This window comes from Leucopleurus acutus (assembly GCF_964270905.1).
Source record: "Leucopleurus acutus genome assembly, chromosome: 8".
Taxonomy (NCBI): Eukaryota; Metazoa; Chordata; class Mammalia; order Artiodactyla; family Delphinidae; genus Leucopleurus; species Leucopleurus acutus.
The window spans coordinates 57,892,013-58,152,099 of NC_139151.1; the positions used below are offsets into that span (position 1 = coordinate 57,892,013).

A 260,087-nucleotide genomic window follows, 5' to 3' on the forward strand; every position below is an offset into this window, starting at 1 on the left:
GAACGCCTATTGTGTGACCAGCCCCATGCTTGGTGCCCCATGAGATTCCAATAAAATGAGGAGGTCTGCTCACTGCCCTTAAAGCAAAATTAGCACATGCCCAAATATAAGAATAGAGAATTATATATAATCAAATAGAAAGCTGTGGGCCGCTCACCCTAAGGATCACAGGAGTTGGGAGAAAGGGGAGAACCCTATGGCTGAAGTGGGATGAGAGGGCTTCCACATTGGGACCCCAGGAACACAGAAAGAGTGAGAATGTGCCTGAAGAGGGCGGGGAGCAGCTGCCACCTCACCTGTCCCCCATTCACGCACAAGGCGGCAGGGAGAGCTGTCTGGAAGGAGGAAGTGAGAGGGTGTTGATTCTGGGGGGCCCTTATCCAGCAATGCCAAGAGGAGCCAGCACAAACTGCCCTTTCATGGAACCACTCAAAGAGTCCCCTGTTCGGGGGCCTTGGTTGCTCAAGCTGGGAGAAGCCAAAGGAGAGGGGGTGAGGTGGGGGCAGAGGGACATTTGCCTGCAGACTGCTGTATACTCAGAAAAACAAGGAAATCAGCTAAGGGCTGGGGGAGGAGACAAACATATGCCTGTTCTGTGCCGGCTATTTTATCTCACTTATCTTATTCACGATTATCATCCCTTTTGGCAAGAGAGGAAAGGAGGCTCAAAGAAAAGACCTCTGCTAGAAGCAGAGCCGATTTGTAGCTAGGGAGGTCTCCCGCCATCAGCTGCTTCTAACCTCTCCTTCCTCACGATGGGATCCCCACAACTTCCTCCCCCTGAGGAAGTAGAGCCTGCCTCTTTCTCTTCTTCCCCTCTGCCCCATCCTCTTTTATTCCCTTTCTTCATCACGTGACCCTTCCCATCAAATGCTTGATAGGCCTGCTCCCCCTAAGGTCTGAGTGACAGGGTCCTGCTGTCCCTGCCAGGGGCATATTTGCATTTTAAGTGGATAGCCCATGGTGAAATCAAATATAATCTCAAAGGAATGAGGTGTCTTTTTGGTTAAGGATTTAAGGGCATGGATCAGATGGCTCCCCATAGATAACTACTGTCTCTCTCACCACATTTTGAGATGGGGCATAACTAAAATAATGACCATCATGCCTCCTGTCCAACTGCTTATCATCTTATGGGACCAGAGGGCGGCAGTTACTTTCCCTGGCCCAGAAAGGTGAAGTGACTTGTCCATAGTTAAACAGTGTGTCAGTGGCAGAGCCAAGACTAGAAGGCAGATTTCTGGGCTCAGAGACCCATGCCTGTCCGCTTCTTGGAACAGGAGCACAGTGGGCAGAAGATGGAATCAATCAACCCTTGATGGTGTTTTCATGGGCACAGATTTCATGTGTGGCTGTCACTCATTCATTCAATTAAGCTTTACTGATGTTGCCTCTGTGCCTGGCCCTTTGCTGGGGCTGGAGATGATGACTCTGACTGTCTATCCTTGAAGAGCTCCCAGAGAAGAAAACCCACACAATGACAATACTAGTGGAAAGGAGACACGCAACACGTTACATGTCCGGAAGGGGTATCACTACATCTCTGGTGTGATGGGCTCATGTGACACTTGATTTAGGCCTTGAATGATAAGGAGGTTCGTGTGTGTGTGTGTGTGTGTGTGTGTGTGTGTGTGTGTTATGGAGATGTGGGAGCTTATCTCCCTAACTCACAAGTGTATAAAAAAACTCAAAAAATCCATACCCTTCTGATAAATCTAAAAATTTCTTTGGTCTTGAAAATTCAGACACATCATTCAGGAGAGATTTTCTCTAACTTTGTGTTCCTTAATCTGTTTCAGAAAACAGATCTTTTTCCCCCCTTACCATATCAAAAATTATATTAAATATTCTTTTAAAAATCACACATTGTCCCCTAGGGGATGCCATCAGCCTAGAAATTCCCACAATGCTCTCCAGGTTCTAGAGTTCTGGAATTTCTATTTTTAACCCTCTTGCAACAAAAAAGGAAATAGGAATTGTCAGTGGGCTCATCCTGGAGGAGCAAGGCAATCTATCCTGCTGCCTCGCTCAATCAATTCTTTCTCTGGCTGCCACTGAGCCTGTTAGTCCTCTGGTGCTTGAGGCCAGAAAAAGCCATCCTCTCTATCAGCTCCCTGAGTCCCTCTGGCTCTTGGGGTTGTGGGCCTGGGAACAGGCAGGGCCAGCCTCCAGTGCCTGGGCCAGCCAGCATCAGTCCACTTTACTAATTCCAGAGCCCTCTATGGGGGCTCTGCCCTGGGTCACCTCACTCACTCTCTCCCACATCTAGCTGTCTTGGAATACAAAAACTACAGAAGCACAATGAAGTACCACTTCACACTTACTAGTATGGCTATAATTTTTTTTTTTTAAAAAAAGGAAAAATACTAAGTGTTAGAGAGGATGTGGAGAAATTGGAACCCTCATGCATTGCTGATGTTGCAGCTGCTGTGGAAAATGGTTTGTCAGTTCCTCAAAAAGTTAAACATGGAACTACCATAGAACCCAGTAATACCTCTCTTAGGTATATATCCAAAAGAACTGAAAGCAGGGACTTCAAAATAAATATTTATACACCCATGCTCACAGCACCATTATTCACAATAGCCAAATGGTGGAAACAACCAAAGTATGTATAACAACAGATGAATGGATAAACAAAATGTGGCATGTACATGCGACGGAATACTATTCAGCCACAAAGAGGAATGAAATTTTGATACATGATTTAACACAGATGGATCTTGAAAACATTATGCTAAGTGAAATAAACCAGACACAGAAGAACAATTATTGTATGATTCCACCTATATGAGGTACTTGGAATAGACAAACCCACAGAGACATAAAGTAAAATAGAGTTTCCCAGGGGCTGGGGGCAGGGAGAAAGGGGGAGCTGTTGTGTGACCTTGGGCAAATATCACTTTCCTTATCAGAGCTCTCATTTCCTCATCTGTAGGGTGGCACTGCTAATCTGTCTGCCTTACCCACTCCACAGAGTTGTGAGGTCTCAAAAGGCTGTAAATGTGCTCTGTAAATGGCACATACTGTGTTGTGTCAATTAATATACGTTTACATTTGACTAGCCATTGATTTGTGGTATCATCATTGATCATCAGGAAAAAACTTTCTCCCCCCATTGCTCAGCTAACTACCCAGTTAACTGTTCCCTCCATCCACCTGTAAGAGGCCAGCCACTTGACTAGTCTCAGGTTCCCAGGTTTCACCTGGCTACAGGCTGGGGTTTCTAGCAAACTGCTGGGAGAGGAAGCCAGCTCTAGGAATATCGGAACCTCTTGAGTTTACATAACTTTCTAAGCCCAGGACCCAGACTAAGAATGTGTTGACTCTGGCTGCTGATGGGGCAGCCAGCTGGGGCAGGAGAAGAGTTGGCTCGAAGATTACAAACAAAACACTGTCCCTGCAGGAAAGAGTATGATTGCTGTTTGCTTTCTCTACTCCTGTTGTAGGTGCTCTTCTTGCTTTCCCCTTGTTAAAAGTTGTGACCTTTTAACTCCCCACCCCCAGTTCTGATGGCAGGCCCTTGAATCCAGCTTCAGGGTCCTTGGCACCTCACTGTCCAAATCAGTTTGTCTTGTTCATTCCATCTCTAAAATATCGAGCCTTTCTCCTTATCTCACCCTGCAGCCACTGTCTAGTTAAGTATACCTTTGCCTTTCACCTAGACTACCACTGCCTCTTTACTGCTCTCCCTGCCTCTAGTCTGGTGCCTGCCAGTCCACCTACATGGATACCAGAGTGACTTTCCTTAACTTCTGGCAACTCCCCATCTTGCCACTCAAGGCCTTTATGACCTGCCTCCTGCAGCCTCTCCTGTTACAGCTTTTACTCCAGCCATACTAATTGTACTAATCTACCAGCTGTATCAGGCTGACTTTCAAGTCTCCTGGGCTTGTGTACGCTGCCCCCTCTTCCTGCGAAGTATTTCCCTTCTTTCTTCACCTCCATTTTGTGATGATGCTTCAAAGCTCAACTCAGATGCTACCTACTTTGTGAAACCATCCCTGACCTGTTTCCAAAGAGGTTTACCTGTCCCTTTCCCTTTATACAATGTGGGCAGTGTTTCTATAATGGTCTCTCTAGACTATGAGCTCATTTGAAGGGTCTCATTATTTATTTATCTCTGTCTCCAGAGTCCACTGGAGGCTTGGCACAGAATAACTGCCCAGGTTTGCTTAATCAGCAAATAAATGTTCATAACTGCAGGTTTAGAAGAGGATAACACCACAAGTCATGCCCAACTCTCCTCATGCCTTTGAGTCTTCTCAATCTCAAGATTCTCCGCCCTCAACGTTAGATCTGTGTCTACCCATTTGCCTACCTTCTCCGTTCGGACATTTCTCCTTGGACATTCCTTAAAGTGTGTGTCTGACAGAACGGCTCCTGGTTTGACCGAAATATGTTCCTTCTGGCTTTGTAGAACTCCTTCATTCAAAGGGTCCAAGGGTCTCCTTTATTTTCTTCGTGAGTATGGCGTGCTGATCTGTAGGCTTCACAAGGATGTTGTTACATCCAGAACATAGCAGGTGCTCCTTAAAGATACGTTATGTGAACATATGAATGGTCCCTTCTCTGCTGGGGTATAGTGGACCACTCAAAGATGCTGCCATCTCCTAGCCATGTCTGTGGGCAAGTCATTTCACATCTCTGAAATTCAATTTCCTTGCCTTAGAGGGAGGAGATATGGGGATATATGTATATGTATAAATGATTCACTTTGTTCCAAAGCAGAAACTAACACACCATTGTAAAGCAATTATACTCCAATAAAGATGTTAAAAAAAAATTTTCCTTGCCTTTAAATTGGGTAAATACTGGACACCTACATGTAAAAGATTGAAATTAGAACATTCTCTAACACCTCAAAATGGATTAAAGACCTAATAAGATAAACTCAAAATGGATTAAAGACCTAAATGTAATACCAGATACTATAAAACTCCTGTAGGAAAACATAGAACACTCTTTGACATAAATTACAGCAATATTTTTTTGGATCTGTCTCCTAGAGTAATGGAAATAAAAGCAAAAATAAAAAAATGGGGCTTCCCTGGTGGCACAGTGGTTAAGAATCCGCCTGCCAATGCAGGGGACATGGGTTTGATCCCTGGTCCGGGAAGATGCCACATGCCGTGGAGCAACTAAGCCTATGCGCCACAACTACTGAGCCTGCGCTCTAGAGCCTGTGAGCCACAACTACTGAGCCTGCGTGCCGCAACTATTGAAGCCCGTGCGCAGAGAGCCCATGCTCCGCAACAAGAGAAGCCACCGCAATGAGAAGCCCACACACCTCAACGAAGAGTAGCTCCTGCTCACGGCAACTATAGAAAGCCCACGCGCAGCAACAAAGACCCAACGCAGCCAAAAATAAATAAATAAATAAATTTATTAAAAATAAAATAAAATGGGACCTAATTAAACTTAAAAGCTTTTGCACAACAAAGGAAACCATAAACAAAAGGAAAAGACAACCTATGGAATGGGGAAAATATTTGCAAACAATGCAACCGACAAGGGATTTTCAAAATATACAAACAGCTCATAGAGCTCAATATCAAAAAAACACACAACCCAATCCACAAATGGACAGAAAATCTAAATAGACATTTCTCCAAAGAAGACATACAGATGGCCAACAGGCACATGGAAAGATGCTCAAGGTCACTAACTATTCGAGAAATACAAATCAAAACTACAGTGAGGTATCACCTCACACCGGTCAGAATGGCCATCATCAAAAAGTCTACAAATAATAAATGCTGGAGAGGGTGTGGGGAAAAAGGAACCCTCTTACATTGTTGGTAGGAATGTAAATTGGTACAGCCACTATGGAAGACAGTATGGAGGTTCCTTAAAAAACTAAAAATGGAGTTACCATATGATCCAGCGATCGACTCCTGGGCATGTATCTGGAAAAGACAAAAACTCTAATTCGAAAAGATATATGCACCCCAATGTTCACTGCAGCGCTATTTACAACAGCCAAGATATGAAAGCAACCTAAATGTCCATCAGCAGATAAATGTATAAAGATGTGGTATATATATATATATGTGTGTGTGTGTGTGTGTGTGTGTGTGTGTGTGTGTATACAATGGAATATTACTTAGCCATAAAAAAGGAATGAAGTAATGCCATTTGCAGCAACATGGATGGACCTAGATATTATCACATTAAGTCAGACAGACAAATATATGATAGCACTTATATGTGTAATCTAAAAAAGAAAATGATACAAATGAACTTATTTACAAGACAGAAATAGACTCACAGATATAGAAAACAAATTTATGGTTACCAAAGGGGAAAGGTGGGGGTGGGGAGGGATAAATTAGGAGTTAGGGATTAACAGATACACACTACTATATGTAAAATAGAAAACAACAAGGACCTACTGCATAGCACAGGGAACTATATTCAATATCTTGTAATAACCTATAATGGAAAAGAATCTGAAAAAGAATACATATACATGTGTGTATAACCAAGTTACTTTACTGTACACCTGAAACACAATGCTGTAAATCAACTATACTTCAACTTAAAAATATAATTTATGTGAACTTAAAAATAATAATAATAATAAATAAACTGGGGATAATGCCCATACTTCACAAGGATACAAAGGATAAAGATGTAAGTAACTAGCACAGTATCTAATACAAAGCTCAATGAGGGCTTCCCTGGTGGCGCAGTGGTTAAGAGTCTGCCTGCCGATGCAGGGGACATGGGTTCGTGCCCCGGTCTGGGAAGATCCCACATGCCGCAGAGCGGCTAGGCCCGTGAGCCATGGCCGCTGAGCCTGTGCGCCCGGAGCCTGTGCTCCGCAACGGGAGACGCCACAACAGTGAGAGGCCCAGTTACCGCCAAAAAAAAAAAAAAAAAGCTCAATGAACATTTCATTCAGTCTCCATCCATCAAGGCTGGTCATCATCCTCTTGCCAGGTATCTTCACCAAAAAGAACTCTGACCAGGGTCCCCTATATTGTCCAAGAGGCAGCGTGAAGAGGAAACAACCTAGGTTTGAATTCTGACACCACCACTTCTGAGCTATACAAATTTGGACCTAATGCCTACCTGTAAAAGGAACATAACATCACTTACCTCATAGGGTTGCCGTGAGGATTAAACAGATATGTGTAAAGTGAATTAGCTGATGATCAACTTTGATGACTATTATGACTTGCCTGGCGAACAAAAGTGTCTGATGTGTGTCCCTGAAAACCATGCATTTGACTATGCTGCCCCCCTGTAGACAGAGTGCACACAGCCCAGCAAAGAGACCTTGGCCCGCTCCTTTCCCCACCCAACCCCCAAAGGGCTTGGTGAGAGGATGCAGATCACACACAAGGCACTTTTCTTCTCTGCTAGGGAGCTCATGCTTGACTCAGAAATATTTAGTGAACATCTAAATCAGAACGTCTCAGGATTAATGTGCCTGTTGGAATGCAGATCAGTACCGACTCAATAGGTCTGGGGTAGGGACAAAATCTTTAACAAGCTTCCAGATGATACTGATGCTACCGGCCCACAAACCACTCTGAGTAAAGAAGGTCTTAAATATAATATGGGATTGACATGACAGGAACTATTTATTCAGTGCCTACCCTGTGTCAGTTACTGAGAGAGCCACTTAACCTATATTAACTTGCATAGTCCTCAAGACTCTGTGGGGTAGATACTATTGATCTCCATTTTTCCGATGAGGAAACTGTAGCACAAAGAGAGAGAGTACATAGCTATCTCATACAGCCAGTAAGGGATGGGCCTTAGGTTCTAATTTAGGCAGCCTGGCTCCAAAGCCTACTAGGAAGAGGACTCCAACAGTATGTAGAGGATAACCAGGGGAGGGGCTGAGGCAAGGAAAGGAGACATCATAGAACAGAGAATGGACAGGGGTTGGTGGTAGACTGGATATGGATGTAAGAGAGGGTGCCATCTAGGGCACTTTGGCTGCCTGGTTTGGTCAAGTGGAGAGATGGTGGTATCTATCACTACTGAGTTAGGAAACGTGGGTGGAAGAACAAGTTTTAGGGGGAAGGTGAGTTCGGTTTTAGGAATGGTCAATGAGTGGCTTTTGGACATCTGGGAGATATGGAGAAGTAGATGGACCTAGAGTATCTAGGTATCTAGTAACTCTAGAAGTATCCAGAGTTCAGGAGATATCTAAGTTGTAGACAAAGTTTGGGTGTTGGCAGATTTAAAGCCCTGAGTGCCTGAGGTCATGTGGACGGTGTACAGACTGTCCTGTTCCGGGCCAAAGTCAACACAGCAAATAACTGGAAGAGATGGGACTGGAATATGGTCTCCCGGGCTGCAGTGGAAGCTGCTTCTGTCCATTCCACTGGGCATTATGGATCTGGGAAGCAGGCAGAGCATAAGATGTTGATAGGCTACAGGAAAGAGGTTTTTCTGGTGCTCTATGGTGACTAAACCCAGTGAAATGTTCCCTGCCCCCAGATCAACAGAAATAAGGACAACTCCATAAAGACCAGATAGATAAAGGTTAGGAGATTTATTTTCTTTAAACAAGATCATAAATAACAAAGAAACAAAGTAGGTCCCAGACTTCAGACCCTGCAGCAGGACAGGAATAGGAAGTTGTTGGGTCGAAAGGTGGAGGGGGCTACGCATCACCTAAGACAGTCACAGAAAAGATGGGCTGCAGGAGACTGCCCCTCCCTGCCCTTGGGAATGGCGTGCCTGGGCAGCAGGGGGAGACTGAAGTGCTGTGATGAGGCAGCTGGAAGAGGGCAAATATTGAGGATGCTGGGCTGCACTAATTCTATGAAGAGTAACATGGAAACCACAAATGGCTAAGATAAGCTGTGGGTCTAGAAAAGGCAAGCGGGCACTCTGCACACCTCCAGGGACCAATTATGAAAATGGTTCAATTTGATTCTTAAAAACAACTCCACGGGCCTTAGCCTGTGGCTTTGTGCGTGGGCTGTATTCAACCTGGGTTGCCCTGTGGCAGGTGAGGGCTCAAGAGACCCCTGGAGCAGCCTGGCCTCAGCCCAGGGCAGGTGCCCAGACATGTGGGAGTGGGACCGTGGGCCCTCCCCAGTTGGGAGGTCATGTGCTTGGACTGGCCGGGCCTGATTTTCAGGCTGGTTTCTTGTGATGCTATCCACCCCCCACCCCTGTACCTAAGGATGAGATCCTGGCCCCCCGGGTCTTCCAAGCCTAGAATAGTAAGACAGGGATAAAAAGGTACCTGACTGGTATTTTATTTAAAAGGGAAAAATAAGGACCATCTCGCACGTGGTCCATCCCATGAGGTAGGGCAGGACCATGGCAAGAACAATCTCAAGGAATGGAGGTCCCTGAGCCTGGGGAAACATATGGACGCAGGTGCATTGCCTAATGCCAGGAATAGGGGCCCAGGGTGGCAGTTCTGATGGAGGCTTCACCCTAGGCAAGGCAGGGAGGACAGGCAGGGGCTACCCCTGAACAGGGAAGGGATAGGAGCTGGGGAGCCTTAAACTGGGGAGACCAATGTTGGTCAAAGGCCCTGGAAAACAATGCTTTCGGCAGGAATACACGAAAGGGTTTGTACATCTGGGGATGCCCGTCTATAGGGAGCCGGTGTCACATGGTCGGGCAGGATGGTGAGGAGGAGACAGCGGCATCACAGTGGCCTCTGGTGCGATGTATTTACAACAGAGCTCAGTGTTGAGGGAGGGAAGGAGAGCAGGTCACTAACAGCCAGGAAACACACTGTGAAGAGTAGAAAGAGAGTGGAAAACAATGTGACCGTCACTAGCTTTCCCCCTGCTTACCCTGTCTCATCCAGGAAACCCTCCCTAATGATCACCAAGGCCTTTGTAGATCTCTCCCACCTCTTCTCAGCCCCATCCAGGGCAAGACACAGGGTCTGCTCTCAGGGTACTGCCGATTTGACCACAGCTCCAAATGGGCCAGGGGCCCCAAACGCTGCTTATTAAGCGAAACTAAGTCTTTATTTTGATTCCTGGGATCCATCAATGGTCAGCTCCTTGAGGGGTGTTTTGGCATAAGGGAATCACTTGTGTGGCTCACTGTACCAGACTCCTGTGCTCATTTCCAATGCCTACCCTGCTCTGTCATCCACACCTCCTAGGCCCTGGCATTCAGAACTCCCTAATGCAGAAACCCTTTCTTTTTCTTCAACATTTTTTCTTCTTCAAACTTCCTGAGGGTGGGGAACAAGTTCCCCTAGACCATCATCAAAATCAGATAAGAGACTTCCCAACTGGCAGGTGTGACTCTTCATTCGGCCTGTGGGCTCTCTGAGGATCAGGGGCCTCCTGTAGCAAAGACTGGGAGCTCCCTGAGGTGGGGCTGGGACGTGTGGGTTTGGGTCACCGTGCCTCTTTTCTCCTCCTCCTCAACAAAGAGACCTATTATGTCTGCCTAATCACACGGAGAGCTTCCTAGGATGAGGGCATCCTTGTTCCTCTAGACCCAGTGGTTCTCAACTGGGAATGACTTTGCCTCTCTTGAGACACTTGGTAAAATCTAGAAACATGTCTGCCTGTCACAGCTGTGTGTGTTCAGGGGTGCTACTGGCTTCTGGTACGTAAAGGCCAGGGATGTTGTTCCAACATGCTACAGTGCACAGAACAGCCCGCACCACAAAGGATTACCCAACCCAAATGTTACTAGTGCTGGGGTTGGAATCCCTGCTCCGGATCTCTACACAGCCTCAAGACCTGCCCCACCTTCCTTGGCAGCAGGGCAGGAGAAGGCATATAGAACTTCTCTGAGAGCCTGGAAAAGGACGGATTCCCATCCCACCCTCCACAGGAAGGGGCATCTTAAGAAGAAGTATGCATCACAGTGAGGGTGGGGGACTAGGCATCATTTAATGTCAGCTAGGCAACAACTCACTGAACCAAAGCACATGGAAAGAACCAACCATGGCTTTGCAGAAACACACATGCTGGGCTCTGTGTTGAAGAGGAAGAAGAAAGGCAAGGTGACCTAAACCAGGCAGGGGTAAGGCAGAGATACCTATAACCTTGCAAATATCTCTTTGTTGGAGCACTGCTGGGCTCCTTAAACCTTTGTACTTCCTTACCACTGGAATCCACCGATGGGCTCTGCAAACCTGTGCCGAATCAGGAAAGTGGCAACAGCTTCAGCTACCTGGAAAAGGGAGAGATGTTCCAGGCCATGTTAAGGGTAGCAACGGGGTTCATCCTTGGAGGTCTGGTGGGCTTCTGTTGGAAGGTAAGGCTCTCTGGTGGACTCATGGGTCCTACAGTTCTGAGGAGCCTGAAATCAAAAGGACCTGGGTCCTGGCAGGGCTGGGAGACTCCTCCCCACCATTTGCCAGGGATGGGTCCAGAGAAGTCAAGAGGAATGATGTGAAGGCTTATTTATCCCCTTAGAGTTACAAAGCACTTTTTTCCTACAGGAGGAGCACATATTGATTCCTAACTGTGACTGTGGTTTAGGGAGCAGTTTCTACCCGATTATCCCTTCTACCATCTGGCTTTCGGGGGCAATGGAGAAGTAGAGCTTAAGATCTTAACCATAGAGCCCTGGGTGAAATAGCAGGGTGCCAGTAACTCCTCAGCCCATACACACAAAGCCAAGACCAGAAGCAGCTGCCAGGGAGAGGTCTGGGGAGTTGGTGGAGTCCCATCTGTGTAGGCCCCACAGCAGCTGCTGCAGGCGACACAGGCTGACTCAGAGGCTGGTTCTATCTTCTGTGAGACCCACAGTTATTCCACGTTGTCCTTTTACATTCATCAAGCACCAGACTCACCTTGTCTGGAGCGTCCTCATGGACTGCATGGCCACACTGGGGTAGGACCTGCATCTGGAACTTCCCTGGGGAAGATACAAACCAAAGCCACCTCAGGGACTAAAATGGTCCTCTCCTTACCATCTCTGCAGCCTCACAGGTCACTCCAGGAGGCCAGGACTCCCCCATCCCCTCCCTGCCAATACTCTGGACCCAATTACACCTAGCCTTTGAGGAGGATGGTAATACTTGAAATTGTAACCTTGAGCAAATCATTTTCCCTTCACTTTTTCTTTCTACACCTATTTAGTATGCACTTACTTTGGGCCAGACACATAGAAACAGTTCCTGTATACACTACAGTCTAGTGGGAGAGCAAAACATAAAAACCAACATTTTAATGCAGCATGTAGTTCCTATGATAACACAGAGCATATGGAACTGGAAAAACACAGTATGGAACTGGAAAAACACAAGAAGAGGGGCTTTGCAATCAAATAGGGATCCAGGAAGGCTTCCCACACAGAAAAAATAACTTACACAAAGAAAGAAGGATGAAATGGTATTTGCTCCTGAAAAGAAAAACTTTGGCATGGTGCTCATGAGAGTTAACAATGAGGCTGGAGAGGTAAGCAGGGACCATACCTTTAAGGGGTTTGTAGGCCATGTTAAGGACTTTGAGATTTATTATTACAATAATAAGTTACCATTTGAGTGCTTAACTATGTGCCAGACATGGTACTAGGCACTTTCTCACACTGTCCTGTAGAACACTGTAAGCTCACAACTAATGTGACAGTTATTAAGAATGAACAGAAATGACTGATAAAGCAAGATCTCTAAGGAGACTAAAGAATACGGGACCCAGAGCTCCCACAGGTAGAGAGAGCAGACTCTCAGAGCCTCAGAATAAGGGAGTAAGCTCTGGAAGTCCTTCTGGCTATCACATTCTGGGATTCTTACCCCAGTTACATAGTGCTTTAAAATCTTTTTTCAAAATACTCATCTACCCATTTTTTAAGTTGATTCTCAAATTTACCCTATAAAATTAAGCAGGACAAATACTGAAATTCTTTTTTGAGATGATGAAACCAAGGCCTTGATTAGTGAAGTGATTTGCCCAAGGCCACTTAATTAGTCAGCAGAGGAACTAAGACCATTCCCTCCAGTAAGGTCCTGCTTATGCCCCTCTTCCTGCAGTAAGCTGCCGCTGGGTGCTCCAGCCTAGTCCCCTCTCCCCTGTATCTCCTAATGTACTACTGTTAATGCAGTTAATGGATCCAAACACAGAGCAGCTTGTGCCCCTGTTGTTCTGTAAACTAATATCTATATGCCACTGGTGCTTGCCCCCCCAGGAGTGTGTCATTTCTATAAGAACAGGGCTAATATCATTACTTGCTCTATATCCCTAATAGGGTCCAACCCAGGGCTAGATATTAAATAAGTGCTTAGTAAGTTTTGGATGAATGAACGATTGAGCAAATAACCTGATAAAACTTACAACTCAAACCTTGATGACTGGGACTGCATTTTTCACTCCTCTTTGGAAGAGTGGGTATAAGGAATCAGGGAGAGCTCACACATACTAACAATGCTGTACCCAGTACACATAAAATAACATAATCATGGGTAATCCTCACAATTATTCTATGAGGTGGGCATATTTCCAACTCCATATTATTTTATTTATTTATTTTTGTCTGCATCGGGTCTTCGTTGCTGCATGCGGGCTTTCTCTAGTTGCTGCGAGTGGAGGTTACTCTTCATTGCAGTGCGCGGGCTTCTCATTGCGGTGGCTTCTCTTGTTGCGGAGCACGGGCTCTAGGCGCGCAGGCTTCAGTAGTGGTGGCATGTGGGCTCAGCAGTTGTGGCTCGCGGGCTCTAGAGCACAGGCTCAGTAGTTGTAGCACACGGGCTTAGTTGCTCCATGGCATGTGAGATCTTCCAGGATCAGGGCTCGAACCCATGTCCCCTGCACTGGCAGGTGAATTCTTAACCACTGTGCCACCAGGGAAGCCCCTCCCCGCCAATCTTACAGATGAGGAACTTTAGGTTCAGAGAGCCTAAATCATTCACCTAAGTTGCACCATCAATGAGTGCTGGATTTCTAAGATTCAGTAACTAATTCAGCTGGTTTAAACAGTGCTGGGAAGGCTGTGGTTTGGAATCTGTGGTGATTTAGCCATTTCCTTTTGTTTTATGGATGTCATTACTCTCTATACATACTCATGGGATGCTTTGAAAGAGAAGGTGGTCTTGGCATAAACCTTACTGGGGAAACAGGAGGGATTTAATGAGGTATCAGGAGTGCCTCCTGGACACAATGAAGCCATCATTTATTTTACTTCACCCACATTTTCTCATTTAAACCTCACACAATTGAATTATTTCATTATCTCCATTCGATAGATGAAGAAACTCAGAATTAAGGAAGTCAGCAATCCACTCGGGCCACAAAACCAGTAAGAGTGATTCAAACCCAGGACTGTCTGCTTCCAAGGCTGGTGATCAACACTGATTCCAAATGCTATTCTAGTCAAGATTAACTGCTCTCAGATAGTATCAAGAGCTATGTCTGATTCTTCTGTGTGCCCAGCATCAAGCACAGGTCTTACACAGGTCTTTTCTTGCTTAGAAAAGGTTTGCTTAATTGAATTTACGGAAAAATGTCTAAGCTCAGAATAACCAACATCAGGACATCCCTGGTGGCACAGTGGTTAAGAATCCGCCTGCCAATGCAAGGGACTGGGGTTTGAGCCCTGGTCCGGGAAGATCCCACATGCCACAGAGCAACTAAGCCCGTGCGCCACAACTACTGAGCCTGCACGCTAGAGCCCATGAGCCACAACAACTGAGCCCACATGCCACAACTACTGAAGCCCGCATGCCTAGAGCCCGTGCTCCACAACAAGAGAAGCCAACGAAATGAGAAGTCCATGCACCACAACGAAGAGTAGCCCCCGCTCGCCGCAACTAGAGAAAGCCCACGTGCAGCAACAAAGACCTGACGCAGCCAAAAATAAATTAAAAAATAAAATAGAATTACCAACATCAGTGCCAAAAAAATCACATAGTCCCAGCCCATGGTCCTGCTCAAGGCCTCAGGACACTATGTAGTTGGGGGAAGGGAAGGGTATGGTATGAAGGTCTAAGGTCAGAGTTTGATAAATCATTCAGAGGCCTTTGAACAACTATTATCAAGGAAAATAGCCCCCTTCTCTGTGGAGAGCTTGAGGACAGCTCAAGGAACGGTCTGAGGGGCCCATGAGACATCCAAGTAGAGATGTCCAGCAGGTTTGATACATGGAGAGGTATGAGTCAGATGTTTAGTTTTGGGAGTTATCAGGGTATAAATGAGAGCCGTGAGATTGCCCAGGGAGAGTAAGTAGAAAAGAAGGAAGGTCAAGAACAGAATCTGCTTAAGCTTGAAACCTTGGCCTTGGAGTTAGCACCTCTTCTTCCTATAACCCAAAGTTGCCAGTGACTACTGACTTCACCTTCACCACGCCTTTCATCTGTACTAAAGCCAAAAGCTTCCATGAAATTGGTTCCACTACCTCCACAGTCATCTAGCCAATACACCTGGACCTAAGCACAACATGTCACTTTCCTACTCATTATACCTCACAATCCTTGTGAGGTTGCCATCAATTTTCTCATTTTATAGACCGAGAAAACTAAAGCTAAGGCAGGTCAAGTAACTTGCCCAAGGTCAAAAAAATTAGTAGGAAGGAAGCAATACTCAAACGCATTGCTCAGCCCCCGCTTTTACCACCTCATTGCGCTGTCTTCTAAATAGAGGTCAACCTTTTTGTATCTGGGTTATCTTGGACCTTTCCCTTTCCTAAGAATTCGAACAATAATAAAAATACTGATCAGTATTCAGAATATCTTTCACAATATGTATATTTACACAGAGCACTTTATAGTTTATAATGCCCCTTTCAAAGACACTGCCTCACTTTAATCTTTACAACTCTGAGGCATATGTGGTAGTATAATTCCCATTTTTAGATGGAAAATTTCCACATGACTCTGCCCATTTCTCTGCCCTCAGGGGACCTAGGAACATAATTTCTTCACAGCTTACCTTGCATTTGGCCAATAGTCAGATCTTTATCCAATCTATCAACACCTAGAACAAAATAAGAGAATCCATAAGTAGCTTGCTAGAAAAAAGCTGTGTGAAATAGGCTTTGCTGTTCAATAATGAAGTAAAAATTGCTAGAGTTGTAAACATGATGACATTCTCAATTCATGTTAATGCCAATCCTAACTCCCTGAGGGTATATTCTCACCACATGAAGCTTTCTAGGCTGAGGTTCCCCGTAACCACTTTGCTTGTTTAAGCTGGTTTCTGAAAATAGGGTTTTACTTTTCAAATTTCCATTATACTCAGAATATCCTTATACCACTCAAGCAGAAGGACTTGGGCTTGACCAGGTAGAGGCCAGGCCAGAATTCGGCCATCCCAGGTGGATGCTTATGCTTAGTTAGGTTTAGGGATTTGGCAAAGGGAGGAGAAAGGGCACAAATGAGTGAGGATTGTACTTCACTTTGGAAGTCGCTACCCATTTGGTAAATAGCTTTAACAAAGACATGCTGAGATGACAATATACATACACTGCTAGGCACTCAACTGTGTTCCCCCCAAATTTATATGATGAAGGCCTAATTCACAATGTGACCATATTTGGAGATATGGAAGTAATTAAGGTTAAATGAGGAAGTAATTAAGGTTAAATGCGGTCATAAGGGTAGGGCCCTCACAGGACAGGATTAGTGTCCTTATAAGAATAAACAGCAGAGAGCTAGCTTGTTCTCGCTCTCTCTGCCATGTAAGGACACAGTGAAAAGGTGGTTGTTTGCAAGTCAGTAAGAGAGCTCTTAGCAGAACTCGACCAGTCTGGAACCCTTATCTCAGACTTCCAGCCTCTAGAACTGTGGGAAAATTAATCTGTTGTTTAAGCAACCCAGTCTATTGTATTTTGTTATGGCAGCCCAAGCTGACTAATAAAAACACATACACACTTACCAGCCAGGAGCAGCAATTTCGGAATAGGACAACTAAGAAAGAGATTGGATAAGCCTCGGAACCAGCCATCCCAGTATTTTTCTGTTTTTGCCAATTCAATTCTCCAAGTGTAAGGATGGTCCTTCTTGGTCTGGAGGAATAAGAGCAAGTTTTGAGTCTCTGAGGGCAACCCCTGGAGGAACAGGATAAAAACTAGGTCCCTGGGAAAAGGAAAGGGAAGGAAACTAGCACATATTAAGAGCTTACCATGTCCCTGACATTTTAATATACATTTAATCCTTATAACAGCCTTGTGACATAGGTTATTGTTGTAATTTCCATGTTTAGATAATCAGAAGTTTACTTTTTACTTCTATTAGTTTCAATGAACCTAGGAAACTTTCTTAAGATCACAAACCTAGTAAATGGTAAGGCCAAGATTGAGCTTCTTATACTCATCTGGCAAAAAGAACACATCATCAGAAGAATAACTACAAAAACACATTGTAGTATGAAAAATGCTTACAATATAATATTAAGTGAAAGAAGCAGAGTACAACATGTCATCTAAGTTAGGATTACTAGTGGAAAAATATGGTACACTTTGGGAAAGAACTGGAAGGGAAAACTGAAAATATGTTGATTTGTTCATAGAACATGTTTTCTTATATTTTTATTTATGACAATGATATAATGTTCCTGCAATGGTAATTTAAAAAAGGAAAACTGACACAAATATGACAAAATGTCAATATCTGTTAAATCTCGATATAAAGTAGATGGCACAGAGTATGCACTCATCAAATACAAGCTGAACAAATAAAAGGTTCTCTATACTTCTCTGCATCAAAATTTTGAAATATTATAACTGAAATAATTAGATGACCACATATCAACCAAAATATGAAAATCTAGAAGTGAGCATGAGACAGCATATATTGTATTAAAGATCACCACATGGTTAAGATGTTCATACTACCCAAATGATCTGCAGATTTAACACAATATCAAAATCCCAATGGCATTTTTTGCAAAAGTAGAAAAATTCATCCTAAAATTCATATAGAATCTCAAGGGACCCCAAATAGCCAAAGCAATTTTAATAAAGAAGAACAAAATTGGAGGACTCATGCTCTCTGATTTCAAAATATATTACAAAGTTACAGTAATCAAAACAGCATAGTACTGATATAAAGACAAATAGAGCAATGGAATAAAAACTTCGAGAGCCCAGAAATAAACTCTCACATATACAGTCGAATGATCTTTGATAAGGATGCTGAGACTACTCAATGGAGAAAGGACACTCTTTTCAACAAATGGTGCTGGGGAAACTGGATATCCATAAGCAAAAGAATGAAGTTGGACAACATACAAAAATTAACTCAAATGGATTAAAACCTAAATATAAAAACCTACAACTGTAAAAGTTCTAGAAGAAAGCATCATGAAACTTTTCACGACATTGGACTTAGCAATGATTTCTTGGTTATGGAACCAAAAGCAGAGGCAACAAAAGTAAAAATAGATAAATGGACTATATCAAACTTAAAAATGTTTGTGCATCAAAGAACTCAATCAATAGAGTGAAAAGGCATACCACTGAATGGGAGAAAATATCTGCAAGTCATGTATCTCATAAGGAGTTGATATCCAAAGGACATAAAAGAATTCCTGTAACTCAACAACAAAAAAATCAAATAACCTCATTTAAAAATGGGCATAGGAATTGAACAGACATTTCTCCAAAGAAGATGTACAAACAGCCGATAAGTACATGAAAAGATGTTCCAACAGCACTTATTATTAAGAGATCAGCTGCTATGAACATGGGTGTGCAAATATCTATTCAAGACCCTGCTTTCATTTCTTTTGGGTATACACCCAAAAGTGAGATTGCTGGATCATAACGTAGTTCTATTTTTAATTTTCTGAGTAACTGCCATACCATGTTTAATAGTGATTGTACCATTTTGTAATCCCACCAATAGTGCACAATGGTTCCAATTTCTCCACGTCCTTGCCAATACTTGTTATTTTGGGTTTTTTTGGCAGTAGCCACCCTAATGGGTACAAAATGATATTTATGGTTTTGATTTGATTTGCATTGATCATTAATGACCACAAATGCTATATGAGTCCACTTATATGAGGTATGTAAAGTATAGTGAAATTCACAGAAACAGAAAGTAGAATGGTGATTATTAGGGGTTGGGGGAAGCGGGAAAGGGGAGTTGTTGTTTAATGGGTACAGAGTTTCAGTTTTGCAAGATAAGAAAATTCTGGAAACTGGTTGCACAACAGTGTGAATATATTTAATATTACTGAACTATACACTTTAAAATGGTTAAGATGGTAAATTTTATGTTGTGTGTGTTTTTTACCACAATTTTAAAAAAAAGATCACTGGATGGGGAGTCAGGAAACTTGGATCTTCTAGATCTCACTAAACAACTCATTCTATTCTCTTCTATTAATATTTTCCAGACACAGGACACTTTGAAATGAACACTAATTGTCATTTCAACTTGGAACCTCAGCCTGTCCTACTGCATGCAGTGCTTCCCATTTATGAGTCATTTATAAGAGATCAGCTCCACAGAGACAGCATAATCTCACAAGCTGCTCCCAAATGCATACTAGATTTCATCCGCAAATACAACTCAATAATAAAAAGACAAATAACCCTATTTAAAAATGGGCAGAAGATATGAAGAGATATTTCTCCAGAGAAGATACATAAATGGCCAATAAGCACATGAAAACATGCTCAACATCAATAGTCATTAGAAAAATGTAAATCGAAACCACAGATATGAGATTCCACTTCATACTAGGATGGCTATAATCAAAAAGAAAGACAGTAACAAGTGCTGGCAAGGATACAGAAAAACTGGATCCCTCATACACTGCTGCTGCGAATATGAAATGATGCAGGCACTCTGGAAAACAGAATAGCTGTTCCTCAAATGAGTTACCATCCAGCAATTCCACTCACAGGTATATACCCAAGAGAATAAAAACCTATGCCCACGCAAAAATTTGTACTTGAATGTTTATATCAGCATTATTCCTAATAGACAAAAAGTGGAAATAACCCACATGTCCATTAACTGATGAATGGATTAAAAGTGTGGTCTATCAAAGTGGTTACCAGGGGCTTCCCTGGTGGCGCAGTGGTTGAGAGTCCGCCTGCCAATGCAGGGGACACGGGTTCATGCCCCGGTCTGGGAAGATCCCACATGCCGCGGAGCAGCTGGGCCCGTGAGCCATGGCTGCTGAGCCTGCGTGTCCGGAGCCTGTGCTCTGCAACGGGAGAGGCCACAACAGTGAGAGGCCCGCATACCGCAAAAAAAAAAAAAAAAGTGGTTACCAGGCCAGGGGCTGGAAGGTAGAAGAATAGCTAGAAGTTGGTAAAAGGGTATAAACTTTCAATTATAAGATGAAAAAGGTCTGAGGATCTAATTAATATAAAACACAATTATAGTGACTATAGTTGACAACGTATTGTATAACTGAAATCTGCTAAGAGAGTAAACTTAAATGTCCTCAAAAACACACACAAAAAAGGTAAATCTGTGAGGTGATGGATGTGTTAACTCATTGAGGAGTATCCTTTCACAATGCCTCTGTTCATCACATTGTACACTTTAAATATCTTACAATTTTAATTGGCAATTATACCTCAATAAATCTGAAAAAAAAGGTGTATCTATACAATGGAATATTATTCAGCCATAAATAGGAATGAAGTACTGATACATGCTACAACAGAATGAACCTGGAAAACATTATGCGATGGAATGGAAGTCATGGAAGATCACATATTGCATAATTCCACTTATATTAAATGCTCAGATTAGGCAAATCTGTGGAGACGGAAAGTAGATTAGTGATTGCCTAGATCTGGAAAGGATGGAGAGAAATGGAAAATGACTGCAAATGAGTAAGACATTTCTTTTAAAAGTGACAAAAATGTTCTAAGATTAGATTGTTGTGATGGTTGCACAACTGTGACTGTACTAAAAATCACTGAATGGTATACTTTGGATGAGTTACCTTTCAATAAAGCAGTCCGAAAAAGAGAGAGATTTATGCATAAAGGAATATCTCCTGGACAAGTGAAGTTTATTCCTTTAAGGATCAAAGCTTAAATGTTTTCCCTTTCTTTTCTGTATTTTAACCATTTTGTATTAGATTCTCCCCATCCCCAATAAAAATGTATAGCTTGTTTTCTTTTACAGAGCAGAGTGGATGCAACTGACCTCTTATGTATGCCTCAGGGTCATTTGAAACACAACTTTTTATACTGTGCTAAACAGAGATGCCCCTATGAAGCTTTGCCCGGTTTTTTGTGCTGTTGTTGTTAAGTTTAATTGGCATTATTAACATTTTCTTCATCATTTTAATTTATTTTTCCTTTGAGATATAACTGACATACAACATTGTTTAAGTTTACAGTGTACAACATGTTAATCTGATACATTTATATATTGCAATATGATTACCACCACAGTGTTACCTAACACCTCTAACATGTCATATAATTATCATTTTTTTGTGGTGGGAACAATTAAGATCTAGTGTCTTAGCAACTTTGAAGTTTATAATACAGTATTGTTGCCTATAATTACTGTGCTGTGCATCAGATCTCCAGGACTTATCTACTAGTTGCAAGAAGTTGTTGACTACTAGAGTTTCTCTGTGTCCTTCCTCAGGTGGAGACTGTTTAGCTATGCTCCTCATTGACTGATATGCCTCAGTTTGTCCTCCTAACAAAACTGCTGGAGTTCATAAAACCCCATACAATAGGCCCTATAAAAAATTATAAGGAAAAAATGAGTTGGAATTAAAAATCAGAGGATTTAGATGTGTTTTAGCACTAACATTTATATGTGACCATAAGCAAGTATCTGCATCTGAGTTGTAAAACAGTGTTAATATCTACAATGCAGAGGCAAAATGAGAACTAGAGATATTAATGTGAAGCATTCAGTATAGATCCTAGCACATAAAAGGTAAAACGTAACTGATAGTTTGTATCAGTCTCAAATCTACTAAACACTAATTGGTTACCCTGAACAAATCTCTTCATCTCTGAGTCTCAGTTTCTATAGTGTTAACATGTGAGAAAAGGTCTCCCCTCGTCTCACAGAGTGTTGGAGGGCAAACTGATCATGCATTATTTATAATTTTGTAAACTCCAAAGAGGTACAAAGTATTATTCATTGATCTTAAGGATGACAAGAAGATCCTCATTAAATTAAAAATACTGTTTAAAAAAAATGCACCCTCTTCCTTGCTAACACTAGCATCTCCAAATGCAAAGGAATATGTGGTATACACCAAGTATACATAAGTAAGATTAGTAACATCTTACTAATTCCCTGTCATTAGTAAGATATTCATAATCCATCCCAGAAAGTCTATGGCTCACACTCACTCATCATTTCCCAGAAAAAGCACCCCTTCCCACTGGTGGCCTCAAATCAGTTGCTCAGCAAGTTCTCACAGAACACTCACTATGCACACAACCCTGAGCTATACGCTGAAGGAAATTCACACAGAACATCAGTTCCTGCCCTCAAAATACATAGGATATTTTTGTTGGGAGACAATTCTTATGTTATTAGAGGGCACTGAATCTGCATTCTAGGGATGACTATAAGAAAACCATAATATTTTGAATGTGGCTTATGAAAATCAGTTCTATGACTTGGTCACAACTTCAGAAAAGCAAGTGCTAAGGTGTGTCCTACAGGCTCTCAGTGCTGTACTGCAGAGGGACTAACATAAACTGGGGTCAGAAAGCTTCCCCAAGGAGATACGCCTTGAAAGATGGGAAGGATCTGGATAAGTTTAGGGTAGACTGGTACGAAATGGGATTTTCTCATGAGATAAATCACAGGAACAGAAGTACAGAGGTGAGAAAGGGCCTGATGAGAAAGCAGTTTGCTTGAGGGTAGGGTAGTACTGTAAGTTTTATGTTCCAATTTGTCAGAGCCATCAACAGTGCTTTATATCTTACAGTTAATCTAAGTATCTATTACGATGGTATCTTCGTCTCCTAAAATATCTAACGATGGACAAAAAGAACAATGTTACCTCCCTTTCGCACCTTACACACTTTTGAACCATTCCCTAACCCATCCTTCCAAGTGTATTCAGGCTTTCACCCACCTCCATGTCATCTTCCTTTTTCCTTTTGTTTACTGACTCACTTCTTTCTTCGTCTTCTTCTTCTTCCTCTATGATTCCTTCTACTATAGATTTGGAGCCTTCTGGACTTGTAATTCCTTCACACCTATGTTTTTTTTAAAAAAAAAGTGTTATCACACACCTCTCTTCTACACACAAGTTACCTTAGAGATGCTGATATTTATGGCCTTTTATAATCAAATATTAGTTTAAACTTAACAGTGGGAGAAGGAGGGTGTGAAAAACGTGCATTTTAAAATGTACAAAAGTTGACCAGGACTGTGGAAGTCATCACCAATGTTTGACTATACTCCAAGGGCTGGTTCCCAGTTCCTGCAGCAATACTGACCCACAGAAGGGAGTAACCATTTCCTGAGGCATGGTGACAAGAGTTTTATTGGCGTTATCTTATATAATCCTCATAGCAATCCCATAAAGTAGCTCTGAAGAGTTAAAAAAATTGTCCAGGATCACTTAGCTCATGAGTGGATAAGCCTGGGAGGCAGATCCAGGCCCAATTAACTCTAAAGCATAGTGCTTTTCTACTGTACCCTGCCTGTAGTAGAACAAGGCTCAAACAGATTGGTAAAGGGCCTCCACTTTTAATAAGCTGACAGAAACTGGCAATTACAGTAACCAGGGCCACTGGTGGTGTAGTGGTTGAGAGTCTGCCTGCCAATGCAGGGGACATGGGCTTGAGCCCTGGTCCGGGAAAGATCACACATGCCACGGAGCAACTAGGCCCATGCACCACAACTACTGAACCTGCGCTCTAGAGCCTGCGAGCCACAATTGCTGAGCCTGCGTGCTGCAACTACTGAAGACCATTGCTCTGCAATGAGAAGCCACCGCAATGAGAAGCCCGCGCACCACAACGAAGAGTAGCCCTTGCTCGATGCAACTAGAGAAAGCCCGTGGGCAGCAATGAAGACCCAATGCAGCCAAAAATAAAAATAATTAATAAAAAATAGATTAAAAAAACAATAACCAGGGCCAGATAAACCTTAGACATCAACACATCTGATGCAACCAATTATTGTTGTTTTTCATCTAAAAATATTATCTCTATTATGTAATTAGGTAGAAAAATTATTATAGGAACAGCTGGTACCATAATTCCTTTTAAAGAGAACTCGGAAAAAAATACATTGACAAGTGTTAAAGGTAAAACCTCAACAGCCTATGCAGCAGCTAGGGCCAAGGTCTGCTCTGCATGATAATGTTATTTTGCCCTTGAAAAGGGAGAGAGAAAGGAGGAAAGGAGAGAGAACAAGCAAGACAAAAAGAGACTGGGATAAATTCAACGGTCAGTCAAGCTTCAGTGGTGGATTTTTAAGAATAACTTCTCCTTCTCTGTCTCCTCTATCAAACCTTCAGTGACCTGTATGTTCACAAGTGTTTTGTTAAGTGGGGGTTTTCTTAGGAACTTAGGGTGTCAAGTTTCACGTCTAGGTCAAAGTATCAAAGAAACAACATGTGCTTTGGGAGTGGAATGAGAGGTTCAAGAGAATTATACCTAGATCAAGAAGGGCAAGAAGGTTCCAGCGAATATCTATGTCACAATTAAAACACACAGACTCTTACATACATAGGTTTACATATTTAGAGAAAACAGCACGTGAAGTAAAAATTTACAAATCAGCGAACTACCTGCATACAAGCCATGTAAATTAACTCCCTTTCAAAATGCTTTACCACTGCTTAGACAAGTCAGATCTCAAAATATTTAAGCATTGAAAAGTGAGCAGCCTCACAGCTTATTTAAAACCTCTGCATTGTGCCTGCCAGATATTACTACGCAAATTTCCCTTTCCCTTTTTCCCTTTCCCTTTTTTCCTTTTCCTTTCCCTTTCCCTTTTCCCTTTCCCTTGAAGTCAAATACACGGGAATTTGAATATGAGCTCTATCATTCATTAGCTAGTGATCCCGGGAAAGTCACTTTACCTTTCTGAACTTCCATTTCCTCCCCTATAAAATGATAGTTACCTTGAAGAGGTATGGTAAGGATTAAATGAGATAGTGCAAATGAATGAATGAATGAATCTAGGTAGTGATCATCAATGGTTACTAACATTAAAAAAATAAAAGAGACAACCAGACCATTACGTGCCTCCTGATGGCAGTATACGATATCACCTATACTTGCAAACAAATAAAAAAAACCAAAATAACAACAAACAAACCTAAGATTGATCAAACCTCTGATCTAACAATTTACAGAAAATACAGGGAATAAAGGAACATGTTAAATTACACCTTGAGGAATCAATCAGCAAATCTAGATTGTGGGAAGTTCTAAAGGGCAAACAACTAGGTTTCCGCAATAAATAAATTGCCAGGAAAAAAAAGAGAGAGAGAGAGAAGTGGAACCTATAGATTAAAGATACTTAAGAGGTTTATCAATCAATTGCTATGTATTTACCCTATTATAATTCTGGTTTGAACTAAAAAAATGTATGAGATAATCAGGTAAGTGAATACTAAAGACCTTTGATGATATTAAGGAACTGTTAATTGTTTTAGGTGTGACAGCAGTCTTGTGACTGTGCTCAAAGTGTCCTTACCTTTTAGAGCATGCTAAAATCTTACAGAGGAAATTATGTTTATCTGAAATTTCTTTCAATATATTTTGTCCTTAGGGGAAGTAAATAGGGGCACAGATGAAACAAGACTGTCCATGAGTTCATAACTGTTGAAGATGGGCAATGGGTACATTGAGGTTCATTATATTATTCTACTTGTGTATGTCTGAAAGATTTCCATTACCCAAGGTTTTAAATTTTACATAGTGTATATAAAATACCTTGCACAGTGCCTGGCAAATAGCAGGTATTCAATAATGCCATTATCATTTTCATCAACTCTTGTGCTGTTTGTCCTGGTGGGCAACATTTTCCCAATTCACCTAAAGTTTATTTTGTGACTATATAGCAATACCCAGGACTGATGTAACCCTATCTAGGAGGATCAATTGGGCTAAATAATCTTAGCTCTACCTTAAAATCTGGCTTTCACCCAGGCTATGCGGAAGCTTTTATAATATAATTTCCTTACAACCAGGTTTGGCTTAGAAGGAGACTCTTACCAGAATAAAACCATATACTGGCACAAAAACAGAAATATATATCAATGGAACAGGACAGAAAGCCCAGAGATAAACCCACACAGATACGGTCACCTCATCTTTGATAAAGGAGGCAAGAATACACAATGGAGAAAAGACAGCCTCTTCAATAAGTGGGGCTGGGAAAACTGGACAGCTATGTGTAAAAGAATGAAATTAGAACACTTCCTAACACCATACACAAATAAACTCAAAATGGATTAAAGACCTAAATGTAAGGCCAGACACTATCAAATTCTTAGAGGAAAATAGGCAGAATTTATGACATAAATCACAGCAAGGTCCTTTTTGACCCACCTCCTAAAGAAATGGAAATAAAAACAAAAATAGGGTTTCCCTGGTGGCGCAGTGGTTGAGAGTCCGCCTGCTGATGCAGGGGACTCGGGTTCGTGCCCCAGTCCAGGAAGATCCCACATGCCACGGAGCGGCTAGGCCCGTGAGCCATGGCTGCTGAGCCTGCGCGTCTGGAGCCTGTGCTGCTCCGCAGCTCGAGAGGCCACAACAGTGAGAGGCCCGCATAGCGCAAAAAAACAAACAAACAAACAAAAAAAATAAATAAACAAATGGAAACTAATGAGACTTAAAAGCTTTTGCACAGCAAAGGAAACCATAAACAAGACGAAAAGACAACCCTCAGAATGGGAGAAAATATTTGTAAATGAAGCAACTGACAAAGGATTAATCTCCAAAATATACAAGCAGCTCATGCAGCTCAATATCAAAAAAAAAAAAAAACAACCCAATCCAAAAATGGGCAGAAGACCTAAAAAGACATTTCTCCGAAGAAGATATACAGATTGGCAACAAACACATGAAAGACCACTCAACATCACTAATCATTAGTGAAATGCAAATCAAAACTACAATGAGGGCTTCCCTGGTGGCACAGTGGTTAAGAATCTGCCTGCCAATGCAGGGAATACAGGTTCAAGCCCTGGTCTGGGAAGATCCCACATGCCGTGGAGCGACTAAGTCCATGTGCCACAACTACTGAGCCTGCGCTCTAGAGCCCGTGAGCCACAACTACTGAGCCCACATGACACAACTACTGAAGCTCACATGCCTAGAGCCCAGGATCCGCAACAAGAGAAGCCACCCCAATGAGAGGCCCATGCACTGCAATGAAGAGTAGCCCCCACTCACCACAACTAGAGAGAGCCCATGTGCAGCAACGAAGACCCAACGCAGTCAAAAATAAATAAATTAAAAACAAAACAAAACTACAATGAGGTATCTATCACCTTACACCGGTCAGAATGGCCATCATCAAAAAATCTACAAACAATAAATGCTGGAGAGGGTGTGGAGAAAAGGGAACCCTCTTGCACTGTTGATGGGAATGTAAACTGATACAGCCACTATGGAGAACAGTATGGAGGTTCCTTAAAAAACTAAAAATAGAACTACCATATGACCCAGCAATCCCACTACTGGGCATATACCCTGAGAAAACCATAATTCAAAAAGAGACATGTAACGCACTGTTCACTGCAGCACTATTTACAATAGCCAGGACATGGAAGCAACCTAAGTATCCACTGACAGATGAATGGATAAAGAAGATGTGGCACATATATACAATGGAATATTACTCAGCCATAAAGAGAAATGAAATTGAACTATTGGTAGTGAGGTGGATGGACCTAGAGTCTGTCATACAGAGTGAAGTAAGTCAGAAAGAGAAAAACAAATACTATATGTTAACACATATATATGGAATCTTAAAAAAAAAATGGCTCTGAGGAACCTAGGGGCAGGAGAGGAATAAAGATGCAGACATAGAGAATGGACTTGAGGACACAGGGAGTGGGAAGGGTAAGCTGGGACAAAGTGAGAGAGTTACATGGACATATATACACTACCAAATGTAAAACAGATAGCTAGTGGGAAGCAGCCGCATAGCACAGGGAGATCAGCTCGGTGCTTTGTGACCACCTAGAGGGGTGGGATAGGGAGGGTGGGAGGGAGACGCAAGAGGAAGGAGATATGGGGATATATGTATACATATACCTGATTCACTTTGTTATACAGCAGAAACTAACACACCATTGTAAAGCAATTATACTCCAATAAAGATGTTAAAAAAATAATAATGAAACCATAGCTGCCAGCACTAGAGTGAACACTTAATTTAACGTCCTTTCTCTGGTATTCTTGACCTTTTAACACCTACAGTTGTGCTAATAAGGTAATCCAGTATTATATAGAAGACATTATTTGGCTTTGGGATTTCTTCAAAAAAGAAGAAAGAAAAAAAGAAAATCTATATAGCTGGCCCTAATGAGCTCACTTATAAAAATTATCTAAAATAATGAAGGCATTCACCAAGATGGTAGAATAGGTATATGACAATAAAAGCAATCTGTAATTCCCTCACCATGTTTCAGCCTCTAACCAGCCCAAGGGGGCAAAATAAGACCTACTGTTTGACTTGGCCAACCATTGAGACACGGGCAGACTCCAGATTTCGAATCTGGCCACTCTTCACACTAGAAGAGAACAGTGAGACAGGAGAGAGAAGGTTATTCAGCATCCATCTTACCACGTCACCAGGGTCAAATCAATAATTCTGCAGATTCTGTGCGATCTACTAAAAAGGTGTGGTTACCAATGTAGCTTACCATGGAGACTACCACTACTTCCCACTTGGTTATTATGGCTATAAGCCAAGCAGTAAAAATTAGGTAAAGGCATTAAAATCACTTCAGTTCTGCAAATATTTACCAGTAGGATACTATGTGCCAGGCCTGTGCTCAAGCAGCACATAATTCAGTGGGGGAAAGAAACACAACAAATAATTTTAATATAATAAGGCAAGGTTCAAAGGAACCACTTTATTCTAAATGAGGTTAGAGAAAGCTTCCCAAATGTCTTGCCTAAACTGAGGACTGAAGATAAGTTAAGCGGAAGATAAAAGCTGGTGGTCAGAGCAAAACAGGCAGAAGGCACGTTGTGAATGAAGACACTGTGATGTGAAAAAGTCGGCAGGATGATGATTTTAGAAGGCAGAGTGCAAGGAGGAGCAGAGGAGAGTAAAGGAGTAGTGTGACAGAATAAGGATAGGCATGCAGGGGCTAGCTCCTAGAGGGTCTTACATGCCATGATAGAACTTAGGAGCTTTGACTCTATAAATATAGATTAGTCTTCTCAGAGTTGGCTAAGGCCCAAGCAAAAAGACTACATGTCCCAGGCGGAACTGAAAACACCACCTGAAGCAGGCCCACAAGAACACATTTCTTCAAATCTCATTTTTTAGCTTAAAACAAACAAAAAAATCACATAAAATTTTAGTGTACCCCCCCTTAGATAATGACTTTGTTTCTTATTTTAATGATAAACAGAGGCAATCAAAACTACTACGTCGTTTTTCTACCGCAAACTGAATCTACAAATCCACTAGTATTTATAATCATATACTCTGCCTTTGAAGACTGTTTAATAGGTGAAATATCTCTGTTCCTATTCAAGGCCAATGTTGGGCACTGGTTTCCCATTCTCTCTTGTTTATGAAGACCTCGTTTCCTTTACTTATCCTGTCTCTTTCTTATGTCGTTATTTTTTTCTCTAGTGAATACTATAAAACATCCTTTAAAAACAGCCTCTAGGGGACTTCCCTGGTGGTCCAGTGGCTAACACTCTGCGCTCCCAATGCAGGGGGCCCAGGTTCCATCCCTGGTTAGGGAATTAGGTCCCACATGCCACAACTGAGAGTTTGTATGCCACAGCAAAAGATCCCAGCACAGGTAGCTAGCTAGCTAAATGAATGAATGAATTTTAATGAATGAATGAATATTTTTTTTAAATGATCCACATCAAAAAATAAATAAAAATAAAAACCTTCTCTAGCCTTTAAAAACATTTTCAACCCCATATTCACTTCTAGATACTAACCCATTTCTCTGCTCTCCTATACAACAAAACTTCTCAAAAAAGTTATCTTACATGTTTTCTCTACTTTGTCACCTCCCATCCTTTCCTCAACCAATATCCCCAACTTATATCAGGTTTTTATCTCCTACTTTCTGAGATTTCCTTTGTCAAGGTCACCTCCATCATGCCAATGACCATCCTAATGGTCATTTCTTAGTCTTTACCTTACTTGATCTCTCAGCAGCATTTAACCTAGATCCCCTCTCCTTCTTTCTATAAACACTTGCTATGCTGCTCTCTTGCTTTCCTTCTATCTCACCAACTGTGTCTTTTCAGTTTCTTTTGTTGGATCTTCCTTTCCTTCCCAAGCTCTCAATATTGTAGAGTAACCCAAGGCTCAGTTCTTGGATCTTTTTCTATCAACTAGGTGACTGCATTCAATATTTTGGCTTTAAATGTTATCTATGTGATGATGATTCTCCAATCTATCTCTAGCTCAACCTCTTCTAACTAGTGTATACAAGTGCCTACTTAACATTTTCACTTAGATGTATAATAAGCATTTCAGCTTATCCAAATAAAAATCCTGATACCCTGCTCTCAAATCTGCTGCTCTTTGTCTCTACCATTCACCAATTGCTTAGGCTAAAAACCTAGAAGTCACCCTTGAATACTGCATCTCCCCCAACCCCCTCTCCCAACACACTATCCATAAGGTAGTTCTGTCAGCTCTACCTTCAAAATACATTCCAAATATGACCACATAACTTCCTCTGTTGCCATCATAGTCTATGATTACCATCATTACTCTTTCCTACAACTATAATTATTTCCTAACCAATTTCTCACTTTTGTTATCACCCCTACTCTCCACTCCTTCCCCTATTCTGTTTTCCTCAGAACAGCCAGGTGGTGGAACCAAGACGCAAATCCGTATCAGACCTCAAAGCCCAGGCTCATTTTTTTTTTCTTTTAACTTTTTAAATTGGGGTATAGTTGATTAACAATGTTGTGTTAGTTTCAGGTGTATAGAAAAGTGATTCAGTTATACGTACACCTGTATCTATTCTTTTTCAAATTTCAAAGCCCAGGCTCTTAATGACTACACCCTACTGCCTCTCATTTGGATGACCAAGAGGGCAAAAGCAGAAATTCACTTTGCTTTAAATCTTTACTGAATTTAAATAGATTGGTTTTGTATTTCAACACCTATTTTTAAAAAAAAAAAATTATCTAGAATAACCAAAATGGCCATGAGTCATAAACTTGATTCAGATATCCAGCAGACACAAAACATAATTACCAAAAACTTCACTGTATTCTTTCTGATTCTTAGGCTCAGAAAGTGTCTAGAAATCAGTGGCTCTCATAGAACCCAGAATATTTTAACATTCAATAAGTGGAATGTCTATTCTACCCTACATCTGGTACTAGAATCAAGACTCTGTCTCCCCTTAACAAAAGGTTCATCATGACCCCCAGGCTGGTTTGGGTGCCTGTCTTCTGTACCTTCTTCATTGTATTGTGTTTATGCCTTTACTTGTATGTATGTTCCCAGTTTTTTGATGATAGGAACTAAGCCTGATTCATCCCCAGTTCTTAGATCAGGCACTGACACATCTTAGGTACTAAAAAAAAAAAAATGTTTACTGAATAAATTTTAAGTTATTTGGAATAATTTTCTCACTAGTTGTTACTGGGGAAGCAGGCAGGGTGCCCAAGGTTCATGTTGAGCTGGCAGCAGCCACATTCTCAGTGTGGCTGCTCAAGATGGAGAGATTTTTGGTGCTTCCAAGAGTACATCTTGCATCACAGTAGTGAACAGGGGAGGCAAAAGCAACCATATCAAACGCAAATATCATTCTGGCAAGCCATATTTGGCATGAGATCCTCTGTCCTAGGAGGAATCCCCAGGATATATTTACCAGGTCCTTAATTTCCACTTGATATCTCTGACTCAGTAAACAGATACATTCTGCCTGCTAAAGCAGCCAGCAGTATGCTATATGCTATATGAAAGTACAAAAGAAATAGAGAATAGCTTCTGACCTTATGATGCAGGAAGGGCATTAAGACAGAAATGAAAATTAACAATATAAGCATATCCCTTAAAGGAGGATTAGAAGACTTAAGGGGTAAACAGTACAATATAATACATACTTAAAGGTCTTTAGCAATTTTGCTGAAGGAGGGACCTGGGTGGTTTGTAGGAGTTATAAGAAGGGTTCTGGAGAGGGGACTAGAAATGGATTTTGAGGGATAGGTAGGAAGACAGGACACTAAAGATATTTCATCTGAAGACTGATATCCTGGGGGGAGGGATAGTGCTTTACTCATCTTTGAATCATTACCCTTTAGCACAAAGTGTTCAATAAATATAAATGCATTTAATAAATATTCAAATAATTGATTGAATTAGTGTATAATTAATAACTGAACAGCCTTTACTTAAGTGGAAGCCATAGCCAATTCTGTCAGTAATTTTTATGAGAACCATTTAGCCAAAGGGTTTTTATTTATGCAAAAACCAAATAAAAACTGAAAAGGAAACCCACGACCATCTGTTTCTCCATCTTCTCTGGAACACAGAAAGTGAATCTAGAGCCATGGAGCATCAGAGATGGAAAAGGCCTTAGAATCTCATTTAGTCCAAACTCCCACCTTAGAGATGGGAACAGCTAGACAGCAGATGATCCATAATTATTAAGATTCTAGGAGGTACTATAGTGTATTGGAAAAAGGATGGGTTTTAGAGAACCGAGCCAAGTCTGAAACATTTAAAATATTTTTTTAAAAATCTGCTCCTTATGTAAATGTTTCCATACCTGATACTACAATAAAGCTAAGGCATAGGAACTAAAATATTCCTTTCAACTTGGTGCTTGAGCTGATGAAAAAGGAAAGCTACAATCTAACATTTAAAATATAGACAATATAGATTTGTGGGTTACCTCCATTCAACGGCATTCTCCAGAGACTTGAAGGTTTTAGGACGACCACGTAAGAAATTCTGCATGCTATTAAGTGCATCCATGGCTGTACCTAGACGTTAAACAAAAAATTTTAACCACAGCACTTAAGATATTCTGAGCATTTATACTTAATGTGTCAACTGTATACATCTCCCCTCAATGACAGCAGAATTAAGTGGCACTTGGGGAAAAAAAAGGAACAGTTTAAGAAAATTCAGAAGACTGATGTGATAGCCAGCTTCCAAGATGGCCTCCAGTGGTTTTTGCCTCCTGGTATTCAACAGTCCCTCCACACTGAATAGGGCTGGCTGACTTATATGAGCAATAGTGTGACTTCTGATGCTGGGTCATAAAAGACATGGCAGTTTCTTTTTATATGTTAAATAAAATTATGGGACATACATACAACTGAAATATTATGCAGCCATAAAAGATGTTTATGAAGAGTTTTTGATGACATGTAAAATTATTACATAATGTGGGGTGTGGGAAAAATGGGTGAAGGTGTGAAAAGTATGATCTTCCAGTTATAAAATAAATAAGTCCTAGGGATGTAACATACAGCATGGTGACTATAGTTAATACTGTACTGCCTATTTGAAAATTGCTAAGAGAATAGATCTTAAAAGTTCTCATCACAAGAAAAAAAATATGTAACTATGTGTGGTGATAGATGTTAACTAGATATATTGTGGTGATCATTTCACAATATATACATATATTAAATCATTTTGTACAGCTGAAACTAATGCAAAGTTATATGTCAATTGTATCCCAATAAAAAAATACTGGGAATGCCTCTGCCACAAAATAACATTAAAAAAAAGATATAAAAGACAGAGGAACATACTTCGAGATGAGAGAAGTCATATATAATAAATAAAAACAAAATAACAATAATCTACCATGGATGTTTTCTGTAAGTCAAAGATTTTGATTTGCTCAGCACTAAAAAAACTTACCTTCCACAACATCGATCATGCACAGACCCAAGAGGCTTGGTACCAGGTTGGATGATGCTGTGTGGACTGCAATAGCACCACCCATGCTATGTCCAATGAGCATAATTGGAGGAGGAAGGTCCCCATACATGGCTTCAACCACATTGCCAACATCTCTGCAAAGAGAAGGAAAAAAAGCATGGAATGTACTCTGACAACACTGTAAAGATAGTTTTATTTCCTAACTCTCCCTTTTGATCTGTAACTAACAGTCCTAGGACTGTAAAGGTCTACTGGACCATCTTGCAAATGTACCTCCGTAAACGTCCTAACACCCTGGCCCCGCAGTGTATCCACACAGCTAGCTCTTCTGATAAATGGAAGTTTAAGGACTAAGAACCAAATTTTCTAATTTTCCTTTACATCACACCTTCACTATTCCACACATTTAGTACAATCACATAAACATATACCTTTATTTTAAACGTAAGCTTGAAACTCTGGACAAATCATTTAACTGCTCTATGCCTCAGTTTCCCCATCCATAAAACAGGAAAACAATTTTAAGCATTGTAATGTAGTGAAGTTTGACGTCACAAGATGAATTGCAGCCCCAGTTTATTTTTTACTATGTGGACTTGGATTAGCTACTTAATCTCTCAGATAAAGTTTCAACATCTATAAAATGAAGATAAGAATATCAGTTACTATTCTGGATTGCTTTGAGGATTAACTGAGACACTGAATGTAAAACTACTTTGAAAAGAGTAAAGAGTAAAGTGCTATTCAAACGTTAACTATTATTTACAATTTGTTATGTAAAGTTGTTTGAAGTATGAACACAAATTTAGTGTTCTGAGAAACTAGAAAGATGTTCAGAGCTAATTTTTATTGGCTTCTGTTCCAGTCTTTATGAGTGGATCTATTTAACAAAGTCAAACCTCAAAGCTTTGAAAATGAGAAGTAAAGCAGGAACTTTGGTTTTTATTTGCATATGGGCCTTCTATGCTATAGCAATAGGTAAGTAAGGTGTGTTTCTAGAGACCACTGTCTCTGCTGTCTTCTTTTGTGAGTGGGTGAGTCAGTCAACTTCAAAAGACAGTTTTGTCTTGCTGAGTGTCACTACATATCTCAGGCACTCACACAATGTTAGCCAAATACAGTAGTTGTGAATGTAGGGACACAGCCATTCAGATATGGTCTCCACAGTATTCAGAATGGCAAAGGTAAATGTTATTAATTATTTATGAAGGAATTAATCTTTAAAATCTCATACAACAATTACAGATGTGAATAGGGTAGTGGTAGCATCTGCAGACAATCTAAATGCGAGATAAAGCCACGCAATTTTATAAGCGAAAACAAATAATAGTTTAATATTCCTTTGGAATTAAATTTAAGGCTAAAATTTTTGGTTCATAACAGAAATAATGAGTAAAATAAAAGGATGCTATGAAAGATTATCTAGTAACTGGATGTACCACAATTTTGGTAGATGACTTCTAGGGGGATTCTATCATATTTATTAATACTAGCTCATTTCCTGAGAAGCAGTATAGCATATCACAGACATAACAGAAAAAGGAGTATCAGAGTAACTCAGATCTTGGCTCTTCTACTTTCAGTGGAGTTGCATTTTACGTAAGGCTTAGGTTCTGAAGTTGATGTCAAAGGCAAAAATCATGCTGTCAGTGCTACTTGAAAACCCCTCTAATTGCCCATTAAGATGCCCATTTTGAGATTTTTGTTTCATAGAATGATTGAGCTCAGAAACAATATAAATGTTTTATTGCTTCAACTATTTCAGCAAGAATCCAACTTGTTGGCTCTTCTGATTCTTAGTAATTATCTTCATCTATTATAGAAGTTTTAATCATTAATTTTCTTTTTAACTTTTTGTGTGAGTTAGCAACTTATTGTCTCTTGGCTCTCATTCACCCTTTATTTCATGTTCTGCAAAACTGGATGAGGCTTTTAAATAGTTTTTCCTTTGCCAGCCAGCAAGATGTTAAGCTATGCCAATAGAGGGCAAAGGAGAGATACTGCAGAAAAAGAGGGTTTTGTTCCTGGTTTGCACTGACTCCACAAGCTCCTGTAGTTTGTGTAGCACCCAAGACCTGAAGCACACACAGCTTCCCCAGGGCCTAGCTCCTGCAACACAGGAGGCGTCTCCAAGCACTCCATCCCTCCATCCCCAATGTTCCTTTTCCCCCTCTAGCTTTTTCTTTTTTTGTAGTAGGACTCACTTATCCATTTATTAAGTCACTGTTGAGTTTCTACACAGGCCAGGTACTGTGGCAGGTCTGGGGGTACAGCGGTAAAAAGGGCCGACAAGTCCCCTTCTTCATGGAGCTTACGTTTGCAGGGAGGGGAAGTGAACAAAGAGGTACTGAAAATCCAAGTATAAACTGGGATAATACTATGAAGGAGGGGTATAGGGAGCTGTTTGAACCTAATGGGAGGTTCATCTTTGTTTTTGGTTTTTTTTAACATCTTTTTTTTTTTTTAATGTTTAGCAAAATGTTTTTCTTTCTTTTTTAACATCTTTCTTGGAGTATAATTGCTTTACAATGGTGTGTTAGTTTCTGCTGTATAACAAAGTGAATCAGCTATACGTATACATATATCCCCATACCTCCTCCCTCTTGGGTCTCACTCCTACCCTCCTTATCCCACCCCTCTAGGTGGTCACAAAGCACCTGATCTCCCTGTGCTATGTGGCTGCTTCCCACTAGCTATCTACTTTACATTTGGTAGTATATATATATGTCCATGCCACTGTCTCACTTTGTCCCAGCTTACCCTCCCACTTACCCTCCCACTCCCTCAAGTCCATTCTCTATGTCTGCGTCTTTATTTCTGTCCTACGCCTAGGTTCTTCGGAACCATTTTTTTTTTTTTTGAGATTCCATACATATGTGTTAGCATATGGTATTTAGTTTTCTCTTTCTGACTTACTTCACTCTGTATGACAGACTCTAGGTCCATCCACCTCACTACAAATAACAACATTTCATTTTTTTATGTCTGAGTAATATTCCATTGTATATATTTGCCACATCTTCTTTATCCATCATCTGTCGATGGACATTTAGATTACTTCCATGTCCTGGCTATTGTAAATAGTGCTGCAGTGAACACTGTGGTACATGTCTGTTTTTGAATTATGGTTTTCTCAGGGTATATGCCCAGCAGTGGGATTGCTGGGTCATACGGTAGTTCTATTTTTAGTTTTTTTAAGGAACCTCCATACTATTCTCCATAGTGGCTGTATCAATTTACATTCCCACCAACAATGTAAGAGGGTTCCTTTTTCTCCACACCCTCTCCAGCATTTATTGCTTGTAGATTTTTTGATGATGGCCATTCTGACTGGTGTGAGGTGATACCTCATTGTAGTTTTGATTTGCATTTCTCTAATGATTAGTGATACTGAGCATCCTTTCATGTGTTTGATGGTCCCTTCTAGCTTTATTGAAGTATAATTGCTATATTAAAAATGGTGCATAATTGGGGCTTCCCTGGTAGTGCAGTGGTTAAGAATCCGCCTGCCAACGCAGCAGACACAGGTTTGAGCCCTGGTCCGGGAAGATTCCACATGCCGCGGAGCAGCTCAGCCCGTGTGCCACAACTACTGAGCTTGCACTCTAGAGCCTGCAAGCCACAACTACTGTGCCCGTGTGCACAACTACTGAAGCCCACGTACCTAGAGCCAGCTCTGCAACAAGAGAAGCCACTGTAATGAGAAGCACTCGCACCACAACAAAGAGTAGCCCCCGCTCACTGCAACTAGAGAAAGCAGCAACGAAGACCCAAAGCAGCCAAAAATAAATAAATTAAATAAATAATTAAAAAAAAAAAACTGTAGGCATTATGTTGTACAGCAGATCTCTGGAACCACCCCCAATATTTTTGTTGCAAAGTGCCACTGGTGAGATACCTCCCTGTGAACAGCTTCTCCTGCACCCTAAAGGGCAGATTTCTGACAAGTTCTGCCATGTAACATAGTATCCAAGTGACTTCTCTGCCTTCAGTAAGCCACCATTGTGCCTTCTCCAACAAGGTCTAGATCTCAACCTCTTCCACTCAGTCTGAGGGGAAATATGAAGTGGCTGCTTCTTACATCTGCTATTCCTAGTCTTTACTTCTCTCTGTTTTTCAAGTTTTTTTCCAGCTTTCTGAGATATAACTGATAAGTAAAATTGTAATATATTTAAAGTATACGATGTGATGATTTGAAATACGTATACACTGTGACATGATTCCCACAATCAAGTTAATTAACCCTCTAGTCTTTACTTCTTACTAGCCAATTCCTCAGTACTCCAATCCTGTTACAGTTAACAAATCTTTATATTAAACTTTCCTTGTTTAAATTACTGTGTGGTTTCTCTCTCCTGATTGTCCCAGACTGATACATTATTAGGCAATGTTTCCTTAAGGTCATCAATTAATTCTTTAATTTCTTCTTGAATGTCAGTCAAGCCATCATCACCCTTGTCTGACTGCCTGGCCACTTAGATGATGTATTTCACTTTTTTGTCAACAGTCAAGAAACGCTTTAAAACTTATTCACAAATCTTTCTATAGGTATCACTAACAAGCTTGATTATTTTGGGCTTTATTGTTCTCACATTACAAAGGAACAACTGAGGGAGCAGATTGTTGGCTCTCTTTTCATGGTTTCTCAGGCACATGTTTATTGAGTGGAATGGTCCTCTCACAGTGTTGTTTCTCTCTCTCTGCCAAGCACTATGTTGAATGATCACAATTCTAGTCTATTAACTGTGGGACCTCATGCAGTTATTCAACCCATCTGAGCCAGTTTTCTCATTGGTAAAAAAGTGATAATATTTACACTACAGACTAATTAAAATAATTAATTTATCCTTAACAAATGTTTAATTTATACTTAATGAAGCACATAAATAGCACCTACTATACAATACATAAATAACACCTACTATAACAATACAATTATGGTCACATGACTTTGGGTTCTGAAGGAAGAACAGTTTACTCATGGATTAAACCTGCTAAAGTAAAAAGGGACAAGATATTTTTGGTGCCAAAAATACACTTGAGAGAGCATGCATTAAGCACATGAGAGAGTACATATTAAAAGCAGGGCAGTTGGAAAAATCCTGTTTACAATATAGAATAGTGGTCTCCAAACACCAGTCATGGGACTGGCTGCATCAGATTCCTTTATAGAAATTTATCAAAATCTGAATGCCCAGACCCACTGGTAGAAGCACTAATTCAATAGGTCTGGGGTAGGGCCAAATCATCTGTACTTCAATCACTTCTCAGATGATTCTGATGAGTGGCCAGGTTTGAGAGCCACTGCATGTGCTATACTCATCTTTTACTTTGAGGCCCAGGGTATAATCAGTTATTCTTTAATACCCTGTTTTTGTCTTACTATAACGCTTGACAAAGAATGTGGGCAGGATATCTTAAGAACGTCTTACAGAGCCCTTTGCATACAACTACTTTTCAAGCATGGGTCCCCAATAAATATTCAGATTCTATTCAACTCTGTCAACAGAAGAAAACTTTTCAAAAGCCAACACAAACTAAACTGTGCCTTGAAGAATTTTCAAATGCTTTAAGTGATGACCATCACATTGAATATACCAAGGAAGATGGAGGTTTCTTTCAATATTAAACAGTAAAGAAACACCAGATATAGAGGAAAGAGAAAAGAAGTAAAATTTTCTCTGTGTTATTTGTTGTTCAACAATCTCACCAGGAGAGTGATAAACTATTATTTATAATAGTAATGGAAGCCAGGTGATTGTATAAACAGTATTAGATTACTTACTTTGCCATGGTTTCTGCAGACAGGTCTTCAGAATTCTTAACTTTTGTTTCACCTAAAAAGAAAATATTTTAAAAATAAAAGTCCCATGAAGATAAATCATAAAAGCAAGAGTATTTGCTTTCAAAAAATCTCACCTTGGGATAATGAAATGGGAATTTTATAATGGTATATGATGGGCATAGCAAGGATTTTCTGTTACAGACGTATCTTTATAGTTGGCCATCTGAAGAAGGATAATTACAGTAGCAAAGATTTTTCCACATTCCTCATACATCACCAGCATCAGAATTTGGTTACGTTAGTGGACATTTTCTTAGCTAAACAACAATATATATATATATGTGTGTATAAAAATATTTATGAAAACTGAAAGCTAGGACTTCCCTCTAAATGCACAAATGGAACAGCCCAGGCCACAATGAAATCTGTAATATTTAACACTATTCAAAGGGCTTGGCAAATATATCATTGAGTCAGTGACTAATTAAGAACTTCACTCACCATGACCTCGAAGATCCAAAGCCACAATCCTACATTGAACCCTACTAATGATTGCTGCCTAGGAGGAAGAGGAAAAGGAAAAGTATTCAGATACATCTGGGTTAGCAAATCTTTCCCCATTACCAATGATAACTTTGTCAGATGAACTGCCATCAGAATTCAAGGATCTCAAGAGAATCAAGAGACTTTCCACTTTAAAGCAAAATTTTAAAAATAATGATTCTCTGCTTTTTGTGTGCATATTCTGGTTATATCCCAACTTCAAAATATGGCTTTCTCCACCTAAATCCCTCTTTAAAACTTAACTCTTCCTAGCTTTTCATAAAACAGAATAAGCACCTTTATACAATGACCCTCTGAGCTTTACTATTACTTATGATTTTCATCCATACTCACTGGTTATCTTTTCCCTAATATGGAAGGGAAATTCTCTAGATAAGGACCATGAGTCAGTTTATATCTAGGCTCAGGATATCACACAAATGTGACACTCAGATCATGAAATAACCTTGAAAGCAGCACAAGTCATGAAATCTACCAAAGATTCACTTAAGACAGAGCAGGAATACACATAAGTTTGTACCAGTTAAACAAAAATATATTGAAAAAGAAATCATAATATCATGAGGAAGTATAATTTCAGAGGTTTAAACAAGCCTGAAATAATTGAGGATCTTCTTCGTCAAATGAACTAGTTTCTTTGACAATAATATATCACAATTGGTGTTAGTAAATGTCATCAACACTTTTTTAACTTTTAAGAATAAGATAGGAAAACTATCTAGGCTAACTCTTACATTTTATGAATGAGGAAACTGAAGTCAAGAGAAAGGAAATTATTTGCTCAGGGTCATGCAACTAGTAACAAAAATAAGACCAGAATCAAGGTAAGATACTAACATAACAGACAATGTATACCATAAAACAAATCAGAGCTCTTAAATCACATTTTCCCCTCATTTTATTTTTAACTGATTAAAACATATTTTGAATATATTCACATTATAAAAATGTTGAAAATTTAGAAAATTAATAAGAGAGGAGAAAAAACTCCTCTGATTTGCCATCCATATGTCATCTCTTTGGATATTTCCTATGATCATTTTCCCCAGCTCTGTCAAAATATTATTGATTTATAACATATGTAAGTTTAAGGTGTTCAATGGGATAATTTGATATATGTGTATAATGCAAAATGGTTACCACAATAATCTCCATCCCCTCACATAATTACCATTTGTGTGTGTGTGGGGGGGGGGACACAACATTTAAGATCTACTCTCTTAACAACTTTCAAGTATTAATACTGTATAATTAATTACAGTCACCATCCTGTACATTAGATCCCCAGAACTAATTCATCTTATAGCTGGGAGTTTGTACCCTTTCACCGACATCTCCCCATTTCCCCCACCTCCCAGCCCTTGACAACCACCATTCTAATCTCTATTTCATGAATTCAGCATTTTTAGATTCCACGTAGACATTTTAGATTCCACAATAACATTATTTGTCTTTCTCTATCTTATTTCACCTAGCATAATGCCCTCAAGGTCCTCCATGTTATTGCAAAAGGCAGGATTCCCTTTTTCATGGCTGAATATTCCTGTGTGTGTGTGTGTGTGTGTGTGAGACATTTTCTTTATCCATTCATCCACTGATTGATGCTTAGGTTGTTTCCATGTTGTGGTTATTGCAAATGACATTGCTGTGAACATGGAGGTGCAGCTATCTCTTCAAGATCATTTTTTCATTTCTTGCAGATATACAGAAGTGGAATTGCTGGATCTTACAGGAGTACTATTTTTAATTTTTTGAAGAAACTCCATACTGTTTTCCATAGTTTGGCTATACCAATTTACATTCCCATCAACAGTGCAGAAGGGTTCCTTTTTCTCTACAGGCTCATCAACACTTGTTTCTTGCCTTTTTAATAGCCATTTTAATAGGTGTGAGGTGATATCTCATTGTGGTTTTGATTTGCATTTTCCTGATGATTAGTGATAGCGACCATCTTTTCATGCACCTGGTTGCCATTTGTATGTCTTCTTTGGAAAAATGTCTATTCAAGTCTTTTGTCCACTTTTAAATTGGATTGGTTTTTTTTGCTATTGAATTGTATGAGTCCCTTATATATTTTGGATATTAATCCCTTATCAGATAAATGGTCTGCAAATATTTTCTCCCATTCTGTAGGCTGCATTTTTATTTTGCTGACTTTTTTTTCTTTTTTTTTTTTCTGTGCAGAAGTTTTTTAGTTTGATGTAGTCCCAACTTGTTTATTATTGCTTTTGTTGCTTGCACTTTTGGTGCCATATCCAAAAATCACTGCCACAGGGCTTTCTCCTTGTTTTCTTTCAGTAGTTTTATAGGTTCAGGTCTTACATTTAAGTTTTTAATCCATTTCAAAGTAATTTTTGTGAGTGATGTAAGATAGGGGTCTAATTTCATTCTTCTGCACGGAGTTATTCAGTTTTCCCAACACCATTTATTTTAGAGATTATCTTTTCCTCATTGAGTCTTCTTGGATCCCTTGCCAATTATTAGTTGATTGTATATGTGTGGGTTTATTCCTGAGGTTTCAATTCTGTTCCATTGGCCTATGTTTCTATTTTCATGCCAGTACAATATTATTTTGACTACTATAACTTTGTAATAAAGTTTGAGATCAGGAATTGTGTTGTCTCTAGCTTTCTTCTTTCTCAGGATTGCTTTGGCTACCTGGGGTCTTTTGTTGTTCCACAGAAATTTTAGGATTGTTTTTTCTATTTCTGTGAAAAATGTCATTGGAATTTTGAAGGGGATTGCATTGAATCTGTAGATGGCTTTGTGTAGTAGACATTTTAACAATATTAATTCTCATGATCCATGAACATGGGCTATCTGTTTGTGTCTTCTTCAATTTCTTTCATCAATGTCTTATAATTTTCAATGTACAGATCTTTCACCTCCTTGGTTAAATTTATTCCTAAGCATTTTATTTTCTGATGCTATTGTAAATGGGATTGTTTTCTTTATTTCTTTTCCAGATAATTCATTGTTAGTGTATTTAATCATATTTTAAAAATCACCTAGAAAATCAAGTCTGTTTCTACTTCCAATACTCTAATGAATATCTTTAAAGAGAACAAAGGACTAAAACTCTAATATACTCTGCTATTTGCTCCTGAAAGCTAATTTACAGGTGTTATTTAATGCATTATGGTGGTACTAAAGCTTTAAATGCCAAAAACAAATCTGTATTTTGGAAATAAAATTAAGTGGCAAAGACAGTGTCAAATTTGCCTGATTGCTGTACTTTAAAAAAAGAAAGGTAAAACTAGGTCCACAAAACAGCAACAAAATATTCATTTGAAGGCAGTAAATGTCAATTCCAATTTTAAATTGAAAGCAAGAATTCAAAATCTTATGTGCCTGTCAGAAAACACTGACAATACTACTAAAAACAGATTTTTCACTCACTTATTTAACAAATCTAAAGTGCATCTGCTAAAAGTCTGGCACCAATTGAGTAATGGGGTTACAGTACGAAAAAGACAGTCAATGTTCCTGCTCCCATTACGTTTACATTCTAGTTTGGTGGAGGAAGACTAGTAATCAATGAATGAGCAAAGTAAATTCAGAAAGTAATACATTTTATAGATAATAAAAAATTGTGAGAGCATGTCTATGCCTCTAGATCTCACTTCAAATAGTACAACTCTGCCACTTCTGGAATGGTTGAGTAAAAAGCAGCTATTTAAGAACTAGACTTATCCAACCATTTTCTCAATAGAAGTTGTGGTGTTAGTAATAACAGCAACAACAGTAGAATGTAATTTTTATTAAATCTTACTATGTATCAGGCACCAATCTAATTGCTTCAAATGAATTATCTAACTTTCTCCTCACAACTCTTTTATTTAGATACAATTTTCATCATGTTACAAGTGAGAACATTTTACACAGAGGTTTGGTAACTTGCCCAGGGACAAACAGCTAATAAGTGGTGAGGCCAAAATTAAAGTCTGAACAGCCTGATTCCAGGTGGTTCACAACCCTGGCTGCATAACAGAATCACATAAGGAGCTTCAGGAAATACTGCTACCCAGGTACTAACCCACCAGAAATTCTGATTTACGTGATCTGGGTAGAGGTCCAGGATATCAACGCATTTTAGAGTTCCCCAAGTGATTCTAATGTACAAAGTTTAGCCTAGCTCAAGAGTAGAGAATAAGAGTCAAGACTGGAAGTTAGATCTGGGTATTCTGTACCACTTTATTATCTCACTAAATTATCTCCCTGAGAAGTAGGCTGGGAAAATATTAGCCCAAATTTTGTTGCTGACAAAACAGGTTCTGAGAGGTATTGGTGAAGGTGTGGAGAAATAGGTATCCTCACAGACACATAAAATCCTCAAACTTTATAATGCTGGCTAATCTGATAAGTGAAAAGTGGTATTCTTTTATTTTAGTTTATATTTTACTCATTAATAGTAAGGTAGAGATATGGGGATATATGTATAACTGATTCACTTTGTTATAAAGCAGAAACTAACACACCATAGTAAAGCAATTATACTCCAATAAAAACGTTAAAAAAAAATAGTAAGGTAGACCCATTTTTATAAGTTTATCAGTTATTTATATTTCCTCTTCTGTGAACTACCACTTCGTATCTCTTGCCCATTTTTCTACCGGATTATCTTTTTCTTACTGCTTTTTGGGAGTGTTTTTTTTTTTTAATGTTTATTTATTTGGCTGTGTGGAGTCTTCGTTGCGGTGCGCAGGCTCTTCATTGCGACGCACGGGCTTCTCTCTAGTTGTGGCAGACAGGCTCCAGAGCACGCGGGCACAGTAGTTGCAGCGTGTGGGCTCCAGAGCACGTGGACTTGTGGGCTCTCTAGTTGTGGCACGCGAGCTCTACAGCACACAGGCTTAGTTGCCCCACAGCGTGTGGGATCTTAGTTCCCCGACCAGGGATCAAACCCGTGTCCCCCGCATTGGAAGGCGGATTCTTAACCACTGGACCATCAGGGAAGTCCCGGTAGTTTTTTTTAATATAATGAAACTGTTAACCCTTTGTCTGTTATTCATATTGCATGTATTTCAAATACTTTTTACCTAGCACATAGCTTGTGTTTTAATTTTAAGATATCTTGTCTAGGAGTTTTTCATTTTGGCAAAGTTGAATTTATCAACCTTTCTTTTATGGCTTTTTCTTCTTCTGGCTGCTCCAAGGTCATACATGAATATTCTTACAGTTTTTTTTTTAAAATTCAGTAGTTTAATCCATTTGGGTTTTTTTATATTAACTTATTTTTAAACATGGGCCTATTTCTTGATTCTTTCTGCCAATAACCATACTATTGATAGAGTTTTAGAATATGTTCTGATATATGAGAGGGCAAGTCCCGTCCCTCTTGCTCTTTTTCAAAATTATCTCAGCAATCACTGGGCATTTATTCTGTGTGAATTTTAGAGTCTCATGAAAAATCCCATTGAGATTTAGGGGAGTTAGATTCATACAGGAACATGATTTATTTCTCTATTCAGGTTTTCCTTTATATTCTTCTGTACTGTTTCCTCCATAAATGTCTTATAAGTTAAAACAAATAAGACTTATTCCCAGTTATTTTATAGTTTTGTCACTTTTATGGATAGAATAATTTTTCCTCTTATATTTCCAAATCCAGTAACTGCTAATATTTAGGAAAAGTAGATTTTTTTATATTTACTTTGTAAACTATGGCTTCACTAGTAGTTTGCCAGTTGATTTTCTTTGGTTTTCTAGAGAGACAGTATTTACAAGTAATGACAGTTCTCACTCTTTTCAAAACTTTAAAACTCATGTTTCCTTCTTGTTTTATTGTTTGGCTAGAAGCTCCAGTATACTGTTGAAAATAGCACCCTTATCTTGTCTCTGACTTTAAAAGTGTCTCTTTTACCACTAGGTATATTTACGTAATTTTCTGGTATATAAACTTAATAAAGTTAAGAAAGTTTTTCATCTATTCCTAATTGCCAAGAGTTTTCAACATACTGGGTGTTGTACTTGATCAAGTCCTTTTTTCGTATCAAATGAGGCGAGAGATTAATTACACTGATAGATTTTCTAATGCTGGACCATTCTCACATTCCTGGGATAAAACCTAGTTGGTCAATGTATTACTATTTTACTACACTACTGGAGTCAATCTGCTGTTATTTTATTTAGGATTTTGCATCTATTTTATAACCGAAATTGGCTCACAGTTTTCTTGCAGTCTTTGCCTGGTTTTGGTATTAGACTGATGTTACCTTCACAAATGAATTGGGTAACTTAAAACAGTACTACTCTAAGTAGTACTTTTATGTGGTGAAAAATTTTAATTAAACTTTCTCCTCGGGAAAAGAAACTAACACTCCATAAGATATCAAATACTTAGAATTAATAAGAGACAGCCTTTTAACTAGTCTCGCTGTCTCCATCTATGTCTCCTGCCCAACCCATCATCTATACTAGCATCCTGATTATTCTAAAGCTCTTCAATGACTTCCCATTGACTAAAACAGCGATACTCAATTACACAAGTAGGTAGATGTGTATCATAATGCTCAGTTTCCCAGAACTTTACAATCTCGGTGTGTTTGCAATTGTTTCATGCAAATCAGACTTTCGATACCCCTTCTCTAATTCTGACATGCCTAAAATACGTTTATGGACAGGAGAAGTTTTGTGTTTAAAAATAGCTCCCTCTATTACCCTGAACTAAAGGATAGGGGTGCAATTCCCTAGCCAGGCATACAAGGCCCTCCCATAATTTTGTTCCTGTGATCTCTCTAGTCACCTCTTTCCCTGCTCCCTACCATTATACTTTATACTCGAGCTACTTATAACTTCCAAAACATACTTCACTGTTACACTCTTCACTGCCTTTGTACTCATCTCTCCTTGAAATGCCTCTCTACTAATCTAATTTCTATTCAGTCTTTAAAGCCCAGATGTCCCTTCTCTTATGAAACTTTCTTTAATCTCCCCCCTCAACCATCATCAGAGTTAATAATTCCCTCCTCTGTTACTTTTGTATCTTGTACATAGATGCTATAAACTCATCTAACAACTGAGTGCTTTTTTAAAAAAAATATTTATTTATTTGGCTGTGTCGGGTCTTAGTTGTGGCATGCTGGCTCCAGAGTGCGTGGGCTTAGTTGCCCTGTGGCATGTGCGATCTCAGTTCCCTGACCAGGGATCTAACCTGCATCCCCTGCATTGGAAGGCAGATTCTTAACCACTGGACCACCAGGGCCGTCCTGACAACTGAGTGCTTGAGTCAAGCACTTTATTAAGAACCTCATAACTTTTGTTCAGTCTCATAACCACTCTATTATAACTAGGTAGTATTATATCCATTTTACAAATTAAGAAACTAAAGCATGATAGATTAAGTTGTGTTGAGATTCAAATCCCAGTCTGAGATAAAAGCTTCTTAAAATTTTTGCTGTATTATCTATATATATATGTTATCTCCATTTTTCCTATTTTCCCCATTACACTTAAAACATCATATAAAAACAAGAGGGGCTTCCCTGGTGGCGCAGTGGTTGGGAGTCCGCCTGCCAATGCAGGGGACATGGGTTCGTGCCCCGGTCCGGGAGGATCCCGCGTGCCGCGGAGCGGCTGAGCCCGTGGGCCATGGCCGCTGGGCCTGCGCGTCCAGAGCCTGTTGCTCCTCAACGGGAGAGGCCACAGCAGTAGGACGCCCGTGTACCGCAAAAAAAAAACAACAAGAGGATACATTTAATTCTCCAATGTATCTATAGCACCTAGCATAATGCCTGGCACAAAGTAGTGGTTTAAGTATTTGCTGATTGGCTGATCTTATTAAAGAGTGAACTCTCATTTCTCTGTCCTTAGTAACCCAGCACAAAACCTGAAATACAGAATACATTCATAAATATTTGCTAACATGAACTGAATTAACTGGGAAAAGAAACAGGAATCAGCAGATACTACAGATCCAATTCTTGGCTTCAATCAGTTCATACTTGGTTGGTCCCAGGTCCTTCAGAGGTACCAAAACTGAAAAGGACTGAAGGCTGATTTTCACTACTTTTTAAGTGTTTACTATTGACACTATAGTTGCTACATTAGGAACAGGCACATGTTGCTGTTACTTGTTCACTCAAAAAACATTCCTTGAGTATACAATATGTTCCCAGAATAAATAAACTCTGGTCTTTGCCTCCAAAAAAACTCACAATCTAGTTGAGGGATGTAAATGACTAAAGCCATGCTACTAAGGACTTGAAATGTGGCTAGTCCAAACTGAGATGTGTTATAAGTATAAAATACACACTGGATTTCAAAGACAGTATAAAAAATAATGTGAAGTATCTCAACAGTAATTTTTATATTGATTATCTGTTGAAATTATAATATTTGGGGTACAATGGGTAAAATAAAATATATATTAAAAATTATTTCACATGTTTCTTTTTACCTATTTAATGTCCCTACTAGGAAATTTAAAATTACATGTGTGGCTCACATTATATTTCTACCGGATAACACAGGTCTAGAGACATGAAAGAGTCTAGCACTTACAGGCAAATCATACAGCTACATTCCACAGTAAGAGAAAGGAAGTAGCAAACAAGACAAGGGCCAAATCATTCAATAATTTAATAATGGTTAAGTAAGTGCCTATGTGTCAAAAACTGTTTCAGGAATTTGGGAAACAAAAGAAGTAAGACATTATCCCTGTTCTCAAGGAATTCATGGTCTAATAGAAGACATGAGAAGGCACCTTTATACTTAATTCCAATAATCCTGCTGCCAGGAATGAAATGATATATTCAGGGCCCTCCTCAACTCCACAGCTATCTGGCTCCAGGTATATAGTGCTGCATTCTCACTTGCTCCCACTTTCTGTCCTTCAGACTCACTAGTGGTAAGTAGAAGACATATGTATATCTGCTTGATACACACAAGAAGAGATGACAATTTCATTTTAGATAGGAATGTTGCCAGTATCTTCTTCAACAGTATCTCCCCTTATATATGGGCTACCCTACCCCAGAGTCAAGAATATTGGGAAGATCTACAACTGGCAGTACTCACATAGACACATATTCCATACTCTAGACCAGGGTATCATCAACCAAATATTACTTCCTAGTAGCTCACTAGTACCATTAAAATATAAACATTATTTTAAAAAGAAGGAACACTTTCCAAATATATATGGGGCATTTCGATGTGTTAAGTACTATAGCAGGCTCTATTAGGGAGACAAAGGACAGACATTATCTCTACCGAAGCACCCAAAAAGACTGTCTGCTTATCCATTACTTAAATCACTGAGACACAGTCCCCAACTTTGGAGAATTCCATCCCCCTCATCCCAGTGCAATATATATAGAACATTTTATAAACTGAAGAATTCATGTGCTAAAGCTCACTCCAGTTAAAATCCTCTAGTTTAAAGAACACATGATTTTGGCCTATGATGATAAATGTTTGAAATCGACTTACATCCCTAACCATCTTATATGAAGCTAAGTGAATGAGCACAGAAGAAAGTTAGGCTAGTCAAATTCATCCCCAAGCAAATAATGATTGTGCTAACTAACATTAACTTCCACTATCAACTGCTTACTTACCGTGAACACAGCCCAAGAAAGGGCAGAGTGGCCTCCTCCATGCAGAAGAAGTAGGACTGGACCCTCTGAGCCACTCTTGTAAACTCGAAAAGTGTATGAATAGTTAAAGATAACATATCTAAGCTTTTGCTCACTGAAGTTTTTGATTACTTAGTCATAATGACTGGATCAGAAAACTCAGTCAGGACCAAGCTATAAGCAAAGCTGCAGACTTCCAAACCTAAGAGGCACTTAAGTAGAAGTTTCTGAGACACCAAACCTGTTTTTGAGGCATGGAGCCAGTATGACCACGTTCTTTTTCCCACTTTTTTTTTTAATTATTATTTTTTATTTTGACTGTACCACACGGCTTGTGGGATCTTAGTTCCCTGACCAGGGACTGAACCCAGGCCCTCCACAGTCAAAAGGCTGAGCCTAACCACTGGACTGCCAGGGAATGCCCATCACCACTTTTTCAATGGGAAAAAAACTATTCCCTTTGCCCTAATGAGGACACAGTCCCTGGTTTCTAGACGCTAAACCAGTTCAACTCACTTGACTCATTAAACCTTCCCCTCAAAACCTGGGCCCTCAAAAGATATATCAGTTTCAAGAATTTAATTCTTAATCCCTTCCCCATGCATGAGACAATTATAGCCAAATAAGATATCGGCACAGTCTTACAAGAAATATTCCATGTTGTACAAGGAACAGGCAGAGAATGAAAATGAAATAAACAGCGAGAAGAACATTTTAGAAACTACACAAATCTTCTTAGACAATGTTATAAGCCTACTAAAGAATAAGGCATTTTACAAAGGATATATCCTTGCCAGTTTCATTCTCTACTTCTACATCTTCCATGGATTCAAAGTACTGACTCCACGGAACAGGAGAAAAGTCCCGCTTTCTTCCAGGGCTAAGGAGAAAAAAAGAGAGAGATTTCAAGTAAAAATTAGTTATGCATGAAAAGGTAAAATCTTCATCAACAAATATTAAACGTAAATCTGAAATGAAAATAGCAAGATATTTTCTCGTAAAGATATGAAGAGTTTTCATACACAAAGTATTACATTAAACTGTTTTAAAAAGCTCATATATGTATAAAATTTTAGGATTTTAGGAAATTCATCAGTATGTTTTTTTTCGTTAGTATGTTTTAATCACAAATATATTGTGTGTATATACACACAACAAAACCTGCTAGTTCTCTCACCTTGTTCTTGGCTATAGGCTCATTCCTATCCTCTCAATCCACTTTAATATTGTTCCTGCTACATTAATTTTTGGTCACTATTGCTTCTTCATACCTTTAATCCTTCACATTTTTTCATGCTTCTTTGTCATTTCCCAACCAATCAATATACAAGCTTCACAGAAGGCAAACTGTCCGTATCAATACCTTGAATTTCTGGGCATTTATCTGAAGAGAAGCTCACACAGAAGTGAAATGACCTATCTATTCAATGTAGCATTGCTTGTAATAGAGAAAAATTGGAAATAACCTAAATATCAACAGGTGACTAATTAAAATAAATTTTGGTACACAGAGAAATAATATTTCATTGTAAAAAGAAGGAAGCGATTATATATTGATAAAATTCCTTATCTATGGATAAGATACACTGTTAAGTAAGCAAAGAAACAAACATGATGCACCTACTACCATTTGGGTAAAAATGAGAAATATGCATAAATGTAATTGCTTATATATATTTAGAATATCTCTGAATGAATACTGATGTAACACTGATGGTAACCTGGGAGGGGAACTATGACTGGGAGGTGAGAGGGACAATTTTCATTGTACATCCCTTTCTATGTTTTGACCTTTGAACCATGTATTATTTTAAATTATTGTTATTTTAAATTATTATATTAAACTATTTTGAAACAAAAATAATTGATAAATATCTGTTTACAACCTAAGGCTTCAACCTTGGATGGAACACAAGAAAGAAACCCCAAGTCTTCCTCTATTTCCACACAGATTCTTTCCAGTAATGTAGGAAATTTAGCATTCCATCAGCAGCAAAACATTAACTCCTGCCTGACAACTTCTTGTATATGCTATGGGACCGAATTGAGAATATGTACAAAGCATAATACAAAGCTACTTTTAAAAACTTAAGTTAATACAAAAGTACTCTAGGTTGACTATAATACTGGAAAGAATTACAGTGGGGCAGCTGGGCAGTAAGGAATGTATTCTCTCAACAGTCAAGTATTTATTGAATATCTACCTTCCACTAGGCATTGAAACAGGTCAGTAGGTCTCAATCCATGTAACAATAAAATCACCTGGGGAGCTTTTAAAAATACTGATGTTTGGATCTCACCTCTAGAAATTGATTTAAATGGTCTGGGATGTGGCCTAGGTACTGATAATTTTTAAAGTTCCCCAAGTTGAGAGAGAGATGCTAGAAATACAAAGGTAGAATATATGATTTGGAGTGAGAGAGGAGTTCAAATTCCTCACAGTTCATACCATTGCCCTATAATTCCTAACACTTGCAGTATGGACTTGGGCAATTTCAAATTATCTAAATTCTTTCTGCCTTGGATTATAATGACTAAGTAAAATAAGATATCCTTTAAAATAATCTAATACATCTGGCATTTGGTAGTTGCTCAGTAAATCGGTAAACCTATCTTCTGATAGAAAAAGTCCCTCTGTGGAAGTAAACTACAACTTTAGCCTAGACCTATTTTTTGGTTTACTGGTTGCACTTGAATTCCTACTGCAAAACTAAAAGCAGACCTATTTTTTTTTCAGTCAGTTATTTATTTATTTTTATTGAAGTATAGTTGATTTACAATATTATATTAGTTTCAGGTGTACAGCATAATGATTCAGAATTTTTGTAGATTATACTTCATTATAAGTTATTACAAAATAATGGCCATAATTCCCTGTGCTATACAATATATCCTTGTTGCTTACCTATTTTATACACAGTAGTTTGTATCTGTTAATCCCATACGCCTAATTTGTCCCTCCCCCTTCCTGCTCCCCTTTGGTAACCACTAGTTTGTTTTCTATATCTGTGAGTCTGTTTCTATTTTGCACATACATTCATTTGTATTATTTTTTAGATTCCATATATAAGTGATACCATACAGTATTTGTCTTTGTCTGACATTTCACTAAGCATAATATTCTCTAGGTTCATCCACATTGCTACAAATGGCAGAATTTCATTCTAAAAGCAGAACTCTTAATTCTACTCATCAGTCACTCACAAACTCATCTATGCATATACTAAAATTTGAGTACATATAACAATCATAACATAGCATGCCAAACCTATTATAATAGATTCTAAGAATCCATGCATGAAATTTTGATGTCTAGAGCTAGGATATCGTAGAAATAGTACCTAACATTTACTGTACGCAACAGTGAGTCACTGTGCCAATTTACAGGCATGATTCTATTTAATTCTGACAAAACTTTGAGTTGTTTTTATCGCCATTTCTCAGATTAAAAAACAGATTTAGAGATACAAAGCAACTTGCCAAAGGTTCTACAACTACTAAGTAGCACTGACTGGACGCAAATCCAGTTCCATCACTCTTCAAAGTCTCTGTTCTTTACTCCAATGCTACATTAATTCTCAGATTTTTTTTGTCTCTCACTCTCTCATTTATACTTCTGAAAAGTAATAAGGCTTTATGTAGGGCATATTATCAGAGGTTTCCTTTTCAGAGTCTAAATATGACTGATTTTGCCAAGGCCACAGAAACTTTCCAAGTTGGCCAGGCACTAGTTAAAGAAAAATTACTTCCTACCATCAGAAATCATTCCTAGGAAAACAGCCTCCACTTCTAATCTTCATTTAAAAAATAAATTTTCAGGGACTACCCAACTTATACAACATATGAGTAATTCCCATTTAGTTAAAAAGCCAATAATCTATACCTCAAAATGTTGCTCCTACTCCCACAGAGATCTTTCTGGCATACTCCTAACATCTGCATTTGAACACATAATTGTTTATATACTCCATGACTTCAGGAAATTTTGCACAAGGTTAGATAAGAAGTAGAATATGAATCTTTATATTCTAGTCAGAAAGAATACTCTGTATTTTAGAGTTGAAGTTTTGGTTCTTTTAAAAAATAGTTTCTTATTCTTTTATGCCTAGCTACTTTATGGTCATTACAGCCTGTGTAGGCTCTTTTTAGTTATAATTTTTTATTTTATTATTTACTTATTTATTTAGCCGTGCCACGTGGCTTGCAGGATCTTAGTTCCCAACAAGGGGTTGAACCCGGGCCACGGCAGTGAAAGCATTAAGTCCTAACCACTGGACGGCCAAGGAATTCCCTACTTGTAATTGTTTTAAATGAATTAATTACTGACTTTTTTCTCCATGGAGTCATAATGAAAGAATTCTGAAATAAGAACTTTCAAAAGCATAACAAGGTTAAGTTATACTTTAAAAATAAGGATTTATTCACCAAGAACCTATTATATGTATCAGGCTTGTGACTGAGGTGGGGTGGTAGGAGATGCTGGGATTACCATAAAACTAGTGAGACAATGCCTCTGCTCTCAAGAAGCTAATATCAAATACCTAAATATCTAACATAATGTACAGATAAATACTTTAAATAGCCTAAGAGGTACAGCTAAAGTGCTGTGAATGTTCAGAGGGAATAAAGATTACTTTCAGCTTGAGAAATAGAGACTTCAAAGAAAAAATAATATTTAAGCTATGCATTAAAGGACAAACAGAATTTGGACTGATGATGGAAGCAGAGAAATAGGGAGGGGTAAGGCAGACATTTCAGGGAGAGAGAAGGGCACAAATAAGTACCCGGTATGATGCCTGTCATGGGGGTACTATTAAAAAACAAAGTAAAAAAATAAATGCAATAAGGTGGGAATAAGTACAGCAGTTTTGAAAACTAAGAGCTGATACAAGTAAAAGCAGATAGTGGAGAAAGAATAATAATAAAGTACAAAATATATGATCTTTTTCTGTTATTTGTGTGTTAGGGTCCCAAAAGCCAGATAGAGTTTGAATGGTATTGTAGAAAATGAGCAGCCAATAAAATGCACAGATTAAAGTATTTCAGAAAGATCAATGTGGTGAGAGGTACAAGATGGACTTGGTTCTGGAAAACAATATGTTGCAATAACCTGGGTAGGAAAAGATGGGAGTATAGACTGACAATGGAATTTAAAAGGAGGAAAACACAGAAAGAACTTTCAAAAAGGCAATCAACAAATCTCAGGAATGTTCAAGATATGGAAGATGACTGACAGTAGAATCAAAGTCATTCTAAAGTTCTGAACTAATAGATGAATTATTAAGTCCAACAATTTATAAATAAAAATCTACTTTGGGGGACTTTGCTGGTGACACAGTGGTTAAAACTCAGTGCTCCCAATGCAGGGGGCCCAGGTTCAATCCCTGGTCAGGGAACTAGACCCCACATGCATGCTGCAACTAAGAGTTCACGTGCCACAACTAAGGAGCCTGTGTGCCGCAACTAACAAGCCTGCCGGCTGCAACTTAAGACCCAGCACAACCAAATAAATAAATAAAAACAAGAAAAAAAATTATTAAAAAAATAATAAAAATCTACTTTGGGAGGTAAATGTATACAAAATTTTTGATGTCAGAAAAAAGTTTATTTCAAACCTAACAAAATAAATGTATCATTTCCTCCCATCTCCTGCTACCAGAGGAAGGAGTTCGGCAGCCAAGGAACAAAGTAGTACTATAAGAGACACACAGGAAATATGGCTTCTACCTAAACCAAGTGAATCAAGTGTGTTTATGGACCCTTTGCTATTCTCATAGACCCTGTTCAGAATCTGATGAATGATGAGTCCTCACTCTAGAAAAAAATTCATACACATATATTTCGTATACAATTTCCTGGCTTCAAGAAACCCATCTATGAATCTCAAATTAAGAACCCTTGGCCTAACATGAAAAGATGCTCATCATTGCTAATGATTAGAGAAAAGCAAATTAAAACTACAATGAGGTACCACCTCACACCAATCAGAACAGCCATCATTAAAAAGTCTACAAATAATAAATGCTGGAGAGGGTGTGGAGAAAGGGAACCCTCTTACACTGTTGCTGGGAATGTAAATTGGGACAGTCATTATGTAAAACAGTATGGAAATTACTCAGAAAAGTAAAAATAGAGGTGCCATATGATCCAGCAATCCCACTCCTGGGCATATACCCAGACAAAACTATAATATGAAAAGATACAAGCACCCCTATGCTCACAGCAGCACTATTTACAATAGTTAAGACATGGAAACAACCTAAATGTCCCTTGACAGATGAATGGATAAAGAAGATGTGGTACATATATACAATGGAATATTACTCGGCCATAAAAAGGAATGAAATAATGCCATTTGCAGCAACATGGATGGACCTAGAGATTATCATACTAAGTGAAGCAAGTCAGAAAGAGAAAGACAAATACCATATGATATCACTTATATGTGGAACCTAAAATACAACACAAATGAACCTATGTATGAAACAGAAACAGACTCACAGACATAGAGAACAGACTTGTGGTTGTCAAGGGTGGGGGCCTGGGGGAGAAAAGGATTTTGAGTTTGGGATTAGCAGATGCAAACTAGTATATATAGGACGGATAAACAACAAGGTCCTACTGTATAGCACAGGGAACTATATTCAATATCCCATGATAAACCATAATGGAAAAGAATATGAAAATATATATATATATTTATAATTGAGTGACTGCTATACAGCAGAAATTAACACAACACTGTAAATCAACTATACTTCAAGAAAATTTTTAAAAAAAGAACGCTTGGCCTATATGTGAACCAAAACAATCTATTTCCAGCAGAAAGAGGAAAATTTTTAAAGAGGAAGAAAAGAATGAGGGGCTACTCCACCCTTAAAACTTTCTAAATATAAATTAATTTTCCATTTGCTAGAGACTAAAGATTTGTTTTCATAACCCATTTCTGCCTTTATTAACTGTGTGACCTTGGGCAAGTCACTTAACTTCTCCAGGCCTGAGTTTCTTCATGTCAGATAGGGTTATAGCATCAGTTTTACACGCTTTTTTATGAGGATTAAAGTAGTCTTCTTATCCTTCGGTTACCCTCAAATTAGCCTGTTCTATTTTTGTCATACAACTAGTCATTGCCTAAAATTAGTGTGTTCATGTATTTGTTATTATCTTTCACTCACTCCATCTAATTTGCTACTGTTTGAGATCCATGAGAGCAAGAATGTTCTCCATTTGTTCACCAGTGTACTCTCAAAGCCTGACACACTGATGATTATCTGTTGACATTATGAAATAAGCTAATGTGCATAAAGTACTTAGCTTGATGTCTTATTATTATTACTATTGTTATTATGCTTTGAGGTTAATAAACAGAATCCTCCTTACTGAATCCTGATAAGGCTTCCAATGAAAGGAAATGGGACATTACAAAGCTACACTAATCAAGACTGTAGTACAAGCATAAGAGTAGACATACAGATTAACTGAACAGAATTCAAAGTCCAGAAATAAACTCTAACCTTTACATCAATAGTGGTTCAACAAAGGGGCCAAGACAATTCACTGGGGAAAGAACAGTCCTTCCAACAAATGAAGTCAGGACAACTGCAAAAGTATTCATGCAGAAGTATGAGAATCTAGACCCTTTTCCTCTTACTATATACAAAATTAAATCAAAGTGGATCACAAACCTAAATGTAAGAGCTAAAACTATAAAACTCTAAGAAGAAAACACAGGGGTAAATATTGTGATCTTGGGTTAAGCAACAATTTCTTAGATACAACACCAAAAGCAGAAATGATAAAACAGAAGATTTAGGAGTTGGATTTCACCAAAATTAAAACTATTTATTAAAACTATAAGGACTGGGCTCCACTGGTGGCACAGTGGTTAAGAATCCGCCTGCCAAAGCAGGGAATAAGGGTTTCAGCCCTGGTCTAGGAAGATCCCACATGCCACGGAGCAACAAAGCCCGTATACCACAACTACTGAGCCTGCACTCTAGAGCCCGCGAGCCACAGCTACTGAGCCCTCGTGCCACAACTACTGAAGCCCGCACGCCTACGGCCCATGCTCTGCAACAAGAGAAGCCACTGCAGTGAGAAGCCCGCGCACCACAATGAAGAGTAGCCCCCACTCGCCACAACTAAACAAAGCCCGTGCAGCAACAAAGACCCAATGCAGCCAAAGAAAAAAAACACCACAAACTATAGAGACTTCCCTGGTGGTGCAGTGGTTAAGGATCTGCCTGCCAATGCAGGGGACATGGGTTCGAGCCCTGATCTGGGAAGATCCCACATGCCGCAGAGCAACTAAGCCCGTGTGCCACAACTACTGAGCCTGTGCTCCAGAGCCCACAAGCCACAATACTAAGCCCACATGCCACAACTACTGAAGCCCGCACGCCTAGAGCCAGTGCTCTGCAACAAGAGAAGCCACTGCAACGAGAAGCCCGTGCACCGCAACAAAGAGTAGCCCCCGCTCGCCAGAACTAGAGAAAGCCCACATGCAGCAACGAAGACCCAACGCAGCCAAAAATAAATAAATAAATTTCATTAATTAAAAAAACACTATATATATTTTTACAGTATGGCTATGTACAGATTACCTCAGGTTAAATTTTATTTCCAATAATTATAAGCTTTGTGACCATTATTAACAAGTTATTTCTGCCTTAATTTCCTCAACTGTAAGCTCTGAAATGTGATTTACAAGCAGGCATATAAGTACTTCATAAATGTTAGTTATTACAGAAACACTGTTCATAGCTAAGCCACACAGTATACTGATATTTTCTTTCTTGTAAAACTTTTGTCCAGAATTAATAACTGTCTTTTATTTTGTTTACTGAGGTTTCTATTAAACTATCACTAATTGGTTCCCCAAACCTTTTAATAGACAAAAGACATTAATAGGCATTTCACAAAAGAGGAAACACAAATAGCCTATAGACACATTAAAAGGTTCCCAATTTCATTCACAGTTAAGAGACATAATTTTTTTAAAAACAGGAGAAAATCAAACTTTAACAACATGTATATAGGGGAGAGACCAGGAAAACTGACTCACTCCAAAAGACATAAAATTTTAAATCACAGTAAGGTATAATTTCACACCCAGCATGTTGACAAAATATAAGAAGCCAAACATTACCACATCCTGGGGAGGATACGGATCAGATGGAACTGTCATCCACTGCTGGTGGGAGTGTAAATGGGGAAAACTGTTTGGAAAACAGTGAGGCATCACTTGGTAAAACTGAACAGGTGTCCTTCAATCTAGCAGTTTCAGTTTACAGAGAAACGCCTGTACTTAAGTACTAAGATACACATAAAAGGATGTTCACAGAAGCATTTCCATAAAAGTAAAGAATAAGAAGCAAGCTAAATGTTCACTATCAGTGGAATATACAAATTGTGATATTTTCAGACAGTTGAATATGGCACTGATGTGAAAATGGATGTGCTAGAATTACATGCAATAACATGGATGAATCTCAAAAGTATATTTGGAAAAAGATATAAGCACAGAAGAATAAATGCAGTATGATTCCATTAGTAATAAAGTTCAAAAACAGGCAAAACTAAATAATATGTTTTTATGAATATATGAATAGGTGGTAAAAATATAAAGAAAAGCAAGGGAATGATAAAACATGCAATTCAAGGCTGTGGAGAGTGGAAATGCTCTTGTGGAGAGGCAATGAGCTTCTAAAGTGCTGACAAAGAAACTAACACAACATTGTAAAGCAATTATACTCCAATAAAGATGTTAAAAAATTTTTTTTTAATTAAAAAAAAGGTTCTATGTCATAAGTTAGGTGGTGAATACATGGGAATTTATTTTATTCTTCTTTAAACTGTACATAATTTTTAAACTTTTCTTTATATTTCATAATTAAACATTTTTTAATTTAAGAGAAATTTATAAATCTATTAAATTTATAATTTGAGAAATCTATAAAACTTCTCTTAATATGGTCAACCACATTAAATGATCTATCAGGTTCATTTTTTTCTTTGGAAACTCCCTTCTCTGGCACCGTCTACTCATCTGCTCCAAATGAGACTGCTTGCTCTCTGGAAAGAATGAATTCCTATCATTTCATCATCATCCTGGAATTGAATTCCCCTTGCCTTTCTTCTGAATCTCTGATTCCCATATCCCACATTTTTCTTGATACACTCTTTTTTTTTTAAATTCTATTTTTGGCTGTGTTGGGTCTCTGTTGCTGCATGCAGGCTTTCTCTAGTTGCGGTGAGCAGGGGCTACTCTTCGTTGTGGTGCGCGGGCTTCTCACTGCAGTGGCTTCTCTTGTTGCGGAGCACGGGCTCTAGGCATGCAAGCTTCAGTAGTTGTGGTACGCAGCCTCAGTAGTTGTGGTGCGCAGGCTCAGTAGTTGTGGCACACGGGCTTAATTGCTCCACGGCATGTGGAATCTTCCTGGACCAGGGCTCAAACCCGTGTCCCCTGCATTGGCAGGCGGATTCTTAACCACTGCGCCACGAGGGAAGCCTGATACACTCTCTCATTTGATGGAACACATCCTCCATTAGCTTTCTGAGAAAGAGGGATTAATTTTGAAACTCTGCATGTCAGGAAATGCTGTTACCCATTTTTACACTTGACTGACAGCTTTCTCTGGTATAGAAATTTTGTCAGGGGCTGTTTCCATCATCGATAACTAGGCACCTTGGTAGATCCAACTTGGGAAATGTTGGCTAAAATTATATGTATGTGTGTATAAAAATATATGAATATATAAAAATAATTATATATAAGATCATATTTATATAAAATTACTGATTATATTTTTAAAATATACATAGGGAATTCCCTGGCGGTCCAGTGGTTAGGACTTGGCACTTTCACTGTCGTAGCCCAGGTTCAATCCCTGGTCAGGGAACTAAGATCCCACAAGCTGTGCAGCCAAAAGAAAATAAATAAATAAATGGTCTTATATTCATTCCTTCTTTTTAAATGAGGCTGGCAAGAAAGTAAGGAATATGGAATACTGAGGCCAAAAGTTAAGTGAAGATGGGAACTCAGAGAGGCATTCAGTCCATTAAAGCTGGCTTTTATCTTAATGGCATTTGCCGACCAGCTGAACCTGAGGTTTTGGGGGTTTCCTGGGGCACATAGAACAAGACACAAAGCACAAGGTGGGAATCCTTGGTGGAGAGGCCAGTAGAAGTTATTTTTCCCATAAAGCTGAGATCTCAAAGGATCATATCGTCAGTGAAAGGGTAAAATAGTAATGCTCTGCTCTCTACTCTGATCTCAGGGCTAAAAGAAAAAAAAAAAAATACATGTCTTGAAACTTGGCATTGTATGAATGGGAGAAGAGAGAAAAAAAAATAAAAAGTCTTTCTCTGATGAAACTGTAACCACAGACAACTCTTAAACTGATTTTAGCTAAATTCGTACACTTAAATATTCGAATAAGTTTCAAGTTGAGAATTTAAAGTGAACCCAGACCAGCAGTGACCTCAGGAACCCAACAGAAACAAAGGCAAATCCTCTCTGAAGGAATCAACCTTCATTCCAGGACCAAGAACTCACACAGATAAAGTTCCAAAGCACATGACCATCTCACAGTCAAAAACCATAAAACATGTGAGGAAATAGATGTATAAAGGCTTCATATATTGAAATTATATGGTAGAATATAAAATAACTGTTTCATGTGTTTAAAAAATAATAGAAACTTGAAACAAATACAACTTCTAAAATGAAAAGAATAGAATTAAAAAGAAAATGATCAGTTTAACAGCTAAGGAGAAAGGTAAACTAATACATCTGTTCAGATATATCTGGATACATCTAGAATGCAACATAAAAACAAAAGATGAAAAATATGGAAGAAGTTAAGAGATATGCAGGAAACAGAAATACGTTTTACATATGTCAAATCAGAGTTATAACAGGAAATTAGAGAACGGATAAAGGTTTGAAGAGTAGTAGCTGAAGTTTTCATAACTGAAACTACCAATCTCAGATTCCTGAAGGTCAACAAAACACAAGATTTTAAGAGAATTACCATATTATGGTAAAAGTACACAGCATTAAAGACAATTACGTTAAAATCAGTCCCTACTCCCCAAAATGCAAAATGACGTACACATTAATTTGTTCATTTCAGTACTATTTGAAATAGAAAACGATAAAAAGAACCCAACATCCATCAACAGAGAAACTGGTTGAATAAACTGTGTTATATTCACACAATAGAGTTCTATGCAGCTGCAGAAAAAAAAAAAAAGAATAAGAAATCTTTATATACTGTTAAGGAGTGGTCAGGATATATTAAATTTTAAAAAGTAATATGCAGGGACTTCCCTGGTGGCATAGTGGTTAAGAATCCACCTGCCAATGCAGGGGACACGGGTTCGAGCCCTGGTTCAGGAAGATCCCACATGCCGCGGAGCAACTAAGGCCGTACGCCACAACTATTGAGCCTGCGCTCTAGAGTCCACAATCCACAACTACTGAAGCCCGAGCACCTAGAGCCCATGCTCTGCAACAAGAGAAGTTACTGCAATGAAAAGCCCATGCACCGCAATGAAGAGTAGCCCCCGCTCACCTCAACTAGAGAAAGCCCGCACACAGCAACAAAGACCTAATGCAGCCAAAAATAAATAAATTTATTTTAAAAAAAAAAGTAAAGCAGAATGGTATATATATTACCTTTTATCTAAGAAAGAAGGGGATATAAATATATAAACTTTTTTTAAGTGGAAGGATTAAACAAAAAATAATGAAAATAGTTAATCTGTAGGGTACCAGAGGGAAAAAGGACAGATGCTATACTTTTCTGAATACACTATTATAGTTCCAATTTTGGAGTCATGTAAATAATTTTACTTTTGTTTTACAAATATGTTTAAAAGTTTGTAAAAAACCAATCACCACCAACAACAAAAAAGAGAACAAATTAACCTAATGATATACTAACAATTATTCCAAGTGACTTTAAAACATAATTATTTGACTATGTATCTCTGGTGGGATATACTTTAAGGGAAAAAAACAACTGAATAAGTCTTAAACAGTATTCAGTAATCACATTGTTACTAGCTTTTTTAAAAATTTAATTAAATTAATTTATTTATTTGGTTGTGCCAAGTCTTAGTTGCCACCTGTGGGCTCCTTAGTTGCGGCTCGCTGGCTCCTTGGTTGTGGCATGCATGTGGGATCTAGTTCCCTGACCAGGGACCGAACCCGGGCCCCCTGAATTGGGAGTGAGGAGTCTTAACCACTGAGCCACCAGGGAAGTCCCTGTTAGTAGCTTTTATTGGCGTTATAATTGGTTATTTTGAACATCACATAAGTGCATATTTATATACATATATAAAGCAAGTAGGTAGTTAGGTTAATATCATGAGGAACCAAAATTCCCACTGTAAGAGAAAAGAGATGATATAAAGCCAAAGAATTTTAAAACCCCGTAATTTTTGTTTTTGGCCATGCCGTGCGCTTTGCAGGATCTTAGCTCCCTGACCGGGGATTGAACCCACACCCTCAGCAGTGAAAGCACAGAGTTCTAACCACTGGACCACCAGGGAATTCCCAAAAACCCTGTAATCTTAATTTTGAATTGGAAATATCAACATGAACTCATGATTCCCTTTGTGTTAAAAAAAAATATGCTCTCTCTGTCACTGTAAAGGCCTATAGCAATAATCAACCTAGTAGCAAAGAGTTCCTCTAGTGCCTAAACTGAGATATTTAAATACCATTTCCAGCTTCTAGAAGCTGCCTGTATTACCTGGCTCACAGGTTCTTCCTCCATTTTCAAAGCCAGCAAACAATGTGGCATCTTCAAATTTCTCTCAGATTTTGGCCTACTCTTCTGCCTCCCTCTTCTTTAAAGGACACTCGTGATTACATGGGACCAACTCAAATAATCCAGGATAATCTCTTTACTTTAAAGTCAGCTGATTAGCAACCTTAATTCCATCTGCAACCTTAATTCTCCTCTGCCACGTAAAATAATCCAGTCACAGGTTCCAGTGATAGGACTAGAGCATCTTTGGGATATCATTGTTTTGTCTGCCACAGATTTCTAAAGTCTTTGTATTATTTCAGAAGAATGGCAGAAATATTGATTCAACTTGCACTTTTTTTTAATTTTTATTTATTTATTTTTGGCTGCATTGGGTCCTCATTGCTGCACACAGGCTTTCTTTAGTTGCGGCGAGCGGGGGTTACTCTTCATTGCGGTGAGCTGGCCTCTCATTGCAGTGGCTTCCCTTATTGCGCAGCATGGGTTCTAGGCACACGGGCTTCAGTAGTTGTGGCACACGTGCACAGTAGTTGTGTCTTGCAGGCTGTAGAGCACAGGCTCAGTAGTTGTGGCACATGGGCTTAGCTGCTCCACGGCATGTGGGATCTTCCTGGACCAGTGATTGAACCTGTGTCCCCTGCACTGGCAGGTGGATTCTTCTTTTTTTTTTTTAATTGGAGTAAAATTGCTTTACAATGTTGTGTTAGCTTCTGTTGTACAATGAAGTGAATCTATATCTTTACCTATATCCCCTCCCTCTTGGACCTCCCTCCAACCCCCCCATCCCGGTCATCACAGAGCACCGAGCTGACCTCCTGTGCTATACAGCAGGTTCCCACTATCTATTTTACACATGGTAGTGTATTTATGTCAAACCCAATGTCCCCATTCGTGCCACCCTCCCCTTCCCCGTGTCCACATGTCCGTTCTCTACATCTACATCTCTATTCCTGCCCTACAAATGGGTTCATCTGTACGATTTTTCTAGATTCTCTACATATGCATTAATATACGATATTTGTTTTTCTCTTTCTGGCTTACTTCATTCTGTATGACAGACTCTAGGTCCATCCACATCTCTACAAATGACCCAATTTCGTTCCTTTTTATGGCTAATATTCCATTCTATATATGTACCACATCTTCTTTATCCATTCATCTATCGTTGGACATTTAGGCTGTTTTCATGTCCTGGCTATTGTAAATAGTGCTGCAATGAACACTGGGGTACAAGTGTCCTTTTGAATTATGGTTTTCTCAGGGTATATGCCCAGTAGTGGGATTGCTGGATCATATGGTAATTCTATTTTTAGTTTTTTAAGGAACCTCCATACTGTTCTCCATAGTGGCTGTATCAATTTACATTCCCACCAACACTGCAAAAGGGCTCCCTTTTCTCCACACCCTCTCCAGCATTTATTGTTCGTAGATTTTTTGATGATGGCCATTCTGACTGGTGTGAGGTGATACCTCATTGTAGTTTTGATTTGCATTTCTCCAATAATTAGTGATGTTGAGCAACTTTTCATGTGACAAGCAGATTCTTAACCACTGTGCCACCACGGAAGTCCCTAACTTGCACTTTTATATATTAAGTATGCATGTTAAAACGTCTAAGGCAAAAATCTTACGTTATCCATTAAAAAACTGTAAGAACTAGTACATAATTTCAGTAAAGTTGCAGAATACAAGATCAATATACAAAAATCCATGGTATTTCTATACACTTGAAATAAACAATCCAAAAATGAAATTAAGAAAACAATTCCATTTATAATAGCACTGATATAACATTGCTGAAATTTAAAAAGATATACATAAATAGAAAGGCATCCCATATTCATGGATTAGAAGAGTTATTATTACTAAAATGGCAATATTCCCCAAACTGATTCACAGATTCAAAGTAATAACTAACAAAATTGTATCTAACTTCCTTGCAGAAATTGACAAGCTAATCCTAAAATTAACATGGAAATTCAAGGGACACAGAAGAGTCAAAACAAATTTTAACGAAAGACATGGTTGTAAGACTCATACTTCCTGATTTCAAAACTTGCTACAAAGCTATAGTAATAAATACAGTGTGATCCTGGTATATAGGCAAATATATAAATCAATGGTATAGAATTGAGAGTTAAAAAATAAACCCATACATTTATGGTCAATTGATTTTTGACCAGCGTGCCAAGATAATGCAAGGAGGAAAGAGGAGTCCTTTCATTAAATGGTGTTGGGACAATGGATATCCACATGCAAAAGAACAAAGCTGAACCCATTCCTCACATCGTATATAAAAATTAACTTAAGGGTTTCCCTGGTGGCGCAGTGGTTGAGAGTCCGCCTGCCGACACAGGGGACACGGGTTCATGCCCCGGTCCGGGAAGATCCCACATGCCACGGAGCGGCTGAGCCCGTGAGCCATGGCCGCTGAGCCTGTGCGTCCGGAGCCTGTGCTCCGCAACGGGAGAGGCCACAACAGTGAGAGGCCCGCGTACTGCAAACAAAACAAAACAAAACAAAACAAAACTTAAAATGGATCATAGACCTCTATGTAAGAGCTAAAACTATAAAACTCTTAAGAAGAAAACATAGGCATAAATCTTCATGACCCTAGGTTAGGCAAAGGCTTCTTAGATATGATACTAAAAGCATGAGAAAAAAAATAAATTGAACTTTATCAAACTTAAAAATGTTTGGTTCAAAGGACACCATTAAAGGGAATTCCCTGGCAGTCCAGTAGTTAGGACTTGGCGCTTTCACTGCCCAGGCCGGGGTTCAATCCATGGTCGGGGAACTGGGATCCCAAAAGCCTTGCGGCACAGCCGAAATAAAAACAAAAACAAAGGACACCATTAAAAACATGAAAGATAACCCACAGAATGGGAGAAAATACCCACAAATCATAGATCTGATAAGGAACTTGTATCTAGAATATATAAAGAACTCATGACTCAATACAAAGACAACCCATTTTTTTAATGAGCAAAGGATTTGAATAGACATTCCTCCAGAGAAGGTATACAAATGGTCAATAAGGACATGAAAAGATATTCAGCATCATTAGTTATTAGGGAAATGCAAATCAAAACCACACAAAGAACCACTTCACACCACTAAGATGGCTATAAACACAAAGACTGGCAATGACAAGTGTTGGCAAGAATGTAGAGAATTAGAACCCACATACATTGCAGATGATAATATAAAATGGTACAGCTGCTTTGGAAAACCTTTTGACAGTTCCTCACAAGGTTAAACAGAGAGATACCATATGATCTAGCAATTCTACTCCTAGGTATACCCAAATGACATGAAAACATATTTCTACATAAAAACTTGTATAAGAATGTTCATAACGGCATTGTTCATAATAGTTAAAAAGTAGGAGCAACTCAAATGTCCATCAATTGTTGAATGGATAAATAAGATTTGGTATATATCCATACAATGGAATATTATTCAGCAATAAAAGGAATGAAATATTAAACATGCCACAATATAGATGAACCTTGAAAATATTATGGTAAGCAAAAAAGATCAGTCACAAAAGAGCACATATATTGTTTAATTCCATTTATTGTAAATGTCCAGATTAGGTGTCAGAAAGCAGATTGGTTGGTTTGGGGGAAAGTGAGGGCTAACTGCTCATGGCTATAAAGTTTCTTTTTGGGGTGCTGAACATGTTCTAAATTGTGGTAATGGCTGCAGAACTCTGGGAATATGCTTAAAAAAAACACTGTACACTCTAAATGACTCAGTTGTATGGTATGTGAATTCTATCTCAATAAAGTTGTTACCAAAAAATGATGGGGAACATTCAAAGAATAGATTATATCATTAGTACACTAATAGAGAAAAAAAATGGAATGAGAAAAAGGAACACAGGTCAGATGAAACAAAATACAAAATAAGGGGCTTCCCTCGTGGTGCAGTGGGTGACAGTCTGCCTGCCGATGCAGGGGACACGGGTTCGTGCCCCGGTCTGGGAAGATCCCACATGCCGCGGAGAGGCTGGGCCTGTGAGCCATGGCCGCTGAGCCTGCGTGTCTGGAGCCTGCGCGTCCGGAGCCTGTGCTCCGCAACGGGAGAGGCCACAACAGTGAGAGGCCCGCGTACCGCAAAAAAAAAAAAAAAAACGAACAAAAAAAACCAAAATAAGATTGCAGAAATAAATCCAAATATATCAAGGGTAGACTAAATACTCTAGGTCTGAAATACCCTCAGATGAGATTTTTTTTTTTAATTCTAGCTATATACTACTTAAAAAGAGACAAAAAGTTCCAAAATTTAAAAAATGGACAAAGACATAGTAGGCAAATATTAGCCAAAACCATTTTAGGTTAGATGTTCTTTCTCAAACTTTAGGGCATTCTTCTATCAACTTCTAATTGAGGTACTGCTGTGGAGATTTTTTTTTTTTAATTTATAGGGGTTTTTTTTGTCATCTCTTACCACTTTAAAAAAATTTTTATTTTATATTGGAGTATGGCTGTTGAGATTTCTTTTTAAGAACCTTTTTATCCCTCATATTTCTAAATTTTAATCTTAATGTAGAACAAGCTTCTTCCTAGGAGATTCCTTAAACTTTCTCTTATATTTAATTTATATCTACTATACATGTTTTCATTCCCAACATTTACATTTTGTTCTCTGAAACAAGGTTCCTTTTTTTGTAAAAGAGCATCCTGTTCTTGTTTCACAGATGCCATACTGTCTCTTGTCTCTGACGAGAGATATTAGGTTTTTTAGTATTTTCTTTTGTTCTATGCATTATTGTTTCCTTTTCCCATTTTGTCTTTGCCTATCTTTTGTGTTAGAGGATTTCCCTGGATGGCTGGTGATTCTATGAAAAAGCAGCGCTTGTTGACTATTGAATATCACTGTACAGTTATCAAGTAGAGACCCAGCTTTTAAATGGGGGACTCTTCCACCAAATATCAATATCTGTGTGTCTTTTCTCTTAGGCCAGTCATTGCTCCAGAGAGGAATCCTCCAATCTTCTGCCTGAGGACATAAGACTAGCTGTGAGCCTTCGGGAAAAGAAACTGAATAGTCTCATTTGTTCATTCACTCAACAGATATTCACTGAGCACCTATGAGATACTATTTTAGGCACCGGGAATACTGAAGTGAACAAAAGACAAAACCCGCTACTCTTGTGTTAACACTCAATAGAAGGAGACATAGCAAAAATTTTCAAGGTAGCAATAAGTGCCACGTAAAGCCAGGAAGGGGGACAATGAATACCAGGTTGGGAAGGAATGTAATTTTAAATCAGTGATCAGGAAAGGCATCTTTAAGCAAAGACCTGAGGGAGGTAAAGGAGAAAGCCATGAACATATTTAGAAGACACAACATGTACCTTCACTTAATACCTGTTTCATCCAGTTGCTTTATCTTTGCCTGCATAAGCCTGCTGAGTCCAGAGCCATCCGGTTCAATTCCTCCAAAAGTTAACCAGTCTCCCATTATTGAGAAATTTATTTTCAATAAATTGAGGGAAAGGAAAAGATCTGGGAGTCTAATAGAGTCAATCAATCCTCCTGTTTTTAGAGCCCTTTCAGAGGTACCTAGCACCTATAATTCCTGAGCATTTATGGGGTTGTGATATGGATTAGTCTGCACTTTCTCCTTCTGGGGGTAGTTTTCAGTTTGCTCTTCTCTGTTAGTGAGTTAACATTCTTCAACTTGCTACCTTCCTAAATCTTGGTATCTTATCTTCCCTCCTCTTCTTTGTCCTTTGATCATATTCCTTTTTCCAAATTACTTTAATTTCATGGGGTTTGGGGAGAAAATGGAGATGAATTAATGAATTAATTTCAACAACAACTCTCTAGGGTAGCTACTATTATTCCTCTTTTGCAAATGAGAAAAGTAAAGCCAAGGGAGGTTAAATATCAATAACTCATCCAACAGCATAGAAAGCAGATCAGCTAGTCTTATTCTTAGGATCACTTCCTTATCAGTTTTCAATACTACCCTCTAAATAATACTAGGTTCTCTTTCCATTCTTTAAATCATCAAAGCTAAGAATGAGCACCCAGAAATCCCCAGGAAGAGGTGAAAGAGGATTGGTTCCTGCTGTAGGGAAAATGATTGGTTGAGGACCCTTACAGCAAGCCGAAGTACCATGAAGACTAAGAAGAAAGTCAAGGTTTACAACTATAATGAAAATGATGGGAGAAAACAGAAGGGCGGAGTGGAAAGGAAGAATCAAAGACAATTCTCAAGTTTTTCTGATGTCATTCACAAAGAAAGAACAGACGAGACCTTTTAAAAGAGTCCCAGCTTACTATATACTGATTTACCATGTGCTTGAAAATCCTACATCCCATCCCTAATACTTTTGTCTCTGTTGGCCATTGATGAGAGTGTTAATGTTAATTGGGCATCATGGAATCCAAAAATGGAAACTGGCATTTCACACAGTCCTGCATTAGACATTGGCCCAACATACAATGTAGTTTCAAGCAAATGAATGAAACCTAACCTCACTTACAACCATTTTCAGATAAGATACTTAGTTTATGGGAACTTCGAACCTGCTGAGTCAGATCACACAAAAACATACTTTGTTTTATTTTTTTATTTTTCTTGGAATTTTATTTTATTCAAGATAATACAAGAGAAGAAGGGTGAAGAGAAGTGAGCATTGGCAGAGATTGGGAGGATGGTGAGTGTTAAGCCATCATTATTTTGGAGTTAGGTTTAATCTTAGTATCTCTCAAACTTTTCCCTCAAAATAACATCCATGACAAAGGAGCATGTTTAAATATCTAGGTGTGTGGTTACCAAATTTTTAAAATCTGTAGTGGACACCATATTCTCTATGCTTTTACTTTATTGTTGGCCTCTCCCCATGAGAATATCAGCTCCATAAGAGGCACATGATTGTTTTATTACTATATCCCCATGCTTTGTTTTAAATGGATGTGGACAGACTGCTGCAGCACAAGAACAACTGTAATCTTATACCTCTGATAATAAAGAATTCTGCTTTACTCAAGTTAGAAAATTTTCTAAATTTTATTTCTACCATTCACCTAACATCAGAACAGCATAATTAGTAACTTCTTTTTCCAAAACTCTAAAAGTAAATAGAAAAAAGGATATAATGACAATTCTACTAAAATGATCTGGCCTCAAACAAAAATACAACCAGTGAGACATCAGGAATGAAAGCAAAAAAGCAGATAGAATACAAGGCTTTTTGATATTTTGCAAGGACCAAATGGAGCTGTTCACTCTCTTAATGTGTGTGGCGATATTCAGTCATCAGAACGCATGTAAGTTACTATACTGCTTAGACATATCACAATAGGAAGAAAGCAAGCAGGTTTGAGGTCAGAGTTTAAAAGCCAATAAAATCTATACAGAAAATCCTAATGAAGTATATTTCAGAACCAATGGCCACATAACACCTTCCCCAGACTCACCTGAATGCCATAATGATCCAGGAAAAAAGACAAAAAGCAAATATCTTTAGGGCAATTATTTGAGAGATTCTTTCCAGTCACAACTTGCTTATATATAAACAGGTAACTTAATTCCAATTAAACAGACATTTGACTATGCCCTGTATTGTAGGCCCTGATATACTTGCTAGACACTAGGGAAATCAGCAGGCCCAAAATTCCCTCAAAGAGCTCATGTCTGGAGGGAAATAGGAAGTAAACAGTCACTGTATACTATATAGCTATGACAGAAATAAGCCTAGCGTACCATGAGAGCTCACAGATGGGACATTCAATCTTGCTCAGGACACTTATGGGGAGGGAACCAGGTCAGAGAAGGATTCACAAAGATTATGTCTGGTATGAAGATTTTATTAAACCAAATGCTATAAAACTTTGAAGTGCTATTTTTATTAAACAATGACCTGGATAGGGAAGAGGCAAAAGTACAAATCCTCTAATTACCAGTAAAGAATACAATTTCCCAATATTCAGTGAAAAAAAAAAGTCAGCATATTCTCCAACTTAAAAATGGGTTTATATTCCAAAGGTTTGTAAAGTAGGTTGTTGGAAAAACTGAAGTACATTTCCCCTGATTAACAGTATAATGAAATATTGGTAGATTCTCTGGGAAGCTCCATTCCCAAGTCTATTTAGCCATAATACACTAAAATGCTATTTGTGATGAAATTCAGCTAATAATAATGATGTAGTTCAGGTGATTAACACAGAAAACTGAATTGAAAGTGATATTGGGCTTCCCTAGTGGCACAGTGGTTAAGAATCCGCCTGCCAATGCAGGGGACATGGGTTTGAGCCCTGGTCCAGGAAGATCCCACATGTTGCGGAGCAACTAAACCCATGTGCCACGACTACTGAGCCTGTGCTCTAGAGCCCGTGAGCCACAACTACTGAAGGCTGCGCGCCTAGAGCCTGTGCTCTGCAACGAGAAGCCACGGCCATGAGAAGCCGGCGCACCACAACGAAGAGTAGCCACCGCTCGCCACAACTAAAGAAAGACTGCGTGCAGCAATGAAGGCCCAATGCGGCCAAAAATAAATAAATAAATTTATTTATTTAAAAAATAATAAAATAAAGTGATATTAATATATCCTGAACCATGGTTCTTATGCTTAAGGAAAAGCTGGTTTAATTAAAAGGATGAGAAGAATTAAATGAAACAAACCAGACACACATGTATTTATGCTGGGCACTTTACAAGCATTATCTAAATTTAATCCTCACAACAACCTGGGCTATATTTTCTTAGTAGAATAAAGATAGAGGGATATAAATATGGAATCATAGAAGGATAGAAATATACTGTTAATAATCACAGTTTTAAAATTTCACTTCTGGGGACTTCCCTGGTGGCACAGTGGTTAAGAATCCGCCTGCCAATGCAGAGGACACAGGTTCGAGTCCTGGTCTGGGAAGATCCCACATGCTGCGGAGCAACTAAGCCTGTGCGCCACAACTACTGAGCCTGCGCTCTAGAGCCCGTGCTCCGCAATAAGAGAAGCCACCGCAATGAGAAGCCCGCACATGCAACGAAGAGTAGCCCCCGCTCACCGCAACTAGAGAAAGCCCGCGCACAGCAATGAAGACCCAATGCAGTCAAAAGTAAAAAAATTTTTAAAAAAGAATATATATATGTATTATGTATAACTGAATCACTTTGCTGTACAGCAGAAATTAACATTGTAAATCAACTGTACTTCAATAACTAAAAAACAAAACTAAACTAAACACCAGCTCACATGCCGACTTTACTATTATGTAGAAAGACCTATCTTACTTTTGACTCTCACTTTAGGAATATTGCTTAACTCATCTGATTGAACACCCGCCCCACCTCACAGCCATTCAGCTCTTAGTGATTAAAAGAGTGCTCCACTTTTGTCTCCAGGATTTTCTTCCAAGCTGCCAACACCTATTTAGTAAGTTTTGATACTGGTCTTGTTGTTCACTCATGTACAGGCAATGAGAACCAAGTTACAGCTTACCTGACCAAGAGCAATTATTAAGAAACTATCGTTTCAAATATGAAAAGAAATGTATCTTAGAATTTATGAAATACAGTAAATAAGTTTCCACTACATAGCTTTACTATTTAAATAGTAATTCCACATATGTATATCTTTCTCCTCAAAAACAAAACTGTGAAGTTAGTATTACCCACATTTTAATAATAGTCAAGCGTATAAGCAGTATGTAGTAAAGCCCGGAAGAGAATTCTAGTTTGCTGATTTAAAACCTATTCTTTCCACTACAAGACAACAGAAGTACAGAACTAATCATACTGACATGGGGTTGGCAAACTATGGCAACTATGGGGTTGGCCTGTGTGCAAATCCAGCCACCCACACCCCGTTTTTGTGTGGCTCATGAGCTGCAAATGGTCTTTATATTTTTAAAGGTTGTGGAGGGGAAAAACAAAGAGAGGAGTATTTAAAGACATGAGAAAATTACATAAAATTCAAATTTCAGTGACACCAAAAAAAATGTAGTTGGAATACAATTACATTCATTTACATATTGTCTATGGCTGCTTTCACCTTACAAGGGCAGAACTGAGTAGTTGCCACAAAAACTATGGCCTGCAAAACATAAAATACTTACAGAAAAAGTTTGCCAAGCCCTGGTATAAATGATAGGTGCTACAAAAGGACAGAAAATGGAAAGATCAGTTCAGGCTGGATAATCAGGAAAAGCTTCAGGATCTCATTTTATATGAATGTTGTGTGCCACATGTCTATTAAATCAAACCTTATGAGAACATTTTTTAAACTGTGCTACTGTAGAATACACAAAGAAATAAAAACAAAGGCTCCTGTACTCTGGGACCTCCAATTTTATTGAGGAAACTAAAAAAAACCAAAAACACAAAAACAAAATAAAAACATGAAATATAAATTATGATAATGTTTATGGTAATCACCCATTTAAATTACCATAAAATTACCATAATAAATTTGACATAGCAATTAAAAAACACAATACCAAGTAGTAACGCACAACAATTGGCAAATAAGAAGAAAAGACAGAAAGTGCTACAGATGCTCAGAGGAGGGACAGAGCAAATGAATGAGCTACAATAGTCTGAAAGAGCTTCAAGGATTTGAGGATGGGAATGACTTGAAAAAGTGATATGGGAGGCCTCGAAAGTAAAATAAACCTGGCAGTTGGTAAGTACAAGAAACATTTAGAAAATTGACATTGCCTGGGACATGACTATGGAGAACTTTTAATGCTACTTTTAACAGTAGACTTCTTGCTCTCATCCCTACACTTGCTGGAGTCACCAGTGTGTAGATACAGCCTCATTGGAAAATAGGCTTCTCTCTTAGAGAGTAAGAGAGAAATTGAGTAAGGGCAGAAAAACCCAATCCTATAAAATGCAGCTGGGCTGAAAATAATTACTAATTGACATTTGCTCTCTTATAGTAATGGACTTGCTTTCAGGTTTGGGGAACGAGAGAGGAAGATATGGATTGTCAAATTTTAATAAAGTAAAACTAAGCAACAGGCATGAATCTTCACATACAAGAGACTAAATCCAAGTGTGAGTTTCAACCATATGAATATTTTAAATCTCAAATTGGACAATGTATTTGTAAACACTCACAACACATTCTACCTAAGTGTTGATGCTGAAATAAAGTATGAATTGTATTATTTTATGAAGTGAAAAACAGCTTTCAGAAGAAAGGGAGTATAGCTTTAGTTACGTCATCTTAATGGAACTGGTAAGGAAGTAAGATTTTCCTTATAGAATGAGGCTAAATAGGTCTAGGATTTCGGTTGCTCGTTCAGTTAGCACTTAAGTAGTCAGCATGTTAGACACCAGGGAAACTAAGACACTATTCCTATCCTTAAGAAGCTCACAGTCTTGAGAAGTAGACAGTCAACCAATAATTATAGTTAGAGGGATAAGTGTTATATCTACAGAAGGTTATGGGGGCATAGAGGATGTACTCATTGACTACTATGTGATGATGCCTACTAGGCGATAATAACCAAAACCAACAAAATTATATGACTGCTATATATCAACTGCTAAGGAAATAAGGGAGGGGAAGGATGAAAGGAGGGAAGAAAAATTTTCCCTGCCTACTTAGAGAACGAAGAATAGGAAATATAAGTTGTATGTTTTTAAGTGAATGTCTCAAATCCAAAGACATAATATACTTCAACATCTACTAAGCTGCTTAAGTCTGACAGGAGAGTTATTAATGAGTCATGAGCTGCACAGTAGCAGTCCTAGTCACTGATGTCACAAATTCTCCAGTTTAGGAGTCTTGTAGTGGAGACAAAATACTGAAGTTTAATTGCAGCCAGCTATTTAAATCAAGGCACCACTGATTAAAAAAAAAAAAGTCCTCATTAGCAACACTGAAGAGGATGGAAAGAATGGAAAGAAGGCAACCAAATGGCTATCTGAGGTCATGATAGTTTGGTATGTTCATTACTGTTGATAAGGGCATCTTATTAAAGCAGCAGACTTAGATTCTAAAACTACATACTGGATCATGCTATTAGAGATCATCTAACCCAAATCTTACTTTATGGAAGGGAATAATTAGCTGTCTATTATGTATCAAGTAGGATTTTGAATTCTGCAAGAAAAATATTCTCTTTAAAAATGAGAAATACAGGCTCAGAAACATAAGATACATTGCCCAGAGCCACTTCCCATAGCAATGGAGCTTGGATTTAAACTCAAGCATGTCTGGTGCCAAAGAGTTCTTTCTACTACACCTCAGAGTTCTTTCTGAGGCCCAGAAGAGGAAAACTTGACCAAGCCACATGGCTTATTAGTGGCAGATAGGATTCCCACTTACACCTGGAAAAAGTCCATGGCAAAGGACACACACAGAGGCATGGTGGAAAAGGACTGATGGTAAACAACTTCAGCCTTCTGCTATGGTTTGGAATGACCAGAATTTTCAACTTAATCTCTTATTCAATCTTCAAAATATAGAGTTGACCCTTGAACAACATGGGAGGAGGAGTAGAGTGTGTGTGAGACCCTCTGAACAACTGAAAATCTGTGTATAACTTACAGTTGGCCCTCCATATCCGTGGGCCCTCTGTATTCAAGATTTCAAACACATGAATTCAACCAATCGTCAATTGTAGTAGTGTAGTACACTTGACCCTTCAACAACACAGTATGAACTGCATGGGTCCATTTATACAAGGATTTTTTTCAATAGTAAATACCACACAATTGTAATGGTAAATACAGCACAATTGGAGGTTGGTTGAATCCAAAGACACTGAACCATGGTATATGGAGGGTCAACTGTAAGTTATACCTGGATTTTCCACAGTGGGGAGAGTGGGCACCCCTAACTCCCTGTTGTTCAAGCGTCAACTATATTGGTAGTATGTGCTTGGGACTGGTTGTCAATACTGTATTTGAAGTACTAAGTGTGGTATATAAGTGGACCATCCTCTTAATAGTGCTATTACTTAAAACTTTCTTCTCTACAAGAAACTATTTCACATCATGAAGGAAAAAGTTTTTCCTAACTAACCAGAGGCGTTTCCTCAAATCTGACATCAAGTAACATGACAAGAAAGGCTCATTAGGTTAAAAAGAATTCCAATTACCCAATTTTGGAGAAAAAGATTTGCTGGCAGTAAGTCTAGCAAAATGGAAAAACGGACGTTCACTCAGAAGTGCTCAGGTCAAGCGGCTCAAACCTGGCATAAAGAGGAAGTGGTGGAGGGAAGGAAAGAAAGAAATCACTTCCTATACCTGTGCAGCAATGAAAACAGTAGGGAATTTGAAGTCAGATTAGTCTCCCCCACTTGTTAATGTCAGGACTCCAAACAGATGCTGTTTACTCTCTACTCCAGACACTCCTTTCCCACTTCCCACCACTCTGTATTCCCTAACAGAATTCCAAATTGTTTCGGTAGCTAGTAGAGATCTTTTGTTATCTTTCCTCCAGCCCAAAGGAATAAATCAGAATTGGTCTAAACCAGTCATAGTAATCCCATTCCCTACTGCCAGTGATTGGTTTTAGGATGTACATGTGAACCAGTTCCGGACCAAGAGATTTAAGGGAAAAACCTGCTGCGGAGTTTCCCATTCTAGGAAAAAAAAACAGGGACAAGCTAAGTTAGGAAAAGGTCTTTGCCCTTGTTCCTTCCTTTTTATCTGCAAGTGGAGTTGCAGCAGCCATCCTGCAACCATAAGGTGACAAGCAAGAGGAGGAAAAGCCAACATTTCTAAGGATGGAAAAAGAAAGGATACAAAAAGCCTGGGTCATGATTGATACAGATGAATAACTGAATCAACTCTGAACTTATTTATAAAAAATATTACTTATTTCAATAAATAATATTTCCGTTTAAATCACAAGCTATTAACAGAAAATTAGATTATTTCACATTAATGTAATATTGTTAATCTGAATTTGAGGAATTTTGTAGGTTTAGTTGTATTTAAATAGTAAACCTATTGAATTTTATAATTATATAAGAGTAATATGGAATTTACTCTTATACACAGGAATTTATCCCTAGTTTTATTTTGTACATATTTAATGTTAAACATTATGTTTACATTACATAATATAATGTAGAACAATAAATATAACACGTTAGTACTTGGGATCTGAAATAGTTTTCCTTCAAAAGGGATTTATACAAATTGAAAAACATATTTCTTCAGGGAAGACGCAACATCATAAAAATGTTTATTCTAAGTTAATTTACATATTTAATATAATGCCAAAAAAACACTATTAGGCACTAGTCTAGTTGATTAGAAAGTTTATCTGTAAGAATAAACAAGTAAGAGGAGCCAGGAAAACCCTGAAAAAGAATGAACGGGAAGCTACCTCTACCATTTACTAAAACATAATAATGCCTCTCCAATTTAAAGCATAGTGATGGCACATAAATAAATAGGCCGAGGGAAAAGGAAAGAAAATTCATAAACAGACCCAAATCTATGTAGAAATTTGGTGTATGATAAAAATGTCATTTTAACTAGTGGGGAAAAGGACTAATTTTTATAGACGAGAAATTCACATAATGGGAAAAGGACTTTTTAATAAATTGTGTTACAACAACTGGATAGCATATGGATAAAGATAAAATTAGATCTGTTCCTCACTTTGCACATCAAGATAAACAAGATGGATGCAAGAAAAGAAAGCATACAGGTCCTAGGGAAAAAAATATATGAATCGTTTTACAAGCTGGGAGAAGGAAATGTCTTTCTGCAATCCAAAATCCAGAAGCAATGGATTTTGCTAGATAGATCTGAGTACATTAAAATTTAAAAACAACTTTTTTACATGGCAAAAAATATCATAAGCAAAGTAAAAAGGCAACTTGGAAAAATATTTTTAACACTTATAAGGAAAAAAATATCCCTGATACATAAAAAGCTTCAAAGAGCCACTCCAGAAAACAATTTGGCAGTTTCTTAAAAAGTTAAACATAACTTACCATATGGCCCAGCAATTCCTTTCTTAGGTAATTATCCAAGGAAATGCAAACATTATTTCCACATAGAGCTCTGCATGTGAATATTCACAGCAGCATTATTCATAACAGAAAAACACTGGAAACAACCCAAGTGTCCAGCAACTGATAAATGATTAAACTGTGGTATACCTATACAATGGAATTCAGCCAAAAAAAAAAAAAATGAATGAAGTACTTATATATGCTAAAACATAGATGAAACTTGAAAACATTATGCTAAGTGAAAGAAGCCAGTCACAAAAGGCCACATACTATATGGTTTTATTTACATATCTCCAGAACAGGCAAATCCACAGAGACAGAAAATAGATTAATGGCTGCCAGGGGCTGGGGGAAGGGGAAGTAACTGCTAACAGGTAAGTAGTTTCCTTACGGGATGATGAAAATGTTCTGGAATTAGTGCTGATGATTATACAACCTTGAACATACTAGAAATCACTGAACTGTATACTCTGAAAGAGTGAATTCTATGGCATGTGAATTATAACTTAATATTTTGTGTGTGTGTGTGTGTGTGTGTGTGTGTGTGTGTGTGTGTTACGCGGGTCTCTCACCGCTGTGGTCTCTCCCGTTGCAGAGCACAGGTTCCGGACACGCAGGCTCAGCGGCCATGGCTCACGGGCTCAGCCACTCCACAGCATGTGGGATCTTCTCAGACCAGGGCACGAACCTGTGTCCCCTGCATCGGCAGACGGACTCTCAACCACTGCACCACCAGGGAAGCCCTATAACTTAATTTTTTTGAAATTGATAATCAACGTAAACAGATACACGAAGATTTCATTCTTTTAGTAACTTAATATGTGACCTTGAGCAAATCACTCCACTTTGCCCTTTATTTCTCCATCTGTGTGAACAGCCCCTTAAAGCCTTCCTAAGAGGCCTGATATCTGTAATAAACTTAAGAAGTTGAATGAAAAACTATCTGATCAGATATGAATAAATACACAGCTTGAGGGGAAAGAGTTGACATTATAAGATACTGAAAGGAGTGCTTCTACTTCATAAAGAATGAGCCTTTCTCATTGTTCTCAACATATAATAATTTACTAGTTATCATTCCTTAAAAGCTTATGTGTCAGGAGGCATAACTGCTTTTCACATATTATCTCATTCTCACAGCACTCTAAGGTAAGCAGAAGTATCCCAGTTTTAGAGATAAGAAGCAGACTATGAGAGGTTAAATGACTTAACTAAAATAAATACTCAAGCTAACCTTCAAACTCAGATCATTATCACTTCAAACACCAGTCTCTTTGCACCAAGGAATAACAAGAACAACGGACTACAAATCTAAAGTCTGGGTTTCTGAAGTCTTGTTTCTGCCACTTCATGATTCTGTGATCCTAGGCAAGTCAATGAACATTTGAGTTTCCTCATTAAAAGAAAATATTAACCCTTGCCCTAACTTACCTCATGGAATAATACAAAAAAGCACTAATATATGTCAGTTAAAGCACTATAAAAATGTAAGAGATAATTATAGAAACAGAGTACTATTCATGAACCAAAAACATGTTGAAAAATGGTCAAATGATTTTAATAACTTATAGCCTCTCAAATGGTAATGGAATGTACTAAAGTAGTGATTTTAAAAACACCCTCAACAAAAATATACAAATGGGACCTAATGAAACTTCAAAGCTTTTGCACAGCAAAGGAAACCATAAACAAGACGAAAAGACAACCCACAGAATGGGAGAAAATATTTGCAAACGAGTCAATGGACAAAGGATTAATCTCCAAAATATACAAACAGCTCATGCAGCTCAATATTAAAGAAACAAACAACCCAATCCAAAATTGGGCAGAATACCTAAATAGACTTTTCTCCAAAGAAGACATACAGATGGCCAAGAAGCACATGAAAAGCTGCTCAACATAACTAATTATTAGAGAAATGCAAATCAAAACTACAACGAGGTATCACCTCACACCAGTTAGAATGGGCATCATCAGAAAATCTACAAACAACAAATGCTGGAGAGGGTGTGGAGAAAAGGGAACCCTCTTGCACTGTTGGTGGGAATGTAAATTGATACAGCCACTATGGAGAACAGTATGGAGGTTCCTTAAAAAGCTAAAAATAGAATTACCATATGATCCAGCAATCCCACTACTGGGCATATACCCAGAGAAAACCATAATTCAAAAAGACACATGCACCCCAATGTTCACTGCAGCACTATTTACCATAGCCAGGTCATGGAAGCAACCTAAATGCCCATCAACAGATGAATGGATAAAGAAGATGTGGTACATATATACAATGGAATATTACTCAGCCATAAAAAGGAACGATATTCGGCCATTTGCTGAGACATGGATGGATCTAGAGACTGTCATACAGAGTGAAGTAAGTCAGAAAGAGAAAAACAAATATCGTATATTAACGCATTTATGTGGAACCTAGAAAAATGGTACAGATGAACCGGTTTGCAGGGCAGAAGTTGAGACACAGATGTAGAGAACAAACGTATGGAAATCAAGGAGGGAAAGCCAGAGGCGGGTGGGGATAGTGGTATGATGAATTGGGCGATTAGGATTGACATGTATACACTGATGTTTATAAAATTGATGACTAATAAGAACCTGTTGTATAAAAAAATAAATTAAATTAAAATATATATATAAATAAAATAAAAACACCCTCAAGCATACCAGGTGTTATAGACTGAAATTCTGTGCCCCCCAAAATTCACTTTAAATCCTAATCTCCAATAACCTCTACAGTATTTGAAGGTGGAGCCTGTGGGAGGTGATAAGGTCATGAGGGTGTAGCCTTCATAAATATGATTAGTACCCTTATAAAAGAGACCCCACAGAGCTCTCTTCTTCCTTCCCACATGTAAGGACACAGCGAGAAGACTGCCATCTATGAACTAAGAAGTGGTCCTCACCAGACACGGAATCTGCTGGTGCCTTGATCTTGGTCAGCCTCTAGCACTCTTAAGAAAAAAAATATGGTATTTTTGTTATGGCAATCCTAACAGATTAATACCAGTTGCAAGTAGGGCTCTAAAATCAGAGCTCCAAAATCTTTAATTAAAAAGTTCAAAACCACTGTTTTGGGTATCATCTACTGGCATCTATCAAGGAACAATAAAACCAGGATTTCAGGCCTTACCTGAGAAATAACATACATAAAGCTACTATCACAATGCCTGGCACATAGTACTCACTTAAAAAAAATTAAAAAAAAAAAGTAATTGTTATTATTGCTTTATCCAGCAATACTCTGGAATTACTAAATCCATTTGGAAAAACAAAACTATGGAAACTCAGGAAAAACCAAAAACTCAAAACCACCCTGAATATGCAAACATATCTAAATAAGGTTTACTGAAACTGAAGGCAAGAGAATATGAAAAATAGGTGAAAGAGTAAGTCATATAAGGAACAGGTCCAACCTGAGAGTAAGAGATGGACTGGGGAGTGGAAAAGATGGAAAGAGTAAAAAAAAAAAGCAAGTGAGAAGAAGTTAGAAATAAAGAAGGATAATTTGAAATTGGTAGACGTGAGACTTCATAAACCAGGACTGACTGAGGAAAAAGGAAGACTGAATCCTAGAGTATTTGCAAAGGAATAAGACACACAATTCAAATTAAGTATTGCCAATGATAACAACTATGAATCCAAAAAACACAATAGGTCTGAGAGACTCTCTTCCAGCTTTAAGATTCTAGAAGAGGAGACAGTCTACATTATCATTAACATTAGGCTTACATGAGGCATGCCTATGTTCCAATAAGGAAGTAGGAAATAAAAATACAGGAAAATAAGCTACTTGAGGACCACATAAAATTCACCAATATATGCTCCTCTCTTCACAGTACTATAAAGAAGCGTTTTTCTAAAGAACTTTATCTTCCAGGATAAGCAGTTAACCTAAATTAGGAGGACGAAAGCTTCTATTTAAAGAGGTTAAGTTACTAATAATCTAATCAGTTGATTTTACTTTTTCTTAGTATTTTTCTTCAGTTCTTCATCTTCAGAGAACTTTTGATAAAGTGAGAAGCTAAGCTCTAACTTATCTGAAGGACATATGGTTATTAAAAAGCTAGTATTTTTATATATATTTTAGAGAAGAGTGCTGGAATACTGAAAGATCAAAGTTTAGTTTAAGAAAGGTAGCAACTAAGATACATATCAACAATAAATGTTACATTAATTTTATAGTCCAGGTTAATTTTCCCAAATAATCTCCTATGGATCAGCTTCCAGATCCTCCTTAATCATGTTACAGTCCTACCTTTGTCTTGCAAAGCCGAAACGATCTTCATTTTACCTTACAGGTAGGCTTCTACCACCTCATTGTCTTGTGCATCCATCGACCTATCTTCACTTGTCAAGGTTTTCTCAGTTTTCTACTGTGTCTCATAGTCAGGTTTCCACTTCAATTCTTAGTTTCCTTCCCCAGTTTTTCCAACCATTCTCACCACCTCTCTACTCCACTGTTTTGATTCACAGGATTCTCCTTTCTCTTCATTGCTAGGACATGCTTTCACAGTATTGTATCTCCCATCTAAATCTCCTTTTCGATCAGTTTTTGTACATATTAATCTTCAGAACCTAAGGTTTTTCTTCTCTAGTCCTTTCCAAGAATGTCTACCAACCCATCTCTAGAATCCCAAACACACACTCCTGACTACCACATACCTAAGTACTTTTCCTACCCCTTTTCTCTTTTCAGTCACTAGTCTCCAGAATCCTATCTGATACTACAAATACCCCTCAAAACCAACTGCCTGTTCAATTACCTCTGCCTTCTACTTCTCCCAGGTTCAGCTCATTACACTCTCTCTCCTACACCTTAGTATCCCCCAACCTGGCCCAAGCCATTCAGCAACCTAAATTCCCAAAGCCAACACAGCTCCTCCCATTCCAGTAAACGATGGTTTCCCTCAAAACATTTTAAGTGGCTCCTCTCAGTGTTTCATTAATTGAATCTTATCAGATCAGTACATAGCTTCTGCCAGACCTATTTGCCCAGCAAAAATCAATTTCCCAAATCTTCCTCTTTAAGCTTCCCAGGCCTTACCTCTGCAGCACGCCATTCACTAGACCCTATTCCTAGTCATTTCTCAATCTCTGGAGCCCATGGTTACTCTCTAAGCCCCTCAGCCCTCTCCCTCCTCACTCCTCCCCTTATTCCCTACCCTCACTTCTCAGCACATTCCTATCACCCCTGTCTTCTTGGCTGTGTTCTCCATCTTTCCTTAGGCCTGTTCTCCACACTTTCTCAGTACCCCTTAAGAGACTTAATCTCTAAGTCACTCCCTCACTCCCAGAATCTGCCTCTTACACCCCTAGGAACTCTCTCTAGAACCTTCTGCGCCCTGGTTGTCTTTTCCGCTCCAACCCTGCCTCAGGTGTTCTCTGTTTCCCCCAGCTGTTTTCTATTATCTAGTTCTCTGAGAAACTAGATAAATATTTTCTCCTCCTATATCTTTTCCAAGTTCTTCTCCTAATTCCCCTCAACTTTTCTTTCCATCGTTTCCCATTTCCCTCAACCATCCCTGGCAGATTTCCCCTCCACCTTTGTCACCGCTCTTCTCCCTTTTCTCAAACCTCCTCCACCCCTTCTCTGGAGGTGCCTCCTACATGTCTTAAACTATCCTCTCAGCTTCCTCAATCTTTGCCTCATTCCCTTCTCCCTCCAATACTATTTATCCTCCAATTTCCATTGACTTGGCGCCTCCCCTAGTCCCTAGATCTGCCTTCTATTTCATCTAAACGTCTCCAGGCCGCCGCCAACATTCTCTCCTATCCTTAGGCTCCATTGACGTGCCGTTCTAAACGCCCAGAGACACCATTCTCCAATGGCCGGGGCCTGGCCTCTAGGGAGAAGGGGTACGGGTTACGTACCCCATTCGCATCTTGGCTCCGCTCTGACTGCTCCCGCTGCCGGGTAGAGGAGGGCGAGGGGGCAGGCGGCCGAGGTGCATGCTCTTCTCGAGGGCCGACATGAAGGGGAGGCCGCAGGCAGTCGAACAGTAGCCGAAGCTTCGTCCCACGCTAAGTGCGGCCCAACCAGTCACACAGCTCGCTCCCCTAGCGACGCCCTGTCGCCTTTGGATAGCACCCAGCTACCAGCAGCACCGCCCACCGGCTCCGTAAGCTCCACCCCCTCGCCCCAGCGCTTCCACCGGAAGTGCGCACCAGCCTCCACAAAGGGAGCTGGGTAACGGAGTCTCTGATCCCCCAGATTCCAAGCGGAGAACTAGACGACCCTCGCCGGAAAGAGAAGCGTTACTGAAGGCAATGCACCCTGGGCAATGGAGTCCTCAAAGGGCTTATCGCTTTGCGCTTGCGCAGCTGGAGGCGACAGCGTCCAAACCCGCAGAGGTAGTGTAGCAAAGCAACCTGGGTGTTGTAGTCTATTGGCGGGAAGGAGTCTTGGCGCCTTCCTTTCTCATGGCTTCCTAGAGGCTGTTAAAGGAAGAGCCGCTTTCTTCCTGCCTCCCAAGCTGCCCAACGGCGCCGGTTGCCGGGGAACGCCAGCGCCGTGGGAGGGGATGGCGGGAGGGTACGGCTTAGGTGCTGGGGCCGGAGTTGAGTTGGTGAAGAAGAGCTGGGGGTCGTCATGAAACAACGGAAAGCCCCGGGGCCTGGGGGCGACGGTAGCCGCAAGAAGAGAGGTAATATGAACGACCAAAGGTTGAGGAAAGCGTAGTTGGGCGGAGTTGGGGGAGCAGGCCGCGAAGCATTCTAGGGAGACCTCCCACAGCAGCCTGTTAAAAGAAAAAAAAAAAAAGGGATTGCGGAGGGAGAATAACCAGGGAATCAGAAGGTTAAAAGGGCAATTGGCCCTCCCGCGAATGGAAAGGATATAGGGGCTGTAGTAGGGGGCAAAGCGGGTGAATAAATGGGACGAAGTGAAGGCTAAAAGGGAACCCTTACAGAGGAAGGGAACAAAAAAATTGTAGGAATGTTTTGTTTTGTTTTTAGTTTTTAAAAGTTGAGGTGTAATTGACATATAACATTATGTTAGTTTCAGGTGTGCAACATAATGTTTGTATATATTTCGAAATGATTACCACGTAAAATTAGCATCCATCACCATACATAGTTACAAACATTTTTTTATTCTTGTGAAAAGAACTTTTAAGATCTACTCTACAGCAACTTTCAAATATACAGTACACTATCATTAACTATAGTTACTGTGCTGTACTTTAAATCCCTATGACTTAGGGGTGTTTTTGATAAAAGTTAAATGTGTGGGGACGGGAGGGGAGAGGTATAGCTTTGCAGGTTCACATAGAACTGGAAGAAAAATAAGTTGGAGAGTATGTCAATAATCCTAATAGGCAAGGATCACGTTTTACACATTACTGAATCCCCAAGAACTAACACGAAGCAGGATTTAGTAAATGTTAATTGAATGACTGAAGCGTGAGAGTCATAAATCATGAAGGGCTACAGGTGGGAGTAGGGGAAAGATAGTTGAGGAGAGAGGAAGAAAGACTGGGGAGTGACAGTGTGGTAGGGTTGAAGTGGGGGGGGGGTTACTGTGAAGGATTTGAGGTGATGGAAGAGTGTGTAGCAAGAGGACCTCATCAGGTTAGTCTGCTCAAAAAGAAGCAAGCTTAAAAAAAAAAAAGAAGCAAGCTTATGAAGAGACCAGGGAAATGTGAGCTGCAGCAAGAACAGTCACCCTGGGAACCCAGGGCAGATCATGAAATGAAATGGAATCTCTACAGGGCTGCCTCAAAATAAAACAAAAAAACTGGGTGACTGCATTTTATAGTATAGGCAAAGAGGTATTAGGAGTAGTGATAGTGCATTAGGCCATTGGATTGAGGACTAAAGTTGCAGTCTGGGAATAAACCTTATCCAAACTGTTTAAAGATAACTAAGGCAGTTTTGAGGCAATGCCTTTCCTTCCAGGAATGAAGGGAGGATATGAAACAGAAGTGTGGAAGTGTTCAGTGCTGGTGCTGCCTATGTCAAACCAGTCAAGCATATTTGGTTGATAGGAGGAAAATCAAAATAGAAATAACGTAAGAATGTCCTCATTATACCACATGCATATACAGTAATACTCATGTACACACCTGTGTATAATTTTTATATTGAAACTAGTTATCCATAAAGATTATGGTGGGTCTTTTCTTCACTAAAGAAAACAGAGAGGCTGTTCACTTTAGAAATCCAAAGAATTAGTTATATAAATTCCTGATCTGATAGACTCCAGTATATTTTTTTCTTGTGAGGCATGACCACTCCCCAGGGAAAAGTGAGAGGAATAGAAAGGTGTGTGTAATATTGGAATGGCTTCTTAAATCTCCTCTAAGTCATGGTTAGAAGATACCGTGAATAGAAGACAATCAGGGTCATTAAAGGAAAGCTTTATAGAAAGCCATGATGAATTGCCTCATTTACATTTTATTATCTGTCTAAAAGCCAAAAATATTATGAACCCAGCACTGTGCTAAAAGATAATGGCATAATCTGAAGATGATAGTTTCTGTCCTCATTGTGTGATATCGGCAGGAAGAAAAGACACAGTTTAAGGTGGTCTTTCTTGAAGTGCTGAGTTGTAAAGTGTAGACTTCATTTGAGAACTGATTGACAGTTGTTGCTGTTTTATGTTTAGTGATGGTTTTAAAGTAAGAATTAGGTAAAGATAACGTATCTTAAAAACTGTGGACATTGAAATAATCAGAACAACAGTACTTGGAAGAAAAATTTCAACTACTTCATAGATTTTTTTAAACCTGTATACTGTTATCATTGTATTTGTATTTTTCATTTAACATCTTTCAGTTAAAGAGGAGTTTGTATTAGCATGTCTTAAGTTGGTATGTTCTTTACTTAAAATAACCTGAATCAAATCCTGAATACTAACTAGTTGTCAGGGTGGCTTAAGTGACCAGATAGGTTATTTTATGGTCTGGTTTGCTAGTTACTTCTCATGTATTAGAATAAATAGAGAGCTTCTCTGGTGGCGCAGTGGTTGAGAGTCTGCCTGCCGATGCAGGGGACGCGGGTTCGTGCCCCTGTCTGGGAAGATCCCACATGCCATGGAACAACTAAGCCTGTGCGCCACAACTACTGAGCCTGCACGTCCGGAGCCTGTGCTCTGCAACGGGAGAGGCCCCAACAGTGAGAGGCCCACATACTGCAAAAAAATAGAATAAATAGAATAAGCCTTCTCTCTGTAGAGATGAAAATGTTTGTGTGTTTTCATTCAAAAAGCAGATTATATGTTTTCTGTATTTAGACTAAATTTTGACTTAGTATTATTGGATTCCTCCACAGGTTTAAGTGACATTTCTCCATCTACAAGCCTACCACCCCTGGTTGAAGGCCAGCTACGCTGCTTTCTGAAACTTACTGTTAATAAAGTCATATGGAAGATTACAAAGCCTCCTGCTTGTGTACTTGTTCGAGTGAGATGGTGGGGAGAAACATCAGAAGGAACACTCTTTTGTCCCAGGGATACATTGCAGACCGAACCAAAAGCTGTGAGAACAACTACACGTTATGCTATTCGCTGTGGTCCAAAGCAGTTTACCTCTTATCTAACAGGTATGTTTTTGTCTTATCGTTTCACCTGTAGGCCTAATAAGAAGCATGTGATTATGTTGTTAACAATAGGTATTATCGTGTACTTAGTATCTATGGCATTGTTAATTATTGAGGAGTCAAAGAGGTTTTATAATAGCCACCATTATTGAGAGTATACTATGTGCTACCAGTTGATACATATTATTTCTAATCCTTAATAACCTTGCAAGATAGATATTTTCTCTGTTTTATAGACAATGAAACTGAGGTTCAGAGAAATAAAATGAATCCTCTATGAGGTTACATAGTTGACAAATGGCCAAACTAGGATTTGAACCCACTTCTCTCTGACACCAAAACTCATGCACTTGTCACCACACCATGCTTCTTTAAGGAATAACTGTAGTCTGTACTCTGGGACTTACATTATGCTCAAGGAAAGATGGTATAGATACAAAATTTATATGATACAAGATAATACATGCTAAATGCCAATGAGTGATTTAGTGAGTTAATAGTACAGGTTTTCAGAGAAGGGAGGATCCCTCTACTGGAACCAGGAGCTAAAATTCCTTCATTTCTGTTAAAGGAAAGCATTCTAAATGTACTGTGTTATTTCTCTATTCAGGTCAAGTTTTCATATAAACACATTTTGGATGGTAGACTTATCAAATCAATTCAGTTCAAGTCAGTAAAAATTAAGCATTTATCATGTAAATATTGTTGGGCTAAGAATACCGGAGAGCCAGAAGTGAATTAAAGATTAACTTAAGTTTGCATTCTTTCAAGAAGAAAATTTTGAAGACATCAAAATACAAAGAAAAAAAATTCAGTTATTCAAAAAATATGTATTGAACACTTAGCATGTGCTAGACGTTGTGCTAGACACTGTGGAGATTACAAAAATGAATCAAAAAATTTAATCAGAATGGTGTCTAATTCTAACTAAATGCACAAAGAAGTTTAGTTACAATAGTAGGTAGAAAGTGATAAGAACTTTTAAAAGATACACATAGATATTTCATTAAGAAAATAAATGAGGGCTTCCCTGGTGGCACAGTGGTTGAGCGTCTGCCTGCCGATGCAGGGGACACGGGTTCGTGCCCTGGTCTGGGAAGGTCCCACATGCCACGGAGCGGCTAGGCCCGTGAGCCATGGCCGCTGAGCCTGCGCGTCCGGAGCCTGTGCTACGCAACGGGAGAGGCCACAACAGTGAGAGGCCCGCGTACCGCAAAAAAAAAAAAAAAAAGAAAAGAAAAGAAAAGAAATGAGACATGGGTGAGCCTGGCTGTTAGTAAATAACCAACAAATGTTGGTACATTTCCCTTATTCTATATATGCACGTTATTTTATAGTCTGCAAAGCACTTTTATACCTATTAGCTCATAGAATTTTCAGAGAACTTGCATGATTAGGTAAGACAGGGACGGTGATATGTTAAGTAAGTTGCCTAAAGTCATATAACAAGCATTAAGCAGCTGCCATATAAAAGGATACTGTGCTATGTGTTTTACTTGCAATACTCCCATGCCTCACACAGCCATGATATAGGTATTATGATGCCTATTTTATAGACAGCTGTGGCTTACACAGAAGTAGCTTGTGAATGTTGGAGCCACAACACAATCACAAATCTTCTAATTGTAAACCCAATACTCTTTTCACTACAGCATTGAACAAAGGGTGAAAATGAACCACTTTCTCAACTTTGGTAAGAAAATGTTCAGAAGTTACACTGTCCTGAAATAATCTCAGATTGCATATGCATGCATTTTATTTCTCCTGCTGTAAATTAGGACCATGAAGGGGTTAAGTCTAAGCAACCAATTGACGAATACAGTTAAGGAGTTTATTTCCATTCCCTTTAGTTCTAAGTGCTCTCAGCCTTTCAGTGTTCCAGATATTATTAAGAAATAAGCAGTAAAATACTCCTGAGAGGCAGGAACCAACCCATGCATCTATACAAGAGAAGCCCTTTGTCCAGTTCAAAACTAGAAATGGTGAGAATTTTAAAACTGAGAATTTTTTTATTGTTGCTTTTTTATTTCAAAACTAAAGTCTGAGTCCTTGCCAAATATGTAAAAAATATATGTATACTCTCTCAAAGGTATTTTCCTTATCAAATACTTGATATTCTAAATATTTTTATGTAATTTTTTTCTCCATTCGAGGTATTTGTCATTGCTCTTCTCTAAAACTTTGTTGTTCTTTTGATCTTGGGTTCACTCTTCCCCACCCCCTGAATGATATGGTAAGTGCATAGTTTATTTGAAAATAAAATGATTTTTTTAAGTAAAAAAATTTTGTAATGTATATTCCTCTTTCCACTTCCAAAAAAACGTAAATGAAAAATGTCTGCCTATGTTGTAATTGTTTCTGATTAGATATGGCTGTGCTGGTGCTGGAAGTAATCACCAAACTTGAACATCTTCCGGTTGGTAGAGTTCAGATCAGTGGACTAGCCCAGCTTTCTCCAACCCATCACATCAATGGATTTTTTACCATTGTTTCACCAACATCTAAGAAACTTGGAGAACTCCAGGTAAAAATAGTATAATTCTCTGCTACATAGAATAAAACTTTGGGGGCACAAATAGTTGAGTCTGTTTGTAGAATGGGTAGGTACGTGACTCCCACATACCATGCAAATTCCCACTTCATGCTTTTGTTCATGTTTTTACCCAGACTGTCATGTACTTATTTCCCACTTATCCATATCCTCTTAGTTCTTTGCTGCCCATCTCAAGTTCCAAGAGACCTTCGCAGCTCCTACTGCACTCATTCTTCTCTTTATTTATTAATAAATGTACTCTTTATTAAATTTAGAATAACATGAATTACATAATCATTGTTCAGTTATAATCCTACATAGTCTCCAAAATTTTGTATTTGTAGTTTCCCTTTAATTTCCCTTCCTTTTAGTTTCTAGATTCCCTGGGAGAGAGGACAGTGTTTTCTACTTTCTTTGTTTTTCCCACAGCTTCTAACATAGTGCCAAGCAGTAATGGCTTGTTTGACTCATTTAAGTGGTATCTTAAATGAGTCAACAGACTACGATTTTAATATTGTTGAATAAACTGTTTTCATTTTTTCAGTATTAGAAGTGCATAACCAGTTGTTGATTGTTCATTCATTGATTCAGCCTACATTTTTTTGATATGCTGTTATGTGCCACTAACTTAAGATACAAAGATAAGAGATGGGCCTTTCAGTTAGTTTTCCAAAGTCAGGTAGGAGGAAATAGAAGAGAGTAACGAGTAGAATGCAGTGTGATATTGATACACATATACTATAGATATGTACAGGATGGTGGGAAAGAACATAGAAGGGTCTCTTTCTGAGGGAGACTCTGGGAGTTCTTCCTAGAGAATTCTGAATATTCAAATCCTTGAGAAATTTATACCTTGTCAAATGTATTCTAAAATATGTATAGAAATTTAAGCAGGTATTTAAGAAAACAGTTCAAAAAAGATGAGGAAAGAACATATAACATTACCAGATGTAAGAACCTATTATAAAACCACAAGCACATAATTGTCAAAGGAAGAGAATAAAGTTCAGAAATAGATTTAACTAAGTAAAAGAACTGAACATTTTCTATATTCTATTTATCATATTTTTATTTATAATATATTGAAAGATAGTGACACCTTATGGTGGTAACTTCATGGTAAAATGGGACTGGTTTACTCCTCCTTTTCTGATAATGGTACAGATTTGCATCAGACCTGCAAAAACAGTTTGGCATTATGTTTCAAGAGCCATAATAATTAGCATATATCATTTACCCTGGGGTCTTATATTAAGGAAATACCATAAAAAGAGAGGAAAGTTATATGCTTTAGACTGGTTATGGAAATGCACTTTTAATATTGAAAAAATGAAAACAGTTCATTCAATGATATTTAAATCATCTATTAGTGGAATATTTTGTTTCCATAAAAGATAAAATTATATAGTTATGATTGTGTAGCAACATGGAAAATTATTTTGGATTGATGACAAAAGAGAATTAAAATTATACCCACATATATGCATATGATTAATGACTGGGGAAGAAAAAACAAGGGAAAATAGAAACAGTTGGAGTGTAGAATTCTAGGTAGGTTTTTTCCCTATATAAAAAAATGAGATATAATTCATATGCCATAAAATTCACCCTTTTAAAGTATACAGTTCAGTAGTTTTTAGTGTATTCACAAGATTGTACAACCATCACGATTATCTAATTCCAGAGCATTTTATCACCCCAAGAAGAAACACTATACCCATTAGTAGTCATTCCCCTTTGTACCTTTCCCCAACCCCTGGCAACCACTAATCTACCTTCTGTCTCTATATATTGCCTATTCTGGACATTTCAAATAAATGATGTAGTATAATATGTGACCTTTTGTATCTGGCTTCTTTCACTTGGCATAATGTTTTCAAGGTTCATCCATGTAGCATGAATCAGTACTTTATTCCTTATTATAGCTAAATAATATTCCATTGTATGGATATATTATAGCACATGTTGTTTATCCATTCTTCAGTTGATGGACATTTGGATTGTTTCCACTTTCTGACTTTTATGAATAATGCTGCTATGAACATTTGCATACAAGTTTTTTGTAGGCGTAGAATTGTGGTCATATGGTAAGTATGTTTAACCTTGAGGAACTACTGGACTGTTTTCTAAGGTGGTGCATCTTTTTTCCTCCCTTATTTAAATGTCAGTTGATAAAATAATACTTGTATGTTTTTTATTTAAATGTCATTGGGTTCTTTAGAGAATTGTTTTAATAGAGCCTTGGAGACAGAGGTAAGATTTTGAAAGATTATGGAATAAGTAAATAAGTAGTAATTACAGTGAAGAAGTAGAAATAACAGTTAGAGATTTCTCTCTGTTTCCCACATAAATGGCAGCAAAGAGAGGGAGATGTAGTGTGACCTAATGGAAATAGCACAAGACTTGGACATGGAAAAACTGGTTATGAAAACATTTCTGGTGTTCATTTGTACTCTCTGAGCTTCAGTATCCTATTTTATAAAATGAAGACAATAACTTTTACCGTACGGCATTGTTGTAGGGATTAAATGACATGAAAAAAATATGGAAGCACTTAACATGGTACTTAGGCACATGACAGGGACATGCCAAATTTACTTGAATTGGAGAGGAAAGTATTGATAGTGGGCAACAGAATTGAGAAGTTTGTTGCTACTTTAGAAGAGGAGTTGGCAAACTTTGCCCAGTGGACTAAATCTGGCCTTCTAACTAAAAATGGTTTTTATATGTTTAAAGGGTCATTTAAAAAAAGAAGAATGTGCAATAAAGCCTAAATTATTTACCCTCTGCCCCTTTACAGAATGAATTTGCTGAGCCGTTTTTAGAGTATAGGAGACCTGATTTGTTTTGTAGACCAAGAGAAAAGCAAGTGAAGAAAGATATTGAAAATAAAAGAGGATAATTGAGCAAGTAAGGTCTTGGAGAGAATTAGATGGGAATGAGTTTCTATTAAGAACACAACTGATAGTGGTAAACTTTGGAATGGAGGAATTATAACAAGGAGGGAAAGAGGAGAAACATTTTGAGATGGATAACATTGAAGGAATTCATGCTGATAACTTTTTTAGCAACATTTATTTTTTTGGCCACACCGCATTGCTTGTGGGATCTTAGTTCCCCGACCAGGGATTGAACCCCAGGCCCTTGGCAGTGAGAGCACGGAGTCCTAACCACTCGACCGTCAGGGAATTCCCATTAGCAACACTTATTATATGCATGCCTACCACATATTAGGCACTACATGTTTTATTTCATTTAATTTTTTTTTATTAAATAGAGATAGATATGCAAAAGAATATCTTAGATGTATAAGATATAAAAATAACCATACTGTGAACACCCATTGGCTCGTCAACTAGGTTAAGAAATGTTAATAGGAAAAAAAAAGAAATATTAATAGAATAATGGAAAGAAACCAGGTTTAGAGATTCATCCATATTACTTTGTGTATCAATAATTCCCTTTTGCAGAGTTGTGTTCCATTACACAATTTTCATCCATTTGTCTTGGATGAAACCAGGCAGGTATCCTTGCCTTGTTCTTGTTCTTGGGAGGAAAGCATTTGGTCTTTTCACTATTAAATATGGTGTTAGATGCAGGTTTTTCATAGATGCCCTTTATCATTGAGAAAGTTCAAGTTTTCTGAGAGATTTGATCATAAATGAGTATTGAATTTTATCAAATTCAACTGTTGCTAGAGGTTAGAGGTGAGAAGAGGGCATGACTACAAAGGGAGTTTTTGGGGGGTGATGGAAGTGTTCCATACCTTAATTATGGTGGTGGTTACATGGATCTAAACATAGATTACAATTCATAGAAGTGTATATTTACAAAAATGTCCATTTTACTGTGTTAAATAATTTTTTTTTTAATGTAACAGATCAAATGTGATGATAAACAGAAGTTGTCCCTCTACCTCTTGTTGGGACATGGCTGGGGACTTTGCAAACTGGAGCACATACCCTGACTAAAGCCACTAGTCTACTCCAGCTAATTTTTGCCACAATGGGATGGAAACCCAGCATTGCTGGATCTTCTGATTTTTCAAGAGAAGCCAGAAATTCAAATTTTTACATAAAATCTGTTTTCTTAATCACTGTTAAATAATTTTGAAATCTTTTAAAATGCTATATTGACTAGCATAAGTCCGAAAAATAGACATACTAATATGTTCTCTCCAATATCAGATGTTATAAATGTAGTAGATAATCCCAGAACTCCCCATTTTATATTAAAATTACTTCTTTTTAAATTCCCCTAAAAGATACTCTGATCCTTTGGGTCAGGTTCCATGTTTTATTCATCTCTTTGCCCCAGGCAGGTAGCACAGAGCCTGGCACTGAACTAGTATCAACAAATATTTGTTAATTGAACACAGGAGTTAGGCCAGCACCTATATTTTGATTGTAAGGTGGGTGTGGCGGGTAACTGGACTTTCTTTTTCTTTCTCACTGGTAGTAAAGGCCTTTGAGTTGTTTTGAGACTAGTTCCAATTTGCTTAGGGATAAAGCAAAACTCTGGCCAGCCAGCAGGTTATTGTTAAGGCCAGGGACTCAGCCTTTATTCTCAGTGTCTCCTTTGTTTCTAGAATAAAGTGGCAGTCTTTTGGCAAGTGATGAATGGCAAGGGACGATTTTCTGACACTTATATTTGGGCAGCCAGGATTTTATGTGATCCTCTTATAGCAGTGGCTGCACAAAGTATTTATCCCACTGCATTCCGGTCATTTGTCTTTGTAGAAAATCTTAATGATGAATAGATTTAAAGGACTTTATGCTACCTAGTTCATGAACAAAATTCTCCTCATCAAGACTCAAGTGTGTTTATTGAGTCTATGCCTTGGCAGTTTCTCCACATAGATTATTCCATTGACCTTCCCAGAGACTTCTTAAAATATTTAACTGCAATCTTTCATTTTTGTCTTAGGCCATTCATCATTATGTGACTCTCTTTGGCTACTTGAACAATTCCTTCTGCTGTCTGTGTCATTGTAACTGAACTTTCCACACTGCTCTTCTTTTCTTTTGGAGTACATTCTTCAATTTCTTCTCTAAAGTTTTGCTTTAGGCTCTGTTTTATTTTTTATTCCTACAGTAGGCTTTTCTCCATTGGGCTTTTCAGAGACCTGGAAAGCATTTTAGTAGAGTGCCTGAATTCAGAGGAGTTGGACGATAAAGGAAACTTCACGTAATTACTTTTCATTTTAATGTTCCTCCCTCTTCACCCTGCCTCATCCCCAGCATAGAACTAGGGCCTTATTTTTCTCAAATAGCTAGCAATAAGGATGCAACAGGTGCTATGTCATTCTTTTATTTTCAGACCATTAGTCATTATTATGCATACTTGTACACTAAGTGTATACTTACACTGATTAGTCTACAGAAAAATGAATAAGACAGTTCATGCCTTCAAGGAATTCATAATCTGATCAGGATAACAAATAAACTGGAAGTACAAATACCTCCTTTAAGCCTCTGCTTTTTTTTTTAATCTTCAAATTAGGATAATATACTTTCCTGACAGTTATATCATCACATCAGCTTCTCTGTGTGAGGAACATAGCACACTTTCTGGCCTATTGTGAAGTGTTCAATAAATAGTGGTTATATTAATGGATAGATACAAAGTAAGTAGAAACATGAAAAAAGGAGTGGCCATAACATCTCTGCCTGGACACAAAGAAGTTTTCACAGAGGAAGTAATGCTGGAGGAAATTTGCACATGAAGGCATAAGGGAATGAAATATAAGGTACATTTAGAAAACTCTAAGTAATTGGTATATCCAGGAGAGAGAGATGGAGGAGAGGAACACAGTGAGAGATGAGGCTTCTGAGGTAGGCAGGAATTTGAACTAGATCCTATAAGGGGCCATTAATTTATATTAGAGAGTCTTAAAATTAATCAATGCTATAAAAAAAAAAAAAAGACTTCTGATACATTACATGTCCCTTTCAGGTCTCACTTGCCCTGGAGCCTTTGTCAGAAACTTTTGACAGCTACACTCCTCTTCCTACCACTGACATGACAGAAAATGTGCTTTTATCTGAACAAGGATTCAGAGAATATACTGAAGCAGGCAATACTCAGTTTCTGGTTCCTTCAAGGCCTCAGAGGATCCCTACCACCAAAATTGATGGAAAAGAGTTAGCAGCCAACAGCAGTAGGTCAACCACTCCAAGGTAATTACCACACCTAATACCAGTCAGACTGTCTGCTAACTCCCAGTGTACTCATAATTTCGGTCTTTCATTTGTGGTTGTGTAGAAGGTTAAAGGTAGTCATTCATTCAGCAAATAAGTATTAAGTGCTCAATATGTTTCTGGTCCAGTACCAGTTGCTGGGCATAGAAATTGATAAGACACAATTGCTATTTTTGAACATTGCTCACAATCTAGTGAGGAGGCCAATATACAGATAAGTAAGTATGTCTAAGTCACATAGAGATGCCATGATAGGTGTACATGAAGGGAAAGAGGGAAAAGGCAGTGTTTTGTGAAATGGAATGAAGATTTTGATTTTAAATAATTATCAGACGTTTGCTTTGTGTCAGGCTCAGCACTGAGCTCTTTATTTCATTGTCTCACTTTAGCCAAACCATACAATGATAGGTAAAACATCTATTATTTATTTAATTTGGGAAATGAAAAACATATTTACAAAGCCTGAGCTACACTGCTATATACCACTGATCCACTTTCTTTCTCTGACAAAGTGGAATGTTACCATAATGGATAATATACTGCTGAAGTTCTCCTTTATTTTAAAACAGGGGAAAGGACCACTTGTACTTTGCAGAGAACTCTGATACAATAAAGGACTCTTTCTTTGGACTACGGCACCATCTTAATTCAGGACAGAGTTTAGAGTCTATGACTCTGAAAGGCAAAGCCCCACAGAAGCAGATGTCCCTTCTCAACAGTTCTGAATTGCGGCCTCAAATTAGGACAGTTGCCAAGAGTCACAGTGACTCATGCATTCTTTCTTCAAACAACCCTCCTACCAAGAACCTTCTTTTAGGTATGTATATATTTGTGAACTGAGACTAAGCTATATTTATTGGGATTAGTCTGCTCATTAGGCAACCTACAAAGAGAACCAAGACTTCTGTTTGAACTAAATAGCCAAATGCAAGTGAATATCTTACTAGAGTCCAGAATTTCTAACCTTTTAAGGGCAACTCTATTAAACCACTGAGTTTCTTCTAAATAATTACTGGGCACTTATAATTTTAAGTTTAGGGAAGGAACCATTTAAAGTGAACCTGGGTATGGGAGGAAAGCCTTTATCATAGAAAAATATTAGTCCTGATTTTTTTCGAGATAATTCAAAGCAAATAAGATTTTTGTCTCATCATCAGAATTTACTTATACCATTGTTCAGAGACTAGTACTAAACTTGTTTCATATTCTGAAAACTGTTGTTTTCAGTGGGAACATTCAGTGCACAGAAACTGCTGATCTTACGCCTGGGTATTAAATATGACTGACAGCCAAACAGAAGTAGAAAGGAGTCGGTTTACCTGTGTAAGGGCTTACACTGAAATTTAAAAAGGAAATAGGAAAGAGGTTGTATTACCTCATTTTAGGTAGTGGTATTATATGAAAAGCAATTTTGGTACCTTATGTTACACTGTAATGGTCAACCATATATCTCTGTGACATCAAGAGCATGACATAAATTTGTCTCCATCCTCACAAGTAAAATTTCCAAAGTAGAATATCTGCAGCTTTAGTAGAAAAGTCTTTTAAATTAAAACTACTTGGACCTCTGTGGGGTCATGATCCATAGACTAAGCAAGTCTTGCCTTATCTGTGGAGCTGAACAGGGGTAATGCGACCATTGTCTGTTGTCCATAGTTCATTTCCTCCAGGATGTTTCTTTCCTCAGATTGTGTTACTCTGAACCATTTTATTTTTTATTTACCAAAGTACTGTACTTGGCTATTTGCAGTGTTTTCAAAACCAAATGTTTCTTTTTGTGTGTTTTTAATCTTCAATACTTGGTGCAATAGAAGCTGCAAAGATGTGCCACTTTATCTATGAAATGGAGTTTTGTATACCAATAAATTCTAGTTTAAAGACCAAAAAAAAAACTACATGGATACAAAATTTACATTAGTAAGGATTTTTTTTAATGAAGAAAGACATTGTGTTAATATTTTTTCAACTAAAATGTCTATGATCCCCTAGTTTAAAAAATATACTCTGATTATGGTACGTTAATTTTATTTTTTTTATTTATTCTTTTACTTTTTTGTTTTTGCATGCATTGGGTCTTCGTTGTTGCGCATGGGCTTTCTCTAGTCGTGGTGAGCGGGGGCTGCTCTTCATTGTGGTGCGCAGTCTTCTCATTGCAGTGGCTTCTCTTGTTGCGGAGCGCGGGCTCTAGGCGCATGGGCTTCAGTAGTTGTAGATGGCATGCTCTAGAGTGCAGGCTCAGTAGTTGTGGTGCACAGGTTTAGTTGCTCCACGGCATGTGGGATCTTCCCGGACCAGGAGTCAAACCCGTGTCCCCTGCATTGGCAGGCAGATTCTTAACCACTGCACCACCAGAGAAGTCCCTATATTAATTTTAGACTTTAATGCAACCCTAGGCTACATTAACAAGAAAGAAAATTGCCTGACTATACTCAGCACTTGTCATTCTCACACCTGGAGTATTTTGTGTAGACCTGGGCAGCAGACTTTGATAAAATATTTGTTTACTCATTAAGCAGTTATTTATTCAGCACTTACTAAATGTCTGGCAGTCTTCGAGGTGTTAAGAATATAGCAATTTAAATTTATTTTTTAAAAAGGCACAAAATCCTCCCCTACGGATCTTATATTCTAGTAGGAATACCAATGATAAATTAGATAAATAAGTAAGTATGTGGTGTTAGATAGTGATAATGGCAATGGGAAAAAAATGAAGCAAGGAAGAAGAGAGGATAGAATGCTGTTTTATGTATGTTGGCAAAGGAAGGCTTCTTTCTTTTTTAATTTTTTTTATTTTTATAAGTTTTTTTTATTTTTTTGCTTTTGACTTAGAGTTCTTTTTTTAAAAAAATCTTTATTGGAGTATAATTACTTTACAATTGTGTGTTAGTTTCTGCTTTATAACAAAGTGAATCAGTTATACATATACATATGTCCCCATATCTCTTCCCTCTTGCGTCTCCCTCCCTCCCACCCTCCCTATCCCACCCCTCTAGGTGGTCACAAAGCACCAAGCTGATCTCCCTGTGCTATGCGGCTGCTTCCCACTAGCTATCTATTTTACGTTTGATAGTGTATATATGTCCATGCCACTCTCTCACTTTGTGCCATCTTACCCTTCCCCCTCCCCGTGTCCTCAAGTCCATTATCTAGTAGGTCTGTGTCTTTATTCCCGTCTTGCCCCTAGGTTCTTCATGACCTTTTTTTTTTTAGATTCCATATATATGTGTTAGCATATAGTATTTGTTTTTCTCTTTCTGACTTACTTCACTCTGTATGACAGACTCTATGTCCATCCACCTCACTACAAGTAACTCAATTTTGTTTCTTTTTATGGCTGAGTAATATTCCATTGTGTATATGTGCCACATCTTCTTTATCCATTCATCTGTCAATGGACACTAGGTTGCTTCCATGTCCTGGCTATTGTAAATAGAGCTGCAGTGAACATTGTGGTACATGACTCTTTTTGAATTATGGTTTTCTCAGGGTATATGCCCAGTAGTGGGACTGCTGGGTCGTATGGTAGTTCTATTATTAGTTTTTTAAGGAACCTCCATACTGTTCTCCATAGTGGCTGTATCAATTTACATTCCTACCAACAGTGCAAGAGTGTTCCCTTTTCTCCACACCCTCTCCAGCATTTATTGTTTGTAGATTTTTTTGATGATGGCCATTCTGACCGGTATGAGATGATATCTCATTGTAGTTTTGATTTGCATTTCTCTAATGATTAATGATGTTGAGCATGCTTTCATGTGTTTGTTGGCAATCTGTATATCTTCTTTGGAGAAATGTCTGTTTAGGTCTTCTGCCCATTTTTGGATTGGGTTGTTTGTTTTTTTGATACTAAACTGCATGAGCTGCTTGTAAATTTTGGAGATTAATTCTTTGTCAATTTCTTCATTTGCAAATATTTTCTCCCATTCTGAGGGTAGTCTTTTCATCTTGTTTATTATTTCCTTTGCTGTGCAAAAGCTTTGAAGTTTCATTAGGTCCCATTTGTTTATTTTTGTTTTTATTTCCATTTCTCTAGGAGGTGGGTCAAAAAGGATCTTGCTGTGATTTATGTCAAAGAGTGTTCTGCCTGTGTTTTTCTCTATGAGTTTTATAGTGTCTGGCCTTACATTTAGGTCTTTAATCCATTTTGAGTTTATTTTTGTGTATGGTGTTAGGGAGTGTTCTAATTTCATTCTTTTACATGTAGCTGTCCAGTTTTCCCAGCACCACTTATTGAAGAGGCAGTCTTTTCTCCACTGTATAGTCTTGCCTCCTTTATCAAAGATAAGGTGACCATATGTGCATGGGTTTATCTCTGGGCTTTCTGTCTTGTTCCATTGATCTATTTTTTTGTGTGTGTCAGTACCATACTGTCTTGATGACTGTAGCTTTGTGGTGTAGTCTGAAGTCAGGGAGCCTGATTCCTCCAGCTCCGTTTTTCTTTCTCAAGATTGCTTTGGCTATTTGGGGTCTTTTGTGTTTCCATACAAATTGTGAAATTTTTTGTTCTAGTTCTGTGAAAAATGCCAGTGGTAGTTTGATAGGGATTGCATTGAATCTGTAGATTGCTTTTGGTAATATAGTCATTTTCACAATGTTGATTCTTCCAATCCAAGAACATGGTATATCTCTCCATCTATTTGTGTCATCTTTAATCTCTTTCATCAGTGTCTTATAATTTTCTGCATACAGGCCTTTTGTCTCCTCAGGTAGGTTTATTCCTAGATATTTTATTCTTTTTGTTGCAATGGTAAATGGGAGTTTTTAATTTTTTTTAACTTTTTTTGTTGTTGTTGTTCTTGCTGCATTGGGTGTTCGTTGCTGTGTGTCGGCTTTCTCCAGTTGCGGCGAGCGGGGGACTACTCTTCGTTGCAGTGCGTGGGCTTCTCATTGCATTGGCTTCTGTTGTTTCAGAGCACAGCCTCTAGGTTCACAGGCTTCAGTAGTTGTGGCACATGGGCTCAGTAGTTGTGCCTCACGGGATCTAGAGCACAGGCTCAGTAGTTGCAGCGCATGGGCTTAGTTGCCCCGCGGTATATGGGATCTTCCCAGACCAGGGCTCAATCCTGTGTCCCCTGCATTGGCAGGCAGATTCTTAACCACTGTGTCACCAGGGAAGTTCCAAAGGAAGTCTTCTTTAAGAAGTTAATATTAAAGATCTATAGAAGATGAGTTCCTTCTAAGGAGAGTACCTAGACTGGGGAAGGGACCACCAAGAGATATTTAGCCTCAAGAAAACAGGTACCATTTACTTACCGTTCATTATGTGCTACCTACTATGCCAAGTGCCTTATACACAAAAACCAAGTGAGGTTGGGATTGTTATCCCCATTTTAAAATGAAGACACAGGCTCACAGTTAGGGAGCTTCTGCCCTATCAAACGGGACAGCTGCTTCTCAGCTCCAGTTCATCATTATCTTAAACTGTACAGCAAAGTCCTTTGCTTCATCCTACTGTAGGTTCCTTGTTTACCTAGGCCTGCTTTTTTTAAAAATCAAGACTATGCTGGCCAACTGTTCAAGCCAAATAAAATATGCCAGGTGCAACCCATGGGCTGCCAATGTGCAAATTTCTTCCATAAGATGTACTAGGATCTTTGGGTTTAAAGATAAAACAAGACAGATTGTGACTCAGTCTGGGTTAATAGTTCTTCCTTGCAAAAGTGGGAAGGGATAGCGTCAAGAGATAGTGAATTCTGTATCACTGGGAATCGTCAAGTATGGGCTGGACAACCTTGTCATGGGACTCTTACAGATGGGATTAAATCATCAAGTAGACAGATGTGATCTTTAAAGATCCCTTCCAACCACAAGACCGTGGAGCACTAAGATTAAGTGGGTCATTTTAGTAAGTAGGTCTAAAGCTAGTCATGGAGGTTTATAACAAATACATAAACCTAATTATCTTCCTGGTCTTTATTATACTGACATCATACCAGTAAGGGGGGGGACAGAGCTGAATTAGTCATCGAGCTAGAATTTATGAAACACTACACATCCTGCTTATAAGAGTGGGCGGTTTTCTTGTTTTTAACTTTTTATTTTATATTGGAATATAGCCAATTAACAATGTTGTGATAGTTTCGGGTGCACAGCAAAGGAACTCAGCCATACGTATACATGTATCCATTCTCCCCCAAACTCACCTCCCATCCAGGCTGCCACATAACATTGAGCAGAGTTCCCTGTGCTATACAGTAGATCCTTGTTAGTTACCCATTTTAAATATAGCAGTGTGTACATTTCAATCCCAAACTCCCTAACTCTCCCTTCTCCCTATCCTTCCCCCACTGATAACCATATGTTTGTTAAGAGTTGGGGTTTAGAATAGATAACAAGGAGTAGGAACAAAACCCAAATGCTGTGTACCTCCCTGTTTAGCAGGGGCTGTGCCCATGGCATGTAGGAAATAAACAAGGGAAACATTTGTCATGAACTCAGCTAAGTGCCCTTCCCTTGTGTTAAAAAAATAATTATTGAGTTGAGGTGCAGGAAGATGCCATGACAGCTCTTTTAGTGTGGAACCAGCTTCCTCTTAAGAAGGGGAGTTAAGGTGGTATTGTTGCCATGCCTTAGACTTTAGAGAAACTATTCTAAGAATGGCTGTTTCAAGGAAGAAACCACTTGGAGGCCAATGAATAGACCACCCTTGCTCAGATTTGTCCTACTTGTTGTCTGCAATGTTTATTTCTTTTTTAAAACCTGCTATTGTAAAGTATCTTAAGTACCTATTCCTATTCAAATGTTAATGACTAATTAAGTCACTCTTAAAATATTACTATTCCCAGGGAAATTTTATTTAGCAGGGATGAAAACTTTAAGCTCAGTTCAATTCAGCAGATATCTTTTGAGTGCCTATTTTGTGTCAGCCATTGTTTTGAGTATTGGGGTTACAGTGATAAATAAGATAGTCCCTGACTTAATGAATGCATTGTAGTAAAGGAAACAGACTCTAAAGCAGATACAGTACAATTTTGTATGATATATGCAACAGTGGAAGTATTTATTGAAACATTTAATCAAATTCCTGATATATACTAGGTACCGAGCATACAAAGACCAACAAAAGCCAATCTCTCGTCTCAAAGTTGTTTGGGTGAGATAGACAATTTTAATACTGCATGGTAATTCTTTGATGGAATCAGATACGCAGAACTTTGAGAGCACAAAGGAAGTATTGTGTTTAAGGAATTAAATATAGTTGTGTGTGGTTAAATTATAAAGTACCAAGTACCAAATATCTCTAGGGACATTTTGGGTATCAGTAGAAAAACTGTTTTTCTACATGGCCCTGAAATCAAATGAAATTTATTATTGACACTGCTTGTCATTAACTACTTTATTCATAAAGCATTTATTGAGTGTGCCCACCTCATTAAAGAACTTTAAACCATATCAAATTAAGCCAAGTATTAACTAGAAACTAAAAGGAGGAGGGCTTCCTGTCACATAGCAAGCTTCCTTAACCAAATTTTCAATGCTAGCAGACCATGTTTTCCTCACCCTTTCTCACTGAATAAACAAGACAGCCATTTTCTGACTGAATCCCAAAGAGATTTTTTTTTAAATAAGTAAAAACAAAAATACATACTTATATAGCCATTATTTACATAGAAAAAGTTAATTCATATTATTAAGTGAAAAAGCAGTTATAAAACAGTATACATAATTGGGTCATTTGTAGAGATGTGGAGGGACCTAGAGACTGTCATACAGAGTGAGGTAAGTCAGAAAGAGAAAAACAAATATCATATATTAATGCATATACGTGGAATCTAGAAAAATGGTACAGATGAACTGGTTTGCAAGGCAGAAGTAGAGACACAGATGTAGAGAACAAACGTATGGACACGAAGGGGGGAAAGTGGGGGTGGTGGTGTGATGAATTGGGCGATTGGAATTGACATGTATACACTAATATGTATAAAATAGATAACTAATAAAGAACCTGCTGTATAAAAAAAATAAAAATTCAAAAAAACTGTATACATAATATACCATTTTTGCAAAAGAAAAAATTTATATATATACACACACACATACATATATAGATGTATGTATGCATAGATTAAAAACTATCCGGGGGACTTCCCTGGTGGCGCAGTGGTTAAGAATCTGCCTGCCAATGCAGGGGACACAGGTCCAAGCCCTGGTCCGGGAAGATCCCACATGCCGCGGAGCAGTTAAGCCTGTTCGCCACAACCACTGAGCCTGCGCTCTAGAGCCTGTGAGCCACAGCTACTGAAGCCTGCACACCTAGAGCCTGTGTTCCACACAGAGAAGCCACCACAATTAGAAGCCCGTGCACCACAACGAAGAGCAGCCCCCGCTCGCTGCAACTAGAGAAAGCCCGTGCACAGCAACGAAGACCCAGCGTAGCCACACACACACACACAAAAAACCTATCCAGAATATATCAAAATGTTAATCAGTATTTGTGGGTAGTGGCATTAATGGGAATATTAGTTTTCTATTGCTGCATAACAAGTAACCACAAACTTAATGGCTTAAAAGAATACCCAGTTATTAGTCACAGTTCTGTGGATCTGAAGTCCAGCAAGTTATGGTTGGGTTTTCTGCTTAGGGTATCATAGGCTACAATCAAGGTGTCAGCCAAGCTAAATTCTCATCTGGAAGCTCTGAGGGAAAATTCACTTCCAAGTTCATTCTTATTGACAGAATCCAGTTCCTTGCAGTAGTAGGACTGCGGTCCCATTTCCTTGCTGGCGGTCAGCCAGGGTCCACTCTCAGCTCCTAAAGGCCGTAAGGCCACATGCATTTCTTGCCACGTGGTCCTCTCCATCTTCAAGACAGCAATGAAACATTACATCCTTCTCATGCTTTAAATCTCTTGAGTTCATATCCTGCAAACAGCCAGAAAAAACTGCTTTATAAAGGTTTGGGACCACCAAGGTAATCTCCCAGTCTTGAGGTAGACTGATTTGGAACCATAATTACATCTGTAAAATCCCTTTATGGCAATACCTAGATGACTGAATCACTGGGAGAAGGTATTTGTATACCAGTGGCTGGAAATTTGGGGGTAACTATCTTAGAATTCTGCCTACATCACTTTTTGGCCTTTTGGCTAAGATCAAGTGTAGAATTCTGCCTACCACAGATGGTGATCTTTATTTTTCTTTTACTTATACTTTCACATAACACATTGAACATACAATATTTCAGGGTATTTCGGGTTTGGGGTTTTGAGTTTTTAAGCTATATTTTGAACTCTTTATGCTAACAAATGTTGAATGTTTATGGATCTGTTTGGCTTATTATTTTCTTGGCCTGACTGCCATGTCTTCTTTATTTTTAGAAGCTATAAAACTCTAGACCAAGATGGACAGGCATTTGGTATCTAGTCTTACTTACATCCTAAGCAACTGTGGAACCTCAAGAAAATAATAATTCTTCCCAGTGTTCCTTGAAATAATACCACTGGTCCTAAGCTTTTAAAAAGAAGTCTAAGAAAAAGTGGGGTCATATATGTATAGTGGCTAAATCATAGGATGTAGAGTCATCCTGGTTATACTGCATGCATAACTTGGGCAAGTTACATATCCTCTGTGCCTCAGCTTTGTCATCTGGAAAATGAAGGAAATGATAGTACCTATTTCAGAGGATTGTTGGGAGGATTAAATGAGTTCCTATACATAACATACTTAGAGTAGTGCCCCGGAAGTGGTAAGGGTTCAATAAATGTTATCCTCTGTAATTGTTGTTGTTGCTTAGGGATGAGAGAAATTTTACCTATCAGAAAGTTTAAAGACTTTATCCTGACTTTTCTGTTAACCTGATGTATGATCTTAGACAAGTCATAGAAATGTTTTGGTATTCTTTTCTTCATCCATAAAAGTATACATTTGGACTAGATTATCACTATGACTCCTCTAACAGTTTAGCTGATATAGTTGTTAGTGTTCCTTAAATAATAATGACATTAAAACTGTTACAAATAAGAGAATTCAGTAAGATAGCTAGATACAAAAATAATATATTATGTAGCTATTACTAAATTTATTATGTGCAAACACCAGTTGGAAGAGTCAATGCATGTATATAATGACTCCAGTAAAGGCGGTCAGTCTCTACATAATGGAGACTTCATTCACTGCTGTAATGCCAACATCTAAAACGGTCCACGTGATAGAAGCTCAGTAAACATTTGTAAGGTGAATGTCCTCAAGGGATTCTCAAGCTAGTGGGGAAGGCAGACAAGTAAGCATTTATAGTACACTATGGTAAGTCCTGTGAGAGAAGGAAAGGTGCTAAATGTTTCAAGTATTTCTGTTGGATTTTAGATTTTCTGTGTTTTGTTTTGCCCTCTTCAGCTCTGTTAGAACAAGGCAATAAACTGCGTAATGCCATGGTGATTTCTGCAATGAAATCAAGCCCAGATACTAGCGTGTTGTTGGAAGAAGTTCATCCTTCTATGAATGAAGATTTTCTTAGAGCATCTACACAGTAAGTTACTGGATAAACGTGAACCCCAATAGTTAATTTCTTGGTAGTTGTTAGCATATGTTTTTTGTCAAGATATGGACTGAATAATCTTGGAAATGTTGAACAAGTAATTCTTAATGTGGTAGAAAAGAAGCCTAAACTAGGAGCTAAGATACCCAAAATCTAGACCTAGCACTGACACTTGCTAAATATGTAAATGGCTAAATTCTTAACTCTTTCTGAACCAGCATGCTTATATAAAAAATGGGTATATTCTCTCCTCCCTCTCTTACATAAATGAAATGAGATTCTAATATAGGAAAGGGCTTTGTAAATTGTGAAGTTTTATGTATATTTAAGGTGAAGGCTGAAGTATGTTAATATTCCATGTTCAATTAATTCTGATTTAGATTTTTCCCATATGTTAGCCACTGAAAAAGTATTTTTTTTTCATTCCTTAGAATCAAAGCCTTGTCTAGGAATCAATTTAAAGACCACATTGAAGATCACCTCCTCCCTCCAACTGAGAATACATTTTGGAAACATGACACAAAAGCTGATACCAGAGCCATACAGCTGCTATTGGGCAGGTAAGAGCTCTTAACTAGCTTTCTTTCCTTTTAAATTATTCCTCCAATTCACTGGGTACATTGTTAACAGATTTCTCTTCTTAAAGCAACACTTCCTTAGAATAACCAAGTCATCCCTTTGGTTATTCACTACCTACTAAATAAAAATCCAATCTTTAGCTTTTTATTCTTAGCTTCACTTACAGAATGGTCTCCAATCTACCTTTCCATTCTTATTTTTCATCTCTCTCCCCAACACCAAGGTTAGCTAGCAGGTTATAATGAAAAGAACATGGATTTTAAACAGACACAAGTTGAAATTTGAGGTCTGTCTCTTACTACCTATGTGGCCTGAACAATTAGGCAGGAAAAAAATATATAAGGGTTCCAAATTGGAAAGGAAGAAGTAAAACTATCTTTATTCACAGATGACATGATCTAGTATGTAAAAAAATCCTAGGGCTTCCCTGGTGGCGCAGTGGTTGAGGGTCCGCCTGCCAATGCAGGGGACGTGGGTTTGTGCCCCGGTCTGGGAGGATCCCACATGCTGCGGAGCGGCTAGGCCTGTGAGCCATGACCGCTGGGCCTGCGCATCCGGAGCCTGTGCTCCACGATGGGAGGGGCCACGACAGTGAGAGGCCTGTGTACTGCAAAAAAAAAAATCCTAAAGAATTCTCTAAGAAACTATTAGAAATAATAAATAAATTCAGACAGATTGCAGGATACACGATCATTATATAAAAGTCAATTGTACTTTTATATGCTTGCAATGAACAATCGAAAAGTAAAATTAAGGGAATTCCCTGGTGGTCCAGTGGTTAGGACTCTGTGCTTTCACTGCTGGGGCCTGGGTTCGATCCCTGGTCAAGGAACTAAGATCCTGCAAGCCACACAGCATGGCCAGAAGACCAATAATAAATAAATAAATAAATAAAATTAAGAAAAAATTCCATTTATAATAGCATTGATAAGAATAAAATACTTAGGGATAAATTTAACTAAAAGAGTGTAAAACAACTCTGGAAACTACAAAACATTGTTGGAAGAAACTAAAGAAGATCTAAATAAATGGAAAAAACCCCATGTTCTTGATTCAGTGCAATCCCTGTCAGAATCATGGCTGGCTTCTTTGTAGAAATTGAAAAGCTGATTATAAAATTACTGTGAAATTACAAGGGACCCAGAATAACCAAAAGAATCTTGATAAAGAAAAAAATAGGATTCACACTTTGCTATTTTAAAACTTACTATAAGCAAGAGTAATCAAGTCAGTTTAGTACTGGCATAAGGATAGACATATAAATAAATGGAATAGAATTGATAGTCTAGAAATAAACCCATGTGTTTATGGTCAGCTGATTTTCAACAAGAGTGTCAAGACCATTAAATGGGGAAAGAATTGTCTTTTCAACAAATGGTACTGGGACAGCTGGCTAGCCACATGGAAAAAATGAAATTGGACCCTTACCTCAAACCATATAAAAAAATTAACTCATTATGGATCAGATAGCTAAATGGAAGAACTAAAACTATAAAATTCTTAGAAAACACAGAGGTAAATCTTTGTAACCTTGGATTTGGGAAAGGATTCTTAGATATGCATCAAAAACACAACCAACAACAATAAAAAATAGATAAGTAGATAAATTAGATTCAGTCAAAATTTAAAATGTGCTTCAAAGGATACTATTAAGAAAGTGAAAAGATCACAGAATGGAGGAAAATATTTACAAATTATATATCTGATAAAAGATTTATATCTAGACTATATAAGGAACTCAACAACTTAATAATTACGGCACAAATAGCCCAATTTAAAAGATGGGCAAAGTATCTACATAGAGATTTCTCCAAAGAAGATAGTCAAATGGCTAATATGCACATAAAAGATGTCAACACCATTAGTTATCAGGAAAATGCAAATCAAAACTATAAAAAACTTCATACCCACTAGGATGGTTAGAATCAAAAAGTCAGATTAAGTGTTGGTGAGGATGTGGAAAATTTGGAACCCTCATACACTGTTAATAGCAGTGTAAAATGATGCAGCCACTTTGGCAGATAGTCTGTCAGTTCCTAAATTGCTACATATCAAGTTACCATATGACCCAGCAATTCAACTCCCTAAGTATATACCCAAGGAAAATGAACATATAAGTCCACACAAAAACATGTACATGAATTTACATAGTCATAATAGTCAAAAATGTCCATCAGCTGATTAGTGGATTGTTTTAAAGTGGTATATCCACACGGAGTATTATTTGGCCATAAAAAGGAATAAAGTACAGGTAACATGCTGCAGCATGGATGAACCTTGAAAACATCATGCTAAATGAAAGAAGCCAGTCACAAAAGAGTACATATTTTATGATTACATTTATATGAAAAGTACAAAATAGGCAAATCTCTAGAGACAGAAAGATTAGTGGTTCTTTAGGGCTGCGTGTGATGGATGGGGCGTAAGTGATGATAGGTCTTGAATACAGAGTTTCTTTTTGAGGTGACATAAGTGTTCTGAAATTGACTGTGGTGATGATTGTTCATATTTGTAAACATACTAAGAACTATTGAATTGCTCGCCTCAAATGGGTGAATTGTATGTTATGTGAATTATGTCTAAATAAAGCTGTTTAAAAAAAAAATAGGAATCAAGAATCCAGCACAGTGAATGTAAAAAAAATTGCACCAAGATATACAATCATGAATTTTCAGAATAGTATAAATAGACAATCTTAAAAATGTCCAAAAAGAAAAAAAAATGCTTATGTATACAATATCAGGAATTGGAAAAACATCACTTATTCCATAGAGTTGACCAAAATGGAGACATAGGAGGCTTCTGAGCTCGCCTCCTCCCACAGATGCCCCAAATGTATAGCTGCACACAGAGCAGTTCCCTCTGAAAGAGATTGAGAAAGTAACTGACCAACTCCTACACATCAGAGGAATGGGAAAATATCATCAAATGAGTAGGAAAGTCTGAGAAACACTCTCACCATAAACCCCACCCCCAACACAGCACCATACAATCAGAAGGGAATCCCCAATTCCTAGCTTCTCCTTGAGGAGCAGAGGACTTGAACCCCACATCTAGCATTCCCAACTTTTAAGATTCTTACCAGAGAGATGAGCCCCCAAAACATAACGGGTGCAGGAGCACCCTCACCCTGACAGCTGTACACCTAGACCCAGCACAGAGGAATCAGGCAAAAACACCCATCTCCCAGTTTCTCCCTGGAAGGTGCTGCTAGTGAGGGTCCAGCTTCTAATCAGCCTACATCTAGGTGTTGGCTGTGATCCTTCCCTTTGGGACACTAATGGGTCTTAACACACCCTCCACTACTGGGAGCCACTAAGAACAAAGAAGAAGGCTTAGAAAGTCACAAAAGCTTATGAGGCAACTAAGATCTTGGGCTGGACTGATCAATGAGGTTCATCCCTTACACAAGACCATTCTATCAAGGCTGAGATGGATGACGGTTTTATCTAATAAGCAGAAACCAACACAGAAAGGCAAGGAAAATAAAGAAACAGAGGAATATGTTCCAAAGAAAAAGACAGGATAAACATCCAAAAACAGATCTTAATGAAGCAGAGATAAGTAATTAACCTGATAGAGGGTTAAAAATAATGGTCATAAAGGTGTGCTTACTGAGGTCAGGAGAACAATGCATGAACCAAGTGAGAATTTCAGCAAAGAGATAGAAAAAATTTTTAAGTACCAAACAAATCACAGAGCTGAAGAATACAATAACTGAAACGAAATATTCAGGAGGGGTTCAACAGCAGACTAGATCAATGGGAAGAAAGGATTAGCAGACTCAAAGACAGGGCAGTGGAATGCAATCAAAGGAGCAAAAAGGAAAAATTTTTAAGTGAAGCAGTTAGATAGCTTAAGGGATGTTGGGGAACCAACAAACAGACCAATATACACATTATAAAGGCCCCAGAAGAAGAAGAGATAGAGAAAGGGGCAAAAAGCTTATTCATAGAAATAATGGGGACTTCCCTGGTGGTTCAGTGGCTAAGATTCCATGCTCCCAATGCAGGATGCCCGGGTTCGATCCCTGGTCAGGGAACTAGATCCCACATGCCACAACTAAGAGTTGACACATTCCACAACTAAGAGTTAGCAGGCTGCAACTAAGAGTTCACATGCTGCAACTAAAGATCCCGCATGCTGCAATGAAGGTTCCACATGCCACAACAAAGAAGATACCACGTGCCACAGCTAAGACCCAGTGCAGCCAAAAAAATAAATATTTTTTTAAGAAAAAGAAATATTCAAAGAAATAATGGCTGAAAACTTCCCTAACCTGGGAAACAGACATTCAGATCCAGGAAGCCCAGAGAGTTTCAAGTAAGACAACTCAAAGGAGACCCACACCAAGACATGTTATAATTAAATTGTCAAGTTACAAAGAAAGCATCTTAAAAACAGTAAGAGAAAACCAACTTGTTATGGACAAGGGAACCTCCATAAGATTTTCAGCAGATTTTTCAGCAGAAATCTTGCATGCTAAAGGGGAGTGCAATGTTATATTCAAAGTGCTGAGAAAAAAGAACAGCCAAACAAGAATACTCTACCTGCCAAAGTTGTCCTTCAGAATTGAAGGAGAGAAAGAGTATTTTCCAAGCAAAAACTGAAGGAGTTCATCGCCATTAGACCAACCTTCCATGAAATATTAAAGGGAGTTCTTCAAACTGAAACCAGAGGACACTAATTAGTAACAAGAAAACATGAAAGTATAAAACTCACTGATAAAGTTACGTATACAGTTAAATTCAGAATACTCTATTACTCTAATGATGGTAGAGAAATCACTTACAAATCTAGTATGAAGGTTAAAAGACAAACGTTATAAAAATAAATATGACTACAATAAGTTGTTAATGGACATACAGTGTAAAAAGATGCAAATTGTGACATCAAAAACTTAAAATATGGGGGGGGAGGAGCTTTGGTATGTGTTCAACGTTAAGTTATCACCTTAAAATAGACTATTATAAATGTAAGATGTTTTATGTAAGCCTCATGGTAACCACAGGGCAAAAGCCTATAGTGGATACACAAAGGAGAAAGAGAAAGGAAGCAAAACATACCACTACAGAAAGTCATCAAATCCTAAAGGAAGAGAGCAAGAAAGGAACAAAAGAATTACAAATCAACCAGGAAGCAATTACCAAAATGGTAGTAATAAGTTCACTCCTATCATTAATTACTTTAAATGTAGATGGACTCAATTCTCCAATCATAAGATAGAGAGTAGCTGAATGGATAAAAAAACAAGACCCAACTCTCTGCTGCCTACAGGAGACTCACTTCAGCTTTAAGGACACACACACGGGATATGAAAGATGTTTCATGCGAGTGGAAACCAAAAGAGTGGGGGGGGGGTACCTATTCTTATATCAGAAAAAAATAGACTTTAAGCCAAAGACTATAACAAGATCAAGAAAGTCATTATATAATTATAGTTGGTCAATTCATCACAAGGATACAACAACTGTAAATATTTAGGTACCCACCCTAGGAGTACTTAAATATATAAAACAAATGTTAGTAGATCTGTAAGGTGAAGTAAACAGCAATACAGAGGACTTCACTTTTAACAATGAATAGATCATCAAAACAAAATCAGTAAGGAAACGGCGGGACTCAAATGGTACATTAAGTCAGATGTCCGTAACAGACATATACAGAACATTCCATCTAACAGCAGCAGGATACATACACTTCTCAAGCACGCATGGAACATTCTCCAGGAGAGATTATATGTTAGGCCACAAAAGAAGTCAATAAATTTAAGAAGATTGAAATATGAAGCATCCTTTCCGATTACAATGGTATAAAACTAAAAATCAATATCCAAAACTAGAAAATTGACAAATATGTACAGATTAAACAACAGGCTCCTTGGCAACCAATGTGTCAAAGAAGAAATCAAATAAGAAATGTAAAAATATCATTTAAGACAAGGGGGAAAAAAACACAACATACCAAAACCTATGGAATGCAGCAAAAGCATATCTAAGAGGGAATTTTATAGCAGTAAACATGTACATTTAAGTGTATAACTGAATCACTTTGCTGTACACCCAAAAGTAACAACCTTGTTAATCAACTATGATCCAATATAAAATAAAAATTAAAAAAAAGAAACATGTAAGGTTTTGTAAGACATAACATGTAAGATTAAAAAATACATACATATATTAAGAAATAAACAGATCAACTAAAAAACTAACTTTACACCTCAAGGGACTAGAAAAAAACAACAAACTAAGCCCAAAGTTAGCAGAAGGGAGGAAATAACAAAAATCAGAGCAGAAATAACAAAGATCAGAGCAGAAATAAATGAAATAGAGACTAACAAGACAACAGAAAAGATCAATGAAACTAATAGCTGGTATTTTGAAAAGATAAAGTAGACAAACCATTAGCTGGACATACTAAGATGAAAAGAGAGAGGACTTCAGTGGAATTATAAATGAAATAGGAGATATTATAACTGACATCACAGAAATACAAAGAATTGTAAGAGACTACTATGAAAAATTATATACCAACAAATTGCAAAACCTAAAAGAAATGGATAAGTTTATATCCAATCTACCAAAACTGAATCATAAAGAAACAGAAAAATCTGAACAGACTGATTACTAGCAAGGAGACTGAATCATAATTAAAAACCTCCCAACAAAATAATTCCAGGGCTTCCCTAGTGGTGCAGTGGTCAAGAATCTGCCTGCCAGTGCAGGGGACATGGGTTCGAGCCCTGGTCTGGGAAGATCCCACATGCCACAGAGCAACAAAACCGTGCGCCACAACGACTGAGCCTGTGCTCTGGAGGCCGCGAGCCACAAATACTGAGCCCTTGAGCCACAACTACTGAAGCCTGCATACCTAGAGCCTGTGCTTCACAACAAGAGAAGCCCACGCACTGCAATGAAGAGTAGCCCCTGCTCACCGCAACTAGAGAAAGCCCGTGCACAGCAAAGAAGACCTAACACAGCCAAAAAGATAAATTAAATAAAATAAAATTAAACAAAAATTTAAGGTCCCGAAAACTCCAGTAGTGAATTCTACCAAACATTTAAAGAACTAATACAATCTTTCTCAAACTCTCCCAAAACACATAAGAGGAGGGAATGCTTCCAGATTCATTTTATGAGGCCAGCATTACTCTGACATTAAAGCCAGACAAAGACACTGTAAGGAAAAGAAAATCATAGGCCAATATCTCTTATGAACATAAATGGCAAAAATCCTCAACAAAATATTACCAAATCAGATTCAGCAATACATTAGAAGGATCATATGCCATCATCAAGTGAAATTTGTTCCAGGGATGCAAGGATGGTTTGACATTTGCAAATCAATAAATATCATACACCGTATTAACAAAAAGAAGGATAAAAATCATGTGATCATCTCAATAGATGTGGAAAAGCATTTGACACAATTCAACACCATTCATGATAAAATCTCTCAACAAACTGGGTGTAGAGGAAATGTACCTCAACATAACAAAGGCCATATGTGACAAGCCCACAAGTAACATCATACTCAATGATGAAACACTGAAAGCTTTTCCTTTAAGATCAGAAATAAAAGAAAGATGCTCACTGTCACCACTTTTTTTTTTTTTTGCGGTACGTGGGCCTCTCACTGTTGTGGCCTCTCCTGTTGCGGAGCACAGACTCCGGACGCGCAGGCTCAGCGGCCATGGCCCATGGGCCTAGCTGCTCCGCAGCACGTGGGATCTTCCTGGACCGGGGCACGAACCCGTGTCCCCTGCATCGGCAGGCGAACTCTCAACCACTGCGCCACCAGGGAAGCCCTGTCACCACTTTTAATCAACACAGTACTGGAAGTCCCAGCCAGAGCAATTAGGCAAGAAAAAGAAATAAAAAGCTTTCAGATTGGAAAAGAAGAAGTGAAACTGCCACTGTTTGTAGATGACATTAAACACTAAATTCTCTATCGAAAAACTAGTTAGAATCAATGAATTCAGTAAAGTTGCAGGATACAAAATCAGTATATGAAAATCAGTTGCGTTTTTCTACGCCAACAATGAACTATCAGAAAGAGAAAGTAAGAAGACAGATCATTTACAATAGCATCAAAAAGAATCAGATACCTAAGTATAAGTTAAATCAAGGACATTAAAGACCTGTTTACTTAAAACTATAAGACATTGATGAAAGAAAATTGAAGAGAACACAAATAAATGAAAAGATATTCCATGTTCATGGATTGAGTTAATATTGTTAAAATGTCCATACTGGGCGTCCCTGGTGGCACAGTGGTTGAGAGTCCACCTGCCAATACACGGGACACGGGTTCATGCCCCGGTCCAGGAGGATCCCACGTGCCGCGGAGCAGCTGGGCCCATGAGCCATGGCCGCTGGGCCTGCACGTCCGGAGCCTGTGCTCTGCAGCGGGAGAAGCCACAACAGTGAGAGGCCCGCATACCGCAAAAAAAAAAAAAAAAAAAATGTCCATACTACCCAAAGCAATGTCTATTCAGTGCAATATCTATAAAATTCCAGTGGCATTTTTCACAGAAATAGAAAAAAATGATCCTAAAATTTGTATAGGACCACAAATAGCCAAAGCAATCTTAAAGAACAAAGCTGGAGGAATCACACTTCCTGATTTCAAAGTATAATCCAAAGCTATAGTAATCAGAATAGTATAGCGTTGGCATAAAAACAGACACATAGATCAATGGAACAGAATAGAGAGCCCAGAAATAAACCCATGCATATATGGTCAATTAGTTTTTAACAAAGAGGCCAAGAATACTTAATAGAGAAAGGATGTTCTCTTCAATAAATATGGTTGGGAACAATGGACAACCACATGTAAAAGAATGAAACTGCATGGGTAGTAAGTCTGGAGGAACCAAGATGGCGGAGTAGAAAGACATGCTCTCAACTCCCTCTTGTGAGAACACCAGAATCATAACTAGCTGATGGACAATCATCGACAGAAAGACACTGGAACTCACCAAAAAAGATACCCCACATCCAAAGACAAAGGAGAAGCCACAATGAGACGGTAGGAGGGGCGAAATCATAGTAAAATCACATCCCATAAATGCTGAGTGGATGACTCACAGACTGGAGAACACTTATAACACAGAAGTCCACCCACTGGAGTGAAGGTTCAGAGCCCCACGTCAGGCTTCCCAATCTGGGGGTCCAGCAAAGGGAGGAGGAATTCCTAGAGAATCAGACTTTGAAGCCTAGTGGGATTTAATTGCCGGACTTTGAAAGGACTGGGGGAAACAGAGACTCCACTCTTGGAGGGCACACACAAAGTAGCGTGCACATCGGGACCAAGGGGAAGGAGCAGTAACCGCAGGGAAGACTGAACCAGACCTACCTGCCAGTGTTGGGGGGTCTCCTGCAGAGGTGTGGGGTGGCTGTGGCTCACCGTGGGGACAAGGACACTGGCAGCAGAAGTTCTGGGAAGTACTACTTGGCGTGAGCCCTCCCAGAGTCTGTCATTAGCCCCACCAAAGAGCCCAGGTAGGCTCCAGTGTTGGGTTGCGTCAGGCCAAACACCAACAGGGAGGGAACCCAGCCCCACCTATCAGCAGTCAAGCGGATCAAAGTTTTCCTGAGCTCTGCCCACCAGAGCCACAGTCAGGCTCTACCCACCACCAGTCCCTCCCATCAGGAAACTTACACAAGCCTCTTAGATAGCCTCATCCACCAGAGGGCAGACAGCAGAAGCAAGAAGAACTACAATCCTGCAGCCTATGGAACAAAAAACACATTCACAGAAAGATAGACAATATGAAAAGGCAGAGGGCTATGTACCAGATGAAGGAACAAGATAAAACCCCAGAAAAACAGCTAAACGAAGTGGAGATAGGCAACCTTCCAGAAAAAAAATTCAGAATAATGATAGTGAAGATGATCCAGGACCTGGGAAAAAGAATGGAGGCAAAGATCAAGAAGATTTAAGAAACGTTTAACAAAGACCTAGAAGAATTAAAGAACAAACAAACAGAGATGAACAATACAATAACTGAAACGAAAACTACACTAGAAGGAATCAATAGCAGAATAACTGAGGCAGAAAAACGCATAAGTGACCTGGAAGATGAATGGTGGAAATCACTGCTGCAGAACAGAATAAAGAAAAAGAATGAAAAGAAATGAAGACAGCCTAAGAGACCTCTGGGACAACATTAAACGCAACAGCATTCGCATTATAGGGGTCCCAGAAGAAGAGAGAGAGAAAGGACTCAAAAAAATATTTGAAGAGATTATAGTTGAAAACTTCCCTAACATGGGAAGTGAAATAGCCACCCAAGTCCAGGAAGCACAGAGAGTCCCATACAGGATAAACCCATGGAGAAACACTCCGAGACACATAGTAATCAAGTTGGAAAAAATTAAAGAAAAATTATTGAAAGCAGCCAGGGAAAAACAACAAATAACATACAAGGGAACTCCCATAAGGTTAACAGCTGATTTCTCAGCAGAAACTCTACAAGCCAGAAGGGAGTGGCATGACATATTTAAAGTGATGTAAGGGAAGAACCTACAACTAAGATTACTCTACCCAGCAAGGATCTCATTCAGATTTGATGGAGAAATCAAAAGCTTTACAGACAAGCAAAAGCTAAGAGAATTCAGCACCACCAAACCAACTCTACAACAAATGCTAAAGGAACTTCTCTAAGTGGGAAACACAAGAGAAGAAAAAGACCTACAAAAACAAACCCAAAACAATTAAGAAAATGGTCATAGGAACATAGTATCGATAATTACCTTAAACGTAAATGGATTAAATGCTCCAACCAAAAGACACAGGCTCGCTGAATGGATACAAAAACAAGACCCATAAATATATGCTGTCTACAAGAGACCCACTTCAGACCTAGGGACACATACAGACTGAAAGTGAGGGGATGGAAAAAGATATTCCATGCAAATGGAAATCAAAGGAAAGCTGGAGTAGCAATACTCATAACAGATAAAATAGACTTTAAAGAGTGTTACAAGAGACACGGGAGGACACTACATAATGATCAAGGGATCAATCCAAGAAAAAGATATAACAATTATAAATATATGTACACCCAACATAGGAGCACCTCAATACATAAGGCAACTGCTAACAACTATAAAAGAGGAAATCGACAGTAACACAGTAATAGTGGGAGACTTTAACACCCCACTTACACCAATGGACAGATCATCCAAACAGAAAATTAGTAAGGAAACACAAGCTTTAAATGACCCAATAGACCAGAGAGATTTAATTGATATTTGTAGGACGTTCCATCCAACAGGGGCAGATTACACTTTCTTCTCAAGGGTGCACAGAACATTCTCCAGGATAGATCACATCTTGGGTCACAAATCAAGCCTCAGTAAATTTAAGAAAATTGAAATCATATCAAGCATCTTTTCTGACCACGACGCTATGAGATTAGAAATCAATTACAGGGAACAAAACATAAAAAACAGGAACACACGGAGGCTAAACAATATGTTACTAAATAACCAAGAAATCATTGAGGAAATCAAAATATACCTAGAGACAAATGACAATGAAAGCACAACAATCCAAAACCTATGGGATGCAGCAAAAGCAGTTCTAAGAGGGAATTTTATAGCTATACAAACCTACCTCAAGAAACAAGAAAAATCTCAACTAAACAACCTAACCTTATACCTAAAGGAACTAGGGACAGAAGAACAAACAAAACCCAAAGTTAGCAGAAGGGAAGAATTCATAAATATCAGAGCAGAAATAAATGAAATAGAAACAAAGAAAAAAATAGCAAAGATCAATAAAACTAAAAGCTGGTTCTTTGAGAAGATAAACAAAATTGATAAACCATTAGCCAGAATCAAGAAAAAGGGAGAGGAGTCAAATCAATAAAATTAGAAATGAAAAAGGAGAAGTTACAACAGACACCGTAGAAATACAAAGCATCCTAAGAGACTACTACAACCAACTCTATGCCAATAAAATGGACAACCTGGAAGAAATGGACAAATTCTTAGAAAGGTATAACCTTCTAGACTGAACCAGGAGGAAACAGAAAATATGAACAGACCAATCACAAGTAATGAAATTGAAACTGTGATTAAAAATCTTCCAACAAACAAAAGTCCAGGACCATGTAGCTTCACAGGTGAATTCTATCAAACATTTAGAGAAGAGCTAACACCCATCCTTCTCAAACTCTTCCAAAAAATTGCAGAGGGAGGAACACTCTCAGACCCATTCTATGAGGCCACCATCACCCTGATACCAAAACCAGACACAGATACTAGAAAAAAAGAAACTTACAGACCAATATCACTGATGAATATAGATGCAAAAATCCTCAACAGGATACTAGCAAACAGAATCCAACAACACATTAAAAGTATCATACACCATGATCAAGTGGGATTTATCCCAGGGATGCAAGGATTCTTCAATATATGCAAATCAATCAATGTGATACACCATATTAACAAATTGAAGAATAAAAACCATATGATCAGGGCTTCCCTGGTGGCGCAGTGGTTGACAGTCTGCCGGCTGATGCAGGGGACGCGGGTTCGTGCCCGGGTCCGGGAAGTTCCCACATCCCGCGGAGCAGCCGGGCCCGTGAGCCATGGCCGCTGAGCCTGCGCGTCCGGAGCCTGTGCTAGATTCGCAACGGGAGAGGCCACAACAATGAGAGGCCTGTGTACCGCAAAAATATATATATATATATATGATCATCTCAAAGGATGCAGAAAAAGCTTTTGACAAAATTCAACACCCATTTATGATAAAAAAAAAAACTCTCCAGAAAGTGGGCATAGAGGGAACCTACCTCAACATAATAAAGACCATATATGACAAACCATCATTCTCAATGGTCAAAAACTTAAAGCATTTCCTCTAAGATCAGGAACAAGACAACGATGTCCACTCTCACCACTATTATTCAACATAGTTTTGGAAGTCCTAGCCACGGCAATCAGAGAAGAAAAAAAAATGAATACAAATTGGAAAAGAAGAAGTAAAACTGCCACTGTTTGCAGATGACATGATACTGTATATAGAGAATCCTAAAAATGCCATCAGAAAACTACTAGAGCTAATCAATGAATTTGGTAAAGTTGCAGGATACAAAATTAATGCACAGAAATCTCTTGCATTCCTATACACTAATGATGAAAAATCTGAAAGACAAATTAAGGAAACACTCCCATTTACCACTGCAACAAAAAGAATAAAATACCTAGGAATAAACCTACCTAGGGAGACAAAAGACCTGTATGCAGAAAACTATAAGACACCGATGAAAGAAATTAAAGATGATACAAACAGATGGAGAGATATACCATGTTCTTGGATTGGAAGAATCCAAATTTTGAAAATGATTATACTACCCAAAGCAATCTACCCAAAAGCAATCTACAGATTCAATATAATCCCTATCAGATTACCAATAGCATTTTTTACAGAACTAGAAGAAAAAATCTTAAAATTTGTATAGAGATACAAAAGACCTCGAATAGCCAAAGCAGTCTTGAGGAAAAAAAGCGGAGCTGGAGGAATCAGACTCCCTGACTTCAGACTATACTACAAAGTTACAGTAATCAAGACAATATGGTACTGGCACAAAAACAGAGACATAGAACAATGGAACAAGATAGAAAGCCCAGAGGTAAACCCCCACACCTATGGTCAACTAATCTATGACAAAAGAGGCAAGGATATACAATGGAGAAAAGACAGTCTCTTCAATAAGTGATGCTGGGAAAACTGGACAGCTATGTGTAAAAGAATGAAATTACAACACTCCCTAACACCATACACAAAAATAAACTCAAAATGGATTTGAGACCTAAATGTAAGACTGGACACTATAAAACTCTTAGAGGAAAACATAGGAAGAACACTCTTTGACATAAATCACAGCAAGATCTTTTTTGATCCACCGCCTAGAGTAATGGAAATAAAAGCAAAAATAAACAAATGGGACCTAATGAAACTTCAAAGCTTTTGCACAGCAAAGGAAACCATAAACAAGATGAAAAGACAACCCACAGAATGGGAGGAAATATTTGCAAATGAATCAGTTTACAAAGGATTAATCTCCAAAATATAAAAACAGCTCATGCAGCTCAATATTAAAGAAACAAACAACCCAATCCAAAAATGGGCAGAAGACCTAAATAGACATTTCTCCAAACAAGACATACAGATGGCCAAGAAGCACATGATAAGATGCTCAACATCACTAATTATTAGAGAAATGCAAATCAAAACTACAGTGAGGTATCACCTCACACCAGTTAGAATGGGCACCATCAGAAAATCTACAAACAACAAATGCTGGAGAGGGTGTGGAGAAAAGGGAACCCTCTTGCACTGTTGGTGGGAATGTAAATTGATATAGCCTCTATGGAGAACAGTATGGAGTTCCTTAAAAAACTAAAAATAGAATTACCATATGATCCAGCAATCCCACTACTGGGCATATACCCAGAGAAAACCATAATTCAAAAAGACACATGCACCCCAATGTTCATTGCAGCACTATTTACCATAGCCAGGTCATGGAATCCACCTAAATGCACATCGACAGATGAATGGATAAAGAAGAAGTGGTACATATATACAATGGAATATTACTCAGCCATAAAAAGGAACGATATTCGGTCATTTGTTGAGACATGGATCGATCTAGAGACTGTTATACAGAGTGAAGTAAGTCAGAAAGAGAAAAACAAATACCGTATATTAACGCATGTATATGGAACCAAAAAAAAAAGGTACAGATGAACCGGTTTGTAGGCCAGAAATTGAGACACAGATGTAGAGAACAAACATGTGGACACCAAGGGGAGAAAGCTGCGGGGGATGGGGATGCTGGTGTGATGAATTGGGCGATTGGGATTGACATGTATACACTGATGTGTATAAAATGGATGACTAATAAGAATCTGCTGTTTAAAAAAATAAGTAAAATTAAATTAAAAAATTTAAAAATACAAAAAACCGACTAATACTAAACTTTTTTTGGGTTATTTGTATGGAAATATGTTAATATAAATGTTTCAGACATTACATGAAATTCCTAAAAATCTTATATGTTCTCATATAATGTTATAAGTCATCATTCTAGTTATTATTTTAAAATGTATATCTCAGAAATAACTAAATTTCCTTGTCAATTGCATTATTATGAACTTTCGTGAAATCTTTAACTGTGGTCATTTTTAAGTCTTTTGTCATTTACAGACAGTTCTGGGTGTAGTCTCATGCTTTTGCAAAAATGTTCCTATAAAAGGGTTTCATCTTCAAGGAATTCATGGAAAAGACGGTGACAAGCACAGGTTTCTGGTAACCGACTATACTGCTGAACTGAATGTATAAGCATTTTCAGAACTCTAATGGAAAACTGATGAATTCATAAAAGTGCTAACCAAAGATCAAGATGAAAAAAAATTAATTACATGGGACTGAGTGAACTGATGAGGATGATTATAATTTTTGTGACTTTCTGTTTGAATAAAAAAATTTAAAAATAAAATTTAAAAATAAATCCAAAAAAAAAAGAATGAAACTGGACACTGTTTTACACTGTACACAGAAATCAACTCAAAATGGATTAAAGACTTGAGCATGGACCTGAAACCATAAAACTCCTGAAAGAAAACATAGCGGGGTAAGCTCCTTGACATTGGTCTTGTCAATAATTTTTTGGACTTGACACCAAAATCAAAGGGAACAAAAGCAAAAATAAGTAAGTGGGACCACATGAAACTAAAACACAGCAAAGAAAACCATCAACAAAATGCAAAGGCAGAAAATATTTGCAAACCACGTATCTGATATGGGGTTGATATCCAAAATATACAAGGAATTTATACAACTCTATAGTAAAAAAAACAACAAACAAATAGCCCAATTAAAAATTGGGCAAAAGACCTAAATAGACCTTTTTTCCAAAGAAGACATACAAATGGCCAAGAGGTACAAGAAAATGTGCTCAACATCATTAATCATCAGGGAACTGCACATCAAAACCATAATGAGATGTCACGTCACACCTATTAAAATGTCTGTTACAAAAAGAAAAGAGATAACAAATGCTGGTGAGAATTTGGAGAAAAAGAAAGCCCTGTACACTGTCATTGGGAATGTAAGCTGGTATAGTCACTATGGAGAACAGTATGGAGGTTCCTCCAGAAATTAAGAATAGAACTTCCATATGACCCAGCAATCCCAATTCTGGTTGTATATACAAAGGAAATGAAATCATTGTCTGTTTTTTTTTTTGAAATTTAAAAAAACATTTATTTTATATTGGAGTATAGTTGATTTACAATGTTGTGTTTCAGGTGTACAGCAAAGTGGTTTTGTTATACATATACATATATCTATTCTTTTTTAGATTCTTTTCCCATGTAGGTTATTACAGAGTATTGAGTAGAGTTCCCTGTGCTATACAGTAGGTCCTTGTTGTTTATCTTTTTTTTTTTATTGGAATATAGTTGCTTTACAATGTTGTGTTAGTTTCTGCTGTACAGCAAAGTGAATTAGTTATATATATACATATATCCACTGTTGTATAGATTTCCTTCTCATTAGGTCACCACAGAGCATTGAGTAGAGCTCCCTGTGCTATACAGTAGGTTCTCATTAATTATCTATTTTATATATATAGCAGTGTATGTATGTCAATCCAGTCTCCCAATTCATCCTACCCCCCCATCCCCCCTTGGTAACCAGAAGTTTATTTTCTATTCTGTAACTCTCTTTCTGATTTGCCAATAAGTTCATCTGAACCGTTTTTCTAGATTCCACATATAAGCAATATTATACGATGTTTGGCTTTCTCTTTCTGACTTACTTCACTCTGTATGACAATCTCTAGGTCCACCCATGTCACTGCAGATGTCATTATTCATTCCTTTTTATGGCTGAGTAATACTCCATTTTATATATGTACCACATCTTTATCCATTCCTCTGTTGATGGACATTTAGTTTGCTTGAAATCATTATGTTGATGAGATATTTGTACTCCCATGTTCATTGCAGCATTATACATAATAGCCAAGGTATGGAAACAACCTAAATGTCTATCAGTGGATGAATGGATCAAGAAAATATGGAATGAATATTATTCAGCCTTAACAAAGAAGGAAATCTTGTCATTTGTGACAACATGGATGAACCAGGAGAGCATTATGCTAAGCAAAATAAGCCAGACAGAGAAATACTACATGGTATCACTTATATGTGGAATCAAAAATAAAGTCAAATGTATTGAAACATTATCAAAAAGTTGTTTCTGGGGGTTGGAGAAAATAGGGAGGGGTTGGTAAAATGGTACAAATTTTCAGTTATAAGCATAATAAGGTCTGAGGATCTAGTTATAATGTGACTATAGTTGATAACACTGTATTGCATAACTGAAATTTACTGAGAGAGTAGAACTTAAATGTTCTCACAAGAAAATAAAAAGGGAAGGAAAGAAGGAAGGAAGAAAGAAGGGAAAAGGGAATACGTGAGGTGATAGGTGCATTAATTAACTCAATGAGAGGAATTCTTTCACAATGTATGTCAAGTCATCAATTGTACACTTTTAATATGTTACAATTTTATTTGTCAATTATACCTCAATAAAGCCAGAAATAAAAAAGAGTTTTCTTCCAGCTCCATGGAAGACAGTGGAGAATTGCTTTCAGGATTCTGAAAATTCTTTTTTTTTTTTAATATTTATTTATTTATTCTTTTTTGTTTGTTTGTTTAGGCTGTGCCAGGTCTTAGTTGCGGCATGTGGGATCTTTGTTGTGGCGTGCGGGATCTTCATTGCAGAATGTTTAGTTGCAGCATGTGGACTTCTTAGTTGTGGCATGCGAACTCTTAGTTGCGGCATGCATGTGGGATCTAGTTCCCCAACCAGGGATTGAACCCGGGCCCCCTGTACTGGGAGCATGGAGTCTTACCCACTGGACCACAAGGAAAGTCCCAGGATTCTGAAAATTCTTAATTGTTGACCTCAAATTCCGTTTCCAATCAATCATGTGTGAGGGTAGAGTAAAAATATCTTCATACATGCAGGGACTCGAAAGATTGCCTCTCTTGCACTAGTTCTCAGGGAACCATAGGGTATTCTCTACAACAAAGAGAATATAGGAATAAAGAGCAAGGCATGGAGTCCAAGAAGTAGGGGATGTAACAGAGAAGAAAGAGAAGAGGAGCTTTATGGCCTGTGTCATATTTTGAGAGCGAACACTTCTATGGAAGCAGGACGGGGCTTCAGTAGGGATATTTCTAAGGAGGGGAAAGGGTAGGTGGAAGCACATTGCTCCTGTGTTTGAGCAGAATGAGAAGAAATCTGTCCGTTCTCTTGGAGAGTTCAATAATGAAATAGTAATAGGCACGTAGAAAACTAAGTAAATGAAAGTTAAGACAGTTATTAAAACAAGGAAAACTAGAAGTCGTAAAGAAAGTATAGTAAATTATACTTGGCTCTGATATGATGTTAACCCTGAAGATTAACAACAAAAAATTGTAATATAAATTGAGAAGATGGGGGAAAGGGAAATCTGTTTCCAAGAATAATGGTATAAGAGAGTGGATCCTTCATTTTTCATGCTAGAAAGTCCATAAATCATTTAGAAAAGTGAAAAGTGAAAAATCAGAAAATAGCAGTACACATGTGTCACTTAGAAATATGAAGGTAAATACCAGAAGAAACATCTTAAGGAGCTGAAAGTGATTCTAAGGAGGCAGGCAGCTACTGATTTTCATTATGTCTTGGTAGTCCTATTTGACTTTTAAAATAGGTATGTGTAGGGACTTCCTGGTGGTCCAGTGGGTAAGACCTGGGGCTCCCAGTGCAGGGGGCCCGGGTTCAATCCCTGGTCGGGGAACTAGATCCCGTATGCATGCCGCAACAAAGAAGTCCGCATGCTGCAGACTAAGACCCGGCGTAGCCAAAATAAATAAATTTATTTTTAAATAAAAATATAAAATAGGTACATGTGTTCTTTGATTAAAACATGATTAAAAAGAAAAAGAAGGAAGTTCTGAGAATAGACTTGTCTTGTAGCCAAAGAATACAGACAAATTCCAACCCTTCCCAGACCCTTTTTCTTTTACTTTTATATCTCCTGCCCTCCCAACAGGAACCCCAGGCCTCTGGTCTGTGCAAAATATTTCTGACCTCTCCCAGTTTCTGGTTATAAGTATGTCCTAAATATTTCATGGAGGGAAATGGCATGCCTTTTTCTGTGTCAAAGACAGAAGAATAAATTCAAAGAAATGTTAATTTTGGGGGGGAAAAAAGGGTAGAGGACTATATACTGAACAGAATTCATAAATTTAAGGGTGTGCAAAGAGGGGAGAAAAGCAACTGGTGTGGGGGGTGCTGGGGAGGGGGTTGGGAAGGGGAACCATAAGTGGCAAATGAGAATTGTGTAGAATACCAAGAAGTCGAGCTTCAAAAAGGAGCAGTGCTCACAAGCTGCAGAGAAGCTGTGTGGATTGGGAAGTTGTTAGTTGGATTTTGGCAGTTAGGAAGTTGTTCTTGACCTTTCAGAGAGAGATTACTATAGATCAGTGGTTCTCAACTGGAGGGCAGTTCTCCCCTACCCCCACCCCATGAGACATTTGGTAATGTCTGGAGATACTTTGGATTGTCACACCTGGAGGAGTGCTACTGGCTTCTGATGAGTAGGGTCCAGGGATCAAAAATGCACAGAGTAGCTCCCAGTGACAATGAATTATCTGACCCAACATGTCAGTAGTGCTAAGGTTGAGAAACTCTGCTATAAATTAAGGAAAGGTGAAGAAAGGAACATTTATTGAGCATCTATTTGTTGAGCATTTCTTTGTTCCAAGAATTATAGGAACATGATCTAATTTGAAGGTAGTGATCACGTGTTTTGGGGAAACTACAGAAGGGAAAAAAAGTATAGTAGCTAGCTTGAAAGGGAAGCAAAGTTGAAAGAATAATTGAAATGCTTAGCACAGTGTTTGGCACATATTAAGTACTTAATAAATATTGTTTTTATTATTAATAACATGTTCATTAAGAATCAGTAAGTTCATTTACAGATGTTCATTAAGTGCTAGTTACTATAGGAGAAACAAAAATGAATGAAATATACACGTATTTGTATGCTTATGTTTCTTATTAGTTTACAAACTCTTTATAACTAGAGTATCTGTTTTACTTATTTCTCTATCCCACATAGAACTGATCTTGCCATAATTAACCTAAATACACATATTTTTGCTTAATAGAAGAAGGCATATTTATGAATTAGCCATTCTTCACAAAAACAGTATATAACATTTAACTCATTGAATTATAGTTAATTCTTTGCCTTTTTTCCTCCCTACTAGACCATAAGCAGCACAAGAGTAGAACAAGTTAGGTTAGCCATCTCTGTAGCATTCAGGACCTAACACCATGCCTGGCACATAATAGTTACCCACTAAAATGTTTGTTAAATAAATGAATGCGATCACAATCACTGTCAGTAGTGTATTTTTTGAATGCTAGCTGTTGACACCCCAAAGGAGGGGGAATATACTATGAAACTATTTATCAGATAATCTTCTGTTTAATGTAAGTCTTCTGTTTAACATATTTTCTTCCACATTTAGAACTTCAAAGCGTTTAATAAAAAAAAGAATAGCTCAGCTGAAACTTCTCTTAAAGTCCTGCTTTGTTTTTCTTATCTCTGCAGTGCCGAATTATCCCAAGGTCGTTACTGGGATGGGCTAGGCTCTCCTCCAGATTCCCCATCTCCTGGGAGTGATGTGTATTGCAGCAGTGAGCCCAGTGACCCTCAGTATGACCAGAGTCTCCTGGAGAACTTGTTTTACACAGCACCCGTAAGTCACTGAATCTGAAACTTTAGGAATTGGAGAACAAGAGTATTAATAATATTAGTGGGTGTAGGCATGTTACCACGTGCCAGACAGAAAGCTATCCATTTTACATACCTTATTTAATTATAATCACAATCTGAAGAGGAGAGTATTATCCTCGTTTTACAGATGAGGAGATAAGCCTACTAAGATTAATTATTTTGTCCAAGGACACATCATAGCAAGTAAGTGTTAGAGCCAGGATTCAAATTCAAGTTTACCTGAGTCCAAAGCCTATAATCTTAATATATTATGTGGCTTCCTAAGAGCTCTTTCAAGGAAGAGCTAATGTAGGTATACCCTCAGAACCACCCTTGACTGGTATCTTTTCAGATACAGATGTTCCAGAAACACCTCTACTCATGGTGGACAAATACCTCTACTGACCCTTAAGACAGAACATTCTCTTTTCAGGCAGTTTTAGCATTTTCAAAGTTCTTTCTTATGTCAAGCCGTATGTTCTGTTCATTGGTTTAGCATCTTCTAGAGTGTATACAAAATGAGTTCATTCACTGTTCCACAAATAATCATATTTGTGAAGATTGCTGTCATATTCCCTATTTTCTTTTTCTCCAGGTCAGCAAAGATACCTGAAATACAGTGTAGTTTATACCAGCTCAGTGGAAAAGCAATGAGGGTGACCAGGGTGCAGAAGAAGCAGGGAGGACTTTTACATGAGATTGTCAGGAAGGAGCATCATGAGGGATAAGGGATTTTAACTGAGACTTGAAAAGTAGTGTTCAGAGAGATAAACGATATGAAATAGGAATAGAAAGAATGACCTGTTTAGAGAAGCAGTTTGTGTACTACAAGGCATCTAATTTGACTGGGTAAGAATTCGTGTGGAAGAGACATTGACGAGGCAGGCTAGCGCATTACAAGCAGTCTGTAACAGCGTTTGAATGTCGAGTGAGGAGGAAATGACATGACTGAAATAGTGTTCTAGGAATGTTAAACTGGCAGTGATGTAGGAGGTCAACTGTGGGGAGAATAATGGGAGCAGATAGGAAGCCATTGGGTTATTGGAGGTGTGAGACAGAGAGAGAGAGAGAGAGAGAGAGAGAGAGCATGCCAGAATGAGAGTGGCAGCAGTGGGATTGGAAAGGAGGAGATGGACTTAAAAGACACTGTGAATTGTTAGGATTTAATGACTTTCTACCTTAAAAGTCATCACTGATACTGTGTTACCTGTAGGAGAAAAGAGAAAGGGAACTTACATTTAGTACACATTTTCTGTGTGCCAGGGAATTTACGTTACCTGTTATTTATTAAGTACTGTGCCAGATGTTTTAAGTTCATTATTTCATTTAATTCTTTTACTAGCCCCATGAGATAGTGTATCCTTTTACATATCATGAAATAAAAGCTTAGAGACATTAATTACTAGTAGTTAGGCAGAACTAGAATTCTTACCCTAGTCTGTCTGGCAAAAAGCCCATGTTGTTCCCACTAGACCACACCATCTCCTAAGTCTTGAGCATAGCATTAGAATCTGATCTTGACTTGACCTCCCTAACCTCATCTCCCACTTTTGCCCTGTAACCACTGGAGACTCCAGTCATACTGATTGTCTCACAGTCTAGCTTTTTCCATCCCCATATCTCTTGCTCATACTGGTCCTTCTACTTGTTGAAGGATGTTGAAATGCCCTTATACATCTGGTAAACTTCTCTTCATTCTTTAAAAATCAACTCATCACCTCTATGAAGAAACCATCCCAGACTCCTCTAAGCAGAGTTTGTTGCCTGAATGTCCACAATATCCTGCACATACCTCTCTTACAGCCCTTATGTTGTATGATACAGTTCCTCATGAACAGAAACATGTCTTCATTATCTTTTTATTACCTGTAAAACAAAGGCCTGATAGAATTTTGAGTACTCAGTGAATTCTTAGTGAATAAACGAAAGAATGTGTGAATGGTACTAAGTAATCCCCCATGCTATCTGAACAAAATAATTTTAGAAAATGTTTGTTTACTGGAAGAAGGAGTGAACCAATTGGCCTTGAGGCACTGGGAAGACCAAGGAGTTAGAATGCTCATGTCCTTCCGTGGGGTCAGTGTTTAATGTTCTTAATATTGAATAACATCCACAGCTTAGAAATTCAGCATTACCTTGTGGTTTTGTTTCCTGAAATTATGAGCTTTTGAACAACCTGGTTTATATTTACTCTAATTTTCTTCAGGCTGTGAACCCATCTAGCTTTTGATCACCTCGTCAAAACCATTTTTAGAAGCTGCCACTTAACAAAGAAAAACTTAAGTGCAAAAAGCTTTGTAATTTCACCTTGGAAAAGTTACATTGCCTCCTAGAAGGACATTCTGATCATGCCTATTTAACTATTAATTTGTTACCCTTATGACAGGTCAATACGTTATATACCCTGAGATGCTGAGAAAAGGGAGTTGGAGGTGATAAGCTTAAAACTACTTTGGATTGGTCTCCTGCATTTATAACAACAAGATTTTTTTTTTAATTGGAGCCAAATAACTGTAACGCTGTCTTCTTATTTTGCATTTGTGTTAGAGCTGATTAGTCAATTTCAGCTGCCTTTTCTCACGATAAAATTACCGGGGGTTTACCCACTGGTTCTGCCATTACGAAAATTTGTGACATATAACAAACAGTTCATCTTAGCAAGATTAAAAGCAGAATGAATCATTAGGAGTATAGAGTGCTGAAAAAAAGTAGAATCTTTAGGGCTTCCCTGGTGGCACAGTGGTTGAGAGTCCGCCTGCCGATGCAGGGGACACGGGTTCGTGCCCCGGTCCGGGAAGATCTCACATGCCGCGGAGCAGCTAGGCCCGTGAGCCATGGCCGCTGAGCCTGCGTGTCCGGAGCCTGTGCTCCGTAACGGGAGAGGCCACAACAGTGAGAGGCCCGTGTACCGAAAAAAAAAATTGAGATGGGGACACCTTACAGGAATGTACTAAGGATTAGAAATACACATGCAGCATTTAACATAGTACCAGATACATAGAAGGCAGTCAGTAAATAGTGGTTGTTATTACTTTTGAGGATTCAAAAGAAGAATCTATTTTCATTTATTTTCTTTGAACTGAACTTGTAGGTTATTTTTGTGAACTTCATATTATTTTTATATAGCCAGGAGAAACAGGATTATCTTCCTGGTGTCAGTTATCTCTTTTGATTACTACTTATAGAGAAATGTTTTCATTACCACTATCCCCAAAGCAGTTATCTTTTAGTGCCTCTCTTTTTGTTTCTTCCCCCCATAGAAATCTGATACCAGTGTCAGTGATGTCTTCAGTGGAGATGATGATGTTGTCCCTTCTAAAAAAATGAGCCAGTCAAAAGCTCTTGCCAGATCTTCTAAGGTTCTAGAGTCAAATGATCATAAGTTGAAGAAGAAGGCGGTGGGCAAGAAAAATAGGTGAGCCTCTTTATGAATGCTTGTTTAGAGTCAAAAGCAAAGGAAGATTATTTTCACAAGACCTCTTCAAGTGAAATCACCTGTGTTTGCCAATACTGTCAGACTGGTTGAGTTACAGTAACTCATTAAGTATGGCAGTCCTTAAATATGCAATAACATGAAAAGATGGATGTGATAAAATAATTAAGGGAGAAAGCAGAATTCTAAGTTGTATGTGTGCTCTGTTACACTTAATGTAGAAAATATGCATAAAGAAAGCAAATGAAAAGGAATACACAAAAGTGATGATAGTAGTTATATTAAAGTAGTGAATAACTGAAGTAAAGTCTGTATCCCTTGTTGAAAACCTAATTCTGTTATATCAGTTTCTGTACTTGTGTGGAGATAATAAGCCTTTGGATTACAAGAATGTTTTTACTTTTTTTTTCTTTTGGCTGCATGGGTCCTAGTTGTGGCACACGGGATCTTTGTTGCCGCATGTGGGATCTTTGTTGTGGGATCTTTAGTTGCGGCATGCAGCATCTAGTTCCCTGACCAGGGATCAAATGCGGTCCCCCTGCATTGGGAGCGTGGAGTCTTAACCACTGGACCACCAGGGAAGTCCCTGTTTTTACATTTTTTGAGATTTCTTTCATGTAGATTAGGACCAGAATTATGATGATTAAAGCCATTTCCCAATCTTTGATAACTTGTGAATTAAGATGCCTGCTGCCTTTCCTCCTTCCTCCTCTTGCCTGTACCAACTAGATCGTTTCATATTTGGCTTCTGACCATCTGCCTCACTGTCTATATGAACTCGTTTCAGAAACTTGATTGAACAACAGATTCTATCAGAAACTCCAGAAGATGCCCAAGTGATGACACTAAGTGTGGATAGACTGGCCCTTCTGGGTAGAACACATTCAGTCAGAATCATCATCGAAACAATGGGAGTTCCTCCAGATAGTCTCCAGGAGACCCCTGGCAAAAAAAGCTTTCCTGGGAGACTACCTAAGCTGACAACAAAAAAGCGGTATGTCTCTAACATGGGAAAACTAAATTTGACATTTCTGGAAAGTGTGTCTGGTAGTAATAATAAATAATTACATAGTACTTTATGATTTGTAAAGTGCTTTCATATGCTTCATTCAATCAACAAAAAGGTACTGAATCCCCCACTAGGTCCCAAGCATTAAAAGTATGAGAATAAAGAAAATTAAGACCCAGGCTCCATTCTTCCATGCCTTACAGTCAACAGGAGAGAGAAACATTTAAATGGCTGTCTCTTGGGTTGGCCAAAAAGTTCGTTCGGGTTTTTGTAAGATGTTACAGAAAAGCCCAAACAAACTCTTAGGCCAACCCAATATGATAGGGCTTTAGGGGCCAAAAGAGATGTTTTATATGAAAAGTGCTGTGGGAACGCAAGACTGGTAGAGGCTTTGAAAAGAGCAGGTCGGTCCTCTGAGGACCTGAGGTTCTAAAAATAGGGCCTTGAAAGATATGTAGGATTTATCAGAGAGAAAATACGTTTATTATTTGGTTTGTTTTTTAATTACTTTTCTTGTTTCGACTTTTTAGCACCTTCTTTGTGGAATATCACTTTCCTATGGGCTTTTCCAAAAATGGATTGACAAAGACAGCTTTGATCACTGAGGTGGTTCGACTCGCATCCAGTAAAATTACAGATGGAAGTAAGAGAGAACTTGATTTCTGCTCCTTAGATATTTTGGCTTTGGAAGAATTTTTGAATCCCTAATTATTCATATACTCCTGTATTATCATAGAATCTTAGAGGCAGAAAGAATTTTGAAGTGAATCTAATTCCTTTACTTTACAAGTGAGGAAACTGGTCCAGAGGTGCTATGAGTATTCTGATGCAAGGCAGAAAGGCAGTGACATAGCTGAAACTGTAACTCAGAACTCCTGATGCTTAGATCATGTTCTTTCAACTATTGACGTTTTTCTTTTCTTCCCTTTTTAAAAATAGCTTTATCAAGGTATAACTCACATACCATACAATTCACCCATTTGAAGTATACAACTCAATGATTTTTAATATATTCATAGGTTGTGTAACCATCACCACAATCTAATTTTAGAACATTTTCATCCCCCCTAAAAGAAATCCCATACTTATTAGCATTCTTTCCTCATTTCTCTCTTTGCCCCCTTTCACTAAGCAGCTCCTAATCTACTTTCTGTCTCTCTCAATTTTCCCATCCTGGACATTTCATATAAATGGAATCATATAATATGTGATATTTGTGACTGGCTTTTTGGACTTACTGTAATATTTTCAACTTTTAATATTTAAGTTTTCAATATTTCGCTGTTAAAGACAGTGCTTCAGTGAATAATCTTGCACATGTATCATTTCTCATTTGATGTGAGTATATCCAGCACAAGCGTTTAAAATAAATACTTATTTACCCTTAAAAACAGCACCTAAATAATTTAATATACTCTTTTACTAGAGTACATTGTTTCACTTTCCCCATCACCATAAGGAAGAATTAGGGCATTTAAAATTTTTCATATTTTTATTTTCTGTATGCTTAAATTATCGATAGCAACAGAAGGTGCTCTGGAGGTTTGTTAAAAGCATTCGAGAATGTATACTTGATTCTGCTGGCTGAAGTCAGTCAGTGTGTTTGAGGAGCTTTAATGCAATTAAACTGTTTTTATCAAACCCCAATGCAAAGAAAAATGTTGGATTCTTTTCTCAGGTCTTCCCCATTTACCTCCTTCTACCTACAGGACATTTATGAGTTCCTTAAAACTTCTCTGAGCCTCAGATTCCCCATCTGTAAAATGGAGGTACAGCAAGGACAAGCACGGTTCTGATATGCACGAGTTTCAGTTAACATAGTATCTACAAAGCAAGAACTGCCTGTATTACACAGGGGCTTAATGGACAGTCAAATGGGATAATGAATGTAAAAGCATTAAACTCTAAAGTTGTATGTAACTAATACTAGCTCACATTTATTGGGCACTAAATTATGTGTCAAGAACTCTACTCAGTGTTTTATATATATTAATCATGTAATCTTTTAAAACACATACACACACACACACACAGATGAAGAAAGAGGAAGCTGAGGCATATATCAGTTAAGTAACTTGTCTAAGATAACACAACTGGTTTATGGTAGAACTAGAATTTGAACTAGAACATTTTTGATTCCAAATCATTGTGCTTTTCATCTATATTGCTTCTCATGCATTATTATTATTATTATTATTGGCCACAGCGATTGAGTTCTCCCTTTGTCCTTCTGGGAGAGATAGTATGGGATATGTGGAATAAGCATCAAGCCAGGAATTGGAAGAGTTCTAGTTCTGGTTATACCACACACTTAATCATGTGACCCTAGACACAATGACTTTTCATCTCTGGGCCTTTCTTAACAATATAATATGGAATGGACAAGTTATTTTCAGGATCCCTTCCAGCACTTTAAAAAAGTCTGCTTTGGCATATTGTTAGCAATTTATTTACATGAATTTCTTCTTCCATTATTGCCTTAACTTATTTTTTAAAAAATGAGCTTAAGAACAGAGAATTACATGACAAATACAATAATATAGTACCAAAACATACTTAAGTAATAAGGAGAAATCTGAGTAACACCAGGTTGAAATACAGTTCTGTTTGTACATAAAAGATTTTATAGTGTTTTAAAGTGCTTTTTTATCTGTTACCTCAGTTGATCCTCTCAGCACACCACTGAGGTGTAGGTGTTGTCTTACTTCTCTTTCCGTGGTGGGATAAGCAGGTAAACTGGTCTAGTGGGTGTGCGCTTGCTGGGCCCAGACCTTTTGTTAACAGTTCCTGTGGATGGATCCAGATAGCAAGACCTAGATCCTGTCCATGAGTACCTAAAGAAATAAAAAGAGTCAAGAAGTAAGATGGCAAGGATAGAGATCAGTAGGTCAAATGGGCAGTTTGAATGAATATCAGAGATAGTGGATTCTCTGTAACTGGGCCTTTTTGCATGGGTTCTTCAGATCCATTTTAAGGGTCTAGAAGTGAATGGACTGGAAGATTATTTTACAGGTGATAAATTGTGGCTGAAATGGTTCATTAGTAAGTAACAGAACTTATTCATATCAAATGATTCTAGCCCCAAATTCCTTTTTTTTTTAAACCTGTTAAATCCACATAGCAGTGAGCACAGACTCAGATACTACCATCACTTTATCCCATTTACACTTGCTATTACAGCAGAAACCCCTTCCTTTCCATCTATGAAAAGACAGACTCCATTCTGCCTAATACTGCAAACTAAGATCAGTACTTAGAACCTTGTATAAGTGTGACAGGAGAAGTCCCCTAGTCTTCAGCCAGAAAATAAACTCATTTTCATTATTACAGTTTTTGATTCGGTTCTTCTCTTCATTTATCCCTCATTGTCCCACATCCAGCCAGCCCCCTTCTTTCATTACATTACCTATCAACTTGTCTTTTAAAACACTGGTCATACCTTACACCCAGTGAAGTGTATGGTATGTCTCTTTACACATCCTGTGCTCCTATGCTTGACATTCATTTCTCATAGCAAAGCAGAGCAACATAGCCCTGCTTATCTTCTCTGTGCTGTATCCAGGATTTTCTCTCTGTCTCTGTTCCTTCAGTCCTAATAACCCTAACACTTTTGTGAAATTACACTGACTGGATTCCTGAAAGAGATCTTAGATTTGAAAGGGAGGTGGGTGGTGTCAAGACATGGATTGATGAGATGGCTCTAGTTGGGTGGTGTGACATGTGCTTATGTGTCTGGTTCTCCTTACAGTGGTGAAATTCCAGCAGAGATTTGTGTTTCCGGTACAGTTTGGTGGCCCAATGATAGAACACTGGTGGAATTCCAATCTTACTTTCCAAATTTACACAAAGAAAACCCCACAGTTAAAGGTACTTCAAGTGATTTTGACCTTTGCCTTACCATTTACTCACACTAGGGATTTGGAGCATACTTAAAATTATATTCCTACCTAAACTAGGAAATTCTCCAGGCTCAAATGATATTAATACTTATGATTGTTGTTTATTATTATAATTTTAAATTTCTAATTGATATTTGTTATAGGCTAGATATTATGCTAAAGGCTCTATGTGAACAACACTATCAAATTTAATGATTAAAACAGTTTGTGAATTAGATACCTTATTATCTTCAATCTACAGATGAAAAAAACCAAGATTTAGTGAAGTAACTTGTCTAAGATCACCCAAGCTAATAAAAGACAAAGCCAGGACTCTATCCCGAGTCTTTAGATCCTAAGTTCTTAACCTCTTTACTGTGCTCCCTGCTATGGAGGGTTGTTTGAATTGATACAGGATGATAGCCTTAATTTGAGGCTCTGCTTTCTTTTTTCAGACAGAATACATAAGTTATGCATCCCATATCCAAAGTAATATAATGTGGGTAGCAGTTTTATCAGCTAATTCCAAGTTTATAAAATCCACTTGGAACTGGTACAACAGAAATCAAACTATGTCATGAGCAGTTTTTACTTCCTTCAATTAAAAGAGTAGCTTTTATAATCTTTGACTTCCTCTTTGGTATGGATAGTATGAGGAATGCATCTTGTTTTCTTTTTGTTTATATTTTCAGGAGATCTAAATAATACAAGTTCATTTTTGAAAGTATAGCAAAATTGGAAGAGAAGGAAAAACATAATTTCACAACCTCAAGACAACCTCTATAAGCATTTCAGTATATTTGCATTGAATCACGTAGTTAAGGCTTCTTTCTAATTATAAAAGAATTATACATGTTTTTAATAGAAAAATATTTTTAAAACACAAAAATCACCTATAATCTCATCACCAATAAATATTGTTAATATTTATGTGTATCTTTTTCAAATGAATACATTATATATGTAAATCTTTGACAGTATTAGGATAATTTTATATGCAATTTTTATCCTGCTTTTTAAAAATTTAACATTGTCTTGAGGATTTTTATTCATTTTTTTCAAAAATGTAAATCTTTTCCATGTAATTTTATAAATATGTGAAGGTTTACTATATATAATTTAATACCCTATTTCTAATAAACATAACGAATATTGTTCATATTATTTCAAATTTTAGTAAACATCATTTTAATAGCTATATATTATTCCATTCTAGAAATGTGCTATAATTAATAATTCCTGATTTTGAACATAAAAATCTCATTGTTAACTTTTAAAATATACATTGTATATAAGCTTCTTATGTATTATTTACTATTTCTTCAGTATAAATTTCCAGAAGTGAAATTACTGGACCAAAGAGTATGAATATTAAAAGCTTTTTATATTTGTTGCTAAATTTCCTGTCCAGAAGTATGTTGCCAGTTTATATTCCCAACTTCAGGCATATGACAGCCCCTGTTTCTCCATAACCTTGTTAGCATCGGGCATGTTTTATAATTTTCCCAGCTTTAATGGCAAACATTTGCATCATCTTAATTGCACTTTTTATTTTTAAGCGTGAATTTGAACAGTTTTTGTAAGAACTAACTCTTAAAAATAGAAAAAGATAATCTTCTGACCTCTTTGTGACTCATGAAACCCTCTCTAATCTTCCAGGAAGAATTGGTAAAACCCAGAAGGGAGACCAAAATGACAGAATATGGGCTCCCACTTAGAGTTCTCTCAGTCAAATAATTAAGCTACTGACTTCATAAAGCATGGATTCCTTTATAAGTCATCATATGTTGTCACTTCAATTAAAGTCCCCTGTGGCTTCTCTTTACTTTAACTTAAACTTTTTCTTTCCTTCTTTTCTCAGCCTGAAGTCATTGGGTCTGCATCACTACCTTTGAGAGCTGTCATTCAATCTGAGCTGCTTTCTTTCAGTGACCAGCTTGCAGTGCAACAGGAAAATGGTCAGACTCCACTTGGCCCCCTCAAGGTATGTAGATACACATTCAGGTAGTCAAGTATTTATGGAGCATGTGTTACTGGCTGGCCGTGAGATTATAGCGGTGAACAAGAAAATCAGCATCTTTGCTCTTGCAGCTTATATTAAAACAGGACAACAAAAGTGCTAGGAAGGGGGCTTCCCTGGTGGCTCAGTGGTTGGGAATCCGCCTGTCAATGCAGGGGACAAGGGTTCAAGCCCTGGTCCCAGAGGATCCCACAAGCCGTGGAGCAACTAGGCCCGTGTGCCACAGCTGCTGAGCCTGTGCTCTAGAGCCCGTGAACCACAACTGCTGAGCCTGCGTGCCACGGCTACTGAGGCCCGCGCACATAGAGCCCGTGCTCCGCAACAAGAGAAGCCACCGTAATGAGAGGCCTGAGCACCGCAACAGGGAGTAGCCCCCATTTGTCGCAACTGGAGAGAGCCCACACACAGCGATGAAGACCCAGTGCAGCCAAAAATAAACTTAAATAAATAAATAAATAAATTTATTTCACGTGTATAATTTAAAAAAAAACTGCCACGAAGGAACTAAATGATACAATGTGACAGTAAGTACCTGGGAGGAAGTAGGAGATGGGAAGGTGTCTCTAAGGAGGTGACATTTAAGGTGAGATTTGAAGAATGAGAGGAAGAGGCCACCAAGTAAAAAGCACAGGAAAGATCGTTCCAGAGAAAAGAATGGCACATGCAAAGGCCCTAAAGTGAGAATGGGCTTCACTTCATCAAGGGGCAGAATGTTGCCACAGGATAGTGAGCCAAAAGGGAGATTGGACAGGCAGGCAGGAGCCATGTCGCTCAGAGCTTTGTAGGTCAGAGTAAAGGGTTTAGCTTTTATCCTAAGAGCCAAGAAAGGACATTGAAGCATCGAAGTGACATCTGGTTTACATTTTAAAAGATTACTGGGTAGAGAATATTGTAGGGTGCAGGAGGGAAAATGTTGCGTTCATCCAGAAAAGAAATGATTGATAGTTTGTACTAGAGTAGTGGCAGTGAACAAGGAGAGAAGTGGCTGAGTTTGTGTGTGGTGGGATGAATGCTATGTGTAATTCATTGCAGAGAGGGTTCTGTCCTTTATTCAGAAGCATCATTTTCTTAGGTGGAAGAATTTTTTGTTTTTTAGAGCTTGCCCTAATCATTTTCTTTTAATTGAAGTATAGTTGATGTACAATATTATATAAGTTACAGGTGTACAATACAGTGATTCACGATTTTTAAACATTATCTCCATTTATAGTTATAAAATATTGGCTATATTCCCTGTGTTGTACAGTGTATCTTTGTTGCATATTTTATACATAATAGTTTATATCTCTTAATCTGCTACTTCTGTATTGCTCCTTCCCACTTCCCTTTCCCCACTGGTAACCCCTAAGTAGTTCTGTATATCTGTGAGTCTGTTTTTTGGTACATTCACTAGTTTGTTTCATTTTTAGAGTCCATGTATAAGTGATACAGCATTTGTCTTTCTCTGTCTGACTTGTTTCACTTAGCATAATACCTGTAAGTCCATCCATGTTGTTGCAAATGGCAAAACTTTTATTCTTTTTTATGACTGAATAGTATTGCATTGTATATGTACAATGTCGTCTTTATTCATTCATCTGTTGATGGACACTTAGGTTTCTCCATATCTTGGCAGTTGTAAATAATGCTGGTATCATTGGGGTGCATATATCTTTTTGAATTAGTGTTTTTGTTTCTTTCATATATATACCCAGGAGTGGAATTGCTCATTCATATGGTAGTTCTATTTTTAGTTTTTTGGGAAACCTCCATACTGTTTTTCACAGTGGCTGCACCAATTTACATTCCCGTTAGGTGGAAGAATTTGAATGTGTGGCTTCACTATAGCTTTGTCCTGTTGTACTGGCGAGCTTTTGAAATCATCACAGCCATACATAAAACATTTCCATGACTCCTCATCACCCAGAGGATAAAATACAGGGCATACCATATGACCCCACCTGACCACTGCAGCTTTCTCTGTTCCAGCTTCCCTACCAATAGCCATGTCAAACTATGTAAAGAATTGCTAAAGTATTGTGCTGAGTTATGCATCCATGCTTTTGTTCTTGATTTTCATGCTGCTTCCTCTTCTTGGAAGCCCTCTCTGCCCTCTTCCTGGCCTTCTTAGTAATAGATACCATTTAATTTTAAAAACTTGTTTGACTACCATTGCAAAAAATTAACATCACATTATTCTTCCACTACCAAAGTTTTATTTTTTGCTTTCCTAGTTCATTCTAGACTGCAAGGTTTATAATCAGAAAGGGGTAATAAATAGAGCTGATGGACTAGAAATTGTTTCTGTCCTGGCTTTGTTGAGAGAAGCACTGTTCTAAATAGATTGCTGTCTATATTCAATAGAGCAAAAGAACTTTGCTGTGGGTTTTAAATAAAAGGAGCTGCAAGTCCCCTTTATCTCTAGTAATTCAGCCTCGTAATTGTGACCACTTTCATTCTTCATCATTTATCCCACATCCTTTTTTACTTTTTAACATTTTAAACTTTTAAAAATAACTTCAAACTTAAAGAAAAATTGCAAAAATAGTACAAAGAACTCATATACCCTTTACCTGGACTCAGCAATTATTTGTTGTATTTGCTTTATAATTATCTGCCTCTTCTGTCTCTTTCTCTCTTTTTGTCCCCCTCCCCACTCTCTCTCTATACACATACACACACAATTTCTTTCTGAACTATTTGAGAATATGTTACAGACATTAAACCTCTTTCTCCCTAATTTCTTGTGTGTATTTTCTAAGAACAAAGGCAACATTGTACATAATGCTGTACAGTTATAAAGATCAATTTAACAGCAATAGTATATTCTGTCTGTAGTCCATACTCAGATTTCACCAACTATGCCAGTACCTCCCTTTGTAGCATTTTTTTTCCAGTCCAGGATCATGCATTGCGTTTATTTATTTATTTTAATGAATTAAATTTATTTTATTACCTTTATGCATATGATATGTGATAGAGCTAAAGATCATAGGGTAGGGCTTCCCTGGTGGCGCAGTGGTTGAGAGTCTGCCTGCCGATACAGGGGACATGGGTTTGTGCCCCAGTCCAGGAAGATCACACATGCCGCGGAGTGGCTGAGCCCGTGAGCCATGGCCACTGAGCCTGTGCGTCTGGATCCTGTGCTCCGCAACGGGAGAGGTCACAACAGTGAGAGGCCCCAGTACCGCATAATTAACCTCAATTTACATAATGGTCTTATTATTTGCATAGCTAATGGTAGGGTTTGATTATAGGCCATTAACAGTCATTAATAAGTGAAAGTGTGTCAGAAATACTACACGGGTTTGTATCTTAGACTCAAGAAGCAAACACCCATTGCATTTAAATGTCATCTCTCTCTAATCTCCTTTAGCCTAGAACAGTTCTGCCGCCCTTCTTTGTCTTTTAGTACTTTGATATTTTTGAAAAGTATGGCCAGTTACTTTGTAGAATGTCCTCCATTTGGGGTTTATCTGAATCACTTATTACTATGATATTTGAAAGAATATGATTTCTAACTTCACCATTAACTCCATCATTCCCTGTGCATTTATTAATTGGCATTCTACTACATAGAAGAGTTGTCCCTTCTCCCTTGCTTATTTATATTGGTATGGACTCATGGATTCTTATGTTATTCAAAAGGTTATAATCCACTAGTAGTATTATTCATTTTGAAACTCAGCTTGTCCTGGATTTGTCCGGAGGGAGCCCCTTCAGCTGGATTCTGTGTCCTTTAAATATGTCTCCATTCTCTTCTGAGCACTTACTTATTTATGGCACAAGATGATGTTTTAGGCTCATCTTGTATTATTAATAAATCATCTGCCTAGCTTTTCTTAGTCCTGGTAAGGTGATGTATGTGCAGTCTATTAGTGTTCCTACTATTGTGGTATTTGAGGATGAATTAATTTATATCCTAACAATCTGATGCTGCTCCTAGCTCCAAAATTCTGTTTCTGATTCTAGAAAATATTCCTATTAACTCTCTTCCTTTTATGTTCTATAGGTAACTGTGGAGCTTGTTACAGATAACAAGGATTTCGCTGATGTCAATACAAAGTTAAGTAGCAACACCCAACATAGCCCACTTTGTGCTCTTACAAGTCCAGATAAGACACTGCCAGAACCTAGTCAACATGTTACCTGTACCAAAAATCCACAGAACCTCAATCAAATTCATGAAGAAACTGTAAAGAAAACACAGAATTTGGTGCTCCCCATCCCAAAGTCACCAAGCCCTGTTGTACCAAGTCCTTCAACCTTCACGGCTGTGCCAGCCTCTCATGATTTGATAAATCAGATAAATGTGTCAACAAAAGAAAGTGCTTTGCTGTTGCATGTGCTACTGATGGTGCCAGATGGGAAAGATTTCATTACTGGAGAATCTGAGAAACAACCATCATGCAATGTTTATTTAAATTGCAAGCTCTTCAGCACAGAAGAAGTCACCAGATCTGTCATCGCATGGGGCACAACAAAACCAGTCTTTAACTTTTCTCAGGTAACTTTGTACATGTCTTAACATTCCATATGCATTAAGGATGAAGGCAGGAGTTGGGGAGGGGACAGAAGTATGTTTCCCAAATCATAATTCCATTGTAAAAAACGAGAATTTTCAGACTGGAGGTGCTTTTATAATTATCTGGTATGCAGATCCAATCCCACTATTGTATGGGAAGAGGAAAAGACGTTGCCAACATTTTAAAACTTTTTGTGTGTCTATTTCTTTCTATTCTATCTCAGTTGATATGGTTTTCCACTGTTTCTTTTGCCTGAATTCTGAGTTCTGTTCCTTTCTGCTTCCTCTAGGGCTTTGATCAGTTGAACTTCCTTCTTTCTTTTCTGTTTCTCCAATCTCTCCTTCTTTATTTTATTTATTTATTTTTCCTCACTCTCATTTATTCCTCCACTGATTTCAGTACTCATCTTACTTGATTTCTCAGTAGAATTTGATGCTATTGCTTAAATTGTTTCCTTTCTTGACTTTCGTAACTCTCTCCTCTTATTTTCTTCCTGACTCAAGAACTGTTTTTTTTTTTCAGTCATTGGGCCAGTAGGAAAACTTGGAAAAGAGTCGTGATCCCAGTACTTCTTCCTCTCTCCTACTTTTAAATATTAGTGTTCCTATTCATTACTCTATCCTTGGCATTCTTCCAAACCAACCCTCTTTTCCCCATGGTCGCCACATCTACTCCCATAGCTTCAGTTGTGTGAAGGTGACTTCGAAATCCACACTTCTTTCAGGCCAGGCATTTCCGTGTAGTTTCAGATCTCTGTGTCTAACTGCCTGTTGGTCATCACCACCTGGATATCTCAAAAACACTTTCCTCTTGGCACCTAACACATCACCTGGCAAATTGCAGGTATCCAATAAAGATGTGTAAATGGAAGAAGAAATTCAGATGTATTCAAATCTGAATTTATTACTCCCTCCAAATCTGTTCCTCCTCCTCCTGTCTGCCCTAATTCATATTACAATTTACTCAGAAACCCAAGCAGAACCTAAAAGTTGTCCTTGAGTCTTTCTTACATAAAGATTCACCAAATCCAGTAGATGTTGCAAACTTAATTATCTCTGGAATAAATTCTCTTATCTCCACTCCATTGCCACTGCTTTCATTCAGACCCTTACTCTCATTCCACCTAGCCTTCAGACTGTCCTGTTTCTTGTCTCTCCCTGCCCATTTCTTCCTCTGTGCACCAACAGGAATGATCTTTCTAAAACACTAACCTGAATATTTTACTCTCCTGCTGAAAGCCTTTCGGTGATTACCCGTAGCCTTCAGGATAGAATCTAAGTTTGGACTGCAAGACCCTTTAAGACTACCTATACTTCTCCAGTCTCGACTCAGGCCACTCTTCACACTAGGTAGTCCAGCTGTGCTCAGCTACTTGCATTTCCTGAATATCCTCTTTTCCTACCTGTGTCCCAGAAGCCCTATCTATATGAGTTTTGTCCTCAGAGAATTCATGCCATTTTGTACTTGGCCTTTATGTGTTTGTCTCTAACACAAGACTGTGGCTTTAGACTGAGGATAACAGAGTGGGTTTTGTTTTGACGTCTTCAGCTCCTAGCACTGTGCTTGGCACACAGATAGGCTTTAGTAAATGCTTGTTGAATAAAAGTATAAATTAATACTTTGTCTCAGATGTGGAGTTTTGTTTTGTTTTTTTTCTGGCTGTTCCTCTCCCCAGGTGATTCCTGTCTCTCTGTCTTCCAAATGCCTGGAAAGGCTTAAGAACAATGTGATGGTAATTGAAACTTGGAACAAGGTGCGGAGCCCAGGACAGGACAAGCTGCTGGGGCTGGTGAAACTCCCCCTCCATCAGTTTTACATGTCATTCAAGTAAATAGGACCTTTTGAAGTATTCTTTTTTTGTATCTTTAACTTTGTATGAACCGAAGAGGAATATTTGTGGTTTGCAAACATGAACAACCCAATAATTCCTTGGAGGACTTTTCTCAATTTCACCACAGTTGCTACTCTTTCTCCTATGTTATAGCAGTATTACAGATACTGCTTTCCATGTTTTAGGCCCTAAGCTAAGAACCTTACATACATCAAGTCATTTTAATCCCCACAACATTCCTTCATGAGGCAGGTAAATTTTATTTCCCCTGTTTTACACATGAGTTAACAGAGGCACAGGGAAGTTAAATAACTTGTCATATATATTGTAAGTAGTGGAACCAGGGTTAGAACCCAGAGAGTCTGGCTCTGTAGTCCACTCTCCTCACCAAGAAACTCAACTGCCAAGTTATCACCTCAAATACTGTTGCTGTATCTCTCTGTCACAAACTTCAGTTAGTATTGTTCACATCAGCCATTTGCAAGATTTCTGTACTGTGCATTGTTTCTTAGACCTTCAGATTTGATTGCTGTACCTCACTTATCACTACTCAAAACCTAGATGGGGTGTTGATTTATCTGAAGATTATTTCTATCCTCAGTACAGACTGTTCATTTTTTTGTTTCAAGATAGTGATTTTTAATTATTTTAGAACTGACCTCTTTCAACCTTCTCATGGTTCTGTGTTTCAAATGCTGTATTTTACATTTTGCAAAGAGCACTGTTGTGGGCACTGTCTATAGAAATGGCTCACTGTCATGTGAGCCTTTCTATAACCCCAGGAAGTATTGTCATTATCTCCATTATACAAATGAGGAAACTTATTTAACTTGGAGATGTCAGCCTCTCTGGCTTTGTTTTCATCATCTGTAAAATGAGGGTGATGACAGATCTCCTATCTCCCTCTTGGAGCAGTTGTGAGGATCCAGTGAGAAAATAAACGGGTAAGCCTTCAGTGAACAGCTAAGTACTTATATGATGGTAACATTGGGAAGCCTGGTCAGGCTAAGGAGTGCTGCTGGAATCATGGATGTCATTGTCAGCTGTAAGCTTCTGGCTTTTTCCCCTTTTTTTGTTGTGGTATTAGTTTGGTCTGGTATTCCCCTTTCCTTCTCATTTCCTTAGACCCCATTCATTGCCGAGAGAGCATAAAGTGATAATAGCTATCAATTACTAAGCACTTATCATGTTGGTATTTTATATTTGTTATCTCAGTTTAGTCCTAACAACAGCCCTTTGATGGAAGTTTTATTACCTACATTTTACAGATGTGGAAACAGACTTTTAAAACTTATGTTGATTACTTAGAGTCATAGAGCAAGTAAGAGGCAGATCTGAGATTCAGCATGGTGTAATGAAGAGCATTTGGACTTTTTTCTCATCTGTGAATAGTGGATAGTAGCAACCTTTGCTGTGTTAGAAGGATTATAGAAACATTGTAAAGTGCTTACCACATAGTAAGTACTCAGTAAATGGCCGATATTATTTGTAATATTACTCAAATCTTATCTGCCAGACTCTAAAATCTATACTTTTTCTAGCTGAGCACACTGCCTACCTCTAAAATAATGCTATTCAGCAAGCCTTGGGGCCATGATGGTACAGAGATAAGTTAGACACATCTCCCCCCCCCCGCCTGTCAAATTGCTGAGTTTGGAACTTATCTGCCTGGTCATTTTTATTTGATGGATTATGGATAGAATCATATATTTTTTTGAACCACAATTACTTTTCTAGTTGTAGATCCTTTTTTTTTTAAATTTTTTTTGAGGAATTGGTATACTGTTTTCTTTGTGTTTTTTTGTTTTTATTTATTTTTGGCTGTGTTGGGTCTTCGTTGCTGCACGCGGGCTTTCTCTAGTTGCGGCGAGCGGGGGCTACTTTTCGTAGCGGTGCGCATGCTTCTTATTGCAGAAGCTTCTCTTGTTGTGGAGCACGGGTTCTAGGTGCGCGGGCTTCAGTAGTTGTGGCTCGCAGGCTCTAGAGCACAGGCTCAGTAGTTGTGGCGCATGGGCTGAGTTGCTTCACGGCATATGGGATCTTCCCGGACCAGGGCTTGAACCCGTGTCCCCTGCATTGGCAGGCGGATTCTTAACCACTGTGCCACCAGGGAAGTCCCTGTAGGTCCATTCTAACAAACTGAGAAAACAAGCCAAGTAAGAAATGAAGCAACTCTATGACATGATTGATGACTGTTATTTACTCGTGCACAATTTCTCTCCCTTTAGAGATCCCAAGATTTCTCGCCTGCTGCTTGATGCTCAGTATCCAGTTGTTGCTGTCGACAGCTACATGCCTGTGATTGATGTGTTCTCAGGCCACCAAAATGGGAGTCTTCGAGTCTTTTTAGCTATGGGTTCTTCAGATCAGATAATAGCACTGCAAAGATTAAAGAATGAAGAAGGAACACTTCCTCCCTTCAACCCCAGGCCAGCCCATCTCCTGGACCAGCCATCTGTAGCATCTGTTGCTATGGTAGTGACTAAACACTTGATTGTTTACAAAAAACATAATCTTATTTTAAGGCTTAAAAGGTGATGTTTTGATGCATGCATATGCTGTGAAATGATTATCACAATCAAGCTAATTAACATATCCATTATTTTATCTGGTTACCTTTTGTGTGTGTTTGATGAGGACACTTAAGATCTACTCTCTTAGCAAATTTCAAGCACCGTAATCTCATTTTATCTTGCGTGTTTTAATGAAACCATTGCCCCAAATTCTTATTTCAATAGTGAAAGGCTTAACAAAAGAACATGCTTGCACTTCAATGCTTGCTGTAGCTCAAAAGAATCATTGGTATTTTTCTTTCTTTGTTTAAATGGATACCTGTGTCCCTCTGAGCTCCTTGAATTTATAAAGAAAATGGAATTGGACAACCAGATCTTAATCCTCTAATTTACTAAATTGCCTTTTCTTTTTTTTTTTCCCCTTACGGGGGCCTCGCACTGTTGTGGCCTCTCCCGTTGCGGAGCACAGGCTCCGGATGCACAGGCCCAGCGGCCATGGCTCATGGGCCCAGCTGCTCCGCGGCATGTGGGATCTTCCTGGACCGGGGCACGAACCCATGTCCCCTGCATCGGCAGGCGGACTCTCAACCACTGCGCCACCAGGGAAGCCCCCTAAATTGCCTTTTTAAAAAAATTGAAGTGAACCTAAATCTGCTCTAAAAAAATAGTCTTAATGAAAAAAAAAGAAAAGGTAATCTGGGGGAAAAAATGGGGATGGAGATGAAGAGTGATCCCAAATGTAAACCAGCAAAGTATTCTGTTTCTTGACCAAATCCATGTTGGAAAGTTAAAGTGAAGTTCCTTGCTTTTCTACTAATAACTTAAAAGTTATTTGTTCTGTACAGTGCTGTTCAGTTGAGAAAGCACATTGATAAACTTTATCATGTTTATTCCCCTAACAACTACATTAGGTAGGTCATTGTCATTCTCTTTTTTAGGTGATGAAACAGAATCAGAGAGGTTATGTTACTCATCCAGGGTCACACAGCTAAGAATGGGAGAATTGGTGTTCAGACACAGGTCTTCTGACTCTAAGTCCACTGTATCATGTCCTCCTCTATCTTACATTTGATGTCTTTATTAGTATAGCCAAGTTTCAGTGTCCACACCATTTAAGTATGTTATGTTTTTTAATCTGAGTGACAAATTTGATGTCTCTAACAGAGAAAGAACTATTAAGAAAATACCTATTAGTAGGTTATTGGTTTTTGTTTTTGTTTTGTTTGTTATTGTTTATTTGTTATGAACTCTAAACTTTTTCTATTATTTATTTATCATATTAGTAGTAGAAGTGCCTTCAGTAACAGTATATTCACTACCTCCCCATTAATAAACAGTCTCAGTGTTATTCCTAACTTCATTAGAAATAATAATTAAGGACTTCCCTGGCGGTCCAGTGGTTAAGACTCCACGCTCCCAGTGCAGGGGGCACGGGTTCGATCTCTGGTCAGGGAAGATCCACATGCCATGTGGCACAGCCAAAAATAATAATAATAATAATAATAAATGAAAACTTGTTTCAAATATGTGTTCTTTATCCTATTAAGGAAATAGCCTTCTGTTTTTAGTGTACGAAGAATCAGGAACATCTGATTAAATTTTATCAAATGCCTTTTTAGCCTTTATTGAGATAGTCACTTTTTTTCCTTCCTCTATTAATGCACTCTATTACATTTATGGATTTCCTAATATTGACCCAGTCTCACAGCCTAGAGTAAGTCCTGCCTGATCTGATTACAGTGAACAGTTGTGAGATTTATATACAGTGAAAATTAAGTATCTGTTCTAGTATCAGCCAATTATGCTTATTTCTTCATCTATTCTCAGACTTCATAGAGAAGCATGAATACACTATACAAATTACTCTTTAAAGCTCCCCAGTATCTCTGTTTCATTTAATAGGCAGGGGACCAAGGAAATGGATTGATGGAACACCACTTTGAACTCCTTATAGACAAGATTAAAGGGCTCGCCCCTCTTCAGGCAACAGTCTGGGGAGAAGCAGATTGTTATGTCCAGTACTACTTTCCAGTTCAAGACTCGCAACCCAGTGTGCTGAAAGGACCTGGGTTCCTTGAAAATGGTAGGTTTGGGAGATTAGGTTTTCTCATTCTTGTGTGGCTCTTTTATTGAATATGCTTAGGAATTTTTTTTCCTGAGTCAGTTTTATGTTCCTCAGTATTTCCAGCCTTACCTGGGCAGTACAGGAGATAGCCTGAGTTTTTACTTTTCTTAAATTGTTTTTTAATTTAATTTTGATTTGATTTCAAATTTATGGAAAAGTTACAAAAATAGTACAAAATAATACAAAATAGTACAAAAATACCCTTTACCTAGGTCCATCAGTTATTTACACTTTGTCTCATTTTGTATCATTTACATGCCTACTCACTCTTATCATCTATTAACATACAGTTGATTCTCATTATCCACTGTAGTTATATTCTATAAAGTCATCAAGAGCACTGAATTAAGAGAATACAAAACCATTGCTCCTGGGGGAAATACATACATATACATATCTCACATAGATCATAATCTTAAATCCTAAAACAATTCATCCTCATAGATTCTATTTTCTTTATTTTACAGAAGAGAAAACAAGGTTCAGAGTGTTAATGGCTGAGGCCGCCCCACTAACAAGTGCCAAGGTTGGCATTCAAACACTGTCCAACTGGCCACAGAGCCAGAGCCCCTGCACTACATTGCACTGTCCCTTGCCATCCCATCCTCTGGTCATCTCTGAGAGCTAAAACAAGAAGACAGAGTGTCACCTTGTTTGATCTCAGCTGGGAATGAGCAAGTTGGGTGACTCAAATTGTCTGCTATTCTGAGCATGTCCTTGAATAACCGTGAAAGTGCTGCCAGTATTGGTTTTGAGGTTCAAATAATGGACTTGTATCCGGGATATACTGATATAAAGAACTCTTACAAATCAGTAATGAAAAGACAACCCAATTTAAAAATGGGCAAAGGATCTGAATGGACACTTCTCTAAAGATATACAAATGGTCAATAAGTACATGAAAAGATGCTTAACATCATTGGTCATTTGGGGGATAAAGATCAAAACCACCACAAGATACCACTTCACACTCACTGAGATGGCTATAATTTTTTTTAAAACAGACTAGGGCTTCCCTGGTGGCGCAGTGGTTCAGAGTCCGCCTGCCGATGCAGGGGACGTGGGTTCGTGCCTCTGTCCGGGAAGGTCCCAGATGCTGCGGAGCGGCTGGGCCCGTGAGCCATGGCCACTGAGCCTGCGCATCCGGAGCCTGTGCTCTGCAACGGGAGAGGCCACAGCAGTGAGAGGCCCGCGTACCACAAAAATAAAATAAAATAAAAAGACTAACAAGGGTTGGTAAGGAAGTGAAGAAGTTGGAACTCTTACACATTGTCTACCAACAAAGGAATCTCTTCTGTATTACCATGGCATCTCAGGGGACCAGAGCTGCTAGGGAAATGGACCTTGGTAGGAGTAATACAGTCAGAAGATACAGATTCCGGTTCCAGGTCTGTGACCTACTAGCTCTAAGACCTTTGGGTTGACTATATAACATCAAGGTATCATATCCTCATCTGTGTAGTAGGAGAAATAATACCTGCTTTGTTTTCTTTACAGGAGTATTGTGAGGATAAAATTGAACAATACTGAATATTAACATACTGTAAAACTACATATAAAACACTTATTTATTTATTTATTTAGGCTGCGTCAGGTCTTAGCTGCAGCTTGCGGGATCTTTCGTTGCGGTATGTTGGCTTCTCTCTACTTGTGGTCTGCAGGTTCCAGGGCGTGCAGGCTCTGTAGTTGCGGCACGTGGGCTCTAGTTGTGGTGCGTGGGCTCAATAGTTGGCAGTGCGCGGGCTTAGTTGCCCCACGGCATGTGGGATCTTAGTTCCCCAACCAGGGATCGAACCCACGTCCTCTGCATTGGAAGGTGGATTCTTAACCACTGGACCACCAGGGAAGTCCCTGTAAAACACTAAGTGATGTGTTGGATTATTCTGAACTGCTTTTCTTTTCCAAAGGATTCACTCTGAAGCCTTTCAGATCTGCAACCACACTCTGCATTCCAGACCCCATCTTTAATAGTGAGCACCGTCACTCTCTCCTGTTGCCAGCTGAAATTCCAGTGCAAAGGCTCCTACTCAGTGCCTTCTCTGCACACGGGCTTGTACCTGGAGGTGGAGTCCAGTTTGAAATCTGGTGCAGGTACAGTGTGGAGAACCCATGCCTGTGCCTAGGAAGGAAGTGCACAGTCACAGAGCATCCTTCCCTTAATTAGCCCAGGTTGAATTATAAGCAAGCAAAGAGCCCCCTTCTGCCCTGTTTAATATTATTTAGGTTTGATAATGACTCTTGTCCAGATTTTACTGAAATCTGTTCAGTTATTAGGCTCTTGGGAGCAGTTGTATCTCATACTTCTAACCACTACTTACATTTGGAAGAGAAGTTTTAGTTTTATCTCCTACTGTCACTTAAATGTATCAGTCACCTTTTTTCTGCTTCTCTTTCTGCCTTATATAGTTCAGGCCCTCACTATATCATGCCTAAATTATTGTAATACCCTCTTAACTGGTCTCCCCACTTCTAGAATCGTTTCTTGTAATCCGTTCTTCCCACCACCAGAAGAGTGGCCTTTGTAAAATATAATTCCACTCATGGCACAGACTTCGGCAGATTTCCAGGAAAGATAATGGCATGAATACAGATGTTTAACCTCCCCCTTTGCATCCTCACCCCCAAGAAACCAATTAAAATAATTTTAATGTGAGGAGGAAATAGAGTAGGTACTAACAGATCCTCATCACCCCTTCAAATTTGAGGGGCATGGGCCTGAAGCCATAGAAGAGATTGGAACTGCACTGCTTAGAACCACTTGTGCTGCAGGATGGATGCTTTCAGGAGTGGCAACTCCCAAAGGGCCAAGCCAGATGCGGATTCCTCAAACAGAAAACCTGTGAGAAGCTGGGCTTTGTCTTGAAGACAGGGTATAATTTATGGGGTTCTTCCTCCAAGTAATGGGCAGTAAATCCAGCCGGACACAACCACAGCTGTATATCAGAAATACAGAACAATCAGGCACCAAAGATAACTAGATACTGAAAGCTGATCCCTGGGGCAGAGTGAATCATTCATCCACCTTATTCTTTCAACTGACAGCTTGTGCTTTTGTGGCTTACAGGTACTATTATCCTAATGTGAGAGACCAGATGGTCGCCAAAGGAACCTTGCCATTATCGAGGATCTGTGCCATTGTAACCATGCAGCACCGTGAGGATGTGGGAATACAGACCTTTAATCTCCCTTTAAGCCCCAGGCTTGAGAATAAGAATGAACTAAGGAACCAATCATCAGGTAATTGAAGACTAGTTTATCTTTCCCTAGCATATATAAATATCCCTTTTCTCTCGTAAATTAGTGATTCTTCACATTTTGTAGTACTTACCCTTTTAAGAATCTGATAAAAACTATGAGACACCTTCTCTTAGAAAAAGAGTGTAGAATATACACTGCAAATTTTGTATATAATTTTAGAAAATTCATAGTTATGTAGACTCTGTATATAAATGTTGCTTGTCTCATCTCACCTTTAACTTCAGCAAGCATTTGATAAGCCCTCATGGCATAAAACCTAAGTCTTATATAGGTGTACTCAGAGAATTATTATTCCAAGGCAACATGATGTAGGATTGGAAGAATATAGTCAGCATGAACTGGGAATTCACTGTGAGGGAAGAAGAAGTCAGGATTTAAAGTTAGAAGGGATTAGTTAGAATTTAGAGTTTTCAATTGTATCCTAATGGTTACAGCTGGATGACCCACCCTCCAGATACATCATGAATAACTAGAATTAGCCTTCTAAATCAAGTTACTGTTCATTCTTACCAGAGAGTATCTGCCCATACAAAAGGTTTTTTCTTGCTATGATTAAGATTGAGTTGTTCCTCTGACCCTCACTGATCAGCTTGTTCTGTTGTTCCTTAAAGCTTTCCCTGAAATGTGATAGAATTTTTATAAAAGGATGGCATGTAAAGGTGTTTAAGGTGGTGGCAGTAGGAGGGTGACAGAAATATATGAGTGCAAAAACCTTTTAAAGGTTTAAAAAAGAAGAAAGGTTAGAGTCCATCTCAATTCTATAAAAATAACTGGGATTAAGTTCTGCCTCTGATAGTTAATGTGATTTTGGCAAGCAGTTGAATCTCTGAGCCATAGTTTCTTGGATATAAAGTGAAAATAGTGACATCTGTTCTGCTTTATTAATCCTAAAGTACAATAATATAATGTGATTCTGACCACAGACAGATTGTTTCACTGCTAAGGCCCCATATTGTTCATTAGGATTATAGTGTTTATCCTCTTCCTTCCTTCCTGACTAGACTTGGGGTTTGGTAGAACAGAGATTATTCCAACCAACCTTCTTTTCATTTTTCCTTTTGCCCTCATTCTTTAGGTTTACTGGATGTGGGCCTAAGGTACAGGTGTACTCCAAGGACAGCAGAGGGAGTTCTTGCAGCCCGAGCCGTCTGCATCTCAGTCCAGATTATCAGAGCCTGTGGTTTGCAAGCAGCAGCCAAGTAAGTTCACCTTAGAAAAGCAATTCTCAAAGCAAACCTTTCTCCACTGCAGTCCACATGATATGTGATGCCCAAATAACGTAAAACTTTCTTGCATACAATTTCCAGTTTATTAAACACAACTCTACTCTTTTTCTCTTAAGAAAGCATGTAGAAATATAAGTGAATAAATCACTTGCAAATTTTGCTGTTTTAACTATTATTAGCAATTTAGTTCCTTGACCTTGTCCAGCGATATTATCCTCTAACCTACTTACCCTCTTATTCCCAAGGTCAGACCCTATGCCCACCAGCCATGCCAGGACCAGTCACCACTACACCTCCTCAATAGTCTCTCATGTTCAGTCTCTGAGTACCAACTCCTATTTTTCTAGCTTATTCCCCTTTAGTCTGTTCTCAATACAGAAGCCAGTGATCTTATGAAAACTTAAATCAGGTCTTGACACACATCTACTTAAAACCCACCAATGCCTTTCCATCTCATTCAGAGTAAAAGCCAGAGTCTTTAAAATGGCTGTAAGACCCCACATGATCTGACCCCGTTATCTTTATGACCTCCTCTCTTCCTGGTAGTTGCTGCTCTACTCACTCCACCCCAGGCACTGGCTTTCTTGTTACTTCTGAACACACCATGCTCTTTTTCCCCTCAAGGCCTTTGTCTTGCTATTTCCTCTGCCCGATACACTGTTTCTATGTATAAACAGCATGGCCCTCTCTTCCCTCCTTCAGGTCTTCACTCATTCTTCTCTCTAATTTGGACGTTCTTCCTCCTTTTGTCCTCTAAACAAGCTTCTGTTTTCTTCAAGACTTTGCAGCCTTCCTCTGTCTCTCCTACATGTAGATAGAATTGGTGCTTTGTCCTTTGTCTCTTAGCACCTTGGTTGCAGCACATATCACTCTGTTTCAATTATTTGCATACATGAGTTTTCCTCACCTAGGCTGTGAGTTCCTATAGACACAGGTACTGCCTGAACTCCTCTCTGTCCCTGCCACCACATAGCATAGTTCCAGCATGTATCAGGTGCCTAGTAAGGAGAACTAGATCACGATCCTGAGGCAGACTAGCTCACTTTGGACATGAATTCAAGAAAGAGGCAAGTGCTCCTTAACTTCAGATTATTTACCTTTAACTTCATAGTCGCTAAATAACTAATGGGATTACTTCCGTGTGAGATCTGACACTGAAGTAGCTGGTAAAATGTTCAGTCTAATTAATATTTTTCCTCACTAAATTCTCCAAATAGTCTTTTCCAATAATTGCTTGAGAACATCTTAGTGTTAATGAGATGCCAGGGCAGTTTTTTAATCATATTTTCCCATATATTCAAACTCTTGATGGTTTCTCATTGTCAGTAGCAGTGGTCTCCTAATTTTACATTCCTATTAATAAAAAAAATAAAAATTTAGCATACTCTCTAAATATGTGTATACTTATTCATGTATAAGTCATCTTCATGTACTACTACACTAATATATACACTATAAAATATACCAGAGAGTAGTAAAACTTTAATATATGAGATAACAACTCTAGAAGTTTTAATAATTTTTTCCAATGCTCAAATAGTTTGCCCTATGAACCCCCTAGATTGTACTCACTCCACTTTAGGGTGGTGGTCAACAACAGGATAAGGTCCAACCTGCTTGCTCAACGTGGCATTTAAGACCCTTCAAAATATCTTAATCTGAGTCTTGAAAGAAGAGTAGGAGTTAATCATAATGCCCAAGAAAGCTGAAGACTATTCTGGTCAAAGAGAGGAACATGTGCAAAGGCCATGGAGGCATGAAACTTGTGTATAATGGAGTACCTGTTCTGGGTAAGACCCAGCCCAGGTCAGAATTCCTAAACATGGTGTTAAATTAACTACTGTTTAATTGACAGAGAAGGACTTGGAATTTCGATACTCAGTAGACCTCAGAGAGACTGAGTAATGGATAAGAAACTTAGTTGCTTTTCTCTCTGGGAACTCACAGGGAAAGTCAGATTAGATGGCAGGCAGTTTTTTGTAAGTCCCGCATTGGGTCTGTGTTGCGCTTTTAAGAAAAAAGGGCAAGAAGCCAGACCAGTACAATGGAGTGTCCTTGTAGTATCACTCTAGTAGGCAGATGAATATTGTCTTCCTCATATACACGTACACTGTAATATCGAGATTACTAAGAAAACACATAGTGACATTGCCAGAAGCCTAAACAGGAAACACATGGTTGGTTAGCATTCTTGGTGGCCTTGTGGAAATGGTGATGTTTTCTAGGCAGTCAAGCTGATTTCTGATATTACCTCTTTCTCATTCCCACCCTTCTCCCCTACAGGGCTTTGGCTGAGCAGGAACCTGCTCTGCAGTTTAGTGCCACAGTCGGGGTCAATGCCTTTGTTACCACTCATCTGTCCTTCCTGCCCAAGGGAGAACAGCGCCAAACCCACCCTGTGGCCTGTTCCTTCTGCCCTGAGTTCTCCCATCACAGTGAATTCTCATGTAACTTGGTAACTCAGCACTGCAGTGGAGAAGCCTGTTTCCTGGCAGAGTTGTTGGAGTTTGCAGAAGTTACTTTTGCTATTTATCATGAAGATACCAAGTCAGGTGAGCACCAAATGACTCACAATTAAAATTAAAAAGGGCTCTGTTTTGAATGGTATAGCACTTCCTAGGAGATACATGCTGAAGTGTTTAGGGGTGAGGAGTCATATTTGCAACTTACTTCTGAAGGGTATAGCAGAAATATGTAGAATACGTATTGAGTGTTTGAGAGAATGTAGAGAGAGATAAAGCAAATGTGTCAAGATGTTAGTGGGTGAATCTAGGTGAAGGATATATAGGAGTTCATTGTAGTATTCTTTTAACTTTTCTGTATGTCTGAATTTTTCAAAATTTAAGTGTGTGCATACACATACTTAATGATTTAATTAAAATGATTTAGAGGGCATTCAAGTTTTGACTGGAGCAAGATGATCTCTAATGCATCTTCCAACACTGAAATTCACTGAGTGTAAGTGGAGGATTATATGGCTCTATTGTAATACGAGCCCTTTGGTCAGTAGACCATCAAATAATTTCTCTTTCTTTGTTTGATTTAACAGCCAGTGATATAACCAGTATCCGCTCATTCAAACATTATCTGCTTGGAGTAGTAAAGATTCCAACAAAAGATCTGCTGATCAAGAGATCTGGTAGGGATCCTGGATTATCACTTTCTAATTCTACCCTTTCCCATTCACTTCCCTGCAAGAGATCTTCTTGTCTGGCTCTCTTGCAAGATATGCAAAAATAAAAATAAAAAACCCCTTAACACATGCTTCTGAATTCTCCCAAATACCTCAGAGGTTTTCCCAAAAACATTTTAAGTCCTTTCCTAATCATTTCAAAGGCCTTCTAATAAAGCAAAGAAGCTCAAAACATTGTACTGTCATCTTACTCCAGGAAAGATAATGATGATGATACTACTTATAATAAATATGGCAATACCCATTGCATTATATAGCACTTTGTAAAATATTTTCTCAGATCTTTTTTGAGCTTCATGGTAACTCTTACTGATGGGGATACAGGATTATCTTTTCCTTTTTTTTTTTTTTGCGGTACGTGGGCCTCTCACTGCTGTGGCCTCTCCCATTGCGGAGCACAGGCTCCGGACGCGCAGGCTCAGCGGCCATGGCTTACGGGCCCAGCCGCTCCGCGGCATGTGGGATCTTCCCGGACCAGGGATCAAACCCGTGTCCCCTGCATCGGCAGGCGGACTCTCAACCACTGCGCCACCAGGGAAGCCCCAGGATTATCTTCATTTGACAGATGAGAAAACTTAGGCTTACAGAGGTTAAGTGATTTGTCAACCACACAGCCAGGTAGTAGAGTACTAGAAATCAAATCCAGATTTGCCCATTCTATTTCACTATACCCTCCTCTCTCACTGAAGAAGGAGTAAGGGTATGAGGTAAAGACCCAAAAGAAGGCACAACCACCAGGCAGTAGCCTGGAAATATTGGTCCCGTCCTACATTTTACTAGCTCAGCGACCTTGACAGAGTGACCTTGACCTCTCTGAGCCCCACTTACCTTATGGATGGAGACTGTTAATGCTGACAAGTCTACGAGGAAGGAATCAATGAAATAGGATATATAAAGTACCTGACAAATAGTAGGCACTCAGTAAATGTTAGTTTTCCTTCTCTTGCCCATCTTCCTCCCTAGGATTGTATAATCTAGTTTCCAAAATTTTATCACACATCTCCCAAATTTAATTGTGAATTGAAGTTTGAGCAATACTCAATAAACAGGTACTATGTGCCTGCCAGGGAGAGGTCTCTACAACTTGTTATAGGGTTCAAATCTCACTTCTGTCACTAACTGTTTGTGATCTAGAACAAGTCACTTCATCTCTCAGATCCATAGTTTCCTCATCTCTAAAAATGGAAATAATAAGATCTTTGCAAGATTATCGAAGCATTCAATGAAATTATACACGTGAAAGATCTTTGCACAGGACTGGGCACATAGGGCACCTCAGTTTCCTTCCTTCTGAAACTTACTACAGAGTTTGTCAGAGAATAGGCACCATCTGAGAAATCCCACCTTCACAAATTAAATTTAACCCCTTGCAAATAAACCTTTTAGACAGTTTGGAATGTATCATTGGTCTTTATATTCAGAGTTATTCTAAAGTGAACATTGTGTTTTGTTTCTTCCTGCCAGTAATCTCAATTACAGAATCACAGAGCAAGAGGAATAATCTAATCCACTTACATGGAATGAAGTGGTGTGAAATTTTTTATGTATTTGTATTTGTACATTTTTCTGGGGATAACTTTCATTAGAGCCAAAGGGGTCTGTGACCAAATAATGTTAAGAAGCACTAGGTTGTGAGGAAATTAATACCCAAGTGATGAGAAATTACTAAAGCCAAAGCCATAGGTTCTTAGACCGACCAAGTCAAATGGAGTCATAGAGATCAACCTCCTCATTTCAGTGTCTTCATTTTATAAACGAAAACTTGGAAGGCCCAAAAAAATTAAATGCCTTTTCCAAAAATCGTAACACCTTAAGTGGCCTTTGGCAAATTAATCTCAATAAGTCTGAATCTTCCCATCTATAATTTTTTTGTGTGTGTGTGGTATGCGGGCCTCTCACTGTTGTGGCCTCTCCCGTTGCGGAGCACAGGCTCCGGACACGCAGGCTCAGCGGCCATGGCTCACGGGCCCAGCCACTCCGCAGTATGTGGGATCTTCCCGGACCGGGGCACGAACCCGCGTCCCTTGCATCGGCAGGCGGACTCTCAACCACTGCGCCACCAGGGAAGCCCCCATCTATAATTTTAATTAATACAAAACCATTCTCAGAAAATTGCTGTGAATATTATACCAATCCACAATCTGTTTTATGTAATTATGAAATCCAAAAAGCTCAGAAAGTCAAAAGTTTTTTATTAACTCATTAAGCAGCCAAACCTGACCTCAACTGACATGAGACTATTTAGTCTCATGCCTGATTATATAGCTTTATTGGAACACATTGTGCCCATTCACTTACATATTTTCTGTGTCCACTTTCTCACTACAACAACATAGCTGAATAGTTGCAACAGAGACCATATGGCCCAAAAGCCTAAAATACTTACTCTCTGGCCTTTTACAGAATAAGTTTACCAACCCCTGACCTATGTGACCACTGACTAGTACATAATATTCAGTTTATGTACCACAGTATCTTTCTAAAATCTGAAAATTTTTAAATTCAGAAACAAATCTGACCCTAAGGGTTCTAGATAAGATATTGTGAACCGGGACTTCCCTGGTGGCGCAGTGGTTAAGAATCCGCCTGCCAATGCAGGGGACAAGGGTTCGAGCCCTGGTCTGGGAAGATCCCACATGCTGCGGAGCAACTAAGCCTGTGAGCCACAACTACTGAGCCTGCGTGCCACAACTACTGAAGCCCGTGTGCCTAGAGCCTGTGCTCCGCAACAAGAGAAGCCACTGCAATGAGAAGCCCATGTACACCAACGAAGAGTAGACCCCGGTCACCGCAACTAGAGAAAACCCACATGCGGCAAGGAAGATCCAATGCAGCCAAAAATAAATAAATAAATAAATAAAATTTAAAGGAAAAAAAAAGATATTGTGAACCTATAATAGGTGGTGTGTAGACTTTAAAGCCAGCTAGGCCTGGGTTCAAATCCTGGCTCTACTACCTGGTAGCTATAATGACTTGGGCAGGTCTCTTCCATTTCCTCATCTGCAAAATAGGGATTATTATACCATTTAATCCTCAGAACTTCACAGGGTTATTAAGAGAATTAAATGAAGTAATATATATAAAGCATAAGAGAATTTCTGACACATAATAGATGCTCAGTAACAAGTAGCTAATATTTTAAATTGTTATTTTGAAATCTAGTGCCTGGTCCTTGGTATGTGTTCACTAAGTGGCAATTCCCTTGGTGAAAGACCCGGGGCTAGACCCCAGATCTCCTGACCTTGTCCCATGCCTTCTCCATTGTACTCATAGTACCATAATAATATTTCACATATTTTATTTTCTTTCAAAGCTCTTCCAAAATCATTATCTCATTTGACAATTATAATAATGTTGTCTGGTAGGCAAGATCAGCACTATTTTTCCCATTTGTCAGATAAGGAAATAGGACTGAGAGAAATTAATGGCTTACCCAGACTGAACCACTAGTTTTGGGCTGAGCCAAGAAGAAAATGCAGGTCTTCCAGCTCCAAGCCTTTGTTCTTCCACCTGATCTCATTGTCTTTCAGTGGTCAGATGAAACAAACTTCAATGCACTGTGGGTATATGTTTTCTCTTCTGTCTTGGGCCAGGGTGATAGTGGCTATGGGGTGGAAAGTGGCTAAGTCTTTTTACTTTTAAAGCAATAATTGAAGAATCTTCCTTTTCTTTCCTAAGGGATCACAGGATGGTATCCTATCATTTTACCAGAAGAGGGGGCCCTGCCTCACGGCTTGGAGCTCATGCAGAAGATTGTGGGTGGTCTGGAGCTTTCCATTTCCTTCACCCATCCTGGAGACAGAGAGCGGGTGTTGGAAGCTGCTGAGCTATTGGGCTGGAGCTTTGAGAATAATCTGAAGGATTTTGTCAAGATGGATGAAGAGGAGCCAGCCACTGTTACCATCTCCACGCCGAGGCTCTGGCTGCCTATCCATTGCGTGCTGCTTGCTGGCCAGAAGCACATTCATAAGAATACATATTGCTACCTCCGCTACAAGCTGTACGATCATGAAGGCTTTTGGACCCCTCTCAAGAAGCCTAAGGAATCTGCAAACAAAAAGCAGGTCATGGTTACTTTCAAGGCATCCAAAAGAGCAGAAGTCTCTAGGAGCCCATCACTGCTTTGGTACTTCAGAGAGGAGAGGTTAGAGATCCAAGTTTGGCGGGCTTATGGCAATGACAGTGTGGAGAGGCCCCATCAGACAGACAGCTGGATTGGCTCAGCCTATGTGGACCTGGCCAGACTTGGGGAGAGGTCAGCAAGGACACTAACTGTCAGTGGTAAGTGAGGAACCAGCCTTAGCACTTGTGGTTTGAGCAACTGCTGCTCCATGACAAGCACTGTGTGAGACACCCTCTCAGACATTATTTTATTTGATCCTCCCAGCAATCCTGTGAGGTAGGTATGAAACCTGTTTTTCAGTCATGAAAATGGAGGCTCAGGTAGGTTGGGTAACTGCCCAGGGTCACATGTTAGTAAGTGTTCTTTCCATTATTGCATGTTGAAAGATTAATAGTAATTTAGTAATACTTCATAAAACTACAGAGATTTCAGAAAGAGGTTTGCTGGATGCTTTAAGAAGGGCATTATCTAGTGACAGTATACCTTAGTGGAGTCTAAGGTATACTGTCTGAGATCTAAGAACTGGTGCTGAACTTTGTAGCCTTAGACTACATCCAAATTCATAAGGTTGTTGCCCCTAACATAGTGTCTAGAACATAGTAAGCCCTCAGTTAATACATGTAAAATAAAAATGAGTGAATTTAGGAGACTACCTTTAACCACCTGTATAAAAGCCTATATTATAATCTAGAATGTTGGTTTTAAAATACACTGAAAGCATACCTGCTAATGAGATTAGGTTATCCTCTCTCTCTGGTCAGCACATCTTGGAATCATAAAATCTACATGGTAATAAACTGCTTTGAAAGGAGGAAGGTAACATTTTGCAAGTGGCACTATGGGTACTTTTCTTTCAAACATTTGTTCAGTATTTGCTACATGTACTTGGCCCTGGGAATTCAAAGATGAGTCAGAAATAGTTAATGAGCTTATAGTCTAATGGGAGAGTAGAGTAGTAAACAATTACAGCGAAGTATAAGAACTGTGAAAAAGGTATTCTCAGTGGCACTATGGGAGCACAGGGACACAACATCTCTTTGGTTCAAGGACAGCATCCCAGTGGAAGTGATGATGCTTGACCTGAGCTACAGAGGATTTAGGAGTAAGTCACGAAAAGGAGGAAAGAAGGGTTTTCTAAACGGAAATAGCGTGGGTGAAGGCACAGAGGCAGGAAGCAGTTTGATATGTTTTAGGTGCCATGAGTAATTTGGTACTGCTGGATCACAGGATATATAGGTTGGGAAATGATGGGAGATGAAGCTAGACAGCTGGGCAGGAGTGCTATGTTGAAGGCCTCTTCTAAGCAGGAGAGTTTAGACTTTTTTGTGAGAGCTATGGAAAACTATTTTAACGGCTTCTGAAGAGAAGAGTGACACAGCTTTGCTTTCTAGATAGATAAGGCTGGCAACTATAGTACAGATTGGATTGGAGACGGCCAGACTAGACTCTTTACAAACGTCATATTTATTCATCTTAACATTCCTGTAAGGTTAGTTATTTCCCCCACTATGCGGTTGAAGAAACTGAGTCACAACCCTATTTTAGCTCTGTTAGCCTTGTGCTCTGACCCTGTTGTTGAGCAGGTGGCCCAAGCTAAAGAAGGAGAACTGAGCATCTGGGTGATCATCCCAGATTCTCTGGTTCTCTCTGGACCCAGCAGGCATAATTCTGGCTCTGTTGAGCACCTCATCAAATGCCGTGTGCCCTGTTTTATCTGGGCTGGCCTAGAGTCACTTCAAAGAGACTACAGAAAAAGTCCCCGAAGTGTGGAAGGCTCACTTGAACTAAAGTTCTTAAAGACAGGCTTTTAACTCCTCTGCTGGAGCAAGTAGGTTTGGAAAACTGAATATAGATTTAGGGATCAGAACTCAAACACAAATACCTCTTTTTATTGAGGGATACCAAAGGCAGTGTTCAACTTTTCAGATTGTCCATTCCCTCTTACTTTTCCACTCCCACCAGCTTTTTATCCTCTTGCCTTGAAATCAGACCTCTCACTACTTTCCATTGTTGCAGTTAGTGATGGGGTGGGGGGAGGCAGTAAAAACTCTCACAGTGTGTGTTAACTTCACAGTTTCTTTGCAAATTGTTATATTAGGGCCTATAGCCCTGCCAAAGGAGAGAGGGCCACAAGCACCCTCAGAGAGCATCTCCAGGTTTAGAGAGTGTCCCTGCTTGCCTAGGCTTATCCTCCTTCATCCTCTTGCAGGTGTGTATCCTCTATTTGGACGAAATGCTTCCAACCTCTCAGGAGCTGCCTTGAGAGTTCATGTGGTTCTCTCCTCTCTTTCTTCACACCCTGGGCCCACTAATGAGCTGGACTCCATGGACTGCAGCAGCCCCAGTGAGTCTGAGCAGCTCCCCAGAGGAAATGATGAGCTCCAGCTCTCTCCACCACATGACCACCATAAGTCTCCGGCCTCCACCCAGGTCCCCTGCAGCAGCACCACAGCTGAAGTCTGCCTGGCCCAGGAGGGCCCTACTGCACTAGATGGAACTTTTGCAGTCAGTATCCTGGTAGAAAGAGCAATGCACTTGAGCTTGAAAGGTATGTTCTGCTCACTTATCCATAAACAGGTATCTGACTCCACAGGCTATGGTCCTGTCTTCACAAATCTTTCTAATCATGACAGGGTCTGCGCCACCAGGGAATCCCATACATCTTTATTTTTATTAATCTCTAACTAAAATTGAACATTTCCTCCAGTTGTGAGTGTAGGCAATAGACCCTAGTAATATTAACAGTACCTGTGATGTTGTCAACAATAGAAATCACAGGTATTTTCATATCACATTTTAGTTACTGCAGATATCTTGGAATATCATCTATACCTGTCATTACTTCAAAATTACAGTAGTTATTAAACCTACAGTTAGATCTTGTTATGCATTAATAAAACTATAGTGATTACTATGTCACTTTTTTAATGTCTTTTGATAACTTACGCCAATATAATTTCATTTCTTTGTAATCTTATGTATTTTACAATTAGCATTAAAAATATATATATGGGCTTCCCTAGTGGCACAGTGGTTGAGAGTCTGCCTGCCGATGCAGGGGACATGGGTTCGTGCCCCAGTCCGGGAAGATCCCACATGCCGCGGAGTGGCTGGGCCTGTGAGCCATGGCCGCTGAGCCTGTGCGTCTGGAGCCTGTGCTCCGCAATAGGAGAGACCACAACAGTGAGAGGCCCGCGTACAGCAAAAAAAATATATATATATATATATACACACACACATATATATATATTAGAAGAGGCCCATAGACTTCACCAGACAGCCAAAGTAATCCATGGCACAAGGAACCCCTGCCCTACTTTTTATTCAGCCTTGTAATCTCTCCTAAAATTTTCCCTTTTGCCATCACCCTTCTCTTTTGCCTGCTTAATTCCCACTCCTCTCTCAAGACTCAGCTCAAACATCACCATTTACCAGAGTTTCTCTGACATAAAGGCTGCCTCCTGTTTGCTCTCCTAGCACTTTTGCCCTTTTTATCATAACATATATCACATGTACTAACGTTGTTTGCATGATTTTCTTCTCCACTAGGTAGGGGCTGTTTAAGAACAAAGACCTTATCTCATTCATTTATTCATTCATTATTCATTCATTCAGCAACAAAACTTATGTCATATTTGCTATATGTGAGCACTGTCCATGGTGCTGGGGATAAAGCAATGAACAAAACAGACAAAGTAGTGCCCTTGTGGAGCTTACATTCTAGTAGGAATGTATTCAGCCCTGTATTTCCCGTAAGTTGTGTGTGTTTGTGACTTTGAGCAAGTTACTCTCTCTCTGTTGAATTTCTCATCTGTAAACAACTGTGATTAACAGTTCTGAGGTGTGTGATGGTTCTGAGAGCCAGAAAACCATAGCCTTATGAGTCCAGAAGGTTTAAATATACATCTTCTGGTTTGGCCTCCCTACTCGGTTCCTATCAATTCTGTGTTGCCTCAGTTTTTCTGTGTATCCTTATTACTTTGGAACAGAAACAGAATTCATGCTCCTAGTAACTGTTGTCTGTCTTTCATTTCTACTTCTCCATACACACTACAAACAGACATTACTTCCAGGATTATAAGCTTCTACAAAGACTCTGAGGTTCTCATCCTTCTCATAACCTTTGTGTGTCAGAGACCCTGAAACATTCTATCTCAGGACAAAGTCTTCTCCACATAGTCTTGCTGTGCTGTATTAGAGGTACTGAGGTCCATACTGTATGAGTCACAAAGTTGGGAAACAGTTTTTGCTTTTTTACTGCCCTACCAAAGCAGCCCATTTGTGACAAGTCTGATTTGTAAAAACTGAATTTTTTAAAAAGAGAAAAATCAATAAATGAATGAATTTAAGGAAAGCACAAAAAAAGCTTTGATTTTTTGCAAGAACTGTTTTGGTTTTTTGTTTTTGCATTGAAAATAAAATTTAACGTGCAAAAATATGGTTATGTTCTATTTTAGGGGTTGCCCCCATATTGCAAAAAGCAAATATACTTGTAACTTCTCAATTAGACAGAGTTACATTCTTTAAATACAGCTTGACAATTGACAATAGTTCATTGAGCATCTCCTTGTGCCAAATTTTATTCTTTTTTGTACATTAATTATCTCATTTAATCCTTACCACAGTGGGGTTATTTTATGAACAGATTACAGTATGTACCCATTTTATGAATGAGGAAACTGAAGCTCAGAAAGGTAAAATGACTTGAGTTACACAGTTAATAAGCTCTACAGAGCTGCAATTTGAATCCAGCTATGTCTGGACTAAAACCCGTGCTCTTTCCTCTATACCATCCTGACTCTTAGGTATGAGATAAACCGTGTTTACCAGTTGGTCCTGTTTACTCTCTGTATTTAAAAGGGTGCTTATGTACTGTACACCCAGTCCTGTGCTTATATTGCAAGAATGGTGGTTCAGTTCATCAAGTAGTAAATCTGTGCCAGGCCAGTGCCAGGTACAGAAAGTGCAGAGCAAATGACACATGGTTTCTGTCCTCCAAGAGCTGATAACCCAGATAAGGGGATTAGCAGCTACATGATTATTGATGTATAAAGGAGAATGCTCTAAGGACCAGAAGGATAGGTAGTACAATATCTAGTGTCTAGACATGCAGATGGCCAAGAAGCACATGAAAAGCTGCTGAACATCACTAATTATTAGAGAAATGCAAGTCAAAACTACAATGAGGTATCACCTCACACCAGTTAGAATGGGCATCATCAGGAAATCTACAAACAACAAATGCTGGAGAGGGGGTGGAGAAAAGGGAACCCTCTTGCACTGTTGGTGGGAATGTAAATTGATATAGCCACTATGGAGAACAGTATGGAGGTTCCTTAAAAAGCTAAAAATAGAACTACCATATGACCCAGCAATCCCACTACTGGGCATATACCCAGAGAAAACCATAATTCAAAAAGACACATGCACCCCAATGTTCATTGCAGCACTATTTACAATAGCCAGGTCATGGAAGCAAACTAAATGCCCATCGACAGATGAATGGATGAAGAAGATGTGGTACATATATACCATGGAATATTACTTAGCCATAAAAAGGAACAAAATTGGGTCATTTGTAGAGACATGGATGGACCTAGAGACTGTCATACAGAGTGAAGTAAGTCAGAAGGAGAAAAACAAATATCGTATATTAGCGCATATATATGGAACCTAGAAAAATGGTACAGATGAACCGGTTTGCAGGGCAGAAATAGAGACACAGATGTAGAGAACAAACATATGGACACCAAGCGGGGAAAGTGGTGGGGGGATGGTGGTGGTGTGATGAATTGGGCGATTGGGATTGACATATATACACTAATATGTATAAAATAGATAATAAGAACCTGCTGTATAAAAAATAAATAAAATTCAAAAAAAGCACAAAAATTATATATCTAGTGTCTAGAGAGTTTAGAAACAGAGAAATCAGACATGTCTAAGAAATCAGAACTTTTTAGAATGAATATGATTTCAGAAAGGTGGGAATGAAATTCTAGGTGGTTATCTCAACTTGAACGAAGATATTGAAGTGGGAAAGTGTGTGTTCTAGGCCTACTTGGAGCAAACATGGGGAATTGTGGTGGCAGTTGATCCTCTTTGGCTGAAGTTCTTGGTCATTACAAGGGATCTGTAGAGAATCATGAAGATATAAATAAGAAAATTGCTGAACTGCAGCAAGGGCTCAACTAAGACTAATTGACATGATTTTAGAGTGGCAGTGGACATACTGGTGGCACAATGCTGACTTTTTCCAGCAGTGCTTGGTTTCCTTTCCCTTCCAATTGTAACATATGGCAAGCCATTCCCTGGGCCTTTGCTCATGCACCTTTCTTAGCCAGGATTCCTTTCTCCCTTCCCCAGTTACCAAATTCTCCCCAACATCCTGCTCTTCCTCTTAGGCACCCTGTTCCAGCCACACTGGCCTCTTGGCTTTTTCTTAAATGTATAGGCAGACTCCTGCTTGGGGCCTTTGAATCTGGTGTTCTCTCTGTGCCTGGAATATTCTTCACTCCTGGCCTGTCTTTACTGAAATCACCGGCTCAGCAAGACCTTCCTTGGTCACCCATCTAAAATTACAGCCTTTCTCCAACAATACCTGTCCCTCTTTCCTGCTTTATTTTTTCCTATGGCCTTTAAATAGTGTATTTTGTTTATTTTCTGTCTTTCTAGAAAAAGAAAAGTCCTACAGAGACAGAAATTTTTTGTTTTATTTACTGCTAAATCCCCAACACCTAGAACTGTGTCTGACACATAATAAGCAGTAAATATCTGTTAAATGAGGAAGCAGATGAATATGAGACCTTGCTCAAATGCCCTTTTTCTCCTTTTAATACGTTCTCTGATTTTATGCTTTGCCTCTACTGCAGGAAAGTTGCTTATGTGGAAATTTAGCAGAGGAGAAGTTGCAGGGATTAATGGATTCATTCAACAAATAGTTATTAAGCTTCCACTGTGTCTAATACAGGGTATAGGATCATGTCCTCTTACACAGAAGGTTTTTGTCACCTTTTCTCTATTCTCACTGCTTCCTTGCTTGTTTAGCCTTCAGAAACTTGGACTAATGGGGTAGCCCTTTCAATGATTGCTGCGAATAATATTCTCTTTCAATATCTTTTTCATTATACTACTGAGGTTATACTTATTACTTTGTACTGAAAATGTTTCTTAATGTGTCTCTCCACTAGGCTGCCTGTTCCTTGGGGACAGGGACTGTGAGTTTATTTCTGTATCTCAACACCTGGGTCTTCCTGATGCAACTAAGCAAGCCTAATGTCTTCTTGTTTGTGAATATGATGCTCAACACCTCTCATATTTCTGGTATGAGTTACAAATCTGTAAATCACTTGTTATTTGGCCTCTTTCCATTTAGCCAGGGTAGATCAAGCTTCAGAGTGGACACTTTCAGAGGTCTCTTGTCTCCCAAGTCCTACCCTCGCAGTGATAGGCCCATATAGTCCTTCGCCCTGCAAATATTTATGCTTCAGTCAGACCCTGTGCTGGGCCCTGAGTGTACAGACCTGCCCATCCTCTCTCTGAAATTGCCTTTCAAATGATGATATAATAGAAAGACTTCTGGAATGGGAGTCAGAAGACTGACTTCTGGCCCTAGCTAAGCCATTAACTTGCTTAGTGACTTTGGGCAAACCCAGTTCTCTTTTCCTCAGCTGTGAAATGTGATGGTCATATAAGATCATCTCTAAGATTCTCTTCACCTCTCATCTTCTAAGAATATGGAGCTGAGGGTAGCATATCCCACACTCTGTGAGTCAGCTATAAATGGCCAAACTTCTGTGAAAACCGTGTAGATGCTTCCTTAATATCCACGTTGGCTGTCCTCCTGCCTTCAACAGTGTTCTCTGTGTGTCTGTCCCTCTCATGCCTTAGAAGCTTCTTGCTTGAGGAAGGAAACGAATGATTCCTAGTGCAAAGCTGCATGCAGAGGATTCACTAACAGCCCTGAATTATGCCTTAAACCTGAGGCAGCATAGTCCCCACTGTGGTCCTGGTTCTGAAATACAAGAGTTTCTTGGATACTTTTGTTAGAAAGAGCTCTAAGGAACCTTCAAGAATCAGCTTCAGTACTTATAAGACTTGTGTACTTATACTCAACATGACTGGTATCTCTAGCCCTGTCTTACAAATGAGGCAATCAAGGAACAGAAAGGTAAAGTGATTTGAGGTAATCTAAATTATACTCAGTGAAAATCAAAACCATCTTCAGTATCATCATCCTTTAGAGGCTCTCTTCCAACTACCCAGGCAGGGTTACGGGTCCTTCTCTGTTCCCACAGTCCCCTGTGCTTTTGGCATAGTCTTTATCTTATTGTATTATAATTACCTGTGTGTCTGCCTGCAGATCAAGAATCAGATCTGACTCATCTGTGCAGGTGTGCCACAGAGCAGCTGTCAGTTAATGTTAGCTTAACAAAACTGAACTAGGTTTTTACTAACATAAAAATTTGGGCATTGCTTGAGGGAAAGTTTCCATCTGTTCACTCCAGGCCAGAGGGAGAGCTTTTCTCTTAACCAGGTAGAATTAATTAGAAGTATTGCAATGGAACATCCCTGGAATAGGAGTTAGGAAACCTGGCTGGATCTTCCAAATGCTAGTTTACCAGATGTGTGACGAGCAAGCCACTTTACCCCTCTGTTCCTTGGTTGCCTTATTTGTAAAATAGAGAAAGATACACCCATCTTGTGTGATTATCAGGGATGTCATCAGCACAAGTTTAGTACTGATAAGAAAACTGTAAGCTGTAAAGTGTTAAAAATAAGGGGTTGTTATTTTAATCTCATTGAAGCAATCGTACCATTTTTTGATGCATAAAACTACTACTTTTCATACTTATGTAAAACATAGGAAATCCAGTGAAAACTCTTAAAATGGTAAAGCTGGTTCATCTCAAGTCCTCTTAACTGCTCTCAATGTGTGTCCCAACCCAGTAGGAAGTATAGCAGTTTTCATCTCGGCTGCCTCCAAAAGTATATCAGAACTTGACCTTTTCCAGGAAGGTAAACAGGCCCAGCTAAATTTCCAACCACAAGAGGAGAGCCAGGGAAACCTGATAGACCCAAGCAGATTTCTTTATCACCTGCCTCTTTGGCTGAAAGGAGTATTTCTGTTCAAGACTGAATAAGGACACTTTTTTTCCAAAGTAAAAATAGTACTTCTCTTTCAGGGGCTTTAGCAAATAGCAGCCTCAAAAATAACGAACCTTAAAAGGCGGGGTTGAGTTATGAGAGAGAGATCTGAGCAGTATTGGTATATATCTAGAATCATAGAATTTTATCATAGGAAGTAATGTGAGAGCACATGTTTCTGATGAAGAAACTTGATGCCCAGAGAGCCAGAATGAAGTACCCAATATGTCACAGTAAATCAGTGGCAGAGAACACCAGAACCGAGGGGTCCTGTCTCAGAACTACAGTTGGTCCTCTCTGCTGATTTCTCTCAGAGCTTTCCTGAGCAGATGCTGCTGTCCCCTGCTGGCGCACACGGCACGCACACAAGGCAGCTTCTCTCTCTTCTCCAACCCTGGCAGTCATCTGTAGACAAAGGGCAGCAGGGAGTCTGCAAACCTTTAATAAGGGCCGTGGGCCTACTTTGTGCATTAGTTTAGTGAGGGAAACACAGACACACACAGTTTATTGTAGAATACTATGGAAGCCGTCAGTATAGAGGCAGATTATCTCTCCCTAGCTGTGAGGATTTATGACATTCTGTTGGAAGAAATCAGTTGAGAAGCTTGAGACCTATTAATACTAAGGAAAATGGGAGACAGAGAGAGAGAGGTGAGATTGAGAGAGAGATGGAAGCTGTGTCAGGGAGAGTACAGTTACAGGAAACAACTCCCTCCAGCCATTTTATTTACCTATTTTTATATATTTATTTATTTATTTTTGGCTGTGTTCGGTCTTCATTGCTGCGCGCAGGCTTTCTCTCATTGCGGCAAGCAGGGGCTATTCTTTGTTGCGGTGTGTGGGCTTCTCATTGCAGTGGCTTCTTTTGTTGTGGAGCACGGGCTCTAGGCGCGCGGGCTTCAGTAGTTGTGGCACATGGGCTCAGTAGTTGGGGCTCACGGGCTCTAGAGCGCAAGCTCAGTAGTTGTGGTACACGGGCTTAGTTGCTCCGCGGCATGTGGGATCCTCCCAGACCAGGGCTTGAGCCCATGTCCCCTGCATTGGCAGTCAGATTCTTAACTACTGCGCCACCAGGGAAGTCCCACTCCAGCCATTTTAAACAGAGAGGAGTTTAATATAGATTATTAAGGTACTTTAAGTTATTGGAAGGGCTCAGGGAGTGGGCTCTAGGCTAAGCTTTCAGGAGAGAACCAGTAGATCTTTTAAATTTGAAATACAGTGCCAACACTGCAGCCCAGTGATCGGAAACTCTCATCAGCACTATTGACATCGGGCCTCTGGGGCCTCAGGGACCAAACCCTGGAGCAGAAAACTCTGTCATCCTTGCTAGTAGTAAAAGCAAAAGGGAAAGGAACATGTCCTCTGCCTCACGTCTGCCTTCCAGATCTGTTGTAATGGCATATAACAGATAGAGACCAATTTGTATCCATACTGTAGCACAAAAGAGTCTGTGACCCTTTCAATCTCTACAATAAAGGAATACAATACAGTAAAAGTGGGGGTGGATGCTGAGCAAGTCAGTCCATGTAATACTGTTGAGTTTCACAAAAATAAAACTTTTTTAAGAAGATAGCTCACTAGATAAAGGTACCATTAGTGCTATTCTGTACATTTTACATTAGTAACGATGGGTGCTATATTATTGATTTCCATTAACTATTCTTTGCTTACTACCATTTTATTAGAATCATTTTTTCCTGCTCTTTCAAGAATATGCTTGTAAACTGGTTTTGCCAGGTCGTAGCCAGTGGTTTTTTGTTTTATTTTGTTCCTCCTGTAGTTCTTCTGTGTATCTTAGTGTTTCTCTGCCTGCTGGTTAAGCCTTTCTCCGGGTCCTGCTTTGTTGACAGCTCTTGCACACACCTCAGCTCCCTCCTGCCTCGCAGCCACTACCAGCTCTCACTTCTAAGGCTAGCATTCCTCTTCCTCCTCTTCAGTTCTCTTTCCCAAGGCCTCCTTGCAAAATCTCCACTCCTTTGTTTCTGTTCATCACCCATTTTCTTTCTTTATTAATTATCCCCAGTAAGAGGGACTAAAACGTAATGCCATCTGGTCTGGTTGTTAGAAGTCACGATATTAAATAACATGACGTAAATTTTTTACCAAGATTTGGGGGGAAAATATCATTTTTAGTTTAAACAAATAGGGCTATAGTAAGGAAGATAATGTAAAATCCTCATGAAATTTTAGATAAAATACAAGCCTGTTAATAGATGTCATGTGTGTTGTTGCTCTTTCAAGGCAACAAGAACCCCAATGCTCCAGATTTTAGTATTTACTTGTCTCTAGAAGTTGTTACTTTGGTGGGAAAATTTGAAAAGAATTGGTCTACTCTAATGCAAATTAGAGAACAGACTTGTGGTTGCCAAGGGGAAGGGGGGTGGGGGAGGGAAGGACTAGGAATGTGGGATTAGCAGATGTAAACTATTATATGTAGGATGGATAAACAAAGATCTACTGTAGAGCACAGGGGACCATATTCAATATCCTGTGATAAACCATCATGGAAAAAATATTTTTTAAAATGCCTGTGTGTGTATAACTGAGTCGCTTTGCTATACAGCAGAGATTGCCACAACATTGTAAATCAACTATACTTTAATAAAAAAAAATTTTTTTTTAAAAAGCACTTAATAAAACTACAAAAAAAAATTGTTCTACTCTAATGGAAATTCTTTTGGTTGAGGAAAACATAGCAAAGCAAAATTGCAGGCACTTCTGTTTCCCTAAAGAATGTTGAAGTTGGAGAGATCTAATGATGGGTGTATAACGTTCAGAGATTCTGCCTAGAGAGTCAAGAGAGGTTTCTCAGAGTAGAAGGTACTAGAGTCTGTCTTTGCGTTACGCGGGCCTCTCACTGTTGTGGCCTCTCCTGTTGCGGAGCACAGGCTCCGGACGCGCAGGCTCAGCGGCCATGGCTCATGGGCCCAGCCGCTCCGCGGCATGTGGGATCTTCCCGGACCGGGGCACGAACCCGTGTCCCCTGCATCGGCAGGCGGCGCCACCAGGGAAGCCCTAGAGTCTGTCTTTTAAAGGCTACTTATTAAATGTTACACTGCTTGTGGAGGGGAGTAAAATCAGCATTCCTCAGTATAAATATGTTCATCGGATTTTCTGTCCACAGGGACAGCCTGGGGTCTTTGGAAGAGTAGTTACTGAAAGGAGCAATCAGAGAAGGAGCAGGGTGGAACCTCAAAGATTAACTTCATCAGGCTTCCCTGGTGGCGCAGTGGTTGGGAGTCCACCTGCCGATGCAGGGGACACGGGTTTGTGCCCTGGTCTGGGAAGATCCCACATGCCGCGGAGCAGCTGGGCCCGTGAGCCATGGCCAGTGAGCCTGCGCCTCCCGAGCCTGTGCTCCGCAATGTGAGAGGCCCGCGTACTGCAAAAAAAAAAAAAAAAAAAAAGATTAACTTCACCTACAAAGTAAAGTGGGAGTATGCATTTGGGGAAGCCTTGAGCTAGTCAGGTAGAAAGAAGACAAACCATTTAGAGTCCACATACAGAATTTGTTCCTCTGGATCACGTAAATAATATTTAAGACATACTTATTTTCTTCTTTTCTCTTTCCTTCGTCTGTAATCCTGAGTCATATCATTTTAGAGCTGAAAGGGATCTTATGGAATGTATAGAGTCTACTACATTATGTAGAGACTGTGTTATTCATCACTGTCGAAAAGAACTTTGTACTGTGATGGAAATGTTCTATATTTTTACTGTCCAGTATGGTAGCCATTAGCCACATGTAGCTATTGAGTGCTTGAAATATAGCTAGTGTAACTAAGAAACAGAATTTTTAATCTTATTTAATTTTCACTAATTTAAAGTATAATAGCCACCTGTGGTTAGTAGTTATCTTGTTGGACAGCTGAGTTAGACTATCTAGTATTGTCATCCGTCTTCATTTTACATTGTTTTAAGAGAAAATAAATGACTGAGTCTCCCACATTGGAAACCTGATCTTGTAAAATTAGCATCAGCACAGTACTCAGTGTTCTACATTCATTTAACTCTAGTGGAGGCAATACAGGCAATGGCTGAGTGCTTGGACTCTAGAGCCAGAATGCTTGAATTTGACTCTCAGTTTACCGTTTAGTAAATGTGTGACCACTTAATAAGTGTTTGATCTCTCTGTACCCCAGTTTTTTCATCTATATAATGGGAATAATAATAATATCTTCCTCATAGGTTTGTTGTAATGATTAAATGAGTTAATACATGTATAGTTCTTAGAATAGTGCCTGGCACATAGTAAGTGTTATATAAGTGTTACCTACTATTATTATTTATTTTTAATCTTTACAACATCTGAGGAGGTGTATCATATGCCCCATTTGAGGAAGTGGTGGCCTAGATAGGCCTTGCCCAAGGTTACACAGAATGTGTATGGCAGAGCTAATCATTGATCATCTGACTTGTAAGTTCAGGCTCTTTGCAGTTCTGTCTTTTGCCTCTTAATCCAGTATCTTCCATCATCCCACAGAGTACAAGGAGATGGAAGAAGTTGTTTCTTGCTGGGTAGTATTTATGAACTGAACCTTGAAATAACAGTTTCAGTAGCAGAAACATTTCAGACACAGGGAATAGCTCAAAGAAAGACCCAAAGGTAGGAGAGAGCTAAGAATGGTTCTTCTTGTACTTGTATAATGAGAGGCTTCCAACACATTCTTTTTGGTACCCTAAAGTATAGTCACTCCACTCTTTTCTATTTCAGGGAGCCCCTTGACACAGAGGAAAGTATCAATACCCAGTTGTTGTGTATCCTTCACAACAGCTGATGAGCCATCTCCTATCTACACCCCAGTGGTTGAAAACACAGATTCCCCCATCTGGAATTTTCAACAGCAATCAAGGTTTGTATTTTATGATGTTCCATCAGCCTTCCAAAATCTGCTTTTTGTTCCAAGAGACAAATTCAGAGTGAGGAATGTAACAGACACAACAATATTGAGCAGAGTTGGAGAATGCTTTCCTTATCAAACAGTTATTTAATCCTAATGCTTATGAATTCACAGCTAGTGGTGGTTTAAAGGTTTTGTTGTGGTGTGTTTTAACTCTGCTCAGTACAACTCAAAAATTATTCAGTGAAGACCTCTTATATGCTCTGCTCTGTTCTGGGCAGTGGGAATTAAAGGTTATCGATTAAGACAGTCCCTGAAGACCCCTCAGCTAAGTGTGGAAGAATGTATGCAAGCTATCTAGGTGAAGAAGGCAGAGAGGACTGATCTCAGGAAAGGCTGTGGATTATACATTCTTGGAAAAGATTTCTGGTGCAGTGGAAAGAACCAGGGCTTGGAACTAGAGAGACTTGGCCTCATACCCCATCTCTGTCATTTACTAGCTGTGTGAACAAGTTACATAACATCTCTGAGCCTCAGATTCCTCATCTGTAAAGTGGAGGTAATTTTGACAGGGTTATTAGGAGGTCCAAATTACATGACATTTAGGGAAATTACCTCCTGGTACGTGGTAGGTACATAACAAATGACAGATCTCCTTTGGAAGCTCAAAAAAAGGGGGAGATGGAGTCCTGTCAACCATGTGGCAGTGCAGCTCGGAGGTCAGGGGCTGGTACAGAGGCCCACTGCTGTGGTACCAGGCTCTCCTCCCTTTTCTTCTGTTACCTGTTGCATTATCATTAAAAGTGGGATTCTATTACTAATTATTGTTACTATTATCTTTACACTGAATCACCTTTTACAAAGTTTAATTCTTGTCCACCAACACCAGCCATGCCACATGGTATCTGATCTGCTGTTTTCTCACAGTGTTTATGTACCTAATCGAGTCTCAGCAGTTGCTCACATGTTCAGTGTTGTGAAATCTGAGTGGTTGACTTGAGTCAGGAGCTATAACTACAGTGACAACTCAGTACTGTCTGTGGTGAGCTACTGGAAATTATAGATATTCTGGCCATAGTGGCCAGTACTGAAATATCAAATCTGCCTCAAAAGATAGGCGACCAGGGGGCTGAGCTTCTAAGTGAGGGTGATTTGTTCATTCAGAACCTAACTTTACTAACTTGTTAAAGCAACATGAACAATCACCTCATTTCATCCCCTTACTATACAGTTGCGGAGACTGTGGCCCAAGGAGGTTACATAGTCTGTTGGTAACAGAGACAAGATTAGAAGAAAAATGAATGATGGTGCTGTTGGCAATTTCTTTATCACAAAATTGTTTCATTTGATCCTCGTAGAAACCTTGTAGGTAGATAATAATATCCCGTTTAACAGGTAGGAAAATCAGTGCTCAAAGAGACTGAGTGCTCAGGGGCACTCAGGTGATACTAGGAGAGCTAGAATTCAGAGGTGGATATTTTGACCCCTGGCTAGAATTCAAATCTCTGACACAGTATTTGTTCCAAGTTAGCACAGTGCCTTTCGCTGGTCTTGAAGTCAGCTCTCTTCAGTTCCCCAGTGGAGTCTGGAGAAGGAAATTAAATCTCTTAGTTTTCTCTGGTTCTCCATCTTGCTCACCTGGAGCAAGGGTACCTGCTTTGTAGTTTAAAACTATACAATTCACTTCATATAAAATATATTAGAGGTGCTCAGTGAACTCCACATTGAATTCTTTAACCTGGTAAGAAAGTTGGGTACTTTCTTATTTTGGTGCCTTGCCTCTGCACAGTGTGGCTCTGGAGTCAGGCAAACTGGGGTTCAAATCACAGCTCTGCCACTTACTGACTCTTATGTGACCTTGAAAAACTGACTTCACATCTCTGAGCCCAGCTTCATCATCTGTAAAACAAGGATAATAATGTCCACGTCATAGGTTTTTGTGTAGATTACATGTATAAGAAACACTTGGCACCGTGGCTGGCCCAAGGTATGTACTCAATAAACACTCTTTCCTCTCTTCTCACCATCTCCACGCACCACCACAAGGCATAAGAAGAATCCTTACCTGCTCCAATAAAACGGGGTAGGGGGGTAGGGGGAAGGATACTACATCACGGTTGCTTGTTTTTAGGTCTTGACAAGTTCCTGGTTACTTCACCTCTCTGAGCTTCTATTCCCTCCTTTTAACTGTGAAGATAAAAATATATCCTAGAAGATGATCATAAGCATGAAATGAAAATGCTAGAAAAGTGTTTTTCAACTATAAGGTGTTCTTCAAGTCTAAGTTTCATACTAGAGGAGCTTCCTACACAGTTAATCTATGGTGGTTGTTTTTCTTAATAGGCTGTCAAAAGAGCTTCTTTTGGATCCACGACAAACTCTGGTCTTCAAAGTTTGGCATAAAGGAGGTATGAACTCTGTCTTACTTGTTTGTAAAAATAAGTTCACATCATGTTGACAGTTTGCCAATCCTTTTCTTTTTCTAACCAAGTAAAACCATGGCACTGATGGTTCTGGGAACACATATGTATGTTAGAGGTAATCCCACAGATTACCCGCTCTTTGTCATTAAGAGCAGCCTGAGGGAATTCCCTCGTGGTCCAGTGGTTAGGACTCATAGCTTTCACTGCTGTGGCCCAGGTTCAATTCCTGATCAGGGAACTAAGATCCCACAAGCCATGCAATGTGGCCAAAAAAAAAAAAACAAAAAATGAGCGGCCATAGCCCAAGCTCATTTTGCACCCTGTACTGGTTTTCTAGGGGGTTATTTGTCCTTTTTTTTGTGAATTATGTCTCTTGTTCTTAATTAAATATAATACATATGTATGTTATAGAAAATTTGGAAAATACAGACAAGTAAAAATAAGAAAATGCAAATCCCTCATAATTCCAAGGGTGATGGTCTTTCAAATGATTTCTTTCAAGAGCCACTGCCCTAAGGAAAATCAGTGAGATGTGATAACATAGGGAAAAGAACAAGTGTTTCTTATGTTTAAGGGGTGTTTTCTAGTTGCCTATATCAAGAGGACAGAACTCAACCCTGCCAGCTTTTCCCTGCCATACAAAAAGGGAACTTACAGTAGTTAGAAAGCAGGCTGTGGTTGCCAGTCTCTCATCCTCATTATCTGTCTTTTCTGTTGATTGTGGAATCACTGAACCTTCCCATCCTCTAAATCAGTTTCTCTGTGTGCCACCTCGAATCTCAGTGGCAGGACATGCCCAGCCACATTGCCCAGCTCTTCTCTTTCCCCCACAGGTGAGGAGAGGGTGATTGGCTTTGCCTCAGTGGACCTCTCCCCACTTCTCTCTGGCTTCCAGTTTGTCTGTGGCTGGTACAACATCACAGACTTCAGTGGAGAGTGCCAAGGGCAGATAAAAGTTGCCATCTCCCCTTTGGAGAGTTTGATGCACTTCAGAGAAGAAAGGCAAGCAAGACGTGGGATGGAGACCTCAGGATCACTGGTATGTATCCTGATTCACGTCCTTAACCAGTAAGGGTTCTACTGAGCAAAACCTATAAGAAGATAATTTACATGTGTTTGGTACTTTCCAGCATACAGAATACATTTGTGTCTCATAATGACCTCATGACCTTTTTGGGGTGAAAATTTCTGGAATTACATGGTGGTGATGGATGCACAATTCTGAATATACTGAAAACCACTGAATTGAACACTTTCAAAGGGTGAATTTTATAATATGTGAATTAAATCTCAATTTTTAAATAAAGTAAGATTAGTTGCAGTGTGGAATCTGAAACCACATTGGATTAACTTTTTTAAAAAAAACTCTGTTACATTAAAATCATTGGTCTATTAAAAAAAATTAAAAGAGAATGGGAGGAGGGGAATTGATGATAGTAAGTACAGACAACTCTTTCAGGGAGTTTAACTGTAAAGGAAAGGAGACTTTCCCAGGCTGTCCCAGATAGGAGAGCTCTATCAAGGCAAAGACTGTGTTTTACTCATCTGTCTGTCACGCATGCCTGGCCCAGAGTTTGGTAAAGTGGACATCAGTAAATATCAAATGAATGAATGAGTGAATAAATGCATGTGTGAGAAAAATGACAAAGAGTTTAAATAGTCCCCATATAGGAGGGTCTTTTCTTTACATCAACCCTGGTAATCGTGAGACAAGGAATATCACAGCCAGATTATCCTCACATGTAAGGAAAATGTAAGATGTCCAGCCAGGAGTTCACAAACTAGTGGAGGAAACAAGAGCATAAATAAAAATAAAACAGCCTTTAAAAAGCAGTCTGAGGGCTTCCTCATGGCACAGCAGTTGGGAATCCGCCTGCCAATGCAGGGGACACGGGTTTGATCCCTGGTCCAGGAAGATCCCACATGCCGTGGAGCAGCTAAGCCTGTGCACCACAACTACTGAGCATGAGCTGTAGAGCCCACAAGCCACAACTACTGAGCCCACGAGCCACAGCTGCTGAGGCCTGCGTGCCTAGAGCCCGCGCTCGGCAACAAGAGAAGCCACGACAATGAGAAGCCTGTGCACTGAAACGAAGAGTAGCCCCCGCTTGCCACAACTAGAGAAAGCCCACACGCAGCAACAAAAACCCAATGCAGGCAAAAATTAATTAATTAATTAAATGTTTTTTAAAAATTAAAAAAAGCAGTCTGATAATGTAGTCTGTAAAATGGGGATAATAATAGTACCTACCTCATAAGATTGTGATGTTTAAACGAGAAAATGCATGTACCTTGCTTAGTACAGTGTTCAAATACATAGAAAATAATAAATTATATGCATACGATAAATTTTACAAATTTATTTATACTGCTTTTTTCCAAAAGGATTTGTGGCAACAAGTGTGCTATTTTTCTCTTTGCTTCTACAGATCCCAATATATAGTACCTTTTCCTTCCCTGCCTCTGATATGTATGGTGCATTCCCTGGCTGCATTGCAGGACAGACTCCAGAACAACTTGTTCACACCTCATCAAAGGAGGTTGATTTCTCCTCTCCTGGGAGGTGAGTGATTTCTTTATGATAGAAGGAAATGGGGTCAAGAGTGGAAGTGTGCAAACTAGCTTGTCATTTCTCTCTTTCCTTTATTAGAGGAAGAAATGAGAGACAGGGAAAGACAATTGACCTTCTTTCATAACCCCTGGGAACCCCAAGATCCTATGAAAAGAGTTTTTATAAGATAGAAACTAGGGACTTCCCTGGTGGTCCAGTGGTTAAGAATCTGCCTTCCAATGCAGGGGACACAGGCTCGATCCGTGGTCGGGGAACTAAGATCCCACGTGCTGCAGAGCAACTGAGCCTGCACGCCAAAACTAGAGAGCCTGCGTGCCGCAATGAAAGATCCCGCATGCTGCAAATAAGACCCATCACAGCCAAAAATAAATAAATAAATATTTTTTTAGGGAAAAAAAAAAGGGAAGTTTTACTGCTATCAAAAGGGTAGCTTCGGGCTTCCATGGTGGCGCAGTGGTTGAGAGTCCGCCTGCCAATGCAGGGTACACGGGTTCGTGCCCCGGTCCAGGAAGATCCCACATGCCGCAGAGCAGCTGGGCCCATGAGCCATGGCCACTGAGCCTGCACGTCCGGAGCCTGTGCTCCGCAACGGGAGAGGCCACAACAGTGAGAGGCCCGCGTACCGCAAAAAAAAAAAAAAAAAGGGTAGCTTCAGTGCAAGGGACTCTTTTCTCTTTTCCTCAGAGGCCTTAACCTTCATCCGTAAAATCAGTCATCAGCTGTGTGAGAAACATATCATGACCCTTCCCCTCCCAAACCTACATGCCAGGTTATTTTGTGAAAAGCAGTTGGCCCACCCTTTTCACCTAGCCAACTGTGGATATGCAAATGGATATCAGGACTAGAGCATATTCCATCCTGTCAAAGGGTAGAATCTAAGACTAAGATTGCTTCTTTCCACCCCATTCCCCTCAGGCCCTAGTGTCATTTGGCATTCCCCTGCCTCCATCAGTCTTTTCCTTGTCTCTCTCTCTACCTCAGGGAGAAGGCAAGGGATCTTATACAAGCCACTCCTACAGCAGCAGTTACTGAGTAGACCCTTTATTCCAAGAAAGATACTCTAATACTGCTTAGCCACTCAAAGACCCATTTCAGTGCTATGTAGCTTTCCTACCACATGAAGAGAGCCTCTGCCCTCTGCATGAAGGGATCCCATGTGTATGTGAAATCCTAGATCCCAATATCTATTTTATAGGTGTTACGTTGACCATAGCCAATCAGTGAGACAATCAAAGGAATATCAGAATAATTATGCTGAGAGAATAATTATGCTGAGAGAGACAAGCTAGACAAAGAGTACATTGTATATGATTCCATTTATATAAAATTCTAGAAAATGTGTACTAATCTATAGTGACAGAAAGAAAATCAGTGGTTGCCTAGGGATAAGGCAGGATGAATGGAGCGGGAAAGAGGGAGGAATTACAAAGGACAGGAGGAAACTTTTAGGGGTGATGGATATGTTCATTATCTTAATGTGTGTGGTAATGGTTTCCTTAGAGGTACATATATGTTAAAATACATATTGTACACTTTAAATATGTGAAGTTTATTATATACCAGTTATACTTTAATAAAGCAGTGGTTCTCAAACATTTCCACTTCAGAACCCCCTTATACTCTTAAAAATTATTGATGACCTCAAAGAGGTTTGTTTCTGTAGGTTATAGCTATCAGTTTTTACCATATTAGAAATTTAAATGGGGACACTTTTTAATTTCTTACAATTTTTTTAAATTTTTATTTTTATTGAAGTATAGTTGATTTACAATATCATGTTAGTTTCAGGTGTACAGCACAGTAATTCAGTGATTTTATATATATATATATATGTATATTCCTTTTCAGATTCTTTTCCCTTATAGGTTATTACAAAATATTGAGTATAGTTCCCTGTGCTATACAGTAGGTCCCTGTTGGTTATCTTTTTTTTTTTAATTTTTTCGGCCGTGCTGTGCAGCATGCAAGATCTGTCTCCCAACCAGGAATCAAACCTGTGCCCCCTGCATTGGAAGCACAGAGTCCTAACTGCTGGACCACCAGGGAATTCCCAGTGATCTGTTTTATATATAGTAGTGTGTATATGTTAATCCCAACCTTCTAATTTATCCCTCCCTGCAACACACCCCCAAACTGAGAAACTTTTAAAATATAATATACAAAATCAGTTGTGTTTCTGTACATCAGCAATGAATAATCCAAAAAGAAATTGAAAAGATGATTCCATTTACAATAGCATCAAAAAGAATAAAATACTTAAGAATAAATTTAACCAAAAAAGTACAGAACGTTTTCTCTGAAAACTATAAACCATTGTTGAAATAAATTAAAGACGTTATAAATAAATGGAAAGATATCCCATGTTCATGGATTGGAAGACTTAATATTGTTAAGATCAGTTCCCCAAATTGATCTGTAGATTCAACATACTCCCTATAACACAGTCCCTGCTGGATTCCTTATGGAAATGGGCAAGCTAGTCCTAAAATTCATATGGAAATTTAAGGGACACAGAATAGGCAAAACAATCTTGAAAAGGAAGAAAAACATTCCCAATTTCAAAACTTACTACAAAGCTACAGTAAACAATACAGCACTGGTATAAGGATAGAAATAAAGATCAATAGAATAGAATTGAGAATCCAGAAATAAACCCATGTGCCAAGGATGCCAAGATGTCAAACGTGCCAAGCTGGTTTAATAATAAGAATAGTCTTTTTTCAAGAAATGTGTTGGAACAACTGGATATCCACAAGCAGAAGACTGAAGTGGGACCCCCTTCCTCAGACCATATACAAAACTAACTCCAAATGGGTCCTATATCTAAATATAAGAGCTAAAACTATAAAAACTCTTAGAAGAAAACATAGTAAATTTTTATAACCTTCGATTAGGCAATGATTCCTTAGATATGACACCAGAAGTAGAAGCAACAAAGGAAAATATAAATTGGATTCATCAAAATTTAAAACTTTCCTTCTACAAACGATACCAAGAAAGTGAAAAGACAACCCACAGAATGTGAGAAAATATTTGCAAATCACAGATCTGATAAGAGACTTGTATCCAGAATATATAAAGAGTTCTTACAACTTAATAATATAAAGCAAATAACTCAATTAAAAATAAGCAAATGGGCTTCCCTGGTGGCGCAGTGGTTGAGAGTCCGCCTGCCGATGCAGGGGACACGGGTTTGTGCCCCGTTCCGGGAAGACCCCACATGCCGCAGAGCCACTAGGCCTGTGAGCCATGGCCGCTGAGCCTGCGTGTCCGGAGCCTGTGCTCCGCAACAGGAGAGGCCACAGCGGGGAGAGGCCCGCGTACCACAAAAAAAAAAAAAAAGCAAATGGGGCTTCCCTGGTGGCAGAGTGGTTGAGAGTCCGCCTGCCAATGCAGGGGACGCGGGTTCGTGCCCCGGTCCGGGAAGATCCCACATGCTGCGGAGCGGCTGGACCTGTGAGCCATGGCCACTGAGCCTGCGCGTCCAGAGCCTGTGCTCCGCAACGGGAGAGGCCACAACAGTGAGAGGCCCGCGTACCGCAAAAAAATAAAAAAAAATGATCTGAATAGATATATCTCTAAAGAAGATATACAAATGGCCAATAAGCACATGAAAGGTGTTTGATGTCATTAGCCATCAGGGAAATATAAATGAAAACTATAATGACATACCATTTCACATCCACTAGGATGGCTGTAATCAAAAAGACAAATTATCACAAGTATTGGGGAGGATATGGAGAAATTGGAATCCTCATACATGGCTTGTGGGAATGTAGAATGGTGCAGCTGTTTTGAAAAACAGTCTGGCAGTTCCTTAAAAGGTTAAACATAGAGTAACCATATGATCCAGTACTTTCACTCCTATATATATACCCAAGAGAAATGAAAACATATGTCCACACAAAAACTTGTACATGATTGTTTGTAGCAGCATTATTCCTAATAACCAAAAAATAGAAACAACCCAAATGTCTATCAACTGATAAGTAGATAAACAAAATGTGATATATCTATACAATGGAAAATTATTCAGCCATGAAAAGGAATGAAGTACTGATATATGCTACCACATAGATTAAGCTTGAAAACATTATGCTAAATGGAAGAAGCTAGTCACAAAACATCACATATGTATGATCCCATTAATATAAAATATCTGGAATAGGCAAATCTGTAGAGACAGGAAGTGGATTAGCAGTTGCGTAGGGCTGGGAGGTTTGGGTGGAGGGTCAGGGGAGAGGAGGAAGTATGGAGTAATGGCTGTTAGGGGTAGGATTTCTTTTTAGAGTGATGAAAATATTCTAAAATTGATTGTGCTGATGGTTGCACAGCTCTGAATATATTAAAATCCATTGAATTGTACACTTTAAATGGGTGAATTCTTTGGTATGTGAATTATATCTCAATGAAGCTGTTATTTAAAAAGAAGAAGGGACTTTCCTGATGGTCCAGTGGTTAAGAATCAGCCTTCCAATGCAGGGGACGCAGGTTTGATCCCTGGTTGGAGAACTAAGATCCCACATGCCGCGGGACAATTGAGCCCGCACACCACGACTAGAGAGCCCATGTGCCACAACTACAGAGCCCATGCACTCTGGAGCCCACACGCGCCACAGCTAAAAAGAAGCCTGTGCACCGCAATGAAGAGCCCGTGTGCCACAACGAAAGATCCCACGTGCCACAACTAAGACCCAACTAAGCCAAAAATAAATTAATTAATTTTTAAATAAATAAATATTAATTAATTAATTAATTAAAAACAAAAAGAAGATGATTATTGCTGGGATCAAGTTCTTGAATACCATGCTAAGGAACTTGAAATTTGTTCTAAAGATAAAAAAAGAGAAGCCAAAGCTAGAAAGGAATGATAGTAATTGAATAGGTTAGTATATGTTGAATGCTTAGAACAGTGCTTGGCACGTAATAAGGACTCCATAAATGTTGTTATTGTTATTTCAGTTCTGTGTTTTTAAAAAATCACTGAGGCTATAATGTAGAGAATTTATAAAAGGGGAATGAATAAGACTGAAGACAGAATTTTCAGGAGATGATTATAATCCAAGCAATTGAGTCGATGAAGCCAGAACTGTGGTAGTGGGGATGGATTTGCGGTACCATGTCAGGAGGGTGATTTGTTTGTTGTCACGAATTTATTGTTTGTTTTCTCATTGGTTGGGAATTTATTTTGCCCCCATTTATTCCTGATAGAAGCAGTACCACAAGAAGCAAGGCATCACGCCATGAAGAGCATGTGCAGAACATCCGCCGATTCCATGAATCCCTGCAGCAGGGAGAGGCAATCTTGCCAAGTGATGACAAACTGACCACATCACCCTTTTCCTCCCATACTTCCATTCTGACTTCCCTCAGGTGAGGCTCTCTGCTGAGTAAAGACACAGGGAACCATAGTGGAGCGCAGGGTGAAGGGGCAAAGGCAACCTGCAGTACTGCTTTCTATCAGCTACCACCGCTCCGGGATGTTTAGCAAGGGCTTTCGTGTATGTTAGCTTCGAAGTGGACCTGGAGCCTCACAGGATTCCTCACAGATGAATCTGTCTCAGCTTGGGGCCTTCCAGTCCTTCAGGGGGCTATATTTCTGGTCCATCTATAAATATAGAAACTTTAGATTGGTCATCAAACTTAATAATAACCACCCTCACATCTACTGTACAATTTATGAAGCCTGATCCTGCCTGCTGTCTCACTGTCTTTATCCTCACAGCCACTGGATTCTTCCAGACCAGCATCTGTCCTGTTAATGCTTCCCTATCTCTTTCTTAGTTTAGTCAGCATCTAAGCCAGAAAAGCACTGTGAGAATTGAAAGGACCATTAGAGATCATTTGGATCAGCCCCTGGATTACCTAGTAAGAAGTGTGGTGCAATGGAAAGGACTTGGCTCCAGAGTCAGATAGACTTGATTTCCAATCCTGGCTCTGCCATTCCCAGCAGAGGAGACAGCCATGTTGCCATTATAATTATAACCATGTATGATAAGAGTTCCAGTTTTCTGGCCAAGGATACATGGAGGAATGAGTAAGATAAGGTACATGGAAAGATATAAAGAAGTCACATTTGAACTGGTCTTTAAAGGAACAAGTCAACAAATATGAAGGGCATTCTGTGCAGAAAAAAAATGTGTTAAGGCCAGGAGCATGAAACAATAAGCCCAGTTTGGGGAGATACCAGCAGTGCAGTTAGGGTGAGGCTGAGCATAAGATGTAGGGAGCAGGGCAAGCTGTGTGGGAGTCAGTTCTTGAAGGGCCTTGAATGTCAGGCCAAGAGTTTGCACTTTTTCAACAGTGATTCTCAAATGGAAAGTGATGGGGTCGGGAGGAAGAGAATGTGTAAAGTTTGAGGAAACAAATATAAAAAAGGATTTTATTTTTTGAAAAAACTAATCTATTATTTGATTTCATAAAACAAGCTCAGAATGAAAGATTGGCAAATCTTTTTTGGTGGGACATGGGTTAGAAAGGACTGAGCAGTCATGCTATAGACTGGGAAATTGCTCAAACTTATAAGAAAGTAATATGTTCAGATTCTCATTCTAGGAAGATGCTGGAGATTGGAGGCTAAGTAAAACCATCAACAGTGTGGCTGCATTTTATTGGTCCATTCAATTGACATACTTTAGCACCCACTGAGGAAGGAGAGAAAGAAACTCTCCTTCACCCTAGAGCAGTTTCTCTCAGCCTCAGCACTGTTGACATTGGGGCCAGATATTTTGCCTGTGGGGGCCTGTCCTGTGCATCGTAGGATATTTAGCAGCATCCCTGGTCTCTATCCACTAAATATTAGTAGCACCCCTCTCCCAGCTGTGACAACCAAAAATGTCTCCATACATTGCCGAATATCCCCTTGGAGCTAAAACCATCAGGCTAAAAACCACTGCCCTGGAGGAGTGGTTCTCAAAATTTAGTGTGTGTCAGAATCACATGAAGAGCTTATTAAAACAGTTATTGCTGGGACCTACCCATACAGTTCTTGATTCAGTAGGTCTAGGATAGGGCCTGAGAATTTGCATTTCTGACAACTTCTCAGGTGAGGCTGATGCTGCCAGTCCTAGAGCCAGGTTTTGAGAACCACTGCCATAGACAAATTCTCTACGAAACAGAGATGAAACAAGATAATGTCAATTTTGCATTACTTCCTTGGGTTCATGGAGCCCTAAAGCAGTGTTTCATTTGAGTCACAGCAATCCTGTGAGGCCTGCAGGGCAAGTATTACCAAACTTTTCCCACAAATGAGGAATTTGCAGCTAGGTGTTAATAGGTTCTATACCCAGAACCTCTGACAAGGCTATTTGGGTTTGCATATTTTCTAAAGTTTCACCAAGTTGACATTTGTCTGCATGTTCCTGCTACAGGTATTTATCTATGTGGCATAAACCCAGATATAGACACCTAAGTAAATCCACTATGATTTGATAGAGTTGTGGCTTCTAGTGATAGAATAAGCATCAGCTTTGTCCTCTCATTTAATTTACGTTTGACTCTAAGATATGCAGACTGTTCTTAACAAAAGGATAGAAAGACTTTCTGTTTACTTCACAGTTATTTAGTGTCTGCGTTGTGCAAGTTGTGCCAGGCACACTGAGTATACTAGAGAAATAGAGAAGTTTGAGATGTTATCTTCTATTAGCAGACGCGCATGGCCTAGTTAGGGAAACTAAACTAACACATAATGAGAAAACTAAGGGAAAATCTAAGGCAGAAGGTTAGATGCCAAGAGTGAAGAAGTTTAAGGGAGAGGTGGCCTAATGACTTGGGGCAATGGACTTTGAAAAGGAGAGATACGAGCTGCACCCCTGAATAGGACAGGGACAGAGCCGGGAGCAGCTTGAACTCGGGTTCTAGCCTGCAGGGGTGTGAGGCAGAAATGAACCCAGTTGGGACAGAGCCCATGTACTGCAATGGAAAAAGCATAAGTCTTGGAGTTCCAATTTCTGAGTAGCTGCATGCTACTTCTTACCCTAGACAAATCACTTAAATTCTCTGACCCTCACATTCCTTATTTGTAAAACAGTAATTACTGATCTCATCTGGTTGGATGAGAATTAAACAAGGTAATGTGTTTGAAAGCATAAAACGTAAAATCCTATGCAAGTGAAGGTGGTAATAGTTGGTGTGATTTCTCCTCGGAGTAGTAAGAATGAATGGGCCCCAATTAAAGGCTTTTGAATAGAAGATTTTTGTAAAGCCCATTTATTCATGTCTATTTATCCATTCAGCATTCATTCATTTTGTGCCAAGCACTGTGCTGGGTGCAGTAGATATAAAGGAACCAGCATAGAGTTCACATCACATCAAGGGAAATTGATGTGAAACAAACAAATGATATGGTTGAAGAGTACAGAAAGACTAGAGCACAGAGGAGCGGCCCTTAAACCAACTTAGAGAGTCAGGGAAGGCTTGCTGGAAGAGGTCACTTGCTTGAAGGTCACTTGCTTGAACCATTCCATCAGGAATGGTTAAAAGGTAGCAGAGGTCAGTGCTAGTCCAGAGTAAGGGGAAGTGAGGACTGGAATGATGATAAGAATGGTTCCCTATAAGGAGGTAGGACTTGCTGGACATCAGAAGAGGAATCCCATTAGCCAGATAGAGGGGGAAAATGTTGTCCCCGGCAGTGGGATTGTAGTCAGAGAGGTGAAGGATGAATTGGTGGATTGGAGAGAGAGGGGCCCTGCTGTTAATAGACCAAGTGAGAGATGCTAAGGTCCTAGCTCAAGCAATGGAAGGTCAGGGGAACATAAAAGATGCTCATAATCCCAGTGAATGACCCTTTTTTCTTCTCCCCTTCTTCTTTTGCAGGAGGAATCTGAGTGAGCTAGATCAGATCCAGCAGTACTTCAGCCAGAAGCTCACCAAGCCTTTACTTCCCCTCAGTCCTCAGACCCATACTGCCATCTCGCAGTGCCAAGAGAGTCAGGGGGACCATCTTCGGCCAGGAGCCAGCAGCCTAGACCCCGAAAGCCATTGCATCCTGGAGAAATCCAATAACCTGGTGTTGCAAGTCAGCTCGTTAATCACGGGTATGGCTCAGGGCCGCTCTTGTTGAGGAGTTATGGTCATGGGTACTTATTCAAAAAGCATTTGAATGTGTGCCTTCAGACAAGTCTTTATGGCAAATAGAGACCAACAGCTTTCACCATCTTTCTTACTTACTTATTTACTGTCTTCCTTTTGCAAGGAGAGACGTAGTAGCGTGGCACTGGGACATGTGCAATGGAAAGAACATGGGACTGAGAGGCAGGGGACCCAAGTCGAGTCCTTGGTGGGTTTGTGGCACGGACTTAACTGTTTGACTCTGAGCATACCCTTTCCCTTCTTGAGCTTCAGTTTCCCCAACCAGAAAAAGGGGAATGGATTAGATGAGTTCTTCAGTGGCAGTTCGTGAACTCGTGCCACTCTATTTTCAGAAAAACTCAGCTACAAACATATTTCAGATTTTAATTCTCAGAGGCCAGAAGACTACACTTTTAGCAAGCACCCCAGATGATTCTAGGTGTTGGTGGTCCATAGTCTACCCTTTGAAAAGCCCCCTTAAGTGGTGGTTCTCACTTTGACTGTATTGATATCATTCAGGGAGATTTTTTTTTTTCTTGGCCACACCGCGATCTTAGCTCCCCGACCAGGGATTGAACCCGGGCCCTCAGCAGTGAAAGCACAGAGTCCTAACCACTGGACTGCCAGGGAATTCCCGGGATCATTTTTCTCAAGCAGAATGTGTAGATTCTACACAGGGATGAATAAGTTCAGTTTTTTCTCTTTAAAGGGAAAGCAAGCCACCATGGTTGATATTAGACACAAACCTTCCTGCCCTCTTCTCCCAGATACCTAACCTTTTGGTAGCCAGGACCACAGAAGTGTACTCTGTGTTTGGCTTCCACTTACTGTTTATTGAGCACCAACCGTGCCAGGCATTACTGTGTCACTAGTTCTGGCAGGATACAGTGGTGGACAAGACAGGCATTGTCTGTGCTTTCATCAAGCATGCATTCTATAGTCAACCAAAGAAGCTGCCCCCCAGAAAGAAAGCATAAGAGCAAAACAGAGGGAGGCTTGTCTGGGGTGGAGGTGAGAGTGGATAAGGAGAATCCCTTTAAAGGTCATATTAAAAGAGGAGAGTGAGGAGAATCAAAGGCTTGAAGCCGAAGGGCCTTGAAGGCAAGCTTAGTAGTTTAATCTTTATCCTGGAAGAAAAAGGGGAGTTCTAAGCAAGGGGATGACGGAAGGAGAACTGATTTTCACAAGGAGAGGATGAATTTTGAAAGGAGTTACTGAATGCCTATATATGTGCTACACAATGTATGCCCATTTATCTCATATATTTTTCACCATAACGCTGTGAAAAAGGTGGTGTTTTATCACATTTTAAAGATAAACAGACTCAGGATAGTTTGCTCGTAACCACAAAATTGACAAGTGACAGTAGAGATTTGAACCCAAGCCTGACTGGCTCCAAAGCCTGTGCTCTTTCCAGCACACCATGCCGCCTCCATTTTCTTCACAAATCTCCACAGCCTTATCATTTGGTTCATGGGTATTTCTTTGCTTTTATTTTCCAAATAAAATAGTTCTAATAGCTGTCATCAAATAGGTAAATAAGTGGATTCTCATTTTGGTTTTTAATATAGGTAATTACTGAAGTAAATGGAAGCATGAACATTCCTACCAGGACTCCCAGCTCCCAAGAATTCCTGAGCATGAGCAGATAGTCTCTGAAAGTGTTTCCACAGACGTAACCACAGCTATAAATGATTTTGGTCCTCTGATATTAGAATAAAATGCTAGAAATTGTACCACCTTGAATATAGTTTCACTGACTCTTGGGGGCAAATTAACTATTATCTTTAAGGTTTGTTCAAAGGTCTGATTGCAAGACTACATCTGAAACTAGAAGCTAATGTGGGAAAGTTGAGTGGTCTGGGGCCCTACCTTGTCGTAAGAGTGATATCTGTTACTGTTTAGATCTGCAGACTATCACCCGGAACTCCCAAGGATCTTTGCGTTCTCACCAAGCGAGGAGTAGAAGCAGAGAAGTCACCACCCTCCCAGATGCTCAGGACATAGCCACACAAGAACGAAGCACAACTCCAGACCTGCCATTGGCAAGAGCTCCAGATGAGGGCAGAAACTCCCCACCTCCCTCTACTCTTGAAGAGACTTCAGGTGGAAGAGGAATGCTTCACGAGGCCCTGGGGCACACGGTACCCACCACAAGAATGCAGAGCAGTGAGGACACCAGGGCAGGCCTGGCCTACAGTGATGAGGACTATGAAGAAGACATCATTGAGCCCAGGGCCCTCAATGAGGTCACCACCGTGACAGACAAAACTAGCCCTTGGTCCAGTTTCATGTCAGATGCAAGTGAGATCATCAGCCCTCAGCCTGATGAGGGGCAGAGGGAAGGCCCCTCTTGTCCTTCAGAGCCTTTCCCCAGAGAGGAGCTCAAGGTCAGAAGTAGCTTTCTGTCCAGCCCGGAAAGGACTGTTAACCCCCACTTGCATAGGCAGGGCTCTCCTAGCCAAAGTATTGTTCCTTGTGAGGACATGGCCTGTAAGGCCAGGATTGGAGAGCCTGCCTCAGCAGGCCCTCAGCTCAGCTCCCATGTGACACTCTCAGGAGCCCAACAGAGCAAAACCTGTGTTGGGTGGCACTCACCAAAGGCAGGCCAGGACCAGGAGCCCAAGCCAGAGGCCCAGGCTGAGAAGGAAGTGGCCTCTGATGAGCTAAGTGACTCTGCTGATAGCTCCGAGAAGCTCCCTCTACACCCAGCCTCCCAGAGCAGAAGGGAAAACCATAAGCAGCCACCCATCAACTGCCCTGACATCAGGCAGAAGCAGCAGACATCTGGGTCAGAGGTGTCCACGAAGCAGAGCATCCTTCTGTATCCTTTGGTGTTTCCCCCAGGTAGCCCCTTAAGCCATCTCTAGGCATTTTGGGTGCCGGTGCTTAGGCCAGCTGCATGAGCGTGAGCAGTGTCCCCCCTCATAGAATGCACTCAGGGGCATGGGGAACCCCTTCCTGCTGAAGACTCACCTGTACTGATCAGGTGCTACGATTCTACCATTATCATCAGGCCTCTGAAGTATAATGCTTCGTACTGGGTTTAGATGTTGGTAGTACATTCATTAGCCTATCCTAGCCTGATTTATCTGATTAATCTCTGGGTATTTTACACCTGAAGGCAAAGTTCTGCATCTAAGGAATGAGACCATTAATCTCAGTTGAAATTTCAGGGGAGGGTATAGAGAAAGAAGAGTCCTACCACGGATTGAGCATTTACCGTGTGCCAGGCACTTTACGTACATTTTGCATTCGGCCACACAGATCTTTAAAGTTGGTATCATTTCTATTTTGCATGTAATGAAATGGAGACTCAGAGTTTTAGTGACTTGCCTAATTAACTTTTTTTAAGGGCAAGTGATGGGTCCAAGGGGAGGGGAAAGTGGGCACTGTTGAAATGGTCTTACCCAAGCCCCCCCAGGATGGCAGTGTTGATGGGGAGAGGGGCATCTGACATTCCCCCTCTTCCTCCTTTGAAATGCAGATGGGCATGTTATGGGGAAAGGAAACCACTTGGGACCATCAGTAGCCCTCACATCTGTAGCCTAACCAGCTGATCACATCAGCTCACCTGATATCCCAACAATAAGCAGGGGTTATTGCAGGGCTGGTGGGTGAAGCAGGCTGCCTTTGTAGTGCTTTGCAGTCCTTTCTCCACTAGAAATCAGGGGGCCTGACTTCGACCATTCGGACCCAGCTCTTACTGCTTGTGTAACATCAAGCGTATAGTTTAACCTTTCTGAGGCTCGATTTCTTCACCTATAAGATGGAGGTAATAATCCCTTACCCACCAGACTGTACATTCCCAAGGAGGTCAAGGACCTTGTCTTTCTCCATGTCCCCAGACATGACACACAGAAAGGATCAGTAAATATAGATTGAAATGAGCTATCAGTTTCACAGGATTCTTGAGAAAATCAAATGAGTGGGAACATTTGTACGTACCACACAGATGTGATTCTTGATGCAAGGCAGAGAGAAACCTGAGGGTAGGGGGTATGGGCTCAGGAGAGGCTTAAAGCGTGAAATGGCTAGAGGCTGAGCACTGAAAGCAGAGTGCCTCGGTGTTCTTTCCTGGCCTCATTCTTCCTGGCTTCTGATGTTTCTGCCTCTGCAGTCGATTTAGTTGTGCTCAGAATTTATGGTCAGTGGAGGAGCAGTCACATGTGCCAGGTCCTAAGGGCACTGCTTTAATTCGGGCCTTCCCGACTACTCATTCTTTCAAAAAGTGAGTATTGCCAGGCCCGGTGCTGTGTAATGACGACAGAGATTTGAATCAGACCTTACCTCGAGAAGTTCCCGTTACGAGGTAGGAGACAGGTAATGACAGTAACAGTAAATAGGCAGTGATAAATAGCCTTTATTGTTCTAAGGCATGGACAAAATGCTAGGGAACAAGAGGTGGAAGCTGCCATAACTCTGGAGGTATCCCAGAAAGAGAGACAGTAGAGCTGGACCTCAAAGATGAATAGCCATTCTGTAGGCAGGGACAAGAACGTTCTAGTCACAGCGAACTGTGTGCGCAGAGGCGTAGCCACTTGAAGGAGCCTAGCCTGTGGGCAGAAGTCACTGTGGTTAGAGCCCCCAGATAAGAGGGATGGTGAGGGGTGAAGCTGGGCTGGATCTGAAGGGGCCTTTTATATCTGGCTAAGGTACTTGGACTCTGTCTTGTTAGCAGATTAAACTTCAGTTTCCTTATCTTTAAATAAATAAGTAATAACAGTAGTTTTCTTGTGGGGTTGTTGTGAAAATTGAATTAACAATGTAAACTACCTAGCATAGTGCCTGGTGCGTAAATAGTGTTCAGTAAATGTTAAGCAAGCAAATGATTGGTCAGATTTACATATTAGAAAATTCTCCCAGTGCCTTGTAGAGGCTGGATTAGGTCAGTGGAGACCAGAAGCAAGGAGACCAGGTAGGAAACTTGCAGTAATAATGAAAGATGAAGAAAGTCTGACCTAAAGCATAGACTGTTTTATGATGAGGAAAAGGAGGAGGGATCTGAGAGGATTAGATAGGGGCAGGGTGAGAAAGAGGAAAATAGAAGTATGACTGAGAGATTTCTGTCACAAGTTAGGTCATTTACTAGGTAGGAAATAGCAAATGAAGGCAGACAGTTTGGAGGGAAGAGGCAGATTTCTATTTTGCACATGTGCCTGTGAGACGTCCAGGAGGAAATGCAGGCCCGGAGTTCAGGATGAGATCAGCTATAAAGGTAGATATCTCTGGAAACAGACAAGAACAGCAAGGAGACAGGGAAAGGGAGAGCCACACACACAAGACAGAGCCCTGAGGATCACCAGTACATGAGGGCAGGGGGAGCAGACGCGCCCATGGCGGAGGTGGAGGAGGGCCGGCGAGAGAGATGGGAGCGGCAGGGTTTCGGGGAGTGGTGGTCAGCACCCTGATGCTTAAGACAAGTCCAGCACAATGTGGACTGACATGTATTCACTGGCTTTAGCATTAGGAGGACAGTGCAGAGGTGGGGATGGAAAGCAGATTTCAGTAGGTGTGAGGGAACCAGTGGTGACTTTTCCCCCTCAACTGGGGAGACAGGAAGGGCTGACATTTACTGAGTACATGCTATGTGTCAGGCACCATTCTAAGCACTTTGTATATATAATGTCATTTAATTCTCAAAACAAAAGGTACAATTATTATATCCATCTTACAGGAGAAGGAACAGGCACAAAGTGTGAACTTTTGTGAAGGTACCATCTAATAAGTGACAGAGGTTACTGTTGGAGCAAGACCCTTAGAAAGACAGGTGGTGCCGGGCTGAGCAGGGGAGCTTGGTGTTTCAGCACACCCTGGGCACCTCACAGCCAAGCTGACTGTCAGGCTGAGTCCTCAGCAGTCAGAGCGTGACAGCAAATAGGTCCTACCTCACCGGGGCCTCTGAGGAAGGCTGAGGTCAAAGGGCTCCTTCCCTTCAGGATCTCCAACTCCATCCCCACCTCTCTGTAGAAAAATCAGGGACTTGAGCCAAAGCAGGAAATGATGCATTTCATTCATTCAGTAGATATTTATTGAACATTTATTGTGTCTCGGGTACTATGCTAGGTGACAGGAATATAGTGTGAAAGAGAGCTCATCTTTGCCCTCCTCGAGTTCGAAGTCTAGCATGGAAGAACAGTGATAGACCAATTTGCATCAGAACGATACTTCGCTTATTGAACAGAAACAAATAGACCATCAAAATAGTCCCCTCCTAAACTGAATCATTGCTTTGACTGAACAAATTTGTGGAACACTGTGTTCTCAACACAGTACTGGGTACCTCCAGAGGATATGGAGAAGTGCAAGATACAGCACCCGACTTCTAGGGCTCATGTCCAGGTGGTGGATCAGCTGTGCCTACTTATACAGAGCCCTCGTTTCTGGATGTGAGCACTGAACACCCAGGAGGACAGGCCCTCCTTCAATGCCAGGCAGCACCTTCTAGCCTAAGATGCTGCCCTGGAGCCACCTTCCCACCCCTACCCTGTCAGGTTTTGGCCAGCAGGCCCTCGGCAAGTATCACCCAGTGCTTGCTACCTGCCAGCCTCATGGGGCTCTAGGGAAGTAGTGAGGTGACTGAAGGAAATACACCGCCTCTGCCTTTGAGAAGCTTAGGGAATATTGGGGAAAACAAATTGAGAGTCATATCAGACTAAATAAGCATTAGCCGGGCTTCCCTGTGGTTAAGAATCAGTGGTTAAGAATCCACCTGCCAATGCAGGGGACACAGGTTCGCGCCCTGGTCCGGGAAGATCCCACATGCTGCGGAGCAACTAAGCTGGTGCACCACAACTACTGAGCCTGCGCTCTAGAGCCCGTGAGCCACAACTACTGAGCCTGCCTACCACAACTACTGAAGCCTGTGTGCCTAGAGCCCGTGCTCCACGCCAGAGAAGCCACCACAATGAGAAACCCGCTCACCGCAACGCAGAGTAGCCCCCGCTCTCCGCAACTAGAGAAAGCCCATGCGCAGCAACGAAAACCCAACGTAGCCAAAAAAAAAAAATTAAAAAAAAAAAGCATTAGCCTGTGTTTCAGACTGGGCACTAGACTAGGAAAGGAGGGGTCACTGTGGCTGAGATTTAGAGGAGGGTTCCGGGAGGAGGCGGGATCTGAAGTGACCCATAAAGTATAGACCAATTTGTTAGGAGTTGCAGAGCCTTCCAGGCAGAGGGAACCACTTGAGCAAAGGATTCATGGGCAGGAATAAGTTGGAGGGAAACAAAGGGTTGGTAGAGGTCAGAGGAGATGCTTGTCTGGGGAAGATTTCTAGGTATTTGTGTCCCTTAACTACCTTTATAGCCCAGAGCCCATTGTGGTGCCCAACTTCTTTTTACCTCCCCAGCAGTTGGAGGCCTCCCTGCGGATGCTCTCTCTCTCTACAGCTTTGCCACCACCAGCCACAGCAGATCAGGTAAGAGGACACCTGGCCGACCTCCTGTTTCCTATAGAGTCATCATCTCTTTCATGAAAGCATACAGAATGCAGAGTGGCCCCGGCCATGCTCCTGGAAAGGCAGCAGCAGTGGTCACTCTCCAAGCTTGTGCTGATCGTATCCTGTGGGCCCAGCAGTGGGAGGAGCTCGGGAAAAGTGAGGAAGAGCAAATGTGTTAAGAGCAAGGGCATCGTCAGCTGAGATGACAGGTAGAAGAAATAGCACAGAAGTGTAAAAACAGGACTCAGCTAAGAAACACATACTGAGTGCTGTGGGAGCTCCAGCTAAGCAAAGATGGGTTTGAATGGAGGAAGCTTCAAACAGGAGGTCCCACCTCGGGAGACCGTGGCACATGAGTAAGGTCTGGATGAAGAGAGTAACAGAGTGTTAGACCTATTTGTTGTTTACAGAATACCTCATAACTATTTGTCATGCAGCTGAGTTAGGTGGTTGGAACCTTGGTGCAAATCCTAGCTGTGCTCTCTTCTGCCTTGACACAGCACCGGACCTTTCTCGCAGGTGGCACGGAAATAATATCTGCTTCTCTAATCATTCAGCATATATTTACTGAGTACCTGTGCTGTATCAGGCATTGTGCTAGGTGCTGAGCATGCAGTAGTAAATAAGGCAAATTCCCTGTCTTAACGGAGTACAAACAGTAAACAAAAAATATTTACAAATTGTGATGAGTCCTAGATGCTCTGAGAAAGAACAGGCTTTCCCTGAGGAGGCAGCGTTTAAGCTGAAAACGATGATCATAGTGGTGCTTGCCAGGTACCCAGCACTGTTTGAAGCACTTTAGGTTAACTCCTTTAATTCAGCAACCTGATGAAGTACATACTTTTATCCCTATTTTAAGATGAGAAAACTGAGGCACAAAGCGATTAAGTAACTTGCCTCACACACGTAGTTAAGTGGTAGAACCAGAATTAGAACCCAAGCAGTCTGGTTTCAAAATCTGTGTTTCTAACTACTGTGCTGTACTGAGGAGGAGACACAAAGCCCCTGCCTCATGGAGCTTTTATTTTATTTTTAATTCTCCTTTTTATTATTTGGGCACGCAGTTTATAAGAGTAAGTGAAATCTTGGAGTAAATTTCTATTGGTTGTGCAGTTGCGATGGTTAGGCTCATCTCATCTCACCAACAGTCCAATGAAGACTTTTTTTCTTTTTATTTAATTTTTATCTTAGATTGAAGTATTGTTGATTTAAAATGTTAGTTTCAGGTGTACAGCAAACTGATTCAGTAATACATATACACATATCCATATTTTTTCAGATTCTTTTCCCATATATGTTATTATAGAATATTGAGTAGGGTTCCCTGTGCTATACAGTAGATCCTTATTGATTATCCATTTTGGGTTTTTTTTTTAATATTTATTTGGCTGTGCCTGGTCTTAGTTGTAGCACACAGGATCTTCGTTGCTGCGTGCAGGATCTTTTAGTTGAGGCATGTGGGATCTTTAGTTGCGGCATGTGAGATCTTTAGTTGCGGCATGTGAACTCTTAGTTGTGGCATGTGGGATCTAGTTCCCTGACCAGGGATTGAATCTGGGACCCCTGCATTGGGAGCACAGAGTCTTAGCCACTGGATCACCAGGGAAGTCCCGATTATCCATTTTATATATAGTAGCGTGTGTATGTTAATCCCAAACTCCTAATTTACCCCTCCCCCTGCCACCTTTCCTCTTTGGGAACCATAAATTTGTTTTTGAAGTCTGTGAATCTAATTCTGTTTTATAAATAACTTCATTTGTATTGGTTTTTTTAGATTCCACATGTAAGTGAAATCATATGATCTTTGTCTGAGTTACTTCACTTAGTATGATAATCTCTAGGTCCATCCATGTTGCTGCAAATGGCATTATTTCACTCTTTTTTATGGCTGAGTGATATTCCACTGTATATATGTACCACATCTTCTTTATCCATTCCTCTGTTGATAGACGTTTAGGTTGCTTCCATGTCTTGGCTACTGTAAGTAGTGCTGCAATATATATATATATATATATATATATATATATATATATATATTGCAGCACTAGTTACAGTTGCACTATATATTGATATATATCTCCAGAGAAAACCATAATCCGAAAGGATACATGCAACCCAATGTTCATTGCAGCACTACTTACATATACACACACACACACACACACACACACACACACACACACACACACACACACTCCAGGAGTGGGATTACTGGTAGTTCTATTTTTAGTTTTTTAAGGAGCCTCCATACTGTTCTCCATAGTGGCTGTACCAATTTACATTCCCACCAACATACATTCCCACCAACAGTGTAGGAGTGTTCCCTTTTCTCTACACCCTCGCCAGCATTTGTTGTTTGTAGTCTTTTTGATGATGGCCATCCTGACCGCTGTAAGGTTGATATCTCATTGTGGCTTTGATTTGCATTTCTCTAATAATTAGCCACGTTGAGCATCTTTTCATGTGCTTTTTGGCCATCTGTATGTGTTCTTTGGAGAAATGTCTATTTAGATCTTCTGCCCATTTTTTGATTGGGTTGTTTGGTTTTTTTGATGTTGAGCTGCATGAGCTGTTTGTATATTTTGGATATTAATCCCTTGTCGGTCACTTCATTTGCAAATATTTTCTCCCATTTTGTGGGTTGTCTTTTCGTTTTGTTTATGGTTTCCTTTGCTGTGCAAAAGCTTTTAAGTTTAATTAGGTCCCATTTGTTTATTTTTGTTTTTATTTTCATTACTCTAGGAGGTGGATTGTGGAGCTTTGAAAAAAACAATTTGAGAGAATAATACATGCTATGAGCAAAATGTATTAGCTTATTTGTTAATTATAATAGCCAACCCCTATGTAATGCTTACCGTGCACTAGACATTATTCTAAGCATTTTACATGTGTAAACTGATTTAATTCTCCCAAGAATCCAATAAGAGGGGTACTATTGTTATCCCCATTTAATAGATGAGAAAACTGAGGTTCCCATACAGAACTTCCCATACAGACTTACAAGGTATTATAGTTTCTATTCTGTAGAAACTGACACACATAAAGGTTAAGTAGGTTGTCACCTACCCAGGGTCTCCCAACCAGTATGACTCCAAACTCTGTGCTTTCCGCTGCACCACTTTAAAATCATGACACTTGGCTTACGGTATATTTTTCTAACTAATTTGCCTTCTTTATATAGGTTTCATTTTGCAGTTAACGTTTAAACATTTTTTAATGCTCTTCCAGGGCCTACTTTGATGACAGATGGGGTCAGTCCAGAAGTATCCTGGGAGCCTAGGGGTATAGTCCTAAAGAGAAGCCATAAGATGTCTAGTTCTTTTACTGGTTTCCTTCCCCACTTCTCCCCCAGCTTCCCCAGCATCATTTTGAGGACACCTCATTTCTTTGGCACATTGATAAGTGTAAATTCCCACACATCTCAGTTTTTATCAAATTTGTATTCCTGTCCTAGAGGAGGAGAGGTGCCAGTCCCCACCAGAAGCTCTGCTTTTCCGTGGCCTTATTTCTACTCTGGTTCAGGTCACCAGTTCCTTCTACTCTGCATCTTCCCTTGCATGCCCCATGTATTCACGTCAGCACTTATGCTAGGGTAGCAGGGCTGTGTCCAGCACCAAGCACAAGCTTTTGAACAAGACATCTATGATATGAAATACTGAATCTGCGACGTGGCTAAGTGATCTTGGACAAGTGACTTGACCTTTCTGAGTCTTGGTTTTTTTTAAAGTAACATCAGGCTAATAGAATTCTTACCTAATAAGAGGATGACAAGAATTACCCTAGAGGAAAAACACAGACACTGTTAGTTTCCTTTCCCTCTTCCCCTCCCAGCCAAGTGGGTGAAATGTGAGTGAGATGTGCCTTGTAGGAAGGGAGGTCTGTGAGTCACTGTGTCTGAGCTGTCAGCTCTCAACTGCCAAATGGAACTGCTGTTCCTGCTTTTGTGCAGTTCCTGCTTTTGTGTTTCTGCCTTCATGATGTGCCAGCTCCTGGGGGGACTTATTATCTTTGATCTATTAAACATAAGATACAAAGGGTGGGAGAGGGATGTAATAATGTTTACTTCAGTTAAAGGGCAAGTCTAGTTTTGAGAAGATAAAGTCTCATACACTTTGTAGCCTTTTCTCTTTCTTGCCCACAGCAAAACTCCATTGTTTGTCTGCTGCTCTCAGGAACAGCTCCCTCTTCAGGATTTTATTCGGGGTCCTAGTTAGGGTAGACAGTCATCACAGTTCACCCGAGCTGTCTCATTTTCAGCATTGAAAGTCCCACGATCCAGGAAACATCAGGGTGTTCGTCGTCCTCACTGGTGATGAGCCTTTCTCACTACTTGATGGGTTTGTAGCAGCACGTTTTCTGCAACTTATGCTCTTGGCTTCATTCCTTCTTCACATCCTGGTCTCAGTTTATTACCATTTCCTTTCAGCATGAAGAACTTCCTTTAGAATTTCATGTAGTGCAGACCTACTGGGAGCTGATGCTCTCAGCTTCAATTGGCTGAAATGTATTTTGCCTTCATTTTTCAAAGATACTTTTTCACTGGATATAGAATTCTAACTTGAATTGTGTTTGTTTTAGCATTTTATTTATTCATTCATTCATTCATTCATTCATTTTTAATTTTGGGCACGCCATGCAGCTTGTGGGATCTTAGTTCCCCGACCAGGGATTGAACCCTGGCCCTCAGCAATGAAAGCTCCACATCCTAACTACTGGACGGCCAGGGTATTACCTGTTTTAGCATTTTAGAACTATCACTCCACATTCTACTGACCTCCATTGTTTCTGATGAGAAGCAGCTATCATCCTTATTGTTGTTGCCCGGAATGTTATGTGACCTTTGTTCTTTGGCTACTTTTAAGATTTTTTTCTTTGGTTTTCAACAGTTTGACTACAATGTTCACAGTTGCAGAGGCTGGGAATAGGATGGGGGAGGAAGAGCACATAGGTCTATTCAACAGTATTAACAATGCTTTAGTTCTTAGGTTGGGTTGTGGGTTTATTGATGTTCATTTTTATCATGCTTCATAATTTAAATATGTTAGTATTCTTTGGTATATTACACCATGAAATCACAAAATCGTATGTAATTTAAATTGTAAGAATGATTGAATGGTGACAAAATGGAGACACCAAGTCCTTCCATAGATTTGGCTGTGAATATGGATCAGAAGTATAGGATAGCGGGTGGGGTAGCATCTGAGATAAGGTAAGTTATTTTGGTTTTTTGTTTTGTTTTTTTTTTTATTTGGGAAAGGCTTCAGCTTTTTCTGTACAGCAGTGCAGTGACCAGTAGAGAAAAGAAGAAGGGGAAGATGCAGGAGAGGGAGAGAATAGAAAGTCTAGTCCCTGGATCCAGAGCACATGTGGAGATATTAGCCTGTTGAGAAGAAAAAGAAAACTCACCCTATAGCATACAAGCATACAGGCAGACAGAGAAGATGGGTGCTAAAGCAGATAGGATTAGATTTGGTGATAGAGTTTCCCATTTGATGGAAGCTTCTATTTTCTCGTATGTCCATTTATTTATTTATTTATTTTGGCCATGCCATTTGGCATTCGATATCCTAGTTGCCCGACCAGGGATCGAACCCACACCCCTGGCATTGGAAGCACAGAGTCCTAACCGCTGGACTGCCAGGGAAGTCCCTGTTTTCTCTTCTGTCTTCTATTTGTGGTTATGTTTCAGGCACAGCCAACAGCTCAAAGTAAGAGGTGGGCAGGGGAGGGCAGGAGCCTTGTCCTGTACCCCCAACTTGAGGATTCCATCTATTTTGCCTCTTCCTAAGGCTCTGAAGGCTGAAGAGGAGCATTTTGAGAGGCTGACTCTTCTCACCCAGTGTCCTGGGACAGCTATACTTAGGTCACCTGGCTCCACCACAAGATCTAAGGGAAGGCCTAATCCTTCAACCACACTGAAAAATGCACCTGAACCCAGGAACCTCCCAGACAGTCTCCATTTCTAGCATTTGTGAAACAGGTGTTTTCCCCTTTTCCCCACAGTATAGTGGATACAGTTCTCTGTGTGAACTTCGTCAAGTCTTCTGATTTTTCTGAGTCTGTGTCATCTGTCAGATGAGGTGATCAGGCCTCAAAGCATGGTTGCACTGAAGAGCACCAGGTGTCACACAGATAGGGTGTAGAGGCCAGCTCTCAGCCCCCCTTCCTCATGACTGTTTCATCTTCTGGTTGTCACCTCTTCAAGAAGCAAAGGAGGGAGGAGGATGGCGGGTCTAGCAGGACCATCGAACAGCCATCCAGTGGCACCTTTGAAATTCCTTATGAATCAGTCAGGTTCTGCTGCCTCTGCTTTCTCTTTCCTCTTTGTGATAAAGTAACTCTTCAATGGGACAGCTCCCTAGTTTTATGTAGTTAATTCTGATTCTGTTTGCTTAGCTGCCAGGGGCAAACTAGTTTTATCAACTTCTCTAAAAGGGGAGGTCGAGGATGAGATAGCACTAATGTACATGTTGTTTTCCCCAGACTTCTGTCTTCTGCTCTTGTAGATGTTTCTTTGGGGAAATTTCAACCACTTCAGTTATTTCAGTTATTATTACAGTTCGATGACTCTCAAATCCTTATCTTCAGTCCAGACTTCTCTGCCATGCTGCAGACACACATGGATCCACCTACATCCTAGAAGTCTTTACTTGATGTTATGAACAATTCAGCACATCCAGACCTTGAGCTTGTCATCTTCCTTTGCACACCCCCTCTACCGCCAGCGTTCCTTATCTCAGTAAACACGACCACGGTCATGTAGTTACCACTGCCAGAGCATGTGTGTCGTCTTCCCCTCCTCCTACACTTTTATCCCCCACAACCCACCATCACCAAGGCCTGTGAATTCTGTCCCCTAAATATCTTTGAATCCACTCACTTCTCACCATTTCATTATCTAGCCCCAGTTGTTTCCCCCATAGCTGTTTCTAACTACTCTTACTCACAGCCACACTTTCCCACCACCATGTGTCTCCATACTGAAGCCAGTGTGATTGGCCACTGTAATCTGACTCTTACCCCACTCTACCACCGGAGGAGGGAGGGACTCTTCAAGGTTGTCAAAATCCAAAAAAAAACCCTCCATATTCCTAAACCAGTTATTAAATCTGAGTGCCCAGTTTCTTTGATCTCTCAGCGGCATGTGACACAGTTGATCTCTCTCCTGTAAACATTTTCTTCACTTGTTTCTAAGGCATCAGTGCTTCTTGGTTCTCTTCTTCCCTTGGTGGCAGCTCCTGCTCAGCCGCCTTTGCTGGTTCTCCTTCATTTCCCCTACTTGTTAATAGGGGTGACCAGGGTGTGGTCTTTAGACTTCTCTATTTACACTTACTTTCTAGATGATCCTGTCTGATCTCAAGGCTTTAAATCCCCTCTATATGCCGAAGACTCATAATGATTATCTTAGCCCAGACCTCTCCTCTAACTCTAGGCTCGTATGTCCAGCTGCCTACTCAATATATCCAAACTCAACTCCAGATTTTATTCCTCAGCTCTGTTCCTTGGTCTTCCCCATCTCAGTTAATAGATATTCTATCCTTCTAGTTTAATTGTTCCTGCCAAAACCCTTGGAATCCTCTCTGATGCCTTGATTTCCAATCCACCAGGAAATTCTGGCAGCTCTACCTCTAAATTCAGATCCATCCACTGCTCACCACTCCCACCACTACCTGGTCTAAACTGTCATCATCTCTCGCCTAGATTGTTGCAGGAGCCTCCAAACTTGCCTTTCTGCTTCTACCCTTGCCCCCATTCCCCATACAGTATCCTGTTAAGTTTTTAAGACGTTAAGTAAATCATCAATAAATCATGTGACTTCTCCACTCAGAACCCTCCAGTAACTTAACATCGATGACTAGGAGAGCCCGAGGTGGGTCTGAGGACAGGCAGGCCAGAGAGTAGGAAAGTAGTTTGGGCCTCTAACTTGAAATGTACATCTTTCAGCAAATTACAAAGCCAATAGTCCTGAGCTAGGTGCAGAAGTAGACAGAGAAGGAGCTGTGGTCCCCTCCCCCACCAAAGCTTACAGTTCCCCAGGGGACTAAGCTTTATATGTAAGTTCCACCAACTCCACCAAGCGCCCGTCGTGCTTAAAGTGCTAGACGTGGTGCCATGGACCCTCTTCAGGGAGGTCACAGTTCCTTGAGAGGCACTGGCCACCAAACCACTCACTAACTTTCTCAAATGACATTAGCCTATATTAGCACTTAAGTAAAACAAAACAAAGAGAATGCGTACAGGGAAAGGAAGACAGAGCCATGTACGGTGGCATGAGTAGAATTCAGCAAAGATGAAGGAAAGGCTTTGAAGGCTGTGGATTTGGAGAAAAGAAACCTCTCAGAGAATCAACAGAATGTGGTAACCGGGAAGTACAAACAGGAGGTGCTAGAGAGGAGGTCAGAGCTGGGGAGAGATCAGCCTGGACCAAAGCAGTCAGGATAGGAATCAGAAGAGCAAGAATCAGCCTGTCATCTGAGCTCCTGGACTAACCACAGGCCTGGAGCCAGATGCTACTGTTCATGAGGAGTGTGTGTAGGAGGCAGGAGGTCGGCAACAAGGCCAGGCACAAGTGTCCCCTTGAAAGCCTTGAGTTGTCCAACTCCCACCCCACATTAGAGTTCTCACCTCCACTTGGCCAGACCACAGTGTTTCAGACATCATCGGGATCAATCCCCAGGCAGCTGGGGAGCTGAGTCAGCAAACCTGGTTTCTTTTTTTTTTTTTTTTTTTTTATGGCTGCGTTCGGTCTTCATTGCAGCGCGCGGGCTTTCTCTAGTTGCGGTGAGCGGGGGCCCTTCTCGTTGCAGTGTGCGGGCTTCTCATTGCAGTGGCTTCTCTCATTGCAGAGCACGGGCTCTAGGCACACGGGCTTCAGTAGTTGTGGCGCACAGGCTTAGTTGCTCCGTGGCATGTGGGATCTTCCCGGACCAGGGCTCAAACCTGTGTCCCTTGCATTGGCAGGCGGATTCTTAACCACTGTGCCACCAGGGAAGCCCAAACCTGGTTTCTTGCCCTGGCTCTGCTTCTGGCCTTCTGAGGTGCTGAACAAGGTCTGAGGAGGCAACACGGACGTAATTTGTGGCTATACGTCCCTCTTCTCTCCTACCAGGCAGTTTTGTATAGCGGTTAGGCACATGGCCTCTGAATCCAGACAGCCTAAGTTCAGAGCTCAGTTTTGCCACTTTCTAGCTGTGTAACCTGGTACAAGTTACCTACCTTTTCTGTGCTTCAGTTCCTTTATCTGAAAAATGGGTGAAACAGTACCTGCCTACTAGAGCTTGTGTAGGGTTAACCGAGTAAGATGTTAAGTACTTAGAGCAGTTTTTAGCACATGACATAGTAGGAACTATATGAATGTTAACTATTGTTATTTTTATCATCATTATTATTGAGACAACTTCCCCTCTTGTGCTGTTACATTCTGGGGGGACTAGTAGGAAAAAAATGCTAAGGGATAGGGACATCATCAAAAGCTTAGCACCAGGCGCAGGGAGCCGCAGGGACCTGGGAAGTTAGACCCCACAGGGCAGCCCCAGAAGGATGGAGAGCATTGCTCAGGGCCCTAGCAGTTGATTGTGTGCTCAGTTCAGACCCTGAGTTAGAGACCCAGGATGACCCACTGCCCCCACCTAAAGGTGGTAGAGCCCTAGCCTCAGAAGTCCGTGGCCTGCCTGCCTTTGAGTCCTGAGGCTGCTTCTTTTCTCCCAGGAGCCCAAAGAATTCTTCTGTCCCTTGGTTTCCCTTCCCCAAGCCCAGAGCCATCTAAGAGAAACACAGTCTTGGTAGAGGAGCCCAGTCCTCTATAAATCACCAGACCAGATGGTTGGAGTCCAAGAGAAGTTCCTGAGCCTGGTGTCCTCTTCTCACCCTATGGTCCAGGCCTGATGGCTGAGCTGCCCATCGTGGGGCAAGAAGCCCTGACCTGTTACCTCACCTCTTTTAGCTACCAAGTCCCTAGCCCTCTGCAGAGACCCAGGAGGAGTCCCAAAGGTCAAAGAGCTTCTGATTCAGGCCACACAAAGCTTTGAGGAGGAGATGAGCTCTCTGGCCAAGGGTGTACAGAAGTCAGGGGAAGCAGCCAGAATTGGCTGGTGCCCACCTTAGCCCAGATGCAGTTTGGCCGGCACCGCGAGGGAAAGGGCCTGCGGGTCTGCTGGGCAGGTGCTAGGCTCAAGTTGCCTGAGCGCTGAGGCCAGAGTCTGGGAGGAGCCAGGAGTTCCAAGAGTGTCACTTTAACCCTTCCCTCTCACTGGCAGGGAGTGGGTTCAGAAGGTTGAAGAGTCTTGATCTAGTCTGGCGTCTTCACGGTGCAGGCTGGGAGACTGAGGCCCGGGCTGAGAGGTGACACAGGCCCTGCGGAATAGGCCGGTTGTCAGGGAAGCCTTCTCGGAGGAAGGCAAGGGAGGCATCGGGGGGTGGGGAGGAACAGAGGCAGCATGTAGGTAGTGAGAACCACATGACCAGAACTCTGAGGCAGGAATGGAGGGTGAGCTCAGAGCGTGGAGCCCAGCCACACTGCAGCTGGGCTAGGTGGTCAGATTTAGGATTGGCCTCTCAAGGCTGGGCACCTGGTCTGCGAGTCTTGTCCTCGCTTCCCCCCTGCTCTTAGTTGCAGCTGCTGAGTTTGCTACTCTCTTTAGCACAGGGAAGTCCTAGTCCCAGCCTTTGGAGAGGACTCTGGGAGGGGAAGGCAGCCAGCCAAGTAGGTGAAAGTTGAACAAGGCAGGCGGCTCTAGGGAGCCTCACTCATCTCTGAAGCAGCCATCTGTCGGCAGCCCTATCCTAGCCAGCCAGAACCAGCTGGCTGTTTACTTTCTGTTTTCAGCTCTTTGGAAAGTTTTGCTTCCAGCCCCTGAGGCAGTGTTTATGTCATTGTAAGGGATCTGCTCTGGGGAAGAAAACAAAACTTCAGACCTGATGCCAGGCCCAGGGGCTCAACGGGTGGGGGGCAATGGTAGAGGAAGAGTATGGCCAGTCCTGGCCTAGCCCTGGGCATCCCTTTGGGGGTGCTGTACCCCACTTCTGCTCCAGCTGAAGTGAGGTCTCGGAACAGCAGGGCTTCATTTTGCTCTCCGCAGCTGGTGTCTCCAGCTTATTTAGCCCCTGTGCTTTTGTATCTGGCCAGAGCCTTGGTCACATCTGAATTGTATTTCAGCTTCACGGTAGACCTGGGGCAAAGAGGCAAACAAGTTCTCAGCTCCACTTGGTAATGAAGATACTGAGACCCAGAGAGACAAAGTGTCTTGGCCTCAAGCAGTTGGGCTGGGCCACAGACCAGTGTTCCTTCCACTCCACCCCACTGCCTCCCCTCTGAGAAAGTCCCAGGGACACCCAGAAGCAGGGGTAAATGGGGGTGCCTGCACCTACCACCCTCCTGGAAACATGTGGTCTATGTAGGGATATCCATCTGGGGACTAGATGGAGGGAACCCAGAACACAGTGGCTTGAATCAGCTCACATTTCGAGGCCAAAGAAGAGGGCTGGAGCCTCCTGAGAGAGTGTTTGGAGAAGATGCTATCACAGGGAGCTGGCCAAAGAGGGAGCCATGGGCCGGGGTAAGTCCCTGGGTTACAGGGTGCCTCCTCCTGTATTACCTGCTCATCCTGATCTGTTTTCAGATGAGGAAACCAAGGCCCAGAGAGGAAGTGACTTGCCCAAAGCCACTTGGTTAAGAAGTGGTAGAGCCAGGACTAGAGCCACTCCCCCACCAGGGTTAGCCTCTTGGTGTGAGGAACCCCTGGAAGCCCTATATTTTCCTGCCACCACTGCTCCTTACTCCTCCCCTGATGCTTTATTTTCTCCCTGCTGGAGTTCTGCCTTTGACATTGAAGGCTCCTTTGAGACATCTGTCTCAAACAATAGGCCGAGAAGCCTGGGTGTCCAGGTGCCCAGAAAAGAGCAGGTCCCCATATTTGGAAGTGGGAGAAGTTAATAGGAGAGCTGGATGGATTTAAAGGGACAATCAGAGCCCCTCATATACTGCCAGGCTTAACACCCAGACCACAGTAAAGCCTGTTCTGTCCTTCACCCCAGGACAGGGGTCAGCCCCACGCCCCCCGATCACTGGAAAGTCCAAGAGGAATATGGTCAGTTCCTCCCCAGACATTCAGGAACTTGAGCCCCTCCCTTGCTGGGTTTGTCTTCCGCTCTCCATACCTGCAGTCAACCAGTCCCATCCCCCTGGCTTTCCCAGCAAATAAATTCCTTCTCCGCACCTTTGCTCAATCTAAGACTCTACCTGGAATATCCTCTCTCATACTCTTTGTTCAGATTCCACCTTCATGTTTCAAGTCCGTCTTCTTGAAAGTACCCTTCCAGGGACTTCACCCCACGTATGACACCCACTGTCCAGACTCCAAGGCCCCTGCAGCCCCTCAGTCTGATGGTCGTGCTTCCATGTGGGCTCCTCCTGCCTCCCCAGGGAGGCTGAGGCTCCTCAAACCATAAGCTATGGTGACAGTTTGCTGGTGCCCCCAGAGCTCCAGCAGGAGCATGGGAGTATTTTCAGAGGAGTGGTGGGTACATGGAGGGGTGTCCCTGCGTGGGCAGCTACACCTCTGCCCAGCCCCACCAAGGCTGTATGTCTCAGGATAGCAACCCTGACGAAGAAAGAGACCTTACTACTAGTCAAGACGTTTTTTAGACCCTTTTGAGGTCAACAAAAGCCACATGCTGCTGGCCTTCCACAGCTCTGCCCTGCCCAGTACACAGAGCCAAACCCCGTCCTGTCCCCGGGCCTGGGCCATGCAGGTAAGGCCCCCTAGGTGGCTGGGCCCAGGTGTGGGTACTGCGAGGTTGGCTGTGGCTGGTTCACAGATGTCAGCCCAGCTGGCAGGTGCAGGCCTGTGCTCATGCTGCCCCTGCAGTGCGGTGACCTCACCCCACACACAGCTCTGCTGAAACCCTGCGCGTCTCAGATCCCACTTCTGCATGAAGCCGCCCTTTCTGAATGAATTGCTCTTTCTCTGTGCTCCCGGGCTTTAAGTTTCCTCTTTGGGATTGCTGGGTAGGTCAGCATTCGTCTCCCCTCTAGCTTGAGCAATCACTGGTTCTGGAATGAATGAATGACTGAATGAGATATTTGCTGCAAGAGGCAGTCTCCTCCCCAATTAATTTAAGCCTCTGGTCACTGTGGGTTGACCCATTCACTGGTCTATCAGTTTCCAAGCTCCCATCTTGGACCTGTCTCAGTGGGAGTCACAAGCATCAGAGACAGGCTATGCCCTGCAGGAGCATCCAGTCTGGAGGGAGAGAGCCTCAGGCAGTGGCTGGGTGGCTGGCCTCCCCAGCCTGAGGCATTATGGGGTGCAGGTGCCTCCCATGTTTTGAAAGGAAGAACAAAAACACCAGCACGGGGTGGGTTTCCTTTCTCCCCTTTTAGCCTAGGCCTGCCTGGAAGATGGGGGAGCTGTATGTACTCACCTCTGCTGGGCATGTCCAGCCCCTAGCTCCGCTTTGCTCTTGGTTCTCCAGCAAAGAGAACCTGCCTGTGGGCTGTCAGTGCTGAGAGCTTGTCAGGTTGTATGCACTCCCTTGGCATTTAGAATTCCAGATTGGCAGGGACCCTCAAGGTTGCCTGACTTCCATTCCCCCTATCACTTCCCGGCTACTATTCTAACTCTTTGAATAGCTCTCTCTGTCTCCCCAGTTTAACTCTGAGCTATGGAGATTGAGAACTGTTCATCTCTATCTCCCTCTCACAGTAAGCAGTAAGAAGATTAAAGAAGTGAAGGAAAGAAGGAATTACTGAATATTGCTGATCCCACAAGCAACTCTACTCCCACAAGCAATGGGCCTCAGTTTCCCATTAGCAGAATTACTAAGGGGCAGGGAAGTAGTCTTAATCACTAGGGTCTCCACCAAGCTGATTCTTGGGGCGTAGGGAGTGGTGCGTGTGCTTTCAGTATTTGGGGACAGGCTGCACGCTGTGGAGTCAGCCACGTTTGCCTGTCGGGGCAACTCCCATGTCCTTTCAGCACTGCCTCTTCCTCTACCAGGCCTCCACCTCTTCCCTGGGGCCTTGCTGTCAGCCACCTGCCTGGGGTGGCTTTCCTGTATCCTTTGAGCTCCTTCAGGGCAGGAACCTGGCACAGAGTAAGCACAGAAACAAGCAAACAAAAGGGTTAGAGGAGCAAATGGGTGAGACATACAGGAGTCCAAGGACCATGACATCATAACCCAAATGCACACACCTTAAAGGGGAAATTCGTGATACCCAGTAAGCCCAAGACTGGGAGATGTTTGGTAGCAGGGCTGTGGGTGTGTGCTTCATGACACCTGGCAGCTCCAGGAACTCCCCAGGGCCATACAGATAGTGTATTTTTCACTAGCATCTTCTCCCTGGCAGGGTCACACATGGGACAGTCACGCTTCGAGGACAAATGACTTGTCTAGACACATGCAGCAAGAGAAGGAATGTCCTGGAGGAGACTGCCCCTCCTTCTCCAGAGGCATAGAAGGAGTCTGAACAGGGGTTTACATCTTAGGTCTGCTACTCCGAGCTGTGGGACCTTGAGTTTATTTCACCTGAACTTTAGTTGCCTCATCCATGACATGGGAACCAACCTATGGGGTCGAGGCGAGGGTTAAACACACTCAGGTATGTAAAGTGCTTTGCAAATCAGTCAGCTCTATACCAGTATTAGCCAAAGGACCAAAAGACGAGAAGAGTCAAAGTCATCTTTAGGCAGTGCCATGTGCGCAGTGCTAACCTAGCTGACCTCCTCCTCTCCAGGGCAAGAGCGAGACCACCGGGGGAGCCCTGTCCCAAAAGCCTTGTCGTCCCAGACCTAACTCGCTGCCTCCCAGCCTGTCTGAGGAAGAAACTCGCAGGATTGCACGAATATTTTCTTCCCGATACTCCCAGAAAGACTAATGCAGCCCAAGATACTGAGGGAAGGACCACCCACCCACTCACCCTCAGCCTTGTCTGGCCTCCCTCAGGGCTGTGAAAGCCCTGAAACCACCACCAGCCTTGTCCCTGGACACCAGTCAGCCCAGACTAGAGGAGCGTCACAGACCAGCCCAGTGTCCACCTGCCAGGACTTCAGCTTCCTCCTCGGATGGTGAGGCAAAGGCTAGAAATGGTGGATTCCAGTGCCCAAGTGGCCCACCCGTCTTTTGACCAAGGGACCCAAGCGGGCATCTTTCAGCTGGGAAACTCCTCCCAGTGTCCTTGACCAGAGCCTCCTGCTGACAGGAGCCTACCCTCTGCCTGAGTATGATAGGCCCTTTTGCCTTAAAGGGGTTGGGGAGGGTGGGTGGAGATGTTGTGCCTCGTGCATAGCCAGGGAAATCCTGGGGCCGACCTCCAGTTCATTTGCTTGGGAATAAGGGTATTTTATAGATAAAATTATTTTTATGCTGTGTTGAAATAATCAGTAGGAGAGGAGGGGGAAATTATATCCTTCAAACTTTTTATCTGATTGTCTGAAACTCTAACCATGCTTTTAACTTATTGTTTTTACCCAGCTCTGAAGGTCATTGTCCCTGCCTGTGTTTGAATAAAATCATATTGGTATTTGTATTCTGTGCACAAGTGTTTCCCGGGTTGGCCACTGGACTGCAGTGTCAGAAATTTGCTTGTGCTCTGACAGACAGAGAGAAAGCTTTGCAACCATACAATCCCTTGGAGAAGCTCATCTGGAACGGGGGGTCCAGGGTCACCATGAGACTTCTGACTCCTCCAAAGATTAGGTTGATGCAGATTAGGGTGACACCTAGTATTTCCTTTGCTGGTACCTCAGATCTATCAGCACAGTAATGGGGCTCATGGCACAGGCCCGCTCAGAATGCCCCACCTCTCTGGGATGAGTACATAGCTCTGGCTTAGACTGTCAGACGCCAAACATTCGAGCAGCTACCATAGAAAGGGCCTGTGGGGAGCATTAGAAGGAGGCGGAAATGTGCAGAGTGGCTGGGAGGGAACTACCTGGAGGGCCCTGCTTTCCACCCCCAAGCATAGGTCATCTCAGTCCTCAGAACAACTCTATAACCCACATCTTATGATTCCCGTCTTATAGTTAAACTGAAGCTCAACGAAGTTAAGTGACTTGCCTCTGTTCATGTACTTAGGAAGCAGATCACACAAGACACCTCCAGACATGTCACAAGGCTTCTGCGCCCAGGATACAGCCAGTTAAGTGCTTTGAATTCGGGGAATTCATGGAGGAAACCATGTGGGCTGGAGCAGTCAGAGAAGGCTTCCTTGAAGAGCTAAGTCTGGGGGTGAGACCAGGGAGGAACCAGCAGGGCATGCGGGCCACGGTCCAGCTGGGGAGAGAGCAGAGACGGTCTGGCTCTGCCACTTCCCGATAGGTCCCCTCCGGCTTGACTGCGCAAGCCTCTATCTGTCTGAGCCTCTGTTGCCTCATCTGTAAAGCAAGATAACAAGCCCAGCTTCACTGGGTTGTTGAGAAGATTAAATGAGATGACGTTTGTGAAAGTGCTTTGCCAGCAATTGGCACTTAATGGAAGCATAGGAAATGTCAGCCCCACCCACCCCTCCCCCACTGACCCGGAGCAAGTCAGTAGATAGGCAGGCTCACCACTAACTGTGAGGCAGGACATGCCCCAGAGGGTACAGGGTGATGCAGGGCGCCCCCCTCATCGGTCAAGTGCACTCAGACCAGCATGTCCCCCTTCATCTGTTTGTCTCGGCCCCCTAACCTTCGGCCTGCCAGCTCACCTCCTCCCCAGTGTCTCCCTCTCAGCTCACCAGCCGCCTGTCTGCCAGGAGCTTTCAAGGCCCAGGTCTCCGCCTCCCTTGAGGCCACAGAGAAGCTAGGGGCCTAGGCCTGAGGGGTTACGCCTCAGGTGAAGAATTTTCCTTCCCAATCCTGCTCCAGCTCCTGTAAATAACTTGATGGGGTCGAGTTAGGATAAGGACATGCATGACTCCTACCCAGGCTGCGGGCGGCCTCTGATAACACAGAGGCACCCTGAGGGTCTGAAAACCTCCCCCTACACTTACAGAGTGTGTTATTTACCAGTGGCTTCTCCCCAGAAGTTGGATCTATTTTGCAGTAACAGCTCAGACGAGAAACGCCCTGCCAAGCATGCAGCACCGGCTAAGGGCATGAGGTACATGTTTGTTCCACCACCACCAACAGAACTAGCCAGCGTCTCCCTACTTCCCTTTCAGCACTCCCTCCACAGAGCCCTGAAAATGGGTGCTTCTCATCACCCAGAGGTTGGCTGATCGCAGCCCATGGCAGCCAGCTTTGGAACTTCTAGCACAGACTGGATTCTGGGGACACGGAGCCAAAGCAGACAGACCTGGCCCTGCCCTCGAAGAGCTCCCAGGCCCACGTGAGCTAAGCTGCCCTCCCTCTGGGTCTCTCCAGGGCCCACCACCCCCTTGTTTGGGTTCCAACTATTTACCCCTCCCCACCTCCCGGCTGTAATTCACCCACCACCTCCAGACTGCCATTTTCAGCTGGAGCCAAGAACCTACTTCCAGAACGCTCCCCACCTCAGCAGCCCTAGCAGCCCCTTCCCTTCATAGGACTAACCCAACTGCCTGTTCTGCTGACACTGGGGCAGGGACTGCTCCAAGGAGGACCTTTGCACTTGAGTGTCTGGACTTGTGACCATGGCCATGGCTCTGCACCCAAGTCTAGCAGTGGCCTCTGCCTGCTCCTCTGCCCCGCCCAGTCACCTCCCTTCCCTTCCCACCTCTCTTCTTCTCTCCTCCCCTGCCCCCTGCCCCTCCCTCCTCTCTACTCAGTCACCTGGATCCCAGGTTCAGATTCGCCCACCCCTTACCCTCCGTGTCTACCAAGGGGGCCTCAGCGGCTGCTGCCCCTCACACCCTCCCCAGAGCCCTTTGGCCTCAGGAGTGTCCATGCTGAAGCCCCCAAGTGTCATATCATAGAGAACAGTGTCATATCATGGAGAACAGATGGGTCCAAAGTACATTACAGTTTGCAGGCTGGAAGTCAGGCCCTGCCAAGTATTGCGACCTGGGCGAGTCACTGTCCCTCCCTAAGACTCTGTTTTCCCCTCTGCAACCTAAGCATTAAAATGCATGGATCCTCAGCCATAGAAAGGAGTGAAGTGCTGACACATGCTCCAACATGGATGAACTTGGAAAACACTGCTAAGTCAGAGGCCAGTCACAAAAGGTCACATATTGTGTGGTTCTATTTATACAAAATGTTCAGAATCAGCAAATCTATAGAGACAAAGTAGATTAGTGATTGCCTGGGGTTGTGGGGAGGAGAGAAAGGAAGTGACACTGTTGATGTGTACGGGGATATTGGGGAGGGTAATGAAAGTGTTCTAAAACTGATGGTTGCATAACTGTGAATACGCTAAAAACCGTTGACTCGTACCAGTTATATAGGTAAATTGTATGGTATGGGAATTATATCTCAATAAAGCTATTTAAAAAAAAAAAAACTTAGACTCCTAATTGTACCTACCTCATAGTGTTGTGAAGAGATAGAAATAATGTATGTAAAGTTTCTAGCACGTGGTAGGCACCAAGAAGTGAGTTATCATCGTTGTTACTATTAAGAGGAGGCCCAGGAGAGCCCTGCCCAGACTATCATGGAAGCCTTGACCTTTGGACTCTCAAAAGTGACAAGTCCAAACCCCCCACCCCATATATACCCTCATCACCCGAGGAAGCACTTCTTTAATCAGCTGGAAAGGGCTAGTTTAAAGAACCCCAAGTCAAGGGAGCTGAAGCAGATCTGGAACTCCAAGCTTCCCCCTCACCTCCCTGCCCCTCACCAGCCGCCTCTGGTCAAGTGACCAGGCTGTCAACTAGCTTCTCCAGGATAAGGTTTCAGGTCAGCCAGAGTGTATAAAGACAGGTGCCAAGCCAGAGGCTGCAGGGACGACAGCAAATGACAGAGGGGTGATCAGGTCCCTGCTGCCACCTCCTGGGATGGAGTCCTGAGGAGCCTTAAAAAGACCCTATGCTTCCCCCACTTTGGCTGGACTCACAGGTAAGACCCCACTCTCCACCCCACCTTCCTCCTCCAAGTTCTCCCCTCGCAGCAGCCTATGGAGAGCAGCCAGGAGCTGTCAGGGGTCGCTAACCATAGCAGGACAGAGCCGGTAGAGGTTGAGTCAAGATGAGGGAACGGCAGCCCTGATGAGGGCACTATGGCGGGGCTGGGACTCCACCCCAGCTCCTGTGTCACTCACCCAGGACTCACTTCCCCCTTGCCCTGCTGGCTGCCTCTGCTGTGATTTTGCAAATCCCCATAGATAAAGAGGTGGCTTTCTCCTTAGTCTGACCCAGAGTCCCGAGGATTCCCCCAGAGCATAAAGCCCTTTCCCCATGAGGCCCCCTCTCCTGAGTAGGGGGGCCACCCCAGCTCTGCTCAGACAGCTTCCTCAGTGGGGATGCAGTAGAGGCTTTGCCAGGAGGGTGGAGTCAGGCAGCGTATCTCAGAAAAGGGGCTTCTGATCCCTGCTTCAGAGCCACCACAGAGAACTTGTTTCTAATGCAGATTCCCAGGACCCAGCTCAGACCTGAATCTCCGGGGCTGAGGGCCAAGAATCCACTCTGTAAACAAGCAGCTCAGGGATCCTGAGCTCTCCCTGAAGTCTGAGACTCTGGGTGGTGGAACAGGAACAGGTGCTAGACAGACCTGGGCTCTAATTCCAGCTCCATCCCATTAGCCTTACGATTAGCTGAAGCCCTGGAAGCCCCAGGGCCCTTGTTTATGAGGACAATCATAGCAGCTACCTTGTATGCCGTATAAAGGGGTTGAACTAGTTAATGCCTGTAAAGCCCTCAGCACGGTGCCTGGTGCAGGAAGCACTCGGCAGATGTTAATGGGGCACCACGACTCTGGGCGTGCAGGCTGAAATGTCCCATCCCTCACGTGCCCCAGCAGAGCACAGGAAGGAGGGTCTGCTCTACGCTTCACCTTTGCCAGTGGGAAAGTTCTGCTGGCTGCTAGGGCTCCCTGGGTACCAATTCAGGAGGCTGGAGTAAAGGGGGAAGGAGGTTAAGGAGCACTGGCCTCAGGGCCCCTGCCTGTGCCCACCATTGTGGCCTCCCCCCTGCCCTGCCCCCACTTGACCAGTGAAAGTCTAGAGCCCTCCGCACCTGAGTCCACTCCACCCTCCCGTGGGGGGCTCGGGACAGCCTCTGGAATAGGCTCCAGCTTCACCCTTGGCCGCTGCTCTTGACCAAGTTCAGGCTCCAACACCTCTTGCTGCACCATCCCTTCAGCCTCACTTGTCTCTGAGCCTCCAGTCCATCCTTGACACCTGCACCAGCCTGATCCAAACACAGGTCTGATGGTGTCATTTCTCACCTTGAAAACACCAACCAGTCCCCATTCTCGCTAAGTACAGCTGTGGCATTTGAGGCCCTCCACCAAAGAACACTGTGGACATCTCAGACCTTGTTGCCCATTTCCCCACCTCAGCAAGTGGGGTCCCTTGGTCAACTGGTCCTCCCTGGACCCCTCTGGCCCTGGGCCGTCCCTGTACCAGGCTGCACAGAGAACCAAGATAAGTAGCCCCAGTCCCTGCTTTGGGACACCCCCCCGATCTAGGCAGGAAACCATTGCAGTTAATGAGTTAATTCTAGGGACTTCTCTGGCAGTCCAGTGGTTAAGACTCCACGCTTCCACTGCAGGCGGCACAGGTTCGATCCCTGGTTGGGCAACTAAGATCCTGCACGGCGCGCAGCGTGGCCAAAAAAAAAAAAAAACCAGAGCTAATCCTAAAGAAGGTGTGGGACAGAGGCAGTTGAGGACAAAGGAGGTTCAGAAGGGAAGCTGTGCCTGATGGTTCAGCCCCTCTGGCCAGAGGACACAGGCGGCCCCTGGGAGACGGACCCAGCCCATAAGGCAAAGCCCACCAAGTGCTCCCTGCAGGGCCTGGCCCATCGCAAACACTCCACTGCCAGGGGCCAATGGCAGGGAATGCACTGAGTCACACAGCCCTGGGCGGGATCCCACCTCTGCTCCTCAGTTCCTAACTCTGAAAGGGGAATTAAAATACCTAACTTGCAGGATTCTTCTATTAGAGCCTGGGTGGCCACCAAAGGTTTTGAAAAAGGGACACTTGTACAACCAGCAAGAGACACTAGAGAACACACCTCCCAAGGGCCTCCCTGCCCTGAGAGTCGGGCCCTCACATTCCTGAAGCCGAGGTTCCCAGCAGCACAGCTCCTGTCAGAGGAGGGGAAAGGCCAGGGCTTGAGGGAAGAGAGGCTGACAGGATGCAGGCACTGGCAGCTGTTCCCACACACAACCAGGCACTTTCATTCCAACCCCAGACAGAGGAGCCAGAGCCTCCCTGCCGGGGACTGAGCCTGCCTGGCAGCTGCTGGGCTTCTGCAGGGCGAAGGGGAAGGAGGACAGTGTTCCCCCCGCACGCCTGCAGTGCTGTCCCCTCAGCCAGGCTCAGCTCCACGCCAGCCTCCCAAGGGGCCAGATCCTCCTTGGACCTTCTCAGGGAGGCAACACAGAAAGGCAGGCAGACGGGCTGTGGGAGGAGCACTGCGTGCCGTGCGCTGGTCTCAGCCTCTCTGGGCACATTTTCTTCCTCTGCCAAACTGGACACCGATGCCCACCCACCCAGCCCTCCTCGCCAAGCTCTTGTTCTATGTGCTTAGCACTTAATTCCCCAGAGAGGGGTTTTGCATGCAATTTAAAGGGTTTTGAATGCCCTCGACAAAAAAGCAAGATGGTGGATATCCACACTACCACATCCACTGGGGCCCCTGAGTGGAATGAACGGTGAAGGGGGCCTTATTGCCACCACAAGAACCTGGTTGGAGCTCTGTGAATTTGAGGAAGTCTCTTTCCATCTTAAGCCTCTCTTTTCTCACCTGTAAAATGGGTTTAAATGCTGTCCTGCCCTCTTTCCAGGGCTGTTTCAAGCCTAGTGGGCTCTGACACTGGTGGCTGGTAACCCTGAGCAAGCCAACATCTCTGAGCCTCCATTTGCTCACACGCAGGGAGAGGAAGGGGGAGCCTACCCCTCAGGAAAGTTGTGAGAATTCAGTGAAATCGTGTGTAAAGCTCCACCGCAAGAGCCTCACGCCCCATAGCCATTCCCTCCTCCTACCCTAAGCGGTGCCCTAGACTCTCGCACAAGCGCGCGCCCTTCCCTGCACCTGGAACCCCCCTCCCACTTCTCCAGCTGCTGAAATTTTGCCCACCTTTCAAGGCCCTCCTCCCACCCCCCACCATGAAACTGTCCTAATTCTACCTCACAAACAAGAGGGTTTCTCCCTCCTTGGGGTCCCTTCTTGATGGTTCCTTCCTTCCAACATTGATCCAGCCCATCTTGCACTGCAGTTACGTGTGGGTGTGTCTAATGCCCCCACAAGACTCCTTGAGAGTTCCCCACGGGCAGGTCACACAGACTGTTTTTACTCATCTCCAGATTTCCTGGAGCGCCAAGCACAGAACTTAGCATGAGCTGGGTCTTAGGGAGGTCCATAGGCCACGACAAGGACTTTGGACTTTGTTCTGAATAACTAGGTGGGGCGGGGGCGGTTGGAGAGCTTTAAAACAGGGGAGTGACATGATCTGAATTATGCTTGGACACTAGGTTAGGTCCCCATCCAGAAAATCTCCTCCTGCATTTGCTGTCCAGGCCTAACATTCCAGAATCGGTGCACAATTCCCTTTATGACTCAGTAATTTCAAAATGCATACAATCCTTATATGTAAGCTATATCTCAATTTTTAAAGTTTTAAAAATAAAAGTAAAATGTTAAGTGCAACTTCATGCCAGGAGAGATCAAAATAAAAGCACCCCCTTCCCCGGGGCAGGATTCAAAAGTCGTCCCTCCACACTATGACCCAGGCTTCCAGACTGGGATCCAGTGGCTGGTGAGCTCCCATCTCAACCCATCCTCCATCTCACCTCCTTCATTCCCTTTGGATAATTCTACACCTATCTGTGTTCCTGAATGTAAGCTCCTTGGGGGCAAGGGCCAAACATGATTCATTCCATATCTTTCCTCCCCTAGTACCTGCCATAGTGTTCAAGAAATAGCTGACCATTAAGATAGTCACTTACACCTTAGCATGAATTAGAAACATCAGCTCCTTCTTAAGAACAGACTTTTCTAGGGAAAGGCGACAGCAAGCATAAGAGTCCAGGGAGCCATGTGGGTTGAAGAGACAGGACAGGGAGAACCAGAGTTGTAGACCACAGTCCTGAAAGAAGCCTCAAGTGGTCACCCCTATCTTTTGGAAGCCATTTCACCACTGGTGAATAGGTAATATATCATTCCCATTTACCCAAGAGAGGTTAAATAATGTATCTAATGTCCCTCACCCATTAGTAAGCCATGAAGACAGGGCAGGAACTCAGGTTTCCTCACCACAGGACCCGAGTTTTTCTATTACCATAGAGAAGGGGGCACACAGTCAGCCCACTTAACAGCTAACTCTATGGGACTGGCCCTGGCTCCAGGGGTGACAATGCTGAAGGGTCCAGGATCCCAGCACACTGGGGGGCGCCGAGTGTGTGAGTTGGGGTGCCCGTGGGCATGAACTGCCAAGAGATGGCATCAGCACCAAAGGCCTGTGCCCGCTTCCCAAGGTAACCAAGGCTAAACCAGGACCCTCATTTACACATGCCCCTGGTCCACCAGCAGTAAGATGGGTGCAGGCACAAGTGCACCCCTGGGGGCAGGGAGGGGGCACAGTCCCCCTCAGAGCCCTGGGGAGGCCGAGCAGCAGAAGGGCCCAGGGTCAGTCACCACCCCCCCACCCCCGTCCCTCCACAGCAGAACACCAGCCCGGGAGTCCTACAGTGTTGGGAGGAAACATCTCTAGTCACAGGCTAAATATCTTTGGTGACAGAGAAGCAATCACAGGCTGAGAAGGACTGTGTTTGTTTTAAGTAAAGAAGAGTACATTCAGGCAGGCTTGGAGGAAACAACTATAACCCCTCATCCAAGATGGCTAGCAGTTTAACTGAGCCATGAGGCACATTTATTTTGTTGATTTGGGACGGCAGGGCCTAAAGCGATGAGACTTGGCAGGCTCTCTCTCCATACACCTCAGGGAGCAGGCCTTTCGCAGGAAGCAGCCTGAGGCTGGGGAAGGAGAAGGGGGTTGGGGGGTTGCCTGTCCCTGCCTGAGCCTTTATACAGTGAAGACCCACCTCCAACCGGGAGGGGAGGGGGTCAGGGTGAAGATGGCAAGACATAAGGGAGGAAAGTGACCTGTTCTTATAAGTCAAATCCACACAGCTAAGCACAGCCATGCACAGGCTTTTCCCTTATAAACACCCTCCTGATGCTGAGGGGGGCCTGGGGATGGACCCAGAGGGCATGGGTTCTATCCCCTCCTCTGGCCTGTCTCCTGCAGCCTCCTCCATGCACTGAAGCCCGGGGCTGTGCAGCAGCCTCTCTCCTTGGACCTCCGCTGGGCCCTGGAGGGACCGGGCAGAGCCCCTGGGACCATGGTTGGACTGAAGCCTTCAGAGGTGCCTCCCACAACGGCTGTGAAGTTCCTGGGGGCGGGCACAGCGGCCTGCTTTGCTGACCTCCTCACCTTTCCACTGGACACGGCCAAGGTCCGCCTGCAGGTAGGCGCCCTTTGGCCGAGGGTCATTACTCCCATCAGCGGAGGGGCTGAGTTCTCCACCAGGGCACCTGCAGTGTCTGCCCGCTCGCTCTTCCTCACAGTGGACCCTGAGCAGGCCACTCACCCCACTGCCCACAACCCTGCCTCGCCACCTCCCCATCACCATCGCCCAAGACCAAAAGATCTTAGTTCCTTGGCAGGACATGCCAGGGCCCTTCATGGCCTTGCCCTACTTTGTAAGCCAAAAAGTGAGAAGTAGAAGTAAGGAATTACTGGGTGAGCTTGGGCAAGCCACTGACAATTTGTACCAAGAAAAACAATCCACGCTGTTCTCCCTGAGGATCCAACACCACACTGTGTACAACAGTCTGTGGGCTGGAAACTGCTACACAAAACTGTCATTTTTACCGGGATGTGATGCTGTGATCATGCTTTTCCAAGGTCCAGCCCCAAGCAGGCCCCCCTGCACACAGCCCCATCCACCCCCCACCCAGCCCCTCACACCGCTGCGGGGTGTCCCTCAGATCCAGGGGGAGAACCAGGCGGCCCGGAGCGCGCAGTACCGCGGGGTGCTGGGCACCATCCTGACCATGGTGCGCACCGAGGGCCCCCGCAGCCCCTACAAAGGGCTGGTCGCCGGCCTGCAGCGCCAGATGAGCTTCGCCTCCGTCCGCATCGGCCTCTATGACTCCGTCAAGCAGTTCTACACCCCCAAGGGATCGGACCGTGAGTGCTGAGGGGGTGGGCAGAAGCAGAATCTAGGCTGTGGGTCAGAAGGCCAGGGCAGTGCAGACTCAGAGGCAGAGCTGGGGCGTGAGAAGTTGGTAACATGCTCATGAGAAGACTCTGAGCCTCCGTTAAGGAGGCTCCGGAGCCTTGGCCCAAGAGAGGAAGGCATCAAGCAGGGGAAGCCCCCAGAGATCAGCGTCAGGCCCAGAGAGGTGCTGGGTGGCGGAACACTGGCCCACTCACTCTCCTCCTCTCCAGACTGCAGCATCACTACCCGGATTTTGGCGGGCTGCACCACCGGGGCCATGGCAGTGACCTGTGCCCAGCCTACAGATGTGGTGAAGATCCGATTTCAGGCCAGCGTGCACACTGGGCCCGGGAGCAATAGGAAGTACAGCGGGACAATGGATGCCTACAGGACCATCGCCAGGGAGGAAGGGGTTCGGGGCCTGTGGAAAGGTAGGTCTGGACTCCAGGTTCAGGGGGTCTTGGGCAGTGATTTCCCTACCCTAGGGCTGGAGCAGGGAACTGGGCAAGGGGGGAGCCCAGCACGTGTATTTCAGCGACTCTAAAGAAACATCCCAACCATTGCAACATCCCAGCTGACCCGCCACCCTGCCCCAAATTCAGTTCAGTTTGCCAACTCTTCACCACGTGCAGGACTGTAAGGGAGAGAGAAATGAATAGAAGACATCCTCGTGGCTCTCACAGTCACACAGAGGAGAGGGGATATGTCAAGGAGCAGCTATTCCACAGGGCAGGATGTGCTGGGATCACGCGCAGGGGCAGGGCCGGAGGCAGGAGAGGCCATGCGGGCTGGGGGTTGGGGCGGGGGGAGGTGACGCACAATCTAGGCCTCAAAGGCTGAGCCGGCTCAGCAGAGAGTGAGGGAAGGGCCTCCCCAGCAAAGGCCGACGAGGATGACTGCAGGGCATGGAGAAGAAACAGAGGCCACTGGGGGAAGCAGCCATGAGGAGGGGGCTTCCTTGGGAACAAGGCTTTACGGTTCCCTACGTGTCTGAGTGGTGGCCACCTTGACAAATGCTGTTGTCTCTCCCACATGTGGCTCGGGCTCACGTGAATCTTGCAGAGGAAACAGTGACCCAGTGAAGGTTAAAGGCAGGACACCTGGGTCACAGCCTCACTTGCTATGTGCCTTCCTGGAGCCCAGCCCTCATCTGTGAAACTGGGGCGGGGCGGGGGGGGGGGAGTCTTGACGCTCTCCAAGGGCCCTGCCAGGGCTACATCCTGTCACTGTTCCAAGAGCCTAGCCTCCCTCTTCCAAAGAAAGGCTTCCTTTTCTGCCTCTAGCCAGGTCTCAGGGAGACATATCTTAATTCTGATAGATACTGCAGATTATCCTCTGAACTGTGGCCCAAACAAATACAAGAGGGCCTCTCTGTTTTTTATCTCTAAGATGGACATGGATAACCTGAGAGTTTTTAAACATCAGAAAGGAAAGTATGGAATCTGCCCACCTGAGGTGGGCTCCTCTGAGACCCCTGGAATGGGGCACCATGTCCCCCCCACTGGGGCCTGTGGCCTTGCAGCCAGGGGTTCCACTTCTCCTCTTCCCCACTCATCAGCCCCACCCCCTCCCTGACAGGAACTCTGCCCAACATCACGAGGAATGCCATCATCAACTGTGCTGAGATGGTGACCTACGACATCATCAAGGAGAAGCTGCTAAACTACCACCTGCTCACCGGTGAGGCCCTGGGCTCCAGGCAGACGGCCCTCCCACAGCAGAGAGGGAACCCGGGACGCCAGAGAGTGGGCACCACCCACAGGCAACTGGGCTTTAGAAGGAGTAGAGGGAGGCACAGTGCCCAGCACATCACTATGATGAGTAGGAAAGAACCCCGGACAGGAGGCCCGAGACCTGGCTTCCAGCCCCGTGCCACCTCTCCCCGTGCACCTTTAAGCAAGGGTCACCTTCTCTGACTACAGTTTCCTCCAACTAGGTGGTTGGACTGGATTACCTTCCAACCCTGGGACAGCCCAGTTCTGTTTTACGAGTCCTTAACAAGAGCTCCGCCCTGGGCACTGTGAGAGATTTGGAAAACACTATCCTTACACTCAGGGAGTTCACAGTTTCATGAGGGACAAACAGTGGACACATATGAAACAGAAAGCAAGGGCACGCCTCATCTCACAGCCCAACATTTGCTCTTCCCTAACCTGCGACAGACGACTTCCCCTGCCACTTCGTCTCTGCCTTTGGAGCTGGCTTCTGTGCCACAGTGGTGGCCTCCCCAGTGGACGTGGTGAAGACCCGGTATATGAACTCACCCCCAGGCCAGTACCGCAGCCCCTTCGACTGTATGCTGAAGATGGTGACCCAGGAGGGCCCCACAGCCTTCTATAAGGGGTGAGCCTCCCCTCCTGCTGCCAGTACTCCTCCTAGAGAAGCAGGCCTCCCTCCCCAGCTCCCTTCCTTCCCGCCATGTGGATTGTGTCTACCATGGGTCCACCTGGAAACACATTGGTGAACAGCACAGGTGTAAATGCCACAAAGGACAAGTATAAAGACCTACGGAAATGATTTTTAGAAAGAGTGGACCAGGTCTGATTTGGAGAGTCAGGGAGGCTTATCTGAGAAAAAGGTTTCTAGGCATAGGTCAAAGTGCTATCCCCAAACGTCCTGGGCAGGGGAGGAGGAGGGAAAGGTGGTTGGTAATCCTGAGACTTTTCCCTGACCCACCGCCATCACTGCGGACCACCACAGTCGGCAGCCCTAGTGCCCAATGTGCTTCATGTCTTCTTGCTTCTCTGCCTTGGCATTTACTGTTCCCTCGGCGTGGAATGCCTTTCCTGTGCCATCCACATGCTCTACATCTTAGCTGTCCTTCAAGACTAGTTCAAATGCCACCTCCTCCCTAACACTCTCAGGTGTAAACTTTCCCCCTCTGTGAACTTCAGTGATACTTCCTGCACACCCCTTTTATGGGATCTACCACTTCCTACTTTGTATCAATATTATAGTATTTGTAAGTTTAAATTATCCCCCATGCTAGAGTGCAGGCTCCTTGCAGCCAAGGACTGTGGCTTATACAGTTGACCCTTGAACAATGCGAGGGTTAGGGGCATGGACCCCATGCAGTTGAAAATACGTGGACAATTTATAGTCAGCCCTCCATACATGAGGTTCCTCCATATCCCTGGTTCCACATCCACAGATTCAACCAACCACGGATCCAACCAACCGCAGATCATACAGTACTGTAGTATTTAATATTGCAAAAAGATCTGTGTATAAGTGGACCCTCATGGTTCAAACCTGTGTTGTTCAAGGGTCAACTGTATACATCTTCCAAATCCCAGAGTCCCCAGCACCAAGGCAGCACTCTATAGTGTAGTCATTAACAATCATCGTGACTGCTAAGTCCCTAAGTATGAGGCCTTTTGCTGAGCACTTCACAAATACTATCTCACCCCCCTGAACTGGGCCGTGTTCTCCACATTTACTGGGGAAGAGACCGAGGCTCAGAAAGGTCACGGAACTCGTCCCAGCTCACAAAGTTTGAACGGCAGAGCCACGGCTCAAACACTGACCGTCAGATACCACCCACATCGTCCATCCCACGCTAAACTCTTTGCTTGGCCCTCTTACCTCCACCACTGAGGATAGTTTTCTGGCGTCCAGCGTTAGATTGGGCCCAACAAGCAACCATGTTCTCGACCCTGGGATGACATCACAAAACTGAGTTCCAGCTGACAGTTCTTTTCCTGTAAGTGCCGCCATCATTTCACTCTTCAGCTGTAGGCACTTGTCTCGGTTTGTACTTTCACTTGGCAAACATTCACTGAGCATCTTGCGGGTGCTGGGCCCTGTGCTATGCGCTGTACCTTAACTCATTTAATCCTCTCGACAACTCCGTGCGGTAGGTGTTGCTGTCCTCATGTTACAGATAAGTAAGCTGAGGCTGAGAAAGATTAAGTTCAAGAAGCTGGTCAAGCTAGGATGTGAATCCAGGTCTAACGCCAGAGTTCACATTCGTTGTCCCCGTGCTATACGCCCTGTGAGGGGCCCAGGCTGAGGGTTCAGGAGAAGCCTTGGTGGGAGGTTCTGGTGCCCAAGCTGAGTCCCACGGAGCCAAGAGCGAACAGCCCGGCAAGGAGAGAAGGAGATATTCCAAGCAGAAGGAGCAACGTGGGCAAAGGTGTGGGAGGAAGCGTCTGGCAGGAGCTGAGAGGACCAGGAGGGGATTAGCGGAGAGAGAGAGGCTGAAGAAGAGGCAGGGGCCGGGCCGCTCCCTGAGTCTGCGAAGCACAGCCGAGGGGAGCTCTCGCCCAGCCGCGCTACCTACCGCAGGACAGGCAGGCTCTCCGGAGAGCAGCTAAATTTGGTGTCACGTTGTTTTTGCCCCTCCAGCTAGAGGCCGAGGTCTCCGCAGGGGTGGCCACTCAGGTTGTAAATGAGCCCAGAAATACCCAGCAGCAGAATGGAGTCAGGTGGTTTTAACTGAGCTACTTAACCTCGGTTTCTAAAGAGAAAGAACTGGCAACAATCATAGCTAGCTGATAGAACTGTGAGAATTAACTGCCTGACACAGTAACACGGCTCAAAATGTTAGTTTTCTTTCCTTTCCCAACTCCAGCTTCTGCCTAAATTCCTTCAGTAGAGAAGAAAATGACTGAACAATCTCAGAAAATGCTCGTGACTAACAGAAGGCTAGTCCTTTGGCACCAGCACCGAGTGGGGAGAGCACATAGATCCATGTGGGACTCCAGTCCACCCACCTGACCATGTGGTTGTTTCTCTCATCAGATTTACACCCTCATTTTTGCGTTTGGGAGCCTGGAATGTGGTGATGTTCGTCACCTACGAGCAACTGAAACGGGCCTTGATGAAAGTCCAGATGCTACGGGAATCCCCATTTTGACTAAGACAAGGCCACTTGGTACTTAACTAGGACAAAACCAGTTAAGGATGGAATAAAGCAGCGGGTCCACACACACAAGGACGTAGACCCACACATGTTTACAGAACTGTTTACTTGCTGCTGACTCAAGAAACAGAAGAGGAGCAAGGACTGTGGTCTTCAGTGCTTTGTCTTAAGAACACCTTTGTTTTGCACTGACAACATGGAAAATAAATTACATTAATTTGTGAAACCCATCAGGTTGGATGCCTAACATTTAGGCAAGGAAAAACAAAACATCCATTTGGATAAAACGGAAGTTTGCAAACTTACGTCCCCTGAAAAATCTGATTAGACGATGAATTATAAACAGGAAAGGGACAGGAGTGGCATGCGATTCACTTGGAAATCAGCTAAGGAGTCTACAGGGGCACCGCCAAAGCAACACAAAGCTTTTGACTGCAGCCTTCGGTTAGCCATGCATCATCAGCTATATTTGTAGCGTGCCTGCTGTGTAAAACCCACTGGGATCCCAGGAAACGTGAGAAGAAAAGAAAACCTAGAACCTGTGTCAAAGGAGCACTGCTGAGCCAGTGTGAGGCTTAGACCCATAAATGTTTGCTGATGACACTGGAGAATCAAGAGGGCAGCCTCAGTCTCTTTCCTGTAAAATGGGAGTAATAATCCCTTTCCTCCTACCTCACTTGGGGTGTTTATGAGGATCAAGTGAGAAGGTGGGCAAGAAAGCACATTATAAAAGCAAAAGCTCTGTACAAATGTAAATAGAAGGACCATGCCTTGGGAAAGATTTTGTAGGTCAGTGAGGAAGTGCCAGGGAAGAAGTTTTTGAAAGACACAGTTGTCTAGAGGTGAGACCAAAGGAACCAGGGGCTTGGGGGCCAGGGGTGACAGAGAATGATGTGCAGCTGTGGGAGCCCCCCACTCCGTGCTGGACTGTGAGGCACCTTGAAGGGTGTGGAGTTTGGGGACAAAGAGATAAATACTGAGCTGAGAGCCTAAAGTACCAGGAATCAGAATTTTTGGGAAATTACTATGACTCAATAAAGGAATTCACACCTTGAGTGTGGGAATGAGAATAGCCACTTTTCTGCCTTCTCTTTCTTGGATGGAATCACCCTTTCTCGCTTCAGGCTTCCTGTGTGTCAGCGCTGGGCCACACCTGGCCCACACACATACACTGCCTTCTGCCCTTCTGCAGGCTGGCTGCTCTGTCGTTTAGGGGTTCGGCACCTCCATATGTAAAAGGCAGGCTTGAACCAGATAACCTCCTTCTGAACTTAACTGGCCATATTTCACATTGATAATTGGGACCCAGAATGCCAGACTTTCTGCTTCTTAGCAGGCTGTGTGGCTCTGATGACAGAACTGGGTTCAAACCACAGACACACACACATACACACACACACAACTATTAGCAACCTAACCATGGGGAATCCTTGCACCTCAGAGTCCTACAGAGAAGTGGGAATGACAATCCTCACTTTGCAGGAGGTGTTCAGTGATGTCATCCTTCCTTCCCTACTCTGACGCCTCTGCACCCTGGGGAGAAACGAACATCCACTTTCCGAAATCAGCACTTTCCTAAATCTAAATCATAATTTTTGAGCATCTACATATACGAAGTGGAAAGTCCAAGCAAAAGCAAAAAAATAAAAATTATTTTGATTTAACGTCTGGTTCAGCTTTCAAATAAAAGCTGTATTTAAAACTTTCTCTTTCTTTTGACTTGACAGCATGTGCAAATCATTTTTAAACACTTGGTCTTGATTTGTAAGTTCCTAGAGGCCAAGGACTATGCCTTCCATGAGTTTCTATGTAGCAATATTAACCCATTATCTACCCAGAGCATACTATTCAGATGATGCTGCTGAAAGAGAGGGGATAATGCTTCTGAGAGATATTTTGATTGAGATCAGAAGCCTAGTGACCTCCAACTTCAGGCTTTTGGGAGAGGGAAAACAAGATTGGTGGGAGGTCTTCTGAGGTTTTTCTGGGCAAAATACTAGATCTCTTTCCTCATTTCTTAAAGGCAGAGGTTGAACCAAATGACCTAAGACTAAAGTTCTGTGATTCTAAGAACTAAGAGCTTCCTCCAAGCCACAGGCATTCCCTTCCTAGTCCTGCCTCCCAATTTCTGCCACCAGGAAGCCAGGGATGCAAACTCCTGAGGTCAGATCACCAGCTGAGGCCAATACCCATTCCCCCACTGCACCCTCACAGACACCTACCTCCATCAAGTCATTCAAAATGTTACCGAACCGGGCTTCCCTGGTGGCGCAGTGGTTGAGAGTCCGCCTGCTGATGCAGGGGACGCAGGTTCGTGCCCCAGTCCGGGAAGATCCCACATGCCGTGGAGCGGCTGGGCCTGTGAGCCATGGCCGCTAAGCCTGTGCATCCGGAGCCTGTGCTCCGCAACGGGAGAGGCCACAACAGTGAGAGGCCTGCGTACTGCAAAAAAAAAGTCATGTACCACAATGTTCACTGCAGCTCTATTTACAATAGCCAGGACATGGAAGCAACCTAAGTGTCCATCGACAGATGAATGGATAAAGAAGATGTGGCACATATACACAATGGAATATTACTCAGCCATAAAAAGAAACAAAATTGAGTTATTTGCAGTGAGGTGGATGGAACCAAACTTGAATCCTCTCGCCCACACACAGTAAAACTGACCTACTGACACTGGGTTGTGGTGAAGAAAAGTACAGCCCTTATTGCAAGGCACCAAGCAAGGAGTTCAGGAAAGCTAGTACTCAAGACATGCGAACTCCCTAATGGTTTGTTTTGTTTGTTTGTTTGTTTGTTTTTGGCTGGGTCGAGTCTTAGTTGTGACACACTGGATATTTCGTCACAGCGCACAAGCTTCTCTCTAGTTGTGGTGCACGGGCTTGTCTTTAGTTGTGGCACACAGGCTCGGTAGTTGCAGTGCATGGGCTCTCTAGCTGCAGCGCGCGGGCTTAGTTTCCCTGTGGCATGTGGGATCTTAGTTCCCCAACCAAGGATCGAACCTGCATCCCCTGCATTAGAAGGTGGATTCTTAACCACCAGGGACCACTAGGGAAGTCCCACACACACACCAGGGATTGAACCAGTGCCTCCTGCAGTAGAAGCACAGAGTCTTACTCACTAGACCACCAGGGAAGTCCCAGCAAAGCATTTTTAAAGGCAAAGTGAGGGAGGGGCATCCCAGGGTCTGTGAACAGCTTGTGCACAATTCTCTGATTGGTTGATGGTGAGGTAACAGGACGATGTCCCAGGGGTAACATTATCAATCCTTAGGCGCCAGTAGGTCTGGGGGCTATGGGCTCATCATCATCAAGTAGTTAATTTCTTCCATTTGGTGGGAGTTTTAACATCTGTAAAACTACTCAGGAAATGAGCATCAGATATGATTATCTAGGTAATTCACAGAGGAGCTAAAGCAGAGACTATAGGAGAGGGGTCTGTCCCAGGAAGGCCCCATAGGGTCCTGCTGGGTTATAGAAAGAAATCTGCTTTTTCACAAACTCTTCTAGTGTATCAGGAAAAATGAGATAGTTTGACCCCTGACTCAGTCACATTAGTGACATAGTGGATTATTGACTTCACAGAAATCTTGTTAGTAAAAGTAATATTTTTAAAGGAATATTTTATTCAGGAGGAATGAATGTTAAGTAAGGAAATATAATTATACCTCTATAGATGACTTATTTTGTGTCGGGACACTCTGAAAAGTACAGAGCGCTATACAAATCAAAGTATTCATTGTGCATACATCGTTAGCCACACGTTGAACTAGGTGCTGAGGTGAACGAGGCCCATTCTGCCTTCAGGGAGTTCACTGGGGTGGTGGATGGTGGAGCAGAAGAGACAACGATGCAGTGTGATGAGAGCCACCGTAGGGAAATGCACAAGGCACTCAAGAGCAGAAACCCAGATGAAGGACACCTGACCTGGTTTGGGGCCCAGGAAGCTTCTTTGCAGAGGACACCTAAAGGACAGATAGGAGTTATCCTAGCAAAAGAGGGGAAAGTCATTCTAGGCAGAGGGAACGGCTTGTACAAAGGCCTAGAAAGAAGCAAGAACAAGGGGCATCCAAGTACTGCCAGCTATCAGCATGGCTAGGTTGCAGACTAAAAGGAAGCAGTGAGAGAGATGGGGATAAAGAGGAAAACAGGGGCCCTGAAAGGCTGGAGAAGCCACATATTATGGACTGAATATTTCTGCCCCCAAAATTCATATGTTGAAGCCCCAACACCCAATGTGATGGTATTTGGAGTTTGGGCCTTTGAGAGGTGATTAGGTTTAGATGAGGTCATGAGGGTAGCACCCCCATGATGGGATTAGGGTCCTTATAAGAAGAGGAAGAAAGACCAAAGTGCTCTCTCTCCACCATGTGAGGACACAGTGAGAAGCCTGTCTGCAAGTCAGGAAGAGGGCCCCCACCAGGGAACCTAATGGATGGGCACCGTGATCTTACTTCCCAGCTTCCAGACCTTAATGAGAAATAAACTCCTGTTGTGAAAGCCACCAGGTCTGTGATATATTGTTATGGCAGCCTGAGCTAAGACACCACCGTAAGGAGTCTGGGGTATTCTGAGGGTAATGTGGAGCCGCTGAAGTGTTTCAAGTAGGGATGACTGACTGCAGTGCAGAGAATGAATTAGCGGGGTGGACTCTGGTCACAGGAAGATGAAGCTCTTGTCACAACCCAGACAAGAGTATTGGAAGTGGGAGTTGAGTGAATAGAATAGTAATAAAATCAATAGAAGATTCCATCTGGAAGGAGCAGTGAGAAAAAAGGACAATGCTCACATGTTCTAAGTAACTTAGAAATACCCTCAGTAATATTCCCAGCAAATCATTTTTTGGCCTCTGAACCAAACCACTTGGGTAGTAGCAGACTCACCATCTCCAGCTCTGCCTAGGAGAGAGTTTTCTGATAATGAATCAAAGGCACAGATCTTGTAGCATTTATTGCTTTGCCGACTTCTGTTATTTGTTAAACATATGCTGGGTCTGACATACATAGGGGACTAAGATGCCCCTCCGACAGCCTCCCACAACCCTGGTCACACTGTGCCCACCTGTCTGATGGTCACACTAGCCTATAAGTTCCTTGCAGGCATGAACAGGGTATTGTTTACACTTGTATCCCTCGCCCTTAGTAGAGTGCCTGGAATATTGCAAACTTAATGAGTGAATGAATTAATGTTTTAATTTTTAAAAATTGTAATAAAAGTCACAACATAAAATTTACCGTCTTAACTATTTTTGTGTTCAGTGACATCAAGTTCATTTATAATGTCGTGCAATCATCCATCCTGAGAACTTGTTTCATCTTGCAAAACCGAAATTCCATACCCATGAAACAATAACTCCCCATTTCCCTCTCCCAGGGGAGAGGGAAATTATACATTTATACATTCTGTCTCTCAATTTTACTGTTCTAGGTACCTCATATAAGTGGAATCATATAGAATTTATCTTTTTGTGACTGGCTTATTTCACTTAGCATAATGTCCTCAAGGTTCATCCTATAGCATGTGTCAGAATTTCCCTCTTTTAAAAGGATGAAAAATATTCCATTATATATATATATGTATATGTATGCCACATTTCGCTTATCCATTCTTCCATCAATGGACATACTTAGGTTGCGTCTACCTTTTGGCTATTGTGAATAATGCTGCTATGAACATCGGTGTACAAATCTCTCTCCAAGGCCCTGCTTTCCATTATTTTGGGTATATACCCAGAAGTGGAATTGCTGGATCAATTGCTGGATCATTCTGTTTTTCAATTTTTGAGGGACTGCCATACTGTTTTCCATGGCAGCTGTACCACTCTGCATTCCCACCAAGAGTGCACAGTGTTCCAATTTCTCCACATCCTCACCAATACTTATTTTCCATTTAAAAAAATAATAACCATCCTAATGAGTGTGAAGTGGTATCTTGTGGTTTTGATTTGCATTTCCCTGATGATTAGTGATACTGAGCATCTTTTCATTTGCTTATTGGCCATCTGTATATCTTCCTTGGAGAAATGTCGATTCAAGTCCTTTGCCCAACTTTGAATTGGGTTTTTGTTGTTGTTTTTGAGTTTTAGTAGTCCTCTATATATTCTGGATATTAACCTCTTATGAGACATGTGATTTGCAAATATTTTCGACCATTCTGTAGGTTGTCTTTTTACTCTGTCTATTGTATCCTTTGATGCACAAAAGTTTTTAATTTTCATGAGCTCCAATTTGTCTATGTTTTCTTTTTTTTTTTTAATTAATTAATTAATTAATTTTTGGCTGCGTTGGGTCTTCATTGCTGCATACGGGCTTTCTCTAGTTGTGGCGAGCGGGGGCTACTCTTCGTTTTGGTGCACGGGCTTCTCACTGCGGTGGCTTCTCTTGTTGCAGAGCACAGGCTCTAGGCACACGGGCTTCAGTAGTTGTGGCACACAGGCTCAGTAGTTGTGGCTCGTGGGCTCTAGAGCGCAGGCTCAGTAGTTGTGGCGCACGGACTTAGTTGCTCTGTGGCATGTGGGATCTTCCCGGACCAGGGCTCGAACCTGTGTCCCCTGCATTGGCAGGTGGATTCTTAACCACCGTGCCACCAGGGAAGTCCCTGTCTATGTTTTCTTTTGTTGCCTGTGCCTTCGGTATCACATTTAAGAAATCATTGCCAAATATAATGGTATGAAGCTTTTATCCTGTGTTTTCTTCTAAGAGTTTTATAGGTTTTTTGGGTTTGTGGGGTTTTTTTTGGTCACGAGACATGAGGAATTTCCCCAACCAGGGATCAAACCCATGCCCCCTGCATTAGAAGTGCAGAGTCTTAACCACTGGACCACCAGGGAAGTCCATATAGTTCTCTAGATCTTATATTTAGGTCTTTGATCCATTTTGAGTTAATTTGTGTGTATGATGTTAGGTAAGGATCCAAGTTCTCTCTAAAATAAATAAATTTTTAAGAGCTAAAGAAAACCCCTTCCTAAAATAGAGCTTTGCCTTTGAGAGCAAAAAACAATGAATAATCTATTTTTGCAGAGGGGGTGGGGATCTCTTGAGTATTCAAGTATACATCTCAGTTCATGTCAATGGAATGAGTATGAACCTCGTAACAAAAACCAAAGTTAGAATCCCCGTTCTGATACTTATTAGCTATGTGACATGGGTCAAATTCTTGGTCTCCTTAAGCCTCAGTTTATTTACCTATAAAACATGGGTAATAATTTGACAGACAGCAAAAATCCACAGCTTTGTCAACTAAAAGTGGTAAACTTTGTAGGAAACAAACTGGATTCCTCATGCATTGTTGGTGGAAATGTAAGATGGTAGAGTCACTTTGGAAATTTTTGAATTTTTTAAAATATTAAATATATATTTACCATCTGATCCAGCCATCCTACTTTCAGGTATTTACCTAAGAGAAATGAAATCATATGTCCACACAAAGATTTGTACATGAATGTCAATAACAGCATTATTCATAATAGCCCCAAACTGGAAATATGTAATCCAAATGCCCATCAACTGGTGAGTACACAAACAAAATGTTCTATATCACTGTGATGGAACACTACTCAGCAATAAAAAAGGACCAGACTGCTGATTCATGCATCAACAGGGATGAACCTCAAAAAACATTATGTTAAGTGAAAGAAGCCAGACACCAAAGACTACATTGCACTTATATGAAAATTTTAGAAAATGCAAAGCTGTAGAGACAGAAAGTAGATCAGTGGTCATCCAGGGCTGAGGTGAGAGAAGGAAATGACTGCAAACAGACACAACACAACTTTTGGGGGTGATGGAAGTATTTTAAAACTGGATTGTGGTCATTATTGCACAACTGTATAAATTTACTAAGAATTAATTAAATCATACACTTAGCAATGAGTGAATTGTATGGTATTTAAGTTGTACCTCAATAAGGCTATTAAGAGTAAAGGGGAAGGGTGAGCTGTGACAGGGCGAGAGAGAGTCATGGGCATATACACACTAACAAACGTAGTAAGGTAGATAGCTAGTGGGAAGCAGCCGCATGGCACAGGGATATTGGCTCGGTGCTTTGTGACAGCCTGGAGGGGTGGGATAGGGAGGGTGGGAGGGAGGGAGACGCAACAGGGAAGACATATGGGAACATATGTTTATGTATGACTGATTCACTTTGTTATAAAGCAGAAACTAACACACCATTGTAAAGCAATTATACCCCAATAAAGATGTTAAAAAAAAAAAAAAAAAGAGTGCAAAAGGTTATGACAGTTCATGGCAGTACTACTGTAATAGACAAAAAGTGGACACAACTGAAATGTCCCATCAACAGTAGAGTGAATACGCTGGATATACTCATACAGTAGAGACTATACAGCAACGATAATTAAAGATCTACAACTTCATGTAACTTGGCTGAATCTCACAAATTTAATGTTGAGTGAAAGACAGAAAATAGTACAATTCCATGTATATGATGTTTAAGAACAGGCAAAACAAATATCTGATGTTAAAAATCAGTATGGGGGGCTTCCCTGGTGGCGCAGTGGTTGGGAGTCCGCCTGCCGACGCAGGGGAGGCGGGTTCGTGCCCCGGTCCGGGAGGATCCCGCGTGCCGCGGAGCGGCTGGGCCCGTGAGCCATGGCCGCTGAGCCTGTGTGTCTGGAGCCTGTGCTCCGCAACGGGAGAGGCCACAACAGTGAGAGGCCCGCATACCGCAAAAAAAAAAAAAAAAAAAAAGATCCTGCATGCCACAACTAAAATCTGATGCAGCCAAATAAATAAATAAATATATTTTTAAAAATCAGTACAGTAGTTATTCTCTGGGAAAATAGTGACTGAGAAGGGACATGAGAGATTGTTTCTGCGGTGTTAATAATGTTTCTTTTTAAAATTTTTTAGCTTTATTGAAGAATAATTCACAAATAATGTTAATGTTTCTTGATGAGTGCAAATTATATAGAGGCACTCACCATATGAAAGTTTATCAAGCTGTACACTTACAATTTGTGCACTGTTTAATATGTATGTTATACTTCTATAAAAATTTTACTTAAAAGTGCACTCAGGGCTTCCCTGGTGGCACAGTGGTTAAGAATCCACTTGCCAATGCAGGGGACCGGGTTCGAGCCCTGGTCGGGGAAGATCCCACATGCCCGGAGCAACTAAGCCCGTGCGCCACAACTACTGAGCCTGTGCTCTAGAGCCCATGAGCCACAACTAATGAAGCCTGCACGCTTAGAGCCCGTGCTCTGCAACAAAGAGTAGCCCCCGCTCACTGCAACTAGAGAAAGCATGTGCACAGTAACAAAGACACAACTCAGCCACAAATAAATAAAAGAAAATAGATAAATAAAAAAAAAAGTGCACTCAACTTGAAGAAGGGACCACTGGTTATCTCCAAGAAGTGTGTGTGTGTGTCTGTAGGGATGATGAGAGGTGCTAGCCACGTAAAGATCTGAGGGAAAGTGTTCCAGGAAAAGGGAACAAGCAGTCCACAGGTCCTATGGGAAGGAGCTTGGCATGTTCAAAGAACAGAAAAAAAGACCTGTGTGGCTGGCGTAAAGTGAATGAAGAGATGAATGTGAGATCATTCATTTATTCATTCATCAGACATGTAAGAGTTGTGCCAGAAGCTGACATGTCAGAGGACAGCCAACTGTCCAGAAAGTTTGGCAGAGAAAGAAAGGAGAAAAAATAGCCACTGTAAAAGGAGTAGGAAAGTCCTGAGGTTATCTTTTAATTTATACACACACACACACACACACACACATACACACAGAGTAGAAGAAAGGAAAGATTGAAGATAGGAGGAAAGGTCCTAGAGAAAACAGAAGAGCATAGAATAATGCGTGCAGGTAGGAGGGATCACTCTGGAAAGGATATGGTAAACCTAGAAATAAAAGAGTCACATAGGCAAGAATTTTGAAATGGAGAGAAGCAAAATGAAGGCATTCTCCAATCCTTTCATTGAAATTTGAGGAACAGTCACATATGAGAGTAGATTAGTGAACCTGCATAATTATTTACAAGAATGATGATTTTAATTTTAAAAGCTCTTTTTTCCTTAAAGTATAATTTAATGAAGAAACTGAGATTCTCTGATGCACCCCTGACACTGTTCTCTGCCGTGCTGAGCTGTATGGAGCCCTCACCACGGGGCAGCCGGGCATTCTAAAGTGTAAGGCACCAGGCCTCCTCCAGGCTCCGCACCAGCTGTCCCAGGGCCCTCGCACCATGGATAGGAAGTTCCACATCAGGCACAGCCACTCACAGAACAGGCTGCCCACCAACACGTGATAGGGTCTTGGAAATTCACAGAGGAAATATGCAAAGCAGATTGTCCTCTACATACCCACAGTCAGTTATGATAGAGAAATATAACTTCAACACGTCAAGAAAGATTGAATGCAAATAGTTTGAGGAACTATTACAGTCGAGATTATTTCACGCTGTATATTTACCATTTATTGGGTATTGTGGTAAAGGGTCTGAGGATAACACCATTATCATATTACGCTGAGATTATAGAGGACATTATGAACAATGAAAAAAGTTATGCTTTAGGAGTTCCCTGGTGGCCTAGTGGTTAGGATTGCGGGCTTTCACTGCCGTGGCCCAGGTTCAGTCCCTGGTCTGGGAACTAAAATCCCACAAGTCACCTGGCGTGGCCAAAAAAAAAGTTATGCTTCATTGCCCAATTTTATTAGGGCTGACTAAGTTTTCTTGGCAATAAAAAGATAGCAGTACATTGATATTATGAATCAGTGTAGATCATCAAACTTTTTCTTTTTGAAATTTGAGGAATGGTCACATCTTCTACCAATAAAGCCAGTGGAAACTGCCAAAGAGGCATGGTGAGTGGTGTAGGCTGGTCAGAACTCAAAAATGACATAAAGATGTGCATTTTGCCTGAGAAATATACTCAACTCTCTGAATCCCTATATTACAATATGCTACATAGTTTATACAACAAAGGATTTATTTGAACGTGTCAATATCTGAATTTTATTCTCCTGAAGGTTTTGTAATGAACTGAGTTCAAGATGACTAGGTGATTACTTTGAAACTTTATATTTCTTTCAATAGATGAGCATACTAATGTTGCAGAGCTTGCAAATGTCCTTGAGATAGATATGTCACTGGCTAAGAATGTTTCCATGTATTGCTGCTTGGGCTCTGCCCCTAAGAAGAGACATAAGTAATAAATGTGCAGCAAGTACATTCATCAAGGTGCAATGTTCCATCTGCAAAAAGATTTAAAAGGACTTTCCATCCACAAAAGATACTCTTTTTATTCAATATAAGATGGCAATGAAAGGGACTCCCCTCGTGGTCCAGTGGTAAAGAATCCACCTTCCAATGCAGGGGATGTGGGTTCAATCCCTGGTCGGGGAACTAAGATCCCACGTGCTGCAGGGCAAATAAACCCGCGCACCACAACTGCTGAGCTCATGCGCTTCAACGAGAGAGCCCACGTGCCCTGGAGCCCGCGGGCCACAACTGGAGAGAGAAAACCTGCACGCCACAACTAGAGAGAAGCCTGTGCGCTGCAACGGAAGATCCCATGTGCCGCAACTAAGACTCGATGCAACCAGAATAAACCAAAATAAATTAATTAATTAAATTTAATTTAAAAAAAAAGATGGCAAGGAAAGTAGGAGTCCTGAAAAGAAGTTTTGTCAGCTCTGATAGAAATAGTCAAGATCCAGCTGACACAGCCAGTATAAGCAATTTGGATCTGCCTACAGGACTCACAAAGCATATTGCTTGCCTATTTGACTCAACACTTTCCTTTGTAATGATGAGAAATCCTGTACCAAAAGTTGGCAGACTTTCACATAAGTCTCTAGACAGCTTCCTTACAGAACTAGAAAAGGTTCAAAACACTGATGAAGAAAAAGTGCAGATTGCAGAGATATTTTGATCAGGCACGCACTCTGAGAAACACCATACTGTCTCTGTATAATAATGATACAGTCACACAACTACATAGCCAGAACAATCATTTATGGTTTTCTTCTGGATCTTTTAAAAGGTGTGAGAGCCTTCTTGATTCGGACCCTGTGACTTGCAGCAGAGTTCTAAACAAAATTACACATGGCTTGTTTCCATGGCTCCTCTCATTTAGGAATACAGCCCATCAGCAATAGTATTCCTCAGAATATTAGACCAGTTATCCAGAAGCCACTGCTCAGAAGTCAGATCCCTATTTCTTTTACTGGCCAAAGGTAGAAGACTTCAAAAACCATCAGATATATTTCAGAGCTAATACTGAGTATTAATAATGTTTTGGAGTCATAATCCTGAAGTAATTCCTACTTCAGATTAGCTCAGATGTTAAATGATGGGATGAGAAAAACCTTTTCCATTTGATTAAAACAGAACTATAAGGAAAGTTTGCTGTATCAATATGGATGTTCACAAAACACTGCAAATATTAAGGAATAAAGTGGGCTTGCAGGGATTTCTGTGAATGTGTCACCATATCTAAGCTTCTAGTCAACGTGTAAACAGAAAACCTGGTGATGCTTCTGATGAGAAAGGAGAACCTGATTTACCGTATTTAACTTCTGGCTCAGAGCAAATGAAGAATCCTGTGAAATGGTCATTGAGGAAGCAACAACAGATTCAACAACAAAACACAACTCTGATGTTGCCACAGCAGACGTGACTGGCTTTCTCTTAAGCTGTGCTTTGAAATTCCACTATTTAGCTCTGAATTAAATGAGAAGTTTGTAGGAAAACTGCTACATACAACTTTTGCAGAGAAGAAAGCCATCAAAGACTCTGACATTGCAGCATAAAATTCTCTCTACATGTCCTTAACTTTGCTCACTCATTCAGGGAAGGTGCTTCAACACTGGGTATACACACTGAGGCCAACTTTTTCAAGTCCATTTTACCATCTTATGCTGATACGGGAGTTCTACTTCTTGTAAATTAGAGATGCCATCGTATCAGAATGGTTTAGAGTGTCACCTTCCTCACTTCTCAATGCTAATCTTCATTTGCAGTAATTTAGTTACACCATTTGTTATTCACACTTGGTGTCTTTTTTTCTTTCTTAAAGTGAGCTTTATAGTGCCAGTCAAAAAAACTATTCTGCTGGTGCAATATAACTTACACTTAATGATGTTAAAAGTGTGTTGTATTGATGTTTGGCAAACATTTAATTTTGTCTGGAGTCTTGTTCATTACAGCACATTCTAATGCAACAAAAAGCTCCTTTTTTTTTTTTTAATTGATCCCTAGGTTGTTTGTTTCTTTTTAACAAAGAACGTTTTAGGAATCAGCACTGTACTTTTATTTTAAGGCAAATCTACACTTCTGGGTGTTTTTTGTTTTGTTTTCGTTTTTTAGGGGTTTTTTGGCCACAGCAAGCAGCATGTGGTATCTTAGTTCCCCGACCAGGGATTGAACCCAAGCTCCCAGCATTGGAAGCATAGAGTCTTTTTTTTTTTTTTAATTGGGGTATAATTGTTTTACAATGTTGTGTTAGTTTCTACTGTACAGCGAAATGGAGTTCCCTGTGCTATACAGCAGGTTCTCATTAGTTACTTATTTTATACATATTAGTTAGTGTATATATGTCAATCCCAATCTCCCAATTCAGCCCACCTTCCCTTTCCCCCACTTGGTGTCCATATACTTGTTCTCTACATCTGTGTCTCTATTTCTGCCTTGCAAACCTGTTCATCTGTACCATTTTTCTAGATTCCACATATACGCGTTAATATACAACATTTGTTTTTCTCTTTCTGACTTACTTCACTCTGTATGACAGTCTCCAGGTCCATCCACGTCTCTACAAATGACCCAATTTTGTTCCTTTCTATGGCTGAGTAATATTCCATTATATATACGTACCACATCTTCTGTTCATCTGTTGATGGTCATTTAGGTTGCTTCCATGACCAGGCTATTGTAAATAATGCTGCAATGAACATTGAGACGCATGTGTCTTTTTTTTTTCTTTAATTAATTAATTTTATTTATTATTTATCTTTGGCTGCATTGGTCTTCATTGCTGCCCGCAGGCTTTCTCTAGTTGTGGCAAGTGGGAGCTACTCTTCCTTGTGGTGCATGGGCTTCTCATTGCAGTGGCTTCTCTTGATGTGGAGCACGGGCTCTAGGCACGTGAGCTTCAGTAGTTGTGGCACTTGGGCTCAGTAGTTGTGGCTCACGGGCTCTAGAGCGCAGGCTCAGTAGTTGTGGCACACGGGCTTAGTTGCTCTGCAGCATGTGGGATCTTCCCAGACCAGGACTCAAACCTGTGTCCCCTGCACTGGCAGGTGGATTCTTAACCACTGCACCACCAGGGAAGTCCGCATGTGTCTTTTTGAGTTATGGTTTTCTCTGGGTATATGCCCAGTAGTGGAATTGCTAGGTCATATGGTATTTCTATTTTTAGTTTTTTAAGGAACCTCCATACTGTTCTCCATAGTGGCTGTATCAATTTACATTCCCACCAACAGTGCAAGAGGGTTCCCTTTTCCCCACACCCTCTCCAGCATTTATTGTTTGTAGATTTTTTAATGATGCCCATTCTGACCAGTGTGAGGTGATACCTCATTGTACTTTTGATTTGCACTTCTCTAATAATTAGTGATGTTGAGCATCTTTTCATGCATCTCTTGGCCATCTGTATGTCTTCTTTGGAGAAATGTCTATTTAGGTCTTCTGCCCTTTTTTTCTTTTTTTTCCATTTATTTATTTATTTTTAGCTGCATTGGGTCTTCGTTGCTGGGCATGGTCTTTCTCTAGTGATGGCAAGCAGGGGCTACTGTTCGTTGTGGCACACGGGTTCTCATTGTGGTGGCTTCTCTTGTGGCAGAGCACAGGCTCTAGGTGCTTGGGCTTCAGTAGTTGTGGCACATGGGCTCAGTAGTTTTGGCTCACGGGCTCTAGAGTGCAGGCTCAGTAGTTGTGGCACACCAGCTTAGTTGCTCCGCAGCATGTGGGATCTTCCTGGACCAGGGCTCGAACCCATGTCCCCTGCATTGGCAGGCGGATTCTTAACCACTGTGCCACCAGGGAAGTCTTCTTCTGCCCATTTTTTGATTGGGTTGTTTGTTTTTTTGATATTGCACTGCATAAGCTGTTTGTATATTTTGGAGGTTAATCCTTTGTCAGTTGCTTCATTTGCAATTATTTTCTCCCATTCTAAGGGCTGTCTTTTCATCTTGTTTATGGTTTCCTTTGCTGTGCAGAAGCTTTTAAGTTTCATTAGGTCCCATTTGTTTATCTTTGTTTTTATTTCCATTACTCTAGAAGGTGGGTCAAAAAAGACCTTGCTGTGATTTATGTCAAAGAGTGTTCTTCCTATGTTTTCCTCTAAGAGTTCTATAGTGTCCAGTCTTACATTTAGGTCTTTAATCCATTTTGAGTTTACTAGAAGTGCAGAGTCTTAACCACTGGACCGCCAGGGAAGTCCCTACATTTCTTTTTATTAATCTAAGGATAAACTTTATAGACTTTATGATAACTGGTAACATTTATAAGCAGTCACTGAATATTGTTATGGAGATTTTATGTTACTTTAACAAATCTTATTTAATTTTATATTTTGTTACCTACACTTTTGGGGATAATGGAAAGTGATTTAACTCTCCCTGTGAAAAGACTTCTTGGTATTTAGAATAGAAAGAGTATAAAACAATAAACAACAATTACTGAGAGAAGATATGATGAGACATTAAGAATTCCTATGGAGGGAATTCCCTGGCAGTCCAGTGCCAGGGGTTAGGACTCCGTGCTTTCACTTCTCCCTGATCAGGGAACTAAGATCACACAAGCCGAGCAGCTGCACAGCATAGCCAAAAAAATAAAGAAAGTTAAAAAAAAAAAAAAGAATTCCTGTAGATACCTATAAATTATGTACATCAGCTGAACCTTCTTGAAGGTATGCAAATCAGTACAATTTAACCTTGTTTTATATGTGGAAGATAATGCAAATCAGCAAAATTATGTATAATTTAACCTTGTTTTATAAGGTCTTAATTCAGACTATAAAGTTTCACTGACATTTCGTGAGAAATTTTGGAAAACATTCTTTTTTTGTTTTAACTCATTTAGAATTTATTCAGAGTGCAAGCGCAGGCCTTGAACGGATGTTAACATGGTCTGATTTGCATTGTTTTGTTTCTCTCTCTCTTGTTTTCTTTGGTAGCAGCATTATTGAAATATAATTCACATATCACACAATTCACCCATTTAAAGAGTAAAATTCAATGCTTTTTAGTAAATCAGAGTTGTGCAACTATCACCACAATCAATTTTAGAACATTTTCCTCATCCCCAAAACAACCACACCCACTCACCTGTTATCTGTCATGCCCAAGTTCCCCCATCCTCCCTAGCTCTACTTTCTGTCTCTATAGATTTGCCTATATAAATGGGAACAGACACTATGTGGTCTTCTGTGACTGGTTTCCTTCACTTAGCATAATGTTTTCAAGGCTTATCCATATTGTAGCATGTATCAGTACTTCATTCCTTTTTATTGCTTTTTATACTGTTGAATAGTATCCCATTATTTGGGTATATTACATTTTATTTATCCATTCAACAATTGGTGGACATTTGGATTATTTTCTATTTTTGGCAAATATCCTATTTTTAAACAATGTTTATGTGTAGACTTTGTCATTCACTGTGGGTTTTCTTTTCATAGAATCTCTAAGGAAAAATAGAACTTTTCCATTTTGGTAGCAATGGTTGCTGCATGCTATCACCTTGATTTAAGAATTTTTTGTTTCGTTTCTGTATCAACTAACATAAAATTGAATTTGATGTTTGCAAACCGAGGATTATGATTTCAGGTTAAAGCTACACATCAGAAGCACTGAGGCTAGACTTCCCTAGTGGCGCAGTGGTTAAGAATCCTCCTGCCAATGCAGGGGACACAGGTTCGTATCCCTGGTCCAGGAAGATCCCACATGCCACGGAGCAACTAAGCCCGTGCACCACAACTACTGAGCCTGCGTTCTAGAGCCCACGAGCCACAACTACTGAGCCCGTGCGCTGCAACTACTGAGCCCGCGTGCTACAACTACTGAGCCCATATGCTGTAACTACCGAAGCCTGCACACCTAGAGCCCGTGCTTCACAATAAGAGAAGCCACCACAATGAGAAGCCCGAGCACCACAACGAAGAGTTGCCTCCACTCGCCACAACTAGAGAAAGCCTGCACACAGCAACGAAGACCCAATGCAGCCAAAAAAAAAAAAAAAAAGAAGCACTGAGGCTTTCAAGATCAAAATACTCTAGTGATAAATCTACTATGAAAACATTATTTTAGGCATTCTAGATATTAAATTATACCAGTATAATTTTAAAGATAATTGAATAATTTCAAAGGTTTTCTTAATTAATTTGCTCTTGTAGTATCTCAAACGTTACTTAGAAAACTTGGAATCACTTTTTATATTTTTCAAGTTACCTTCCTTAGGAAGTTTATGTCATGTTATAGTTTAGTTCCTCTAAAGGGTAATTTTTTACAGTTTAAAATTGTGACCAAATTAACCAAACAAGAATGTGGAAAATAGACTCTGGGAATATTATAACCTAAATATTTTTACTGATGGTTTTTTGTTCTTTATAAAACTACATGTGCATTTAACTTACTTCTAGAAATATACGTCTTTCTTTGAACTGTTAACACAACCATGTGTTCAATACTATGGCCTATTTATAGGATTAAAAATTTTAGAACAAGTTACCTGTGGCTCAGTCAGTGCTGTAATTGGAGTAAATGTAATAATGTTTAGTTTTCTAATTTGTCTTACATGAGCTGGAAACTAAATATATGCTATGCTTATCTATATAAGGAAAACTAATACATACTGTGATGGTTAATTTTGTGTCAACTTGGCTGGGTCACAGTGCCCAGAAACTTGGCCAAACATTCTGGATGTTTCTGTGAAGGTGTTTTTTGGATGAGATTAACATTAAATCAGTGGACTTTGAGTAAAGCAGGTTACCCCTGCCCCCATACCTAAGTGGGCCTCATCCAATCAGTTGAAGGCTTGAACAGAACAGACTGACCTCCCCCAAACAAAAAGGAATTCTACCAGAGGACTGCATTTGGACTTGGATTGCAACTCTTCCTTGGGTCTCTAACTACATATGCAGGTCTATGCTATATATTTTGGGCTTGTCAATTCTCCATAATTGCACAAGCCAACTCCTTTTAAAAAATCTCTCTTTATGGGGACTTCCCTGGCGATCCAATGGTTAGGACTTGGTGCTTTCACTGCTATGGCCAGGGGTCAATCCCTGGTTGGGGAACTAACATCCCGAAAGCCACGCAGCATGCCCCCCCCAACCACCCAAAAATCTCTCTTTACATATACACACATATCCTGTTGGCTCTGTTTCTCTGGAGAACCCCCTAATATACATATTAATATGAAAATAATTTCTAATCACTGTGATTCTTTCATTTATTCCCTCAATAATTGTTACTGAATTATTGTATATTCCTAGTGCTTTTCAATATATAATTTCTACAGTGTTTCAGTTGAAAGTTGTATTTCATTTGATCAAGGCTCTTTAATTTTCTTTTCATTTGCTTTGTTTTACTAGCTATAGTTATTTTATTATCTATGTATTAGCACTCTAAGCCTACTTTAATGTTATGTACCTTAATAAAGGACTGAATATTTGTAATGGTTGGCAGTGAATGAATTTGCTGCTATATTTCCTTTGAAATAATGGAGGAAAAAATAGAATCTATTAACAATCATGGATTTTAGGGAAGGCACTGAAAAACCATGTGATCAAGTTGTTTCTTATATAAAAATGGAAATGTTAGCCATCTGATCACCAGCTGAAGGCCTGTAATCCTGTAAAAAAAGTGGGGTAGGGCTTCCCTGGTGGCGCAGTGGTTGAGAGTCCGCCTGCCGATGCAGGGGACACGGGTTCGTGCCCCGGTCCGGGAAGATCCCACATGCCACGGAGCGGCTGGGCCCGTGAGCCACGGCCGCTGAGCCTGTGCATCCGGAGCCTGTAATTCGCAACGGGAGAGGCCACAACAGTGAGAGGCCCGCGTACCGCAAAAAAAAAAGAAAGAAAGAAACTGGGGGAGAACTTGCATTTTCAGAGCTATGAGCAAAATGTGAACAACTGCTATGTTCATGCTCTGCTTTATGAACTGAGCTTTATTTCAATCACACATTAATTCACACAAAGAAGCATCTTTTAACTCTTAACAGTGTTTTCCCAATATAATTTTGTTTTTTGTTTTTTTGTTTGTTTTTTGCGGTATGCGGGCCTCTCACTGTTGTGGCCTCTCCCACTGTGGAGCACAGGCTCCGGACGCGCAGGCTCAACGGCCATGACTCACAGGCCCAGCCGCTCCGCAGCATGTGGGATCTTCCCGGACCGGGGCACGAACCCGCGTCCCCTGCATCGGCAGGCAGACTCTCAACCACTGCGCCACCAGGGAAGCCCCCAATTTAATATTTAAAATGCAGGGTTTCTTACTTGACAACAAAGATTCATTAAAGAATTTAATCCAGTTTTGTTGTTGCAAATGTTCAAAGTAATTCTACCTCGTTTTGGGTGGCCATTTCCCCCACCTTTTTTTTTTTTTTTTTTTTTAAGAAATCAAGAAAGAGAAGAACAAACAACAAAAAGTCATGGACAGGGGTGGGGGGGGTCGGGGAGGTGCGGGTGGGTGTGGGGCTTCCCTAGTGGCGCAGTGGTTAAGAATCCGCCTGCCATTGCAGGGGACACAGTTTCGAGCCCTGGTCCGGGAAGAGCCACATACCGCGGAGCAACTAAGCCCGTGCGCCACAACTACTGAGCCTGGCTCTAGAGCCCGCGAGCCACAACTACTGAAGTCCCCGTGCCTAGAGCTTGTGCTCCGCAACAAGAGAAGCTACCAAATGAGAAGCCCAGGAACTGCAATGAAGAGTAGCCCCCGCTCGCTGCAACTAGAGAAAGCCTGCGCACAGCAACGAAGACCCAACACAGCCAAAAATAAAATAAATAAATTTACAAAAAAAAAAATCAGTGTCTTTCTTGTGTCTTTTTCATTTTCAGTGTTTCAAACAACGTTTTTAAAATTTTAAAGTTCCAAAACTATAAGTACATATATATATATATATATATATATTTTTTTTTTTTTCAGTGAACTAGATGTGAAACAGGTTTGTAGAATGCACTTATCTGTACCCATTGTGGACAAAGAATGTCTGCCTGCCGTATCAGTAAACAAAGAATGTTGAGACTATCAGTCCATCAGCCACTGCAGCCATCACCAATGGTGCACCCTAAGGAGATTCATGATGGAGAAAAACAGGATATAATTTTATTTAGCCCAGACCCTTGCATCTTCCCATACACAGAAGAGTGCTAAATTCATTAACTTGAGATATCTGGTTTTTCTTTAACTAGCAATAATCTTTTGATGTTCAGCTACCTGGTGTTTTTGCAGAAACTCCTATATACCCTGGCTCCTCCCCTACCTCTTCAGAACAGTCCTTCAGAGGTATCTGAGAGGCTGTATCCTGGGCTTAAGGCCTCAGTAATGCCCCAAATAAAATATAATTCTCAACTTTTAGGTTGTGTGTTTTTTTCAGTTGACACCAAACATTCTTCACTTTCTCCATAAGACATCTTATGATTTGGATGAGCTGTACCTCTAAAAATCCAGAGGTAGAGTGTCTGTAACAACACCCTGATCTGCCTGGCTCCATCCTAAGGAAAAGAGAATTTAACAGGACTTCTAAAGAAATCCATGTTGAATCCTGGTGATATCTACTTCTCTTTTTAGTATCCACACATCATCCTTTTAACAGTCCCTTGAATTTTGCTAGGGACGAACAAACATCTCACAGGTATATAGTCTTTGAAATCCAGATTCTTCCCTGTTTTGGCAATCAGGGCAACACATTTATTTCCAAGCCTTTGTTTTACTCTATTTTTCATGTCTCCTCAGAGATCACCGACCAGTTCAGTAGTCTCACCACAAACTTGCTGAGTATCCTGGGAATCCGTTCATCACAGCCAAAGACAGAAGCTTACGTGCAAAAGCTAGGCCAGCAGTGGATGGGAGACTCCACAGTGCCAGAAATAAATTTGTGGCTGGATTTTTCAGTTTCCACTTTGTTTCTGCCAGGATCATATGCTCAGTGTGTTTTTTCTTTTCTGCTGTGATTATCCAGTCCCATTCCAGCTATAGTCTCCTGGCTGACAATTCCTTCTGCTTGTGGACAAAAAATACACACTGAGCTGATTAAACAGGGCTTAAGTCATGGCGCACCATTCCTAACCGTGTTACATTAGGCAGATGATTTAACCTCTTTGGCACGCATCTGCAGGTCAGAGGTTAATACCAGCCTCACAGGGTTATGTGAAGTATCCACACTGAACCTGAACATAGTAACTGCACTCACTAAATGTTCATCTTCCCAGATCCTCCCATTACACTTTCCAAGGGCACTTTCAACAGCAGCCCAAACAGCATGCATTGAGCCTCTACTATATGTCAACTGAAGAAAAACACACGACCTAAAAGTAGCGAGTTAAGTTTTATTTGGGGATCTTACTGAAGACAATAACCCAGGAGACGGCCTCTCAGATAGCTTTGAGGAACTGCTCAGAAGAGGTAAGAAAGAAGCCAGGATAAATAGGCGTTTCTTGCTGGAAAAAAAAGTAGTTGAACATCAAAAGATTACTGTCAATCACAAAGAACAGACATTCAAATTAATGATTTTAGTGCTTTTCTGTATATGGGAAGATGCAAGAATCTGGGTTCATTTAAATTATTCCTTAGGTATGCATCTTAACTATCTAGTGCCAATAGAATCCAAAGCACAGAATACTTCCTGTTTTTCTCCATCCTGAATTCCTTTCAGGGCTCACGTGGGTGGAAGCCTGCCGTGACTAATGGCCAGATCCTTAAGGAAATGGAATGGTGGGCAACATTCTTTGTTTACCAGAATGGCAGGCAACGGTCCCTGTCCACATCTAAAGCAGGTCTTAGAGTGTTGTGATACTAAAAATATAGGAAATAGCTTCCTGCTCTAGAAGAGCTTACAATGTAGTCAACGATATGGCTTCCACGACCTCCACGAATTCTTACAACAGTCCCAGACAGCCGCCAAGACTGAAAAGAGGTAGAGGGAGTCAGAAGGTACACAAAAGTAGGGACATAAAGTCCAAGGGCGAACACAGACTATCTGCTTCTACACTCCACGTGCACGTGTTTGTCCGGCCACAGGACACAATTACCGGTTGTTTACGTGTCTGTCACCCCCATAAGACCACCAACAACCTGAGGGCGACCCAGTCCCGGTTCACCTACCATCCCTTTCTCATGCCGGGGCCTAGACACGCAGCAGGTCCACGCCCTGTTCGGCTTTCTCACTCGAGGGGCTCCTGACCATTGGCTCTTCTGTAAGTGGGGGCGGGAGCGTCACGCTCCGTGACCCCTCCCCGTCCTGAAGTCCCCGAGGAGCTCAGGACAGGACCCGGAGGCAGCGGGAAACCCAGCCGCACCCAACGGCTGTTGGCGGTGATCGGCCACCTGCTGCTGCAGCCCAGATTGGCTCCTTCCTCTGGCCCCACGGCTCCCTTAACCAATCGCCAGCGAGGCCGGTAGGGAGGCCCCGCCCTGCGGGGTCCCGCGCTGGCACCTGGGGAGAGCGGGCTGTCTGCGGAATCACGGGCGGCTGAGTTGGGACCAGCGGACTGCGTCCCTGAAAGGAGAGAGTGCTCTTCTACCCGAGCCTCTGGGCGCTGTTAAAAGGAGCCCTGGGCTTCCCTGGTGGCGCAGAGGTTGAGAATCTGCCTGCCAATGCAAGGGATACGGGTTCGAGCCCTGGTCTGGGGAGATCCCACATGCCGCGGAGCAACTGTGCCCGTGAGCCACAATTACTGAGCCTGCGCATCTGGAGCCTGTGCTCCGCAACAACAGAGGCCGCGATAGTGAGAGGCTTGCGCACCACGATGAAGAGTGACCCCCGCTTGCCACAACTAGAGAAAGCCCATGCACAGAAACGAAGACCCAACACAGCCATAAATAAATAAATAAATACATTAAAAAAAAAAAAAAGAGCCCTGGCTAGGGGCCAGAGGCGTGTACGACCCTGGGCAGCCTCTGCTTCTTTCCGGGAGTCAGTCTTGCCATCTTCACGATGAAGTTGGCGCGGCGAGGGGTAACCCTATGGGGAAACGAAGGGGCAGACGCTGGGATCGGCTCCCGAAAATGAAAGTGGAGAAAGGCGCGGAGAAACACCTGGGCGTGGCGGTCTCTGCGGAAATGCTGCAACTAAAGGGCCGCCTCCCAGCCCTCGGAGACCGCAGGTCCCGCCCCCGCCCAGCCGGCCGCTCCCCATAGATCGAAGTCGCGCCGCACCCTCTGCCTGCCTCTGCAAACCCGGCCGGCCGCGCCTTTGGGTCGAGTACAGTCTGCTCTCCGTGGATGCGCGCTCCGCCCGCCGACTGACATATCTGCCAGTACTTGATTGTTCTCCCTGCGGCCCGGTGAGCCCGGCCCCGGCCCGCCCCAGCCCTGCGCCCGCTATATCTGCCCTACTCCCGCTACCCCGGCGGAAGGGACCCGCGCGCCACCTTTAATTTCACTCCGCCTCCCGCCCTATTTTGTATTTTACCTTTTGTTGTTTTTCTTTCTCTCTCTTCTTTCACTCTTTTCATGTCTTGCTTTTGCTCTTTACCTCTCGCGTTCAAATGGCTGTAATATAAGCCTTCACCCTTCCACTTCCTCTCCTCGGCCGGGGTGGGGGACCTTCAGCGAAGACCAGAATGACCTCTGCCACTCCAGGCGGCCCCAGGCCATTCCGGGGGCTCTTTCTGCTGGCAGGAGGCTTTGAGCTGCTTGATGCAGCCTCAGCAGGGCCCGCTCCAGCCCCTCTAACCTCCTCGCAGCCCCGCTCTGGTTCCTAGTTGACTCAGCGAGTCTCTGACCCATCATGACTCCCCCACCACCGCCCCACTCCTGCTCACCACAGTCTGCTGTGTTGCGGGACGCTTCTCCAGAATACTGAGTTCCACTAAAGGAGAAATCTGCAACAGAGCAATGTGTGATACTAAGAGAGCAGACGGGGGAGGGAGGACTCCTGGGTTCATCCTCTCCTCCAGTGTGTCCCCCTCCTCCAGTGTGTGCACTTAATTAGTCCCCAGCTGCCCTGTGGGAAATGGACCCTGTGCCCTACCCTCACACCCCCCTGATAAGGATTGAGTGGGCTTATGTGCCTTGAACAGATGGCCCTTTCCTTGCTGGGGTGTGGTCCTTTAAGGTCCATTTCCCTTTCTAAACTCTCCTCCTTTGCCCTCACCTGCAGGACACATAGTATGACCATTAGGTGTTTCATCTCCCAGCCATTTTCTATGGAAAACCAAAGGGATCAGGCCATGATAGCCACTGGCAGCTTTGAAGAATGGGATGCCTTTAGAGAAGCTTGATCTTGAAGGCCTCAGCGTGAGATCTAACAGAGCCAGGTAAGAGTCCATTCTAAGGGAGGGAGGGGTCTTCTACTGCCTCAGCCCTGTGGTCTGGGGGCAGGTTTAGCAGGACATTAACACAAATAACTAGCACCACCGTCCCAGTAAAGTCACTCTTAGCATTCACAAAGCACTTAAGGGCCAGAGCCCTTAAGCTGACCTGACAATCCAAGGATGGTAATCCCCATTTTACAAAGGAGGATATTGAGGCCCAGGTGGGACAGTGATTAGCCCCAGGTCACCCTAGGAGTCAGCAGCAGAGTTAGGACAGGACCCTGTTGTTCTAACTACATATTGTTGACTCAAACTTTTGACTATCCTTAAGATTACAGTTAGTAATCAGTTGAAACTGGTTATTTGCTGGGGATTGTAATATATTATTAACTCTTTCTCGTTAGGCCTGAGTTTAATCTTCTTAGTATGGTCTTTAGCACGGAGACCTTTGCCTTCATACCCGTGCCTCTGAAGGACCTGACTTATGGCAACCCCAAGGCAACATTCAAAATGGCAACTTAGCCTTTGCACTTGTCTCTGAGGTGGGCAGGGCCTGGGCCTTATTCTTCTCTGGCCCTCACAACACGTTGCAACCCAGATCAAGGTCAGGACATGATTGACTCATGTCATCATGTCTCTGATGCCCAGAGAAGGGAATGCCGTTTGCCTGAACCTTCTCAGAACTGTCACATTGTCATGAGGGAACTTCGGTGTTGGACCTCCTCGTGAAAGGCCTGGGGCTGAGAAAACAGCAGGAAAGAAATGAGCTAGGCACAGTGCAAAGCAAATAGCATAAGCTTTGGAGCCTGCAGACAGGACGCTTACTAAGTTCCCTGTTCTGAAACATGGAAGTAAGGGAAGCCACCTCACAGGGCTGCACTGACAAGTAAGTGAGCTAGTAGAATGTGCCAGGCAGAGCGGGGAGGAAAGGTGTGGAGCACTTCCTGGGGAACGAGGATGTCAGGGCAGGGACGCTGGGGGTTCTGGAACACCTTCACCAACCCCTTCTGCTGCTTGAGTGCCAGTCTTCACTGAGCCTCATGTGGGCCAGGCTCCAGGGAAGCATGAATAAGGCCAGGAACTGAGTGGTGAGTCGCCTTTAGACTTCCCTGTTGGCCCAGCCACCTGGGATGAGAAGCCCAGGAGGAAGAAGCCTGGTGAGCATCTTGTTTACATGGGTCTGTGTGTTCACAACTGACTGCCACCACGTCATTCCTCTGCTGGCCAGCGCTTTCCTCCCGGCCCAGCAATGGGGGCAGCCCATTAGGTGAGGCTCAGAGCAGCCACTCCTATGTAGTGAAAGAAAGAAACTCAGGGGAGAGAAGCAGGTCACCCTCCTCCACTGGGGTGCTGGGCTCACTTCCTCCTAAGGCAGGGGAGGAAGGTGTTGTTGCAATTCTGAGAACAAAATGGAGGTTTGGGTTTCCTTTGTCACTATAGCTCTGACCTGCACTTCCGCATCCCCACCTCTCATGAAGATGTGGATCCCTCTATGTTATAGGAGGAGAGGAAACTGGCCAGAGAGGGAATAGTTTTCCCACCCCCCGGGGTGGGGGTGGGTAGAGCACCTTATGCACTTACTCTCAGCCCTGAGAATTGCTCAGTATCCTTCAAGGCCCAGCTAAATGCTACCTTTTCTAAGTCTTTTCTGATTACCCACCCTTTCTTCTCTCCCAGTGGAGTTGGATGTTCCCTCCTTTGCACTTTGAGACTATGTTCTGCAAGCCCCAAATGCAGCTTGAATCACCTGTCCATCGCATGCCAGACAATAAGCCCCCCTCTAGGGTAGATATTGTCTCCTGCGCCTCAGTGAGCCAGTGCCCAGCAAAGCAGACTCCTTGAAAGAGTGCCTCTAGAGAGCCCAAGCTGTGTGCAGGCTGGTGGGGAAGAGAATTAGACTGAATTGAAGGAGCTGAATAGGTCTTGTTCACTCCTTTTCTTCTAGACTTAGTTCAAGACCCATAGGAACCTCTCCTGCTTAAGACATCCAGGGCATAAGCCTGTGGGTTTGTGCCTGTCAGGTCTTGGTCTAGCTGAAACCTTTTCCCCACTTCTGTCTGCCCTTTAAACGGATCTGCAGCATCAGGAATGTGGGCATCAGTGAAATTTCTGCACCCAGCAGACACAGGGCTGGGCCAGTGCCTGTGAGGTAGCACTAGGATAGCTGTGATCCAGACACTCCCTGTGGTGAAAGGGAGGACTTCTCAGGAATGAATTGCTTCTCCAGCCCCTGCTTGAGTGCCTGTGGAGCTCACTCCTATTTGCCCTCCAGGGGCAGCTCTGGGTCCTTGCTTAGGGAGGTGGTGCTATCAGGGAAAGTGGGGTGGGGTAGTGAGAAGGGGGGGTCTGGAGCTTTGGCTTCTGATGGACCTTCTCTCTCCTTGGCTTAGATTCCAGCAGAGTTCCTCTGTCTCGTCTTGTAGCTGATTGAAGGTGCCCCCTTCTTTTTTCTTCATCTCCTGGGAGGTAGCAGGAATTGGCATTATGGTTGGGTTCAAGGCCACAGATGTGCCCCCTACTGCCACTGTGAAGTTCCTGGCGGCTGGCACAGCTGCCTGCATTGCAGATCTCATCACCTTTCCCCTGGATACTGCTAAAGTCCGGCTACAGGTGAGGAGATGAAGCCTGGGGTTCTGACGGTGGCTAGTCTGCTCCCTCTCCAAGACACAGACTCCTCAAGGGCCAGTGGGGTTTTTCAGCGCTGTAAATTTTAGAGCGTAGGGATGGAAGGAGATGGGGAGGGCAACCACCTGCCTTGGCCTTGCAGATCCAAGGAGAAAGGCAGGGGCCAGTGCAGGCTGCGGCCAGTGCCCAGTACCGCGGGGTGCTGGGCACCATCCTGACCATGGTGCGCACCGAGGGCCCCCGCAGCCTCTACAAAGGGCTGGTCGCCGGCCTGCAGCGCCAGATGAGCTTTGCCTCCATCCGCATCGGCCTCTACGACTCTGTCAAGCAGTTCTACACCAAGGGCTCTGAGCGTGAGTGTGGAGCTGGGCCATAGGCCTCTTGGCCTCTTCTCAGTGATGGTTGATCCTCGTTCTTTTAGCTGCACAGTTCCTTTAGGCCCCAAGACCTCTAGGATGAATTTCAGATCAGAGGAACTGAGAACTAGAAGGGTCCCTGATTCTTCTAAGGATTCCTGAACACCTGGGCTGTGCCAGGCTCCAAGTAGGGCATCGTCTCATAACAGTCCTCACAACCACCTCGGGAGCAGGTGGTATCATCCCCGTGTTACCGATGAAGAGGCTGAGGCTTGCTCGGGCGGGAGGGACTTGGCCAAGGGCACATAATGGGGAGCCAGAAAGAAAACACACTGAGGACTTGTGCCTCCAAGGCCAGCACGCTTCCATTCCACCTTCTCAGCATGCCATGCCCACCCTCCATTTTACACGTGAGGAAAATGAGAACCCAGATCAAAAGGTTGACTTTTCCCAAGATCACACGGCAGGGAGAAGTAGATCAGGGATGAGAACCCAAGTCCTATGAATCCCAGTCCTTGAGAAAAGCCACTTCTCTCGGAGCCTTTCATATTTGTCAAATGGAAATGATACTTGGGAATTCCCTGGCAGTCCAGTGGTTAGGACTTTCACTGCCAGGGCCCAGGTTTGATCCCTGGTCAGGAACTAAGATCCCAGAAGCCACACAGCGCTGCCAAAAAAAAAAAAAAAAAAGTTCTGATTTCTCGGGGCTGCTGAGTAGGTAAAATGAAGTGAATGAAAATGCTTTATGAAAGAAAGCATTACGTCTCATTTTGCCCTGCTCCTCGCTCTGTCCCAGTGCCCAGCACGTAGTAGACACTCCCAGTGATAGACTGTATGATGCAAAAAGTTCTTAGAGCAGAGCTAGTCTGTGTCTTATTACCGAAAGGTTACAGTGAAGACAGGAAATGACAGTGACGTGGTTTTGGCGAGGAGAGGTGGGAAATGAGTGTAAACCCAGCTGGCCACTGACCCCCATGGTTCTCCCACAGATGCCGGCATCGGGAGCCACCTCCTGGCAGGCAGCACCACAGGTGCCTTGGCTGTGGCCGTGGCCCAGCCAACGGATGTGGTAAAGGTCCGATTCCAGGCGCACGCCCAGGCTGGAGGTGGCCGGAGGTACCAAAGCACCATTGAGGCCTACAAGACCATTGCCCGAGAGGAAGGGTTTCGGGGACTCTGGAAAGGTGTGTACCAGGTGTTTTCCCTTCCGCATCCTCCTCTTCCCCTATTCCTTGGTCTCACATAGGCACCATTTCTTTCTGCAGGGACCTCTCCCAATGTCGCTCGTAATGCTGTTGTCAACTGTGCTGAGCTGGTGACCTACGACCTCATCAAGGACACTCTCCTGAAGGCCAACCTAATGACAGGTGAGTTAGGGTAGATGTTGCTGGGTCTCACCTTCCCCCAAACCAGGAGCCAGTGTGGGTCTGCCTGGAGACCACATCTTTTCATCCCATTTCCCCTTTGCTTATGGAGTGAGTTTCTCTTTCACTGAACTGAAGCCAACTGGGGTGAAGTTTCCACTCTGCACGTTGAGGCGCTGAGGCTAGATTGGCAAAGTGACTCTCAGAGACACTGGGAGAGGTCCCAGCTGCAGTCTCTGTGTCTCTAAAACCACGAGATCTTAGCTACTTAAATCATCTCTTTCCTTCTGGAATTATGGGGTGAGAAGTCCTGACTGCTTCCCCTACTCCTCCTTCTTGGCAGATGACCTCCCTTGCCACTTCACTTCCGCTTTCGGGGCGGGCTTCTGCACCACCATCATCTCCTCCCCTGTCGACGTGGTCAAGACGAGATACATGAACTCTGCCCTATGCCAGTACCGCAGTGCTGGCCACTGCGCCCTCACCATGCTCCAGAAGGAGGGTCCCCAAGCCTTCTACAAAGGGTGAGCCTCTGATCCACCCCACCCAATTCTAGGCCTCCTGGCCACCTGTACCTATCACACAGGTGGGAGAGAACCACCCAGAACTGAGTGGTTGCTGTGGCAACCACGTGTCAAACTATTTCTGATCCTGGTCCTGGCATTCTCGTGCTCTTAACTCCTTCCTCTCAGAGTTGCTATCATGCCTACTTTGTGGGTGTTAAAATGGAGACTCACAGGGGACTCTTGCTCACAGGCCACAGCTCCATTCCCTGGGCCCTCCCAGCTTCCTTTGGGACAGAGCATCTGGGTTGGATTGGATGCCAGGGCCCAGCAGGGTGAAAGAGATGACGTGTGTTTTCTCCCCTCTAGGTTCATGCCCTCCTTTCTCCGATTGGGTTCCTGGAATGTGGTGATGTTCGTCACCTATGAACAGCTAAAACGGGCCCTCGTGGCTGCCTGTGCTTCCCGGGATGCTCCCTTTTGAGCCTCCCCTGCTGATCACCTCTGGCTTTGGCTGCAGCCTGGACCTGCTTCCCTTTTCCTCCTCCCCTCATTCCCTTCCCTCTCTCCCCACCCCTTCCCTCTGCTCCCTTTCCCACCACCTCCCTTCCCTCTCCCCACATTTTCACCCCTCAGCTCCCCGTTTCCTCTCACAGTCCTGATGGAGTTGACCCCAGCTGACACTGTGGGAAGCCTGGACAAGCCAGCATCTCAAGCCCTCAGTCCCTTGAGAAGTTCAGCCTGACTCTTCGTCCTGCCTCCTGCCCCTGAGCCCGACTAGCACGTCACCCATAAAACAAGCTCAACCTTGGCGTCTCCTCCCTCTCTGTTACCAGAGGTCTTGGTCTAATGGGCCCTTTTGGCCCCTGGTAGGCAGGGGAGGAGCCACCTGACTTGGAAAGGGGGGTGTGACCCATCTTCCTCCAGCAATCTGGGTGGAGGTCATCCGGTCTGCTTCTCTTTCCAGACCAGGCCAGGGCTGAGGTGGCAAGTAAAGGAGCGGCCTGGAGTTAGCAGTGGCCTTGCTCTCTCGCCACACCACTTGAGCTTTCACTCACCAGTGTCTGGTACTCCAGTACCTGCCTTTCCAACCCCCCCAGCTGGCCCCGGGCCTGTTAATCTGCAAAATGAGTGTTCCTGTTTGCCCTGCTTCTCCTGTGCTGCTTGGAAGATTTAGAGGAACTTAGGAACCTTAGATGCTGTAGGCTTATTTTATTCCATTTTACAAATGGGAAATCCACCTCCCCCAAGTCCCAGGCTTAGTGAGGGCAAGTCAGGTTGCTTCCCATCCTCCAGTCATACCCTTAGGAGGCGGTATAACTGCATTGGGTGGGACAGGCTGTAGAGCAGACACCCAGCCTCAGCCGGAGTCTTTCCATTTAGAGTCTCACCCTCACCCCAGGCTAGAGATCCCAGGGAGGTGGTGACAAACCAGGGGTGTCAGCCTCCCTGTCCCCCTTCCTACCATCTGTCTCCAGTCAGGAAAGCAGGTGGGCAGGGCTACTTCTGTTTCAAGGGTTAGGGGACTCTGTGAGGTTCCAGAATCCCAAGGCATCTCGTGAAGGGCTGGGCCCTTAGAATTAAGCCATCCAGGCCCGTTTTATAGATGTCTGAAGAAGCTGAAGGCTGAGACAGGTCATGCAGGCAAGGACACATAGGAAATCAGCCGCTGAACTGGGACTAGGACTCAGATTCCGCCCTCCCCCTGTGCACTTTTCCCCTAGGGGCTGGGGTCCTTCAGGAATCCTGTTGGGCAGCTGTGGAGCCAAGCCCAGAGAACGTGACCTTCCTGTTTAAGTCAGCTGGTGCTACTGTGCCTTCCCCACTGGTCAGAGCAGGAGGCTGGGCCCTTCAGTGCTTGGGCAAGGGGTCCAGGATATTAGGGTTGTAGAGAAGGCAAGAGGGTCCAGGATTCCTCAGCTTACTTTTTATTTTTATTGAAGTATAGTTGATTTACAACCTCACCTTACTTTTGAGCTGAGGTCTCATAGTCCCCAAGAGGGACAGGGTTGGGTGCAGGAGTCAAGCCAGGGTGAAGGTGGCAGGGAGTCGGCATAAGTGGAGGACCCAGTCAGTGTACTTAATGCACCTTAATTCTCACATTAATCCTCTGAGGCAGGATTTGTTTTGCACCAGAGGAAACTGAGGGGCAATTTGTTGCCTTAGGCATTGTCAGCTGGCTCATTCACCAGCCTTGTGTTTCAGACACTGGCATGGACATAAGGCCACCAGATTTCATCACGGTTCTAGGCATGACCCTGAGACAATGAGGGGCTGGGAAAGGTGGGAGGAACCACTGGACAGCATACCAGGAGGCCTCAGTAACTCCTCAACCCTTAATGCCTATAAAATACCTGACACAAAGTAGCACTGAAGGCCACACTGAGGTAATAACAACAATCTCATAAATGGCTCTCACAGGCCTGAGAGTCTCACCATGAGGAAAAGGTTAAGAGCAGGCCTTGCTGCTGCCCTAGAGGACAGCTGGAGCACCAGAGTTTCACAAGGCAGGCCCTCACCCACTTGCTTGCTCTCAGAACAGGGCACCTACCGCCACCTCTCCACCTGGGTCCTACCTCAGGGCAGAGTCTGCTTCACTCCTCTGGTTTCCACAGCCCTGCAAGATAGGGATTGTAAATAGCTCAGAGGTGAAGCGATTTGCCCAAGGGTACACAGCTGGTTAAGTAGAACACCTGAGGTGCATCTAACTCCAAAGCCCCCATTCTTTAGTGAACCCTGGGTCAGACTCTCTCAAGGTCGGCTGCTTTCTCCCTGATGTTAAAAGTGGCTGACTGGTGCTACTGAGCCCCCATTTAAGAAGAAAAACCTTAAGCTAATATGATTCTTTGAATGGTGGAATCCAAGCAATGTGGATATCATGGGGCCCTTTTCTGGCACCTCTTTTTTTTTCCTTTTGAGGGCTGTTCCGCGCAGCTTGCAGGATCTTAGTTCCCTGACCAGAGATTGAACCCGGGCCCTCAGCAGTGAAAGCACGGAATCCTAACCAGTGGACCACCAGGGAAGTCCCTCTGGCACCTCTTAAGTCACTTCACAAAAGTGGCCACCCGCTCTGTCATAAGCTTGGATCTCTCCTAGCCCAAGTCCAGACTCAAGTGAACGGCACCTCCCCTGGCACAGAAGAGGTGCATGCTGCACTGTCGATGGAAGGCGGGCTGGGGAAGCAGGTGTGGTCTGCAAAGGCCCAGCTGGGCTTGGAGGCTGGCACTCCCCCAGGCCACGCTGGTAGCAATGCTGTAACCCTGATAATCTAAGCAGTGAGTTCACTAAGC

The 260,087-nt window shown here is 41.4% G+C and overlaps 4 protein-coding genes across 4 annotated transcripts; 3 read left to right on the forward strand and 1 right to left on the reverse strand.

The window, feature by feature from the left end:
• Nucleotides 1–8,506: 8,506 nt before the first annotated feature.
• On the reverse strand, nt 8,507–84,625 carry PPME1 (protein phosphatase methylesterase 1). Its single transcript, XM_082844351.1, has 14 exons — nt 84,441–84,625; nt 50,608–50,702; nt 49,805–49,896; nt 40,182–40,239; nt 39,681–39,732; nt 33,875–34,029; nt 32,892–32,982; nt 28,494–28,559; nt 22,929–23,052; nt 16,770–16,899; nt 15,825–15,869; nt 11,756–11,820; nt 11,063–11,130; nt 8,507–9,720 (listed from the first exon to the last, which is right to left on the reverse strand). The coding sequence occupies exons 1-14, from the start codon at nt 84,539–84,541 to the stop codon at nt 9,702–9,704; spliced, it is 1,161 nt and encodes a 386-aa protein (XP_082700477.1). The 5' UTR covers nt 84,542–84,625; the 3' UTR covers nt 8,507–9,701.
• A 427-nt stretch (nt 84,626–85,052) lies between these two features.
• On the forward strand, nt 85,053–212,331 carry C2CD3 (C2 domain containing 3 centriole elongation regulator). Its single transcript, XM_082845335.1, has 33 exons — nt 85,053–85,213; nt 87,840–88,109; nt 90,473–90,630; nt 96,595–96,818; nt 97,409–97,656; nt 107,171–107,303; nt 107,744–107,872; nt 128,590–128,737; nt 132,015–132,169; nt 132,975–133,181; nt 133,727–133,839; nt 136,945–137,063; nt 138,936–139,058; nt 143,086–143,580; nt 145,275–145,426; nt 147,659–147,905; nt 149,846–150,026; nt 151,976–152,159; nt 153,133–153,305; nt 154,402–154,525; nt 156,836–157,104; nt 157,602–157,691; nt 161,424–162,026; nt 164,078–164,416; nt 175,730–175,868; nt 178,200–178,264; nt 179,113–179,318; nt 180,709–180,842; nt 186,063–186,224; nt 189,666–189,886; nt 191,826–192,744; nt 197,226–197,337; nt 212,093–212,331. Exons 1-33 carry the CDS (start codon nt 85,159–85,161, stop codon nt 212,231–212,233), a joined length of 7,038 nt encoding a protein of 2,345 aa, XP_082701461.1. The 5' UTR covers nt 85,053–85,158; the 3' UTR covers nt 212,234–212,331.
• A 9,364-nt stretch (nt 212,332–221,695) lies between these two features.
• On the forward strand, nt 221,696–227,503 carry UCP3 (uncoupling protein 3; the record flags this gene model as incomplete). The annotated part of the gene is made up of 6 exons (XM_082843815.1): nt 221,696–221,889; nt 222,413–222,614; nt 222,876–223,076; nt 224,224–224,325; nt 224,808–224,988; nt 227,389–227,503. Exons 1-6 carry the CDS (start codon nt 221,764–221,766, stop codon nt 227,501–227,503), a joined length of 927 nt encoding a protein of 308 aa, XP_082699941.1. The 5' UTR covers nt 221,696–221,763.
• A 26,840-nt stretch (nt 227,504–254,343) lies between these two features.
• Nucleotides 254,344–257,602, forward strand: UCP2 (uncoupling protein 2). Its single transcript, XM_082844751.1, has 6 exons — nt 254,344–254,559; nt 254,717–254,927; nt 255,920–256,114; nt 256,196–256,297; nt 256,638–256,818; nt 257,167–257,602. Exons 1-6 carry the CDS (start codon nt 254,434–254,436, stop codon nt 257,279–257,281), a joined length of 930 nt encoding a protein of 309 aa, XP_082700877.1. The 5' UTR covers nt 254,344–254,433; the 3' UTR covers nt 257,282–257,602.
• The last annotated feature ends 2,485 nt before the right edge of the window (nt 257,603–260,087 follow it).

What these genes read in the sequence shown, in the direction of transcription:
- PPME1 (XM_082844351.1), bottom strand. Translation starts at nt 84,541, where the DNA reads ATGTCGGCCCTCGAGAAGAGCATGCACCTCGGCCGCCTGCCCCCTCGC. An exon ending in GGAGCCAAGATGCGAATGGG is followed by an intron (nt 50,703 to 84,440) that starts GTACGTAACCCG and finishes TTTTCTCCTTAG; the next exon opens with CCCTGGAAGAAAGCGGGACT. An exon ending in TTTGGATCTTCGAGGTCATG is followed by an intron (nt 39,733 to 40,181) that starts GTGAGTGAAGTT and finishes TTTTCTTTTTAG; the next exon opens with GTGAAACAAAAGTTAAGAAT.
- C2CD3 (XM_082845335.1), top strand. Translation starts at nt 85,159, where the DNA reads ATGAAACAACGGAAAGCCCCGGGGCCTGGGGGCGACGGTAGCCGCAAG. An exon ending in TTTCTTAGAGCATCTACACA is followed by an intron (nt 107,304 to 107,743) that starts GTAAGTTACTGG and finishes TTCATTCCTTAG; the next exon opens with AATCAAAGCCTTGTCTAGGA. An exon ending in CTCCACTTGGCCCCCTCAAG is followed by an intron (nt 139,059 to 143,085) that starts GTATGTAGATAC and finishes TATGTTCTATAG; the next exon opens with GTAACTGTGGAGCTTGTTAC.
- UCP2 (XM_082844751.1), top strand. Translation starts at nt 254,434, where the DNA reads ATGGTTGGGTTCAAGGCCACAGATGTGCCCCCTACTGCCACTGTGAAG. An exon ending in CTACACCAAGGGCTCTGAGC is followed by an intron (nt 254,928 to 255,919) that starts GTGAGTGTGGAG and finishes GTTCTCCCACAG; the next exon opens with ATGCCGGCATCGGGAGCCAC. An exon ending in GAAGGCCAACCTAATGACAG is followed by an intron (nt 256,298 to 256,637) that starts GTGAGTTAGGGT and finishes CCTTCTTGGCAG; the next exon opens with ATGACCTCCCTTGCCACTTC.